Consider the following 258,048-nt stretch of genomic DNA (forward strand, 5'->3'; position numbering starts at 1 on the left):
TCATGTGTTCCTATGTTTTAACAGTTACAGCTACTGTGTCTTGCAAATACTAGATAAATTTTAAGCCTCTTAGATGAATTATCAGGTTTTCAGATTTGCATCAGTAAAGGGACATTTGATGATATCCATCTTTTTAAAATAAATAAATAAATAAATTATTAACAACTACATTTAATTTTAACTTCAGAAATTTTAAAAGGCTGTAGTTTTATGGAGCTTGTATACTGCATTTTTCTTACTTAAGAAACTCCTGCAACATTTTGGCTCTTGAGTTTCAACTTATCTTAACGACAAAGTGGCTTAGCAGCTCCCCTTCATACAAAGTACTCAGTTTGTTTTTTTGGCGGGGGTGGGTGGTGGGGGGGAGCCACACAATTAAAGAAATTCATTCTGTAGAACTTAATTGCGAACCATTTATCCATGCAACTGTATGAATGGAGTCAGGGATCTTTTTCTGATCCCTGAAGCAACTTAGAAAGTGTGTTGGCAGAAGTTCTTTCCTCCTTGTTCTAAACAGAATAACAGAGTTGCAAGGGACCTTGGAGGTCTTCTAGTCCAACCCTCTGCTCAAGCAGGAGACCTTATACCATGTCCAATCTCTTCCTAAAATACTCCAGCATTGGAGCACCCATAATTTCTGGAGGCAAGTTGTTCCACTGATAAAATTGTTCTCACTGTCAGCAAATTTCTCCTTAGGTTGGTTTTCTCTTTGATTAGTTTCCATCCGTTGCTTCTTGTCCTGCCTTCTGGAGCTTTGGAAAATAGATTGACCCCCACCCCAGTCTTCTTTGTGGCAGCCCCTGAAATACTAGAACACTGCTATCATGTCACCTCTAGTTTTTCTCTTCATTAAACTAAAGGTAAAGGTTCCCCCGCACATGCGTGCTAGTCGTTTCCAACTCTAGGGGCCAGTGCTCATCTCCGTTTCAAAGCCGAAGAGCCAGCGCTTGTCCGAGGACGTCTCCGTGGTCATGTGGCTGGCATGACTAGACGCCAAAGGCGCACGGAACGCTGTTGCCTTCCCACCTTAGTGGTCCCTATTTTTCTACTTGCATTTTTACGTGCTTTTGAACTGCTAGGTTGGCAGAAGCTGGGACGAGTAACAGGCGCTCACTCTGTTACGTGGCACTCGGGATTTGACCCGCCAAACTGCCGACCTTCTGATCGACAAGCTCAGCGTCCTAACCCACTGAGCCACCGCGTCCCTCTTCATTAAACTAGACCGCAGGTCTGCAACCCGCGGCTCCAGAATTTTTTAAAAAAAATTTTTAATTTTAATTTTAACTGGGTTTTTATTTTTCTCAGGGTTTTATTTAATCTTTTTTAATTTGTTTTAACGTCTGTATTGCCTTTCTTTTAAATGCCCTGTAAACCGCCCTGAGTCCTTCGGGAAAGGGCAGTATATAAATCTAAATAAATAAAATAAATAAATAAATAAAATAAAAATTGGGGGGCGGGAATCAATAAATGGGGGTATCTCATTTGCTCATGATGCGATTAATGGCTCACAACAATATGAAAGTTGATAGCTCTTTATTCAAATAATTTTATTGGTTTATCAAAATATAAAATACAAGGAGAAATTTTTAAAAGTAATAGAAAAAGCGGGAGGGAAAAGAAAAAAGTTGGTGCGAGAAAAGAAGAGAGAAGAAAAAGGCAGCAACTTCCGACTCTTTAGCACAGTAGAACAGCGTTTCCCAACCTTAGGAACTTGAAGATGCGTGGACTTCAACTCCCAGAATTCCCCAGCCAGCATAGCTGGCTGGGGAATTCTGGGAGTTGAAGTCCACGCATCTTCAAGTTCCTAAGGTTGGGAAACGCTGCAGTAGGAGATAATAACGTTACAGTCACAACTTTCTGCTTTTACACTACAGTAGGCACAAAACATTTCTATAACAATAAACCTATCTAATTAACAAAAACAAAGTCAAGTTTTTTATAACAATGGACACTTGGGAAAAGATCTGGGTGAGAAATGTAAAATTTACACAGGCCCAAAACTTAAGAGAGAATTTTTATAAAATGTTTTATAGGTGGCACTTAGACCCAAAAAAACTAGCAAGTATGTACCGAATTGCCAGCCCAAATGTTGGAGGTGTGGTTGTGAGGATGCAACGTATTATCACATATGGTGGACTTGTAAAAAGGTTAAAGCCTTTTGGATTAAAATTTGGTGCAATATGCAAAAGATATTTAAGAAAGGGATAAAGTTTTCTCCGCAATTGTTTTTATTGGGTATTATTACAGATACTACTGTTATAGACACTAAGTTAATGTTGAATTTAATTACGGCAGCGAGACTTTTAGTAGCGCAATATTGGAAGAAGGAAGAATTACCGACTATAGAAGAGTGGACTTTGAAAGTTTCCAACTTGGCGGAAATGGCAAAGATTTCGGCATATTTGAAAGACCAATCGCAACAGAGATATATTGTGGAATGGAGGAGATGGATTGAATATATTCAGAATAAATGTGGGACTAAAAAGTATCATTTAGCATTTGAATAAGTAGTGGATTTTTATGATGTATGATTAGTTATTTGTTGTTGTTAGTTGCGAAGTCGTGTCCGACCCATCGCGACCCCATGGACAACGTTCCTCCAGGCCTTCCTGTCCTCTACCACCTTCTGGAATCCATTTAGGCTCACGCCTACTGCTTCAAGTTATTTGTTACTTTATTAATACTATGACTATGGAGAGTTAAAGTCCGATAGAACTTAATGTTTTATTTTTGTTGTTAGCATATTTTAGTTTATGTTTGTATTATTATACCCTGTATTCAGCTCTGGGAAGTCGGGGAGGGGGGAGGGGAGGGGAGGGTTGGGGAGAGGGGAGGGGGAGGAGAGAGTTCACTGTATTTAAAAATTGTAAAACTTTTCAATAAAAAAAACAAAGTCAAGTTTTCATTTTCTTTTTCACTGCAAGCACAACATCTGGAAGCAATTTCAAAATAGAAGCTAGCTTAAATATATTCTCATCTTTGGATAAAAGAGTCCGTTTGACCACCTCTCATTGCTGTGGGGAATAATATATACCTCTATTGTCTCATTAATCTTTATCCTAGTTCATATTAAAAGAGTCCTCTTGAATATAAATTCAGTCTTTTTTTTTAAACCCTAAAGGGGGAAAACATTTCCCCTAGTTTTGATATTGTTGATAGGTCTGGATGTCATCTTTCCAACCCAAATGTTTTTCTGATAACTTGGGATGATATTTCCCAAACATTTCCAGTCAACTTGGCCATGATAATGGGAGATGCTGGAAATTGTATTCCCCTTTCCCAACCTTGGTGCCCAACTCCAAGATTGCCTGGCCAGCCAGTCCGTTGCCGAGAATCCTAAGAGATGAAGCCCATATCTCTGGAAGAGTTGCATGATGGGAAGGGCTGATGTACATCTAATATGTACACTGATGCTTTAGAAGCACTAAGTGGCAGCTGCTTCTAAGAGCATCCTGTGGGAAAGACAACGTGAGAAACACAAAGAAGGGAGAAGCTAGGATGAGAGACCATGATAGCATCTTTCTGGATGTATGCGTGTGATGTTAGTCAAAACACCCCCTCAGAAAACCTTTAGTATCTTCAACATAGCATCCTGGTCTAGATGGTCCTATCAGTTCTTTGAGGTAGTCCATTCAGGAAACCACAAATACTACGATTACCTTTATTGCAAGGTTGTAGTAACAGAATTTTACAAGTCTGAAAGTACTTCTCCCCTCCCCTGTCTTTACTTTTTGGACAACTGGGGGGGGTCCTTTTTGATATGCTTTCTCCACTCCCATTCCTTCTGTGGGCTGAGATTTCTGTTATCACACCATTGTCTAGGCCAGGGGTAGGCAACGTTGGCTCTTTTATGACTCGTGGACTTCAACTCCCAGAATTCCTGAGCCAGCATGCCTCAGCTTGGAAATCTCTCCCTTTCCCCTCAGCATGGCTGGCTGAGGAATTCTGGGAGTTGAAGTCCAAAAGTCATAAAAGAGCCAAGGTTGCCTACCCCTGGCCTAGGCTGAGCTTCTTCCTTCTGTCTCCCAAGGCTATTCTCACAGGCCATTTCAGGTCCACATTTCCTTGATGGAGTCTAAAAATCATAACGTGAAAGGGGGAAAAAAGGATGGTATAGGTAAGGAAAACAAATGCAATATTTTAGCATTAAACGATGGATAAAATTTAGGGCTAGGAGACCCTGACGTGATGGATTTGTAGGGAAAGGACCTTGGTTTACAGAGAAACTTTGATTGCAGCTCAGCAGTCTGCGTATGCACATTAAAAAAAGAACAGGACTTAGGTTGTGCGATTGGAGCTATTTTTACTCCCACCCACCCTGGAAGATGTTGGCTGGCTTTAGGAGGAAATGCCACTCACACGGACCCTAAGGCTTTTTGCAGGGTGGTGCTTAGGAAGGCTTACTGAGATGTGACGGTCCTGAGCGTGTTTGACAATATGCTCCCAGGAAAAATAATCTCTTTCTATTTTAGTCGACTCCCAGTTATGCCAGCTGCCCATTTGCAGAGAGGCCTTACAAAACAGGGTGTGGAGGAGCAATCAAAACACATCAACTCTCATTTGCATGGCAGTCTGAAAGACAAATCCCCGGATCCAGTTTTTTCTTAGATTTGCATTTCCTAATTTCAGATATTAGCTCCAGCTATGATGCCTCGTTATGATCTTCAGAAAACATTCAGGTTTCAGGAGAAGGAGAAGCAGGAGGAGGAGGAGAAAATGGAAGAGGACCAGAAGGAGGAGAAAACGGAGGAGGAGAAAGAGAAAATGGAGGAGGAGGAGGAAAGGAAGGAAGGAGGAAGGAAGGAAGGAAGGAAGGAAGGAAGGAAGGAAGGAAGGAAGGAAGGAAGGAAGGAAGGAAGGGTCTACCTAGTCAAATCTTCCTCCATGATTCCCTCCCAGGAGTGTGAAATCTCCAGCAGCAGCTCCATCGCTATTTACCCAGTTCAAGATAGACTGCACTGCAGATGACTCAGGCACCCAGCTGTCACCATGGCAACTAGTGTCGCCTAGCAATGCCTGCCTCCCAGTCTCCTAGCGATACCAGAGATGAAAATATGTGTGTGTGTACATATATATATATATATATATCACAGCTAGAGATGGAGAGTTTAAAGCTATTTTTAGCCTAGAGTTCAGACAATATCTTCCTTCACTGGAGAAGAGGCTGCTGTGGTGAACCCGGTTTGTTTATGTGATTTATTCATTATATTTATAACCTAGGACCTCATGGGTGGTGTACATACTTCTTCCTCTTTGATTCCCCTCCATCAACAACACCTTTATGATGTAGGTTGGATTTTAGATATTGTGATTAGCCCAAATTTCCTATGGATCTCTTCATTCTTAATCTAATACCTTCATCACATCACACTAACTTTCCAAGGCAGCTACTCTCCCTACCAACGCACATGTAGGTTTAGTGAGACCTATGTGTCTTTCGTGTGTTTTCTCCACTACAACGGCCTTGAGAGGTAGGTCAGCTGCAAAGATGTGACTGGCCCAAAGCAAACCAGAGCATTGCCATGGCTGAGGGTGGATGCACATACAGATTGTTCTTGATTTACAGTCGTTTGTCTAATGATGCTTCGGAGTTACAGTGGTATGGGAAAAAGTTGCTTACTCCAACTTATGACCATCACGGCATCCCCAGAGTCATGTGATCAAAATTGGGGTGCGTCTAGGTATTTATGATGGTTGCCGCATGCCAGGATTGTGTGATTGCCATTTGCGAGCTTCCCAGCCAGCTTCCAAAATGGGAAGTCAATGGAGGAAGCCAGATTCATTAAACGACCATGTGACCCACTTAACCCACTGCAGTGATTCCCCTAACACTTGTGGCAAAATAGATCACAAAATCGGACTCAACTCATTTAACAAATGCCTCCCTTAGCAAAGGAAATCCTGATGCCAATTGTGGTCATAAACTGAGGACTTATAAGGCCCTGATAAGGCCACACTTGGAATCCTGCATACAGTTTTGGTCACCACAATATAAAAAGGATGTTGAGACTCTGGAAAGAGTGCAGAGAAGAGCAACAAAGATGATTAGGGGACTGGAAGCTAAAGCGCATAAAGAACGGTTGCTGGAATTGGGTATGTCTAGTTTAATGAAGGGACGCGGTGGCTCAGTGGGTTAGGACGCTGAGCACGTCGATCAGAAGGTCGGCAGTTTGGCAGGTCAAATCCTGAGTGCCGCGTAACAGAGTGAGCGCCTGTTACTCGTCCCAGCTTCTGCCAACCTAGCAGTTCGAAAGCACGTAAAAATGCAAGTAGAAAAATAGGGGCCACTACGGTGGGAAGGTAACAGCGTTCCGTTCGCCTTTGGCATCTAATCATGCCGGCCACATGACCACGGAGTTTAATGAAGAGAAGGAGTAGGGGTGATGTGATAGCCGCCTCCCAGTATTTGAAGGGCTGTCATAAAGAAGAAAGAATCAGCCTAGAAGTCAAGACGAGAAGCAATGGATGAAAACTAATCAAGGAGAGAAGCAAGCTAGAACTAAGGAGGAACTTTTCTATGGAGATTCTCCGTCATCCAGGTCATGGTTGTCCCAAAGGTGCTTTTTTTCAGGAGGCAACTTGACTTTCTCAATTTTCCTTGAAGACATTTCGCTTCTCGTCCAAGAAGCTTCTTCAGCTTTGACTAGATGATCCTTCCATTCCCCACCCTCCAGTCAGAGCTGAAGAAGCTTCTTGGACGAGAAGCGAAACGTCTTCCAAGAAAAATGAGAAAGTCCAGTTGTCTCCTGAAAAAAAGCACCTTTGGGATAAGGAGAAACTTCTTGACCATGAGAACAATTAATCAGTGGAACGAGTTGCCTTTAGAAGTTGTGGGTGCTCCATCGCTGGAGGCTTTTTAAGAAGAGACTGGACAGCCATTTGTTTGGAATGATATCGGGTTCTCATGCTTGAGCAGAGGGTTGGACCAGAACAGCCTGGCTCAGGAATTCTGGGAGTTGAAGTCCACGAGTCATAAAAGAGCCAAGGTTGCCCACCCCTGGACTAGAATATCTCCAAGGTCCCTTCCAACTCTTGCTATTTTGTTCTGTTCTGTTCTGTTCTGACTACCTGGCTAGCTAAGGAATTCTGGGAGTTGAAGTCCTTACATGTTAAAGTTGCCGAGGTTGAAAAACATCGCTCTGTAGACAATTGCAAAGTTGACTTTGGAGCAGGAAAATAAAAGCCATTAGCAAATCATAAATGAACCCCAGGAAGAGAAGAAGGTGTGAGGGAAAAAAACAACAACTCCTGGAGCTTGTTCCTTCTTGATTCTCTTTGGCACCAGAGGGAGGGTAGGTGAAACACTGCCAGCTTCTTAATATTGATGTCACCCCTTTAAGGTAGACCAGAAAAAAGGTTCCACAAGAAATATAGCACTCTACTTTATCAATATAGGTAAAGGTTCCCCCGCGCACGCGTGCTAGTCGTTTCCGACTCTAGGGGCCGGTGCTCATCTCCGTTTCAAAGCCCAAGAGCCAGCGCTTGTCCGAGGACGTCTCCGTGGTCATGTGGCCGGCATGACTAGATGCCAAAGGTGCACAGAACGCTGTTACCTTCCTACCGGAGTGGTCCCTATTTTTCTACTTGCAATTTTGCGTGCTTTCGAACTGCTAGGTTGGCAGAAGCTGGGACGAGTAACAGGCGCTCACTCTACTACGCGGCACTCGGGATTCGACCCGCCAAACGGCTGATCTTCTGATTGACGTGCTCAGCGTCCTAACCCACTGAGCCACCGCGTCCCTTACTTTATCAATATAGGCTGTAACAAATGAATAACCAAGTCTAACATAATATTAAATGTTCCCCCTTTGAGAGGAAAAAAAGACTGTGAATTAAATTCAGGGCTATGGTGTTTTGTTTTTTCCCCCACCTCAAATCAAGTGCGCTGCTTAAGCAAGTGTAAAAATCACTTCTCCGCAATTTCTTTCTCAAGTTTGCGGGATGAAAATGAGTTCATGGCAGAGTGGGTCAAAGAAAGACGCAGATTTTCTCAAAGGGTTTATATACCAAAGTGAAAACCTGAACAGGAGATGCTAAACGTTCTTAGGCATCTTCTCCCTAGCAGACCTAATGGCAGTAGTTCATCCTTAATTTACGAAGGTTGAAATCACGCTTGACAGGCAACTGGGACTATATTTCCGCATTCTGGCTTTTTCCAGGCATAGGGGAAACTGTCCTTTCGAGCCAGGAGTTGGTCAGACGAAAGCAGATGCAGCAACCCTTTCACAGGCAGTCCTCAACTTACGACCAGAATTGAGCCCAGTATTTCTGTTGCTAAGTGAGACATTTGTTAAGTGAGTTTTGCCCCATTTTACAAACTTCCTTGCTACAGTTGTTCAGTGAATCGCTGCAGTTGTTAAGTTAGTAACCCGGTCGTTAAGTGAATCTGGCTTCCTCCGTTGACTTTCCTTGTCGGAAGGTCGCAAAAGGGGATCGCATGACCCCAGGGGACACGGCAACTGTCATAAGTATGAACCAGTTGCCAAGGGACCGAATTTTGATCATGTGACCCTGGGGGAATGCTGCAAGGGCTGCAAATGTGAAAAACGGTCGTAAGTCACTTGTTGCGGTGCCGTTGCAACTCCGAACAGTCACTCAATGAACGGTTGCAAATCAAGGTCTACCTGCACTTTGGCGAAAATATCAGGATCACCAACATCTTTCAAAAGTCTCTTTGGAGCAAAGTGTAAATTCAGTAACATCAGAATTCAGAGTTTGACCCTCTCGCCTACAGGTTCATTCTACTTCAAAGCTGCAGTTATCCATCATGTTTCTTCTCCAAAAAAAAATGTTTTGGAAGAAAAAAAAATGTCCAAAGATGACGTTTGAGCTTATTGCCTTTTTAAAAAATAATAATTAAAAAGGTACTTGAAAAAACCTAAAACTGGGTAAGAGCAAAGACCGAGATGCCCTACGTACGGTCACTCATGCACTCGTGACCTCTCGTTTAGACTACTGCAATGCTCTTTACATGGGGCTGCCCTTGAGGACCACTCGGAGGCTCCAACTGGTACAGAATGCAGCCGCGAGAGTTGTGTTGGGAGTCTCCCGATACTCCCATGTTACACCCCTACTCCGTGAACTGCATTGGCTCCCAGTTGTCCTCCGGATAAGATTCAAGGTGCTGGTAATGGTTTTCAAAGCCCTACATGGCATGGGTCCGGAGTACCTTAGGAATCACCTGCTGCCAGCGTCAACGCCCCTCCGTCCAGTGCATTCCCACAGAGAGGGCCTCCTAAGGGTGCCGCCGTTCGGAGAATGCCGTCTGGTGGCTCCCAGAGGGAGGGCGTTCTCTGTGAGCGCGCCTGACCTATGGAACCGTTTACCGGTTGAGCTCTGGATGGCTCCCGACCTTCGCTCCTTCCGACGCGACCTAAAAACATATCTGTTTGAGCAATCCGGTCTGGTCTGACGGGTTCTGTTGTAATTATTGTTTTAAGATAACTATTTGTGCATTCTGTTATTATGTTCACTGTTCACCGCCATGGTTATCCCAAAGATCTTTTAACCAAGAAAGTCCAGAAAGAAAGTCTAGTTGCCTTTTGAAAAGCACCTTTGGGACAGCAAAGACACAGAGGGAGACATCCATGGATGACAGTTTGTTGGGCCTCAGGATGCTTATTAAGATCAAGTGGGCTTTAAGTTGAGCTCAACTTCTGGTTATTATTTCCTGCAGACCCAATTTTCTTGACATCCGGGTGGAAATGATTTACCATTCATTTGCCTTTTTCAAGAAGGCTTTCTGATTGCGTATCCTAGTTGACAGGCATACTGTAGGGTTTCCCGGTCATGTTCGATCCAGGTATTAATGGAGTCCCGCTCTACTTCTTGAGATCAAGACTTCCAGGTGGTATCAGAAATTATTCATTGGAAATTTCAAGGTTTGAAACTGGGAGGTTTCTTAATGACTGGCATTGACTACCATAGAGCTTGGGTAAGATTTAGGACTAGTCCAGGAAGAAGGAAGAACTGCCGACTATAGAAGAATGGACTTTGAAAGTTTCCAACCTGGCGGAAATGGCAAAGATTTCAGCGTATTTGAAAGACCATTCGCAACAGAGATATATGGTGGAGTGGAAAAAAATGGACTCATTACAGCCAGAATAAATATGGGACTAAAAAGTTTCATTTGGCATTTGAATAAGTATTGATGTGATATTTATATTGCTTGTAGTCGTTTTATAAGAGTTAAAGTGCGATAGATTTTATAGTTTATTGTTGTTTGCATATGTTAGATTATGATTGTTTCTACTTTTATACCTTGTATTTAGCTCTGGGAAGTCGGGGAGGGGGGAGGGGGAGGGAGGGAGGTGTTGGGGAGGGTTGGGAAGAGGGGAGGGGGTTGGGAGGGGTTTTGTTTTGTTTTGTTTTGTTAAAGATAAAATGTACTGTAAAACTTTTCAATAAAAAAAAAAGATTTAGGACAAGTCCTAAAAGGAAGGGCGAACATTTTTTTTTAGAGAATTAAGCAGAAGTACTATAAAAATTGAGGGGGCTTCAGACGTTCCAAGGTTATCTTGGTTGGTTCTATCTGGCCATCTGAGGTTGTGATGGAATGTAGGTTTGCACCTGGGAAGGAACAGTTAAGGAGAGAGTTTTACAAAGTATTATTCGATAGAAGAGAATATTTGTAGCTCGTGGTTGGATTGTGGAATCCTTGGTGCTCTCTGAGCCTGGTTGTTTTCTTGCAGACGTTTCATTACCCAACTAGATAACATCTTCAGTGCTAGGCTTAGCTAGTACCGAAGATGTTACCAAGCTGTTCAGTCCTAGGAAACAAGAAAGAAACTCAAAATAAGACTGCCTTGATTCTGTCTGGTACAAGATGTAGGAAAGAGGAAGACCGACATTCAGATTTTGGGTGCTCTATTCCTATAACAATAAAGAACATTTCTGAAATCATTGCTGTTCTTGACCTCCCCTAACTTGAAAGGCTGAGAAGGGCCCATAAAATATAAGATGGTTCCAACTGTCTTTTGATGGTCTTCCGCTGTTTTTCAAGATCCTTCTTTGAACGACGAGATGATACTAAAGGTTTTTTTTAATGGTTGAGATGGAACAATTATTAGATGGTACGTCTCTGTGACAGGGACAGTTATTCTAAGCAACAGCAATTTATGAGGGTGTAAGAGACATGATCTTCTCATTGAAAGAATGCGGCTCCATTCAGAGTCTGTGGTGAGTCAAAGGTAGGGTGACGCACAGTATATTATGAATGTGCAAGCATTAGTCATTAGTTAGGATAGAAGCTGGAACAGGGGGGGGAAATTAGCCCAGTCCTTCTGCTTCTTCCTGCAAAAGGGAGGAGAGAATGGAATGGAATGGAATGGAATGGAATGGAATGGAATGGAATGGAATGGAATGGAATGGAATAGAATAGAATAGAATAGAATAGAATAGAATAGAATAGAATAGAATAGAATAGAATAGAATAGAATAGAATAGAATAGAATAGAGATTAGGGATGGAATAGAATAGAGATTAGGGATGGAATAGAATAGAATAGAATAGAATAGAATAGAATAGAATAGAATAGAATAGAATAGAATAGAATAGAATAGAATAGAATAGAATAGAATAGAATAGAATAGAATATAGAGTAAGAATAGAATAGAATAGAATAGAATAGAATAGAATAGAATAGAATAGAATAGAATAGAATAGAATAGAATAGAATAGAAATAGAATAGAATATTGGAATGGAATGAAATTAGAATAGAATAGAATAGAATAGAATAGAATAGAATAGAATAGAATAGAATAGAATAGAATATAGAGTAAGAATAGAATAGAATAGAATCTTTATTGTCACTTTAAATGTACACTAATCAGCATACATTAAAATGAGATTTCATTGCATAGAGCTCTCAAAGGGTAACCACTTCTAATATACACTGCATAAACATGATTAAAAATAAATAAAATAAATTGTGCTTGTACCCACATACGCACACGTGTGTGGCCCAGAGAAACAACACAGTCTACTTCGGATGTATACATGTACATGGTGATAAAAACAAATCGTGCGAGTTTTCCAGACGGGATGGCCTAGGGAACAGAGCTGTTACAGAATCTGGTAGACCTGCTAAAAAAAGACCCCAGACTAGAGACATGGAGTTCTGGTCCCCACTTATGCATGAAGCCAGCTGGTTGACTTTGGCCAAGTCATTCTCCCTCAGTCCCAAGAAGACGACTCTGCAAAGGCTTTCCAAACCACTGCCAACAAACCTGCAGGAACCTATTCAGGCAGGTAGTTGGGCCAAAGCTGGCTTGAAGGCAGAAATTTCAAATTTCATCGTTGGATTAGCTGTGCCATGCTGCCCTCTGCTGCTTGGATGTAGTTCTGGGCAAAGGAGCGTGAACAGAACGCAGGTAGTCCTGATGGGTGACTACAGTTCGTCCTCGACTTACAGCAGTTCATGTAGTGACCATTCAAAGTTACAACGGCACTGATAGAAGTGACTTATGACCGTTTTTCACACTCCAGCATCCCCAGGGTCACCTGATCAAAATTAGAACGCTTGGCAGCTGGTTCATATTAAGGACCGTTGCCGTGTCCCGGGATTGTGCGATCCCCTTTTGTGACCTCCTCACAAACAAAGTCAATGGGGAGGCCAGATTCACTTAACAACCGTGTCATTCAAATTAACTGCAGTGATCCCCTCAACAGATGTAGCAAGAAAGGTCGCAAAACGGGGCAAAAGTCACCGAACAAATGTCTCGCTTAGCCACCGAAATTTGAGGCTCAGTTGTGGTGGTAAGTCGAGGGCTACCTGTATTCAAAGTTGCAGAGGCACTGAATAACCAGTCCTCGTACTTACAACCGTCCCAGCATCCCTTCGGTCACATGGTCAGAATCTGGACACTTGGCAACCTGCCTGCGTTCACAATGGCTGCAGCATCCCCGGGTCATCGGATGGTCATTTGCAACCTTCCCTGTCGGCTAAAATCACTGAGGGAGGCCGGGTACGCTTAGTCACTGCATGATCCGGTTAACAACTGCGGTTAACAACTGCGTGCGATCATCAGCCCAGCCTTAATGAATCACAGTGACCTGTCCATGCCTGGTCTAACTTCACCACTTTCTTTGGCGGCTCTGACAGGAGGGCCTTCAGAAGCACTGTGGTAGGACTTCCCTCTGATGAGTTTTCTCCAGCCAACGGTCCTGAATTTTGATCACATGAGCCAAGGAATGCAGCACTGGTCCTAAGTGCAAGGACGGGTTATAAGCCACCTTTTCCAGGGCTCTTGTAACTTCAAACAGTTGCTAAACAGATGATTACAAGTCAAGGACTGCCTGTACTTTCACATCCTCTCTACATCCTCCTTCAGACTCTGGTCCTTCTCCCACTTCTCCTGTTCCTTCTTTGTACTGTTGCTGTCACTTGGTGCCACTGTCTCTATCACCATGTCTGTCTTCTGGTCCTTCTTTACTACCACGTCTGCTTGATGGGCCAGTAGCTACCTGTCTGTCTTAATCTGGAAATCCCACAGGATCTTAGCCCTGTTATTCTCCACAGTCTTCTGTGGGGTCAGCGTGATCCCACTTTGTGAGCCCAGAGAAGAGCGACAAAAGATGATTAAGGGCTTGGAGACTGAAACGTACAAAGAACGGTTGCAGGAATTGGGCGTGACTAGTCTAGAGAAAAGAAGGACTAGGGGTGACGTGACAGCAACGTTCCAATATCTCAGGGTCTGCCCCAAAGAAGAGGGAGATCAAGCTATCCTCCAAAGCCCCTGAAGGCAGGACAAGAAGCAACGGATGGAAACTAACCAAGGAGAGAAGCAACCTAGTATTAAGGAGAAACTTCCTGACAGTAAGGACAATTGACCAGTGGAACAACCTGCCTTCTGAAGTCGTGGGTGCTTCATCACTGGAGGCTTTCAAGAAGAGACTGGATAGCCACTTGTCTGGGATGGTATAGGGTTTCCTGTTTGAGTAGGCGGTTGGACTAGAAGACCTCCAAGGTCCCTTCCAACTCTATTATTCTGTATTTTGTATCTCCTATCTGGATTTGGGAAGATCCAGCCCATACACTGTGCAGATGTTCCTGTATACAATGCCAGCTGCTTAGTGTTGCCGTTCATTGCATGTTGTTCTTTGCCTGCATCTTATACCCTGCCCCTATGTGTTAGGCTGACAAAATTTCCGGGTTGCAATTACACGAAATAAGTAGAAGGTCATCAGAAGATAAAGGATGAAAGTCTTAATACCTAAAGTCTGCCCGGATATTGAATGGACAGATTGTGAAATATTTCCTATTTCACTGTTCGTGTTGCATTCAGCTTAGCCACAAGGGAGCACTTTAAATCCACATTGCTCAAATCACATTTCCGCCCTTCCTCCTTTATTCCAAGTTTTAAAAGAAAAGATTTGATCAACTCTGTTCCTCTGGGAAGATGTTGGTATATCTGTTCGCTTTGATACATGCTTAACGTGAAGGAAATACTGGTGTCTTCTGCTAATTTATCTGGATGGAAAGCAGAGATTTACACCTAACTACATTTCACCCTAGAGCAGTGTTTCCCAACCTCAGAAACGTTAAGATGTGTGGACTTCAACTCCCAGAATTCCCCAGCCATGTTGGATATATATGTCTTTGTGTGTGTGTGTGTGTGTGTGTTTTGTGCGCGCACACACACACACATATATACAAACTTTAGTCCAGTTGCCATGATTTAAAATTTATAGATACTTTTGGCCTGGATGATTGAGTCTTCATTGACTGATTGAAATGCATTGAAAATTAAAGTACTCTCTAGTTGAATATTCAGTCATCATCATCTTTGGCCACACAAGAAGTTCTAACTGCAGCAAACTGAAGACGTCTTAAGGCAGACATGTCAAACACAAGGCCCGGGGACCGGATCCGGCCCGCGAAGTGGTTTCATGCGGCCCGCGAAGCCATCCTGGAAACAGTGAGGGAACAGCCCCCACTGCCTTGGCCCTGGCCCAGAGACCCTCCTTCTGCCAGAGACCCTCAGATCTCTCCCACTCCTGCCCAGGCCCCCATAGGCACCCTTCATGCGAACGATGTAGAGCTGGCCATGCCCACCCAGTAGGCCATTCGCACTCTAACCACGCCCACCCAGTAGGCCACGCCCACCCTGGCCATACCCACCCGGCCCCGAGGGCAACCGCAATACTGATGTGGCCCTCAATGAAATTGAGTTTGACACCCCTGTCTTATGGGGTAGTCCTATGGTGTTCTTTGGAGACTGCCATCCTCCAGGTGGACACGCCTTTACAGGGTGTATCTTTCAGCAACAATCCAAAACCTCAACGTCAACATAAATTGGAGCTTGTTTGACTGGGATGTAGCTGATGTGCAAGTATCTAGTCAATGGGAAATTTTCTTCTCCATACCACAAGCCATTATTAGGAAAAGGAGACACTATCCTCATCAAATGAGAACTTCTGAGCTTGTAGCTATCTTGGCTTGCTCTGCTTTGCTGTCTCGCTCTCGCTCTCTCTTCCTCTTCCTCCTCCCCCCTTCCAACCTCACTCCCTTCTAGTATTGATAATGTTACCTAGCTGGGTCATGAAATATCTTCAAGAAAACAACCAAGCTCAGAGAACACTAAGGACCCCACAGTTCTCCTCCTCCTCCTCCTCCTCCTCCTCCTCCTCCTCCTCCTCCTCCTCCTCCTCCTCCTCCTCCCCATCATCTCCTTTCTTTTCTGCTATCATCTCTCCCCCTCAACTAGAAGAAGCTGCTTGTGCATCCAAAGGTGGTGGGTCATATGGAAGAGAACAGTCGCTAGAAGTCTTTGCTCACCCAGCATGTGCAGAACAATCCTTGGTTCAAACAATGTCACTCCATGGCAACGGAGGAAGTTGGGCACTGAGAAGGGAAAAACTCGGAGAGGGTTAGGTCATGCTTTACTGGAGATGAATAAACTTCAAGCTTGTCACTGGGCTGAAGTTGAATCCTTTATTTCTGCTCCCGGTAACAGGAAGAATAGCTGCTGGAAACATCTGTAGGATCAAAATCCTCATGACTAGCATAACTGAAGTGGAATCCAGGGAATGTGAATTGCCCAGATAACAAAATAACAGAATTGGAAGGGACCTTGGAGGTCTTCTAGTCCAACCCCCTGCTCAGTCAGGAGACCCTTTATCGTTCCATGTAAGACAAATGGCTGTCCAGTCTTTTCTTAAAAGCCTCCAGTGTTGGAGCAGCCCCAACTTCTGGAGGCAAGTTGTTCCACTGATTAATTGTTCTAACTGTCAGGAAATTTCTCCTTAGTTCTAGGCTGCTTCTCTCCTTGATTAGTTTCCATCTATTTGTTTCCTGTCCTGCCTTCAGGTGCTTTGGAGACTAGATTGACCCTCTTTTCTTTGGGACAGCCACTCCGGTTGCGCTCCATCTCTGGAAGCTTTCAAAAAAAGACTGCACAATCATTTATCTGAAAGGGTATAGGGCCGTGGTGGTGAACCTATGGCACGTGTGCCACAGGTGGCACACAGAGCCCTCTCTGTGGGCACGCGCACCATCGCCCCAGTCCTAGGCCTTCAGCTGGGTTTTATAAAATCTTTTCGCTTTAGGCCTCCGCCGCCGTGTGGGGGAAAAAAAGTTCCATCAATTTCAACTTCTCGCGGGAAAAAAAAGATCTCGCAAAGTTGGAATTGATTGATTGAACTTTTTAGCCCCACCCAGTCTGCTGTTACCGCCACACCCACCCAACGGGCCACGCCCACCTGGCACCCGACGATCCATAAGTGGGCTTTGGGTTGCAGTTTGGGCACTCGGTCTCTAAAAGGTTCGCCATCTCTGGTCTAGGGTCTCCTGCCTGAGCAGGGGTTTGGACTAGAAGACCTCCAAGGTCCCTTCCCTTCTACGTTCCATGTTCTAACCTGGCAAGACCTGGCCACCGACCTCTGCTCCTGCCCTTCCAAAACCACATCTTCTCTCGCCTGCTGTGTCTCTGTGCCTATGGGTCAGAGCGAAATTTTAATCCAGTAAGATCCAGCCAAGACAACAAGTCAAAAGTTCAACTGCCAGCCCCCCCCCCTCCCCAGCCAACTTAGCAATAGGAAAAAAAGAACCAGGCAATAAAAAGAAGCCAAGATCTCAGCCAAATAAGCTCATTAACTGACAAGGATCTTGCCAAAATACAGCTCTGGATCCCACCCACCCAACGGAGCACAGAATGGGAAGGGCTTAAACACATGGCTTGCAGACTTACCCCAAGAGAAATATTTATTTAAACCCAACCCTGAACCACCGACACTTTGGCAAATTCCTTTTAGGGCCAAAGGGGTTGTGCCAAAGTGAGCTGAAATGGTTTGCTCTAATAATTGAGGAAGGAAGGAAGGGAAGGAGAAAGGAATAAGGAAGATTCTGGTCCACGTTGGAGAGTTTTCATGCTGGGTGAGGAATTCTGGGGGCCGAAATGCACACATATTAAAAGCATGGTGGCTGGGGAATTCTGGGGGCTGAAGTCCACACATCTTACAGGATGCACATGTTAAAGCACGCTGGGTGGGGAATTCTGGGGGCTGAAGTTCACACATCTTGAAGCATGCTGGCTGGGGAATTCTGGGAGTTGAAGTCCACCTTAAAGTTGCTAAGGTTGAGAAACAGCACTTTAGCAAAGCAATCTGGAGAAACGCAACAGGTTATAAAGAACGAGCAAAGTCTGCAGGATGTGAAAATCTGTGTCACACACACAGAAGGGTCCGGCTGATATACCGAACAACGTGCTCCAGAGGGCAAGCTTTGACTATCATTTTTATTTATCTGCGTCCTGTATTTTATGAAGAAAATCTTCCAGAGCAGTGGAGAAGTTCTCTTCGCAACAAACTGTAGAAAGGAACGTAGATCGGGAGAAAAGCTGTAGTCCCTTGTCACCAAAACCTTTCCTCGAAAAAGGGACAGATTAAGGAGACCCTCCAAACTTCTTAGAAATGCCCTTCTCTGCCCAGAAAAAGCAGAATCACGTTTAACTGAATTAAAATTCCAGCAGCACAGTTAGAGCTGGGTGTGCAACCACCCAACTTACTTTCCCCATTCCTGGCTGAATGCAGAACCGTCATTCTGTTCCATCCCTTACTTCACCCCTCAGCAATGCCTCGCTACAATAGGGAAGATGTGTTGGCTGCGAGAGAGACCGGGTGGGTAGGAGCTGGGGGTGGGCGAGAGTCTGTTTTTCCCAGACTCATTGGAATTCATAAATTTAACGCGGGGGACTGGGTGGAAGTCAGCAAACAAAAGAAAGAAAGCTGGCAAGCAAGGCCGAAAGACTGGCTTACTGTAAGGAAGGACGTGAAGGCTTCAAAGTGATTAAGCCAGCGCTTGAAGTGCAAAGAAATCCATGTTTCGGAAGCTTTTGACAGAAGGAAAGAGGCTGGCCAGCCTCCAGGTTTCTCAAATGGACAAAAGGAGAAGGGGCAGGCTGCAAAAGATTGGGTTTCTCGGCCACACAGCTCTTCAGAGGATTGCATGCCACAGCTAACCCCAGTTCATGAGCCAGCTCTCAGATTTGGGGAGAGCAAACAGCTCTGTGCTGCCAAAAAAAAAACCTCACTAACCACCAGAGGGCAGCAAGCAGACATGGAACCTTTGCTGCCCTCAGATGGTCATGAAGAGTTCTACAGGCCTGATCTATGTCAGCCTTTCTTCTGGCTCAAAAGGTCATAAAATTGGTTCAAGTCACTTAACAACCTCCTCGCTTAGCAATAGACATTCTGCTCTCAACTCTTGTCGTAAATTGAGGACGACCTATATACAAGTTAGGAATTCCTTCTACTTCCACTCCTGAATTGGTGAAAGGGGAGGTGGATCTATGAATTATAGACATCTCTCCCCACTCCAGGATCTGCTAATGGGATTCAGGTTGCCAACTTTTTCTTTTTCTTTTTTTTGTAGCTCCTGGAGAAAGCAATTATGTTGGGAAGGGTTAGTGGTAGAAAGAAACCAGACCAGCAAAAAACACAGTGGCTGGACCCCATCAAAGTTGACACCAGCCAGAGCACCAAAGGACTCAAAAGAGTAGGGAAAGATCGAAAGATATGGAGAGACCTGACCGAGAGCACAGAATAACTTAAAACAGTAGGAAAAGATCGGAAGATATGGAGAGACCTGACCGAGAGCACAGAACAACTTAAAAGAGTAGGGAAAGATCAGAAGATGTGGAGAGACCTGACCGAGAGCACAGAACAACTTAAAAGAGTAGGGAAAGATCGGAAGATATGGAGAGACCTGACCGAGAGCACAGAACAACTTAAAAGAGTAGGGAAAGATCAGAAGATGTGGAGAGACCTGACCGAGAGCACAGAACAACTTAAAAGAGTAGGGAAAGATCGGAAGATGTGGAGAGACCTGACCCAGAGCACAGAACAACTTAAAAGAGTAGGGAAAGATCGGAAGATATGGAGAGACCTGACCGAGAGCACAGAACAACTTAAAAGAGTAGGAAAAGATCGGAAGATGTGGAGAGACCTGACCGAGAGCACAGAACAACTTAAAAGAGTAGGAAAAGATCGGAAGATGTGGAGAGACCTGACCGAGAGCACAGAACAACTTAAAAGAGTAGGGAAAGATCAGAAGATGTGGAGAGACCTGACCGAGAGCACAGAACAACTTAAAAGAGTAGGGAAAGATCGGAAGATGTGGAGAGACCTGACCGAGAGCACAGAACAACTTAAAAGAGTAGGGAAAGATCGGAAGATGTGGAGAGACCTGACCGAGAGCACAGAACAACTTAAAAGAGTAGGGAAAGATCGGAAGATGTGGAGAGACCTGACCGAGAGCACAGAACAACTTAAAAGAGTAGGGAAAGATCGGAAGATGTGGAGAGACCTGACCCAGAGCACAGAACAACTTAAAAGAGTAGGGAAAGATCGGAAGATGTGGAGAGACCTGACCCAGAGCACAGAACAACTTAAAAGAGTAGGGAAAGATCGGAAGATGTGGAGAGACCTGACCGAGAGCACAGAACAACTTAAAAGAGTAGGAAAAGATTGGAAGATATGGAGAGACCTGACCGAGAGCACAGAACAACTTAAAAGAGTAGGAAAAGATTGGAAGATATGGAGAGACCTGACCGAGAGCACAGAACAACTTAAAAGAGTAGGGAAAGATCGGAAGATGTGGAGAGACCTGACCCAGAGCACAGAACAACTTAAAAGAGTAGGGAAAGATCGGAAGATGTGGAGAGACCTGACCGAGAGCACAGAACAACTTAAAAGAGTAGGAAAAGATCAGAAGATGTGGAGAGACCTGACCGAGAGCACAGAACAACTTAAAAGAGTAGGGAAAGATCGGAAGATGTGGAGAGACCTGACCCAGAGCACAGAACAACTTAAAAGAGTAGGAAAAGATCGGAAGATGTGGAGAGACCTGACCCAGAGCACAGAACAACTTAAAAGAGTAGGGAAAGATCGGAAGATGTGGAGAGACCTGACCGAGAGCACAGAACAACTTAAAAGAGTAGGAAAAGATCGGAAGATGTGGAGAGACCTGACCCAGAGCACAGAACAACTTAAAAGAGTAGGAAAAGATCGGAAGATGTGGAGAGACCTGACCGAGAGCACAGAACAACTTAAAAGAGTAGGGAAAGATCAGAAGATGTGGAGAGACCTGACCGAGAGCACAGAACAACTTAAAAGAGTAGGGAAAGATCGGAAGATGTGGAGAGACCTGACCGAGAGCACAGAACAACTTAAAAGAGTAGGAAAAGATCGGAAGATATGGAGAGACCTGACCGAGAGCACAGAACAACTTAAAACAGTAGGAAAAGATCGGAAGATATGGAGAGACCTGACCGAGAGCACAGAACAACTTAAAAGAGTAGGGAAAGATCGGAAGATATGGAGAGACCTGACCGAGAGCACAGAACAACTTAAAAGAGTAGGAAAAGATCGGAAGATATGGAGAGACCTGACCGAGAGCACAGAACAACTTAAAAGAGTAGGAAAAGATTGGAAGATATGGAGAGACCTGGCCCATAGAATCACCAAGAGCCGGACACAACTGAATGGATAACAACACCATCATCAAATCCTGCGCTGTGGATGCTATTGCATTAAGTGAAAAGGCCGATCTTCATACGGCAGAGTATAAACTTTTCTCATTGTTTGGGGCAGGTTTTTCCTTCTTCCTTCCTTGTCCATCAACTTCTCTCCCTGTCTTGCTTCTTTCCACAGGACTCAAACCCTTGAAAGGCAAAAATCTGTCAAACCTCTAAATACTTTTTAATGCATAATGATCCTGCCTTCTTAATGGTCTCCTTCATTCTTCTTGCAACTAAGAAGCAAAGCACACCACTGTGAAAATTTGGCAGACCAGCCCTGGGGGGCAGTAAAAGGAATGGAGGAGCGAGAGAGAGTGGCTCCCACTGATATTTCCAGCCCCATGAGAAGATGGGCTTTGATGTTAGACAGGCTTAATGACAGCCAACGGGGAGGGGGATTCTTTTTTAGCTTGTGTCCCTCACCCCGTGACCCCTGTGACTTTTGCACTGTGACCCCCAGTGCTTTGAATGCTGACATGATGAGGATCATGAAAGGGAACTGAAAGAAACCAAAGAAGAACAGACCAATGTCCCTTCTTTGGCCATTCTGTCTTGTAGCTAAATGCTATTGCTAGTGTGACTTCTCAGCGGAGACGAGATGATGTAGCCCAGGGTCTGCAGACAGCATAAGAACACCTGGAATGCTGCATCCAGTTTTGGTCACCCCTTTATGAAAAAGAAGGGAGTTTGGGAAAAGGGCAGAAAAGAGTAACAAAGAAGATTAGAGGCCTGGAGGCTAAAACTTAAGAAGAATGGCTGCAGGAATTGGGTATGTCTAGTCTAGTGAAAAGAAGGACTAGGGGTGACATGAGAGCGGTCTTCCAATATTTAAGGGGCTGCCGCAAAGAAGAGGGAGTCAAGCTGTTCTCCAAAACACTAGAAGGCAAAGCCAGAAGCAACGGATGGAAACTAATCAAGGCGAGAAGCAACCTAGAACTAAGGAGGAATTTCCTGACAGTGAGAATAATAATGGTGTTCCTTCAACAACTGTGATTGCCCCATCACTGGAGGCTTTTAACAAGAGACTGGACAGCCACTTGTCTGGAATGGTATAGAGTTTCCTGTTTGAGCAGGGGGTTGGACTAGAAGACCTCCAAAGTCCCTGCACTCTGTTATTCGGTGAGAACATCCCCCAACTTATGCAACCCTCTCTAAGACACTTATTATGATATACCTGTAGGTTCTTTATGGACAATTTCTTCCTTAGCTCCGTAACATCTTAGAAGTTCCACCAAGGAGATTGTTTACCTTGGCTCGTAAAGCTGATCTTCAACTCCAGCAGTTCCAGAGGTGCTCAAGTCTGCCTTGTGAAGATTTGCAATGTCCGTGAAAAGGGCAAGCCCAGCCAAGCAGCCCTCCCTCATTGTGACCCATCCGATTTATGAGCGTTGAAGGAGCAACAATGAAGGACTGGATTCCGGGTGGCCTTTCATTTCCAGCATCCTGTCTCAATCCCCTGAGCGTCCTGCATAAACCCTGTTCCTTTCTCCTAATTCTGGAGCCCTGATTGATGGAGGAAGCATTGTCAAGTCTTCCAGACTTCTCCATTCTGCCTTTTCCCCTTTTCCTCCTCCCCCTCCTCTTTCTCCAGTTTCCTGGGGTCTCTGTTCCCGCTCACAAACCACGCTGGATCCTTGCCCTCCGAAAGCATGTGAGCTCGGAACTAATCCTGCACCATTTTTTGCACGTGGTAGACGGTGGCTGAAAGACGTCCCTCGTCCTTCTCTGCAACACTTGTCTTGCCAAAAAAAATCTCTCTCTTCTTTTGACATTTCTGCTCAGGAGACCAGCAAAGATTAATCCTCACCGCTGCCATTTGTGTTTATTTATTTTGTGGGTGTTTTTATTGTTTTGATGTGGGTTTTTTTAAAAAAAATTGTTTTGATTGCTTTATAATTTTAGAATTGTCAGCTGCTCAGTCACTTCGTTGAGTAAGGCAGCCATGGAAATAGAAAAAACAAAGGCATTTAGAGGATCCGTTTTGCTTTGTTTTTGTTTCTGACTTGAATATATAATAAATTATAAATTGATATGGATCAAATATCAAAAGCCTCTTCCTCAGTAAAAACCAATCTTCAACTAAGAAGTAACGAAAAGGGCCAGAAAGTAAAAATTTGCCCAGAAGTGAGCCTGGCTATATCCATTAATGTCCCTCCATGGTCTTTTTATTTTGATTGATTTAAAAGCTTTGCAACCTGCTCATTCTCCCAAAGGGATAGCTGACTCAGGAATTCTGGGAATTGAAGTCCAGGAGTCATAAAAGAGCCGAGGTTGCCTACCTGACTCAGGAATTCTGGGAATTGAAGTCCAGGAGTCATAAAAGAGCCGAGGTTGCCTACCCCTGATCTGATCTGATTTCAGATAAACCACTATCTTGCTTTAGGTATAATAAATTAGCAATTAACTTTTTTTTATTCCCTTTCTTTTCTTTCTCATTCATTCTTTCTCCTTCTCCTTTTTTCTTTCTTTCCCTTCTCTCACTGCCTTTCACTTTTTCCTCTCTTTTTCTTGTTCCTTTCTTTTTCTTTCTTTTTTGTTCTCTTTCCTTCTTTTTCTTTTTCTTTCTTTCCTTTCACTGTCTTTCACTTTCTTTCTTTTTTCTTTCTCTCTTCTTTTTTCCTTTCTTTTTCTTTTTCATCATCCATTTCCTATGGATTCCAACCTATTGATTCATTCCAGTGTCAGGCTGCCTCTAAAATATTTTCACTCACTTCTCCCAGACCCTGCACGCCTCTCCCCCTTGCCTTTTCTCTCTCCAAATGTACAATTAGCCATTTTTCATTCCACTTTGCCTTCCCTGTGGACCCTGTTCTCAGCCCAGATCACTACACTGCAATTGTTCCATGTTTACTTCAAACATTTTGGTGGGCAGTCATCCCAGTGGAAAAATAATTAATGGCAGGATCTGTTTTGTTTGTGTTTGTTTTTTTAAAAAAAAAGCAGGGACAATGCTGTCTGGGGAAAGAGGGTGTGTGGTTTTTTTAAAAAAATAACTCAGAAAATGTTGTGGTCTTTTTCTTTGGTATTCAGATGGTTAATCATCAGAACAAGCATCAGGAGGTTCAACCCAGTTTTGTCGAGTTTTTAAAATTCACATTATTACTCTGTTGCACCGGGATTAGACTGTATCACTTCAACATTTAGAAAGCTCGGATAAAAATTCCTTTGGGTTTAATCTAGTCTGACCTCTTGTGAACAAAACTGAGACTCACACACCGACGTTCTTAATCGAGGTGGCTGGATCCGTCCCCTTGTCCCCCCCCTAGCCTTCTTTGAAAAGAAAACAACCTTTAAACAAACAGATGCTGACTTTAATGGATTGCTTAGTGCAAAAGAGCAGCTGAGATCTCATTTATATAAAAATTGGAAGTACAGGAAACCAGAAAAGGCTGTTAGCTGATCCGTTCCCATAAATCCTCACTGGCTCCCAGCACATCTAAAGTGAGCGGTGGGAAAATTCTCTTTTTTTAAAAAACCAAACCAAACCCAAGAGTTAACCATGGTTGGGTTTGTGGACCACTAACCTTCTCTAAAAAGGTAAAAGGTAAAGGTTCCCCCGCACATGCGTGCTAGTCGTTTCCGACTCTAGGGGCCGGTGCTCATCTCCGTTTCAAAGCCAAAGAGCCAGCGCTTGTCCGAGGACGTCTCCGTGGTCATGTGGCCGACATGACTAGACGCCAAAGGCGCACGGAACGCTGTTACCTTCCCACCGTAGTGGTCCCTATTTTTCTACTTGCATTTTTACGTGCTTTCGAACTGCTAGGTTGGCAGAAGCTGGGACGAGTAACAGGCGCTCACTCTGCTACGCGGCACTCGGGATTCGACCCGCCAAACTGCCGACCTTCTGATCGACAAGCTCATCGTCCTAACCCACTGAGCCTCCAGGTTCTTGCTTTCAATTCCCCCTTTTTAAAAAATTGTGATGAAGCCACACGTGGCCTGCTTCAATTCCTCCAAATTCATCCCTTCTCCCAAGGAGAATTACAGGCATCTTTCAGGAAGCTGAAAACAATTTCAAAAAAAGTTTTGGATTCCCACCCCCAGCCATTTGGGGAATTTAAACATCTGGGCTGATGAGGGTGATGCTGTTCTCACTCAAAAAGGGTATTCAAGATTTAGAAATAGACAAAAATGTCACACTTGGCTTACCAAAGTGTTGGGAGATAGCTAACAGAAAGGGAGAATTGGAGCAATAGCACAGGTAAATTCTTGACTTACCGTCATTTGTTTAGTGACTGAAGTTACAAACACGCGGACAACATGACCGCATTTACACCTGTTGCAGCATTCCCCACAGTCAAGGGATCGAAATTTGTGCACTTGGCAAACAGCCTGCATTTATTTATGATGGGGGTCCTCGGTGCTCTCTTGAGCTTGCTTGTTTTCTTGCAGACGTTTCACTACCCAAACTAGGTAACATCTTCAGTGCTAGAAGGGAGTGGGCTTTGTGGAGTGGGGGAGGAAAGGGGTCAGGAGGAGGAAGAGGAGGATTGTGGGGTCCTCGGTGCTCTCTGAGCTTGGTTGTTTTCTTGCAGACGTTTCATTACCCAACTGGGTAACGTCATCAGTGAAGAGTGGGCTTTGCTCTCAGTTTATGTATATCCTAGTGCCGGAGTAGGCAACCTTGGCTCTTTTACGACTCGTGGACTTCAACACCCAGAATTCCTGAGCCAGCATGGCTCAGCTTGGAAACCTCTCCCTTTCCCCTCAGCATGGCTGGCTCAGGAATTCTGGGAGTTGAAGTCCACGAGTCATAAAAGAGCCAAGGTTGCCTACCCCTGTCCTAGTGGTTTGCTCTGTCTGTGTTAGTGGGTAATGGGGTTTGGGTAATGAAACCGACTGCAAGAAAACAACCCAGCTCAGAAGGCACCATGGACTCCATAGTCCTTTCCTCCTCCTCCTCCTCCTCCTCAGGCCCCACTCCCTCCTAGCCCTAATGGTGTTACCCAATCAGGTAGCGAAAGGTCTGCCAGAAAACAACCCAGCTCAAAAGGCACCATGGACTCCATAGTCCTTTCCTCCTCCTCCTCCTCCTCAGGCCCCACTCCCTCCTAGCCCTGATGGTGTTACCCAGTCAGGTAGCGAAAGGTCTGCCAGAAAACAACCCAGCTCAGAGAGCACCATGGACTCCATAGTCCTTCCCCCCCTTCTCCTCCTCTTCCTCCTCCTCCTCCGGCCCCACTCCCTCCTAGCCCTGATGGTGTTACCCAGTCAGGTAGCGAAAGGTCTGCCAGAAAACAACCCAGCTCAGAGAGCACCATGGACTCCATAGTCCTTCCCCCCCTTCTCCTCCTCTTCCTCCTCCTCCTCCGGCCCCACTCCCTCCTAGCCCTGATGGTGTTACCCAGTCAGGTAACGAAAGGTCTGCCAGAAAACAACCCAGCTCAGAGAGCCCCAGGGACCCCTCCTTCCACTCCGGGTGTCTGAATCGCATTGTCCTCCCGAACGGCTGCGACTCATCCTACACCCCCCCACACACACTACTCCTTTCGGCTCCCCACCCCACCCACCCCCATTGGCTCCAAGTTCCCCCAGCCAGGCTCTGATTGGGCGATCTCCCCCCCTCCTCCTCCTTGGCCCCGCCCCGGCTGATCCCCGAGCTTGGCTGGAAACTGAGCAGCGCTCCTTCGGCGCGTCGGATCCCGAAGGGCCGTTTCCATCGGGAGCTCCGGGGCGGCGAGGGAGGAAGCGAACCTTTGCGCCCAGCCAGCCAGCCCTCGGACCACGAGGCCGCGGAAGCCAAAGCCTCTCGGAAGGGCTGGGAAGCGGCGGCCATGGGGGATGGAGAGCAGGCGGAGCGCCTGAAGCTTCCCACGCCTTTGGAGAGGCGGCTTTCTATTTGAACTCCGCGCTGCGCCGCCCGTGTTTTTTTTCCTTCCTTCCTTCCTTCCTTCCTTCCTTCCTTCCTTCCTTCCTTCCTTCCTTCCTTCCTTCCTTCCTTCCTTCCTTCCTTCCTTCCTTCCTTCCTTCCTTCCTTCCTTCTCTTTTCTTTCCCCCCCCCGCTTTCCTTTCCCAGGGAAGCCCGTGAAAGCATGCCTTGGAGCCCGCGCTTGCTTGCCCTTCTCCTCCTCCTGGACCCGGCTTTTTGCAGTTACTCCGAGGATCAGTGCAGCTGGAGGGGAAGGTAAGGAGGGCGAGGAAGCCCAAGGCTCCAGCTGCGGCGTTTTGCAACTCGGAAGAAGTTGCCTGTCGCATCCCGCCATCTCTTGGCTTGCATTTGGGTTTCCAGCCGGGGCAGGTTGCAAAACTCCGATCCGCCAGGGCGGGGCGGCATAGAGGCTGTGTCTTTTGGGACGGGGGTCCTTAGCTGCCCTCCGCAGGGTCTTCGGGAGAGTTGCCGCCAAATACGCTTGCCGCATGAGTTTACCTTTGAAAATAGAGACTCGCGGGCTCCCCTTCTTCTCCCACCACCACCACTCCTGTCTCCTTAAAACTGGAGTTTCTGAATTCTTGTCGGGTGTGTGTGTGTGTGTGTCCAACCTTGGCAACGTTAAAACTTGTGGATTTGTTCAACTCCCAGAATTCCTAAGCTTGGCTGGCTGGGGAATTCTAAGAGTTGAAAGCCACAGGTCTTCAGGTTGCCAGAGTTTAGACTGCTGTAAACTCAAAGGGATGTGGTGGCTCAGTGGGTTAGGATGCTGAGCTGGTCGATCAGAAGGTCGGCCGTTTGGCGGGTCAAATCCCGAGTGCCGCGTAACAGAGTGAGTGCCTGTTACTCGTCCCAGCTTCTGCTAACCTAGCAGTTCGAAAAACAGCGTTCTGTGCGCCTTTGGCATCTAGTCATGCCGGCCACATGACCACGGAGACGTCCTCGGACAAACGCTGGCTCTTCGGCTTTGAAACGGAGATGAGCACCGGCCCCTAGAGTCGGAAACGACTAGCACGCATGTGCGGGGGAACCTTTACCTTTACCTTAAACTCAAAGGCTGGTGGAGGGGGGGGGAGGATTTCTGCGAGTTGAAATCCACGCATTTTCAAGTTGGCAAGATTGAGAAATATTGCACTAGAGACTCAGAGTGATACTAGGGGGGTGGGTTTGACACGATAGCAGTCTTTCAATATTTGAGGGGCTGCCATAAAGAAGGGGGAGGGGTAATTTATTTTCCAAAGCACCAGAAGGTAAGACAAGAAATAATGGATGGAAACTAATCAAGGAGAGGAGCAACCTGGAATTCAGGAGAAATTTCCTAACGGTGAGAACAGTGAGAACAATCAACCCGGGGAATAGCTGTGGGTGCTCCGTCACTGGAGGCTTTTGAAAAGAGACTAGACAGCCATTTGACCAGGATGGTGTAGGGGGTTGGACTAGGATGCTTGAGCAGGGGGTTGGACTAGAAGACCTCCAAGGTCCCTTCCAACTCTGTTATTCCGTTATTCTGATACAACAGCCATGCTGGCTAGCCATGTTCCTTGGTGTTGCTAGGCTGGAATGTGGACATTTGAATGCAAGCATCTTTTAAATGCGCCCGTCTGTTCACTGGAGGGGTGTCCTGGCTTTCTGCCACAAATGCTGTTCTAGGGTGTGCCTCGGTACCAATTTCTCCTACGGTTGTGTGTTGGAAAAGGATGTTCTAGATCAGGGATGTCAAACTGCCGGCCCACGGGCCAGATGCATCATAGCGAACCCGCACCCACCCCATTGCTGGCAATGGAAACAAAAGTCACGGTATGTCATGTCATGTGACGTTGCGAGTTTGACACCCCAGTTCTAGAGGATATGAGTTGGTTTGGGGACAGATTAAAATAAAAGGGCTTACTGCTTTCGTGTATCTTCAGGCAAGCCAGTGCTGCTCAGTGCAATTTGAGGGATCAGTCTTTCGGGGCGGGGAGGAACAGTGTGGTATAGCGGTTAAAGTACCAATGAAGATTCTTTAGTCCCATCAGGTAGAGCTGTCTGGAAGTTGAGTCATGGCAACTCGACTTTTTCGTTGTTGTTGGTTTGAAACATTTCACTGCTTATCCAAGGGCAGTGGTTCCTTGGTAGTCAACTGGTACTCAACCCATTTTGATGCGAAAATGTTGTCCCAGTACTCATTGTTTGTTTAGTTTTCGATGCATAAGCTAGAACTTGCCTTGTGACTCACTTACATTATTCCTTGTGGAGAAAATGTCATTAGTTTTTGGTACTCGTTGGGCCTCCCAGAACCAATGAATGATAAGAATCGAGGTACCACTGCACCTTCTTCAGTCTCAGCAAGTTGGTTAGCACGTTTGTCCTTTGCGGGGGGGGGGGGTTCGTTTCTCACCTAATCTGAATAGACTCATTAGTGAGTAGGCAGAATAACAGAATGACAGAGTTGGAAGGGACCTTGTAGGTCACCTAGTCCAGAGGTCCCCAACCTTTTTGGGCACCAGGGACCGGTTCTGAGGAGAGAGGTTTTTCCGCGGACCGGAGGGCACGTGGTTTTGTGTGCTGCTTGCATCCCACAGATGGGGCTTTGTTTGTTTGTGCGGCCTGGTTGCTGGCATGCTGCAGCCCAGTACTGGTCCACGGCCCAGGGGTTGGGAACCCCTGATCTAGTCCAACCCCCTCCTGAAGCAGGAGACCATATACCATTTCTGACAAGTGGCTGTCCAGTCTCTTCTTGAAAGCTTCCAGTGATGAAGCTCCCAGAACTCCTGAAGGCAAGCTGTTCCATTGGGTTGACTGTTCTCTCTGTCAGAAAACTTCTCCTTATTTCTAGGTTGAATCTCTCCTTGATCAGTTTCCATCTGTTATTCCTTGCCTGGCCTTCAGAAGCTTTGGAGAATAGCTTGACCCCCTCCTCTCTGTGGCAGCCCCTCAAATATTGGCACACTGCTATCATGTCTCCCCGGGTCCTCCTCTTCATTAAACTAGATGTACCCAATTCCTGCCACCGTTGTTCGTATGTCTAAGCCTCCAGCCCGCTAATCATCTTTGTTGCTCTTCTCTGCACTCTTTCCAGAGTCTTTCAGAAAGTTGTGAAAGGTTCTTGTTCCTAAATCCTTCTCTTTGCTGGATCGTTGTGACTTCCCTGATTTCTGAAAAATTTTTGCTAAGGAAATTCAGCACTCCTATTCATGCCAATCTCTCCACCCCTTTGGCGTTCGTTCATCTTTTTCAGGGGGAAAACTTATGAAAAAATGGTTGAGACTGATGAAAAGTTGGACATTTTAACTGAAGAGGGTTGCTGAAGGAAGCAACATTTATTTCAGGGAGTGTCTCAAAAGCACTGAATGAGTTATTAGTTATGGCAAACCTGGCTTATCTTTTGGGGTGTTAGCCTGCTTTTCCTCCTAAAGGTAGGGGATGATGGAGGTGGTTTGTTCCTAGAACAGTGTGAAAAAATTGATTTGAAGATTTGGGGAATCTCAAAGATGATTCAGACGATTCAGTCAGAATCATCATTGAAGGTGATTCAGTCAGATCCCCAGATCCAATCAACAAGTGCATCTGGGTTGATAATTGTGGATGAAGTCATCCCACTGGATGGGTTGACAATTGTGGAACAAATTGGAAGGTTGATATTGTGAATCAAGTCATCACGTTGGATAGGTTGACAATTATGGAGCAAATCAACAAATTGGATGGGTTGATAATTGTGGATCAACTCATCCCATTGGATGGGTTAATTATGGATCAAGTCATCGCATTGGATGAGTTGATAATTGTGGATCAAGTTACCTTATTGGATGGTTTGATAATTGTGGATCAACTCATCCCATTGGATGGCTTAATAATTGTGGATCAACTCATCACATTGGATGGGTTGATAATTGTGGATCAAGTTACCCCATTGGATGGGTTGATCATCATGGATCATATTAGATCAGGGGTGTCAAACTCAATTTCATTGAGGGCCGCATCAGCATTGCGGTTGCCGTCAAGGGGCCGGGTGGGTGTGGCCAGGGTGGGCGTGGCCTGCTGGGTGGGCATGGCTAGAGTGTGTATGGCCTACTGGGTGGGCATGGCCAGCTGTACATCGTTGGCATCAAGGGTGCCTATGGGGGCCTGGGCAGGAGTGGGACAGATCTGAGGGTCTCTGGCAGAAGGAGGGTCTCTGGGCCAGGGCCAAGGCAGGGGGCTGTTCCCTCACTGTTTCCAGGATGGCTTCGCGGGCCGCATGAAACCAGTTCGTGGGCCGGATCCGGCCCCCGGGCCTTGTGTTTGACATGTCTGTATTAGATGGAAAATAAATATTACTAATTGCTTTGGGTTGGAGATGTATATTTAACAATGCTATTGGCTGGTTCTCCTGAAGACATAAGAGAACTGATTCATTGACTGGTTGATTATATGATATCAAGGCAGTGTTGACTCTTAGTAACTATACAGACAAGTGCTTAAGGATAGCCTGTTGAAGGGAAAGGAATTATAGGGCACCCATTCATAATGATGATATCCTAGGATGCAGTAGTTAAAGATGCGGAGCTACAGGCAGTTCTCACTGACCATTTGTTTAAGAGCCGTTCAAGGTTATGATGGAACCCAAAAAAAATGACTTAGGGCTGGTCTTTGCAGTTATGACCATTTCAGCATCCCCACGGTCAGGTGATCACGATATGGGCACTTGACAGCCATCATGTATTTTTGACGGTTTCAGAGTCCCACAGTCACGTGATGGCCATTTGCAGCCACCCTAGCCAGCTTCCGACCAGCAATGGGGAAGCCAGCAGAGAAGATTGCGAGTCGCTGTCATGTGAGTCTCACTTAACGACCGTGACAAAAAATGGTCATAAAATTGGTTGCGGTCAGACGAGGTCTCACTTAACAACTGTACTGCTTAAGGACACGTTTTCAGTCCCTATTACGTTTGTAAGTCGAGGACTACCTGTAAGATTATGGAGACCCAGATTAAAATTCCTGTTCAAACTCGAAGCTCAGTAATTGAGATGGAACCTGTCAACGCCTTTCAGTCCAACCTGCCTTACAGGGTTGTTGTGAGCATCGAATGAGGAGAGAACGTCCCCGTGCTTTTCTGCTTTCAGCTGCCAGAGGAACATAAGAAAGAAAAAAAAATACTTGCACTGAACCTTAAAAAATTTTTCTCCTTCAAGAAGGTTCTAATTGAGCTACTAAGAGGGGAAATGACAGAATGAAAAGCATACGGCAAGATGGTTGACGAAGAGGAACATCAAATGGTACAAAAATCACATGCATAGGGCAGTCTCTCTCCATGCTGGCCAGGAATTGTACTCCTAGTTGTACTCCTAGCAGATCTGGAAGCAGAATAACAGAGTTGAAAGGGACCATGGAAGTCTTCTAATCCAACCCCCTCCTCAGGCAGGAAACCCTATAGTACCATTTCAGACAAATGGTTGCCCAATCTCTTCTTAAAAACTTCCAATGTTGGAGCATTCACCACTTCTGGAGGCAGGTTGTTCCACTGGTTAATTGTTCTCACTGTCAGGAAATTCCTCCTTAGTTCTAGATTGCTTCTCTCTTTGGTTAGTTTCCACCCGTTGCTTCTTGTCCTGCCCTCATGGGCTTTGGAGAATAGGTTGACCCCCTCTTCTTTGGGGCAGCTCCTCAGATATTGGAAGACCGCAATCATGTCACCCCCTAGTCCTTATTTTCATTAAACTAGACATACCCAATCCCTGCAACCGTTCTTCAAATGTTTTAGCCTCCAGTCCCCTGATCATCCTTGTTGCCTTCTTTCCAGAGTCTCGACAACAAGCAATGGAAGAGAACCTTGGTGGCTTACGGTTGAACTGTGAGATCCTTGGTGCTCTCTGAGCCGGACTTGATGATGTTACCTAGTTTGGTAAGGAAACGTCTGCAGGAAAACCACCAGGCTCAGAGAGCGCCACGGACCCCATAGAACTGGAAGCCCCTTTGAGGTGGGAAAAGGCTGTTCTTCCACAGATGGGTCACAGAACTGAATTACCTCACCCCTGACTCTAAGCCACCCTGCGCTCCCGTCTGTGCGGTGGTTTGGGGAATTTCTAAGTTCGACGGAAAGAGAAAGAGAAACCCCGGAGGCTGGGGGAGAATTCCCTCCCCCCCCAGCCAATCTCCTAATTACAAGCCATTTCTCTCTAATCTGGCTGCTTCCAATCCTCTCTGCCCCATTTCTCCCTTCCCCGCCCCCCACCTCCTCCACATATTTCCTGGTCACCAAAGGATAATACTTTTTGGTTTGGCAGAGCGATTCGGGGCGAATGTGTTAATCGTTTGAGCTCCCACATGCGAGAAATTAAGCTAATACCATTAGCCACTCACTCTTTTGTTTTCCTCCTGTTCCCTTTTGTGGGCTGTTTAAAAAGAAAACAGGAAAAATCTAGTCTGTGGGCCAAGCAGCTGGTGGGAAATGACTCTGGAGCTGTTTACGGAGGAGAGAGAGAGAGAGTGGGAAAAAGAAGGGAAATTTAAGGAGTTTGGGAATCCTGAGATTCTGTTTATAACGCTGAGTATCGGATTGGACACCCCTTTCCCTTGGAAATCAGGCAGTCTAAAGAATGGTCCTCAAGCCTCATTATCTATGGAGCTTCTGAAGAGGAGCCTCAATAGAGCTTTTTGTGATTAAATAGGCTGGAGGGGGGGGACACAGCTGCAACATCTGGTTCTCGGCAGGCTTGATCCTTTGCAGAAGACGAGCGGATGAGTCATGGTTCTTGTGAAAATGGCAGGCGTCAGTCAAAGCTTTCCCACCCTCTCTGATGGCATCGACCAGGTCAAGATGGGGTGGAGAGGGACAAGTTGGACAGTTGTCGGGATCTAAGGAGGCAGCCTCTGAGCAGATGGGCTGTGGGGGTGGCTGAGTCATGGCCATCGCCCACACATCCCTGCTGGTGATGAAAGGCAGAGAAGAGAGGCACATCTGACCGGTCTACCCGACCACAACTTTCCCAGGCGAATCCAAGGGGAAGCACATGGATGACCTCAGAGCAGACATCAATCCCAAATATTGGAAGACAGGGGTCCCGGGACCTTGGGGGGGGGCACTGGTCCATGGAAAATGTTGAGACCACCTGGTGGGGAAAAACATAGGCCAGAAGGTTTGGCTTAAAGATCTGTTACGGGAACGGTGCCCACTTATCAAATTCCATTTATCAGAAGACAAACTCCACCATTTGTTCTAAGATATATTTTCTGGGGAAATTTTATTTTTTATTTGAAGAGTTTGTATTTTAGAAACCCTGGTGGCGCAGTGGTTAGAATGCAATATTGCAGGCAAACTCTGCCCACTGCCAGGAGTTCGATCCTGACCTGCTCAAGGTTGACTCAGCCTTCCATCCTTCTGAGGTCAGTAAAATGAGGACCCAGATTGTTGGAGGGGGAATAATGCTGACTCTGTAAACCGCTTAGAGAGGGCTGTAAAGCACGGTGAAGCGGTATATAAGTCTTGCCTTCAGAAATTGTGGATGCTCCATCACTGGATGTTTTTAAGAAGAGACTAGACAGTCAATTGTCTGGAATGGTATAGGTTCTCCTGCTTGAGCGGGGGGCTGGACTAGAAGACCTCCAAAGTCCCATTCTATTCTATTCTATTCTATTCTATTCTATTCTATTCTATTCTATTCTATTCTATTCTATTCTATTCTATTCTATTCTAATTTCTATTCTATTCCATTCCATTCCATTCTAAAGTGCTATTGCTGGTGCTAGTTTCTTGGAAGAGTTTATAATTTATTTGAAGATTTTATTGTTATCTTCTCGGATATGCTCTGAGCTGCCCAGAATCCTTCTGGAATCAGTGGTGCCTAAATCAAATACATTAAATTAAATGAGGATGGACGCTTCATACCCCTGCAGTTTATCCTTTTCTCTTTTTCCCCCAAATTGTTACTTCAAAATAATCTGTGACCCCTTTCAAGCGAGCTTCTGGGTGATATGCGAAAGGCAGACTCTGGATTTTGAGCTATGACAGTTTCCTGATTTTTTTCTATCCCAATGCAGGTAGTTCTCAACTTATGACTACGACTAGGAACAGAATTTCCATTGTTAAGCAAGGAGGCTGTTCAGTGCCCAATTTTATGACCTTTTTCGCCAGGATTGTTAAGCAAAACGTGGCAGTGGTTGAATAGAACCGTGCGAGGGTGAAGCAAACCCAGCTTCCCCCAGTGACTTTACTTGTGGTAAACTGGCTGGGAAGTTCACAAACAAGACAGGGGGATGTTGCAACTGTCATAAATATATGCTGGTTGCCAAGGATCTGAATTTGCATCACACGATCGTGGGGATTCTGCGAGGTCATAAGTCAGAGGAGCGGTTCTAAGTGACTTTTTTCCAGCGCCTTCAAATGGTCAATGTCTATGGGGCATCTCCATCATCCAGGTCCTGGTTGACCCAAAGGTGCTTTTTCAGGAGGCAACTGGACTTTCTTGGTTTTCTTTGAAGACGTTTCGCTTCTCATTCAAGAAGCTTCTTCAGCTCTGACTGGAGGGTGGGGAATGGAAGGATTTATACTCCTTGCAGACAGCCGGTCATTTGCATTCTTTTAGAAAGTTGTTGAGGCCACTTGGAGGTTGTCTTCAGGTGACCCTGAGGACACAGACAAACCTCAAAGTGGCCTCAACGACTCTCTCTAAAAGAAGGCAAATGACCATCTGTCTGCGAGGAGTATAAATCCTCCTGTTTCCCACCATCCAGTCAGAGCTGAAGAAGCTTCTTGGATGAGAAGCGAAACGTCTTCAAAGAAAAACCAGAAAGTCCCAGTTGCCTCTTGAAAAAAGCACCTTTGGGACATCAAACAGCCGCTAAACAAATAGCTGTAAGGTCAAGACTACAGATAGTCCTTAACTTGCACCCGCCCCTGTGCCCAAAATTTCTGTCGGTAAGAGAAACATTTCTTGAGTGAATTTTGCCCCATCTCACGACCTCTCTTGCCAAAGTTGTTAAGTGAATCACCGCCGTTTTTAAGTGAGTAACACGGTTGTTAAAACAAATCTTCCCCATGGACTTTGCTGGTTAGAAGGTCGCAAAAGGGGATGATGACGTGATCCCGGGGACACTGCCACCGTCATAAATACGAGTCAGTTGCCAAGCGTCTGAATCTTGATCACGCGACTGTTAGGGTGCCGCCATGGTCGTAAGTGTGAAGGCTGGTCATCGGTCACTTTTTCCAGTGCCGTGGCAACTTTGAATGGCCACTAAACAAACCCTTGTAAGCTGAGGAATGCCTGTACTTGTAACCTGTACTTCAAGCGAGGCAGGAAGCTGGACAGGTCCATTGGGAGTTGTGGGTGGGTGCCCAGGGGCGCCCGATTGAAGAACCATGCCCGTCGGGCAGAGCCCCTTCCTTTGGCTAATCCTGCCTTCTTGCTCTCCCTTGCAGCGGTCTCTCCCAAGAAGCTGGCAGTGTGGAACAGATCTCCTTGCACTGTGCTGAAGGATCCCTGGAATGGCTGTATCCAGCTGGCGCTTTGCGCCTAAGCCTCTCCCCCCGCCTGCCCACGGGCCCCGCCGGCCAAGAGAAACCGCAGCACGTCACCGCTTGCATCAAGTCCTCCAGCAGCTTCCGGGGAGCCCAGATTTACCTGGAACGGGACGGGGTTTTGGAACTGCTGCTCTCGGAGACGGATGCGGCCCTACAGCCCAAGGTGCGCTGCTTCAGGTGGCTGCCGCGAGAGAAAGTCGCCCTCTTCCTACAGTCCACTTTGCACCAGGACATCAGCCGTCGAATTGCAGCTTTCCGGTACGAGCTGCGGGGCGAGTGGAATGCCCACTTCTCCTGGCCCTGGAGGAACCTCAGCGTGGAAGGTGCGTTGGTGTTGGCCTGGCGGGGATCAACCAGAGAGGAAATCCACAAACGGATGGGCTAATTCTACTTTATTGTAATGCTACAATGGCCGGATCTTGCAAGTCTGAAAGCACAGTCCTCTAAAGGAGAATATTTGTAGCTCAAAGGGGTCCTTGAGCTGAGGGCTCCTTGGTGTTCTCTTGAGTTTGGTGGTTTTCTTGAAGATGTTTCGTTACCCAACATCATCTGTGGTAGAACTAGCACGGATGGTGTTACCTAGTTTGGGTAATGAAATGTCTGCCAGAAAACCACCAAGCTCAGTGAGCACCAAGGACCCCTCAGTTCAGTCTCCTCCATCTTTTTTGCAGCCTGAGAAACGAAGGAAGGTCTCTTCTGAGCCTCTTGTCCTGCCCAGTATGGAGTTGTGGGCTAAGCTGCCTCTTATCTGACTGTTCCCTTGACAGCATCTCTTCACTTTCTCTCCCAAGTTCTTCCCCACATACCATTATAATTTGCTTGAATACAGGACGAATGACTTGTGGGAATGTTGGACAAGGAAATGTATCTTTACCTAAATGTATGAACTATCTGGAGCTCCTGTATGTAATTAGTAATCCAGCCGTAACCAAATTCTCCAAAGTGAACATGGAATCCCAAATCTGATAGGCATTCTAGCCTGTAATGCTGTATTCTAACCACTGGGAGGGAGGGAAGGAAGGAAGGAAGGAGGGAAGGAAGGAAGGAAGGAAGGAAGGAAGGAAGGAAGGAAGGAAGGAAGGAAGGAAGGAAGGACTTAGCAATAGCACTTAGAATAATATGCTGGGCCACCGTGCTTTTAGAGCCCTCTCTGTTTACAGAGTCAGCCTATGGCCCCCAAAAATCTGGGTGCTCATTTTACCTCATTTTACCAACCTCAGAAGGATGGAAGGCTGAATCAACCTTGAGCCGGTCAGGATTGAACTTCTGACTGTGGGCAGAGTAATGCTGTTTTTAACCACTGGGAGGGAGGGAGGGAGGGAAGGAAGGAGGAAGGGAAGGAAGGAAGGAAGGAAGGAAGGAAGGAAGGGAGGGCAATAGACTAATATACCAGTCCACCGTGATTGTATAGCCCTCTCTGAGCAGTTTACAGAGGCAGCCTCTTGCCCCCAACAATCTGGGTCTTCGTTTTACTGACCTCAGAAGGATGGAAGGCTGAGTCAACCTTCAGCCGGTCAGGATCGAACTGCTGGCAGTGGGCAGAGTCAGCCTGCAATACTGCCCTCTAACCACTGTGCCACCCCAAAGTCCTAATTACTGTAACATGCCACGTGGCCAAGCACCCAAATTTTGATCGCATGACCACGAGGAAGCAGTGATGGCCGTAAGCGTATGTGATAATCATTTTTTTTCAGCGCCATTGTGACTTCAAATTGTTGCTAAATGAATGCTTGCAAATTGAGGACTACCTTATGAAAAAAAATATAATTTTAATGTGTGCTCAGCAAAGAGGTGCATCTATTTAAAACTGGAGTGCAGAAGAGCTTCAGGACAGTTGGGGGGTGGGTGGGCAGACAGCTTCTTTAAGGAACCCCCTCCGAAAACCTCTTTGCCTCTTCCAATTGAAAAAATCTCTCCGGCACTCACTGCACACACAACTTAGCAGCAAGCTTCAGATACAGAGGAAATCCATGGTTTGCCATCTCCTTGGCATCAAGGACCCTGGAAGCAATCAGCCGGTTTCCCACCATTTAAATCCTTTGATAGGGTGGGATGTCTGAATGCTGTCTGACAATAATTTGACAGTATTTGATTGCTGCTGGATTGGAATGGGCTAATGCTGGTAATAATGCTGGGCGATTATTTAATTCTCTTTTTAATTTTTGTATTTGTTATTTATATGTGCCCTGTTCACCGCCCTGAGTCCCTCAGGAGAAGGGCAGTATATAAATTTAATAAATAATTAATAATAATAATAATAATAATAATAATAATAATAATAATAATAATAATAATAACTCTCCTCTCCTTTCCCAGAAATCACGCTGGGAATCTGAGCGGTGAGGATTGGGTAAATCCGTGGAGGACAAGCTTCCTTTTTTTAAGGTGCCTTGTCCACAAGCGAACTTCATGAAAGATTGAACTTGAAGTACAGGTAGTCCTTGACTTAACAGCCATTCGTTTAGCGACCGTTCAAAGTTACAACGGCACTGAAAAAAGAGACATATGACCATTTATCGCACTTAACGACCATTGCAGCATCCCCCAGGTCACGTGATTTGCATTCGGACACTCGACAATTGCTTCGTATTTAGGATGGTTGTGTGTCCCCGAGGGGTGGAGGGGTGTCACGTGATCCCCTTTTACAACCTTCTGACAAGCCAAGTCAATGGGGGAAGCCAGATTCGTTTGAACAACCGTGTGACTAATTTAACAACTGCAGTGATCCGCTTAGCAAACGTGGCCGGAAAAGTGGTAAAAAAATGGGGCCAAACTCACTTGACAAATTTCTCACTTAACAGCATAAAGTTTGGGCCCCTTTGTGGTCGTACGTTGTAAGCATCCCAGAATTGTGTGGTCGCCATTTGGGATCTTCCCAGCCAGATTCCAACAAGCAAAGTCATTGGGGGAAGTTGTGTGTTGCTTAATGACTGGGCGGATGCTGTTTTGGTCATAAGAGCAAGGACAGCCACAAGTCACTTTTTGCAGCACCACTATAATTTTGAATACTTAATCCATGAAGGACTGTAAGTCGAGGACCAGGGGTCTGTTGGTTATGGGCCCAATCGCTGTTTAGTGACTATTTGTTCATTTCTCCCTTTCAAAGATGCAGGGACTTGCCGTCCATGTAACAACACCGAAATCCTGATGGCAGTTTGCACCAGTGATTTTGGTGAGTAGATTTTCTCCAGCGTTATTTCCGGCTCTCTTCACCATCCATGGAGATTCTCAGTCATCCAGGCCATGGTTGTCTCAAAGGTGCGTTTTAAAGAGGCAGCTGGACTTTGCTTTTCTCTGAAGACGTTTCATTTCTCATCCAAGAAGCTTCTTTAGTTCTGACTGAATGATGGAGGAGGGAAGGATTTATATTCCTTGCAGGCATCTGGTCGTTAGTACTCTAGCTAAGAGGCTGGCAAGTGGAGTTCTAGTCCCACCTTAGGCATGAAAGCCAGCTGGGCGATTTGGGACCAGCCCCTCTTGCTCAGCCCAAATCACCTCACCTCAGGGTGGGTGGGTGGTTGTGGGGAAAATAGGAGGCAGAAGGTAGATAGATAGATAGATAGATAGATAGATAGATAGATAGATAGATAGATAGATAGATAGATAGATAGATAGATATGAGAGAGAGAGAGAGATGATATAGATAGATGATAGATAGATATAGATAGATAGTAGATATGAGAGATGATATAGATAGATGATAGATATAGATGAGAGAGATGATATAGATAATAGATAGATAATAGATATAAGAGAGATGATATAGTTAGATGATAAAGAGAGATAATAGATATGAGAGAGACATGATATAGATAGATGATAGATAATAGATATGAGAGAGAGATGATAGAGAGAGATGATAGAGAGATGATAGATAGAGAGATAGAAGAGATAGATAGAAGAGATAGATAGATATATAATAGATGAGAAAGAGATGATATAGATGATAGATAGATAGATAGATAGATAGATAGATAGATAGATAGATAGATAGATAGATAGATATGGTTGAGTAAATCCATAGATAGATAGATAGATAGATAGATAGATAGATAGATAGATAGATAGATATGAGAGAGAGAGAGAGAGATGATATAGATAGATGATAGATATAGATAGATAGTAGATATGAGAGAGAGATTATATAGATAGATGATAGATATAGATATGAGAGAGATGATATAGATAATAGATAGATAATAGATATAAGAGAGATGATATAGTTAGATGATAAAGAGAGATAATAGATATGAGAGAGACATGATATAGATAGATGATAGATAATAGATATGAGAGAGAGATGATAGATAGATAGATGATAGAGAGAGAGAGATGATAGAGAGATAGAAGAGATAGATAGATATATAATAGATGAGAAAGAGATGATATAGATGATAGATAGATAGATAGATAGATAGATAGATAGATAGATAGATAGATAGATAGATAGATATGGTTGAGTAAATCCATAGATAGATAGATAGATAGATAGATAGATAGATAGATAGATAGATAGATAGATATGAGAGAGAGAGAGAGATGATATAGATAGATGATAGATATAGATAGATAGTAGATATGAGAGAGAGATGATATAGATAGATGATAGATATAGATATGAGAGAGATGATATAGATAATAGATAGATAATAGATATAAGAGAGATGATATAGTTAGATGATAAAGAGAGATAATAGATATGAGAGAGACATGATATAGATAGATGATAGATAATAGATATGAGAGAGAGATGATAGATAGATAGATGATAGAGAGAGAGAGAGATGATAGATAGAGAGATAGAAGAGATAGATAGAAGAGATAGATAGATATATAATAGATGAGAAAGAGATGATATAGATGATAGATAGATAGATAGATAGATAGATAGATAGATAGATAGATAGATAGATAGATATAGATAGATAGATGGATGGATGGATGGATAATTGGAGGTGTACAGTGCTTTCATTCCCCCTCCTTTGCAGTGCTTGTGGTCATCCACCTGCCTTTCCCCCCTCCGTTGTGGGCAGCTTTTGCTTGCTTGCTAATCCCCCCTCCCCCCATGTTCAATCTTCAGCCCTGGAAGAAAGAGGTCACGGTGTCTGTGAGGGCCCAGCTCTGGGGTTGCTACAGCAACTGGCAAATCAGACAAGAGAACAGGCGGATTTGTCACGCCAGATCAGATCAGGGGCCTATCGGGAGACCTCCGAGAGGCTCCTTGCAGATTTTGAGGGGGGGGCCTGGGTGCTGAAAGCCAAGAGAGTATTGGTGGAATCCTAGCAATTCTACAGCTACTCAAAAGCCACGGCAGCCGATTGAGAGAGAGGTCAGCAAAGAAAAGTTGGCCAGACTCCTCTCTGGGAGGGTCCCTTGACCACCCTGAGTTAATCAGAGTTAATGGATATTTTTAATAATGCCCCTTGCGATCACACAATTGCAACTGGACCGCATTTATGGCTATTTGCAGCATCCCACAGTTGCATGACCGCAACTTATGGCGATTTTGGCCAGGAACTGGTGTTCGCTTTCAGTTTCCCACAAGAACTGAAACTGCACCGGTTACGGTGCAGCGTTCATTTAAGCCGTAAACAAGGTTATAAAACAGGGCGCAGTCACGTCGTGACTCACTTAATGACCGCCACGACCTCTGGGCTCAAGTACAGTTGGAAGTCAAGAACTATTTATATTTTGTTGCGCGAATTGTCCAGCATGTTAAACCATAATAAAGCTGCATGTTAGTTGAACCGACTTTGGATATTGTATTAATTCAGGGCTAGGATCAAATATCTTTTAGAGTCATTGACAGTGATTCTCTTACCTGCCGTGGAAACATCAGATCCGGATTTAGTATGGGTCTTCTCTGTGGCTATAAAAAGGGGTCAAAATTACAGGGGGGAATCATTGGGCCTCTGATGTGCTTCAACTATAGTTCTGAGCAATCCCAGTTAGTCCCTCTAATGGTGAAGGTTGCCGGGAGCTGTCGTTTAGCAGCCTCTGGAGAGCCAGCAATTCCCACTTCTTGTCTAAAAAATGATTCTGTATGAACACCCACCTAGGCTGCTTCTCCGACTGTCTTCTATAAACCATCAAGACTTTTCTTCTCGGGAAAAAATCACTTGGTTTGCAAAAAATATGAGGTAGATCAACCCCCACCACCACCCATAAAGGTCCTCGGGAAAGAATTTGGAGAGAGATTGCAAGAGTCAGGATGTTGTTAGACATATAGTGGGACGATGCAGTGATGAATGGTTCAATAAAGGAGAATATTTGTAGCTCAGGACTGAAACGAGGGGTTCTTCGTGCTCTTTGTTTTCCTGCAGACGTTTCATTACCAAACCAGGTAACAACATCCATGCTAGAAGGGAGTGGGCTTTGTGGAGTGGAGGAGGAGGAGGAGGAGGAGGAGGAGGAGGACGACGACGACGACGACGATGACGACTGTGGGGTCCTTGGTGCTCTCTGAGCTTAGTGGTTTTCTTGCAGACATTTCATTACCCAAACTAGGTAACATCATCAGTGTTAGTCAGACTAATTTGGGTAATAAAACGTCTGCAAGAAAATATGCCAGCTCAGAGAGCATCAAGGACCCCTCATGTATGGGTCTGGGGTCTGGCTTCTAAAGGCTGCCAAGTTTTCAAACTTGGGTGCTTTAAGAGGTCTGGACTTCAATTCCCAGACTTCCCCAACCAGGGATTCTGGGTGATGGAGTCCATACCTCTTAAAGTGGCCAAGTTTGAAAAACACCAGTTTAGAGAGTTGTGTGAACCGATGCCACTGGGGATATATTCAGTAAGCTCTGATCAAGGCTCACCGTAGCTTAGCCTTTGAGCCTGGAATCACCTGGACCTGATCTGCTATTCTGTTTCCTGGGCTACTGCTTGAAATGACCTGATAAAGGGAAGGGGGGGATTGAATCATTGTTGATCTCCTTTATGAGCACTTTCCCTTCTACTCCCCCTCAACCTTTCTTGCAGTTATCCGTGGCAACATCAAGGCCGTCTCCAATGACAGGGAAGCCCAAGAATCGATCATCAGCGTGAGCGCCACTCGGATCCACCGACAGAAGTTTGCTCTGTTTCAGCCGCTTGGCAAATCTGGAAAATCCACAGGCAACATCCACACTCTGCTACGATGTGGGGTGAGGCCTGGTCCGGGCAGTTTTTTATTCACTGGGTGGATGCACTTTGCTGAGGCCTGGCTCACCTGCGCTCCCCGTTACAAAGACTTCATCCGCATTTACGTGGAGGCACGGCAGGCTCACGAGAACCCCTGCGAGGTCTCGTTGGACTGACTTGAGATGAGAAGAGGTCAGGAAGAAGGGAAGCCTCTGGGGCTGTGATCAAGCCAGAACCAGCCACCCTCGTGGTGGCAACGGGAGGAGAACCTTGTCCTTAGACTCAAGGAAGAACAAACTCTTTCCTTCCTCCAGGTGATCAAATGGATCTACCAACCCATGACTCTTTTCCTGGTTGTCTGCAAATCAGTTGTCTTGGCCAAGTCCAAGCAGAGCCTCATGAGATGTTCTCTGATCATGTTGGGGATCATCACGAAGCAGGCAAGAGGTTTCAGAACTTGCCAAACATGGGAATGAGGTGGGACTTGGGGTTTTGGTCTTTGAGTTTTCCACCACCCATGAAAGCCAATATAATTATTCCTGAGTTTGCAGAAAGTCACACCTGTTCCTCTTCACTGTGGATATCTGCAGATACATCACCAACCCAACAGGAAGGACCATGAGTTTCAGGTCTAAAAGGATGATCCATTCGTTCGTTCATGATCAGTCAAGAAAGCCCAGGAGATGATCCAGTTTTCTCTTTGCAGGTTGTGTGGCTTATCATCATTAGGTTCTATCATCCAAGGGGACCATCCTAAACTAAATGAAGAATGAGATGTTTTCAGGAGAGGGGAAGAAGAAAGTCATGCTTCAAACCTGCTGAAAGATGTCAGAAAGAGGGACAAAACACGTGCTCAGTTCTATTCATTTTCTTTTTTAAAAATATATCCATCTCTTGGTAATTCAGGCAGGGAGAACAAAGCTTTAAACAACTTCAGATGAAATACGTTTCCCCTCAAAAAAGAACGTAAATGTGAAAATGGGTTGATTGAATTCCACATCTGGATATCTGAATGCCATTGCAAGGTTTGTTTAAATAATCCAGATCCAGCCACCAGCTTTTTTCTTCATAAAAATGGCCTGATTCTGACTTCCATGGCCACCAAGTCTCAATAAAATCCAGACTGGATTCACACATGGTACTGAACTTTGATATGAGCTCAGTCTATCACACAAACCCAACCGGTTGTGACTTATTCTATACATACACCCTAGTTTTTTGAAAACTGTGGCTTGGTGCTCTGTGTGTGAATCCAGTGAGTTGTAGTTTCTTTAGCAAACTGGGGTTAATCAAACCATATCTTAATGCACTGAAAATCCTCAAGAGTCTTATGTTCCACGGCAACACATTTTTAATTGTTCAGTTAAGCTCTTATTCTTCCAAAATAATAATTGGATAACTCCTGATAATTGGAGAACTATTGACTGATCTGGGAAAGAAGGAACCTCTGAAGATAATGTACACCAAGGCTATTTCAATTTATGTCTGTTTATCCATGGTACTCAGAAGAATCTGATGGTTCAAGTTTGTTGGAGATTTCAAACAATTATGATGTTCTCTAGATGTTTTGGACTACCAGCCCTTGCTCTTGATTTGTCAGCTGATCAAAGTTAAATGTCCAAAGCACTTCTAGAGATCATTCAATTTTCTTCCCCATAATTTTGAGATCTCTGCAGCTAGCCATCACAGAACTGCGATTCCCAAGATTCTTCAAAGTTGAGAAAGATCACATCTCCAGTACAAGAGATCAAAAAGGATATAGGATATAACTTCACGTCAGAAGAACTTCAGAATGTGGTGCTGGCTGCAAAAAACAACCCTTCCTTATTGGCACTTGTTTGAAAAATATTTCTAGTCTGTGATTTCAAAAATGTACTTAAAACCATCTGATAATTATTTAGTAAAGCTGGAGAGGTGGACCAGATTTACTCAAGTCCTACCTTGCGTGCCATTTTCTCTTTAGGGCTCCTGTATCCAGGCTTCCAGAAAATTGAACAATTATTGCATGGCAGCTAAGTATTCTTGAAATCTGTTTTATTGCACTGTACAGGTAGTCCTTGACTTACAACCACAAGGAGGTTGTAAACGTTGAGTCCAACATTTACAAAATGGAAGGACTGATGTTGGGTTCACCTCCACTGAAATTGAGGTGGTGGTTAAATTGCAGAATCAAAACTAAATCCTCAACTTACGACCACACTTGAGCCCACATTTTTTGTTGCTAAGTGAAACATTTAGGGGGTCGCCTGATCCCCTTTTGCGCCCTTTCTTGCCACAGCTGTTAAGTGAATCACTGCGGTTGTTAAGTCAGTAATACCGTTATTAAGTGAATCCAGCTTCCCCATTGATTTTGCTTGACGGAAGGTCGCAAAAGAGGATCAAGCCACCCCGGGATGCTGCAACTGTCCTAAATACATGCCAGTTGCCAAGCTTCTGACTTTTGATCAGGTGACCCTGTGGACGCTGCAGTGGTCGTAAGTCGTTTTTTTTTCCAGTGCCGTTGTAACTTTGAACTGTCCGCTAAGTGGACTGTTGTAAGGCGAGGACTATCTATCATGGTTTCCTGGAGCTTTGGAACTCACCTACGGATCGATGGCTTGTCCTCCTGCTTGTGGGAAAGAGAGAGAGAGAGAGAGAGAGAGAGAGAGAGAGAGAGAGAGAGAGAGAGAGAGAGAGAGAGAGAGATCGCTAAGAAAAGGTGCCCGTCTTCCCTTCATCACTCTAAATTGCACGGAACAATTCTATCATCACTTTCTTGCTCATTGTTGATTTCTACCCGGCCACAAAACCTCTGTGCCAAACGGGCTGGCAACTTTGTCAGTTGTCACCAATTTTTTTTTAAAATAATAATAATAATATCACTGTGTATTCAGGGTGCCTTACAGCCTAATCAATTTATGGCAGCCTCAGCATTTACAGGCTACATTTCAGTCTGTCAAAGGTTCACCACGTTATCTTGAGTTCCCTGGGCTGGGCTGGGTGGGGGCCCGAATGAGAAGGACAACTGTGTGCGCTCACAACGAAAGCGGGTGATAATCAAGAGCTGAAACTAGGGATGATTGTCTGTGCATGAACAGCCATTCAGAGAAATGGTTATTGGGGCCAGCACAGAAATTTGGAAGCATCTACAGCCTGGTTTTTATTATTACTACTACTACTACTATTATTATTATCATTACTATTATTTAGAAATTGTTTTTCTTCAAGCCACAGAAAGAAGAGTTGGGTCTTTTCAGGAATTTGAAACTCAGGGGTTTCTGCTAAGCTGGGCAGCGTCACCTTGAGTGAGGCTGGGCAGCCATATAAATGTTCTTAATAAAAAAAACAAAACAAAGAATACGTACAGGTTAATCCTCGACTTACGACCACAACCGGGCCCAAAATTTGTGTTGCTGAGTGGAACATTTGTTACGTGAGCTTTGCCCCAGTTTATCACCTTCCTTGCCACGGTTGTTAAGTGAATCACTGCAGTCCAGTGAATAACTTGGTCGTTAGATGAATCTGGCATCCCCATTGACTTTGCTTGTTGGAAGGTTGCAAAAGGGGATCGCGTGACCCCGGGATGCCACAACCCTCATAAATATGACCCAGTTACCAAGTGTCTTAATTTTGATCACCTGACCGTGAGGATGCTGTAACGGTCGTAAGTGTGAAAAACGGCCATTGGTCGCCTTTTTTCAGCCCCGTTGTAACTCCAAACGGTCCCTAAATGAACTGTTGTAAGTTGAGGACGTCCTGGAAATAGTTAAAACTGGACGTTGCAAATCTCGGTGTGCAAAAACTCTTTGGCCACTGTTTTAGCCTCTCAAGATAACTCTGACTTGGTTAGAGGGTGGGCTGGTTCACAAAATATCCCAAGGTATAAACTGGAATTGAAAAACCACACGCGCAAAGGATTTGTGGCTGCAGTCTTTGCAGGCTTTTGCTGTTACAAATAGGTTAAACCAGTGGTTCTCAATCTTTTCCTCACCACGGACCCCATTTAAATACTTTTTGGTGGCCACAGAGCATGGCCACGGACCCCCAAGACTTAACCTGAGATTTAAATCGTAACATCTTTTTCAAGCCTTTGCGGTTCCCCTGTGACGACATTGTCAGGGGCCCAGGTGTCCGTGGACCATAGATAGAGCGCCACTGGGTTAAACTTTTGGAGGCCACGACCTCCTTTGTGGTGACACAGTCTCAGTTCCACTGTACTGTGAGGTTGGTGATAGTAAATGCTGCTAAATTCTAAACAGCTCTTTCTCTTTTTACCATCTGGAAAGGACTGACAGTGTTAGAGACGTGTCACGGGATCTATTTTTGCATGGGCTCCGCCATGATGCCTAAGGGAAATAGGTCCGTTGGAATAACCTGTCCATGAAAGCTGGTGTGACCGTTGTCACAGTTGCTATTCTAAAGAGAGATTGTTGGGCAGTCTGGCCACAGGCTCTGGTATCACTGTTTCCCAACCTTGGCAAGGTTTAAGATGTGTGAACTTCAAGTTCCAGATCTTCCCAGACAGGCTTAAAATTGCTGAGGTTGGGAAACGCTGTTCTAAATCATCTTGTTTTATTCTGATGTGTCCTATGTAGCCTGCCTTCCTTCCCTCTTTCCTTCCTTCCTTCCTTCCTTCCTTCCTTCCTTCCTTCCTTCCCTCCCTCCTTCCCTCCTTCCTTCCTTCCTTCCTTCCTTTCTTCCTTCCTTCCTTCTTCCTTCCCTCCCTCCCTCCCTCCCTCCCTCCCTCCCTCCCTCCCTCCCCTCCCTTCCCTTTCACCCATTCTCTCCTTCCTTCCTTCCTTCCTTCCTTCCTTCCTTCCTTCCTTCTTTCTTTCTTTCTTCCCTCCCTCCCTCCCTCCCTCCCCTCCTTCCCTCTCTCCCTTCCCTTTCACCCTTTCACCCATTCTCATCTTCCTTCCTTCCTTCCTTCCTTCCTTCCTTCCTTCCTTCCTTCCTTCCTTGGCAGAAAATATATAAAAATAGGAATAGATGCTCTGATAAAATGAGAGGCTTAAGAGAAGGAAGGAGGGAAGAAGGGAGGAAAAAAGGGAAGGAAGGAGAAGGAGAAAAGGGAATGAGAAGAAAGAAGGAGGAGGAAGGAAGGAAGGAAGGAAGGAAGGAGGGAGGGAAGGAGGTAGAAAAGGGAAGGAAGGAAGGAAGGAAGGAAGGAAGGAAGGAAGGAAGGAAGGAAGGAAGGAAGGAAGGAGAGACAAGCCTTCCCTTTGCACTTGTACCCTTCTGCCCTGTGTTTGGTTTCTTCAAATCCACTCTTCCTCTCCTTTTGCTCTCTTTTTTAAAAATACGCACAGGTTTACTTGATTGGGCAGCTAGTAAATGCAAAACTGCCAGGAGCCCCTCTTGAAAATGTCCAGTTTCTGTATCTCATTCGTCCTTTAATTTATGTTTTTTTAAGATTTCTTTTTCTATGTAGAAAATGAACTTATTAGGAAACTGACATGCTGGAAGCCGTGGTCCCTGCTTTTCTCTCTATGGATGCTTCCTTAGAAAAGAGCTACCACAACAGGAATCTTTGCAATTCAGTGTTTTGTTAGGAAAAAGTGCTCGCTTTCTTTGAAAATAAAAAAGAAAGTGGGGGGGGTGTTTTTTAACATTTGTGGGTGGGTGATTAAGAAGACGGCCTGTTTCCAAATAAGGGCACCTTGTGGCTGTATGTCCCCCCCTATGGTGGTCATTGGTGAGTGTGTCCCAAACACTCAAAATCTCAAATGCAGCCAACCTACTGAATCCTTGGGAAGCCGTGAGTTAGATCATTATTTCTCAATCTTAGCAGCTTGAAGATATATGGACCTCAATTCCCGGAATCCGCCCAAAATTTGGAAGTTGTCCACCAATCTTAAATCTGTCAAGGTTGAGAAACATTGAGTTGGGGTCTTGTGAACCCAGGCCGTTTCTTCACTGCCATTTATGATATCTTACAACATCTCCAGGCATGGTGCAGATATTACGCAAGAGTAACTCCATTGCAACAACAGTTGGGTGCAAATATTCCTGCAATCGATGTCTCTCTCGTAAAACTTGTGGACTTCAAGAAGAGAAGATGTGTAGCTCAGGGTTGAACTGTGAGGCCTTTGATGCTCTCTGAGCTTGGTGGTTTTCTTGCAGACCTTTCATGACCCAACTAGGTAACATCATCAGTGCTAGAAAGGAATGGGTTTTTTATATACAAGCTCCTTGCCCTGTCTCTCTCCAATGGAGCCCAGTGGCTTGCTACGAACAGAGCACATCTATGTCTCTTTTTTTTTTTGGCAATATTAGAGTGAAAAGATGACACCTCACTTCCGTAAATAATTGCCCGGGAAGATTTTGAGAGTCTCTCGTGCCCAAAATAAGCCAGATCCAGCCCTGCTTATTTTTTTTTGAAAGTCAGCCAAAGTTGGCTGCTATCTGCTAGAACTGGTTGATGCTATAAATTGCTGGGAAGTACATGGCTGTAGGTAATGTGATATAAGGGTATCTTCTCAGCGGGTCTATCTCAGCTGGACAGGATTTTTTTATTTTATTTTAAAAGCGTGGAGCCAAATGGCCTTTCTCGTGTTTCCTAGAAGAAGCAAAGCCAGATTTTGTATTCAAGTGAAACGTTGCATGCCTAGAAGGTTGGCTGAAGATCTTCACTGAAAGAACAGGATGGATTTTGGACAGGTAGTAAACTGAAATGCAAAATGAATGTTAGTGTGTAAATCACAGGTGTCCAACCTTGCCAATTTTAAGACTTGCGGACTTCCAACTCCTAGAATGGGGGTTTCTGGGAGTTGAAGTCCACAAGTCTTAAGGTTGCCAAGGTTGGACATCCGTGATCTAAATGCAGGCCAGCCCTTTAAATTTGTTTTTAGTTACCCGACACGGGAAGTGTGTCCTATGTGCACTAAAGTGATCACGATACCAAATGTGTAGTTTTGTTCTTTGTTTGAATCTAAATTGTATTGTAATTGTCCATGTGTATGTCTGGTCTCTCTTTCTTTTTTTTCCCAGCGTGAAATGTTAATATAAGATGAATTGCCAACAGTAGCAAGAAAAGGTACCAAATAAGTCTCTCTCTCTTTTTTTTTTTAGCCCATTGTAGAGGATTTTAGGCAAAACAAAGTGCCAGGTTTGCTATGGAGAAGATTTGTAATATGTTCAGTACCGTTTTTATACATATTGTTAATGTCTAAGAAGAGATCAAGAGATGAATGAGACGCTCGGTTGCAATTTCTTTCCGCGTGTTTTTCTATTATTATTATTTTTTTAAAAAAACTTGTATTGGATCTTTTGAAGGATATGATTAAACAACTCTCTGAGTTCTCAGCTTTGAATCTGAGATAGCCTCTTAGGGGTTTGTTCTGCATTTTCCGTGGGGCGTCCTTCATACAGAACCACAGGGGCGTGGTCAAAAAAGTCAACATGGCAGCCAAGTTGGAGCAACTGAAGTTCTACAGGTAGCCCTGTACAACGTCAACCCCAATTGGGATTGGGAGTCTGGTTGCTAAGCAATGCAAACATTAAGGCAGACCCGACTTTATGACCATTTTCTGCTGCAGTCGATCAGCGAACCACTGTGGTTGTTGCAACCCAGACAATCATCAGATAAAAGAAACCCAAGTCTGGGCCAGTAAGGTAACCTGAGGGAGCATGTCAGACATAAGCTCCACTAGCTCTGGGGAAGAGGAAGGAAGGAAGGAAGGAAAGAAGGAAGGAAGGAAGGAAGGAAGGAAGAGAGGGAAGGAAAGAAGGGGAGGGAAGGAAGGAAAGGGGAGGGAAGGAAGGAAGGATGGGAGAGAGGGAAGGAAGGAAGGAAGAGAGGGAAGGAAAGAAGGGGAGAGAAGGAAGGAAGGAAGGAAAGGGGAGGGAAGGAAGGAAGGATGAGAGAGAGGGAAGGAAGGAAGGAAGGAAGGAAGGAAGAGGGAAGGAAAGAAGGGGAGGGAAGGAAGGATGGGAGAGGGAAGGAAGGAAGGAAGGAAGGAAGGACAAGGGAGAGGGAAGGAAGGAAGGAAGGAAAAGAAAGGGAAGGAAGGATGGGAGAGAAGGAAGGAAGAAGGGAGAGAGGGAAGGAAGGAAAGAAGAAAAAGAGGGAAGGAGGGACGGGAGAGAGGGAAGGAAGGAAGGAAGGAAGAAAGGACAGAAGGGAGAGAGGGAAGGAAGGAAAGAAGGGATAGGAGGGAGGGAGGGAAGGAAGGAAGGGAGTCAGTGGAGATTCTCAATCATCCAGGTCATGGTTGTCCCTCATGTGCTTTTCCAAAAGGCAACTGGACTTTTGTGGGGATTTTTTCTTTGAAAACATTTCGCTTCTCATCCAAGGAGCTTCTTCAGCTCTAGCTGACTGGAGGGGAACAGAAGGATTTATATTCTTTGCAATCATAGACTGACTTTCAGAGTGCTAACGACCAGATGCCTGCAAAGAATAAAAAATACTTTTCCTTAATTTGCACTCCTCTATCCCAGGATCAGCAATTCCTCCAAGTTTCCCGAGTCGGGAAAAAAACTCGAGTCTGGAGGGGAAGCACCCCCACTTTAGCTTTTCAGCCCTCACCCATCTTTTTTTTTTAAACTAACAGAATAACATCTTCTCCTCAACATCTGTTTGGTATTGTGGCGACCAGAACTGAACGCAGTATTTCAAGGGGTCTCACCAGTGCAATATAAAACCGTATTTTCACATGATCTTGATGCTATCTCTCTGTTGATGCAGCCTAGGACTGCATGGGCTTTTTTGGGAAGCTGAGCAGAATAACACAATAACAGAGCTGAAAGGGACCTTGGAGGCTTTCTTATCCAACCCCCTGTTCAGGCAGGAGACCCCTATAGCAGGGCTCTCCAAACTGGGCACGTTTCACACTTACGGGCTTCAAGTCCCAGAATTCCCCAGCCAGCATGATCAATTATAGCTTTCAAAAGCATGGCCGGCTGGGGAATTCTGGGAACGGAAGTTCACAAGTCTTCAACTTTGCCAAGTTTGGAGACCCCTGCCCTATATCAACGGAGACAATGATTGTCCAATCTGTCAGCTGCCACCTTACATGCCACCTTGTATGGTTCGCTACCATGAGGTGACAGTGCGCCATGAAGTCTGGGGAGGGTGGATGGGAGGGGGAACATCCTTGGGGGAAAGTGAAAGTAACGGCTGTATCTCCCCGAGAGGCTGCTTCAAGGTCACCAGGCTGAAAACAGCCCTGGTCCAAGACAAATGGTTTGTAAACCACAAGGAAGATGCCTAACACAAAGGACTTGTGTGGGTCGGCAGCAAGCTGTACGGGGCCGGCAAGTTGAAGCTTCTTAATTCTGCAGAGGAGCCATGATTCTGAAACTGCGGGGCATTTTGGTTTTGTAAAGACCCTGCGTCTCGTTAAACGTCAATTTTGGTGGCCAGGTATGAAGAAAGATGTGGAGGGATACATGGCTGGTTGCCCTGTAGGTGCCACAGTAAAAGGACCCTGGGGTAAGCTGCGGGGGGCCATTGCAACAGGTTGACAGCCCCTCAGCACTCTGGAAAGACATCCCCCCCTTCTGAAGCCCTTGTGTGCAACTGCAGCATGCTGCTGGCTCCAAGTGGGCATTTCCATACCTGAAGGAATACTTATTCTTATTGCTAAGCACATCGGTTTGTGCTTAAATTGTAAGCCGCCCTGAGTCTTCGGAGAAGGGCGGGATATAAATGGGATTAAAATAAATAAATAAATAAATTAAAAAATTCTTCCTAGTATCACATTGGAAATGCACGGAGAAAAATGACCACACAGGAGGGAAAAACAGAAAACGGTCGAGGGAGGAAACAAGGGGGAAGAGAAGATAGTAAACAGCACAGCAGAAATGCTGGCTTCCCAGTCCTGTCTCTCATGCATTCTTTTTCGTTTAAATTATTGCATTGAATACTCTACACATCCGGTGAGGTTTCTGCCTAGCAGAGAGATTGTTTTGATTTAAGCTGAGGGTTTTTTTGGCCAAAGCAGATAGCCTTTTCTGCCAAAGAGAAAACATTTATTCTTCTTCCCACCCACCCACCCTCTCCTCTTCCCCACTCCTCTGTTTGCAGGGGTATTTTTTTTCTCCCCCATTCTTGTTTTCGCTGCCCTGTGCCCCCCCCCGTTAGCTGCGACCTCCCGCTCCGCTTCCCACATCCCCCTCATTCCAGAGTGGTGATTGGGATGCAGCCAAAATTTCTAGGGCTGTAGAAAAACGTTTTTTGGGGGGAAAAAACAAAACAAATAAATAAATAAATAACCCAACCCATAAAAAACCCACAACCTGTGCCAGCAGAAAGACAAGCAAATGAAAGAAAACTTAAGGTGGTCGCATCAGAATTTAATATTTTCCCTGGGAAAGTCATCTGCATTTTCTTTGACGATGGGGAAATTACGCATGAAGTACATACAACCACAGCAATTTCATTTATCCCCCTCCTCCTCCTTCTCCTCCTCTCTCTTCTTCTCTCTTTTCCCTTCCTCCTTGTCTCTTTTCTCTTTCTCATTTCCTTCTTTGTCTCCCCTGCTCCTCCTCTCTTCTTCTCCAATCCTCTTCCTCCTTCTCCCCTCCTCCTCCTCGACTCTCTTCTCCTTCCCCTCCTCCTTCTCTCCATAATCCCCCCTCCCTTCTGGTGCTGATAACGCTACCTACGGTAGTTGAGTAAGGCAGCGTTTCCCAACCTTAGGAACTTGAAGATGCGTGGACTTCAACTCCCAGAATTCTGGGAGTTGAAGTCCACGCATCTTCAAGTTCCTAATGTTGGGAAACGCTGGAGTAAGGCAACATCTGCAAGAAAAGAAGGGAGAGCCTCAAAGACCCCCTGGTTTTAAATCTGAGCGACAAATATTCTCCTTTCTTGGCAGCTTGTTATCTTTCCAGCAGAAGACTCCTCTTTGCCCTTGATTCTTACAGCTCCACAGAGGAATTAGGAAAGTGCAAAGTAGTTGCAGATCCCCTTTGCTCATCTCCGGGCCTCCATGCCAGTCTGATGGAGAAGGAGGCCCTTTCTTTCCCTTCGCTGACCCAGAAGCCAAAGAGGTGGCTAATGGGGAGATCAATTTTCTACTACTGGAGCCAAATAAAAGTTGGATATTCAGAGCCGTGAAGAGGGTGGGACAGAATGTGTGGAGTTGTTGGCTTGAGGTTCTTCTGGCTGTAAGACATAATAAGAACTCATCCAATCTAAAGTGGATTGCCTGAATCCAGCCATGCCAAGTAGGCAGAGAACAAATGTAGGCAGAGCCATGTTGGCCCAGTGGCTAGAATGCAGTACTGCAGGCTACTTCTGCTGAGTGCCAGCAGTTCGATCCTGACCGGCTCAAGGTGGACTCAGCCTTCCATCCTTTCGAGGTCGGTAAAATGAGGACCCAGGTTGTTGGGGGCAATACACTGACTGTGTAAACTGCTTAGAGAGGGCTGTAAAGTACTGTGAAGCAGTATATAAGTCTAATTGCAATTCCTTCCTTCCTTCCTTCCTTCCTTCCTTCCTTCCTTCCTTCCTTCCTTCCTTCCTTCCTTCCTTCCTTCCTTTCCTTCCTTCCCAGTGGATAGAATGCAGCATTACACGCTGACTCTCTCCACAGTCAGAAGTTTGATCCTGACCAGCTCAAGGCTGACTCAGCCTTCCATCCTTCCGAGGTCAGTAAAATGAGGAGCCAGATTGTTGGGTGGCAATAGGTTGACTCTGTAAACCGCTCAGAGATGGCTGTAAAGCACTGTAGAGTGATATATAAGTCTAAGTGCTATTGGGGTTATTTTTCCTGGCTGGGGAGGAATAAAGGCAGAGAAATGATCGTTTTCAAATTCTCCACTGCATCTGTGGGCAAAGAACAGGGGCAAATACAGTGAAGAATTCTGAAGGGCCTCGGAGAGTCCATCACTCTTGCTAAACAGACAGCATCAGGACAAAATAGTGGAGTACCACCTTGATGGTGCTGGAGAAGAATCTGTAAGAGGGATGTTCTGAAGTCCCCTGTGTCCTTTTATTGGTTGCATTTTCTTGTGGAAACCTTGGTGCACTCTGAGCTTGGTTATTTTCTTGCGGAGGTTTCAGTCACTGCTATCACAGTAGAGGCTACCAAGTTAGGCAACAAAACATCTGCAAGAAAACAACCACGTTCAGAGAGCACCAGGGACTCCGGAGTTCAACTCTGAGCTACAAATATTCCTTCATTTCTTACGTTTTCTTCTCTCTTCTCCCTTGCCCTTCAAGGACCAAATTTCAAGGTTTTCTCGCCACAAACAGAAGAGGTCAGTCTCCCAAATTTATTATTATGGTTTGCAAAGCCAGGTCAAGCCCCCGTGGACATGTTCAACAACATTCCATCATCAAGACCCTGATACAAAGGAAATGGTACATGTATTTTTTTTTTAAATGACAAATGTGTAAAAACATGAGTCGCAAAGAAACCCAAAGGCAAAAATAAACACACCATGTTCTACTTGTCACATGCAAACACACACACACACACACCCCGCTCCCAATAATTTATAATTGCTAGCTCTAATTGCCTGGTCAGCCTACTTTTGCAACCTACCTAATAATAAAGGCTTGAAGCTCTGCTATTTGCTTGGTAAATCCTGAGGGCTATGCACAAAACTCTGGGTATGCTCAGGAGCCCTAAAGCTAGACTTTAGGCTTGGTTGTTTTCTCGCGGCCATTTCATTACCCAACTAGTTAACATCATCAAGTGCCTAGGAAAGAGAGCCGTTTGCTCCACATTTATATATAAATAGTTTGCCCTGTCGGTGTTGATGGGAATGTTCTTGATGGTCCTTTGATTAGGCTACTGTTTGCTGTTTGATTGTTCATCTGAGTTGGTCATTAATTTGGGATTATTTTGTTTTTTGCAAGAAAACCACCAGGCTCAGTGAGCACTAAGGAACTCCACAGTTCAGCCCTGAGCTACAAATATTCTCTTCTTTTGCTACTAAAACATTTTTCTAATGTTCCAAATTGCATATATTCTCCACCAATATCCCAGGGGGGGTGGGGGGCGGGGGAGGGAATGGAGGATTTCAAAATCATTTGAAAGTCAGAGGGACAGCAGGACAAAGCGATAGCCTCGTGGGTCGGTTTCTGAGGAGGGGTTTTCAGAAAAAGAAGACCTCAAAATAAGGAATGGCAAGGTGGGGGCCCAGATTCAATACTCTTTCCTCTGCTTTGCCCCTCTAAAAGGATAAAGAATTTTGCATGCGCCATCCCATCGCCCTGTCTCGTAAATCCTGCAAAATCTTAACTGCAGCCAGAATCTCTTTTTCTACTCTCAGGCCCTCTTGGGGGGGGGGTGGGGGGGTAAGAAAACCCTCTGAGGGGGCGATTCTTTTCCCAACCCCTGGAAATAAAATCACGTCGAGAGAGAGAAAAAGGCAGGAATGTGTGGGTCAGATTCTCCGAGGAGGCCCACGGCTTTGCATGGGTTCAGCCTTGGAAAAAAACGGGCAAAGCTGCACAAAGGGGGGGGGGGCTCTGAGGAGAGGGTTTCCCGCCATTTCTTCCCCTTTTCATTGTGGCCTCTCCCTTCAAAGCCCCCCCCCCCTTGGAACCATCTCCCCTCCCCTTTCTTCCAGGAGATAAAAGTCTGAATACGTGTGAATCATAAAAGACGGTGTCTCAAAAGCCGGGAGGGCCTTTAATGCCACCTCCTCCCTCGCTCCCATCCCAGTGAAAAGCTGATCTGGAAGAAAAAGAAATCTTTGCTGGGACAAGATGACCGTTTCTCTTCGGGCGTCCTTTTGTGGAGGGACAGGTTGGGTGGGTGGAGGAGGAGAATGGGGCAGCTGCCCCATTCTCCTCCTCCACCCACCCAACCTGTCCAGAAAGTGGCCCTCCAGTAGAGAATCGGAATTCTTAGGCTCCCAGTTAACCATCCATCCAAAGAACATCACTGCAGGGCCCAACTTTTTTTGCTGATGTTTCATATGCATCCTGTCGGAAGTTGCCTAAAGACTTTGGAACAAATCTAGTTGCAGACTGGAGAACTGGTGTGTAAAAAGTATCTCAGCCCACAGAAGGGAAAAGGGGCATGGGAAACATCTCAGAAGAGGCCCCCTCCGCAGCTTTCTGGAGAGTATAAGGAGGAGAGGCAAGAAAGATTTTCGGACTTGCAAGAATCGGTTAATGCAGACATGTCAAACACAAGGCCCGGGGGCCGGATCCGGCCCACGAAGTGGTTTCATGCGGCCCGCGAAGCCATCCTGGAAACAGTGAGGGAACGGCCCCCACTGCCTTGGCCCTGGCCCAGAGACCCTCCTCCTGCCAGAGACCCTCAGATCTGTCCCCACTCCTGCCCAGGCCCCCATTGGCACCCTTGATGCCAACGATGTAGAACTGGCCACGCCCACCCCGTACGCCATACGCACTCTAGCCACGCCCACCCAGTAGGCCATGCCCACCCTGGCCACACCCACCCGGCCCCCTGAGGGCAACTGCAATGCTGATGCGGCCCTCAATGAAATTGAGTTTGACACCCCTGGGTTAATGTAAACTTACAACGGAGTTAGAACTCATCGTTGTGCTTCTTGTCTGGACTTCCTTGCAGAGCTGGTGGTCAGTCAGTTGACAAGGGTTGAGGAAATGGACTCAAGTCCTCGGCCAGCTGACTGTGAAAGCTCTCTGGATGACTTTGGGCCAGGCAAAAATCACACAAATCAGCTTGTCTCCCAGAATTGTTGTTGCTTGGCAAGAAGAAATGGCTCGTGTTTTATTTCTGCTTCTGAAGGAGCTACAGCACTCATCTACATTCAATTTCAATCTCGTCTGCTCTAAAAATAAAATCTCTGTTGAGTTGAGCTTGATAGCCAGTCAGTTCTCTGGTCAGCTGTATGGAAAAAACAATCTGTTACTACCTTTCGCTGAATTGCTTTGGGACTTCCCAAGCTATTTTCACCTTCCTGGGATCTCCTCATGGTCTACTTTCCAAACACTTGCTAGTACAAGGTACAGGGCTTTCAATCTGATGATCATTTTCATTTGAGCATGGCAGGGGGTTTGCACAAATGTCGCTTTTATCTGCGACTCTTTGAAGCAGCTATGTCGTTTCTTAGGATTGGAAATGGCCACGGCCACTTTAAAAAGCTGCAAAAGGGGCGACATTTAGCCTCCCCTGTGTTCAAAACCCCTTTTCCATTTTTTTTCTCTCTCAAGCATCCCAATCCCGCTAATTTCGGCCTCTTGGTAGCTTGTTAAGAGATTGGGTCTGTGCAACCTTCGAACCAACGGCGCCCAGCCAGCACGGCAGGTTTTACGCTTTCCGATAAAGATGGCAAAATATATCAAACTTGGCTTATCCTCTTTGGCATTCTTGCCCGGCTCACCCCGCCCCGCTCCCTGTCGAATTTGTGCATCTGTTAGATTCCCCCAAACTCTCCCACTGATCAGTGGACGGGGGGCCTCTGACAGCTGGGGAAGGCGGGCTGTAGCTCAGCATAGTGACAAATTCCTGACATTTACTTCTGCTTTACAACTTCTGAGAAAAAGCCTGGAGATTTGCAAAGGGGAAGGGTTGGATCCAGGGAAACCAAAGGAGGCGAGGGGAGGAAAGCCTGGGATGAAAAGTCTGGTCCCTCATTACGCCCCAACTCTTTCTCGGCTGCCATTCTGCTAATTGCTCCAAACTTGGGACTCTTTGCAAAGTCCTTCTGCTACTCGTTGTATGTTTCCCCCTCTCGGGGGCCTCCGACCCTTTTAATCTCAGCTCCCATCCTTTTTTTCCCCCCAGATTTGGGGGGGGTCACGCTTGGGCTTTGAATGGCAAGCGGGGGTCAACCTCTGAAAATCAGGGAGAGTCAGGACAATGGAGCAAAAGAGGTCAGGATGAAGATCTTAATTTGCCCTTGAACGTTTCACTCCCCTGGATTTCAAACCTGTGAAGATTTGCATTTTTCTTCTTGGGGCTTCCTTTGAGTGGATCTTCAAAGGATTCCTGGGTGACTGCTGGGGCTCAAATTTGCAGCCTAGCCTTAAATTATAGTCAACAATTAGACAGGAGATTCTTCTCCCTAACACTAAGTTTCCCCCCCCCAATTTTTTTTTAAAGCCTTCTGGGTTATTTTGTTCCATAATCTTTTGTTTTAGGGGTTTTTTTTTACAACTTTTCATGAGGTTTAACTGTTTTTTTTAATAGTAGACAAATGTATGAATAAACCCAACATGCTTAAGAGTAGGTTCAGTGCAAACCACGGGAGGCAGTCATTTTTAATATTAATAGCAGGAGTGTGCAGAAATTCTGTTCAGGGACTACAGTAGATGGTGAGTTGACCAAATACAGATTGTCCTCGACTTACAAACATTTGTTTAGTGACTGTTCAAGTTATAATGGCGCTGGAAAAAAATGATTTTTTGACTGTTTTTCACACTTGGGATCGTTGCAACATCCCCATGGTCATGTGATCACAATTCAGATACTTGGCAATTGACTCGTATTTATGATGGTCACGGGGTTGCTGGGATCTTGTGATCCCCTTTTGCGACCTTCTGACAAGCAAAGTCAAGGGGGAAGCCAGATTCATTTGACAACTCTGTTACTAATTTAATAACTAAAATGATTCACTGAAGAACCATGGCAAGGAGGGTTGTAAAATGGGGCAAAACTCACGGAACAGCTCTTTCGCTTAGCAACAGAAATTTTGGGTTCCGTGGGGGTCACAAGTCGGGGACTACTTACAGAACATAGAACATAGAATAATAGGGCTGGAAGGACCTTGCAGGTCTTCAAATCTCCAAGCTGAATTGACCTTCTAAACCAGAGGTCCCCAACCTTTGGGGTTAGGGTTAGGCAATGCCAGGGTGTTAAACCATCCTTCAATTGCTAGCTGAGTGTTAAGGGCAAATGCAGCCAATAGTTGCAATAGCCATGCTTGGAAAACAGAAGTCCCCAACCTTTTGGGCACCAGGGACCGGTTCCTTAGAGAGAGGTTTTTCCGTGGATAGGGGAGTGCGTGGTTTTGTGTGCATCCCACAGATGGGACTTTGCTGGTTTGTGCAGTCCGGTTGCTGGCATGCCACGGCTCACTACCAGTCCACGGACCGGGGGTTTGGGGACCCCCGATCTATACAATTGTCAATTTGGATTGTGTTTTGCATTCAGGTTGGTTGCTCCAAATACATCTGACAATTTGGTGCCCTTTTTCATGTGCATTTGTTTCCTTACAACTTTATTTAACCTTCATTGTCATGTTTTATTTATTGCATTCGGTTAATGCCAGCGAACCAATCCTTCCATCCTTCCCTCTTTTATGTGCATAACCCCTGTTCTTTCCAGGCCTTCATCTCATGGCTTTCCTCCTTCCCTCCTCATTTTCTACCCGTCCTCCCCCTTCCCTTCCCCACTTTTTCCCTCTAATTCCTTCTTTATTTATGGCTGCTTTATAGTTTTGTCTGATTTTCTGCTTGCTATTAGGGTAATTGACTGCACCTGCCAGCTAGATCTGTCTAATTGGAGAAGTCGCCATGGTTAAAGCATCAGGGTTTGCTCAGGCTCCAGATTGTTTATGTTAGTGTAACCTTCTGCCTTGTGTTCTTGCGTAGTTCCCAGCGTGGAGACGGCACCGAATCGGTTGCAAAACTTTAGGTTTGTGTGACGGTGATCATCCAACATGGCTAACTTGATTTCTGCATGGTATTTGCATAAGAATCATAAAGACAGTCTTCAAACACAGTGGTCCCTTGGTACTCAACTGCTTTGAAACTCATCGAATTTGGTACGCAACAAAACTTTTGCCCCTCTACTCATTGTTTGGTACTCAACACACAAGCTAGAACTTCAGTCAATCAATCAATCAATCAATCAATCAGAATAGAGCTGGAAGGGACCATGGAGCTCTTCTAGTCCAACCCCCTGCCTCAAGCAGAAGACCCTATACCATGTCAAGACAGGTGGCTGTCCGGCCTTTTCTTAAAAACCTCCAGTGATGCTGTCAGCTGCCTTGCGACTCACTACATTATTCCTTATGGGGAAAAATGTTTGGTATTCATCATTTTTGATACCCATCACACCTCCCAGAATCAATCAGTGTTCCAATATCTCAGGGGCTGCCACAAGGAAGAGGGAGTCAGACTATTCTCCAAAGCACCTGAAGGCAGGACAAGAAGCGGAAACTCACCAAGGAGAGAAGCAACCTAGAACTAAGGAGGAATTTCCTGACAGTTAGAACAATTAACCAGTGGAACAACCAGCCTCCAGAAGTTATGGGCGCTCCATCACTGGAGGTCTTTAAGAAGAGACTGGACAACCATTTGTCTAAAATGTTATAGGTTGGACTAGAAGACCTCCAAGGTCCCTTCCAAGTCTGTTATTCTGTTCAGTGTTCCAATATCTCAGGGGCTGCCCCAAAGAAGAAGGAGTCAGGCTATTCTCCAAAGCACCTAAAGGCAGGACAAGAAGCAACAGATGGAAACTAATCAAGGAGAGAAGCAACCTAGAACTAAGGAGAAACTTCCTGACAGTTAGAACAATTAACCAGTGGAACAACCTGCCTCCAGAAGCTGTGAATGCTCTAACACCGGAAGTTTTTAAGAAGAGACTGGACAGCCATTTGTCTGAAATGGTATAGGGTTTCCTGCCTGAGCAGGGGGTTGGACTAGATGACCTCCAAGGTCCCTTCCAACTTTATTGTTGTTGTTGTTGTTGTTATTATTATTATTATTAGCTGGGGGAAAGACATTCAGAGGAATGGGTGGCACTTTTTCAGACTGACACATCTTATTAAAGGCAGAAGGTTTTGTGAGTTTACTTTTGATTTCGGGCTGCCGTAGTTTAACCCACTTTTCCTCCTATGTATGTTGTGCCATCTCTCTCTCTCTCTCTCTCTCTCTCTCTCTCTCATACAATGGTTAGATGGCCTAGACATTGTTTTTGAGCATAGATCTTTTTAACATTTATGTTAGTATATATTGCTAATCCATGTATGATATGCCATACGCTAAATCAATCTATGACAGCAGTGTTCCAATATCTCAGGGGCTGCCCCAAAGCAGAGGGAGTCAAGCTATTCTCCAAAGCACCTGAAAGCAGGACAGAAAGCAACGGATGGAAACTAGTCAAGGAGAGAAGCAGCCTAGAACTAAGGAGAAATTTCTTGACATTTAGAACAATTAATCAGTGGAACAACCTGCCTCCAGAAGTGGTGAATGCTCCAACACTGGAAGTTTTTAAGAGGAGACTGGACAGCCATTTGCCTGAAATGGTATAGGGTTTCCTGCCTGAGCAGGGGGTTGGACTAGATGACCTCCAAGGTCCCTTCCAATTTCTTCTTCTTCTTCTTCTTCTTCTTCTTCTTCTTCTTCTTCTTCTTCTTCTTCTTCTTCTTCTTCTTCTTCTTCTTCTTCTTCTTCTTATTATTATTATTATTATTATTATTATTATTATTATTATTATTATTATTATTATTATTATTTGGGTATTAAGGTACCACTATATACCAAGGTTTGTCACATACAAGAGGCAGTGGATTTTATTGCCCCAGAGGACAGGACCAGAACCAGTGAATTAAAGTTACAAAGAAAGAGGTTTTGGACTTATAAAGGAGAATATTTGTAGCTCAGGGTTGAACTGTGAGGTCCTTAGTCCTCTCTGAGCTTGGTGCTAACATTGATGTTACCTAGTTTTGATAATAAAATATCTGCAAGAAAACAACCAAGCTCAGAGACCACCAAGGACCCCTCAGGTTTTGGACTAAGCAACCAGAGGAACAGCCTCGATTTAACGTATAATTGGGACTAGAATTTTCCTTGCTAAGCAAGATGGTTTTTAAGTGAGTTGCGTCCAGTTTTACGCCTCATGTGCTAGTTGGGGAATTCTGAGAGTTGAAGACCATGAACCATGTTGCCAAGGTTCAGAAAGATTGATCTAAAAAGTGTAGCTAGACAGTCCCTTAGGTCTCTGTTTGAAAACAGCTGTTTTTCTTCGTGAGCAATTCCTGAGTTGCTAACAGTCAGATTCCCCAATCCCTAGATGAAAACAAAATCAGAGAAGAGAGATCTTTTTTGAATTATCCTTCTCTATTCTTATACCTTCCTAACTAGAAGATATTTAGTTTCCCAATTCATGGTATTCTGAGCATCATTTGGATCTCACTTTTAAGAGCCTTGGTTTTTTTTACAAGATACCTAAGCTGGACAATTCCCACAGCCCACTCGGCAGATGAAAAGCAAGACAAACCTGAGTCTTCGGAGAAGGGCGGGATATAAATGGAATTAAAATAAATAAATAAATAAATAAACCTGCAAACTACCTCAAAAGGTCTCCACATCTTGCTAAGACAACATCACTCCCTTGGGAGGCTGACAACGAAATCAATCAAGACCTCTGTCCAGGGTCCTGAACAGACCTACCTGGCCAAAATATTAGGTCGTCTTACCTGGTCTAAGTGTGACATCAGTAAGTATTGCAGTTTTATACTCATTTTCTCCTGAGCTGTGATGGGGCAGGAAGTGTTTGAGCCAATTTGATCTAGTGGTTAAGGTACTGGGCGATGGTGAGTTCTAGTCCTATCTGAAGCCAGAAAGCTAGCAGGGTGACTTTGGGCCAATCGCCAGGAGACAATGAATTGAAATCCACCTTCTTAAAGCTGCGAAGATTGAGAAACACTGATCCAGAGGCACATGTTACTGCTCTCAATTTAAGGTTGGATGATGAATTTCTCATAGGAATAAAATATCTAGTTCATCTCTCTTCTGCTACTAATCTTTACTTCAGTTGAAAAGGGAGGAGGAGGAGGAGGAGGAGATCCACAGATGAAGTAGCAATAACTCTCCAAGGGATTGCGTTGGAAATCTTTTTGCAAGAGGGAAAGTAGAGATTAGTAAAAACCATCTGAAAGCAGAGATTAGTAAAACCGTCTGAATTTAGAAACACCGTCCTGTTGTGACTGAAGGAGCAGACATTTTTCACAGCACCCTTCCCGAGCATACTAACATTTCATCGGCCCAGTAGAAAGATGGGATTTATAAATAGACTCCTCTACAATTTCAATATGAAAAAAGACCACTGTGAAGAGATCCATATGTTCTTTGATTGTATGTGGGAGGGTGCTTGTGTGTGTAAAAGAGAGAAAGTGTTTGCATGTGTGTGTGTGTGTTTATTTTAAACTTGGATTTTTAAAATCCGATTCCGGCCCCCTTTCCCCTGGAGTTGTGCTACAAATGCTTATGCCTGACCAAGGGTCTTTTGTTGCAATAACTGATGTCACTCTGTGTGTGTGTGTGTGTGTGTGTGTGTGTGTGTGTGTGTGTGTGTGTATGAGAGAGAGAGAGAGAGAGAGAGAAGATGGACTGGTTCCAAAAAGAAACCAAATATTTAGTTCCCACGCCTAGGCAAAGGGGAAAGAATGCAATACACATTTTATTTTGGCGATACAGGAAGTCCTTGACTTACAACTGTATTTGAGCCCACAATCATGATCATAAGTCATGCCAGTCAGCATATGACTGCCCCTGATTTTAATACCTTTTTTGTGGCAATCGTTAAGTGAACACCATGGTTGTAAAGTGAATACATTGTTTGCTACGGGAGCTTTTTGCCAGAAAAAGAAGTAAATGCTGGGGTTTTTTTTGGCAAAAAACATCATAAATAGCAGTCACGTAAGCGTGGCACACTGCAAATGGTTGAAAATGGAGGCCGGGTTGCCAAGCACCCCAAAATGCAGTCATGTAACCAGGGGGTCACCAGAACGTCAAATCTGGGTCGTAATTATCTTCGGGGAGGGGTGCATTGTAGCTTCAAATGGCCGCTAAGTGGCTGGTCCTCAGTGGGGGGGGGCTACCTGTACATCTGGTTCACTCAGTTTTGACTATTATTCAGAAGACATGAGGACAGTTATATGAAGACAAAAAAAGCATGGGAGGAAAAGAGGACAAAAGCATTTTCAATAGATGAAAATATATGTAACTCGGGGTTCAACTGCTCTCTGAGCTTGGTGGTTTTCTTGCAGGCGTTTCATTACCCAACTAGGCAACGTGATCAAATGAGGGGGAGTTTGGGATTTGGCTCAGTGGGTTAGGACGCTGAGCTTGTCGATCAGAAGGTCGGCCGTTTGGCGGGTCGAATCCCGAGTGCCGCATAGCAGAGTGAGCGCCTGTTACTCGTCCCAGCTTCTGCCAACCTAGCAGTTCGAAAGCACGTAAAAATGCAAGTAGAAAAATAGGGACCACTACGGTGGGAAGGTAACAGCGTTCCGTGCGCCTTTGGCGTCTAGTCATGCCGGCCACATGACCACAGAGATGTCCTCGGACAAGCGCTGGCTCTTCGGCTTTGAAACGGAGATGAGCACCGGCCCCTAGAGTCGGAAACGACTAGCACGCATGTGCGGGGGAACCTTTAGCTTTACCTTATATAGTACACTGTAGCCCGCCCTGTCAGTGTTTGTGGTTGATGGTTCCTTGATTACAGTAAAGGCTTCTCGATTTTAACATGGGACAATGATTCTCAGACCGTAGCCTAGGAGCCATTCATGACCCACGAAGGGAAAAAAAGGAAATATAATTAAAAACACGATCCTGACTACCTCTAATGTGCCGTGTGGGATGTCAGGTTATTCTCCACCGAGCTGTTGGCTTAAGCGATGCCCTTGTGTGATGTCACATCCTTGGGATCGAAAGAGTGGCTCATTTGCCTGAAGTCAGCACAAAGCCACACACAGGGTGCGTGTGGCAGGATGTAGGAGTCTCAAAATAGACGTGTCCCTTTCGTTTAATCTGGCATGCCTAAGAGAGACTCTGCCTGCAATGACAAGAATTTGGGATGACACATCAACTGAGTGCCTGAAGAAAAAAGAACAGGGAGGGGTAATTTTCCCCCCCAAGTCCTTCCTTCCTTCCTTCCTTCCTTCCTTCCTTCCTTCCTTCCTTCCTTCTGCTTCCTTCCTTCCCTTCCTTCCTTCCTTCCTTTCTCCCTTCTTTCTTTTCTTCATCTCTTCCTTTCCCTTCCCTTCCTTCCTTCTGCTTCCTTTTCTTCATCCCCTCCCTCCCTCCCTCCTTCCTTCCTTCTGCTTCCTTCCTTTCTCCCTTCTTTCCTTTCTTCTTTTCTTCATCTCTTCCTTTCCCTTCCCTTCCTTCCTTATGCTTCCTTCCTTTTCATCCCCTCCCTCCCTCCCTCCTTCCTTCCTTCCCTTCCTTCCTTTCTTTTTTTCTTCATCTCTTCCTTTCCCTTCCTTCCTTCCTTCCTTCCTTCCTTCCTTCCTTCCTTCCTTCCTTCCTTCCTTCCGCTTCCTTCCTTCCCTTTCTTTCATCCCTTTCCCCCTTCCTTCCTTTCCTTTCTTCTTTTCTCCATCTCTTCCTTTCCCTCCCTCCCTTCCTCCCTCCCTTCCTTCTCCCATTTCCTCCTCTCCCCGGATAGTTCTGTGTTCACCCCAACATTTGCACCCAGGAGGACATGGAGAGACCTTTTCTGCCTAGGGAACTCTTTCCTGCAGGGAAACGGCCTGTCTCTGTTGGGTTGTGGATCAGAAGTGAAAAATGAGCCTGGCAGGATTCCGTCTCTCCTTCCTCCTCCTCTTCCTCCTTGCCAGGAAGATGGATTTGGACCCTGCCCCCCCCCAACCGGCCTATCTGTGCCCACCCCTCCTCCCCCTCCTCCATTAACCCCTTCCCTTGGGCCGAGGGCTGTGTGCGCCTTCCTCCCTCCCACCTCTTGGCTGCCTCTGAAAATGGCACCACCTGTTGCGGTTGTGTCCGTGCTGTGTTACATTCAGATGCCCGGCTTAGTTTCCCCGCTCCACGACACCCCCACCCCACCCCCGCTGCTGCCCCCACTAATCAAAACAGGCTTGGGAAGGAAGGCTGGGGCTGTGGGAAAATCCGCAGCGTGTGGGAAGACGGTGGGGAAAGGAAGGGAGGGGAGGGGAAGGAGGGAGGGGAGGGGGAGAGGCATCTTCTGGGTGACAGGGGTGGGGTGGGGGTGGAAAGCTGGCCCCTCACCAGCCACTCCTCATGGAGGCGGCTGAAGATCCACCTACAATTAATTTATTATTATTTATTTTTATTTATTTTGGGGACTTATATGCCGCCCTATCTCCCGAAGGACTCAGGGCGGCTTACAACAATAAAAACAACAATACAAAAATTAAAAAAAAGAATTAAATAACAGCCCCCAAATAGATTAACTACAGTTAAAAATTAAAACATATTTAAAAACCCATGTGACAAGGAGAGGTCGCTCGGAGGGAACCAGGCATCGGAGGAGGATCCTGGTTTCCAAGGACTGGGTTTTGTCACATCCTCTCTTGTCTTTTTTGCTTCCAATGGTCCCTTCTCCTTTTTATTTCCCCCCCCCGCCTCGCCCCCGCACGCCCATTTCACTGAAGATGATAGCAGCAAGATCTGCCCCCACCAAGTCCCATGGGAATCTTAGGGTAGGACCCCAGTTGGGAAGAGTTGGAAGTGGTTAGCTTTGAACATGAAAAATTCTCATTCTCTCTCTCTCTCTTCCCCTCCCTCCCTCCCTCTTTCCAGCATCTTCAGAGTGTAAAACCTTCCTTTCTTCTTTCCTTCGTTCCTCCCTCCCTCCCTCCCTCCCTCTCCCTCCCTCTCTTTCCAGCATCCCAGTTGGGAAGAGTTGGAAGTGGTTAGCTTTGAACATGAAAAATTCTCATTCATTCTCTCTCTCTCTCTCTCTCTCTCTCTCTCTCTCTCTCTCTCTCTCTCTCTCTCTCTCTCTCTCTCTCTCTCTCTCTCTCTCTCTCTCTCTCCCTCCCTCCCTCCCTCCCTCCCTCCCTCTTTCCAGCATCTTCAGAGTGAAAAGAGCCTTGGTGGAGCAGTGGGCTAATGCCTCCTTAAGTAACACCAGCTGCCTGCAATTAGTGCAGGTTCGAGTCCCACCAGGCTCAAGGTTGACTCAGCCTTCCATCCTTCCCAGGTAGGTAAAATGAGGACCCAGATTGTTGGGGGCAATAAGCTGACTTTGTAATAATGCCGCTTGGGGTGTGTGTGAAAGCCCTAATAAGCAGAGCTATACATAGTTCTAGGTTGCTTCTCTCCTTGGTGAGTTTCCCTCCATTGTTTCTTGTCCTGTCCTCTGGTGCTTTGGAGAACAGCTTGACTCCCTCTTCTTTGGGGCAACCCCTGAGATATAGGAACGCTGCTATCATGTCTCCCCTGGTCCTTCTTTTCACTAGAGTAGACATACCCAATTCCTGCAACCGTTCTTCGTATGTTTTAGCCTCCAGCCCACTAATCATCTTTGTTGCTCTTCTCTGCCCTCTTTTTAGAGTCCTAGCATTTTATTTCAATGGCACAATCAGAGCTGCCCTCTTGAGTTTTATTTAACACACTCACCCACCCACCCCCTCATCAGAAGCAGATGAGAATCTGGGCTAAAATTGAGGCAATTTACATCTTTCCCACAAACAAGGCCTCTGGGAAGCAATTTCATCCCCTGTCTAAATTGCTTGTCATCGCTGCATCTAATAGAAGCAAATTCTATGGTTAATTATGTGTTATAAGCCCTCTTTCCCTTTCTTAGTCCCTGCAAGTTTAGTTTTGGCAGCGACCCCAATGCTGGAGAAGACCTTTCTCTCCCCACATTTTCCATTCTGCCCATGATTTATTAACCTCCCCCCATTTGCCCTCCTTCCAAGCCCAATTAAGGAATGCTGTATTTATTCAATAGTGGAAAATCCTGAATTTAATACAATACACAGTAGATATACCCCAAAGAATACAGAAACGACCCCCCCACACACACACCGTCTCTCTTCTTTACATATTCTCAGTGGGTCTAAGATGACCCATTTCCAAGGTGAATTACTTGTTTTAAAAAAATCAATTTCTTTTCAGATCAATAAATAAAATACAGGCATTCCTTGACTTACTGTAGGACTACAATCGGGACCGGAATTTCTATTTCCCTTTTTGCCACGATTATTAAATGAATCACTGCAATTGTTGTTAACTGAATCGCACAGCCCTTAAGGGAATCCATCTCCCCCTCCCCATTGACTTTGCTTATTGGAAGCCCACTGGGACACCACACGACTCTGGGACAACGAAATGGTCATAAATACAGGCAGCCCTCGACTTACGACCGCAATGGAGCCCACAATTTCTGTCGCTAAGCAAGACGGTCGTTAGGTGAGTCTTGCTCCATTTTACGACTTTTCTTGCCACATTTGTTAAGCGAATCACTCCATGTGTTAAGTTAGTAACAACTTTGATAAGTGAATCTAGCTTCCCCCCAATGACCTTGCTTGTCAGATGGCCACCAAAGGGGATCACGTGACCCCAGGACCCTGCAACCGTCATAAATGTGAATCAGTTGCAAAGCATCCGAATTTTGATCACATGACCTCAGGGACACTACAACGGCGTAAGTGTGAAAAACGGTCATAAGTCACATTTTTCAGTCCCGTTGTAACTTTGAACAGTTCCCTAAACAAACTGTTGTTAAGATGAGAACCACCTGGACATGCCGAATGCCCCAATTTTGATCATGTGACCATACGGCTGTGACAGCCGTAAGTACGAGGACCGATTGTAAGTCCTTTTTTCAGTGACTTTGAACGGCCACTAAACGAATGATTGTAAACCAAGGACTGACTGTACTACAAATCTATCTGCATACGGTACATTTAGGAAAAGTCTACAGTTCAGATAGTCCTTGACTTACGACAGTTCATTTACTGACAGTTCAAAATTACAACGGCACTGAAAAAAGTGCCTAACCCTAACCCTAACCGTAACCTTTGCAGCATCCCCATGGTCAGGTGATCAAGATCCAGATGTTTGGCAACTGGTTCATACTTACGACCATTGCAGCGTCCCGGGGTCATGTGACCCCCTTTTGCGACCTTCTGACAAGCCAAGTCCACGAGGAAGCCAGATCCACTTAACAACCGTGTTCCTAACTGAACAAAGTCATTTAGCAACCATGTTACTAACTTAACAAACTGCCCATGATTCACTTAACAACTGTGGCAAGAAAGGTCGCAAAATGGGGCAAAAACTCACTTAACAAATGTCTCGCTTAACAACATAAATTTCGGGCTCAACTGCGGTCGTAAGCCGAGGACTATTTGTACATCAAGACTGGCCTGAAAGTGATCCACGAGCAAATTTTGCTGACCTAGAGGTCAAGAACTGCCACGAACCTGCAAAGCGTCTTTCTCAGCAAAGAGAGAAAATCACTTTTTCAATTCCTTTTTTGTTTTTTGGAATTTTTATTTTATTTTATTTTATTTTAATCCCATTTATATCCCGCCCTTCTCCGAAGATTCAGGGCAGCTTACAATTTAAAGCACAAATCAATGTGCTTAGCAATAGCACATTGAATCTGATTGAATCTGCTTTCAATCCTTGAGTGGCTAGCTAGCCAGAGGAGAGGCTGACCATGGGAGAAAAATGGGAGCTGAGAATGTTTTGGATGTGATTTACAGCCAAATCCATTTCCTTTGGAGGCATTGAGTGAGGTGGGACGAGGTGCGGGGTGGGGGAGAAAAAGAATCCAGTCCTGGAAAGACAAAAAAGAGAAAAAGAAAAAAGAAAAGCAACCGTCATCCAAAAATAATTTATTTATCAGGCCACCCTTCCAGGAGCGGCAGGCAAAGACGTTAGAACGGGCAGAAATGGCTAAATTCACTTGTTCAATGGCCGAAGGAGCAACAGCTACTTTTAAAAGCACTCTTTGCAAATTGTCATCTTTATGAGTTTATAATATAAAATGCAAAACCCAATAGTAGGAAAGAAAAGGCAGGAAAGGGGAAAGGAAAAGTGGAGAAAAGAAGGGAAAAAAGACAAAAAAAAGGCATCTTCTGACTCTCTCTCTGGGGCAATAGAATAAAACAGTAACATCAAACCTCAACATTTTACTTTTACATAATGGTATAAATGGTATAAAATGGTATAAAATGGTAGTCAAGGCTATGGTCTTCCCAGTTGCAATGTATGGCTGTGAAAGTTGGACCATAAGAAAGGCTGAGCGCCAAAGAGTTGAGGCCTTTGAACTCTGGTGCTGGAGAAGACTCCTGTTCTGTACCAGCCTGCTACCGGCCCTGCAGAAAAGGCAGGGACAACCCCTTTACAAACGGCAAGAGGCTGGAATTACGCCTGCCAAATTTATAGCTACAAAAACAAACAAGACACGAACCAAGAAACAGGAGCTTTAAGAAACACGAACTATCCGAGCGGTTGCCTTCAGCAAACCAGCCCTCCCCACACATTCCCCTTATATAGAGTTCAGGGCGTGGCTTCTCTCTGCCTCCTTCCGAGAAGCCCCATTGCCTTCCTCTGTTTACTCCTAATTGACTGCCTCCTGCGTCGGGCGTCCTTGAACAGGGCCAGCTGTGGGTCATCTTCATCCACACTGTCAGGCTCACACAGCTGGGTCTCCGTGGTGACCAAGTGGGAGGGGCCTGGCTGAGGGCTCTCATCAGCAAGGTCTTCAACACCCCCCTCCTCCTCCTCTGAGTCGTCTGACCCAACTGCCGAACCCACAGGCTGACCCTGAATCACAACAACTCCTGCGAATCCCTTGGACTGCAAGGTGATCAAACCGGTCAGTCCTAGAGATCAACCCTGACTGCTCTTTAGAAGGCCAGATCCTGAAGTTGAAACTCAAATACTTTGGCCACCTAATGAGAAGGAAGGACTCACTGGAGAAGAGCCTAATGCTGGGAAAGGTTGAGAGCAATAGAAGAAGAAGGGGACGAGAGAGAATGAGGTGGCTGGATGGAGTCACTGCAGCAGTAGGCGTGAGCCTAAATGGACTCCAGAAGATGACAGAGGACAGGAAGGCCTGGAGGAAGGTTGTCCATGGGGTCGCGATGGGTCGGACATGGCTTCGCAGCTAACAACAACAATGGTATAAACTAGCCATTTCTGTGACAACAGATCTATCTAATCAGTAAAAACCCAAATCAAAGTTTTGGGTTTTTTTTCCATCTCGAGCACAAAGTCCAGAAGCGGTTTCCAAGTAGAAACAAAAGTACTTCTGGTTTTTTTAATCAAAAGAGTCAATTTAGCCATCTCCGCTAACTCCGTCAACTTTTTGCAGCCATTCGTCCTTTGTGGGGAACGAAATGTCCTTCCATTTTTGTGCATAAAGGAGTCTTGCTGCCGTCAACATATATAAGTACTTTTTATAAAAGATTGCAAACCTTTTGCTGAAAATAGGAAAAAAATGACATTTGGATTTACTGAATAGAAGCAGTTGTAGATGGGCAGAAGGGATCTACATTCTGTAATTTTTGAGTGGGGGAGGGATATTAAGGTATTAAAGGTATTAAGTATGTATTTAACTGCTGTAAAGAAGATCAGAGGGACACGGTGGCTCAGTGGGTTAGGACGCTGAGCTTGTCGATCAGAAGGTCGGCCGTTTGGCGGGTCGAATCCTGAGTGCCACATAGCAAAGTGAGCGCCTGTTACTTGTCCCAGCTTCTGCCAACCTAGCAGTTCGAAAGCACGTAAAAATGCAAGTAGAAAAATAGGGACCACTCCGGTGGGAAGGTAACAGCGTTCTGTGCGCCTCTGGCGTCTAGTCATGCCGGCCACATGACCACGGAGACGTCCTTGGACAAGCGCCGGCTCTTCGGCTTTGAAACGGAGATGAGCAACGGCCCCTAGAGTCGGAAACGACTAGCACGCGTGTGCGGGGGAACCTTTACCTTTACCTTAAAGAAGATCAGAAGTCTATTCTTTTAAGTATTGTTTTCTTTCCTTTTGGCTATTATTTTCAATGCTTTCTTACTTGTCTTCTATATTTTTCACATTCTGATTTTGTAAAAAAAAATCTTTAGTAAAAATTGTGTGTGTGTGTGTCCAATTTTTCTGGGAAATTGTTGGGGAGCTGTACACCAAGGAGAAGTGGAGACAAGGCACTTAGCAAAGATTCACGTAACAACCGTGTTACTAATTTAACAACTGCAGTGATTCACTTCAGAAGAAGTTGGCAAGAAAGATCGTAAAATGGGCCAACATTCACTTAACAAGTGTTTTGCTTAGCAAAAGAAATGTTGGGCTCAAATGGGATCATAAGTCGAGGACTATCTGTAAAGCAAAAGAGAGGCATTGCTTGTGAGGCCATTTTGCTTGAATGTTCAGGAAAATCAAGAATTCCCTTAGGGATCTGCACACCCTCAATTGGTAGATCCAAGTTTATTGCTTTGGCAAGTTTGCTTGGGAAAATAATGGCTTTTTTAAAAAAAAAAAAGCAATGCAAGCTATAAAAATTAGCTGTGCCTCTTTCGGATCCTAGCCCCCTTGGGCGTCAATCCGTGATTGGTATGATCCTGGAATTGATGTCAGTTGCACATTCCTGATATAAGCCAGGCTTTCCACGCCATGAATGTGCGTAGGTGGAAAAAATTCATGTGTGATGCTCCCATTTTCGGAAAGTTAAAATCTTCTCACTGAAAGTAGAACCGTGGCTGGCACTGAATCCCTTCATTTTTTAAAAAACAAAAACAAAAAATTTCTCAGACAGGAGGTGTGGTTCCAAGCTCACAGATCCAGCTTGTTTTGCATATCCTCTTGGAGGCTGGACACAGTCCTGGGGGGTAAGGATAAAAGTTGGGGCAAGGATGGAGGAGAAAGGCATGAAAATGGAGGGAGGGGGCCAGACTGGACCACATTGCCTCCCTTAGAACATCTGTTGGGTTCCTCTAATGCAGGGTTTCTCAATCTTGGCGACTTTAAATTGTGTGGATTTCAGCTCAGTTCAATCCTGAGCTAGAAATATTCTCTTCTATTGGCACCTGTATATAAACAAAGAACAAACCCCACTCCCTTCTAGCACTGAGGATGTTACATAGTTAGGTCATGAAATGTCTGCAAAAACAGCCAAGCTCAGAGAGTAGCAAGGCTCCCACAGTTGTCCTCCTCCTCCTTCTCCTCTCTAGCATTGATGATGTTACCTAAGGTAAAGGTAAAGGTTCCCCCGCACATGCGTTCTAGTCGTTTCCGACTCTAGGGGCCGGTGCTCATCTCCGTTTCAAAGCCGAAGAGCCAGCGCTTGTCCGAGGACGTCTCCGTGGTCACGTGGCCGGCATGACTAGATGCCAAAGGCGCACGGAACGCTGTTACCTTCCCACCGTAGTGGTCCCTATTTTTCTACTTGCATTTTTTACGTGCTTTCAAACTGCTAGGTTAGCAGAAGCTGGGACGAATAACAGGCGCTCACTCTGCTACGCGGCACTCAGGATTCGACCCGCCAAACTGCCGACCTTCTGATCGACAAGCTCAGCGTCCTAACCCACTGAGCCACCGCGTCCCGGGATGTTACCTAGTTTGGTAATAAAACTCTGCAAGGAAACCAGCAAGGTCAGAAAGTATCAAGGATCCCACAGTCTCCTCCTCCTTCTTCTCTTCCTTCTCCCTTTCTCTCTTTCTGCCATTCCCTTTCTCCTCCATTCTGCAAACCCCATTCCTTTCTAGCAATGCTGATGTTACCAAGCTGGATAATGTAACATCTCCAAGCTCAGCGAGCAGCAACTGAACCCTGAGCTACCAATATTTGTTTCTATTGCTACTCTGGGTTCTGCCTCTTGACTGGGCTACCCCTCACCTCTAGCCCATAAAGCAGCTGTTTTCCATGCTGGTCTTTTATAGACAGGATTGCCTTAATTTCTCTCTGTTGTCTCTTTCAGGTCCTTTGAAGTTGACAGAAGCCAGGCAGAAGCTGACATGCTTAAGAACAAAATCTAGCTTGCAAAAACAGAGGAGGGAGGGAGGGAGGGGGAGAGAGAGAGAGAGAGAAAGAGAGAGAAAGAGAGAGAGAGAGAGAGAAAGAGAGAGAGAGAGAGAAAGAGAGAGAGAGAGAGAAAGAGAGAGAAAGAGAAAGAGGGAAAGAGAGAAAGAGAGAGAGAGAAAGAGAGAGAAAGAAAGAGAGAGAGAGAAAGAGAGAGAGAAAGAGAAAGAGAAAGAGAGAGAGAAAGAGAGAGAAAGAGAGAGAAAGAAAAAGAGAGAGAGAGAGAAGAGAGAGAGAGAGAGAGAGAGAGAGAGAGAGAGAGAGAGAGAGAGAGAGAGAGAGCGCTAATGTACGTCACGGCTCTTGGCATCAGGCATTTTGGCCCACGTGGAAAATATGATCCCCAGGTCAGAGGAAAGACGGCACTGAAGGCATCTACGTGGTGTGAATCCTGCTGTTTAACCTCCTTGAATGAACACTCCTTCATCCCATGCTAGGCAAACAAACATTGGGGTCCAAGGTCAGCAGCAAGAATATAAACGGAGCAGCCCAGGATGTGGAATTTCTGCATGGAAAAAGAAACTTTGCATCACTCTTAGGAGGACTAAGGATCAGGCAAGGGCAATCTTTCTGAACTCGCCTGATCTTATCCATGCAGTCAGACAAATACGAATCTGGGATTCTTACTTCCTCCGTTGACCTAACAGGCCAGAGAAAAACTGGGCCGTGTGAATGGGGGCAGAATTCTTTCTAATTTCCCCCTATAATTGGATTTACCGGATCTTGTTGGCATCGGCTGATCTTCAAGTTGACTTTCAGGTATAACCATCTGTTTATCACAGAGGTTCCCAACCTTTTGGGCATCGGGGGCCGGTTACGTGGAGTTTTTTCCGTGGACCGGAGGGGGCCTGGTTTTGTGTGCTGCCTGCATTTCGCAGATGGGGCTTTGCTTGTCTGTGCGGACCGGTTGCTGGCATGCTGTGGCCCGGTACTGGTCCATGGACCTGGGGGTTGGGGACCTCTGAACTAGGCAATGCCAGGGCGTTAAACCATTCTTAAATTGCTAGCTTACTGTTAAGGGCAAATGCAGCCAATAGTTACAATAGCCATGCTTGTAAAGCAGAGGTCCCCAACCTTTTGGGCACCAGGGACCGGTTCCGTGGAGAAAGGTGTTTCCGTGGACAGGAGAGCGCGTGGTACTGGTCCACGGATTGGGGGTTGGGGACCCCTGGTTTAGGGACCTGTTGAACGGCATTGAAGAGTGACCTTGCGCTTACGATCATTACAGCATCTCCAGTCATGTGACCAAAATTTGGGGACTTGATAATTGGCATTAAAGGGGTCACGTGATCCCTTTTGCGACCTTCTGTCAAGCAAAGTCCATGTGGAAGTCAGATTCACTTAACAACCGTGTTACTAATTTATCCACTGCAGTGATTCATTCGCTTAATAGCTCTGGGAAGGAAGGTCAGGACCTGAAAATTCAATTAACAAATCTCTCACTTAGCAACTGAAACTTAATTTGAGGACTCCTGTCCATTTAAAGGGTTCCAAAACCTGTTTGTTCAATAAAGCAGATTGCTTCACGCTGAGAATGGCCGGGCTCGCAGTTGTTTTTTTGTTGTTAGTTGCGAAGTCGTGTCCGACCCATCGCGACCCCATGGACAACGTTCCTCCAGGACTTCCTGTCCTCTACCATCTTCTGGAGTCCATTTAAGCTCAAGCCTACTGCTCCAGTGACTCCATCCAGCCACCTCATTCTGTGTCGTCCCCTTCTTCTATTGCCCTCGATCTTTCCCAGCATTAGGCTCTTCTCCAGTGAGTCCTTCCTTCTCATTAGGTGGCCAAAGTATTTGAGTTTTAGCTTCAGGATCTGGCCTTCTAAAGAGCAGTCAGGATTGATCTCCTCTAGGACTGACCGGTTCGCAGTACAGTATTGCAAATTGAACTAATGAAAGTTAGTTAATTGGTTCTTTCTAGCTTTTATGACAGTATAGTAATAGCTTGATTGTGACTATAAGAAGAAAAAGAATAGAATAGAGCTGGAAGGGACCTTGGAGGTCTTCTAGTCCAGCCCCCTGCTCAAGCAGGAGAACCTATGGCAGGGGTGTCAAACTCAATTTCATTGAGGGCCGCATTAGCATTGCGGTTGCCCTCAGGGGACCGGGTAGGTGTGGCCTGGGTGGGCATGGCCTACTGGGTGGGCGTGGCTAGAGTGCATATGGCCTACTGGGTGGGCGTGGCCAGCTCCACATCGTTCGCATCAAGGGTGCCTATGGGGGCCTGGGCAGGAGTGGGACAGATTTGAGGGTCTCTGGCAGAAGGAGGGTCTCTGGGCCAGGGCCAAGGCAGTGGGGGCCATTCCCTCACTGTTTCCAGGATGGCTTCGCGGGCCGCATGAAACCACTTTGCGGGCCGGATCCAGCCCCCGGGCCTTGTGTTTGACATGTCTGACCTATGGCATCTCAGACAAGTAGTGACGGTCTAGCGGCTAGGTCTCCGGATGGGACGGCAGCTTGGAAGAGGTGCGCGCGCACTCTCCAAACCGCCGCCATCCCGTTTGCACAGCTGCCGCGTTCGTCCATGTTTGACGAACGCGGCAGGTCTCCGGACAGGACGGCGGCGGCTTGGGAGAGGTGCGCGCGCACTCTCCAAACCGCCGCCGTCCCGTTTGCACAGCTGCCGCGTTCATCCATGTTTGACGAACGCCGCAGGTCTCCGGACGGGACGGCGGCGGCGGCTTGGGAGAGGTGCGTGCGCACTCTCCAAACCGCTGCCGTCCCGTTTGCACAGCTGCCACGTTCGTCCATGTTTGACAAACGCGGCAGGTCTCCGGATGGGACGGCGGCTTGGGAGAGATGCACGCGCACTCTCCAAACCGCCGCCGTCCCGTTTGCACAGCTGCCGCGTTCGTCCATGTTTGACGAACGCAGCAGGTCTCTGAACGGGACGGCACGCACCTCTCCAAAGGGGAGACCCGTCGCCGTGCAGGTGCCTCCCATTTTGCGCACGCGTGCACACTTTTTGCAGCTCCCACTTTTTTGTTTGTGTGATGGAACCAGTTCCGAGTGGCTCTTTTCCTTTTTCCGGTTGCCGACCCCTGGTCTGGCCCAGGGGTAGGCAACCTTGGCTCTTTTATGACTCAGGGACTTCAACTCCCAGAATTCCTGAGCCAGCTCAGGAATTCTGGGAGTTGAAGTCCCTGAGTCATAAAAGAGCCAAGGTTGCCTACCCCTGGGCTAGCCTCGTCTTAAAGACCTCCAGTGATGAGGCGCCCACGAATAATAATAATAATAATAATAATAATAATAATAATAATAATAATAATAATAATAATAAAGTTGGAAGGGACCTTGAAGGTCATCTAGTCCAACCCCCTGCTCAGGCAGGAAACCTTATACCATTTCAGGCAAATGGCTGTCCAGTCTCTTCTTAAGGAGTTCTGGAGGCAACTTCTGTTCCCCTGGTTAATTGTCCTGAGTCCGTCAGGAAGTTTCTCCTTGAATGCCAGGTTGCTTCTCTCTTTGGTCAGTAAATCAAGTTAGGAAATCTATTCAATGCAACGGCTGCGCCAAATCCCGAGCAAGAGCGCAGCCGGGGTCGTGCAATTCTGCAGCCAGCGCGCAACTTTCCCCCACCCCACCCCGCGGATCTGCAACCTTCCCACTCGGAAAAGACACGGGAACGGAAGCTGCCCGGGTCGCTGGTTTCCACACGGAGCGTCCGTCCGGCGCGCGGTTCCCCAGAAGGGCGATCCACGTGGCGTCCGAGATAAGGCCCTTCCCCGCAAGGTGAAGCGGGTCTGGGTGGAGAAACGTGGGGAGGGGTCGGGGCGGCGCGGAAGGGGGGGGGGAGGAAAGACAAGAGACTTGACTCTTTGCATTTAAAAAGAAAGCGGGAACGGGCGAGAGCAAAACGGGCTTCTGGGTGCAAATTTGCACCCATTTGTGTGGATGGAAATCAGTTTCTTGTCCCCAGCTGGGGCAATGCACTCTGCCCATGCCCAGGAACAGACTTCTCCCTCTGCATTTATTTTATTTCTTGCAATTGTGTACAAAGTTGCATGCTCCGGGCTGGGCACGGAGAACTGCATGCATTCTTGCAATTAAATGATGGGGAGTTACGTAGGGTTTTAATATTTATATATATTTTCTATTGTTTTTACTGTGGGCAATAATTTAATTCTTTTTTAACTTTTGTATTTTTGTAGTTTTATGATATGCCCTGTTCACCGCCCTGAGTCCTTCGGGAGAAGGGCGGTATAAAAATTTAATAAAACCTAAAACCTAAACCTAAATGGAGGCGGGGGGGGGCTTCTCCCTCTGCATTTATTTTATTTCTTGGACCGTCTCTCTTGCAATTGTGTACAAAGTTGCATGCTCCGTGCTGGGCACGGAGAACTGCATGCATTCTTGCAATTGGAGGCGGGGGGGGGGGTTTCAGGTGAGGCTCAGGGTGGTTTAATTGTAGTGGTTTATACTGTGGCAGGATGAACAATGCAGCAAACGTTTTGCTTTGGGTATCTTCCAAAGCCTTACTTCAACGAGCTGTTTTTGGGGGCTCTGGTTAAAATATTCAGAAATCTTGATTTGCAACAGAAAAGGTGTTCCCTGCAGTGGCTGAATGTGTTTGTAGGGTCCCTGGGAATTTGAACTAGGTGTGAGAAGATTTATTAATCCAACTGAAATGCCAAATGCACGCATATTTTCCAATGAGACAGACTTGAGACGGGAAGATCGTTTTATTACAATTTATCAGAATATTCAGAGCAAAGGGATTCCTTCTCATTCAAAGAGGGAACCCCCATCCTTAGCTTACATCCCCTTTTATAGTTAACATAACAAAGGAAAGAGGAAAAGATAAAATTAACCCTTCCTTTGCACAGAACAACCACAAAGGCTGTTTGAAGTTAGATAACCAAATGCCAGTTGGCTCTTAAGAAACTCTTGTCTTATCAGGAGTTGGTATCCGGTCATCCTTCTGTAACTTTTATCTTTTCAGTTTAGGGATGTTAGAAGCTATCTAATCAATCCATGCAGCTATAGGATAGGAAGTTTTCCTACATTCCGGTCTAATGGTTTTATAAAACCTTATCACCATTTTAAAAGATAGGCTAACACATTACAAAGTCCGTGTCATTTTCCCCTCAAACCCCATATGGAAAGGGGGGGGGAAGAATGTGTGGGACCACTAAAACTGCATCCATAGCATCTGATTAACTACTGTAGTGGTAAAGCCCGTTGAATGAAATGGAATTAAATTTACAGAAGAGATGGATCCGGAAGATGCTGGCGAAGTGGCTGCTGAATTGCAAGGCAAGAAAATGGATGGTTGGAACGTTTTGCAAATTGCAGCCGGCACTGGCTTGACGGCCTATATAGTTTGGGCAGGAATTCTTATGCCGGGTTTTCGCAAAGTGCCCTTAAAACTGCAGGTAAAAACCAAATAACTGAATAAGACTTTTTAAGGGGAGCGTGGCGTTGAATCGTGCAGGCTGCGGAGAAAATGGGGTTGGGGACATTTTGTTTTCATCCCTTTCATCCTCGGCTTTCACATGTCGAGGTCTGGAAGGGATTTGGGAAGTCAAAACTTTTGAGATAGGTGGAGATTCTGTGTCATCCAGGTCCTGGTTGTCCCAAAGGTGCTTTTTTTCAAGAGGCAACTGGACTTCCTTGTTTTTCTTTGAAGACGTTTCGCTTCTCATCCCAGAAGCTTCTTCAGCTCTGACTGGATGGTGGGAAATGGGAGGATTTATACTCCTTGCAGACAGCTGGTCATTTGCATTCTTTTAGCGAGTCGTTGAGGCCACTTGGAGGGTTGTCTGTGTCATCAAGGTCTGAGTAGTGCAAATGGGTGTGGAGTCTTCTTGGAACTGCTGAAAGGTGTGTGTGTGTGTGTGTGTGTGTGTGTGTGTGTGTGTGAAGCTGTGCTTTCTGCAGGAGATTTGAACGGATTTCCAAAAATTGGAATACAGCAGCGGTCCCCAACCTATGGTCCGTGGCCCACTCACGAGCGCACTCACTCCCACTTGCGCTAGAGCCCAAAGGCCTTGTTTGCACAGGTGCAAATGGGGCCACTAGTGTGCACAGGTTGCACAACCCATTTGCGCATGCACGTGGCACTAGCAGAGGAGGCAGCTAGCGCCTGTGCGCCTCCACAAACAGGGCTACTAGTGCTGTGCGGATGTGTGTGGCCCGTTCGTGCGCACATGTGCGCACGCGCAAATTTTACAGCTGCTCACTTGCCCTCCGGGCCACCAGTGTGAAAAGGTTGGTGACCTCTGGACTAGGACGAAGTATTTGCACTTCAGTTTGAGATGCAGAAAACACATGCTCGTCTCCCACAGCCTGTGCCTGTGTTCAACAGTGAAGGGACACAGGGCAGAAAACATCCTGCACAAAGCACAGCTCCACAACACAGCCCTTTCCTCAGTTCCAAGGAGGCCCCAGACCCATTTGCACCACTCAGGCGACTTTGAGGGCTTAGACAAACCTCCAAGTGGCCCCAACAGCTCTCTAAAACAGGGGTCCCCAACCCATGGTCCGGAACCGGGCCACAGGCTCTTTGCCAGCGGGCTGCAGAAATGGCTGACCGGTGCATGCACGCATGGGCGTGCATTTCCCCCCACACTTGCGCTAGCACCCGTGGCCCTGTTTGCGCATGACTCCGGGCGCAAATGGGGATGCTAGCGTGGGGCGGGTGTCCACAGCCTGTTTGTGCATGCGCCATTAGCCACCGTGGGGGTGTGCGGCCATTCACACATGCTCACGGCACCATCACATGCGCAAACAGGACTGCTAGTGCCACGCCAGTGTGCATGGCCCCATGTGTGTATGCCCGCGCACACCAGTTTTGAAGCTGCTCCTTCCCTACAGTCCTCAAGCCCAGAAAGGTTGGAGACAATGCAAATGGCCAGCTCTCTGCAAGGAGTATAAATCCTCCCATTTCCCACCATCAAGTTAGAGCTGAAGAAGCTTCCTGGATGAGAAGCGAAACCTCTTCATCAAAGGAAAACCCAAAAGTCCAGTTGCCTCCTGAAAAAAGCACTTCTGGGACAACCGTGAGCTGGATGACTGAGAGCCTCCGTAGACATTTACGCCAGGATAGAATATCGCTTTTCTCTTTTTCTCCTTCAGGTCCCCTACATCCCAGCCAGTGCTCAACAGGTCCAGAACGTGATGCGGTTGTTCAAAGGACGTTCTGGGAAAATTGTAGATCTGGGCTCTGGAGATGGCAGAATTGTAAGGAAAACCTCATTGCTGTACCGTGTTCCTCTGAGACTTTTAATACGGGAAGATCCTTTTTTTCGCTCATGAAAGATCTTTGGCTGCCCACAGGGGAGCTTGTGATGTCCCCAGCCAGCCACTGAATTTCATACAGAGAACAGCAGAGCACTGTCAGGGCGACGGTGCGAGCAGGGCGACCTTATAAATGTCGTCCTCAACTTAAAACAGTCCATTTTAGTGACCGTGCAGAGTGACAGTGACTTCTGACCATTTGTCGCCCAAACGTTGCAGCCTCCCCAGGGTCGTGTGATCAAAATTCGGATGCTTGGCAACTGACCCCTGTTTATGACGGTTGCAGCGTCGCGGGGTCACGTGATCCCCTTTTGAGGCCTTCTGACGAGCAGAGTCAAGGAGGAAGTCTGGTTCACTTAACAACCGGGTTGCTAACTTCACAGCTGCAGCGATTCATTTAATAACGGTGGCAAGAAAGGTCGTAAAATGGGACAAAATAGTTTATATCGTCTCGCTTAGCAATAGAAATTTTGGGCTCGATTGTGTCATGAGTCAAGGACGACCTGTATTAAAAGCGTGAGGGAGGTTTTTTTGCTCTCTCGACAGCATTTTTGAGAGAGGACTCTCTTCCTTTTTTTTTAGTTAAGCATTTTACACTGGTTTCTGCCTGAAAACGACAGGAAACCATGAGGCTGGAATTTGGGTGTGTGTGCAAACAAAGGGTGATCCAGGGCTTAAAACAGAAAATTGTGGCTAAAGTTTACTCACCTCTGGCTTGGCCAGGATATCTTGAGTCTGACCTGCTTTTCTTATTTTCCTCATGACCCCTGATTCCTGGAAAATCTTCTTTTGCTGATGATATGATTACACATTTGTTGCTGTTATTATTTGATTTGTATATCTTTACGTTTTTAGTTTTGTATCTTTTTTTTTCTTTTGCCAAACTGAAAATCAAAGTGCCTTTTATTAAGTAGCCGTATCCATATTGAAGAGACTTGAAAGAAACCTTTTTTATTTGTGGTTTTATGCTATTTAAAAAACTTTATCTGTCGATCCTCACCTTTCCTTTTTTTAATTGTAATTTTGTATTTTAACGTTTTATTTTTTATTTTTATTTTTAAAAAAGCTTCTTTTGCTTGCCCTAAAATCAGTTGCAGGCTGGTGAAGTTTACTTTGCCCTGTTGCTCGTTCTCCTACTCATGTTATTTTATTTTATGCCATTTTGTTTTATTTTGATATTTAATATTTTACGTTTATTTTGCCACAGAAATGGCATCCTTTCAGAGCCGTGCGTCGTATTTCAGTTATATTGGGTTTTTTTCCCCTTCTGTGGGTTTGTTCTTTTACTGTATCGTGTAAATTTTGGGTGCTCTTTTGAGATCATAACATTCTCCCAAACTCTGTTAAAAATGGAAAGATGACACCATTCGAAGCTTTGAGGTTCACTTCTGGATATTCCCAATTAAAAATTAACTAGAAGATGGACAGGAAGATGACTCTTCCCCCTGAATCCTAAGAGAGCCGCAGTCAAATCAGAATAAAACTAGATTAAGATGGATTGTTTGACCTCCTGGAAAGCAGATGCTTTTACTTCTGAGGAAACCAGGAAATAAACAAACCTGGTCTATGTTTGCAGGTCCTGGAAGCTTACAAACAAGGCTTCACGCCAGCTGTTGGCTATGAACTCAATCCATGGTTGTTGCACCTTTCCAGCTATCGGGCGTGGAAAGCTGGGTGTTACGGAAAGGTTTCTTACTACAAGGAAGACCTTTGGAAGGTGAGAAAAAAGGAAAGACTTTGGAAATCTGAGCATAACGCCGGGACATCGAAACCCAGTTGAGTGTACAGACAGTCCTTGACTTACGGTCAAAAATTTGAGCCCAAAATTTCTGATAAGTGAGACGTTGGTTCATTTTGCAACCTTTCTTGCCACCGTCGTTAAACGAATCACTGCAGCCATTAAATTAGTAACGCGGTTGTTGAGTGAATCTGGCTGCCCCCTTTTGCTTCTCCAAAGGTTGCAAAAGGGGATCACATGACCTTGAGACACAGCCACAGTCGTAAGTGTGAACCAGTTGCCAGGCGTCTGAATCTTGACTCCCACGATCGTGGGGATCCTCTAAAAGGTGGCAAGTGTGAAGAGTCACTTTTTTAAGTGCTGTTATAACTTTGAACGGTCACTAAATGAACTCTTGTAAGTCAAGGACTATCTGTGTTCACTCATAATTTTTGTGGCCCTAGAATAAAACCTCTTTGTTCAAGCACATCTTTTTGTGGGATTGCACATCAGAGCAGCTATAGAAGGGCAGATCTGTTTAAAAAAATTACTGATAGGCACATATTTTGCTTTCCTCCCCTCCCCTCTCCTCTCCCTTTCCCCTTCCCCTTCCCCCTCCCCTTTCCCTTTCCTCTTCCCTTTCCTCTTCCTTTTCCCTTTCCCTTTCCCCTTTTGCTTTTCCTTTCCATTTCCCTTTCCTTTTCCCCTTCCCATTTCCCCTTCCCTTTCCTCTTCCCTTTCCCCTTCCCCTTCCCTTTCCCCTTTTGCTTTTCCTTTTCATTTCCCCTTTCCTTTTCCCTTTCCCATTTTCCCTTTCCTCTTCCTCTTCCCTTTCCTTTCCATTTCCCTTTCCTTTCCCCTTTTGCTTTTCCTTTCGATTTCCCCTTCCCTTCCCTTTCCATTTCCCCTTCCCTTTCCATTTCCATTTCCCTTTCCTTTCCCCTTCCCTTTCCCCTCTTGCTTTTCCTTTCCATTTCCCTTTCCCTTTCCTTTCCCCTTCCCTTTCCCCTCTTGCTTTTCCTTTCCATTTCCCTTTCCCCTTCCCCTTTCCCTTTCCCTTTCCCTTCTCTTCCCAGCATTATGGACTTTTCAGGCGAGATGGGTCTTCACATTAGGTGCACAAAATGTGACAGTGTGACCTGTCATTTGTGTCTCCAGTGAAAAATGACAGGTTGATCTCTTCCCTGATCCATTTGTGTGTTTACTTGCCCGTCCGTGGTGCTCTTGGGAGTCTCGTCCAACGCCTACAATTGCTTGCACGCACGTCCTCCAGACAGTCCTGTCTGTGAAGTATATGTCCTGATCAATCTTTGCAATAACTGAATTACTCAGGGTGCTACGTTGTGGTTTATTTGGCTTCAGCTTCTTGAATGAATTACACTTGGCCGAATTCAGACTCCCAAAGCTCTCCTTTGCAGACCAAAATCTCTGCGTTTCTACAACTCTTTGAGCCAGAGCCAAGCCAATATTATTTATGGCTTGTGAGTGAAATGCAAAGACCCACCCATTGAGTTGGACCAAGAAAGATTTTTCCTGATTGCTCCAAATCTTTTTAATGGAAACCGCCTTAAGCATTGCACAAAATCATCTTTTTTTTTCTATTTCACGTTTTGCCTCTTTTTTTTTTTAAGGTGAACTTATCAGATTGTCAGAATGTCACCGTGTTCCTGGCCCCTAGTGTGGTATGTATGCTATTTCTCCAGAAGAGAGAGTTTTTTTTTCCTCCAAAAATTGCAGGCGGTGGTCATGGCGGTGAATTGCCCTGTTTGTGGCAACAGTAAATATTATTACTGTCACTGATCAGTTCGAAAACAGATTCCGAAACAAAATGGGAGAAACACAGTAAAACTTAAGGATTACAAAACCGATGTGGTAAAGTATGGCGTGTCAGAAAACAAAAACTTTGCCATTGTCAGCAAAAGAAAATGATTAGATCGCAGCCACTGTAAGTGAAATGGACCCAGACTAGGTGGGGAGTTATTATTTTTATATTAGAATGATAATAATAATAATAATAATAATAATAATAATAATAATAATAATAATAATAATAATAATAATAATAATAATTTTATACCACCCTTCTCCCGAAGGACTCAGGGCGGTGAACAGGGCAAGCATAAAAAATACAAAAATACAAAAGTTAAAAGGGATTAAATATATGCCCAAGTAAAAACAGTAAATACAAATATTAAAATAGCAATAAAAAACCCCACCCATCCCCCATCAGGCCAGGGGAAATTTGATCACATGACTGTGGGGATGCTACAAGACAGGTAGCCCTCGATTTATAACCGCTCAATGCCTCAAACCCTTCAAAGTCACAACGGCATTGAGGAAAGTGACTTACGATCGTTTTTCACACTTAGGTCCCTTTGCAGCATCCCTAATGGTCACGCGATCAAAATTCAGACGCTTGGCAATTGACTCATATTTACGACGGTTGCTGTTTCCGGGGCTCATGTGTTCCCCTTTTATGACCTTCCGACAAGCAAAGTCAGTGGGGAAGCCAGATTCACTTAACAACTGGGTTACTAACTTAACAACTGCAGCGATTCAGTTAACGATTGCAGCAAGAAAGGGCGTAAAATGAGGCACTTGACAGCCGCCTCCCTCAGCCACAAAAATTTTTGGCTCAAGTGTGAGCCAAAAGAGAACTACCTGTATGTTGTGAATCAGGGTCAGCCTGTGGGTTCGGCAGTTGGGTCGGACAACTCAGAGGAGGAGGAGGGGGGTGTTGAAGACCTTGCTGAGGGGGTTGAAGATCTTGCTGATGAGAGCCCTCAGCCAGGCCCCTCCCACTTGGTCACGACGGAGACCCAGCTGTGTGAGCCTGACAGCGTGGATGAAGATGACCCACAGCTGGCCCTGTTCAAGGACGCCCGACGCAGGAGGCAGTCAATCAGGAGTAAACAGAGGAAGGCAATGGGGCTTCTCGGAATGAGGCAGAGAGAAGCCACGCCCTGAACTGTATAAAAGGGGAATGTGTGGGAGGGCTGGTTTGCTGAAGGCAACCGCTGGGATGGTTCATGTTTCTTAAAGCTCCTGTTTCTTGGTTCGTGTCTTGTTTGTTTTTGTAGCTATAAATTTGGCAGGCGTAATTCCAGCCTCTTGCCGGTTGTAAAGGGGTTGTCCCTGCCTTTTCTGCAGGGCCGGTAGCAGGCTGGTACAGAACACTGTAGTCATAAGTGCGAGTTGCGTAAGTCGCTTGTTCCAGTGCCGCTGCAACTTTGAACGGTCACGAAATGAATGATCGTTAAGTCGAGGACTCCCTATAATAAGAGCAAATCCTGTTTGCAAATCAGCGGGGAGTTTTCGTCGTCGTTCTTTCCAGGAAGAAACAGGCTTGCTTTTTTAAAAAACAAAACTAAACAAAACTAAGTTCTTCTTTGAAAGGAGGGGCGGGGAGGGGACATCTGGGCCTGCCAAATGATAGCAGATCGAGGAATAGTTTTAAATAAAAGGAAAAATGAATGTATAAGCGTCTAACCCGAGCCTCAGGGAACTCTCCTGAGGTTTAGCCTTTAGCCTTTGTAAAAGTCGGGTATGTTTGGTTTAATTTAGTCGGGGCACGAGTGCCTTTTGGGGTGTGAAAGGCAGACATTTCCTCTGGGCTTCCTGATGCTGACCCGAGAATGTTCCTTCCTCAGGAGCCTGGGCCTTCTGTGTCCTGCCCCGTAGCCCTCAAATAGTCTGTTCCGCTTTAGCTGGCTGTGTTCCGTGAAGCCATCCCTGCTGAGTTTCTAAAATCATGAATTCTAGCATAGTGGTACGTGTGCACCCACCCACGGTGGCTGTTCAGCCAACCGTAGGTAAAGCAAACCCTGGCTTAGCATGGTGTGTGAGTATTATCGACGTACAGGATTTATATGGCCTCCCGTAAGGATTCTCGGCCACTCGCAACCAGGCCTAAAAGCAAAGATTAAAAGCAAAAGCAGCCTCCTTCCCCCAAGTGCCAGACCAAACAACGTCCCAGCTGGATCCCATCCAAGCCCAGTTCCTGGGGGAAGAGCCAGGCCCTCGTTTAGAAGGCTCAAAGGATTGAGGTTCCTCAGGACCTCAGATAGGCGGCGTAGCCTTTGAGTGAAGTGAAATAAGAGGGTATTTGTAGCAGCTGAAGAACTAAATGATTACTTCGAACAGAAGAGAGTAACAGATTTGGAAGGGACCTGGGAGGTCTTCTAGTCCAGCCCCCCCCCCCCGCCCCTCAAGCAGGAGACCCTATACAACTTCAGACAAAAGGTTGTCCAGTCTTTTCCTAAGCTCCTCCAGTGATGGAGCATCCATAACTTTGGAAGCCATGCAGTTCCACTGGCTAATGGTTCTCACTGTCAGGAAATTTCTCCTTATTTCTAGGTTGTTCTTCTTGACAAGCTTCCATCCAGTGCTTCTTGTTCTGAATATATAAATGTATACATTTGAGCAAGTCCCTACTGGATTAGATCCAGCTAGCCCACCAGTCGGTTCCCACAGTGGCCAACCAACTGCATAAAGAAACCTATTTGTCTCCCAGCAGAGAGTCTTCAAGGTCAGTCCTACTGCCCTACAGGCTAAGGGCCAGTGACCCCAGGACTTGCATGAAATAGTCCAACCCTTTCTTGAAGCCGGCCAAGCTGGTAGCCATGACTGCATCTCCACTTCAAAGGTGATGCTGTCTCCTTGAGCTTACACAGCGACCTTCAGGTTTCTTGGCCCTCTCTGAACTTGGTTGTTTTCTTGCAGATGTTTCATTACCCAACTCGGTAGCATCATTTTATGATGTGACTTAGTTGGGTAATGAAAGGTCTGCAAGAAAACAGCTAAGCTCAGAGAGCACCGCGGACCCCACAGTCCTCTTCCTCCTCCTCCTCCTCCCCCTCCTCCTCCTCCTCCTCCTCATCTCCCACTCCACAAAGCCCACTCCCTTCTAGCACTGATGATGTTACCTAGTTGGGTAATGAAATGTCTGCAAGAAAACAACCAAGCTCAGAGAGCACTAAGGACCCCACAGTCCTCTTCCTCCTCCTCCTCCTCCTCCTCCTCCTCCTCCTCATCTCCCACTCCACAAAGCCCACTCCCTTCTAGCACTGATGATGTTACCTAGTTGGGTAATGAAAGGTCTGCAAGAAAACAGCCAAGCTCAGAGAGCACCAAGGACCCCACAGTCCTCCTCCTTCTCCTCCTCCTCCTCCTCCTCCTCCTCCTCCTCCTCCCCCCTGCAAACCCCACTCCCTTTTAGCACTGATGTTACTCAGTTTGGGTAATGAAAGGTCTGCAAGAAAAGAACCACGCTCAGAGAGCACCAAGGACCCCACAGTCGTTCTCCTCCTCCTCCTCCTCCTCCTCCTCCTCCTCTCAACTCCATTCCCTCTTAACACTGATGATGTTGCCTAGTTGGGTCATGAAATGTCTCCAAGAAAACAACCACGCTCAGAGAGCACCAAGGAGCCCGCAGCTCAATCCTGAGCAGCGAATATTTACTTCTTTTGGTCGATCTTTATTCCCTGTTGATTAATGGATCCTTCAGAAGGATATGTCTTCTCTTCCTAGCTGATGCTTCTGGAGGAAAAGCTACTGATGGAACTTCCAGAAGAAGCTCGTGTGGTGGCTGGACGGTTTCCTCTCCCCAACTGGACCCACACTGACACAGCTGGAGAAGGTGTGAACCAAGCCTGGGCATACGATGTCAAGACGATCCGGCAACTGAAGAAGGATGAGCTAGAAGGGAGTCCAGTGTGAGAATAAGTCACCTTGGATGTGCCAGTTTCTCAAAGAAAAAAACAAACACCCAATGCATCTTTGCTGGCTGATGGGCCATTGAGAAGATTCCTTTATCCTTTGTTGAATCGACGCCTATTTAAGCTGAGGAGTGGTAGGTTTTTAGGAGAAAAATAAAGCCATTCTCCCTTCTGTCCCCTTCAAGATTCAGTAGAAAAGGCGATTCTCTAGAATTTTTGCCCAATGAGTGGTCAGCAAAATCAGTTCGTTTGGGACCAGTGTGCCTGTTTATTCTTCCGATTGGCAAACTGCAAGGATCTGCAGAACGCAGCCGCGCGAGTTGTGATGGGAGTTTCCCGACACTCTCATGTAACATCTCTGCTCCATGAGCTGCATTGGCTTCCAGTTGCCCTCCGGGTGAGATTCAAGGTGCTGGTGATGACCTATAAAGCCCTAAATGGCATGGGCCCGGATTATCTAAGGCAGACATGTCAAACACAAGGTCCGGGGGCCAGATCCGGCCCGCGAAGTGGTTTCATGTGGCCCACGAAGTCATCCTGGAAACAGTGAGGGAACGGCCCCCACTGCCTTGGCCCTGGCCCAGAGACCCTCCTCCTGCCAGAGACCCTCAGATCTGTCCCACTCCTGCCCAGGCCCCCATAGGCACCCTTGGTGCGAACGATGTAGAGCTGGCCATGCCCACCCAGTAGGCCATACGCACTCTAGCCACACCCACCCAGTAGGCCACGCCCACCCTGGCCACACCCACCCGGCCCCCTGAGGACAACCGCAATGCTGATGCGGCCCTCAATGAAATTGAGTTTGACACCCCTGATCTAAGGGAACACCTGCTGCCAGCGTCAATTTCCCATTGTCCTGTGCACTCCCACAGGGAGGGCCTCCTCAGGGTACCGCCGGTCAAGGATTGCCGACGGGCGATCCCCAGGGGGACGGCATTCTCTGTGGGCGCGCCTGCCCTATGGAATCAACTGCCAACGGAACTCTGGACTGCCCCCAACCTTTGTTCATTTCGCCGGAACCTAAAAACGTGGCTTTTTGAGCTATCTGGTCTGGACTGAGGGGTTTTAATGTTTTTAAATTGTGATTTTAATTTTTTGGGGCTAGACTTAATTTAATTTAATTTTAATTTTATATTGTATTGTTTTTAAAGTTTGCCTTGTAAACCTCCCTGAGTCCTTCGGGAGTAGGGCGGTATATAAACCGAATTAATAATAATAATCTTGGCGCCAGTTTTTCTTTCTTTCTGATTAGTCCCAAGCAACATGTGAGTCCCTCTCTTCTCATATCCAATTCTCATTGAGCATGGTGGGCTGGCGGAAGGAATATATTTACGATCACCGAGAAGAACTGTACACCAAGCATGGATGTGTACACGAGTGATGCATTTGTGAAGCGGTTTGGTTGGGGAGCAGTTCTGAAAGCGACCTGAGTTTCTTAGACTTCACTATGAACACCAGCAGTTGGCGGAGAAGGAAATGGACAGGAGAGAAGAGAACGTAATTCTGCTTCTTAGACCTTATTCCTGAAGACCAGCAGATGATGAAGAACACTCGGAATAGGATGGGATGGAAGAGAATGCAGTTCAGCCAGAAGTATGTTCTTTGTGGTTTATTCAGGAGCTCATGTTATATTTGGTTTGGTTCACGTCTCCCCATGTTACGTGGTGAACACTCTTAGGCTGGTTATTTATGCCTTGATCTACCTTACTTTGCAACTTTGCTATGAGGATAAAATGAACGTTGGTGCCAAATTCTTTTTGTTAAGGATTGCTATAATCAAATTGAGTCTTGCTTAAATTGTACCGGTGATACCAATCGAATACAATGTTTACAAATGCCGAGATGGGACTGTTCAAAACTGCCCATGTATATAGTATGTGCTAAAAAAAAAAGAAGATAAAACACATATCTAAAAGGGAAAGGGGAAAGTTAAGAAGAAAAAGTCGAAATAGAGTAATACAGTACAGTAACTGAATATAAGTGAAGTGCAAATAAAATCATATTTATATAAATCGCGATAGACCGTTTTTAATCAACAAATCAGACGTAGACCAAATGGAATCGTATGTGATCTTCTGTTTCCATACTAAGTCAAAGTGCGGACAGATTTGGTTTCATTTACACAGAATGTCCTTCCAAGAATGTATAATCACCTCTTATACACACACTGTGTATATATACACAGGGTTATATCCAAAAGCTCTTTATAAACAGACAAATTCCAGAATTTTGGAGTAGCGTTGAACAAAACATTCACATTTTGGAAGCTTAAATTTCACCCAGGAACTCACATGGCTACTACGGAGGGCTTCAGTCTAATATCTCTTGAAGATAAATGTGTACCAGATGTTGGGTCCCAGTTATTACTCACGCCTCTTGAGAACATTTGCAAGGATTCTGACAAGAAAACTACACTTCCTTATTAAAGTTCCTTTGGGACATCAAAAGTACTGGAATCTCAGATGCTCCAGCACTCAATTCTCGGGACCCGTCAGTTCCTAGGAGTTTGTGCATTCTCACAATCTCCTGCTTGTATCTGCAATGGAAGGAGATAGTGTTATTCTTTTACTGATGAAATCCAGCTGTCCAGCAGCTTCCGTTGTGAAAAATAAGTGAAGTGGACCAAAGAGGGCAGGAGACGGGGGTGGGGGGGAAACTCACCTGGGAGAGATTTAACCTGTGTCTTCCTGCAGCATTTGGGAACCAGAGAGACCTGGAAGCTTTCATCTTGGAATTTTTGAAAGCTCAGGATGATAACTGACAATGCTAGAGGCCCAAAGAAAAGTTTTGCCTTTGTTCTCACCTCACCAGATGTTTGTCCACATATTCTTGCAGTTCAGCAACCTGCTCTTCTGCTACCATTGCCCGGGCCAGCAGCTGGCTTCTCTCTCTTTCTAGTTCCACCTGAAGTTGTGGGAAGGGAAGTAGCAAGCGTGAAGGGTGGCCAATAACTTAATGTCTACAGAGGAGACCTCTCAGCCCTTCACAGTAGAGAAGACTTGAACCCCAGTCGTAAATAATAAGCCTACTTTTATTATAGAGTTGCAGAATCTTGAAACTCTGAGTGTGCCTCCTTCCTCCTCGTTTTTTTATTCTAAAGAGTCACCTCGGGGTGAGATGGCTGGCAAATAAATGTAATAACTAGATTAAATAAACAATTTGATATATAAAGAGAACTAGGGAGGGTAAAATCAGAGACATTTTTTTTCAAATTACTTTTCTTTTTTGGGACTCAGACTTCTCTTATCTGGAGTCAAGTTAGAATGACAAGAGTTGGAAGGGACCTTGGAGGTCTTCTATCTAGTCCAACCCCCTGCTCAGGCAGGAAACCATTTCAGACAAATGGCTCTCCAATCTCTTCTTTAAAACTTCCAGTGTTGGAGCATTCACCGCTTCTGGAGGCAAGTTGTTCCACTAGTTAATTGTTCTAACAGGAGGTTTCTCCTTAGTTCCAGGTTGCTTCTCTCCTTGATTAGTTTCCATCCGTTGCTTTCTTGTCCTGCCTTCGGGCGCTTTGGAGAATAGATAAACTAACTATTTTATTGTAAAGCTATATTAACAGAATCTTGGAAGTTTGAAAGCACAATAGCTATAGCGTTTATGCTTATATACCGCTTCACAGTGCTTTACAGCCCTCTCTGAGCGGTTTACAGAGTCAGCCTCTTTGCCCCACAACGATCTGGGTCCTCATTTTGCCCACCTCGGAAGGATGGAAGGCTGAGTCAACCTTGAGCCAGTCAGGATCGAACTTCTGACTGTGGGCAGAGTCAGCCTGTAATGCTGTATTCCAACCACTGGGAAGGAAGGAAGGAAAGAAGGAAGTAAGATAGCAGTGGCACTTAGACTGGTCCACCATGTTTTTATAGCCTCTCTAAGTGTTTTACAGAGTCAGCATATTTGCCCCCAAAATCTGGGTCTTCGTTTTATCCACCTCAGAAGGATAGAAGGTTGAGTCAACTTTCAGCCAGTCAGGATCGAACTGTTGCTGGTCGGCAGAGTTAGCCTGCAATACTGCATTTTAACCACTGCGCCACCACGTCTCTTTAATCCTCCCCCTTCCTTTACAGCTCGATTAGCTAGGGAGGGTCTCTTCTGAGTATTTTGATCTGCCCACTATCCAGCTATGGGCTATGCTATCTCTTTATCTTATTGTTCCCTACGTGTCATGGCTGACTCGCTACGCAGGCCTGCTCACAACCAGACAAAGGTAACAGGAGAGGGGAAGGAAGGCATTGGAATCTAAGGGAGGTGTAGGAAGGACCTCTGGAATGCAAATGTGCGGCCTGGAAGCATGAGGCAGACCCATGCCCAAGGTCACTGAATGGGAACCTCCAAGGCAAGACAGGCCATTTCCAAAATAAAGCAAGTGCAACTGATTGGTGGATAATGGGACAGTGGGAGGTCTAGGGGGAGGGGGAGAAGGAAAAGGTGTCCTGCCCTTTTTTACGTGCAAAAGTGTCAGAACTGGCTTTTCTGCTTCTGTACCCATAGGGCTGTTCAGTAAAGTTACACTCTTGGAGGGGGAAAAAAAATGTCCCAGGAGTTTCTTTTGCTGCTTAATGCAGTGGGACGGTTGACATTGCGCAACATCTCTTTGACCAGTCTCCCAAGGCCTTTCTCCCAGACCAATATCACATCAAGCAATAAAGGGGCTTGGAAAAAACGCACCCCCCCCCCCAAAGCCCTTGGCCAGATCCTCGGAGAGTTTTACTTACTTGGGTAGTGTGGGTAAATTCCCGTAGCTGCTTCCTGAGTTCAGCCCAGCCGTCTCCCTCCAGCAGATGAGGGACAGGGAGAGGCAGAGCACTGCGAATTAAAAAAGAGCCACCATTGTTATGTTGTCGGAGCTGTGTACACATAACTCTTTTTACCTTGGCTAACAACTCAGCTCATTTCTCAAAAACATTAAGCCATTAACTAACCCAGCAACCTGGATTCATCCCACACATTGTCACAAAACCAGCCAACCAGCTTTTAAGGTTCACCAAGGTTATACATACGATGCAGCTGCTTGATTTGTAAAGGAACTGGTTAGGGATGCTGTGGAATAGCCACCATAAAGGGCTGTGAGAATAACCTTGGGAGCTGGGAGGAAAAGCCGCAGCCTAGACAAAGTTCTGATGAACAAAATCTTGAGTCAAACTAAGGACAGTGAAAAGAGGAGGAAGAAGACAGCAAGGAGATGGAGTTGTGATGGGGAGATGCCTACTAAATTGGCTAGAATATCTGCTTTACATGCTTGGCTTCCATATTCAAGCTCAGATGTCTCCAAAACCTACAGCAGGGGTAGGCAACCTTGGCTCTTTTATGACTCGTGGACTTCAACTCCCAGAATTCCTGAGCCAGCCACGCTGAGGGGAAAGGGAGAGGTTTCCAAGCTGAGCCATGCTTCTCAACCTTGGCGGCTTTAAGGTGGTATGGACTTCAACTCCCAACTCCCAACTTACTGCTAAGCTTGTAAGCCGCCCTGAGTCTTTGGAGAAGGGTGGGATATAAATGGAATTTTTTTAAAAAAATTCCCCAACTGTCATGCTGACTGAGGAATTCTGGGAATTGGGTGCCGCCAGAGAATCTTGATTACCTGCCCAAATAATTGTCCATGTCAAGATATACCTAGAACAGTGTTTCTCAGCCTTGGCAAAGTTAAGGTGTATGGACTTCAGCTGCCAGAATTCTGATGCTGGCTAGGGGATTCTGGGAGTTGAAGTCCACGAGTCATAAAAGAGCCAAGGTTGCCTACCCCTGACCTATAGTAACCAGTGTCTCTTACAGTCCTTAGGCACTGGATTACAACCACCTGCTGTCTGGAAGGATGGGAGCTGTAGTACCAATAACCCTGGAAATGAGGGAAGAAGGGAAGAAGATAGGAAAGGGAGGGAGAGAAAGCGGAAGGGGAGGGAGGCAGGAAGACGAGAGAGCAAAAGGGGAAGGGGATGGAGGCAGGAAGATGGAGGGAGAGGGAGAGATGGCGGAAGGGGAAGAGGGGAGGGAGGGAGAAAGGAAGATGGAAACGGAGGGAGAGAGAGGGAGAGATGGCAGAAGGGAAGGAAGGGAGGCAGGGAGGAAGACTGGAAAGGAAGGAGGGAGGGATGTCAAAAGGGGAAGGGAAGGAAGGAAGGGCCGATATCAAGCTGCTTTCCTTCCGCCTAAGGCCGCTTCATCAATTCTGTCTGCAACCTCAAGATTCATCCCTGGACAGGCATCTCTTCCCTCCACTGAGCCAAACTTCCCAATTCCCGCACAAGAGAAACATTCTCAATAAATAAATAAATAAATAAATGGAGGTGGGAAACTCTGAGAAGGAGGCGCCACCATCTTGACCCATCTTTTATGTTTCCATTCTGGTTGAAGAGATTTTTTTTTTTTTGTCCTTCAGGGAGCAAATCCCCCTACTTCATTTGTGGGGTTGTGGAGGATAGGTGATCTAATCGTGGGGAAATATGCGAGCGAGCCGTGGGAAAGTTCGGCTGAGTTGGTCCGAGTCCCGCATAAGTAAAATATAGGTCACTTTTGAGGTTTGGAGAATTCTGACTGTAATAAAAGGATGGAATGAACGGAGGAATGCATTGTGCTCCAATTTACATGTGGGGGTGGGTGGGTGGGGGTGGGGAGGATTTGGGATATCCGGAGCGCCCTCTAGAGGGCAAGTTCATTGCCACAAGGAATTTTCCAGGTCCCTTTGCGCTCTCTTTCAACAACTTTTTAAAAGAAAGCGAGATTGACATTTTTACAGCCAGGTCTGGCTCTGAGGCGCCATTTATAAAGGCAAATAAGGTGTTGTTGTTTGCACTGATCAGCTCTGAGGTTTTTGTTTTGATGTTGTTGTTGTTTAATTATTTTAGGTGGGCATTTAGGGTTAGCCCTCTTGAACGGCCTTTCTTTTGGCCAGATAAGGAAAATAAAGCATTAATAATCTACGAGCTTGGGGAGGTCCCCTCCCTTTTTGCTGATCGGCCTGTGCAGTTTTGTGAATGTGAGAAGCACTTTTGTCTCCCGGCGTTTTAATGATGTAGTTGGGCTTAATTGTGAATGCTTCCATTGAAAATTCTTCATGCTCTGGGCTTTAGGAAAGGGGGATAGATAAAGGGATTTTTCCCCCCCCCCGTTGCGTGGGGGAGTACTGGGTCTGCCCACCCACCCCCACCCCCCCTTTGCAAACGTGATGTACATTGTGGAACATCTTGCCTTCAGAGTTGAGGAAAGGCCCCAATCTTTTGGCCTTCTGCAAGGGGGTCAAACCTTGGCTTTGTGGGGACACAGGGACCCACAAACCAGGAGGAAGGCTGGCCCCACAAGAGATCACACACACACACACACCACCTGTACAGGTGGTACTTGACTTGCAAAAGCTCATTTAGTGACTGTGCGAAGTTACAACAGGGCTAAAAAAGGGACCTCTGACTGTTTTTCACGCTTACAACCATTGCAGCATTCCCCTGGTCACGTGATCAGAATTCAGATGCTTGGCAACTGGCTCGTCTTTGTGACGGTTGCAGTGGTCACGTGGTCACATTTTGCAACCTTCTGACGAGCACAGTCCACGGGGAAGAGAGAGACTCACTTAAAAGCCGGGTTATTAACTTAACAGCTGCAGTGATTCACTTAATAACAATGGTGGCAAGAAAGGGCGTAAAATTCAGGCAAAATTCACTTAGCAACTACTCTGCTTAGCAGTAGAAATTTTGGGCTTAATTGTGGTCGTAAATCAAGGACTACCTGTATTACTTTGAATTAACGATATCTTGGCCGTTCAGTTTTCAGTAGTAAAGTTGTAGTAAAGTTTTGAATCCATATAAACCCCATGGAGAGGGAGACGTACTCACTTGAAAGACGTCCCGGAGATCATTTTTTCACTTAGTTTTACCTAAAGTGACAGAAACGGGGGGGAAAAAACACCTATGTATTTGTGATTAGATTAGATTTGTGCCTTTATTTCTGTACAACTCAAGATGTAACGCCGCAATCTCTCCTGCTGTTTTCCTCAGAAGAACCCTGTGAGATGGGTTGGGTTGAGACCGAGAGAGAGGAACTACCCCCAAATCACTAACTGGCCTTCACGCCTAAGATGGAATTACTAGAACTCCCAGTTGCCCAGCTTCTAGTCCAGAAGATCCGCCATTACACCAAACTGGACTGTTTCAGAATTGAACCAAAACATACTGGAAAGACTTACCTTTTTGCAAGGAGATGATGAGTTCAACCACGATTGGTTGAATCAACCCTGATTAGTTAGGTCCACCCAGCACACCAAGTCATAAATCATAGCTTGCAAACAAAGTTGGATGAAATCGTATACTTACATTTTTTTCTCTCTCTTCCTCACTTAGAGCAGATTAAATCTGAGCCCATTGGGGCTAAATCTAAGTACATTCTTGTTAATTTAAAGGCCATCAAAGAAAGGATCCATTTTGGACTATGGAAATATTGATTCCAAGTCTTCTCCTTCATGGGAAAAACTTGTGACTAGGAGTCCCCCAAATTCTCAGAACCGGAATGCTCATTTTTTTTCACTCGCACACCCCAAAATTGGACAAGGCAATGCTTTAGATCTGATTCTGAAAATTGCAGAAGAGTACAAAGTACAGTGACTCATTAAAGCAGCCATGTGAACTTAGAAACAGACACAGGTATTTTAATGAGTTTGTCCAAAGCAACTTTTTAAACTCGAAGCAGAAACATTGCAAAGTACAACTTGAAAAAGTGTTTGGCAGCAGATGGCCAACTGTGACAGACCTTGGCTGAAATCAGAAAGAGAAGTAGGGCTAGATCTGCTTAGCAATTGGATAAAAGATCTTCAGGAAGTCCCAAGATTCATGAGTTGAAAAGAGAAGATGAAAGGAAAGCAGAAGATAGCTTCTCTACTCTTGCCAAGAAGACATCATGGTTGTGTCTATGTTGAGTAAACTCAACTCCGGAAAAACTTTTTAAAGCAAAAAACTGCCACCCATTCCAGATATGTTTTCAGAGAGGTCTTAATTTTCCAATAAGAGAAGAAGGAATTACGGGACCAGCTTTCTTGATTTAATTTTGGAAGTCCCTGTGAGGAGATCTATGAATAGTTATATGAGTATGGTAATAGAGTCAAACTCCTACGGAACGTGACAGGTGGGTGCACGATATTTCAAATGAAATTTCAAAACCAATGGAGATAGGGCACCTCTGAACAACAGGTGTGGGAGCAGAACAGTGGGTGACTAAAATTTTATATTCTCTTTTGTACAGAATTCCAGCTGATCCTTTTGGATACGATGCTGGTTTGATCCAGCAAGTCTTAACTTGAATATATATGTTTGACATGCAATGAAGAGAGTTGGGAAACTCGTTGGAGGAAGACCCTCACACAGGTGTTTACAGGATAGCAGCGTTCCAATGTCTCAGGGGCTGCCCCAAAGAAGAGGGAGTCAAGCTATTCTCCAAAGCGCCTGAAAGCAGGACAAGAAACAACGGATGGAAACTAATCAAGGAGAGAAGCAACCTAGAACTAAGGAGAAACTTCCTGACAGTTAGAACAACTAACCAGTGGAACAACCTGCCTCCAGAAGCGGTGAATGCTCCAACACTGGAAGTTTTTAAGAAAAGACTGGACAGCCATTTGTCTGAAATGGTATAGGGTTTCCTGCCTGAGCAGGGGGTTGGACTAGATGACCTCCAAGGTCCCTTCCAACTTTACTATTATGATTATGGACCAGGCTTGCAGAATAAGCAGAAGCTGGATGTCCTTCCTAGGTCCAAAACACCCAAGATCTTTTCTAGGAGACCAATCCCAGCCTTTAGAAGCTGCACCCTTCCCTTTTTTCTAAAGTTGAACACACTGCAGGACAGGTATATACAAGGCTTGGTCTTCCCAGCCATATCTCGTAAGTTCCCCTTCCAGGGGAAAGCACCTTGTGAAGTCACCTTCATCTGTAGCTCGTAGAGTTGTCCCTCCAGGCTGGCTTTGTCTTCCCGCAACCGATTTAACTCTCGCGAGGCGTTGGTTAGCAGTTCAGCATCCGTGATGGAAAAATGGTGCTCTGGTGGGCCAAGATCCAGATCCTGAGAGCCCAGGGACCGGATTTGTTCACGTTGCACCCTACCACCAAGCAAGCATGTTATTATTGACCGCTGGCCTCCGCTCTAGAGATCCGATGTCGGCACCAGAAACATTAGCAAAGCTTCTTCCAAACACCTTGCTAGAATTTAATTTGCCTATCTGGTTCCCATCATTGAGATGGTGGGGGGATGCTGAAAGTTCCCTTCCCTTGCTGAGGTCCATGGGACATGCCTGGGAGAGCAGGACTTTCCTGACATAGCCCCCATTCTGTGGAATAATCCCCCCCAGAAATATGTACAGAGTCTGGCAAGGCAAAGCGTCGTATATAGGGAGCAAGCCTCATACTTGCACTGATAATGTTACGTAGTTGGGTAACAAAATCAAGGAAACAGCCAAGGTCAGAGAGCAACCAAGACCCCATAGAGCCAGGTACGTAGCAGATGCAATATCAAAAGGTCTTGGGTCTCCGATGAGGTTCTGCTGTGTGCTGTCCTCCAGCTTGGCCCCTTCTCTTACCTGTAGGCAATGAGTAGACCCTCGTGCTTCTTGACCAAATTCTGCATGCGCTTCTTGTAGCCCCGAGCAGCTCTAGCTAGCTGTTCCTCCCGAGATTTATAGGAAGCCCGGACGTCTTTCAGCATGCTGTCCACAAAACGCTTCATTTGAGCGGGCTCCTTTGTAGCAGCTGATGATTTACTATCAGTGTACTCCTTGAAATACAAATACATTTGGCGAGACTACAGAATGGGCCACCCGAGCACTAACTGCTTAGCGCTCTCTGCTCAGCTTGCTCATTCATTCGTTCGTTCATTCATTCAATTTTTATCCCATCTTTAGTATTTTGCAAGTAACTCAAGGCAGACCATAGGTCTAATACTTGTTCCTCCTATTTTCCCCACAACAACCTTGTGAGGTGGGTTGGACGGCGAGACGGACTGGCTCAAAGTCACCCAGCTAGTTTTCAGGCCTAAGGCTGTACTAGAACTCACTGTCTCCCAGTGACTGGCCCAAAGTCACCCAGCAGGCTTTGAGACATAAAAGATGGGACTAGAACTCACCATCTCCTGGTGATTGGCCCAAAGGTACCTAGCCAGTTTTCAGGCCTAAGGAAGAACTGGAACTCCTCATCTCCTGGTGATTGATCCAAAGTCACCCAGTTTAGCTTTCAGGGCTAAGGCGGGACTAGAACTCCCATCTTTGGTGATGGGGCCGAAGTCACCCAGCCACCCATTTCTAAAATGGGATTAGAACTCACAGCCTCCTGGTTTCTAGGCCAGCACCTTAGCCATTACATCGAACTGATTTCCAATTCTCACCACCCTCCCTGCAGTCTAATTTGTGCCTTTGCGGCTTGGCTTTCAAAACGTGACGAACAGGCGCAAAATGGGGATAGTTACCTACTGATTCCATAACACCCAAATGTGGGTGTTTTCTTTTGACTCTGACAATGTTTGGGTTGCTCTTGATTCGGATTGCTTTAACGGGGGTGAAGCAAGTTTAAGAGAGGCATCTGGATCAACCCCCAATGAGAAAATGCTTACCGCCAGATCTGTGATGTACTGAACAAGGCGCGAGCGGTATTCCTCATTCAGCTCTTTGAGTTGTAAGTGTAGCCTGGAATTTTCGGATTCAACCTCTTGAAGCTGGCCTTGAGAGGACAGCAATATCTGTAGCCCAAGCAGAGGAAAATATACAGGTAGTCCTCAACTTAATGGCCAAAAGTGGAACTTGCTTTAAGAAAATGGAGACTGGGTGCATTCACATTCCCAAGCGCCCACGTGCCTTTGATTCTGGAGTGCTGGAATATTCTTTGTTAGATGGATAAAGTAATAAAGGTGGAATGAATTTAAAAAAAAATGGAAGAAGGAATGGAATGGAGTGTCTTGAAAAAAGAGCTTGGGGCACTGGCTGCAACATAAATATTTCCAACAAGCGGGCCTGGACTGACTACGGTTTTTAATTAGACTTTTTACTGGGTTAAATTGTCTCATAATTATTGCATCTATTGTTTAATTCTTTTTTAAAAAAATTACTTTATGTTTTTTAATTTTTATTGTTGTGAGCCGCTCTGAGTCCTCAGGGAGAAGGGCGGCATATAAATTTAATCAAATCAAATCAAATCAAGCCCTGCTTGTCTCAGCTAAAGCCAATAATGGGTTTGTTTTCCTCTGAGGGCTGACATGTTTTTCTAAAGAGCAACAGAGCTTGACAGCTATCAGTCTGGGTGCTCTAAGAACAGATAAAATGAACAAAGGCTCCTGCATAGAATTATTTATTTTTTGTTCACTCTAGAGCAAGGGGTCTCCAAACTTGGCAACTTGAAGTCTTGTGGACTTCAACTCCCAGAATTGCTGGCTGAGGAATTCTGGGAGTTGAAATCTACAAGTCTTTTAAGTTGCCAATTTTGGAGATCCCTTGCTCTGAAGCTATTATAGATTGAAAGTCAGTGATGGATCTCTAATTCTAGTAATGGGTGATGAAGCCAATTTCTCTTGCTTCCTTCCTATAAAAGGTAAAGGTTCCCCCGCACATGCGTGCTAGTCGTTTCCAACTCTAGGGGCCAGTGCTCATCTCCGTTTCAAAGCCGAAGAGCCGGCGCTTGTCCGAGGATGTCTCCGTGGTCATGTGGCCGGCATGACTAGATGCCAAAGGCGCACGGAACGCTGTTACCTTCCCACCTTAGTGGTCCCTATTTTTCTACTTGCATTTTTACGTGCTTTCGAACTGCTAGGTTGGCAGAAGTTGGGACGAGTAACAGGCGCTCACTCTGTTATGCGGCACTCGGGATTCGACCTGCCAAACTGCCGACCTTCTGATCGACAAGCTCAGCATCCTAACCCACTGAGCCACCGCGTCCTTCCTATAGTCCAGACAAAAAGCACATTATGAGTACTAGCGCTATCTTTATGGTACGGTTGCATTTACAGTACCCTTCTCTTTCCTTCACTTTTACTCTCAGGAAAAATAGAGAGGGGCCCTTTGGAAATCTCCTCCACCCTCTGCCACCTTCTCTGGGCTGAGATACCTTTTACATGCTGGTTTTCCAGTCTCTGACTCTCTTTCCTGTATCCCAAGGCCATTCCCACACACCATTACCCATCCTTGCTTTGGATTTTGCCTACAAAGCAGAGCTGATTTATTCTCACCGCCGACTCTTCTGCCAGTTTATGCTGGGTGTTCCGAATTGCTTTCTTGGCCTCCTGCAATTCTTTGCCCATGGTGATCCTGAAGACACCGAAAACAACACAAATATTGCAGCTTGCCCTTTAGGTTTAGGTTTATTCGATTTCTATACCGCCCTTCTCCCGAAGGACTCAGGGAGGTTAACAGGGCATATATAAATAAATAACAGTACAAAAATTAAAAAGAAATTAAACCAATGCCCAATTAAATTACAATGACAATAAAATAGTAAAAAACCCGTTAAAAAACCCTCCCCATCAGGCCAGACCAGCTAGTTCAAAGAAGTGGGTCTTCAGCCCGCGGCGGAAGGAGCGAAGGTCCAATGCCATCCGGAGCTCAACCGGCAGTTGGTTCCATAGTGCCGGAGCACCCACAGAGAAGGCCCTCCCCCTGGGGGCCACCAGTCAACATTCCCTGACCGGAGGCACCCTGAGGAGACCCTCTCTGTGGGCACGCACAGGGCGGAGGGGAGTTGACGCCAGCAGCAGGTGGTTCTCGAGGTATCCCGGACCCATGCCATGTAAGGACACTACACTTCATTGGCCAGGAGCTCTGTTTAACGCTTTTAGGCAGATACAGGGGATAGAGAAATGACGCAAAAATTAATGAGGCCTCTCTTTTCTGGCACTTGCCGTTATTTGGAGACAGGGATGTATTTCCTTGTGTCAATCTTATTTTATTCTTAAACTGAAATAACAATGTATTTCATTCCTCCAAATGTCAGGATACTAAGGTCTGGTGTCTAAGAAGCTCTGGGTTGTGCCAAAATAGGAGCCATATGAGATCCTGAGAACACAGGTGCTACACTCTTGTCCCAAAGGTGCTTTTTCAAAAGGCAACTGGATTTTGTTTTTCCTTGAGGACGTCTCACTTCTCATGCAAGAAGCTTCTTCTGAAGTCAGAACTAAAGAAGCTTCTTGGATGACAATCGAAATGTTTTCAAAGAAAAAAAAACCCAAGGAAGTCCCATCGCCTTTTGAAAAAGCACTTTTGGGACAACCACGACCTGGATGACAGAGAATTTCCATAGACATGTGCCACGCTCTTGTTTCACATGATCTTGGTGAGGAGGACCACATCTGGCTCATTCTGGTTCCTTCTTGTTTCCTGTGCAGTATGTTTTTAACCAGATCAATGGACGGGCAGGAATTATATGGCTGCCGTGAACCTGCTCCTTCATTTTTCAAGGGCTTGGAATAGAGATGTCCAATGATCATGACTCAAAGCCAATCTCCTCTGCCTTGGACCCCACATTTGAAATCTGCAGCCAGATGAACAGATCTCCATATTGTGTAGCCAACTGATGAGCTTTCTCTAGCCTAGTGATCACATCTCCCAACTTTCGACATTCAGGAGAGGTTGGCGGGAAAAGGATATTAACTGAAGTATTTGAGAGATGGACTTCCAGGAAGACCAGCTGTCCAATCTCAATCCATAACTCCAGGAAAAAGTTGGAATAACGTCTCTCAATTCCATCTCTAGGGCTGCTCTCCTTGGTCCTGGACTCAAGTTCTCTTGCGTGCTTTTTTTGTATTGCTGACTCTTTTTTTATGTTTCTTTTGAACTGATACCTCCTCCTCCTCTTCCATCATCACTATCTCCTCCTCCTCCTCTTTGAGTTGGGTGAAGCATTTGAGATGTCTACCTATATTTTCCTGCTTTCTTAAGAGACCAAGTGAAAAGAAGGGGATGACGTATAATGATTAAAAGGGAGGAAGAGGTCACACAGTTATAACAAATATCATCTGGAGCCTTGGTGGAGCAGTGGGCTAATGCCTCCTTAAGTAACACCAGCTGCCTGCAATTAGTGCAGGTTCGCGTCCCACCAGGCTCAAGGTTGACTCAGCCTTCCATCCTTCCGAGGTAGGTAAAATGAGGACCCAGATTGTTGGGGGCAATTAAGCTGACTTTGTAATAATGCCGCTTAGGGGGGAAAGCCCTAATAAGCAGGCATATACATAGAATGAAGGCTATTGCTAAGCACATTGGTTTGTGCTTTGAATTGTAAGCTGCCCTGAGTCTTCGGAGAAGGGCGGGATATAAATGGGATTAAAATAAAAAAAATAAAAATAAATCTTGTCAATCCTGGGACAGAAAGAGAAGACTCTTGGGTATGCTAAGATAATTGCAGCACAAACGACAGGAATTTGATTTGATATGTCAGCAAGTTATTCCAGTCTTTGAATTTCTTAAAATACTTTCAAATGTTGTGGTCCAATATCTGTTAAAGGATGAGGAAGAAACGTATGACAGAGCTCTCCAAGCATCTACCTTGGACAACGGTTTCCACTGTTTATCTTAAAGAAAACAATTGGACAGCTCAATGTTAGAATGCCATAAAAAATCTGACATGCACAGGGTGCTCAGCTGCTTTAATAGGATTTACGTATGTAGAGATCTTACTCACATTCTCTCCTCCAATTTCTGTTGCTGGGAATTGTACATTTCTCTCATTTTTCCCATCTCTTCAGTGATGTGATCTTGGTTTCTGAGTAGCTGTTGGAGAGAAAAACAGCAATCACTCGGACAGAGCTATTCCTTTTCATCACTCTTCTTCCTGAATTTTTTCCCTGTCTTGATTAATTTGGATTATAATAGCGACAGCACTTAGACTTATATAGCACTTCACAGTACTTTTCAGCCTCTCTCTCTAAGCGGTTTACAGAGTCAGCCTGTTGCCCCACCCCAACAACCTGGGTCCTCATTTTACCGACCCCGGAAAGATGGAAGTCTGAGTCAATCTCCATAATTTGGGGGAATGAAATCGCTGCACCATTAAAACTCACACTTTTCTCCAATTTTTGGTGTTCAGGTTCTGAAGCCACCACCACATCTTCGGGCTAAAAGACAGGAAGTAGGCATTGGAACGGTTGATACATGAAATCCATACGGGCATCTCCTTACAATCCAATTTAAGAATACAGAATTCGGAATAATAAGAGTTGGAAGGGACCCTGGAGGTCTCCTAGGCCAATCTCCTACTCAAGCAGGAGACTTTATGCCATTTCAGACAACTAGGGGACGCAGCTAAGATCACCAAGAGACACAACTCAGCTAAGAGACACAACTGAAAGTTGTCACTAAGAAACAGCTAAGGTCACAACTAAAATGTAAAGCAATCAGAGCACCTTAATGCCCCCCACCCCAACTTTTAAAACCACAACCTGAATAACGTTTTAAAGAGTGTAGTGCAAACGGGCCATTAAGAAATTTAGGCAATTTGGATAGGAATCTCTGTCTTTTTCTAGTGACGGAGACAAGACTAAACTGGTTTCTGTCTATAAGACAGGGCTTTTTAACCCGTGGTACAGGTACCACCTGTGGTACATTGGCACCTGGCAGGTGGTACACGACCATCCTAGAAAAGTAGCGGGGGCGGGGAATGAGCTGAACCGGTGGCAGCACCGCACAAGCCTGAGCGAGAGACGGCTGGAGCTGCAGGGCTGTCAGGGCTCAGCGGAAGTGCCAGGATTAGCACCAGGCTCCAGCTGGAGCTCGGCACTGATCCTGATGCTTCTGCTGAGCCCAGAAGAAGCGCCAATCAGCTGGAATGTTGCAGCATCTCCAGGGTCTTGCGATTTACATTCAGATGCTTGGCAACTGATTCATATTTATGACGGTCCCAGTGTCCCAGGGTCATGTGAAGTGACCAAAACCTGTTGTAACCACCCAGCAGACGGGGGGAATAAAAACCAAACACCCCCACCCCACCCCCGCTGCCAATCCTCAACAGAAATGCTCACAACCATGAAAACCTCGGACAGGAGGAAGAGCGCCGCTGGGCGGGCAGGCAGGTGTCTTGCTCGGCTGTGGCTTGAAGGGCACTTTTTTCAGTGCCATTGTAACTTCGAACAGCCACTAAGCGAACTGCTGTAAGTCGAGGACTACCTGTACTTCATCACTTTTTTCCTTTTTTTTTTTTGGCCATCAAGTTTTTGACACCTTGCTAGGCGACTGATGGTACTCGGATGTTGCCATATCCTAAAAGTGGTAGAATGGGTGAAAAGGTTGAAAAGCCCTACTCTAAGAAACACAAAGTAAAGTAACAAAAGACAGTTTCACCTTTTTCCTGACACAAGCAGAAAAAGGCCCTCTTTTAAGAGCTCTCAGAAAGAGGCAAGATTTGCTAGTCAGTCTGCAGAAGGCCTCACGTTTCTGGACAAAGGTTCCACAGTCACGTTCACAGTCATGTGAAGGCAAGATCTTGGCTTGGGACTGGGCTGCCTAAAGGGCAGTTTGAGGATCATCTGAATCGCTTTAACTGCATGTTTTTAACTGCCCAGAGTCACTTGCTGAGATGGGCAGAGCTGTAGCAGTCAAGTCAATAAATATCACGATTTGTTCATCACAAAGAGAGGAACAAAGAATCCAGATACCTTGGTTCTGCGGGCAGAGAGGCGATAGATCAAGGTTTGCACCCGCTCTGCTTCAGCAGATGGTTCTTCAGCTGCAGTCTGGGACTCAAGGCTCTTGGTTTGGACGTGATGTGGATGCTTCTGCTTGGACTTAACCAAGTTAAGTAACTCTCTGCTCAGTTCTTCACTCTTAGAGAGCTACAAGGGAGAAAGCGGGTGAATTCTGTCATCTCACCCACTTATTCACCCACCCCAATTAGTTGCAACTTTACAAGATCACTGTATCTTGGAGATTTCAGTGTTCTCTTGTGAGATCATGGAAGACAGGGGTCCCCAGCCCGTGGGCCGTGGCCTATTCGGAATTGGGTGGTGCGAGCGTGTGCGCAACTCGTGAGAGCTGCAGGCTGACGGGCACTCACACGTGTGCGTCAGCCCACTGCTTGTGCAAGTTGAGCTGCGCGTGCACACACCAACCCACCACTCACACAAGGGGGCTGTGCATGTGCGCATGCGTGCCGGCCCACCGCTCGCATGGCCCAGTTCCCCTCTTCTCCTCCCCCCCCGCCCCAGCCGGGCCACCAAGCCACAAAGGTTGGGGTCCGCTGATGTAAGATCATGGGATGAGTCTATTAAAATCCTGCAGTGTTTGATTATCTTGTGAGATGTTGTCCCCTCTTTTTATAGGCCCTAAAATTATGCCAACTCTAGAACTACTCGCTTTTATGGCACAAAGGTAAGCATGATTGTTCCAGCAGTGATATGAAGATAATTTGCAGCTTTGGACATCAAGCTCGGTATGTCACCAAGTTTCAGATCCTATTTACAACAGTTCTACCCCTGACCTCTTGATTTCTTCCTCCCCCGTTTGGTAGGTTGCTGTGATGGTGGGCCAGATCCCCAAGAGGGAGGGTGTAAATTCCAGAGGAGCAAGAGACAACTCAGTTCAGATAATTTGTGCGAGAGAAAGAGATTGAAGATGGCTCCTCCCTAATTGTTTCCAGAGTACATGATCAATGGGGATATAGTCTGCTTCAGTTTGGCAAGATTCTGGCTATGGGTGAGGAACAATAAAGAATTCTGTGTGGAAGAATCACTAAGTATTTTTCTTTGTTTTGGAAACTTGACCCTCCCTCCCCTCCCCTCCTCCTTCCTCCTATCCTACCCTTTCCCTTTCCCCTTCCTTCCTTCCTTCCTTCCTTCCTTCCTTCCTTCCTTCCTTCCTTCCCTCCTTCCTTCCAATGTCCCTTCCTTCTTTCCATTCATCCCTCCTTCCTTCCTTCCTTCCTTCCTTCCCTCCTTTCTTCCAATGTCCCTTCCTTCTTTCCATCCTTCCTTCCTTCCTTCCTACCTTCCTTCCCATGTCCCTTCCTTCTTTCCATTCATCCCTCCTTCCTTCCTAATGTCCCTTCCTTCTTTCCTTCCTTCCTTCCTTCCTTCCTTCCTTCCTTCCTTCCTTCCTTCCTTCCTTCCTTCCCCTTCCTTCCTTCCAATGTCCCTTCCTTCCTTCCTTCCTTCCTTCCTTCCTTCCTTCCTTCCTTCCTTCCTTCCTTCCTTCCCCTTCCTTCTTTCCAATGTTCCTTCCTTCCTTCCTTCCAATGTCCCTTCCTTCTTTCCATTCATCCTTCCTTCCTTCCTTCCTTCCTTCCTTCCTTCCTTCCTTCCTTCCCCTTCCTTCCTTCCAATGTCCCTTCCTTCTTTCCATTCATCCTTCCTTCCTTCCTTCCACTCTCCCTAATAACTCCCAGTGTATATGCTTTATGCAGGTTGTAGTTTATTGCAGTTTGGCAAAATTCTGTCTATGGGTGACGAACAATAACCTGCTTGGAAGAAACACTACGTGTCTTTCTTGGTTTTGGGAACCTGAGAGTTGCCTAGTGTCTGTAGCAGGTGAAGGATTATTCTTGAGCAGCTCATACTTCCTGCTCATGCTCCTTGCCCAATACAAGGTAGTTGCTCTTCAAAGCAAGGTACTCATTGGTCAGCTCCTTGTGGTCATTCTCCAAGGCCTGCAGGCGTTCCTGCAAAGCATCCCGTTCTCCGGTGGTCCTCTCATCATGGAGCTCAATCTCCAGAATACGATTCTCCAAGCCCAAGATCTGTCAGAGTAAATCCAGAGAGAGAGAAATGCAGGACAAAAATAGGCGTGGATGAAGAAGGAAAGTAGATCCCATCTTAAATCTACACTTCCCATGATGTAACTGTGCTGGATGGACACAGAAGCCAGCTGGGAGTGGGATCTGACCTAAGATAAAACATGGGGGGCCGGGAAACACCAAGTACCAGCTTACAAAGGTGCAATAATTAAATCTCTTATGAAAGATCACATACCAGATTCTTCAGTTCAAAGTTCTCGGCTTCGTGTTGTTCTCTCTTTTTGTTAGTGTCAATCTGGAAATCGACGAAGTCTTTGGAAATCTATGGATACAAACGCGTCAAGCTTACTTTGTGCTCCGGGGGGGGGGGCGGGAAAAAAAAATCAGCAAGAATTCATCCGGTCCCCTATATGCCCCCTTGAAATCAAAACTCATGTTGTAGATGGCCCCAGAAACGGATGACGGTGGTCTTCTGCATGAGGGACATTTTTAATGTTTGCACAGGTGTCTGGGTTTATTTGAGGATCCAAGTGCTTTGAACCCATAAAAAAACACTAACTGCTTCTCTGCATGTCTCAAAGCAGCAGATTTCTCTTCTTGTTACCTTGAGCTTCTCCTCTTCACTGCGAATCAGTCTGGAGGACAGGTCCGCCTTAGAGAGAGCCAACTGTCCCAGCTTCTCCTGCAATTCTCCCACCTTGCTGTAGAGCCTTTCATTTCGATCTTGCAGCTGAACCTGAGAGAGGAAAGGGGGAGATTCAGTGCTCCTGGAGAGGGTTTAGACCAGGGGTAGGCAACCTCGGCTCTTTTATGACTCGTGGACTTCAACTCCCAGAATTCCTGAGCTGGCATGGCTCAGCTTGGAAACCTCTCCCTTTCCCCTCAGCATGGCTGGCTCAGGAATTCTGGGAGTTGAAGTCCACAAGTCATAAAGCGGCTAGGCCTAGGCCAGGGGTAGGCAACCTTGGCCCCTTCATGAGTCATGGACTTCAACTCCCAGAATTCCTGAGGCATCATGGCTCAGCTTGGAAACCTCTCTCTTTCCCCTCAACATGGCTGGCTTAGGAATTCTGGGAGTTGAAGTCCACAAGTCATAAAAGGGCTGAGTTTGAAGACCCCTGCTCTAAAGGTACAAACCAGTAGTTCCACCAGATGTAGAGTTGGTCTATACCAAGGTTAGGCAACCTTGGTTCTTTTATGACTCGTAGACTTCAACTCCCAGAATTCCTGAGCCAGCATGGCTCAGCCTGGAAGCCTCTCCCTTTCCCCTCAGCATGGCTGGCTCAGGAATTCTGGGAGTTGAAGTCCACGAGTCATAAAAGAGCCAAGGTTGCCTACCCCTGGTCTAGGACAACTCGTTGTGGCCAACTCGCCCCGGACAACTCACCGCGGGACAATTCAATGTAGGATAACTCAAGAGAGGGACGAGTGAATTGCAGCGAGCCTGGTCTTGCTTTAGGTTTAAGCCTTAGGAGCCCTCGAAGCTGCAATTCACTTGTCCCTGTCTTGAGTTATCCCACACTGAACTGTCCTGCGGCAATGAATGTCCCATGAAGAGTTGGCGGCGGTGGGTTTTCCCATTCCTCCAGGAGAAGACTAATTCTGACATCTTTCAGTGTAAGAAGAACAAGAGTGCCCTAAAAAGCTTCCAAGAGTTGGCATTTTGGCGCCTGCCCTCTGGAACCAGCTGCCGGTGGAGCTGAGGACTGCCCCCGACCTCCGATCATTCCGCCGGGGCCTGAAGACCTGGCTTTTTCAGCTCTCGGGCCCAGACTGAGGAAGAATTTTTAATTTGGGGTTCTTTTTAACTGACTACAGGGTTAATTTAATACTTTTTAATTTGTTCTTAATTTTTGTATTTTGGATTTTTAATTCCCTGTAAACCGCCCTGAGTCCTCAGGGAATAGGGCGGTATATAAATATAACTAAATAAATAAATAAATAAATAAATTTTCAACTGAACTTCAGGTCCTGCACGGGGCATATCTTGGTTGCTGGTGAGGTCCCAGACCTAGCCAAAATGGAAGTGGATGAGATCTTGAGGAGATTGTAGCTGTGGAGAGATGGTCTCTAGCCAAAAGAAGAATGCAGTCGAAAAGTTGGCTGACAGAAGCAACAGGAGAAGGAGAGGAAGATGAAGGCAAAGTTAAATGATAAAATGCTATGCTTCCTTTCAGAATGGTGGGAGATAGTTTGAGGGATGCTAAAGCCATAGGAAAGCCAGTTTGGTGTCGTGGTTCAGTCATCATGTTAGAAACTGGGAGGCAGCGAATTCTAGTCCCACCTTAGACATGAAGGCAGCTGGGCCAGTCATTCTCTCTCAGCCCTAGGAAGGACACAAGTGCAAATCATTTCTAAAAAAAAAAAAACCTTGCCAAGAAAACTGGAAGGACTTGTCCAGGCCGTCTCCAATACAACTAAAGGGCCCAAATTTGGAACTATGTGAACGTGGCTAAAACATATAGGGAACAGTTGCTGGAATTGGGTATGTGTAGTTTAATGAAGAGAAGGGTGAGGGGTGACATGATAGCAGTCTTCCAGTATCTCAGGGGCTGCCCCAAAGAAGAGGGAGTCAAGCTATTCTCCAAAGCACCTGAAAGCAGGACAAGAAGCAATGGATGGAAACTAGTCAAGGAGAGAAGCAACCTAGAACTAAGGAGAAACTTCCTGACAGTTAGAACAACTATCCAGCAGAACAACCTGCCTCCAGAAGCTGTGAATGCTCCAACATTGGAGGTTTTTAAGAAGAGACTGGACAGCCATTTGCCTGAAATGGCATAGGGTTTCCTGCCTTAGCAGGGGGTTGGACTAGATGACCTCCAAGGTCCCTTCCAACTTCTTCTTCTTCTTCTTCTTCTTCTTCTTCTTCTTCTTCTTCTTCTTCTTCTTCTTCTTCTTCTTCTTCTTCTTATTATTATTATTATTATTATTATTATTATTATTATTATTATTATTATTATTATTACAGCTGAATAGAAGAAAAAAATTAAAGTCACAATAATATCAGTGAGTGGGTTTTCTTTCTCCTGGGTTTTGGGAAGGGATGTTTTTGTTATTGTTGTTGTGTTTTTTTTGGTATGTTTTTAACTTCTGTCACATCATATCAATGGTAAAATCCATGATACAGGAAATGTGCAGTCTCCTGCTCCACACAGGAGCACCCAGCTGCCCTGCCAGTTTTCAAACATTTGCGCTATGAAATTCAACAGCTGGTTAGGAGGAAACTTAAGAAAATGGAAAACAGGTTTGGATGTGGCAAATGGAGTATCTCCGGTTTGGGATTGGTTTCAGTAGGTGCAGAGGAGAATTAGGGAGAAGATGATAGCGATAGATAGATAGATAGATAGATAGATAGATAGATAGATAGATAGATAGATAGATAGATAGATAGATAGATAGATAGATAGATAGATAGATAGATGATAGATATTTTTATTTTATTTTAATTCCATTTATATCCCGCCCTTCTCCGAAGACTCAGGGCGGCTTACAAACTTAGCAGTAGCCTTCATTCTATGTATATGCCTGCTTATTAGGGCTTTCATACACCCCCCAAGCGGCATTATTACAAAGTCAGCTTAACTGCCCCCAACAATCTGGGTCCTCATAGATAGATAGATAGATAGATAGATAGATAGATAGATAGATAGATAGATAGATAGATAGGTAGGTAGGTAGGTAGGTAGGTAGGCAGGCAGGCAGGCAGGCAGGCAGGCAGGCAGGCAGGCAGGCAGGCAGGCAGGCAAGCAGAGACATAGAGGGAGAGAAAAGGAAAGACATGATAGATGATAAAGAGAATAAAAGATGATAGATATGAGATAATAGATACATAGATATGGATTATGTGTATGGAGAGAAGAGATGAAAGAAGATAGAGAAGGAAAGATGATATAAAATGGATAGATATAAATAGATGATAGATAATAGTAAAATTAGAGAAAGAGGAGATAGATAGATAGATAGATAGATATAATTATATAGAGGGAGAGATAGAGAAAAGGAAAGACATGATAGACGATAGAATAAAAGATGATAGAAATGAGATAACATACATAGATATAGATTGTATAGAAAGAAGGAAAGATGATAGAAGATAGAGAAGGAAAGATGATAGACATATGATAGATATAAGACACATAACAGATAATAGTAAAATTAAAAAGAGATAGATGATTAGATAGATAATGGATAGTAAAATTAGAAAGAAAGGAGAGACGATAGATACAGAGATAGATAATAGTAAAATTAGAGAAAGGAGATGATAGGTAGGTAGGTAGGCAGGCAGGCAGGCAGACAGACATTGGAGAGAAAAGGAAAGACATGATAGATGATAAAGAGAATAAAAGATGATAGAAATAACATACATAGATATAGATTGTATAGAGAGAAGGAAAGAGAGATGATAGAAGATAGAGAAGGAAAGATGATATATGATAGATAATAGTAAAATTAGAAAGGAGATAGATGATTAGATAATGGATAGTAAAATTAGAAAGAAAGTAGATGATAGATACAGAGATAGATAATAGTAAAACTAGAGAGAGGAAAAGGAGATAGATGATAAATAGATAGATAGATAGATAGAGACGGATGGATGGATGGATGGATGGATGGATGCTAGGTAGATAGATCTCCTCCCCCCCCCCCGCCCCACACACAAAATGGTGCAGAATTGCTTTGGAGGTTATATTGTCGATAGTTACATTAGCTGCCATGGTCTCTTTGAAAGCGGAGTTTAAAGTGTTCTCGAGACCTCTGCTTCTTGGACTGCGGTGATTATAATATCAGCATAATAGGATAGGAAAGCATTTATCTGAAGACTTGACTTTTTCATCCACTTACATTTTCATTGGTGAGGCACTGAACTTGCTCATGGAAAGTGCCGAGGCTGCTGTACTCGGGACCCTTGGCCATGGAGTTGGAGGAAGCTTTGCCTGTAGGGAGCAAAACCCAGGAAGGAGGCAAAGAACGTCGTCTGAATGGCCAAGGAGGAACTTCCCCCTTGTTCTGCCCGGTGAAGGCAGGGTTGCTATCAACTCCCAGTTGCTAACAGGTGTGGCTCTCGGCTTCTTAATAAGGTGCAGAATGAGGGATGGCTCTTCCCTCCACCGAGGAATACAACCAGCTTAACAAACTCAGATCAAACTTTCTGGAAGAATGCTACTCAAAATAAAGGGAGCTCGTGAGGTAAGATTGTCCCAGAAAAGGGCTGAAATGTGATTTCCCAGCACGGAATTGTCTGAATGACACAAAAGGCCTGGTTGCCTTTTCTTTAGACCAAACTTTGAATTTTGAGAGATGTATTAGGGACCACTAAAACAACAACAACAACAACAACCTAGATTGGGGCTACAATAAATTGGGGCTAAAGTCTGTTAGTTTAAAGCCACTTGGGCAGAAATTTTGAAATGTTTTGGCAACTTTAGTGGACGTTTTGTCTAAAAAAAAACCCGATTGTGGTTCAGGCTTTCCTTGTCAAACCAGAGGAGCTGGATTATCCATCCAGGTGATCTTTTGCCTCTGTTCTTCTTGTGAACATTAAGTTGGGAGCATCAGAGATTTCCTTGTGTTTTTCGAATTGGGGAATTTTGAGATGTGTACACTGCAACTCCCATAATTCCTCACCCAGTTTGAGGTTGTGGTTAAGGTGCTGGTCTTTCCTTCCTTCCTTCCTTCCTTCCTTCCTTCCTTCCTTCCTTCCTTCCTTCCTTCCTTCCTTCCTTCCTCCCTTCCCTTCCCTTCCCTTCCCTTCCCTTCCCTTCCCTTCCCTTCCCTTCCCTTCCCTTCCCTTCCTTACTATTCCCAAGCAAAGGGACAGGTTTGTGTTGAAGACAAATGACTGCTCCTCTTGAAGTTTGTTTTAAAATATTTCTCACCCAAGCACAGATCCCCTCCCTTATCCCCTTTGGATTACAAAGTCCCACAATCTTTTCTGTGTGTGTGTGTGTGTGTGTTTGTGTGTGTGTGTGTGTGTGTGTGTGTGTGCAGTTGCTCCCTGGGATTAAGAATTTGTTTTGTTTATGGTTATTGAGGACAAACGTGTGCTTTCAAAAATGGATTGGTACTTTCTGATTTCTGGATTTTTTTTTCTTTTTAATCGATAGGAAGAGACAGAACAGCGCGATTATTTTACTTGGTCCATTTTCATTTCACTTTTCTTTTCCGACTCCTTATACTAACCCTTCAGCTTTTGTTCCAGATCCACATATTTTTGTTGCAGTTCCACATATTCCTCTAGCATGATGCTACAGAAGCTTTGAACAGTATCCATTAGTAAGTGGGCAATGTAATTATTTTGGTGTAATATGGGGGTGAAAGCAATTATAGTTACAGCCAAACTGCGTTACAATGGAAAGATCAATGAAATTGAGGCGGTGGTTAAATTGCAGAATCAAAACTAAATCCAGGTAGTTCTGGAAAAAAGTGACTTATGACCGTTTTTCACACTTGCAACCGTTGCAGCTTTCCCCTTGGTCACATGATCAAAATTTGCAGGCTTGGCAACCGGCTCACATTTATGATGGTTGCAGTGCCCTGGGGTCATGCGATCCTCTTTGGGGACCTTTTGACAAGCAAAATCAATGGGGAAGCCAAATTTTCTTAACGACCATGTTAATAACTGCAGAGATTCACTTAAGAACTGTGGCTAGAAAGGTCATAAAAGGGGGCAAAACCAATGGTGGGATTCAGCCGGTTCGCACCACTTCGGCAGAACCGGTAGCTAATTTTTTGTTGCCCAGGCCCAGAATGGACTTCCGGAAGCGGCATCGACGCAGACAACCGGTTGTTTGCCTATTTGAATCCCACCACTGGGCAAAACTCACATGACAAGTGTCTCACGTGACAACAGAGGTTTTGGGCTGAATTGTCATCATAAGTCAAGGATTATCTGTTACTGGTGGAGACCGACATTTCTCTGAATATGCATTTAGCAATGTGCACATTGAACCAATGAGAGAAAGGAAGGCTGCCAATGGGAAAATAAAGGTTTTCCACCTCTCCTTAAAGCCCACTCCACTTCTCAGTGTCCATCACTGGTGACCTCACCAAGCTGCTCTCGGCTGGCATTCAGATCCTCCTGACCAGATTCAGAAGTCCAATTCGCCAGTAGATCACTAAAATCTGGAGGATTGCCATCGGGGGTACCTACAGGGCTGAGCGTTGGCTCCCTCCAGAAGGACTGAGGTAGCTTCCTGCTCTGCATGGGGGTGACGTATCCAAATTTCCTCTCCAGCCTCGTCAATTTCTTACTATCGGGAGAGAGATGCCGTTGAAGACACTTACAAAGACCGTACTCAAAAAGTTCAGCCAGGGGACCCAACTTTTTGTCTTTCTCACACAGGGATCTCCAGAGCTGCTCAAAAGTCTTGTGGGGGTCAGAAAAGTCTTCTTCATCATCGTCAGTCTCCTCGCGCTGAGAAATCCTGGTCAGATCTGTGTAGGACATCGCTCGTCCTGACAGTGGTAGGGAGCAGAAGTCCTCATAAGTCTTGCAGCTGCTTCCCTCCACCCCTTCCTCGTCCTCCTGCTCTTTGTTCTTCTTGCCAAAATACCTCTGGATGTCGTGGCTGATGCGTTCGGCAAATTGGAGGAGCTGCCTTGTCTTTTTAGTGTTATTGACGCTGGGGTTGACCTCCGTCGCTGCATCTTCATGGACAGAACTCATCAGATCTTCTTCTAGGTCCATGTCTTCCCTTCCTTCCTCTTCTGTCTCATCTTCCTCTTCCTCTTCCGTGTCTTCTTCCCCAGATAAATACTGGAAGCTCATCTCCTGGCCAGCTATGGAGGTCAGAAATGGATACTGGAATTCTGTGGGTAGACTGAACTTGCTTAGAGTTTGTATCACCCCAGCTGCCATCTTTTTCCTCTTCGCTGTTCAAATGCTTGACTTTCTGGATCAAAGGAAGGCCAGGAAAAAGTGGGAGTCAGCTGCTGGAAAACAAAGACACAATGAGACTAGGTCCTATCAACGCTGTCACTATCTCTTTCTAGGGACAAATCCTGGAGACCAGGATGGAGCCACCAAGAAAGGAAAAGAAAGTTGGTTGGCTTGTATTGTAACATCTCTAAACTGTCTTCTTGAGATTGAAACAAGGTCAACATCAAACAACAATCCCATTGAACAAACCCTTGAAGAAATGGACAGAAAGGCAACGTTAAATAGATCAATTGCTTTACAATACCTTGGTAAGACCACACCAAGAATATTGCATCCAGCTTGGCTTGCCACGATATAAAAAAGATGTTGGGACTCTGGAAAGTGAGCAGAGAAGAGCAATAAAGATAATTAGGGGGGGTGGGGACTAAAACATATGACGAACAGTTGCTGGAATTGGGTATGTCTGGTTTAATGAAAAGGTGGACTAGGTATATGACATGATAGCAGTGATCCAATATTTAGGGGCTCCTACAAAGACCAGAGGGTCAAACTATTTCCCAAAGCACCAAATGGTAAGACAAGAGACAATGGATGGAAACTAATCAGGGAGAGAAGAAACTTAAAACTAAGGAGAAATAGCCTGACAGTGAGAACCATCAACCAGTGGAACGGCTTGCCTTCAGAAGTTGTGGGTGCTCCATCACTGAAGGTTTTTAAGAAGAGACTGGACAACCATTTTATCTAAAATGGTATAGGGTCTCCTACTTGTGCAGGGTGTTGGAGTAAAGACCCCCCAAAGTCCTTCCAACTCTGTTAGTCTGTTAAAACCAACACCTTCAATATCAAAAATATTTATTTTATTTATTTATTAAACTTATATACCGCCCTTCTCCCGTAGGACTCAGGGCGGTTCACAAGGTTTTTTTAAAAAAACACAATACAACAATTACAAAAATTAAAAACAATTAAAATGATTACATTAACCTTGAATAAATAAAAATCCCAATTAGAATCCAATTAAAACCCCAATTAATAGTCTCAGTCCAGGCCAGAAAGCTCAAAGAGCCAGGTCTTCAGGTCCCGGCGGAATGAGCGAAGGTCAGGGGCAGTCCTAAGCTCCAAAGGGAGCTGGTTCCAAAGGTCTGGCGCACCCACTGAGAAGGCCCTCCCCCTGGGTGTTATCCGCCGGCAATCTTTTACCGGCGGTACCCTGAGAAGACCCTCCCTGTGGGAGTGCACAGGACGAAGGGAGCTTGATGCCGGCAGCAGGTGCTCCCTCAGATATCCCGGACCCAAGCCATTTAGGGCTTTATAGGTTATCACCCAAAGTCCTGGGTCCTAGAGCAAAAGTTGTGTCATTTGGGGGGAAAAAAGCAAAACGGAGAAATAAGATTGGATTTATTTGCTGGTATCCTCATCTTTGCTAATAGCTGCCTTTCCCATGCCGTAGTGGGACAGGATGATGGGATCTATAGTTCAATATACCTGGAGGCTACCATGCCAGAGAGAAGCTGATTTATACTGCCCTCTGGATCGGGATCTTGTTTGCAGAAGATCGCATTCTTGCCATTGTCTCCCAGGATAAAACACCCTGCATAAAATGGGGGAAAGAACCCCAATTTTGATGCCAGAAACCTGAAGCATAATTTTCTATGATTAACTACAGCAATATTCAGTGTTTCTCCTCTGTGGGTTACCCAATGGGCTCCCTACACAAGGAAGATACAGATATTATGGAAAGAACAGCATTTTGTCTGTATTGGGCTAGTTCACTATATCCAGAGAATCCTGGATGATGATGGTTTATTCGGAAAAAAAGGACCTTTCCTATGTCCAAACTCCCAGAATTGAAGTCCACAGGTCTTAAAGTTGCCCAGGTTGGACACCCCTGCACTATATGATTCAGGCCACCTACAAATATTATTCTGAATGCTCCTTGCTTCTCTTGTTCAGGCCCTGCAGATAGAAAATTAGCTTTGCACAAGGCAGGCTAAATAAGGACCCCTTTACTATTATGGTCTGTTCTGTTTTCACCTGACAAGTGCATTCTTTTCAGTAAGCTTTAGAAATAACCCACCCTTCACCCTCCCTTCCAGCATGAAAGTGGCCCATTGTTTTGAGTCTTAAGAGTGCCAGGTTTGGACTTCTGCTCTCTCATTGCTACTTGAGTTGCCTTGGAGCTGTAGAAAAATCACCACTAGACCTATCTGGTGGACTTCCTGGGAAGACCAAAGAGGAGACATCTGCCTAGATGCATAATGGAGAGTTAAATTAAGGACGCACCCCGTCATTTTGCTCCACTCAATGGGCCTTTAGCGAGAAGCCAGAGACTCAAAGGCCAGGCCCCCCCCAACACACACACCAGTAATCTCCAGGATGCTTACCTGATCTCTGCAGGTAATCCCCTCTGCCTCCTTCTCTGCTAGTTCTCCGCCCATCCACCTGGAGCCAAAGTATTTATAGAGGAGCTGCAAGATTGAAGACTAGCAAATATTTGGAGCCTGCATTGTAATCGTAGACTCCGTAAACAAAGCTCGGGTTTGTTTTAGTGCCCGGCAACCGAAGAACACTGTCGACAAGGAGCCAGCGAGGACGGGTGATTGGGACTCACCTTTAATGGTGGACTTCCTGGGCGATTTTCAAGTGTTATGGCCGCTGAGTTCCCTCCGCGCTCGGCAGTTCCAGCTGCCGAACCGCCTGGCGCCCATCGGCCCTTATCTCTCACATTGATTTGGAGACCAAATTGATCCTGGTCAAATAGGCATAAAATTAAATTTCATGGTCTTTTGACTTCAGGAGTAGGAATCATCTCTAGAAGAAAAGTAATGCTTATCTAACAATTTGTGAGCAAACAAGAGATGCTGGCGTTCTTCTCGTCATTGGAAAAAAGTCTTTTCTAGGGAAATGCGAGCTTTGGGATACAAAGGAAGGTTGGAAGAGCCAAGCTGCTGGGGTAGAAATAATGGGGTTCCTTTCATTTTAGATTTAAAAAAACCAAACCTGGGGGTCTTTATTAAACAGACCACAAAGGGAAATAATAACAAAATATTAGAAAAGGAAAGAGTGAAAGAAAGGCAAGGAGAATTTCTCATAGGCTGTAGCCTATAAACGTTTGAAACACAGCACCTACTGACCAAAGTGTGGTCAAAAAAGGCAAGATGGTGGTGGCCGTGGGAACAATCAAAGCTCTGGCTGGCTTTTATGTAGGACGTGACCACCATATTGCTTTTTTTTACCCATACTGCCAATATCCCTGCAAGACACTTTCCTCAAAGAATTATCTTATGACAATATTGGTTTTAGAATTTCAAAAAAGCAGTCGTTCGTATTTTTTTTCTGTTAACTTATTAAAACTTATTAGAGCCTTGGTGGAGCAGTGGGCTAATGCCTCCTTAAGTAACACCAGCTGCCTGCAGTTAGTGCAGGTTCGAGTCCCACCAGGCTCAAGGTTGACTCAGCCTTCCATCCTTCCGAGGTAGGTAAAATGAGGACCCAGATTGTTGGGGGCAATTAAGCTGACTTTGTAATAATGCCGCTTGGGGTGTGTGTGAAAGCCCTAATAAGCAGGCATATGCATAGAATGAAGGCTACTGCTAAGCTTGTAAGCCGCCCTGAGTCTTCGGAGAAGGGCGGGATATAAATGGAATTAAAATAAAAAATAAAATAAAAATAAAACAAAACGAAACAAAACTTGCATTTACCATTTTAGTCCAGTTTCTCCCTGAGGAAGTAAAAGCAGTACAGTGGAGACTTTGCACATAAGGTAAGATGGTCTGAGATTTACTGACTGGTTCAAAGTCATTCGTGTTCTCCATGGCTAAAAAGTTTGCCAGCCCTATTTGACAGTTTCCCCATTTACAGCATCCTGGTAAAGTGAAAAAGCTTTACTCTTGTTTATTTGTTTGTTTCCCAGCTTTATTATTTTTGCAAATAGCTCAAGGCTGGGAACACATCCAACACAACCTGCCTCTTCCTACTTTCCCCACAACAACCCTGTGAGGGGGGTTGGACTGAGAGACAGTATGGCTGACCCAAAGTCGTTCAGCTGGCTCTTGTGGCTAAGGCAGGACTTGAACTTGTAGTCTTTTGCTTCCTAACATGAAAGCATTAGAAACCAAGAATGGAGAAATCTTTCTTTAAAATACTGTAATGGGCAGATGTAAGAAACTCTATTGTGCAGAATTTGCAAAAATGCAGATTTTAGTAGATGTTTTAACCTATTTTTCCAAATGCGTAGTCTTCTGCAACACGACCCTGAACAACTTTTTGCAACAAGCCAGCTTTCCCTAATATGTTGTTTCAAGGCATCAATTTCTCTAATAATAATAAAAAACAAAGAACATCTGTCTGATTGGTAAGAGAGGACACCCACTTGAAGGCAAAGTTGAAGGCAAAGACTTAACTCTTTGAGCAGTCCATAACGCTGGAGGAAAGTGGAGGAAAGAAGTAGAGGAGCCACAGCAGCAGCAAGGAGAAAGAACTCATTTACAGTGGTGATGGCTACACCGTGGGAAATTCTGAAGGACTAGAGGACAGATTGTCCTGGAAAGATCTGGGTGGTCCCTTAGAGTTGACACTGACAGCAATCGGGGCATGATGGCTGTTCAAGACCCAAATTCCATGCAACGGGTGAGCTCCTGTTCCTCGCCCCAGCTCCTGCCCACCTACCAGTTCGAAAGCGTGCAAAGGCGAGTAGATCAATAGGTACCACTTTGGTAGGGAGGTCATAGGGTTCCATGTATCTCAGCATATAGTCACACTGGCCACCTCACCACAGAAATGCCTTCCAACAATGCTGGCTCCCTCAACTAGGAAACAGAGATGAGCACCGCCCCCTAGAGTCGAACAGAACTAGACAGGAGAAAACCTGATAGCATCTGAGGCAGGGGTCCCCAACCCCAAGTCTGTGGACCAGTACCGGTCAGCGGCATGCCAGCAACCAGTCCTCACAGACAAGCAAAGCCCCATCCATGAGATGCAGGCAATATACAAAACCACGCATCCTCCGGTCCATGGAAAAACCTCTCTCCACAGAACCAGTCCTTGTTGCCCAAAACGTTGAGGAACTCTGATCTAAGGAGTAATAATCAGTTATAAGCAAGGACTCACAGCTCTCCTTAGAAGATCATATAGGGGCTGTGACTAGAGGGGCCTTCGCCCAGGTTCGTCTGGTGCGCCAGTTGCGACCCTATCTGGACCTGTATGCCTTACGTACAGTCACCCATGCACTTGTGACCTCTCGTCTTGACTACTGCAACGCTCTTTACATGGGGCTGCCCTTGAGAACCACTCGGAAGCTTCAACTGGTGCAGAGTGCAGCTGCACGAGTTCTTTTGGGGGTCTCCCGATACTCCCATATTACACCTCTGCTCCGTGAGCTGCACTGGCTTCCAGTTGCCTTCCGGGTGAAATTCAAGGTGCTAGTGATGACATACAAAGCCCTACATGGCATGGGTCCGGATTACTTACGGGAGCACCTACTGCCAGCGTCAACATCCCTCCGTCCTGTGCGCTCCCACAGAGAGGGCCTCCTCAGGGTGCCACCAGTCAGAGAATGTCGGCTGGTGACCCCCAGGGGGAGAGCATTCTTGGTGGGTGCACCAAGCCTTTGGAACCACTTACCAGCTGAAATCCGGATGGCCCCCGACCTTCGCTCCTTCCGGCTTGATCTAAAAACTTATCTATTCCAACAAGCCGGCCTGGCCTGATGGATTTGGGTTTTAAAATTATTTATCTAATGTATTCTTACTTTATTGCTCTGTACACCACCCTGAGTCCTCTGGGAGAAGGGCGGTATATAAAACAAACAAACAAATAAATAAATAAATTATCCTACTCTCAGTAGGTTGCCCCCTATCGTTTTGGAGAAGAACTGAAGGAGAGTCTCTCATAATGAGGAAGCAAGATTTTTGAAGGAATCTCAGTTCCTTCTCAGGCTGGATAGTAAATGTTCCCCCTCCAGGGCTATCAGATTTGGGACTACAAATTACCCAGAGAGCCACTACAGGACAGGAAACAGACAGCATCTGCTGCCCCTAGTGCTCATCCAGGGTTTTGCAGGCCAGATTTGGAAGCTCTATTCTTCCCCCTCACTCCCGCCAGGGAAACAAAAAGGTGAGAGAAGGAGAAAGATCACTACAGGTAGCGCTTGCTTTACAACCACAACCAAGCCCAAAATTTCTGTTGCTAAGTAAGACCGTTGTTAAGTGAGTTTGGGCCCATTTTGATCACGTGACCGTGAGGATGCTGCAAAGGTTGTGAAAAACAGTGCCGTTGTTACTTCGAACAATCACTAAATGAATGGTTGTAAGTCAACCATTGTAGCCACAGGGGGTCCTCGACTTACAACAGTTCATTTAGTGACCATTTGAAGTTACAGGTAGTCCTCAATTTATAACAATTCATCCTTACAACCGATGTAGCATCCCCATGGTCATGTGATCAGAATTCAGATGCTTGGCAACTGGTGTGCATTTATGACAGTTGCAGTCTCCCAGAGTCACGTGATCCTCTTTTTCTGACCTTCTGACAAGCAAAATAAATAAATAATAAATAAAATCCATGGGGGAAGCCAGAGTCTCTTGACGGTTGTGTTCCTAGCTTAACAACTGCAGTGATTCGTTTAACAAGTGTGGCAAGAAAGGTCTTAAAACGGAGCAAAATTCACTCCACAAGTGTCTCACTTAGCAAGAGAAATTTTGGGGCCCCTTGCGGTTGTAAGTCTTGGGACTGCCTGTATATTTTTTTTTTAAAAAAAGAATTAGATGATCTATGCCTTTAGGCGCAGAAGGGATCCTAAGACTCTGGATCTACCCCGTGTTTTGAAAGATCGGTCTCGTTGGTTTGGGGAGCCAGGAGCAGCCTCGGTGACGCGAACGGGAGCATATTGGAGGAGCAATGACTGCCTTATCAGCTACTGCTCGGATCTGTTTGTCAAGTCTGCAAATGGGTTAGATAGCTGCCTGAGAGGCATGAGGGCTAGCCAGAGGCAATGTTTGGAGAAGACAAAGTACTCCCATACGGGGCTGGGTTTTGCACGTCATTTGTGCAAAGGGCACCGGCGAAAGACACACCTCGAGAGTGGGGGGACCAGACCTTCTGTCCCTTTGTGCAAAGCAGTGGATTTGACAAGCGGGCTACTTTTGCCAATCCTACGGAGAGTCAACCTTCTATCTAGAGCAGGGCTTTTCAACCTTTTCAGCCATTGTACCACTTTTAGGATATGGCAACATCTGAGTACCACCAGTCGCCTAGCAAGGTGTCAAAAAGTTGATGACCAAAAAAAAAAGGAAAAAAAATGATAAAGTACAGGTAGTCTTCAACTTAAACTCAAATACTCTGGGCACCTAATGAGAAGGAAGGACTCACTGGAGAAGAGCCTAATGCTGGGAAAGGTTGAGGGCAATAGAAGAAGGGGACGACAGAGAATGAGGAGGCTGGATGGAGTCACTGAAGCAGGAGGCGTGAGCCTAAATGGACTCCAGAAGATGTTAGAAGACAGGAAGGCCTGGAGGAACGTTGTCCATGTGGTCGCAATGGGTCAGACACGACTTCGCAACTAACAACAACAAGAAGTCCTCAATTTAGAACAGTTCACTTAATGACTGTTTGAAGTTACAATGGCACTGGAAAAAGTGCCCCCCAAGCCACAGCCAAGCAAGACACCTGCCTGCCTGCCCAGCGGCGCTCTTCCTCCTGTCCAAGGTTTTCATTGTTGTGAGCATTTCTGTTGAGGATTTGCAGCGGGGGTGGGGTGGGGGGTGTTTGGTTTTTATTCCCTTCCCATCTGCTGGGTGGTTGCAGCAGGTTTTGGTCACTTCACATGACCTTGGGACACTGTGACCATCATGAATATGAATCAGTTGCCAAGCATCTGAATGTAAATCACAAGACCCTGGAGATGCTGCAACATTCCAGCTGATCAGCGCTTCTTCTGGGCTCAGCAGAAGCGCCAGGATCAGCGCCGAGTTCCAGCTGGAGCCTGGTGCTGATCCTGGCGCTTCCGCTGAGCCCTGACAGACCTGCAGCTCCAGCCATCTCTCGCTCAAGCTTGCGCGGTGCTGCCACCGGTTCAGCTCATTCCCCTCCCCAGCTACCACTTTTCTAGGATGGCCGCATACCACCTGCCAGGTGCTAATGTACCACAGGTGGTACCATTACCACTGGTTGAAAAGCCCTGTTCTAGAGGAGGCAGTTGGGGCTGCCCACATCAAACCCTTTGGCATTTCCAAAAGTTGGAAATCAAGCATTGAGAAAGAAGAAAAGGACAGCCTTAGGGGCACAGGAGTTAGCCTAGAAGAGCTGGATTCCGGTCCAGTGTCTCCCACAATCCCTTGCTGTTCCTCTTGCTTGGCAAGGGCTCATGAACGTTGATATCCAAAAGGTTTAGGGTTCCTGTTCCTGTCCTTCTGCCATCTTCTCCTTTTGTCTTCCATCTTTCCCAACGTCAGAGTCTTCTCCAATGTCCTCTCTTCAGATTAGGTGGTCAAAGTACTTGAGCTTCCGCTTTGGTGTCTGTCCTCTCCTTGCAGTCCAAGGGACCCCAACACCACAATTTGAAAGCATCCATTCTTCGTGGCTCAGCCTTCCTTGTGATCCAGTATGGCAAACTCAAAAGGTGCCAATAAAAAATGGGCAATTTATGCTCAATCCTCCGTAACTCGTCTCAGAGTTCCGTGCACTTGTTACGTCCTTGTTTCTACAATGCCGGTGAATACAAGCATGTGGAAAGGTACAACCTGGTGTTCCGCCTAATGGGCAGAAGATAAGTTAAGTGCTTGTTGGGTTAATGGCCGTGTAATATTGGAGCCCGTTTGGTGTGCTAACATATTGGAGCTATTGATTTTTTTTTTCTGGCATGGAGGCCAAGAAGAGGCCCAGTCCACATTTAGGGTGCAGTAGAAGTCCCTCACCCCAACGCCGGGTTGCTATTTTTGGGGCCCCTGAGAAGACAAAACAAAAGAATGGCTCAAAAGATGGACAATGAGAAAAATCGAAGGAGAAAGAGAGCTATCTGGACATGAACTAGGTCCAAAAACCTCACTACAGTGTTCACACAACATGCTTAACCAGTAAGTAACTTTTATCTGTAAGTTCTCCAGAGTTGCCAGCCTTGACATTGAAATACTAAACAAACAAGGTAAAGGTAAAGGTAAAGGTTCCCCTGCACATGCCTGCTAGTCGTTTCCGACTCTAAGGGCCGGTGATCATCTCCGTTTCAAAGCCGAAGAGCCAGCGCTTGTCCGAGGACGTCTCCATGGTCATGTGGCCGGCATGACTAGACGCCAAAGGCGCATGGAACGCTGTTACCTTCCCACCGTCACGGTCCGTATTTTTCTACTTGCATTTTTACGTGCTTTCGAACTGCTAGGTTGGCAGAAGCTGGGACGAGTAACAGGCGCTCACTCTGCTACGCGGCACTCGGGATTCGACCCGCCAAACTGCCAACCTTCTGATTGACAAGCTCAGCGTCCCAACCCACTGAGCCACCGCAAACAAACAAACAAACAAACCTCTCATGATAGAGCAGTCTGTGTGAAAGCAGTAGTTGGTTCATAATTGAACACCCCATGGTTGGCAGGATGCATGAATGCATTCTAATTTTGCTCAAGTTGGGTTCAGATGTGACTTGAGAGCAACACCAATTCCTTCCAACCTGTCTGTCTCCCTCCAGGCGTTCTAGATATGTGGATTTCGCCACAATTCTCCACAACAGCCAAGCTGGTGGAGCAATTCTACAGCTGAAGCCCACACATTCAGAGGGCAGCTAGCTTGGATAGGCTATTCTGAGACCCAGTGGTCCATCTCAATGGTAGATGTAGTCAATCTAGAACTGGAAGGTGCTTCTTTTACTAGTTTAATTGAAGCTTGTCTCAAGTAGAGATAGTCTATTCCCTCTTTGGATAGATGAGTTTTCTGACCCAGAAGCTGCTCGCTTCTTCCTGTTCCGCTGTCCATTGGTTTACCAAGCTGAATCAGAGGAGTCTTTCTAGCACAATTACATGCTTAACCGCTTAAGAGAATAACACTGCATGACTGAGACAAAAATAAAATAAAGTACAGTTCGTTAAAAGTATTGCTGGATCTAAACCTGTGGCTGAAGTGAAGTGAGTACATTCAAAAATCTGGGCTAGAATCTGAGATTTTCTCTCCCATTTCAAGATTTCATAATTTGAGCCTCTTGACCACCAATTAGTTTACAGTCTCCATCATCCCCAGCCAGTTGGGTCCATAGTTCCCGGTTCATATTAGTTGGGACATGCTGATCTGGGAAACTCTATGTTAGAGACGGCTATCTTAGATTTTTGTAAACTAAGAATGATTTTCCACAACCTCCAGCAGGGACTTTTGGACAGTTTGCAGAAAGTTTATGCGGTAATAAGTGTAATTTGTCCTCACTGATTGCTGAATGATGCTTGGAGACGTGTAAATGCTTAGTGACCTCTGCTGTCTAAAATCAGAGCTGCACATTGTAAGATACGGGTTTATGAGATTCTACCACTAGTCCAGCAAGCAGAAATTTATAGGTAGTCCTCAACGTACGACCACAATTGAGCCCCAAATTTTTGTTGCTAAGTGAGACATTTGTTAGGTGAGTTTTGCCCCCTTTTACGACATTTCTTGCCAGAGTTGTTAAGTGAATCATGGCAGTTTGTTAAGTTAGTAACATGGTTGCTAAATGACTTTGCTTGTTGGAAGGTCGCAAAAAGGGATCACGTGACCTCAGGATTCTGCAGCTGTCATAAATATGAGTCAGTTGCCAAGCATCTGAATTTTGATCGTGTGATCGTGGGGAATGCTGCAACGGTCGGGTGAAAAACGGTCGTAAGTCCCTTTTTTCAGTGCTGTTGTAACTTCGGTCACTAAATGAAGTGTTGTAAGTTGAGGACTACTTGTATTAGCTCAACTTGAGTACCCCCACCGCTTTGGCTGGGCTGCCCTTTCCTTTGCTATCAAATAGAACAGGGGTTCCCAACCCCTAGGGGTGCAAGATGATATTCCAGGGGGTGCAAAAACTTGGGTTTTAAAAATTATAGTATGTATGCATAATTCGTTGCTGTTATTTTGAACTTTCGTAAGGGGTGCAAGACTATATCAGAAGTGTTCTAGGGGTGTGGGGTATAGAAAAGGCTGGGAACCACTGAAATAAAATGAAAAGCTATTTTTCTATCCTTCTTTCAACATTTTTTTTAAACGTGCTCTATGAAATCAAGCAAGAAGTTGATTCTTGGCTAGGTTCCTACTGCATAATTCTGGCCAAGTCAACACAACAGAACAGAATTAACAACTTTATTGTCCCTTTGAAGGCGCACTAATCGGCGTACGTTAAAATGAGATTTCGTTGCATTACAAAGGGTCACCTCAGCACTAGCTGCATTTACTAGGATTTATGAAACCAGGCACCCCCGGCTGCCTTCGTGAACGCATTCTCAGTCTCCCATTCAGCAAGTTTAAGAAGCGCGAAGCTCAGTTCCGCCATTCCGTAGTAGCCAGAAGGCACTCGGGACAGAGCCGGAACTACAACTCCCGAAAGCCTCTGCCAGGAAGGCGGCCATCTTGCCTCTAGGCGTCGACCTCCGCTCCCAGCGTGCTTTGCTCGCCGGGCGTGGAAGCGGCCGAGCGCGGTGACGTCACCCTTCGCCGTCGTCTTTCCTGCTCCTTTCTCTCTCCTCTCTCTCTGCCTGTGCCGCCGCTCCGCCCTCTTTCTTCCTCCTCCCATCGTGCTTTGCGGCGGCAGGCGACGCCAGGAGGCCGTTAAGAGCCGCTCGCGCCGGGGGCAGGCTCGCGCCGGGCCTCCCTCCCTCTCTCTCTTTCCCCCCCCTTCCCCGCCGTTTCCAAGGAGACGCGAGAGGCCCTCCGCCGCCGCCATGTCGGCCCAGGCCCAGATGCGAGCGCTGCTCGACCAGCTGATGGGCACGGCCCGGGACGGTGAGTTGTGGCGGGCGAGGCGGGGGCCTGCAGGAAGGAAGGAAGGAAGGCCGCGCGCCTCGGGCCCGGCGTGGACGGTTTCGAGGCGAGGCCTGGACGAGGCGACCCGCCGCCTCCCCCCCCCTCTTTTCGTCGCCCTTCGCTTCGCGTCGCCCCCTCCCTTCCCCCCCCCACGTCCCCCTTTGGCTCCCTTTGCTTGGCACGACGAGGTGTTTTTCCGCCCCTGAGGGGGACAGGCAGCTGTCGCTTCTCTGTGCGACCTCCCCCCGCCATATATATCTCTATCTCTATCTATATTATCATTATTATATATTATTATTTTGGGGAGGGGGAAGATATATATACATATACATACACATACATACATATATCCCCTTCCATGGGGTCGCGATGGGTCGGACACGACTTTGCAGCTAACAACAACAACAATACACACACACATATATACATATATACATACATATACATATACACATACACACACACACATACACATATATACACATATACACATACACACACACACATATACACATATATACACACATACACATACACACACATACACACACACACACACATATATATATATATATATATATATATATATATATATATATATATATATCCATATCCCCCTCCCCAAAATAATAATACCACACAGGTAAGCAGTGCTGTTAATTCTGGGGTTCCCCTGAGGATTAAGCCCTGAGGGCCTTCTGGGCTGGGGAAGGCTGTGTGAGAGGGAGGATCAGCCCCCCCTCCAGCCCTTCCTTTTTTTAAGAATTGGAAAAAAAGAAGGAAGAAAAAAGATTATTTGTTTTTATGTTGTCATTTGGGGCTTTGTTATTTCACAGGGTAGCTGGTTTGAGCCCTGGCTGTTGGTTCTGGGGGGGGGGTTGGGGGGGGCTGAAACCCTGCTCAGCCTAAAATGCCAGCCTGGGGTTTGATCTGCATCCCCAGCTAACTAAATCGAAGAAATAAATAGAAGTAGTAAAATTGTCTTCTTCCGGGAGGGGGGGGAAAAAAAGAGAGAGGAAAAGTCACCTTATGAGGGAGATGGATGTGTAACCCATCCATCCGTCCATCAATCAATCAAGGCTCCTGGTTGCGGTAGGGGGATGTATAACTTGCAAAGAGGAAGGGCCCCTCTTGCTGCTTGACTTGGCCTTAAACGTGCCAGCTAAGCAGAGCTTCCAAATCCAGAGGCAGTGTATGCACAGGTAGTCCTCTGCTTATGACCACAATTGAGCCCAGAATTTCTATTGCTAAGCGAGACAGTTGTTCATAAAAGTTGCCCCGTTTTACGACCTTTCTTTGCCACGCTTGTGAAGTGAATCACTGCAGTTATTGAATTAGTAACACGGGTCGTTAAGTGAATCTGGCTTCCCCAGGGTCTTTGCTTGTCAGAAGGTCGCAAAGGGGGATCACGGGATCCGCCAACCCTGATAAAGATGAGCCAGTTGCCAAGTACCTGAGATTTGGTCACGTAACCCTGGGGAGGCTGCTGCAGTTGTAAGTGCGAAAAAGGGTTGTAAGTCCTAAGTGCCCTTATGACTTCAGCCAGTCTCACTCAAGGAATGGTTGTAAGTTGAGGACTACCTGTATGGTGAAATGTTGGAGGGGGAGGAAAGATCGGGGAGGGCTACTGTCTCAGCGCCCCTTCTGATGCCCTTTCCAGCAGGCATTGTGGCAACAGAATACCCAGAAATGGACTTTAGCCTTTGGCAAAGTTCTTGTTTAGTTATTCAGGCCATCTTTAGCAAAAGGAAATGAATTACAATAGCAAAACAAAGCCAGCTGAAAGGCAAACCAGTCGGGCCGGTTTGGCAGGGCAGCAGCCTGGCCAGCGCAGCATCAGTCCTAGTAACATGGGTGACAAAATGATCTTCAGAGCAGCTCCTGGTGACAGGTGCTCAAGCAGGATAGACAAGTCCCTGACACCTGCGTCATCGCATCTTCTTGCTACCCGAGTCCAGCTACCTGCTCAAGCAGGTGGTAGGGTTCTTGATGTAACACCTGATGCCTGGAAACATCTGTTCAGTAATATAAAACATGGGTACAGATGGTATGTGGGGGACAATCGAGCTTTGGAAGTAACATAAGATTTGGTCTATGCTGTACATTTATAGGACTTTCTGGAAAGCATTGGCAGGGAATACATTTTACACTAATTTTTTATAACTTGGACAATTGGAGCTGCCTATGAAACATAAGGCTTTACACCCCAGATACGTCGGCTAGAGCTCTGCATCATGAGTTGAAAGCCTGACTTTTCTGGTTTTAAATGGTGAGGCTTTTCTTTTGTAGACTCGCCTGTAGACATAACGCTTTGTGTGTAAAAACACGAAGGTAGGCCTGTTCTGCATGGAAACAGGACTTGTAGTATGTGCCCTGGAGAAAAAAAACAACATATATTTCCCCTTAAAAAGCTGTGCATTCCTGACAAGGTTTGTATCTGCTTCCCTACTGGAAATCGGCAACTGAAAGTCTGGCACATTTGCAAAACCCCACAGATAACTTTTTGCACTTGGTTTCGTAAATGAATAAAGTGCTCGTTCATTCTTTGTGTATTTGAGTTGTTTTTTTTAATTGCTTCCCATATTTTTATTTCATACAAACTGAACAATTGTGGCCCCTCTATTTTATTTATAAAGGTTCAGTGTATCTTTGCCTGCCTACATCAATCTGCAAGGGAGTTGCAGAAAAGCCTCATGTTCATCGAGCCGTGAGTCACAACCAATTTTTAAAGCTGTTATAACAAAAAAAAAAGTGTTTGCTGCTTTTTTTTCACAAGTAACTTTAAAAGTATAGTTTAGAAAAGAAGGAAAGAGAGAAAAAAAACATTTTCAGTAGACACAACCGGATGCTTGCAAATCCTGATCTATAGTCATACACAGACTAGCTTTTTAAGAACAATTGTCACATACCATTACCACTTTGCCTTTACTTTTTATGTATCATTCCCCTGACTTCCTTACTGCAGGTTTGGGCAAGAAAACTTTTCCTTTAAAACTTTTCAACAGAGGGCATAAAATTCTGCAGCTGAGGTCTTGAAGAATGCAGATGGGTATAGTATGTGTTGGAGCTCGCAGTGTGTATCAACTAACTTTTTTTTTTTTTGCTTGTTTTAAATGGCTCCCAAATGAGGGTGGGAAAGGGGAGGCATAAGATAATCACCACTTTTTAGAGAACATTCCGGTGGCCTTTAAGACATTCAATATGTGTTAATACGTATGAATCAGCAGTATTTAATGAAAAGACACTTGATTCATAAATGGCTGCCTAGTAAAATTTCTTGAGTGTGATTCACGGCCTTCAGCTAAAATGGGTTTTGGTTTTCCGAACCTTTGTTTTCTTTGTAGAAAAGATCTTTTGTGGTCTGGACCCAGATTGTGTATATTTATGTTAATATCTGACTATGGATGTAATTATGGTCAACACCATACTTAGTAAGTGGTGCACATGATATGAAATGCTGTGCATAGTTTGATTCTCAGCTGTGAAAGAAAAAAAAATCTAACGCTTTTATAATTTTCTGATCGGTTCTGGGGTTCGTGAATGATTTTTATCTGCGTAATGAGGCAAAATTAAACGTACCGTGTAATTTACCGTGCTTCATCAACATGTAACAACATTTCATATTTGTAACCACAAATGAATTTCAGGAGATGAAACCAGGCAAAGGGTGAAGTTTACAGATGAACGGGTCTGCAAGAGCCATCTTCTGGACTGTTGTCCTCACGATATCTTGGCAGGAACGGTAAGTCCTCTTACCCCACTCATCTTGAGGGTCACTCTTTTATGTCAGCATTCATTCCTCAGCCAGCTCCCTTCAGTATATTTAATTGCCACTCCCCAGATTTCCCAGTAGAGAGAGGCACAGGCACATCCTCCACTTACGACCGCAATTGAGCCCAAAATTTCTGTTGCTAAGCGAGACAGTTAAGTGAGTTTCCCCTCCATTGTATGACTCTTCTTGCCACAGTTAAGTGGCTGCGGTTTCTCCATTGGGATCACATGACCCTGGGACAGACACTGCAGCCATGGTAAAATAGGATCCAGTTGCCAAGCTCATGGATTTTGATCACGTGACCATGGGGATGTTGCGCTGGTCGTAAAGTGAGAAAACCGGTCATAACTCACTTTTTTCAGTGCCAGAAGCAGATATGCAGCCCTTTGTAATACGATGTCATTTGTTTGGGTCACATGAAGCTTTTCGGGTCATTTTCAAAAGTGGTTCTCTATATTTATCTAGTGCTCTAATTAGATGATCTGTATTCACCCCAAAAGAACTCTAAAATTGTGCTGTATGATCCTGTATTTTATAAGCATTGAGACTTCCTGGTATGTTTATGGCTGTTTTGCAATGGCATATCCAAACTGTACAATGATCTTTGGGATAGGAAACAAGTTGAGCAGCTGATATATCATTGTAATTGATTCATTTGCTAATCGTTAGTTGTTTTATGTTTTGCTTATGGTAATATGCTGGATTTTCAGATGATATTGTCTCCTATCCTTCCCCCCCCCCCCCTTCAATAGCGTATGGACCTTGGAGAGTGCACAAAGATTCATGATTTGGCGCTGAGAGCAGATTATGAGATTGCCAGTAAAGAGAGAGACCTGTTCTTTGAGCTGGATGTAAGTGTTCTACGTTTTAAGAATAAGAAACGGATTCAAGCAGCTGTTTGATATCTCTGTTGTGTACCATTATTGCAGTAGGCATAAGTGCTGTGTCGCCTGGGCAAAACATTGAGCAGGTTCATGGCTGTTAGATTGTTACTTAAGGTTACACCCTTTATTGTAACGAGCTGAACAAAAGAGGTAGTCATTTACAACTAAATTAGGCTAGGAAGCTCCAAGGGCTATTTCTGCAGAGTGAAAACAGTGCAAATTATCCTGTGCTTGTCCCAGGCTGCAGTTTTTTCAGTCTGGCAGAGCTGTTAACGCGTTAACCTCTAGCATATGTCACGGCAAGTGTTGGTAACCCAAAATGCTTTGGTTCTGTATGGACCGGTTGCAGATCAACCCCTGCTCCACAGAAGAGTGGGGACTACAGGAAGTCATCAACTTAACGACCGCAATTGAGTCCCAAATTTCTGTTGTTAGGTGAAACATTTGTTCAATGAGTTTTGCCCCATTTTACGACTTTTCTTGCCACAGTTTTTAAGTGAGTTACTGCAGTTGTCAACACGGCTGTTAATGAATCGGGCTTCCCCACTGACTTTGCTTGTCAGGAGGTCACAAAAGATGATCGTCTCTCTCTCTCTCTCTCTCTCTCTCTCTCTCACACACACACACACACACACACACACACACACAGAGAGAGAGAGAGAGAGAGAGAGAGAGAGAGAGAGAGAGGGAACGAACACAGCAACGATCATAAAAATCAACCAGTTCCCATGTGTCCGAATGTTGATCACGTGACCATGGGGATGCTGCTGCGGCCGTAGTTGTGAAAAAACGGCCATGAGTAACTTTTCAGTGCTGTTACAACTTTGAACAGTCCTTAAATGAACGGTTGCAAGTCGAGGACTATCTGTACTGATGCGGTAGTTCATCCTGCTCCTACGTTTAGCCTCTTCAGATTCCAAATAGTATGATTTAAAAGTTGGTTTTTCCATGTCAACTTTGGAGAGTGACTGAATCCTTTAAAAGCTAAACTTTGACCTAAGTGTGTTCAAACCCCTTCCCTTTCTATTCCCTTTCTAAACCGATACTATAAAGTTGTAATAATGGGGCTGCAACATTGTTAGGTTATTGTTTCAGGTGTGAGGGAAAGTTTCATAAGCAACATCTCCACTTCTTCAGAAGAAAATCTCTTGTTTCCATCTCTTTAATTTTTTTTTTGAAGTGACTTGTTGACAAGACAAGTAAAGAGAAATTCATCTCACGAGATGATTTTTATAAGAATAATATAAACCTATTTAAAAAAAAGTTACACATAGATGTTATCATCTGTACAAATATGAAAAAATGTCTAATCATTTATACATTGAAAATATTAATAATTATATTTGTTTAAGGTTGAAGAAGGAGAATACAATTGGGAGAAAGGAAGATCAAAGAAATATATTACTTAATATACCAATTATGGAATTATCAATATCAATCCTTCTTCTTGTGCCATATCCGCTATCACACGTTGGCGGTCGTGTTGGCGATCCTGTTATCAGCGGCCGCACAAAAAAGTGCTGAGTTTTGTCCAAACCAGTCCCTTAGATTTTGAAGTTATGATGTTCTTCTGCCTGGAGAACCATTATTGACTGTTAATTATTATTGTGTTTTTTTCCCCAAATATATAAACCAAGAGAACACGCTCTACACCAGGCACTGGAGATGGTTATTGCGAAAAACCAATAAAATATTTTTTAAAAAAAGAAGTAAAGAGAAATAAGGCTCTGCATTGAAGAGAAGCATTTTCAAATTGGGCCTTTCACGCCGCCTTCATCCCTTGATTTTTTTCACTGAAATAAGGATGTGTAAGGAGTGGCTTTCTGACGTTGGCACTGTGTGTTTCTATACAAACAGGCGATGGATCACTTGGAATCTTTCATTGCTGAGTGTGATAGAAGAACGGAACTGGCTAAAAAACGACTTGCAGAAACCCAGGAGGAGATTAGCGCTGAAGTGGCTGCAAAGGTATTTCTCGTGCAATTGTGCTCTTGGTAAAATGCCAAGATTTGAAATTCACAAATTAACTGGCTGTTGTGCAAGGCTTCTGGTGGTTATCTATACCAAGGTGGCATGTCAGCAACTGCTCTGCCCAAACAAGCAAAGCCCCATCTGTGGGATGCAGGCAGCACACAAAAGCACGCACCCTCCGGTCTGCGGGAAAACCGGTCCCTGGTGCCCCAAAGGTTGGGGACCTCTGATCTATACAGTTGATTGGGCAAAACCCATCTAGGTGGTCTTAGGGATCCTGTAGATTCATACATTGCTTTAGTGGCAGTCTAGGCTCAACATCTGTGTGAAGACATCTGAGATAACAAAGAGCTGGAAATATAGATGTTGTAAGCACGAAGTCCCTCTTCAAGCCACTTTGAAATTCCTTTAGAAAGATAGAATTTAGATTTAAAGGTCAAATAAAGAGCATAGCTGCTGTTTAGTATTTACATTAGGGATAATGTTCGTTTATCCATGAGACTGTGTGGAGAATTGCTTATCTGTTCTGTTCATGCTTCACGTGCTAAATAAATAAACCAAGCACGTGTGCTTTTACATTATATAATAATGGCTTTACTTACCAGTCACTTTTGTCTCATGGCTTTCTGCCAGTGCTAAAATTCATTACAAATGCAGTGGTTGAAGCAGGAGATTATAAATGAACGTGGTTTCTCTTAAGCCTGTTTCATGCCAGAACTTCTAAACATAAAATACCTTCCACGTGGGATGTGTGATGCTACCCTGAGTCCTTTCAAAGTTGCAGTCGGTTTTAAACAGTTAATGTGACAGAAGATTATTAGGGTGTGATCCTGTGAATCACATTTAAGATAGATTAGATGGATTTTTGTTTAACTTAAACTAAAATTGGTTTGATTTGATTTTAAGTCCTTGACCTAGCTGTTATTTTGATATGGATCGCGTGACATGGCATTCCAGGTTTAGGAATGGCACTAAGCCCTAAAAAGGGGATATATTCCTCCTTGGATGATTAAAAAAAAATCCACTTGCTTGGAAGTACGACCAACATCCATTTGTGGGTTTGATTGTTGTCACTGGGGGGTTATTGAGGGGGGGGAGTTAACTGCTTTAATTGTTTTTATATTGGGTTCTTACCTTTGTAAGCTGCCCTGGAGTCACTGAGAGTGAGCCATATAAATTTTCTTCCATCAAATAAATGACCCCGAACCCACGTCTGTTCTTTAGGCAGAGAAAGTGCACGAACTCAACGAGGACATTGGGAAGCTTTTGGCTAAAGCTGAGCAGCTAGGAGCTGAAGGGAATGTGGATGAATCCCAGAAGATCCTGATGGAAGTGGACAAAGTCCGGGCAAAGAAGAAAGAAGCGGAGGTTTGTTCTTTCTGAGCTGAAGATGCAGATTTACTGCTTGGATTTAACTGCTTTTTAAGCTTAGGATATAACTAACCAAGCGAAACGGCGTTCCCTCTATCGAAAAACAGAGAAGGAAATTGTAACGTTTATCTTCCTTTTTGCCTAATGCAGCTTACTATATTAGATGGGTGTCACTAGTGTTATTTGTGAGGTGTTGCAATTAGGAAGGTAATAATGAGTCGTTGGCTAGGGTGGGGACAAGGAAGTCAGAAAGGTGAGCGATGGGAGTTTTAATTTTAACCTATTTCTGATCTTTGGTAGGAGGAATACCGCAATTCTATGCCTGCATCCAGTTTCCAGCAACAGAAGCTGCGTGTTTGTGAGGTTTGTTCTGCATACCTCGGTCTCCATGACAACGATCGTCGCCTGGCTGATCATTTTGGAGGCAAATTGCATTTGGGCTTCATTCAGATCCGTGAGAAATTGGACCAGTTGCGGGTAAGGGCTGTAGTTACTCAGGGGTAAAGTACTTTTGTATGAAAAGAGCCTTAAAAATCACTCTGGACAGTTTTAATTTTAACAATTGGATAGACACTATATTGGTTTAGGTCAGGGGTAGGCAACCTTGGCTCTTTTATGACTCGTGGACTTCAACTCCCAGAATTCCTGAGCCAGCCTGGCTCAGCTTGGAAACCTCTCCCTTTCCTCTCAGCATGGCTGGCTCAGGAATTCTGGGAGTTGAAGTCCACGAGTCATAAAAGAGCCAAGGTTGCCTACACCTGGTCTAGGTAAATCAGTGTTTGAACTGTCTCTTGTTCTTTAAAACTTAGAACAGGTGAATAGCCTATGTCAGACAATCCTACAGAGTAGGGATAGTTTCACGTTCACACGATTAAGTTCATGTGTGTGCGCAAAACTTGATTTTTCTCTCCTTTTCTCTGCTAAGTAAAATTCTTAATACTGTAATGTATGTGTGAAATGACCTCATTGGTGTGAGGTGTTTTATGTAGCTGCATGGTTGTCATTAAGTAAACAGGCTTGTGTGAGTCAGATTTGTTTATTAGGGTTAACAAATTTGACCCTCCTATTTAATTTTGTTGCCTTTGTCCATGACATAAATCCATAGGTTGAAATCAGAAACTTGTCGTTATCGACAGGGAAGTCTATTGTTCTTCTAAATTTTATATACTTCTCATTTTAAGGGGTAACTTAAGATGTTGTATATAAAACCAACACTTTGTCAGTCCATAAACTTGTAAAATCAGTGTGTGGCTGATGTTCCTGTCACTGCCTTGCCTTCAGTTTTCGACACTGCAGTCTGAGGCATCATGTTCTTTCCTGGTAAAGAAATTAAAGACTAATCAGGGTTACATTAATGTTGGTATCAGAATTCTAGTCTCTAGATTCTGATCTTCTAGTATTCTGAGGTTTTTTTTGGGGGGGGTTCCTCAAAAACAGGCGTTTCTCATAGGATCATTTTCTTCATGCTTGAGTATTTGATATTTTGGCGAATTATTCTCACATGGGTGGTTTTTTTCTTCCGCTTCTGCCTTGATATTAATATGTTGCCTGTTTCACGTGAAATCTCTGCAACTTCCTCATAATTTGCTTATCGGTTGTTCGGTAAAGGTTTTAATCTGGAAGCTGTCGGTGGGAACATTGATTATGCTTATTGAGATTTGTGGACCCAATACATCAGAAATACATCAGGACTTGATACTTGATATGCAGTCAGATAGCAGTCTTCAAGTGGTTTTTACCTATTAACTACTTGGTGTTGCTTTTAAGTAGCTGTATTTTTTCTAATCATCTTTTAGTTGCTGCTTTTAAGCCTAATGTGTCACTTAAATAGAGACATCCTAATGGGAGAGGATGATGTCACCAACTGTCTTTGAATGACTCTTCCTTGCTCTTTGCTGGAATCCTTTTGATGTAGAGCCCAATTACATTTGACAACATTTCTTGTCTGGCTCTAGAAAACCGTAGCTGAAAAGCAGGAGAAGAGAAATCAAGACCGCTTGAGAAGGAGAGAAGAGAGAGAGCGAGAAGAACGTGTGGGACAACGGTGAGGAGAAGCGCCCGGTTTCCTGACACAGTGACATAAGAGGTCTTCTGGTGTGCTAAGACCTCACAGAAGCGGCACAGTTGGACCTGGGCTGTGTTTGGTTCCCCAGGCAGTGCAAACCTATGTTGGTGCCTTTTTTGGCCCTCTGAAATCAGCAGAATTTGGAAGCGGGAAGAAGAACGTAAAAGTTCGAACAGTAGAATAGCAGGGCTGCTCGATAGAAGGTGAAAAGTATGGAGTCGACATCTGTTTCTTTACTGTTTAGAATTTGGAATCCCCTGCCAAATTCATTCTCGGCCCTTTCAGCATATTACCTGCTAGGGTCTTAGAGCAAAGGCTCCTGCTTCATCAGAACAGCCTCCTAACTGTGCTTGCATACTGTCTCCAGCTCCTCCTCCTAAATCAGTGCTGTTCCTTTTTTTCTAGATCTGGATCAAGAAACCGAGATCGCAGAAGGTAAGAAAGATAGTTATGTGTGTGAGTGAAGGGTGCGTGCGTGTGTGTGTGTGTCTTGAGTGTTTTTGAGCACCTCGTCGGCCCAAATATGGGTGAAATCTTTTGCCTGTATCAGCCCAAACTAGGGCCATCCACAGGCAGCAAGTCACAACTGCGACAATTGTTTGTATTAAATAAATTTGGATTGCTGACTGATGAGAGCAAAGAAGCTTGAAATAGCTATCTCTCTCTCTCTCTCTCTCTCTCTCTCTCTCTCTCTCACACACACACACACACACACACACACACACACACAGACTCTGAGGTGATGGTCTTCAAATGAGCTTGACAGCTTTTGGCAGCTCTCCATTTACTGCTTTTCTCCAGTCCCCAAAGCAAGAAGAGTCCCCCAAACCTTCCTAGTCGGTTACTATTTCTCCCTGTTGTAGGACTCGCCTGTTAAATTGCCATTGAATTGAGCTACATTGGGTTGGCACCCTTGCTGTTCGCTTTTTATAAATTACGATGGCTTTTTGATATATAGAATTAACATTGAGTTGCTCAATAGCTTGGTGATTTCCTTTGGCAGTCTTTTAGAACAGAAATTGTCTACAATGTTTAGGACACACAAACACTGTATTGTGAACTGTATTGCTTTATGTGACTAGCAATTTAACTACATGGGTTTTAGCATAGCAATAGTTCTCAACTAATTTGAATGGGTTTTTTTTCTTGGTCTAACCTGCCCACAGGCAATTGAAAGGGCACATGAGGCCTTTAGTACAGTCACCCACAAAGGCTAGGTAGCCTCACCTGAAAAGGATTTTCAATTCCATAACCCAGTGCACTCCGTTATTTAGAATGCTGCACAGATCCACTGCAAATGCTGTCATGTTGGCATAAAAAAAATCCCCTTTTAGCAGAGAGGAAGAGCAAAAATCATTTTTAGCTGGCACTTTGGAGAAAAACTCCACAGAGAATCTCTCAGATAGAATGATTTAATTTTTCTTGAATTTATAGGGGTTTTTTTATGTGGAGACAGTGCATAACAAAGAATGCAGTTCTTGTATGATGCAGTGGAAGCTACAAACGCATTGGCTTCAAATTCTGCAGAGTTGTAAAATATCTGGAGGGATATCAACAAGCAATTGGAATACCATTTTGCAAAATTTTAGTTGTAACCTCTTTGGACATAATGTCTCATATGTACATTCCAATGGTTTTCTTGTAGAAGTCTTTGTATAATTGTGGTTCACATGCATAGAGTCATCCAGAAATACTATTAAGGCAGAGCTAAAAGGGCACGGAGTTAAAAACTAAGCCCTTCTATTCTGTCATTAATTTATGTGGACTCTTAATCTGAAAATCATTTGACTCATTGCTTACTAAAGGCCAACTGTTAAAGAGGCTATTAATTATTTAATTTGTATATTGCTGAATGCCGTAAGAGAATAAAGGGGAAAGAATAGAATCTGGTTTTCCGTGAACTTAACGGTATTGTTCCTTAAGGATGGCCTTTTCATCCATATCAAAGCACTCTTAATTCAGTGGTACCTCGGTACTCATCATTTATTGGTTCTGGGAGCTGCGGTGAGTACCAAAAACGATGAGTACCAAACATTTTTTTTCTCACAAGGAATAATTTAGTGAGTCACAAGGCAGCTGACAAATTGTCATGTCAAAATGCATTGAGTACCAAATTCAGTGAGGTTTCAAAGCAGTTGAGTACCAAGGGACTGTTTGATACGGCGGGACTGAATTGTTTTCCATCTTCCCGCTGCAGATCGCGATCCCGAGAGCGGAGGCGACGACGTTCCCGCTCCCTTTCCCGCGAGAAGCGAAAATCCCGTTCCAAGTCTCGGGAACGAGAGAGGCACCGACGCCACCGCAGCCGTTCCGGAAGCCATAGTCGGGGTCACCGACGTGGATCCAGAGACAGGACTTCCAAGCATAAGTATGGCCAGCCTTTTCTCACTGCTGCTTGGAGGGAAGACTCTTTTTTGCGTGGAGTTTAGCCAGAGGAAAGATGTTAAAAGTTGAAAGGAAACCAGGATACATTTAGAAATAATAATGCCAGTTTCCAAGCCCGCCCGCCTGCCCTCCACCCCCACCCCCACCCCCCAGGGGAACATGTTGGATTAAAAAGCCTGGTTGTCAAAATGCAAAGAAGCAGGGAAGGCCGAACTCTTGTTTTCTCCTTTGTGAATAGACTAGAATATGCAGAGATTTCATCCTTGTGAAAGACCACAAGCTCCAGCAGCCATTTTGAACTCTTTTGCCAGACCTGCAAATCCCGTTTTCCCCAGTGTAAGAGAAGACTTCCTTGCTTCTTCGAACCACTTTTCGTTTCTGCTAAAGGCATGCTGTTCACTTAGTGAGTAAAAGATGTGTTGCTATCAGGAAGGTGTTTGGTAGCCTTTCTAAAAATGTTCAGATAGGGGTGTACATGGATGCACAAAACTGGCCCAAACTGGTGGTCTTTTACACAGAAATTAACTAATGATCTGATACCAGTTTTATCCTATTTAGGAACAACAACAAAAAAGGATCCTTATATTGGATTTAGTTTTTAGTTTGCACCTAGTAATTCTGTTTAATACTTGCCATTCTATCCCTTATAGAAGGAAAAGTTTAAGAGAAGTAATTTATTCCCCGCGTACAAGTTGACCACACGCCTTTGAAAATCTGATTTATCTAATGATAAAGTGGATTTATAACCTCACCTGTTGGAAGAATGAGTGAAAATAGAGAATATTTATCCCTTTTCTTTGCACAGAAAGGAGGATTGGAAACTAGAGATATTATAAAATGTGTGGAAACTATTAACTCATGGTTGAGATACTAAATTCGTTTTTTAAATCTGTCTTAAACATGAACATTAAAGAAAAGAAGTTTGGACAATTAGGAAATGAGGAAGACCCTGTAATTACTATTACTCTAAAGAGCAGGTAAGGGAAGACTTCAGAAAACTCGAATGTGCTATAGCTCATAAAGTGCCCCCCCCTTCCCCAGGGGGAAGAATTGCATGGAGAATTATTTTCTGGAAAAATGGGAAATGCCAGAAACCTGGAGAGAAGAAAGATTGTAAAACTTCCTATTTCTTTTAAACAATCATCTGCTGCAATTTCTTAAAAATTCAGCGCCTTCGAAAGAAACAGTATCTGGCAAGTGCAAAAGTAGATATGAGAGGTCTTGGATAAAGGAATCGTGACATTTATGGATGTGGGACTGTTCCTCTCTTTTTTGTTTTATTTGCAATAGAGATGTAAGTTAATTTTGCATTCCAGAACTCCGAAAGCTTTAGTCAAAGACTGGAGTTGTTGGCGGGAGGGGGCCCCTCGTTTTAATTTCATGGAGGACTCCTTCTCAGATAAAGCTTTTGGGACACAATTTGGGGAACAGAAAATATCTTTGTCTTGAGCGTAGGTCCACAGCAGCTTCAATGTAATGAGCCAGAGGAATAATTAAAAACAAGTAATTCTGTATCCTGTAAAGCCGTCTTCTCCTTTAAGATACCCTTCATATGCTAAGCTAGAGAGGATGAGATTTATCCTAATTCATTTGGAGGCCCATCCTGCTGGAGAAGAGACTGTTTGATGAAATTGAATTCAGACTAGGGTCCTGTAAGTTGCAAAAGTACAATTTCGAGTACCAGTAGTCCTCAACTTAACAACCATTTGTTTAGTGACCATTTGAAATTACAGCCGGGCTGGCAAAAGTGACCTGCAGCCGGTCTTCGGACTTAACGACTTGTCACAGCATCTCCACAGTCACAATTCAGGCGCTTGGCAACCAGCATGCATTTAATGACAGTTGCAGCGTTCTGGGGTCTTGTGGTTGTCATTTTGAGATCTCCCCTGCTTGTTTCCAGCAAAAGGAAACCAGATTTGCTTAACAACCCCGTGACTCATTTAACAACTCCAGTGATTTCTTTAAAAACCTTGGTGGAAAAAGGTTGTAAAATTGGGCATGACTCGCTGAACAACCGCCTTGCCTAGCGGGGGGAAATTGCTGGTCGCAGTTGTCGTAAACCGAGGACTGCTTTCACACCTTGTGTCCTCCCACCTCTTAGCAGCTGAAAGAGGGCACATTCCAACTGCATGTGATAAACCAGGGTTGAGAGAAAATGGAGGTTGCCAGATCAGTGGAATTATCCAGGCTTCTCACCTGCCTCCCATTTCATAGACTGAAGCCGGCCGTCAGGCTGGTGTACCCGTTGGCTAGTGCTAACTTGCGTTAGCGAGTCACATGCGCTGAAGAAGGACTCCTAACCACCTTTGGAATTCCTGACACTCTTATTTTTCTTCCTGTCTTTTTCCCTCCTCTGTTTGAGCACTAACATGATGGTTTGTGCTTTTCTCTGGGTGGCAGTGTGGATTGGACTCAGAAGGAGAGGGCAAGTGAATTTTATTATCGTAAGGGGAGAGAGGTTGGGCCAGTCATAAAACTGTCTTGCCTAACGATTCCTTGACCAGGCCATCCTTGGAGAGCTCCTTTGGGTAAGTTTAAGGTCAAGAGGGGAAACTTCTAATACTATAGCATAGCATTGGTTCCTGTGAAGAGCCGTTGAAGGAGAACGGTGTCTGCTCACCTGTCTTTGGAGATTCTCAGCCATCCAGGTCATAGTTGTCTCAAAGTTGCCCCTTTTCCCCCCCTCCTTCAGAAGGCACCTGGACTGATGTGTTTTTTTTGTTTTTTGTTTTTTTGAGGAGGAAGAAAACGTTTCGCTTCTCATCCAGGAAGCTGCATCAGTTGAACTGATGAAGCTTCTTGGATCAGAAGCGAAACTTCTTCTTTTTCCTCAAAAAACGGTCCAGTTGCCTTTCGAAGCATTTAAAAAAAAAGGCATCTTTGAGACAGTGTCTGGTACAGATTGGAATTTAAAATGCGTAGCAGAGAACAAATAATAGTACGGTTAGGTTGAAGAAATTGAACAATGGGTGATAATGTATAGAGTGTCGTAAAATTCCTTTGTGTTTGTTGTGAGGCAGAGTAGGAAAAACCTCGATGCTGATGTCACCGTCAAATCTTAGGATATGAATGAATTTAAAACAAGATTGAATTATGTTTAGTTCTTCTGCCAGGCTGGCTGGTGGTCCCAAGCAGTCACAGGAGCCAATTTCTTAATTAAATTACCAAATCTCGCGTTGGAAAAGATTATGACGCTCCATTCTGTTCAGGTTCTAAGGCTTTTTTTCATGCTTCTCCTTATTGCCAGTTTTTTTTTTTAATTTCCTGAACGGGAGGGTGGCTCCTCGATAAAAGCAGTAAAGATGTATGTCCACTTTTCGGTGACCGTTTTAAGGAATTTGCTTTCGGCTCCCTCCATTGCTACAAAGCTGGAGGAGTGGGATTGATTTATATTAGTGATTCAAGGCCAATACCCTCTGAATGGCATTCTTGCCATGCTAGGAGAATTTCATAGTTTTAAGAATTGATGTCCTTTTAAATCTGGATTTTAACGCATTCCGTTAAGGGATTAAAAAAAAAACAGCTATACCTGTGAGGAACCTTAATTCTATTTGGAGGGCCCTTCTGTGATTCACCTCTTCTTTTGTTCTGCCTGGCCATTCCTTTGGGGATGATGTACTGCATTTCAAAAAAAAAAATATCCTTTGAATTCTTATCCTTTGAGACCAAGTTTAGATAGCTTGTGCTGAACGAGGATTCATCACCTCTTCCTTGCCTGTCCGGAAAAGTGGTTTTCTTTCCCACCAACTAGCCAGCTCCAGAAAGGAAAACTTGACAAGAGAAATCTACGGTTCCTCCTCCTCCTCCTGGCCACTTTTGCTGTATACGTGTAGTTTTGAACTGTGGTGCCTTCGTAGTGGCTCCTTGCTAACGTTGCTCACTTTTGTTACTTCAGATCCTCTAGGGATCGGTCTTCAAGAGAGAAATCTCGGGACCGGGAGAAGAAAGAGAAGAGTTCGTCGGAACGACGGCACGAGAGCACCAATGGCAAATCTCGCTCCAAGAGGTCGGAGGAAAGGGAAGCCGGCGAGATCTGAGCGCCCGGCGCCAGGCCCTCCTTGTACTGTAAATAAGTCTTGAGAAGCATTCTACACGGCCCGAGTCTCTCATTTATATTAACGGAAGACAGCAGCACGCCCTTTTTGTAGTTCTGAATTTCTATCGTTTCTGCAGCTAGCAATGACAGTTCCCTGCCATTGACCGACCCTTTGTTTTTATTAAGCCCAAAGAGACCCAGCAGCCAGGGATCCACCCAGATTATAATACCTTAGAAGCAGAATGCAGCTGCTGGAAAGCAATCCTACAAGAAGGATTGCGATCTGCTTTCAAAACAAAACAAAAAAACTTATCCTCGCCTGCTCACTTTAAAGCATCGCTTTGCATTTCTATAGCCAAGTGAAGTTTGTACCCCGACTGAAAGAATCTCAGAGGCGCTGGTGCCTTTGGCCTCTCTTGTAAACCCCTTTCATTTTGGGGTTTCCCGTTCCGTGTTCCAAACATTCAACTCTTGTGATAAACAAGTCTAATTGACCTGCACCCTTGTTGAAATGTGGGGACAATTGCTTCAACTGGATAGGTTTTTTTGTTTTGTTTTTTAGGGTAATTGTATCTGTAGTCTGGTGAAGTTAACACGGCATTCTGATTTAAATGATAATTGGGTTATTTTTTTTGCTCAGTGCTTTGTTCTTCAGCGTAGTTTTTCACAGCTTGCCTATTCTTCAGCCTATTCATATATATATATATATATATATATATTTTACACCAAACCTCACTTTGGAAAGGATGTTGGTTCGTGAGTTTGGTTCACATGTCCCGGTTTGTCACCTAACAAGGAACCTCATCAAAGACGCTGTTGAGAGGTGTCCTTCCTGGACAGATGATCCCTGGAAATCTTATTTGGTCAACAACTTGGTCTAGTGCTGGACTTAGGAGCTGCACTTTCCGTGATAAACTAAGCATTGGTTGGTAAGAAATGGGTGAGACGACGGACCGTAATCTGCTATTGCTATGATCTGCTTAAAAGTGACAGCAGCTGAATTTTTAACAAATGACCACTGACAGCTGATCAAAGTTAACAGCAAGCACCCCAAGTCTGTTAAATTGGGGGAAACGTTAGTGTGCCACTTATCTCTTCCCTTTTGCCCCTTCTGGGCTTCATCCCCCAAATTGGAGAGCTTTAACAGAATTGTCCTAATCCTAATGCCGAGTTTTGAGTTTCCTCTTTTGCTCTCACTGCTATATTTTTCCTGATAGAGCAACGGAGGCCCGGATCTTTGTGCATAGTGTTGCATGGGTAGAAGCAGAGACATTTGCTGTGAGAAGGTGGCCCCACCTCAGAGTCAGAGTCGAGAGAGAGAGATGCCATTGGAACAGCTTGTTCCCAGGAATTTTAAATCTAAACTAGCTCATTCCCAGGAATTTTAAATCTCACCACACACCTGGACAGCTTGATGGGTCCAGGAAAAGAAACTGGCGAGCCGAATCACGCGAAGTGTACAAAGCATTAGGAATCCATCCCTTCCGTGAGGATTTTTATGTTCGGTATTTGCAGCTGAGCAGTTTGATCTGTAACGGCCCATCTTCCCCTCCCCACCCCTAATGTTCTCCCCCTCCCTCCCATGTCTTTTGAGGAGTTTTGGTCTAAGTAACAAGATGTAAGTCAAGTGCTGTTGTCCTGCCAGTCTGATTCACATTAAAAGCTTATCTTTGTGACTTGGCGTGCTCGATGATCTATTTGAGGGTCATATCAATGTTTAAAATGTCTTGAAAAAAACAAGGTCCTAACCACATTAGCGTAAGAGTAAGAGAAATCTACTGAAGCTTGCTCTGGGGCGATACGACGAGTATCTCTAGCCCACAAGATGCTCTCTGTATTTACACATTCCTGAATTGTAAACCCTTGATAGAATGCCGAGTATTTCTGTAGTATTTATAACACGGACCAGCCGTAAAAATGGGCTGTCGGTCTGCAGTACCGTATAGAACAGCTTCAGCTAACCTCCGTATCACGGGTGTGCAACCTTGGCAACTTTGAAGACCTGTGGACTTGCAACTGCCAGAATTCTACAGCCAGCCAGTTGGCTGGGGGATTCTGGGAGTTGAAGTCCACGGGTTTTAAAGTTGCCAAGATTGGACCGCCCCTGAGTTTTAAGAGTTGGAAGGAGAAAGCTACGACTTCATCTGAAAAACGTAAAAAAATCCAGTTTTCTGGTTCCCGCCTAAAAACACACGTTAACACAAGCTTTAATATGCTTTTTGTTTGTTTGGAGGATGAATTAATCATCCCACTTCAATTAGATTGGGAAGCGTCCTGGCATGTTAGTTTCCATTAAATTCTGTTTGAAGAGGAATCCTTTTGTTTGTATTGTTGCTCATCGTGGGCATCACCCAAGTCTGCTACTCCGTGCTAGCAGCTCTTGCCCCAGAGGTCTTCTCATTGGGCCATACTAGGTATTTACTATAAGGCTCCTGAAAATAACCAGTGCTCCGAATTGATTTGGGCATATTCAGAGCATATTGGTTCATCTTGATTTTGGTGACACATTGTTTTGTCCAGATGAGATTGGGGCTGATTTTAAAAATCATGTCACATGATGGAATCTGACTGATCTTTCAAATGAGCTCAAATTTTTTTGTCTGGACTTCATTAGCTGCTATTACTACAAATTTGATTGATGGTTAAGGGCAGCCAGTCTCCTAAAATTACCAAATAAGTTCATATGGAAGTAAAACTGAATACTTGCTGGCTTTTATTTTGTGTTTTAAACCACTGAATATTTCACTGTTGCTATGAAGTTTCAGAAGCAGCATAGTGTAACATTGCCTTCGAACACTGAGATAGTGTAATAAAAATTGGTGCACATGTACTTACAGTGAGAATCTCTAAAGTTCATAGAATTTATATCATCAACTGTAATCCTCTTGTTTAGTGCAAGAATCTGTTCAAACTTTGTGGCAATTTCCTTTTCTTTTCTTTTCTTTTCTTTTCTTTTCTTTTCTTTTCTTTTCTTTTCTTTTCAGAGAAGGGGATCCGACCCTTGGTTTGGAAGTAGTTCGTTATTGGTTTGCGCCCCACTCTTTACAGAGATGATACACAAATGTAGCTTTTTCTCTCAGAAGACACTTGTATTTTTGATAACTGTATCCAGGATTGTGTTTGTTTGGCTTATATTTTCCCTTTCCTCCCATAATCAGTTTGTTTACTGGGAGCAATAGAGAGGAAGGCAGGGGAAAAGATGTATTTTGTTAAAAAAAAAAGTAGTAGTAAGAATGTATAGGTGGGATTCAAGTAGTTAATTAACATTTTTAAAGGCCTGGAAGGATTCTGTATGAACATCTTTTCTTTTTAAAAATCTTATAAGTTCCAGCATTGAGGATTATTTTTATTTTATTTTATTTTAATTCCATTTATATCCCGCCCTTCTCCGAAGACTCAGGGCGGCTTACAAGCTTAGCAGTAGCCTTCATTCTATGTATATGCCTGCTTATTAGGGCTTTCACACACACCCCAAGCGGCATTATTACAAAGTCAGCTTAATTGCCCCCAACAATCTGGGTCCTCATTTTACCTACCTCGGAAGGATGGAAGGCTGAGTCAACCTTGATTAGCACAAGCCCTAGAGCTCAAAGGAGCTTATAATCTTGTACATTCAACTTTTTACATTCAGCTACTGAGCATTTTACTCATATTCTGTGTTTAGCAGATATCAGATGGGTACATCATTAGTGTCTGTAAGGGAAGATTTGATATGATCTAGATTGATTCTGTTTCTTAATTTGACTGACAGGGAGTAGCCAGATGTGGGCTTTTCAACCATTCAGCTGAATTTTGGGTTCATGTGTTGCCTGCTATGTAACTGATTCTCAAACACGCCTGAAGAGTGATTAAAACCTTGTCGGGACTGCCGTGATTTTTCCATTCATCCTACCACTGCTTGGTTGGATCTTAATTCACACTTGTTCTCCAGCTCGGAAGCTGCTCTCCTCCTTTTCTGACCCTGTGCCCAGGACAGGTCAGGAGATGGTTCTGAGAAGAGCTCGTTCTATGAATAGGAGCTTCTCTTGACTCCCTCGTACGGAGTGAGTCATGTTCCTTCTGAGTGTCAAACCAAGAGACACCAGGAACCTCAGTGGTGTTTTGAGTCTACTAGGAAAGTAAGTCTCTCATCCAGTGAAATCTGGTTCAGAATCCTTCCAGCTTGTACCTGAGAGAGAGACCTCATTTCCTGACTTCCTTGGAATTTATTTTTTATTTTTTTTATTTTAATTCCATTTATATCCCGCCCTTCTCCGAAGACTCAGGGCGGCTTACAAGCTTAGCAGTAGCCTTCATTCTATGTATATGCCTGCTTGTTAGGGCTTTCATACATCCCCCAAGCGGCATTATTACAAAGTCAGCTTAATTGCCCCCAACAATCTGGGTCCTCATTTTACCTACCTCGGGAGGATGGAAGGCTGAGTCAACCTTGAGCCTGGTGGGATGCGAACTTGCACTAATTGCAGGCAGCTTGTGTTACTTAAGGAGGCATTAGCCCACTGCTCCACCAAGGCTCCGGATTGACCAGGCTAATCTGCACAATTGCCTGTTGCACCCTAGTCTCCTGCTTTAAATCCAAAGGATGGGGGTGGGGGAAACAGGCTAGACTAGAATTCCTCGTAAAAAATATTGGAACAGAATCGGTTCAAACCATTTGGACGTCCACCGTAAGAGCCTCTTCAGCTCAGTGCCCCCCAGCCCTTTTAACGCCCAACGGTATTACATTGGATTTCGAGCGTGCTTCTTGGCCTTGACTAGGGATGGCCCGAACAGCTCAATGCAGCTGGAGATCCACCAGTATGATTTGCAGCAACAGAAATTGGTCTCTGGTGTTCCAGCAGGTGGCATTCAAGCCTCTATTATGTCTTATCAGGTGCAAAGTGGCATCCCAGTCTTAATATGCTTTATCATAACCCTATATATGGCCGTCTGTCTTACGGCATAATATATTAGAAAAGGTATATATAATGTAAGATTGTTTTGATCAGCCCAGATGGAGACATCGGTAATGTTACCTTCCCCCTAGTTGGCTTCTCAGTAGTTCCTTGGATAGACCATGGTTGGCTGGAGTCAACCTGACAAGCCAAGGCAAAGCACATTGTAACTCATTGCGATGAGTCTCAAACGTCCAGTTACATTTACAGCAAGCAGCTAAAATTTGTAGAACTTAGTTTATGTGTGGCCTTGTCACCAGAAGTCAAGAAGGAACCAACCAGCAGGGGGGAAAAACAAAAACAGAATGGTATATATGTGGCCTTAATTTGCTAAATAAGAATCTCCATTTCTTCAGAAGGAAAGGTTGGGGGAGAAGCTACTTAAAACAATTCTTAACTTGGATAGATGTTATTTATGGAATTAATGCATGTATAATCTCTGCTTTTCAGTACAAATAAATCTTCAGGGTGGTTTATGAAACAGCAGATGACCAAGTAAAAAAAAATGAATGAGACGTAAGCCACAATTACAAACTTCAGAATTGTTCTAAATGGGGCCCACATTTATTTGTGAAATGAGCCAGTAGTCCTAAAGAGATTTGGGTGGGGAGGATTTAAGCTGCTACCTGGCACATCTCTGAAAACAGCTTCAAAGCAAGCATGCGGGATTCATACGTGTCCATCAGTTCATAAATGGCCTCTCGTGGAAAAATGGCATCTGAACCCTCCAGCCATTTTAGCACCTATTCTGCTGGGAAATTTGTGTGGAGCGAATGGAAGGTAGTTCTCTCATCCAGATTCAAAACAGGAATCCCTGGATTTGTGGCCGTGTTAAAACTTAAAAGTTTGCCTCAGTTTAAAACTTACATAACTTGACATTTTGTCGCTTGAGGATAAATCCCTCCTGCGCCGCTTGTAGCATTGTGGGTGAAAATTTTATTTCCTCTTTTATTTGAAGAAAAGAAAGGAATAAAACATCTGCTTTCTGAAGAGATTGCTCTTAGCGACCAGCAGAGGAACTAATTTCTTCAGCCTCACATAAAACACCCACCCACTGAATACAGTAAGTTTGTGCTCTGGACCTCAGTCCTCGAAATCAAATCTATACATCTGTTAAGTTTCTTTCAAAGATGCCGGATCCAGCCCTGTAAATCCACCATTGTAGAGAGTCAACCTGATGAACTTAATGAAAAGATGCAGAAATCCAAGCAGAAGGTGGGGCTGTAATGGTTTTCAAGTCCATAACAATATTTAAAAGCAGCCCAGAAAAACATCCCCCATCCCCAACAACACACAATTCACTGGAGTATAAGTGTGTGGGGGGGGAAGGTCCTCACAATCAGAATGGCAAGATTCTGTTCATACAACCAAGTCAATAAAAAATAGTCTTCCCGTAGAGCTGATTTCCTGATAACTGCTTTCTCTTATAACCCGCCCCCAAAGGAAGAAACCCACCCTCTGATTTATTCAGTGGGGTTTTCCCAGCCCTCCAGCGTCTGCACACGGACTGTAAATTTCTTGGATTTTACCCCACATTCACAACAGTCCTATGGTGTTTTTTGACGTTACAGATAACACACCTGAACATGGTTTTAATAAGGTTATGTAACTGGCAGCGATCAGTTACCTGATTGTAGGCCTTGTTGATGACACTTCGTTTCTGGTCTCTCCTAAACTCAATCAAACTGGGCGGCTGATTTGAAAGTATTCAGGGTTTATTTCCCCCCCCCTTGCTTTGTTATAGAAGTGACATGTCATAAAACATCCCTGCCTTCTCTTCTTTAAATGTGGTTTTCTGCTTCCTGTCTACAGGCCGAATTGATGCGAGACCTCTCATGCCACAAGTCTGTAACCATCTGAGCAAAGTGACAAGGAGACAGAAGATAGTTGACCTAGGTTGCACGGAGGGAGGGATGGATGGATGGATGATTGGTTGGTTGGATGGATGGATATACAGATAATCTTGGAGGGGAGGGAGTGTTTGTATGAGAGAGAGAAAGAAGAAAGACAAGGAAAGAAAAAGGAAGCAAGGAAGGAAGGGACCTAGGATGAATGAGCAAACATTTTCAGAGTACACAATATTCAAGACAGTTTGACTTCAAATGCATTGCTTTTTAAAGATCAATGTCAACCTTGAATTGAGTGACGTTCTCAGTTCAAATGACGACTGGGCAAGCTGCAAACCTCTAACTCCCTTTTTTTGGAAATATGAATGCACTCCAGAAAACTGAAGGAGCCATTTCTCGTCATTTTAAAACAGGAAGTTGATGGAAACTGTAGCATAAGGTCTAAAATAAACTTCCCACAATATTTTTTTTTTAAAAAAAACTACTTCACCCACTTGGGAGATGCGGTTTCATCTACTTTGTGGCCTTCAACAGTTGCTGACCGAAGGCTGACACCCTGGTTCAGTCCAGAATTATTTGGTTAAAATGTCCATATACAGTTGCAGAATAAATAAATAAAATTTCTAGCATTCCAGCCACTGGGCCTTGAAGCAGTAGCACATCTGAAGAATGCCAAGAGGGTCTAATACTCAGCGTCTACTACCTATTGTTAGAAGTACAGTTGACGATGGCCAAAGTATAGAAAAAGAGTGGTCAAGTTTATTTATTTATTTTAATCCCATTTATATCTCGCCCTTCTCCGAAGACTCAGGGCGGCTTACAATCTAAGAAGCACAAATCAATGTGCTTAGCAGTAGCCTTCATTCTATCTATATGCCTGCTTGTTAGGGCTTCCCCCCACAGCGGCTTTATTACAAAGTCAGCTTATTGCCCCCAACAATCTGGGTCCTCATTTTACCTACCTGGGAAGGATGGAAGGCTGAGTCAACCTTCAGCCTGGTGGGACTCGAACCTGCACTAATTGCAGGCAGCTGGTGTTACTTAAGGAGGCATTAGCCCACTGCTCCACCAAGGCTCTTGGGGTAGACAATAGCTGAACTTTGACAGATAATATCTTTTTAATAACATCTGGATCCAGCCCCAATTACGCATCATCAGCAAACTACTTGGCTATCTGTATCTGAATCTAGGGACATTGATTCCTAAAAAGTTGTGAATTTAAAAATAAAGCAGCTAACTGTTAATTACATAAAAGAGAATGGGATCAAATAGTTTTCAACCCATGAAGGTTAATTTTTCCTGGCTCCAAAAGATGACCAGCCTGGTCTAGTTTCACCATACGAACTCTCTGAATGTGAAATGAAAAAAACACAAAAGTCTTGATAAAATTAAAAAGAAAGGAAAAGAGGAAACTCTTGATAAAATTTAAAACAAAAACATTTGCATGAATTATTTGGGGGGGAAAACATACACTATTTCCAACCTATCAGATAATGATGACCGCTTGCTTGTCACCTTTATAAGAGCCACGAATGGAAAGAAGACGCCTGCTTAATGTCTATGGCATGGGTCTTCAAACTTGGCCCTTTTATGACTCATGGACTTCAACTCCCAGAATTTCTCAGCCAGGCATGCTGGCTGAGGAATTCTGGGAGTTGAAGTCCATGAGTCATATAAGGGCTGAGTTTGAAGACCCCTGGTCTACGGAGATTCTCCGTCATCCAGGTCATGGTTGTCCCAAAGGTGCTTTTTCAGGAGGCAACTGGACTTTCTGTGTCTTTTCTATTGAAGTTGTTTCGCTTCTCATCCAAGAGGCTTCTTCAGCTCTGACTGGATGGTGGGGAATGGAAGGCTTTATATTCCTTTTGCAGACAGCTGGTCATTTGCATTTATTTTAGAGAGTCTCAAATGGCCTCAACGACTCGATAAAAGAAGGCAAATGACCAGCTGTCTGCAAGGAATATAAAGCCTTCCGTTCCCCACCATCCAGTCAGAGCTGAAGACGCTTCTTGGATGAGAAGTGAAATGCCTTCAAAGAAAAACAAGAAAGTCCAGTTGTCTCCTGAAAAAAGCACCTTTGGGACAAGACCCCTGCACCTTGCTTTCTTTTAAGAGGAAAAAGCTTTAAGCGAGCTGCTTCGATCTGCATGTTCTTCCAGGCATGAAGTGGTTGTGAGCTGTGCCAAAAAAAAAGAACAACCTTGAGCAAGACCCCTGCAAATTCATTATACTCTGCACTGATGATGTTGCCTAACTGGGAAATGAAACATCTGCAAGAAATCCACCAAGCTCTAAGAGCATCAAGGACTCTAGTCCAGGGCTTTTCAACCTTCTCACCCACTGTACCACTTTTACGATATAGCAACATCCCAGTACCACCAGTTGCCTAGCAAGGTGTCAAAAACTTGATGACCAAAAAAAAAAGTGATGAAGTACAGGTAGTCCTCGACTTACAATAGTTCACTTAGTGACTGAAGTTACAATGGCACTGAAAAAAGTGCCCCCCCCCAAGCCACAGCCGAGCAAGACACCTGCCTGCCCCCCCCCGGCGGCGCTCTTCCTCCTGTCCGAGGTTTTATTGCTGTGAGCGTTTCTATTGAGGATTGGCAGCGGGGCTGGGGTGGGGGGTGTTTGGTTTTTATTCCCCCCCTCTGCTGGGTGGTTGCTTCACATGACCCTGGGACACTGTGACTGTCATAAATATGAATCAGTTGCCAAGCATCTGAATGTAAATCACAAGAGCCTGGAGATGCTGCAACATTCCAGCTGATCGGCGCTTCTTCTGGGCTCAGCAGAAGCGCCAGGATCAGTGCCGAGCTCCAGCTGGAGCCTGGTGTTGATCCTGGCGCTTCCGCTGAGCCCTGACAGCCCTTACAGCTCCAGCCGTCTCTACGCTCAGGCTTGTGCGGTGCTGCCACCGGTTCAGCTCATTCCCCTCCCCCGCTACCACTTTTCTAGGATGGCCGCGTACCACCTGCCAGGTGCCAATGTACCACAGGTGGTACCCATACCACTGGTTGAAAAGCCCTGCTCTAGAGTTCAGACTTGAGTTACAAATATTCTCTTCTATTGGCACTTTAAGAGAACAAGCAAGCTCATAGAGCACCAAGGATCCTCCCCCCTCCTCCCCCTCCCCTTCCTCCACTCCACAAACCCCCCTCCCTTCTAGCACTGATGATGTTTTGGTAACGAAATGTCTGCGAGAAACCCACCAAGCTCAGAGAGCATCAAAGACTCCAGAGTTCAGATTTGAGTTACAAATATTCTCTCCTATTGGCACTGGTATATAAACAAGAGTGGAAACCCTACTCCCTCTAGCACTGATGATGTTACGTAGTTGGGGAATGAAATGCCTGCAAAAAAAAAAACATCAGTCCCAGAGAACACCAAGGACCTCACAGTTCAACCTTTAGCTACAAATATTCTCTTCTGTTGGAATCATAACTATGACTGAACTGATTGAATGGGGTCCCACCTAGTTGAGTTTTCACATCAAATATCCAAAAGGGAGGTGATTTCTCTCTATTTTTTTTTTTTTGACACAGTCTGGTAGCATCAACCAAGACACTCTGTGGTTCACTCTCTGTCACGTTGCTCCTCGGTGGTCACCTTGCTGCACCAGGTTGTCTTGTAGCCTGCGCAGCAAACAGGAAGGAAGATGAAATTAGACCCGCAGCACAGGAAGAGGTGTATATAGTGAAACTCTGAACAAAAAAAAAACATTAAAAAAAAGACAATGCAACGTTGCTGGAATCCGGTCAGCAATTCAGTGAGACGGAAAAAAAACACGGTTGCTTAAAACATGAGTTAGCCTCATCCCAACTTTGTTCTTGGACTGAGGGCATCCAAAAAAAGACTTGAATCCACCTTTTGTCATAAAAACTGTCAGCGGTTGGAAACCCCTGATCAAGACGGGATATCTCGGTTCAAAACTGAGTTCTTCTAAACAAGGACACGGGCTGAAGAGTTAAGCGCTCAAAATCCAGACCTTCGGCTTTCCGCAGTTGGAAGTTGGCTTGAAAATGAAAGCTCCAAGAAATCCTGCCGGAACTTGAAGAAATGTAAGTATTTACAGAGAAGGTAGGAGATTAAATCTGTGCTCCCAATTGTACAGGTCGTCCTCGACTTACCACATTTCATTTAGTGGCCATTCAAAGTGACGACGGCACTGAAAAAGTGACTTGTGACCCTTTTTCACACGACCGTTGCAACATCCCCAGGGTCACCTGATCAAAATTTCGACGCTTGGCAACTGACTCATATTTACAACAGTTGCAACGTCCCGGGGTCACGCGATCCCGTTTTGCGACCTTCTGACAAGCAAAGTCAGTCGGAGAAGCTGGATTTCTCTGCCGGTAAGGTAGCGAAAAGTCACACGGAAGGCAAGCTACTCCCGACCATGGTTTAGCCAAGATTTGGCCTGCTCCTTCAAGGCTCAAAATGGTTGTGTGACTTCTGACAGCAGTCACATCATAGCATCTTGTGGTCACTGATGTGCCGATATACACGGGGTGTGTGTGTGTGCAATCAATGTGGGATAGTTTTGTGAAGTTTTAAATTTAAAGTAACAGCAGGGGAAACGGCTAAAGAAGTTTGCAAGAAACATTTTGTAGTTTTGACCCAGAATCACAAAAACCAAGTCCTGGGGAAGCTTCGCAAAATGGAGAGTGAGAATCCTAACAGTATTTATGATACAAAATGCAAATTCGTTTTTGTTTTTTGGAGACTTGAGTCCTGTGTGTGTTGCCTGGCAGAGCTCTTCAACCAAGGAGTTTTTATGTTGTTGTTTCCCCCCCCCCAAGAGATGATTTCTCTATCTGAGTCATCACCCTTTTGCAGACCTAGCTTTGTGCGCTATTTTCTCTTTGATGTGAAATGTTATCCTACACGTTCAGTCATTCTTCAAGATGACAGTAAAGGACACAGAGGACAAATGCAGAAAAGAGGGGACAATGAAAGTGGAAAAAAAGAAAAACCTTAAAATATAATAATTTTCAATAGCTCATTTTCCTTTCACTATCCCAAGCCACTGATGACTGAAGTATTTTGCTTTTCTTGAAATATTGGAGATTGTTGCTACTATTTATTTACAGGATTTCATCTGATATTTTAACATTGATCTCTTTAACTCTTTTGCTTAGAAACCAAAATTGACTGCTGGGTGGGTGCTATATCGCTACATAAGGGACCCATTCCTGCTTTCAGTTTCAGTTATGCATATATATAAGGTAAAGGTAAAGGTTCCCCCGCACACGCGTGCTAGTCGTTTCCGACTCTAGGGGCCGGTGCTCATCTCCGTTTCAAAGCCGAAGAGCCAGCGCTTGTCCGAGGACGTCTCCGTGGTCATTTGGCCGGCATGACTAGGCGCCAAAGGCGCACGGAACGCTGTTCCCTTCCCACCGTAGTGGTCCCTATTTTTCTACTTGCATTTTGACGTGCTTTCGAACTGCTAGGTTGGCAGAAGCTGGGATGAGTAACAGGCGCTCACTCTGTTATTCGGCACTCGGGATTCGACCCGCCAAACTGCCGACCTTCTGATCGACAAGCTCAGCGTCCTAACTCACTGAGCCACCACGTCCCTTACATGCATTTACTTTTCCAGCTTTTAACATTGCTGGCACCTATCTTAGTAGGTGGGGAACTTGGTAAAAACTTGATGGTAGACACTAAACATTTTAACAATCGCACTATTGCAATTTTTTTTTCTATCCAGCTATCCCAAGTCATTTTCCAAGGTGTTAAGTTTTATTTCAATAAGGCATTCATATCTTGGGCCTACAGACTACACTCTGCCTCAAGTAACTTTACTAGGGAGGGGAAGATTAGAAGGAAGGAAGGAAGGAAGGAAGGAAGGAAGGAAGGAAGGAAGGAAGGAAGGAAGGAGGGGAGGCGGAGGAGGAGGAGAGGAAGAGGAAGGAGGAGGAGGAGGAGGAGGTAAGATGCTTAACAAATTGCAACCACAGTTAATGTAATCAGTTTAGCGTTTCTGATCAAATAGTCAATCAGAGAAGATGCCTTGTCCTAATCACCAATCAACACAGGTCCCAATTCTCTTGCTATGATGCCAGGTATATCCAGTGATACATCAATGTAGGGAGTAAGAGAACATTGTTTTCCATGTGGCTTCTTCCTTGCTAATCCTTCTCACCATCAAGGGTTCTCATCAGTTGAGCTCTGAAACGTAAGTCTAGGTGAAGGGAAATGGCCTGAAAAGTACCATTTACTAGAGATGGTAAATGTGAGTTTAGGAGACAGGGAAGGAGTGAAGACTGGAAATTGGTGAAATAGTGGGAAGTGATTGGAAAAGCAAATAAGGATGCTGGGGGAAAAATGAAAGCCCTGTTCCGGCTAATTCTGCTCACTTTACCAATTATTGTCCAACAGTGTAATGATAAAAAAAAAGTTTCATTTATCAACATTAGGTGTCCACAACTGAGCACCGCAGTGAGGATGTTGCATCAGCAATTGCTGAGCTCCAGGTTTCTAGACAAAGTTGTTTTTGTATGAAGACCATAATCCTGAGTATTTTTCCATCTCAGATGGGGCTGACCTACTTTTGTCTTTGTTCTTGGAGGCAACCTTGATAGATAAAGATGGGGAGTTGGGATCGATCAAGTCTTTTTGTTCTTCTGATGTTCTGACTTTTTCCTATAAGGTACTAGCCAGGTGGTAAAGTTGGGCACTGTTATTAGGACAATAGAATGTGCTAAGCACATTGATTTGTGCTTAGATTGTAAGCCGCCCTGAGTCTTCGGAGAAGGGTGGGATATAAATGGCATTTTAAAAAAATGTACAACAATAGAAACAGAGAGAAGAAACAGTGATGTGCTAAAATGATTGAATTGATTGTTTTCCCTTTTTTCATCTCCTGCCTTAGCAATAATCATTTTCCTTTCCCTCCTTCAGAATCATGGATAAAGGCTTTTCCAGTAAGACGTCCCATGTAATGCATCAAAGGGAGGGTTGTGAAGGGTGAACGTGGTGGAATTTGTCTGCTACATGCCGTCAACGCCCTATTGCAGCTAATGATCCATGCAAACCCCTGATGGATGGTGAGTAGATAGTCTTACTAGGGGGTGCCTTCTTTATTATGGCTGGCTGCACAGCCAGCCAAATGTTTAGACTGGCTTTGGCATTTTTGCCCACCTGTTGAGTTCTTCCCAAAGACCTGGGATAGGCAGACGTTCTTTGACGGTGTTAAAGGTAAACTTGCAGGCTGTAAGCTGTTCCAGATGAAGCTGCCTTTTGCAGTTGACTGACGGGATGTTGTCAATTGCAAAAAAACAGCTTGGAAAAGCTTACATCTTGTGATCATTCCTCCTCCTCCTCCTCCTCCTCCTCCTCCTCCTCCTCCTCTTCCTCCTCCTCCTCCTCCCTTCTCTTCCACTCCACAAAGCCCACTTCCTTCTAGCACTGATGATGTTACCTAGTTTGGTAATGAAACATCTGCAAGAAAACAACCAAGCAACCAAGCTGCTGTTCCTCCTCCTCCTCCTCCTCCTCCTCCTCCTCCTCCTCTAATTTTGTATGTGAGTCATCTGGACAGTTTTGCAGAGTTTGTCCTGCTAGTCTTTAATCTCAAGATGAGAACAACTTTTGAGGGAAAAAAACCCAAACCAAAACAAAACCTTTACTTCATGGCCCACAACTCTTTCAAGATGCTTCAGCCACTCCTGGCCTTGTATGGATATTGGTTTAGGGTTCTTCCCCATATGGGACATTCTAAATATATAAAGAGGATATCACTTGAACTTTCATTTCCCATTGAAGCCAACACTGACTGAAAGAGTTGTCTTCAGTCCTTTCAGTTCAGAGTTCAGAGTTCAGTTCAGAGTTTTGGGAGGGGATTAACCATTCTACCTTTCAAAGCCTTAACTATCAAGTGACTTCCTCTGCATCTTTCCGTGCTGAGCATCATACTATTTGATTCATGAAAAAGACGGAATGTATGTAGAAGCGAGCCCTCCCCATCAGCCCTGTTATGTATGCAGGCACCTGCATAGCAACAGCCACCAGGGGGCGTTGGCCTGAACGGTTATGGCGGGAAACCCAGTTTCGGCGGGAAACCTAGGGCCAACCCCATTGGCTGTCCACTTACCTGGCTAGGTATTTAAGGAGGCCAGGTAACCCTCATTCCCCAGTTCACTATCCACTTCCAATAAAGAGCTGAACTCACACACCGGCTGGCGTCTCTTCCTTGCGTCGGACCCACTACACAATAAGCCCCACTGAACTATAGCGAAGGTCTTGCCAGCCATCTGCGGCCTGTATTGTAATTAGACAAATACCCCAATGGCTGATGTGACCCTTCCTGAATCTCTTGTCATTAGGTCATTCTCTTCCTTCTTTTTTCACAGAACCAATGGTCCAAAGGCACATTGAGGGTCTTCAGACCTGGTGTGGTGCTAACCCAGAACTCATCCCTTTGGAGAAGTTGACCGATCTCCTCCTTCTGGAAGGGCTGAGCGATCTCCAGCAGAAGCAACACGATTTCATACAGATGGAAACCACTAACGGCTTAAGGAACGTCTCCAAAAAGATCCCTTTGGACAAGCTCTTCCTGCCTCTCTCCAAGTTCAGCAGACCTCCTAGGATCTCGGCAACGATCGGTGTGGCAGGAATCGGCAAGAGCACCTTGGTCAAATTCTTTGTCCACGCTTGGGCAAAGGGAGAAATCAGCAAAAAATTTACCTTTGTTTTGCCTCTCACTTTTCGGGAGCTGAACGCTTACGAAAAGCTCTCGGCTGAGAAGCTGGTCAGGCTGGCAGCCCCCCATTTAACGGATCAGAGCCTTCTTCCTGTGATGAGCAGTGCCAGAACCCTTCTGATTCTTGATGGGCTGGATGAATTCAAGACGCTTCTAGATTTTTCCAACACGGCGGTTTGCACAGACCTCCAGAAGGAAATCCAAGTGGACAACTTAATCACCAACATCATCCGAGGCAACCTGTTGCAAGAGACGTCCATCTGGATTACTTCCCGGCCAACAGCAGCCAGGCAAATCCCAGGCGGTCTTGTGGACCGGATGACCGAGGTACAAGGTTTTGGAGATACGGAAATCAAAAACTATTTAGATCGCATGTTCACCGAAAACCAAAGCTTAGCAGATGGCGTGATGGAACAACTCAAGACCAACAGGTCCTTGTATGCCCTCTGCACCGTGCCAGCATTTTGCTGCATCTGTGGATTCTCAATGGGCCATTTACTAAAGAGTGCTGATCTGTCTCCTGAAACTTCAGCGGTTCCTAAGACTTTGTCGGGAATCTATTCCTATTACTTTAAAATATTGCTGTGCAGTGATTGGCAAGGGAAGCCGAAGGAAGTCCTCTGGATTGAACCTATGGTGAACAACTGCAAGAAGATGATGAGTGGGCTGGGCCGACTGGCATTTTACGGCCTGATCAAGAGAAAGTACATGTTTCTTGAGCAGGACATGAAAGCCTATGGAGTTGACCTCTCTTCCCTCCACTTCAGTTTGTCCAGTAGGATCTTGCTTAAGGAAGAGACTCCATTTTCTGTCATCTACTATTTCTCCCACCTAACTTTTCAGGAATATCTAGCTGCTACCTATTATTATTCTGTGGCAAAGCGTGCCCTGTTTGACCTCTTCGTTGAAAGCGGCATGTCTTGGCCCAAGATGGGCTTTGTCAACCATGTAAAAAATGCCATCCAGAGATCCTTACAATCCGAGGATGGACACTTGGACATTTTTATACGCTTCCTTGTTGGTCTCCTTTCCTCACAGGTCAACAAAGTCTTGTCTGATTGGTTCCTGGTGAGGGATGAACACCACGGCTACCGAAGTCATGTGGTCGGCCTCTTCCAGAATTTCCTGGGAGTGGACCAAGTTGTCTCCTGTAGGACTGTGAACCTCATGCGGTGCTTACATGAGCTTCAACACACTGAGGAGGCTGCCAACGTTGAGGAGGCCTTGAAAACCGAGAACCTGGCTGGAATGTTGACACCAATTAATTGCTCCGCCTTGGCTTATGTTCTACAGACATCAGAGGCATGTGTGGAAGAAGCCAATCTCTCCAACTGTCTCACTTATCACATCTTGCAAAGTCTTCTCTCCCAGCTTCTTTACTGCCACAGTCTCAGGTAGGTCTTGCACAGGGTTTGAAATGAGATGGGGTTCACCAGAGCTTGGTTATTTAGATAGTTGTTAGATGCATATCCTGACTTTCATTCAGGAGCTCATGGTGTTGCACAAAGTGTTCCCTCATATTTCCCCCCCCACAACAGGAACCTTCGCCACGACACCATCACACCTCCTGGGTTGAGAGGGACAAACTGGCCCAACATCCCCCTGGACCTTCCATGGCTGGGGTTGAATTAGATCCTGGGGAACCCCCCCCCCCATTCATTACTTTTACCCCCTTCCCCATAACACTTCTTGGATTGTTTCTGAGACATTCTGTGGCTCGGGTCCCCAAGGCACTTTTTTCAAAAGTCAACTAGAGTTTCTTGGGGGTTTTTTTTGCCTGAAGGCATTTCGCTTCTCATCCAAGAAGCTTCAGTTCAGAAGAAGCTTCTTGATGAGAACTGCAGCGCTTTCAAACAAACAAACAAACAAACAAAACCAACCCAAGAAGGTCCAGCTTGAAAAAAGCGCAACCTATGACCTACGTAGATCAGTGGTTCCCAACCTTTTCTATACCCCGCACCCCTAGAACGCTTCTGACATATTCTCACGCCCTTTACAAAAGTTCAGAATAAGGAATTGTGCATATGCATTCTAATTTTTGAAACTTCTACACCCAAGTTTCTGTACCCTCTGGAATATCGTCTCGCACCCCCGGTTGGGAACCCTTGACCTAGAATCAGGGCTAGGCAACCTTGGCTCTTTTATGATGCGTGGACTGCAACTCCCAGAATTCCTGAGCCAGCTGTGCTGAAGGGAAAGAGAGAGGCTTCCAAGCTGAGCCAGGAATTCTGGGAGTTGAAGTCCAGGAGTCATAAAAGGGACACTGTTGCCTAGCCCTGACCTAGATGATTGAGCATCTCCATAGACATCTTTGTGACCGAGGGAAACCACAGCTTGAAACCTCTCTGTTCTGTCCAGTCCTGACCTTCCTATTCAATTTTTTTTATTTTTTATTTTAATTCCATTTATATCCCGCCCTTCTCCGAAGACTCAGGGCGGCTTACAAACTTAGCAGTAGCCTTCATTCTATGCACATGCCTGCTTATTAGGGCTTTCACACAACCCCCAAGTGGCATTATTACAAAGTCAGCTTAATTGCCCCCAACAATCTGGGTCCTCATTTTACCTACCTGGGAAGGATGGAAGGCTGAGTCAACCTTGAGCCTGGTGGGATGCGAACCTGCACTAATTGCAGGCAGCTGGTGTTACTTAAGGAGGCATTAGCCCACTGCTCCACCAATCAACCGTTCAAGACAGATGATAGCCTGGGTTTGCCCTCTGTGAATTTTCCTTCCATCCAACCCCCTTTGGCCAAATGCTTTGACAGCCACTTAGCAACACCCCAACATTTCTCCATCCACACTGAAATAACACATCCATTTCTTCCTTCTCTCTTCCTTGGATTAATTAAAAATGCTTTGTTTTCTCTTTTTCTCCCCTGCAAGGTTGGATTGCAACCAACTGAAAGACAGTGCCATGGACCTCCTTGGCAGCGTGCTGAGCGGAAAGGACTGCCAGATTCAAAAAATCAGGTACCTCTCTCTCTCTCTCTCTCTCTCTCTCTCTCTCTCTCTCTCTCTCTCTCTCTCTCTCTCTGTGTGTGTGTGTGTGTGTGTATGTGTATATGTGTGTGTGTGTGTGTGTGTGTGTGTGTGTGTGTTTGTAGATTTTCACAGGTATAGGTATGTAGGTCTTGGCGTATTCAGGTCTTTTCCTGTGTAGGATTGAGGGTGTCTTGGCGACGTTTCAACAGGGGCCGGTGCTCATCTCCATTTCAAAGCCGAAGAGCCAGCGCTTGTCCGAGGACGTCTCCGTGGTCATGTGGCCGGCATGACTGGATGCCAAAGGCGCACTGAACGCTGTTACCTTCCCACCGGAGTGGTCCCTGTTTTTCTACTTGCATTTTTACGTGCTTTCGAACTGCTAGGTTGGCAGAAGCTGGGACGAGTAACAGGCGCTCACTCTGTTACGCGGCACTCGGGATTCGACCCACCAAACTGCCGACCTTCTGATCGACAAGCTCAGCGTCCTAACCCACTGAGCCACCGCGTCCCATATATATATATATTCCTTTTTAATTAGTTTATAATATAAAATACAAAAAACAACAACCAAAAGCACATAAGAGGAAAAATAGGGGAGAGAAAAAGGAAGAGAAAAGTGTAGAAAAGAAGGGAAAAAAAATAAAAGGCATTGACTTCCACCTCCCTCTGGTGCAGTAGAATAAGATAGTAATATCAAACCTCAATGTTTTACTTTTACATAATAGTATAAACTAGCCATTTCTATAAGAACGGATCCATCTAATCAGTAAAACCCAAAATCAAAATTTTATTTTTCCCATCTCAAGCACAACGTCCAGAAGCGGTTTCAAAGTAGAAACGAAAGCACTTCTGTTTTTTCTTTAATCAAAGCTGTCAGTTTAGCCATCTCTGCTAACTTCCATCAGCTTTTGCATCCATTCTGGGGACCGAAGCATCCTTCCATTTTTGGGCATAGAATAATCTTGCTGCCGTCAATATATATATAACATCAAAGTTCCATTTTCCCCCCAAATCTTTTTCCATTAAATTCAGGAGAAAAGTTTTTGATTTTATCTTTAGAGTCACTTTAAGAATCTTCTGTATTAAAATATGAATCCTACTCCAATATTTCTTTGCTTTATCGTATGTCCACCATAAATGATAAAAAGTCCCTTCTTTACATCTGCATTTCCAACATTCATCTGAAGTACCATTATACCTTCCTGATAACTTATCTGGTGTTAAATACCAATACATCACCTTATTAAAAAAAAATCTTTTAAATTGTAATTTAATGTAAATTTTAAACCTTTCATCCACATATTCTCCCATTGTTCAAGCTTTACATTATATCCAAACTTCCTAGCCTGCTGAATCATACAGTGCTTTACATATTAATTTTCCAAATTCAAACTCAATAACATTTTATAGATCTTAGCAATGATATATTCATCACTACCGCACAGTAGGGTTTCCGATTCATTTTTAACAAAGTCAAACCCATAGCTCTTTTTGTCTCATTTAAATCTCTCTTTCAGCTGTAAATATGTAAACCAGTGGCAGGCGTGTCCTTCTGATTCTAGCTCTTCCTTAGGCTTGAGGATAGGATTACCAAAATTAAAAGATATTATTTTACCTTAAGTCCACCAGTTCGTCTTCGCCATCATTTCTTTTCTTTAAAAAAAAAGCTTCCTGGAGGGATAGCCAAAGAGGCATCTTCGTAGAAAACCTTGTTTTAGATTTATTCCCAACTCTTAGAATAGCACGTCTAACAAAGTGATTGTTGAAATCAACATTTCCTTTACCCTTGTCATACCATCAATGACCGTGTCCTCCAAATCTTAATTCGTGACCTTCAATCTAAATCAAGTAGCCTCTTATTCTGGAGGCTCACTCACTCTTTTAGCCAGACCAAGCGACAAGCATTGAAATACGGTTTCAAATTGGCTAAACCCTCTTTCCTTAACATCTTGCAGTAGTTTGTATCTAATTCTTGGTTTCCCCCCTCACCCCGCTTGCCATATAAAGTTAGAATAATACCCCTCTGCTATTGTTTAAATGGAGTATCAGTTGCAAGTATTGGGGACGTCTGAAACAAACAAAAAAAAAAGCATCTTTGTATTAAGATATCCATCTTAATTACAGAAATTCTACCAGTGATAAATGCAGTTTATCCCATTTTAATAAGTCCGTTTCAATACCATTCCAGAGAGGCACATAATTATTTTGAAATAGCTTTGTGTTTGTGTTTGTCAATACAAACCCCCAAGTAGTTCACCTTTTTCAGGTATTTCTCATCAACACAACAATTTCTCTCTCTCTCTCTCTCTCTCTCTCTCTCTCTCTCTCTCTCTCTCTCTCTCTCTCTCTCTCTCTCTCTCTCTCTCTCTCTCTCTCTCTCTCTCTCTCTCTCTCTCTCTCTTTCTCTTTTTCTTTCTCTCTCATTCTTTCTCTTCCTTTCTCTTTCACTCTCTTTCTCTCATTCTCTGTACAGATTGAACATGGGCATTTTGTATGTAGGCTTCCATGTTTGGAAATGATTAGCAGCTGGCAGAATTATCCCCTAGGTGGGGAAGAAATTATCCTTGTTTTGGGATGAAATCATGGTCATTCTCCCCCTTCTGACAAGACTGCCACCCCGTAACAGAGACGGAAGATGACTGATGTTCTGCTTCTCCTCCCTTGGTGGGTCTATTAGAGATCCTATCTCTGTTGATTTCTAGCAGTGCCAAATGGAGGCACGAAAGACAAATTCTTTGTGGCTGTCACTTTTCTTGATGTTCCAAGGCTTTTATTATATTACTTGTAAGACAGTAAAGAGCAAATATTGAATAATGCAGTTTCTTATGACTGATGACCACTGATATCTCCTCTGACACTATAATTTGAAGTAGAAGACTATATTTTTTTGGAATAATTACTTACAGATAGGATGGAGCGATGGAGATCGAAAATGACTTGTCAACGATTGGGTTATAGAGTTGCTTCAGTTGAACACAAAATTCTTTTAGGTGCAGTATCCTAGACTTACACAAATTCCAGTGCGACAGTTGCTCATTTGTGGTGAAACCATAACTTTTCACCAAGGCTGAAGCCTCTTTCAGCTCTTCTAATAAAATAAATAAATAAATTCACGTTTAGCTTTCCTCTGCTGCTCATGCTGGACCTCAAAAAACAAACAAAACAACAACAACAACAACCCACCTCTATTTTAGTTAATCTGAATTCATTTCAGAGATTTGGGAGAGGGTCTGATCCCTTTCCCATAAGACAACATCAACTTCACAACAAAGCCATACTGCACATGAGAACAACATATTTAAATTAAAATGATTGCAATATCTGATGGACAGAATTTGCACGCCTAATGAACTTAAATATATATATATATATATATATATATATATATATATATATATATATATATATATATATATATATATATATATATATATATATATATTTATTTATTTAATTAAATTTTTATACCGCCCTTCTCCCGAAGGACTCAGGGCGGTGAACAGGGCATATCTTAAAACTACAAAAGTACAAAAGTTAAAAAAGAATTAAATTATTGCCCACAATAAAAACAATAAAAAATATATATAAATATTAAAACCCTAAGTAATTCCCCATCAGGCCAGGCCAGCTTGTTCAAATAAATGGGTCTTTAACCCGCGCCGGAAGGAGCGGAGATCCGGTGCCATCCGGAGCTCAACCGGCAGCTGATTCCACAAAGCCGGAGCGCCCACAGAGAAGGCCCTCCCCCTGGGGGCCACCAGCCGACATTCTCTGACCGGAGGCACCCTGAGGAGGCCCTCTCTGTGGGAACGCACGGGGCGGAGGGGGGTCGACGCCGGCAGCAGGTGGTCCCCGAGGTATTCCGGACCCATGCCATATATATTTAAGGCCTTTAACTTGTTATGTGCTGGGCTCTTAAAGAATACCACGTGGGTTGCTGGAGCAGCTAACGGCTCTCCAGCAACCCAGACTACAGGTCTCCTGTGCTGCAATTGGCTATCTCCAGGCGGCAATGTCTTCTGTTCCCCCCTCCCGGAGCACAGACAGACAAGCAGGCACGACTGGCAAGAGTTAATGCTACAGGCTTTAATTAATTGCCTACTGATAAGGTCTTGGCAGCAACATAAGCTCGTTACCTCATACTTCAGCTGAAATGAGATAACATCCAAGCAAAGAGTTCATTAGCAGATGTACAGAAGTGTTGCCAAGAATGCAGACCAAGGTTTCAAACAAGAAGCAGAGTTCCCAAAGACGTGACCCGAAGTTGTTGAAACTATTGTTCGTCACAAAGTTCTGAGCGCAGCCACACCCCCTATATACCTTATGTGGTGTGGCTCAATGGGTGTGGCTCAATGACTCAGCTACTCCCTGGCCCTCCTACCCAACCTACGTTGCTGCAGACTCTTGGCCCTGCGTCTTTCTCGAGGGTCTAGCCATGACTCATCTTCGCTAGACTGCTGCAGCTGTTCAAGCACTGGCTGCTCCTCTCGGCCTCCTGAGGGAGACGGAGGCCTTGCCAGAGAAGAGGGCCCCGGAGAGGGAGGCCTTGCCAGTTCCTCCCCATCATCCTCAGAGTCCTCATCCTCGGTTAAGACAGGCGCGGGGGTCGGGGCCACAACGCAATGGTTGGTTCAAACCTATTGGCTGCCGCCTAGGGGCTAGACTATATATTGCGGCCAGTTGCAGCCATTTCCCCAGTACAGTTTCTGCACGAAATAAATGATGAGTTACCTTGTCCTCAGCTTTGCGTCTTCATTCCTGCGCCAAAGAACCCGCTATTTAACATAACTGTGTTTTAAAACTCCCTGTTTTTGGCAGCTTGGCAGAAAACCAGATTGGTACGAAAGGAGCAAAAGCTCTCGCTAAATCCCTGATGGTCAACAGGAGCCTTTTAGCTCTGGAGTAAGTATTTTGTGGGATTAAAAACATTGTGGCACTATGAGAGGGGTCGGCAACTGGCTGCCATTGAGCTGAGCCTGCCCCCAAAAGGAGAAATCTCTATCTCTGCTTAAAATTCATCGTATTTTTAAAAGCCTTTTAAAAATCCTACTTCCGAGCTGATAGCAAAGTCTGGAGATTATTGGTGTGCCGCTAATTTTCCTTTCTTTACCTCTGCTAGTCTTCGGAGTAATGCCATTGGGCCCAACGGGGCGAAGGCGCTTGCTGACTCCTTGAAAAACAACCAGCACTTGCTTGCGCTAAAGTAAGGAGATCTCCACTTTCTCGGCCTTGAACCCACAAGCCTTGTACAGGCGACCCTCGATTTACAACCTCAGTTGGGACCATGGCTAAGCAAGGCGGATGTTAAAATGAGTCATTCCCCAATGTTATGATCTTTTTTACGGGAGCGAATCCAGATTCCCCCATTGGCTTGGCTGGCAGGAAGCCAGCTGGGCAGGTGGCAAATGGTGATTGTGTAAGCTCAGGATGCTGCAACCGTTGCAAATACATGCCAGTTGCCAAGCACCCAAAGTTTAATCGGACGCCCGTGGGGATGCTAGAGCTATAGCATATCACTTAAGCTTATGTATGAATGAATGAATGAATGAACTTTTATCATCAAAGTACAACATGTATACAGTGAGATTGGCTGAGCCTCCCTTCGTGCCCCCCCCCACAAGTCACAGTGACAACAAACCCACCATCTTGTAACACCATGTGAGCTAATTGCACAACACACCGGCCTCGCAAGTCAATCATACATAGTTCTTTCACTGCTTCACTGCTTTACAGCCCCCTCTAAGTGGTTTACAGAGTCAGCCTATGCCCCCCCCCCAACAATCTGGGTCCTCATTTTACTGACCTCGGAAGGATGGAAGGCTGAGTCAACCCTGAGCCGGTCAGGATTGAACTCCTGGTTATAGGCAGAGTTAGCCTGCAATGCTGTATTCTAACCATTGTACCACCAGGGCTCCTAATGCAACATCCGATCAGCTACAGCATATAAATTTAATAAAATGAAATGAAATGAAATGAAATAGCCAATAGACTTGTATACCGCTTCACAGTGCTTTACAGCCCTCTCTAAGCGGTTTGCAGAATCAGCCTATTGCCCCCCAACAATCTGGGATCTCATTTTACTGATCTCGGAAAGATGGACGGCTGAGCCCACCTTGAGCCAGTCAGGATCGAACTGCTGGCAGTGGGCAGAGTTAGCCTGCAGTACTGTCCCACCAGGGCTCCCCAGCTCTATGACGGTTGTAAGTGGGAAGACTGGTCATCAACCACTTTCTTCAGCACAGTTATGACTTTGCGTGGTTCCTAACAATGGCTGTATGTTGAGGACTACCTGGATCCTTGACCCAGAAGGCCTCTAACGTGGTCATTCTCTTCCTCCAGCCTCCAAAACAACCTGATCAAGGACAAAGGGACAGCTGGCCTGGCGGAGGTGCTCGTCAGCAACCAAACTCTGATGACTCTGCAGTGAGTTTGGCCCATCGTTGCCACATTGCATCGTTCCCACCCCTCTCCCTTCCCGGCCAACAGCTGGCATTGCAGGCCCTCAGCTGCTTTTCGGTTGAGACCATCCCCTTGTCCTCTGAGGCAGCGCTGGGAGGTCCTGATCCGTCCCGGCCCGTTGTGGCGGGGCTGGGCAAACGACGTTGGCCTGCTGGACTGCTCGCCTCTATTCCAAGTCAGCCATTCTGCAGAGGGGCCTTTAATCTGCTCTTCTCCTATTAAAAAAGCCGGTTTGGTCTAATGGTTAAAGCACCAGGCTAGAAAGCGAGAAACCACGAAAGGCGGTTAGGTGGCTTTGGGATACTCTCTCTCTCTCCACCCAACCCACCTCACAGGTTTGCTGTTGTAGGGAAAATAAGAGGAGGGAGGGAGGATTAGGTAAGTTTGTCACCTGAATGGAAAAAATAATAAAAATGGGATACAAATAAATGTTAGAGATAGATAAATAGATAATGATAAATAAATAGATAGATAGATAGATAGATAGATAGATAGATAGATAATGATAGAGAGATAGATCAGATATAGATAAATAGACAGAAAAGATAGATTAGGATAGAGAGATGTTAGATAGATGATAGATGAATAGATGGATGGATGATAGCTAAATGAGAGTTAAATAGAGGATGAGAGAGCGAGAGTGAGAGAAGCAGAGCTGGTGACAGGCCCCTTCCTCAAATGAGAAAAGGCCCCCTCCTGACCGTCCACATCCATGGCCCTCCCTTCAAGTTTGCCCTCTTCTGAAGTAGAGAGTCACCACTTAGAAGGACAATGCTGCATGTCTGGATCCATTAACGGTCTCCTTCTCCTTTCCCAGCCTCCAGAAGAACGGGGTGGGACCGCAAGGTTCAAAGCAGCTGGCCGAAGCCCTGAAGAAGAACTGGGGCCTGAGGGACCTCATGTGAGGAGTGAGAAACGGAATGCCTCCCCTCAGTCCTGGGGTGGCAACAGGGTTGGCGGCAGGGGAAATTAACCATAGATGGTGGCCATTCATAAGACGGCAGACCGGTCCATGGGGATTTGCAGAGGGGGAAAATAACGATATTGTAGCGTGAACTCAGTCACCTTATATGGGCGTCAGGACATCACACACCTAGTGTAGGACTCAGACCACGTACGAAGCCGTTAGAAGGCTTCTCTTGGGGAACAGAATGTGCCACGCTAGAATCCACTTGGTTGGGCTCCATTTATTGTCTTTTCCTGGTCACATCTACCCAACTCACCAGAGCGGGGAGACAGGGAATGCTACGGATCCCTTTTCCCAAGGAGGTCCATCTCATAGAACCAAGAAGAACATGCCCCTGTGGAACATCATGCCTCCAGAGAAAAGATTCCCCCCCCCTTTAGGCTCTTTCTCAGGGACTGAAGACATGGTTTTACATGCTGAAGTGTAGATATGTGTGTGTGTATCCATGGGGTATATATAAGCGTACATGCTAGTTGCCAACAGACCTGGGGACCTCAGAAAGGGATGGAGCCCATCAAACGGCTTATTTGATTGATTGATGTTGCCGAGAGGGTGGGGTTGGGGGGTGGGGTTGTTGCTTTTTAAATTGTTTTTATATTGAATTTTTATCTTTGTAAGCTGCCCAGAGACACTAAGAGTTCGTTGGGCAGCCATATAAATGTTCTTAAATAAACGAATCTCTGTCCCTTTGCAAGATGATAACTCTATCCATCAGGTGGAATGGAAACTTAAATTGTAATCATGGTTAAAGCGTCCTTCTGCAGGTTAAAATCAACTGGTGACTTATTGACATTTCTCTTCCTTTAGTTTGTCGGGAAACTGTGTCGGTGACATGGGTGCCGCAGCTTTGGCTGAAGGACTAAGGTTGAATCACACCCTTCTAACCCTGGAGTAAGTGGCTTGCTGATCTCTATCCGTTGGGGTGACTTCTTCTCTGTCCTTGGAAAGAGACTACAGAGTCAGTTTGATATGGTGGTTAAGGCACCAGCCTAGAAAGCAAGAGGTGAGGAGTTCTAGTCCCGCCTTAACCATGAAAACCGGCTGGAAGACTTTGGGCCAATCACCAGGAGACGGTGAATTCAAGTCCTGCCTTAGCCATGCAAGCCAACTGGGTGACTTTGGGCCAGTCCCTCTCTCAGCCCAACCCACCTCACAGGGTCATTGTTGTTGTGGGGAAAATAGGAGGAGGACGGTGTGTTGTGTATATGTTTGCCACTTCGGGTTGCTTGCAAAAATCAAGGTGAGAGATAAATAAATACATATGATTGAGACCAGAATTTCCATTGCTAAGCAAGGCAGTTGTTAAGTGAATCATGCTCAATTTTAAGCCTTTCTTTTTTTGCCAAGCTTATCAAGTTAATCAATCAAATCAATCAGAATAGAGCTGGAGGGGACCTTGGAGGTCTTCTAGTCCAGCCCCCTGCTCAAGCAGGAGAACCTATACCATCTCAGACAGGTGATTGTCTAGTCTCTTCTTAAGAGCCTCCAGTGATGGAGCACCCACAACTTCTGGAGGCAAGCCCTTCTTCCACTGGTTAATCACTGCAGTTGTTAAGTGAAAAAACTTGACAGAACGGGAACGGTACAATTAGGAAGAGATCCTGCTCATTTTACCGTTTTGTGTGTGTTTCAGTCTCCAGAGCAATTCTGTCAGCGACACCGGAGTGACAGCACTCACACGTGCTCTCTGCTGCAACCAGGGTCTCACCAGCCTCAAGTAGGTCCACCCTGCGGGGTACCCAGCGCCAACTCCTAGAAAGTCTTTTGACCTTTACCTACAATTCTCAAAGGAGGAATATTTAGAATATACCGCGTGAAAAACGCTCACAAGTCACTCATTGCAATGTTGTCGTAAACAGTTCGCTAAACAAACTGTTGTGAGGTGAGGAGTATCCATAGTCTCCAACTTTCAGATAATGTCTAGGCCAGGGGTCTTCAAACCTGGCCCTTTGATGACTTACCCCATCGGCCAAAGTCAACAGTGATGATCCCACACATTTGCGTTTGTGAGGTCCTTGGTGCTCTTTGAGCTCAGTTGTTTTCTGGCAGACATTTCACTACTAGCACTGATGATGTTACCTAGTTTGGTAATGAAATGTCTGTAAGAAAGACACCAAGCTCAGAGAGCACCAAGGACCACATAGTCATCTTCCTCCTCCCCTCCCTTCTAGCACTGATGATGTTATCTAGTTTAGTAATGAAACGTCTGCAAGAAAACAACTAAGCAACCAAACTCAGAATTCTCCTCCTCCTCCTCCTCCTCCTCCTCCTCCTCCTCCTCCTCCTCCTCCTCCTCCTCCTCCTCCTCTCCACAAACCCCACTCCCTTCTAGCACTGATGATGTTACCTAGTTTGGTAATGAAATGTCTGTAAGAAAGACACCAAGCTCAGAGAGCACCAAGGACCCCATAGTGGTCCCCCTCTCCACAAACCCCACTCCCTTTTAGCGCTGATGATGTTATCTAGTTTAGTAATGAAACGTCTGCAAGAAAACAACTAAGCAACCAAACTCAGAATTCTCCTCCTCCTCCTCCTCCTCCTCCTCCTCCTCCTCCTCCTCCTCCTCCTCCTCTCCACAAAGCCCACTCCCTTCTAACACTGATGATGTTATCTAGTTTGGTAATGAAATGTCTGTAAGAAAGACACCAAGCTCAGAGTGCACCCAGGACTCCATAGTTCAGCCCTGAGCTACGAATCTTCTCTTGTAGTGGCACGCTTACACTCATAATATTATACTTCCCTAAAGATTACCAGCTGCTTGAGATATCTGGATCATTCATCCCTCGTGCCTACTTCGTCATCCTCTTGTTGGGGTGTATAAACAAAATAATTAGCTATTAAGTCATCACAAAAGTGAATTGTGAGGATGCAGGTATCTCCGTCCTCTTCCACGTTCTAAAGTCAGACTGGAGTGTTGTACCAAACGAAGGTATTACAAAAACACCAATAATGGTTTTTCTCTTCCTTTTTTTTTAAAAAAAAAAGTCTACGGGAAAACTCCATAAGCCAAGAGGGAGCCCAAGCCATCGCCAATGCTCTGCGAGTTAATCGTAGCCTGAAGGATCTGGAGTGAGTCCCTACTTGTTCGACTTCAAACTTCACATGTCAGTTTGTAACAAATGGCTGGACAAGTTGCTGTGGGACAAGAATTACACTAATATATCAAGAGATTGTGGAAGAGAATAATTAAAGAAAGGATGCAAAAGGAGGGACAGAATGAAACGTGAATGGCAAAAATTAAAATATTTTTTAAAATCTATTTCAAATAATTAAATAGAACTGTTCAATTGTCCCCCAGCAAATCAGAATCGGAAGAGAGCTGAAAGGGACCTTGGAGGTCTTCTAGTCCATACCATATCAAACAAGTGACTGTCTAGCCCAGGGGTAGGCAACCTCGGCTCTTTTATGACTCATGGACTTCAACTCCCAGAATTCCTGAGCTGGTTCAGGAATTCTGGGAGTTGAAGTCCATGAGTCATAAAAGAGCCGAGGTTGCCTACCCCTGGTCTAGCCTCTTCTTAAAAACTTCCAGTGATGGAGTTGGTGGCATGCTGTTCCACTGGTTAATTGTCCTCACTGTTAGGAACTTTCTCCTTAATTCCAGATTGCTTCTCTCTTTGGTCAGTTTCCAACCATTGTTTCTTGTCCTGCCCTCCGGTGCTTTGGAGACTAGTTTGACCCCCTCGTATTTGTGGCAGCCCCTCAAATACTGGAATACTGCTATTTATGTATTCATGTATAGCGAGTCGGCTGTGGTGACTTGTCCTCCAGTGAGTTGGCCACAGTGAGTTGGCTGGAGGCAATTTGTCCCATTCTGTGCATTGTAAGTCCAGGTCTACCTGTATTGAGGATGTCTTTCATTGGTTTATTGGGACACCTGGGGAACACCTGTATTTCTCAAAAAGATCTAAACGCAAAGAGCAAGACATTTGTCATAGCACCATATCAAAGCTTTTGGGAGCTGACTATTTTAATTACTCCTTTGGTAGTTTTAATTTGAGACCCAAGTTGGTGTCTCAGTTAAAGGCCTAGGGCTAGGAACCAGGAAGGCATGAGAATATTACATTATTTTGAAACGCTCCTGTGAAGCTAAATCTTCCCTAGCACCCATGCACCTTTCTAACTCTCCTTTCTTTGGGGGCTTCTTCCAGCTTGGCGGCCAACTTGCTACATGATGAAGGGATCCACACCATTGCCCAAGCGTTGAAGGAGAACCAAGCCCTGACTTCTCTACAGTGAGCTGTGGGAACTTGGGCGCGGGTGGCGTTTGCTTTTTTTTTTTTTTGCATGGCCTCATCCGGGGATTTAGGCCTCGTGTGTCTGAAATACAAAGCCAAGTGCAGGACACCAACCGGGGACGGGAATCTCCCAGAAGCTCTTGAGTTTCCTACTCCAGGGGATTGTAAAAATAGTGCGTGGGGGAGGAAGCAGATCCACAGCATAAGCTCTGCCTCTCACAAAAGGGTAGGAGTTGTCCATCAGACCTTGCAGTATGAAGCGCGTGGTCCAATTTGCAAAGTTGCTTCCCCAAACCACTTTCCTTGAGTTGAAGCTGCTCCTTGGCCTTGATGAAGATGATGTTAACCATCCAGTCCCGTCTGACTCTTGGCGATTCTGTGGGCCAGGTCGCTACGCCTTTTCTGATCTTGCACTGCTTGAGTTTTTCTATGCTATAGCTGGGGTCAGCTTTGTTGGTCTCCAGCCACCGCAGTGGCGTAGCGTGGGTTGTCAGCACCCGGGGCAAGGCAAGTGACGTCACGGCACCGCCGAAAAGACGCGCCCCGCAGCGGCGTAGACTTTCCAAGAAGAGTTGCGCGCATGCGGGATGCTTCCGGGTCCCTCTCAAGGGCGGCTGGGCGGGGCTCCGACCTGCAAGAGCCGCTGCATTCAAGCTCGCACGTGAGCCCCGCTAAATAAAGCCACACATGCGCATGAAGCTAGGCCGGCCGGCCAGCGGGTCCGTGTTCGCTCGGCCAAACCTGCCAGGGTGCCTGCGGGGCGCTTGCGGTTGGCCTGAGCCTGGGCGGAGAGTTGGCCGCTTCTATTTATTTTATTCAGTTTATGTGGCCGCCCATCTCACCTGCCGGACTCATTTCGCTTTGCAAGAAAGAGCAGCTCGAGAGCGGAGCCAAGCCAACTCTGTGCAGCCCTTGGGGCTCCCTGAGCAGCTCAGTGCGAGCGCCCCCCCCCAAATGTTGCGCCCGGTGCGGCCGGCCCCCCCTGCACCCCCCACGCTACGCCACTGAGCCACCGTGTTCTTTGATGGCCGGGTTGTCTTTTACCGCTAACCCTTCCAAACATAATTGCTATCTCCGGTGAATTCCCCCACATGATGTGGCCAAAATAAGTAAGACACAGTTTGTGATTTTTGCCTTCCAGTGACATATTTAGCATAGAATAGAATGGGATGGGATGGATTGGAATGGAATGGAATAGAATAGAACAGAACAGAACAGAATAGTATAGAAATTTGGAAGGGACCTTGGAGGTCTTCTAGTCCAGCCCCCTGCTCAAGCAGGAGAGCCTATACCATATCAAACAAGTGACTGTCTAGTGATGGAGCGCCCATGATTTCTGGCGGCATGCTGTTCCACTGGTTAATTGTCCTCACTGTTAGGAAGTTTCTCCTTAATTCCAGATTGCTTCTCTCTTTGATCAGTTTCCAAACATTGTTTCTTGTCCTGCCCTCCCGTGCTTTGGAGAATAAGTTGACCCCCTCATCTTTGTGGCAGCCTCTCAAATACTGGAATACTGCTATCATGTCACTGTTGTGATTCAGGGTCAGCCTGTGGGTTCGGCAATTGGGTCGGATGACTCAGAGGAGGAGGGGGCTGTTGAAGAGCTTGCTGAGGGGGTTGAAGATCTTGCTGATGAGAGCCCTCAGCCAGGCCCCTCCCACCTGGTCACGATGGAGACCCAGCTGTGTGAGCCTGACAGCGTGGATGAAGATGACCCACAGCTGGCCCTGTTCAAGGACGCCCGACGCAGGAGGCAGTCGGTTAGGAGTAGACAGAGGAAGGCAATGGGGCACCTCGGAAGGAGGCAGAGAGAAGCCACACCCTGAACTGTATAAAAGGGGAATGCGTGGGAGGGCTGGTTTGCTGAAGGCAACCGCTTGATTAGTTCCTGTTTCATAGCTCCTGTTTCATGGTTTGCTCTGTTTTATGTTAATAAATTTGGCAGGCTTAATTCCAGCCTCTTGCCGTTTGTAAAGGGGTTGTCCCTGCCTTTTCTGCAGGGCCGGTAGCAGGCTGGTACAGAACAGTCAGCCCTATTTCTTCTTTTCTTTTATTTGGTGTTATGCGCTCTAATACATGTTTGTTAGTCCCCTTTGCTATCCAAGGAATATCCTTGGGCATATAAGGTACTTATTTAAGAGACTAAAAGTTATTTTGACTCTTAAAAAAAACCAAAACATTTCCTTCACCTTGAATAACTGGAACCCCAAACTTCACTCAAGGGAGGATTTGGGGAAAGTACTTTGGAGAAAGGATGGGGCAGTCACCTTCTCACTTGGGACCTATAGTAGGACAGCAATTTAGACTCACAGCTCCCGTATTCCGCACTGATACATTTTAGAAGATTTGACTTTTATTCTGATTGTTCTCTCTTCTTTTAGCTTGCAATGGAATTTCATTCAGGCCAAAGCTGCTAAGGCCCTAAATTTGGCTTTACAATGCAACAAGAGCCTGACCATCTTGGAGTAAGTCTTCATCTAGATCTCACACGAATAGTTTTTTTTGCAATAAATGGAAAAAAACAAAAAACCCGCTTTTCTAAAATCTCAGGATTGATTTAGACATGTCAGAATTTGTGTTGCAGCCGAATGCTTTGAGATGACCCTGCTTTAATGACGTATTAAATATTTAATAAATATTATACTGTATATCCCAGCAGTGGGCTCCTGCCATGTGGTAACTGGTCTTCATACACCCAACCCTAATTTAGTGAAACAGACAGGGATTGCGCAACATGCTAACCCACAAAGCCAACTAACCCAAGTTAAAATTCACTAAGTTTAGCTCGTGTGAAGCCAGCCATTTAGAGCACGTTGATGCTACCATTTTGAATCCTCACATGAAAGGCCTCTGTTGAATGAAAGGCACAGAACAGGATTTGATTTGGTTCAAAAGAATTCTTGGCTGCTCAGAAGACTCGAGTTAGGTATAAGTCAGGGGTAGGCAACCTTGGCTCTTTTATGACGCATGGACTTCAACTCCCAGAATTCCTCAGCCAGCGTGGCTCAGCTTGGAAACCTCTCCCTTTCCCCTCAGCATGGCTGGCTCAGGAATTCTGGGAGTTGAAGTCCACAAGTCATGAAGGGGCCATAGTTCCCCCATGCTGGCTCAGGAATTCTGGGAGTTGAAGTCCACGAGTCATAAAAGAGCCAAGGTTGCCTACCCCTGGTATATAGGTAGACTCCCATTACGCAAACTTTATGCAAAAAATTCTATAAGATGTTTCCAGTCAACCATCAATGTAGTGTTTCCCCCCCCCCCCCCCCGCTAATCCAAGAAGTCATCTTCACAAATTTCATCATTTTCAAAACTCTTCTTCCATTGCGGGTATTGGTCAAACGTTTCCACTTTTGAGCCGATAATAATCAAATCTCCACCAACCTTGAGCTGTGAAGTAAACTAATCCTTTGCCTTTATTGTCTCTCAGCTTACAAGAAAATGCCATCGGGGACGAAGGAACGGCTGCTTTGGCCTCTGCTCTGCGGGTGAACTCAACGCTTGAGGTTCTCTAGTAAGTTTCTTTGCTACGCAGAAGGGCAGCACATCAGTCCAAAGAGAGGCGGGCGGAAGCGTTTGGTGGGAGAGACCAGCTACTGTTGGCCCAAGACTTCAGTCTGGCCAAGCACAGTTGACCCGCCACTTGTCCGTGACTGCTGTGGATGAGTTCCTCAAGGTTGTTCCCAACATAAAACCATTGGTTTAGTGACCATTTGAAGTTACAACGGCACTGGAAAAAGTGAATTATAACCGTTTTTCCACACTTAATGACCATTGCAGCATCCCTATAGCCACCTGATCAGTTTGGATGCTTGGCAATTGGCCAAGTTGCAGTATCCTGAGGTCTTGGGATGCCCTTTTGCGACCCTCTGACAAGCAAAGCCCATGGGGCAGCCAGATTCACTTAACGACCAGGTTACTAACTTAACAACCGCAGTTAATTCACTTAACAATTGTGGCAAGAAAGGTTGCAGAATGGGGCAAAACTCACTGAACAACTGTCTCGCTTAGCAACAGAAATCTTGGGCTCAATTGTGTTCCTAACTCGAGGTCCACCTGACGGTTGATCTGCCCTTCTGTTATTTTTGACACGGGAAGACTTTATTTAATGAACTATGATTAGATTCCTTCTCTAAACCTGAGGTCATCAGATCCCAGAGAACCAAACTTGCGGTGCTTTTTGGAACGGGAAAACTGAACGGCGTAAATCGCGTTAAAATGTTGAATGGGACTTTCATTTTTCCAGAGGGATTTTGTACGTTAAAAGGGCCGGCCAAGAACAGTTTTGATCTCACCGGCTTCTCCTACGTATTTCATCGTGTCAATATGGAAAGCAGAGAGGAGAGAGAGCAGCCAGGTCAACCCGTTTTGTGGTCAAAATCAGAATCCCACGGGCATTCACGCTCGGCCTGAAAATTATAACCTTCCCCTCTTTTGACCATTTATCCCACTGAGTTTATTTTATTTATTGATTGATTGATGGGATTTATATCCCGCCCTATCTCCCGAAGGACTCAGGGCGGCTAACAACAAAACATATAATAAGTACATAAATCAAGATAAAATGAAATTGAGAACATCAGTGCAATAAAAAATTAGAGAATTTAAAAAATGAATTAAAAATACTAAATATAAATTAATTAAAATGCCTGTCAGTCTAGGTCAGCCTGGTGGAACAGGTGTGTTTTGAGGCCGCGGCGAAAGCACTCCTTGGTGCTCTCTGAGCTTGATTGTTTTGCTGCAGATGTTTCGTTGCCCAACTAGGTAACATCATCAGTACTAGGAAAGATGGAGTTTGCTCTCTGTTTATGTACAATAGCTTGACCCACCATACCTCCACCAACCCACACCTCCTCACACTGATGATGTTACCCAGTTTGGTAATGAAATGTCTTCAAGCCAACCACCAAGCCCAGAGAACACCAAGGACCCCTCCTTTTAACCCTGAGCTACAAATAGTCTCTTACACAGTATTAGTACTCTGCCGAATGCGAAACTGGCATAGTTGGAGCCCTCTTAAAAGTGCTGATTTGTTTGCAGCCTGCAGGTGGCAGCAGTCGGGGCGAGCGGGGCCACCGCACTGGCAGAAGCACTGGTGGTTAACAAGAGCCTGGCCGTCTTGGAGTAAGTAATCTCGTCTCCCCCATAAGGAGATCTCTCTTCTCGTGGGAGAAAGGCAGGAACTGGGATAAAGGGGGGCATTTTTAATTTAAATTTAAAAAGATTAAAAATGTGAATGCCAGGGATATGTCCGACTGGCGCGTCATTCTGCGTGCATGTCGATCCCAAGGGGGCGCTGTAAAAGATGGGTCATTGTTTGAATAGTGTTGCATTCAGAGTAAATGTCCTCTGGGAGAACCCCCCCATTTTTCCATGGGGTCTTTAGTTCTAGCCCAGGGGTCCCCAACGGCTGGGCCGTGGCCCACTAGTGAGCTGTGAGGGGTTTGCAACCGGGCTGCAGAAATAGCTGGTACATCCTCACTCCGTTTAAGTGCCGGCCGGTTGCACAGGACCATCCCCACCGTCCTGCCCCCGTCTACAAAGCCAGAAACATTGGGGAACTCTCTTCTGTCCAAATCAGTGCACAGTCTATTTAAACCTCTCCAAATCATCCACTCCTCCTTCGAATCTCCAGGAAACTCCTCCTGCTGTTCTGTCCAATTACGGAGATGTTTAACTTGCAAGTTTCCATCTTTTTTTAATCGTTCTTTTTGAGGTGTAATAACCGTCTCCTCGGCTCCATCCAAAAAGCTCCTGCTCGATTTCAGTGAAGGTGCAAAGTGGGAGTAGGGGATTACACTCATGCATCTCAAACCCTGGCAGGTTTGGCCGAGTCCAGCTTCACCCATTTGCCACACGCCAGGTGTGATGGATTGCAGTTGCCATTATCCCCGCCGGGAATTGCTGAGATGGCCGAGGATTCTCGGGAAGTGCCCTTAGGAGAGAACAATGTTTCTCAACCTCAGCAACTTTTAAGGTGTGTGGATTTCAACTCCCAGGATTCCCCCAAGCTGCGGAATCCTGGGAGTTGAAGTCCATATATCTCAGAGGCTGCAAGAAAAAAAGAGGGAGTCAAGCTCTTCTCCAAAGCACCTGAGGGCAGGACAAGAAACAACGGATGGAAACTAATCAAGGACAGAAGCAACCTGGAACTAAGGAGAAACTTCCTGAAAGTGAGAACAGTTAACCAGTGGAACGGCTTGCCTCCAAAAATTGGGAATGTTCCAACAATAGAGGCTTTTAAGAAAAGACTGGACAACCATTTGTCTGAAATGGTATAGGGTTTCCTGCCTGAGCAGGGGGTTGGACTAGATGACCTCCAAGGTCCCTTCCAGCTTCTATTCTATTCTATTCTATTCTATTCTATTCTATTCTATTCTATTCTATTCTATTCTATTCTATTCTATTCTATTCTATTCTATTCTATTCTTTCCTTTTATTCTATTCTATTCTATTCTATTCTATTCTATTCTATTCTATTCTATTCTATTCATTAATTCTATTTCTACTCTACTCTACTCTATTCTGTTGAAATTGCTGAGGTTGAGAATCACATGACTAGAGGCTGTGCCAACCTTGCCCAATTCAAGAATTCGGTCTTGGAGCCGTCTCGGACTCTCTGAAACCTACTTTGATTTAAACTGTCCCACTTTCTTATGAGATTCATTCATTCATTCATAATATTTAATGGTGTTTCTTGGATACCACCTGGGAACGTTGGGGAAGGGGGTCATTCCCTGCCTGGATTGTGGGAATGGTGTCTTTCTCTCCCTTTCTATCTCAGAGATGGGTGAACTGTAGCTTGTGGCCGCCTCATCACAACTCTCCCTTATTTCTGATTTCAGCCTTAGAGGAAACTCCATTGGTTTGATGGGAGCCAAGGCTATGGCCCACTCCTTGAAAGTTAATAGCACCCTCCGCAGGTTGAAGTAAGTAGTGCACGTGGGAAAGGCTGCTTTTGAAGGATTCTTACTACATGCGAGGGGTGCCCAACCTTGGCAATTTCAAGACCTATGGAGTTCAACTTCCAAAATTCCAGAACTTTTAAGACTTATGACGTGAACCTGAACTCCCAGAATTCCCCACAGGTGTGGCTGGCTGGGGAATTCTGGCTGCTGAAGTCAAGTCTTCAAGTTGCCAAGGTTGGACCCTCTTGCTGAAATTGGAAGGAATCTCCTGTGTCTAGAACAGGGGTCTTCAAACTTGGCCCTTTTATGACTTGTGGACTTCAACTCCCAGAATTCCTCAGCCAGGCATGCTGGCTGAGGAATTCTGGGAGTTGAAGTCCACCAGTCATAAAAGGGCCAAGTTTGAAGACCTCTGGTCTAGAATAATTGGTTTTCCAGCTCTGAGGACAAGTTCTAGCTTCTAACATTTGGGTTATATATACTTTGCTTGGCTCAGACTCAAATGGTTTTGCGTTTATTATCCAGACAGAGAAAGAGGCAGATGGCCTTAGGAGCCTATCCTAACCAATGTTGTGCCTATCATCAGGCAGTTAGATTTGTAAAGTACAAGGCTTATCAATATTACAAGAATGCCGTAATCTTTATTCCTAAATCGACTGGCTGCCTTGAAATGTCTTAAGCTGAAAGAAACACCTTAAACTCAAGGAAAGAGGAAATGCAAAACAGGGCTGTTGCCTCGGTGAATGTTTCCAACATGGCTTTAAGAGTTGAATACAACTCTTCTTCAGGCATAAGTCTTCATTGATTCTTAGTATTCCTTGGGTGTTTCTCAGGATCTTTTTGTAGAAAATAAAGCCAGAGCAGATATGAGGACAAAGACTAAAACATGAATACAAATGACAAGAAATTGTATTCGCTTAACATGCTCAGCAAGAACCAAATGATGTTAGAACTTCCCATCGGTGTATATAGTCAGATGTTTATGTGTCCCTGTTCAGTCTGCAGGAGAACTCCTTGGGCATGGATGGGGCGATCTGCATTGCCACGGCACTGACGGGAAGCCACAACCTCACCTACATCAAGTAAGTACCTTTGATGAACTAGAACAGTCTTTCCCAAGGTGATGATGCCTACTGGAGAAGTTGGTCCAGACGCTCCAGAAATTCCTACTGCCACAATTATGGTGAAATGAAGACCATATGGAGTTTTTCCACTCACCCGCTGGTTAGAAAATGGTCATCATTAAGGTCATATAGGTGTGCCTTAGCTGGCATAGTAGACTATAAGCTTAGATATTTTGGACACGTAATGCAAAGGTAAGAGTCAACAGAGAAGACTCCGATGCTTGGGAAAATCAAAAGCACTTGAAAAAGAAGTCAGCCAAAAACAAGGCAGCCAACAGCTGCCAATGATGGTCCAAGCAGGAGCTTCAAGAAGCCATTAGACTTGCTGAAGTAATGTATTTGGTCAAGAAGAGTCAAATGACAATCACCATAAGCCCATGGCATAAATGTCTAAAGATAAGTGAGGGAGTTAGAAGCAATTGGATAGCTGCTCAGTCTAAAGCTTCTTCTTTGTTTCTCCCACAGCTTACTGGGGAACAAAATTGGTGAATCAGGGGCTAAGGTGATTTCCGAAGCCATCCAAGCAAACGCCCCCAGCTGTGTGGTGGAGATATAAAGCACAGTTGGGACTATGTTGGAAGAAGAGTGTGACGTTTCACTCTCCCCCGGAGGTGCCTGGCCCATTGACTGAGGACATGGGGAAAGGATGGGTGTCCTGAAGGCCCAGGACAGGCCTGAAGGGGAGATGCAGCCATGAAACTGGGATCAAAGAGAAGCCCGACTCTCTCTCCACCAATCACGAGCATTCTTGATTTTTGCTCCTGCGAGGAGGAGGAGGAGGATGCTCAGATGAAGCGGCATTACAAAACTGATTTGAAAGAGGTCAATAGGTTGATTTTGGAATAACGTTTCTTGAATTTCTTACCACGGGACAAAGATGCAAGGAGCAAAGGAAAAGGAGAGGAGGCGAAGAGCAATTTACTTGCAAAATGCAGGAATGTTACAGTCAAAATCAGAAGGAAAACAAACATGTTGTTTATTGGCCTACAGTTGAGAACCGAGCTGATCGGTAGAGAACAATACTTGTTGGCTTGAGCAAAATGGTCTATCAAACACTTCAATGAATCTGAAAAGAGATGCTTCTACAGAAGGACCAGGGATTGTATTAGAGTTGTATATGATTAATTTGGTGAAAATAAGCTCTATTTTTTTCCTCAGATGAGAGTAGGCCCACTTGGAATTGGCTGTACCAATAGCTTTAAGGACAAATGGGAGAGGCCATCAGCCTCTCCTTGTGGGGGATTTTGCTCAACAGACAAGTTTGTCTTGATCTTTGACAAAAGAAAGTTATTTTTCAACTGCTACAGAGAGTTGGCTTCTTCAACTCCAATCTGTAAAGTTAGGCCCAAACTCAGGCTGTTAATTCACCCTAAACTTCTCTTTGAATTAGCTTGAGGATCACATCCCAGCCCTGACCAAGGTTTCTTTTTCCAGACTGTTAACTTGAAGATATGGGGTTCTTTGACCTTCAGCATGATAGGACTGCTAGGGCTTCTGGTGTTAAGCGTAATTTTGTGTCCTCAGTTTTCAAAGCTTGTAAAATTCATGAAGCAACGATAGCTTTGAGGCCTAAAATATATCTACCATGACTCTCTTGGATGGTTTATACTGCCTCAAGATGGCCTCGTCGTATGCATAGCCATGGGCAAGTTGTCGTTTGGTGTCCCTGTTGAGGTTCCTCAGAAGTCATTATCGCTCTCCTCCAATGGCTCCGGCTTCCTGACCCTCCGATTGGCCTTGGTGGGGGAGATGTCTATGCTGTCATCTTCCAAGTCATCATCTTCGTCGTCGTCATCATCGTCCAGATCAATTTCACTTTCCTCTGAGTCCTCCTGTGGGGAAAAAGCGGATAAATATCGTTATCCAATATTTAAAAAAAATACACCCTGGCCTTGAGGAATTAATATTTATCCGTAAGAATAAGGAATTAATATTTATCCGTAAGAGCAAATGAATACAGTTGCTATCCAGTTAAATAATCTGTAGTGTCTTTAGTTTATGGTGAATAAAAGCTGTAATTTTGAGGAACAAAGCATTTTGTGTACATGTGTGTGAGAGAGATGGGGGCAACCTCCCTAGCCTCTGAAATTTTTTGCTTGAAGAAACAGGGAAGCACAACGACAAGAGGAAACTTTGAGGGGGGAAAAACAGATTTATACTATCATACTTGCCTTTCCATTTTTCTTTAAAACAGAAGCAGGAAAAATACACTTCCTGGTTCCTACATCACCTAGTGCAGGGGTAGGCAACCTCGTCTCTTTTATGACTCATGGACTCCAACTCCCAGAATTCCTGAGTCAGGTAGGCAACCTCGTCTCTTTTATGACTCATGGACTCCAACTCCCAGAATTCCTGAGTCAGGTAGGCAACCTCGTCTCTTTTATGACTCATGGACTCCAACTCCCAGAATTCCTGAGTCAGCTATGTCATGTATGCAGATAGAAGGGGTGGAACTGCGCACTAAAATAGAGGTTTTAATTGCAGTGCTTGAGTAGAGCTGCCTCTTTACTCTGCCAGTTCAAAATTCTCAGTCTGTTTTATATAGAACACACACACACACACACACACACACACACACACTCTCTTAAAAAAAATATTTAAGCAGCCTTATTCTGATTCAGCCTTTTCAGATACTATTGTGCTGTGCAACAGTGGCTCTGTGTGTAATGCTATGCACACGACAAGAAAATGTCCATGAGTCATAAAAGAGCCGAGGTTGCCTACCCCTGAGTCCTAGTGGGTTTACCAAAACACAATTTAAACCTTGATATGTTGTGACAGCCCAGAAAATTGTGGCTAAACACAGTTTGGCAAAACTAGTCCCCAGAATGCTCTCTTTCTTAGCTCGGGAGTGACTCTACATCCATAACATCAGGGTGTCTCAACCTCGGCGACCGGAGGATGGGTGGACTTCAAACTCTCAGCATGGCTGGTGGAGGGGGGGGATTCTGGGAGTTGAAGCCAACCCATCTTCAAGTCACCGCGGTTGAGAAGCACTGCATTAGATCCAACCCCACCCTTGCTGGTAGTCTCCAGACACAACCTGAGGTTGGGGAGAAGCTGCTGTGGATGGTCCCCACCCCGGGCAGATGGCACACCAGCTCTTGCTCCTTACCTTCACCCGTGTCCTCCCAACCACCCATAACCCTTCTGATGGCGAGCAGGACCCAAGAGCAGAGAAGAGAGGCAAGGGACATGTGGGCAAGGGACGGGGAGCCAGGATTGGCAGATGGGAGAGTCACGCACCTTTGCCTTGGCTCGAGAAGCTTTGCGCTTTTTGGTTCGGGCTTGGGCTGCCCCGATCTTTGCAAGAGGGAGCAGCAGCGTGCGAGGCCACCCAAGATGGTGGTAGGAAGGAATCAGAGGAATGACACCAGAGAGGGTTAAAAAAAAGGCATGAGTGCAAAAGGCAGAGAGAAAAAGAGAGAATTCAAATCCAAACCAGGCTGGAGAAGACAGCTCAGCAGCACGACTGGCTCAAGGGCAGGGGCCAAGCTAAGAGGGGAACGCTCTGCTTAAAGGCAGACACACTTTAGGGTTAGTTTTACACGTTAGTAGAGCAGAGGCTGGGCTGCTTCCATGGGACTCCTGTGTTGTCTGCTATCGGCAGGCAATTGTTGTTGTTATAGCCCGGTCCAGCAAGCCCATTTTCAGACCCCGTTGACCCTCAAATCTGGCCCAAAGTCAGCAGATCTATTTTGGGAGGTGGTAAGCCCCGCAAATAAAGCAAAGAAAAAAACTTTCAAACTAAAATTAATATTACAAATAGTTCTCGACTTACGGCCCACGTTTGGGACCCCCATTTGCTAAGCAAGGTGATGGTTAAGGGAAGCGTGGCCAATTTTACGGATTTTTGTCTCTGTGTGTGAAATGAATCACTGCAGTTTTTAAGTGAATCGTGTGGTCGTTAAGCAGATCTGCCTCCCCGCCCCCACTGGCTGCTTCTCAGAAGCCGGCGGAAGGCGGCAAGGGATGATCCCGTGACTTTGGGACGTTGCAACCGGCACAAATACATGTTGGTTGAATTCGGAATCACGTGACCCTGGAGATGCTGCAATGTTTGTCAGTGGGAGGACCTGGACATAAGTCACCGCTGTAACTTTGAACATGAATGGTTGTTAAGTCAAGGACTCTCCGGATTGTAGAGCAGCGAATTATAAGCTGTTTCTATTCGCATCCGAATCAAAAGGGCATCTTAAACAAAGGCTGTGTAAAAATGTAGCCGAATCCTGCGTGCCCAAAGCAAAAGACTTAAGCGTGTCCAAATCCCACTGAAAGCTATCGGACTAAGAAGGGTTATTTATAGGGTATAGGGCAGGGGTAGGTAACTTTGGCGCTTTTATGACTCGTGGACTTCAACTCCCAGAATTCCTGAGCCAGCCACGCTGAGGGGAGAGGTTTCTAAGCTGAGCCATGCTGGCTCAGGAATTCTGGGAGTTGAAGTCCACGAGTCATAAAAGAGCCAAGGTTGCCTACACCTGGTATAGGGTTTCCTGCCTGAGCAGGGGGTTGGTCTAGATGACCTCCAAGGCCCCTTCCAACTACATCTTCTTCTTCTTCTTCTTCTTCTTCTTCTTCTTCTTCTTCTTCTTCTTCTTCTTCTTCTTCTTCTTCTTCTTCTTCTTCTTCTCGTTATCGTTATCATTATCATCATAATTTGTTGTTATTATTATTATTTTCCAGTGACTTTTGCCCTATTTTACAACATTTGTCCCAGTTGTTCAGTTAATCACTGCAGTAGTTAAGTTCGTAACCCGGTTGTTAAGTGAATCCGGCTTCCCCACTGACTTTGCTTGTCAGAAGGTTGCAAAAGGGGATCATGTGACCCCAGGACTCTGCAAACCGTCAATTTTGATCTCGTGACCATGGGGCTGCTGTAAAGGTCATAACTATGAAAAATGACCCTAAGTCACCTTTTTCAATGCCGTTGTAACTTTGAACGGTCATTAAACAAGGTCAAGGACTATCTGTACTATACGTGTGAAAAAAAATCATTCGGAGACAAGCATAAGCTAAAGAAATCATAACTTTATCGTGGAACATACTGCCTTTGCCTAATTAATTAATCAAACTTAGAAACCACCCATCTTCCTTACAAAGGGGCTCTGTGGGTGCACAAATAAAACAGTAAAACATAAAAACAGTGTATAACATTTAAATAAGAGGCAGGGATATTTAAAATCCTGACGTTAGAATGTGCTAAGCATTGATTTGTGCTTTAGATTGTAAGCCGCCCTGAGTCTTTGGAGAAGGGCGGGATATAAATGGGATTTTTAAAAAAATATGATTTATTATTTTAAACCCAGTGTAACTGACTGCCGAGGAAATGGATTTGGGCTTAATCACAAACAAATAACAAAAGTTCACTGGCGGGAAAAGAGCTAAGCCTTCCTGCTGTCCAGCAAGGAAATTTTTTTTAATTAAAATAACTTTTTCTTTTAATGTGCAAAAAGGTGCAGGTGAAGAGGTTTAAAAATAGCACGGGATTTGCGCCATAGCCACTTACCTCATCCTCTGTGTCTCCCCCTTGCATGGTTCCAACAATCCTTTTGCTGGGCCGCCCTAAAACACACGGCATTTGTCAGAAAATGTAACAAACATGTAAGCCGAGCTCTGGCAGAACTATCAATAAATCAGCTCACGGCTCCATTGCCGGTAGAGCTGTCAAAAGTAAAAAAATGTTCACACCTGTCAGAACGGGCACCTTTTTTTGGGTAGGATTTCAAGCCCCTTTTCCTTGGGCTCAGGTTGCATTAGGTAAGACGGGCTCACACTGAAGGAAACTGACTTGGTCTAAGACTGTTGGGTCATCTACTCACCAAAGCTTTCACAGTTAGAATCTGAAGGCACTCTTTAGAATTTTAACCTGAGGAACCTTTTTTTTTTAACGCTGGCACAATCTAACATCGCTTCCTCGATTAAAAACCATTTTTCTCATTGGAGTACAGGCTGCACAAATTCGACACCGAGCTAGCTGTGTTGTCAGGACCCACCCTAATCCACGTCTTAGGAAAACAAAAACTCTTGGGAGTCAGTTCTAGTCCAAAAGGAATTTTTACTAGGACATGCTTGGTTGTGGAAATACAAGACAGGACCTGGTATTGTTTTACAGATTGAAACTTTATAAAGAGTTCCCGGTTCAACCCCCCTTCCCTCAACCCCATTTGGTCAGCCCATCATCATTTACTTCGTGTCATCCCTTTCGTGGGAAAAAGGAAACTTCGGATCTTTACAGTTATTGCCTTCTTCCTTTACAGGTTCAAATGGAGACACAGGCCAGATGCCTTCTTCCCTAACTCTCCCTTTTGTTCCCCCAGTTCAAAAGGTTTCCCTCGGTCTTTGAAATAACCTAAGGCAGGCTGAATCCACATGCCTCCTTCCTCGGGAGATGACAGAATCCATGGGGGGGGGCAGGATAATGTTTTAAACATACATTTATGAATGTGATATAAATGGATTCTGACGTGTCTTGAAAGCAGGTTGGGAAGACGAGCAGCTGGACCCACCTTGCATGAGCATCTCCATGGCTGTGTGATGCTTGATCAGCTGCCGGTCGTCCATGTCGCTGTCCGAGCCATCATCCTCGTGAATCTCCATGTCTGAGTCATCATGAGCTAAATGAAAACAAGAACCCTTCAAGTTATTACTGCCTGAGAGATGGGACGAGGAGGTCACCTGGTCTTTCCGGCACCTTTGTACCCTTTGAAAGAACTGCGCCGTGACAGGGAACATGGAGCAGGTGCGAAGGAAGCCAATGCAGGTGCGAAGGAAGCAAGAATTGGAAGGCATTTAAAAAACAAAGGTAAAGGTTCCCCCGCACATGCGTGCTAGTCATTTCCGACTCTAGGGGCCGGTGCTCATCTCCGTTTCAAAGCTGAAGAGCCAACGCTTGTCTGAGGACGTCTCCGTGGTCATGTGGCCGGCATGACTAGACGCCAAAGGCACACAGAAGGCTGTTACCTTCCCACCGTAGCGGTTCCTATTTTTCTACTTGCATTTTTACGTGCTTTCGAACTGCTAGGTTGGCAGAAGCTGGGACGAGTAACAGGCGCTCACTCTGCTACGCGGCACTCGGGATTCGACCCGCCAAACAGCCGACCTTCTGATCAACGAGCTCAGCATCCTAATCCACTGAGCCACCACGTCCCTAAAAAACAAAAACAAACCCCCAAACCAGTACCACCCTATTTCGAAGCCAACAGCAGTTTTGGTGTCTTCTTGGCCTCCAAAGAGCAGCAAAAGAAAACCACAGCTTTCGGGCAATTATGACTGAGGTGACCTGAAGATTGCAAAAAAGGGCAACTGGAAGACTGCATAGAATGCAAAAGATTCAGAATAGCCGCCCCAGAGCATCAATGGGCACCTTGGTTTCTAAGAAGGCTTTATGGTCAGGATGTTCTGGCGTTCCTTCCTTTCTTCAAGCAGAACGTATGGAGCTTGAGAGGGTTAAAATTATCCTCTTCTCTGAGACCTCAGAAAAGTCAGATCTGCTGTGTTTAATCCTCCGGCAAGAAGGCCGCCTGTTCCTAAGAAAACTTCTCTTTTAAAGCTGGGAACTGCACTTTCTCCCAACGAATAGAAATGTTTAAATCTCCGGGGGGGGGCTGGATTTTGCAGGCTCAGCCGTACCTTTGAGGATAAACAGAATACAGGTAGTCCTTGTGCTACAATAGATCACTTTGTGACTGTTCAAAGTTACAACGGCCCTGAAAAACGGTGACCATTTTTCACCCTTACGACCGTTGCAGCATCCCCGCGATCACGTGATCGAAATCTGAATGCTTGGCAACTGGCATGTAGTTATGACGGTTGCAGTATCCCTGCATCGTGTGATCAACTTTTGTGACCTTCTGACGAGCAAAGTCACTAAACAACCATGTTACTAACTGAACTATAGCGATTCACTTAACAACCGGGCCTAGAGAGGTTGTTAAAATGGGGCAAAATTCACTTAAAAAGTTTCGCATTTGGCAGCAAAAATTGTGGCCTCTATTACGGGCTATCTTTAAACAGTCACTTTAAAAAAGAGAAGAAGAAGCAGTACAGTGGATAAGGAATAAAGTCAGTAAATATATAGGGAGTTTACAATGATCATACAATTTACAATCCATTATTCTGTTCATTACTAAGTTCATCGCATCGTCTTAAGAAATAGTTAAGAAATCTCCAGAAAATTCTGAAGGTGATATTAATACTGATCTCAGCACTATATGTCATTATCTGAAGGATAAAAGCACAGGGTGGAAAGGTTTTTTTTTTTAAAGGCACACATGTTGAGAAACTGCATTTTGAATTCCTTCCTGTTTTACCCAACTGTTAGTTGTATAACCTATTTTATAAACATTGAAATTGTTAATTACTATCAATTACATTGATATAACAGAGTGAGCGCCTGTTACTCGTCCCAGCTTCTGCCAACCTAGCAGTTCGAAAGCACATAAAAATGCAAGTAGAAAAATAGGGACCACTCCGGTGGGAAGGTAACAGCGTTCCGTGCGCCTTTGGCGTCCTAGTCATGCCGGCCACATGACCACGGAGACGTCCTCGGACAAGCGCCGGCTCTTCGGCTTTGAAACGGAGATGAGCACCGGCCCCTAGAGTCGGAAACGACTAGCACGCATGTGCGGGGGAACCTTTACCTTTTTATCAATTATATTCCCATTCAAAACCGAATTCTGGTATCTGAATTTGTCTTCTGCCATTTTATGGAGGGGGGATATTCTTGCTTAAATTCAGTTACACTTCTCTGACCCGGTTAATTTTGCCATTGCTGTATACATTCCTCCAAATTCCGTTTTCCCAGTCTGATATTGTGGGCAAACTCTCTCTTTTCCAATGCCAAAGCAAAGTGATCTTTGTGGTCAGCAGCAGCAGCATTACCTTAATAAACTGATATTTTTTAATTCATTTGTGCTGGAACAATTCCTAGCAGAAAGGGGGGGGGGAACAAACACCTGAAGTTTCGATTTGCTTTTCCTTTGGAGTAATGCTGTGTATTCCTTTTTGGGTATTTTTTATTTTTATTTTTTATTTTTTCCTCATATGACCAAATAACGCATCAGACAAATTGTCCTATCTGTATCAGGCTGAATGATATCATGCTGGGCATTTTCCGTGCGTTATCTTGCACTGATTACGTTTACAAAATCCAGCGGGCCCTTCGCTGGCACAGGCTATATGCCATCTTGCCTGCCAGCCGGTTATTCGTCACGCAAACAGAAGGTCAGGGTTGATAAACTCCCCCAGATGCATTTGCTGTCAACTGACCTATATAGTCTCACTCACAGATTCACATTTACACAGATCGCAGCACTGGCTTAGCCAGCCAAGACGCCCTTGGAGAACAGCCAAGCATCTCCCCAGCCATTTCTGCCCCTCCTTCTCTTGCAAAGAAGGGATGCTATCAATTTACTTGCCCTTCTCAAAGCATCCTAAGGGAACTTGATGAGCCACTGGCCGCCCCCGATTACACAAGCAGAGGAGGGCTATTAATCACCAGGTTTATCAGTTATACAAGCCAAAATGTGTGATTTCAGAATGATGCTTCTCCTGTTTGTAACGGATCCGCTCGTTCATAAGGTCTCTGCCCTTTAAAACAAATCTGCCTCTCCTTGTCCTCCTGCAATCCTAATACAGTAATGGTAACAGTATATCAGAGCTGGAAGGGACCTTGAAGGTCTTCTAGTCCAACCCCCTGCACAAGCAGGAGACTACCGTCTGGATTGACTGAACTTCCAATCGGTAGCTTTTGAAAATTATCACAACTGTTCTAATGCATTGATACTTTATGCATTGTAGAATTACTGATATTTAGCAACGTTCAGCCCAGTCTTATTTGAGATACAAATAAGAGCACAGGAGAGCATTCACTTCTGTACAGTCTCTCACTCTCTGTGTGTACATGTGTCTGTGTCTGTGTGTTTTTTCAACTTCGGCAACTTTGAGACGAGCGGATTTCCAAAACCTTGAGAAAGTCTGCTCTAGAGTCAGGAAAGAAGTTACAATAGCACCCAACCCACGTTCAAATAAAAATAACAAAGCATTTATTCTGGGTCAGAGAGAAAAGACCATTTCGGAGACACAAAAGAAAGAGTGGAGCCAGAGCAGAAAAAAGATTTAGACTTAGGGAAGTAAATGGCCATATTAATTAAGGTTGCAATATGTGCGTTTTTAAAATAAAATTCAGTTTACAGAGGTAACAAAAAAACCCCCGACTGAAAGTAGTTGAACGTTAAATTTGGAGAGCAACTGCTGTATATCCCTAATCAATCCAAGTTTTGCTATGATGGTATCTGTAAGAGAAGAGCAGGCAGAGCCCGGCGGGGGGGGGGGGGCAGAGTCAAGAGAGGAATCAGCCTGGAGTCCTCAGGTTGCCACAAATGCTCTAAGTCCAATTCCTCTTCAATTCTGTTAACTCTTTTCTAGCACCAATTTATAGTGCTGACCGTTAGCTGACTAGATTCTTGCATACAGGCATCAGCAAATAAATCAGTTTAACTGGAACCTAATTAATCTGAACAACTGTTATCAACGTTAGGAAGTCCATGCCTTCTAATGAAATTATTTCATCTACTGGGTCCAGTCTTAGCCTCGTGGGGAGGGGGAACAGGAAGAAAACGCGTGCTCCATCTTCCAGGATAGAATGGGAAAGTCCATCACACATCCTTTTACGCTCAGATGGGTTAGGGTTCCATCCCTGTAATTCCCCCTCAAAAGGATCTTAGATGGTAGAGAATCTGGGTCAAGGACTCACTGCGATCCAGTTCCCATCAGGCACGGTCAATGTGTGGCCAACGATCAGGCATGATCAACAGTTGTATAAGATTTTTTTTTGGGGGGGGGGCTATAAAGTCCTCAGTGCAATCTAATTTAGATATGTTGCCTGCTTCCTCTGTACAGCTTCACGCAGAAAAGCAAATCAAGAAGACCCCAGAAGTCTGCCGATTGGTCCTGTCGCAAATGGACAACAGCTTCTGGGACAATCTTAATGTACCCACAGACCTCTGGGACAGAATAAGCAACAGTCGAGAGGAAAGGCACGTTTTTGAAAGGAGGAAAGCACCTACCCAATCCCCAGGGTAAGGCAAAATATGGCCTTCCGTAGGAGATGACCAGGCTGACCCCGAGGGAGGGGTCAAACATGTCATAAGTTCAGAGTCCCTGAGTGCCCACAAGAGATCTACGTCCAGCCCACCTTGAATGACTCTCTTATCTCCCGCTCGTTTCCCTTTAACCACCAGTTGGTCTGAGAGCTTTAAGCCTGCAATAAATCTTTATACTCATTTGAACTGCCTGAATCTCCAGATTTCCCTGGCGTCTATGACACCTGCCTTTTCGAACTCTGGTTCCTCTGCAGCAACAGGCAGATCCTACAGGGAGAGATGTCACTTTTTCTGTTTCTGTTCCAGCAAAGGACAAAATGTCCTTTTGCATTTGCCCAAAGAACCTGCCTGTTACTTGGGGCGGGGGTGAGTGGGTGGGTGGGGTGCCCTGGTTAACTCCGATGCTGCTCTTTCCTGGAGCATCAAATATTTCTTTAGCAAAGCAAATCCGTGAGACACTCCTTTGAATGGCCGGCTCTGAAACTCAGTCCCCCTACCTGAATCCTTACGGCATTTTGCCAACAAATAAAACAACCCGACTGGATGTCTGTGATAAGGAGGAGCTGTGTGGGAACCGAGATAAAAGATTGCACTGGGGGAAAATTCCATATCCGGCACTTGATGAGCCTCTCTCAGAAAGTTCTTTTGTGGCCTTAGGCAAATGCTTATTTTTGACTGCTAGTTTAAGACGGTGGGCATGAAAGCCGCCAAACATTCTTAAAATGCAAGAACTCTGAATGGGTCCCCCCATCTGTCTCTTCTCCCCTAGGTGTTTTAATACTCTCCTTTTAAGATTTCACAGAAGGATGCCTTTTTCAGAGGAAATATAAGCAAACCAAGCAGACAGCTTCTTCGCCCACCTAAAATAGCCACGGTGAAAGAAATATTAAAGAAAAGAGGGGTAACAAATGGGAAGAGCTCAGCTCCAAAGAAGGAAGGTATTAATTCACTCGCAAATTCAAGGATATTTTCTTAAACTTTTAGTTTAAGACAGGGGTAGGCAACCTTGACTCTTTTATGACTGGTGGACTTCAACTCCCAGAATTCCTGAGCCAGCCATGCTGAGGGGAAAGGGAGAAGTTTCCAAGCTGAGCCATGCTGGCTGAAGAATTCTGGGAGTTGAAGTCCGCAAGTCATGAAGGGGCCAACTTTGCCTACCCCTGGCCTAGGTCTAGGCCACTTTATGACTGGTGGACTTCAACTCCCAGAATTCCTGAGCCAGCCATGCTGAGGGGAAAGGGAGAGGTTTCCAAGCTGAGCCAGGCTGGCTGAGGAATTCTGGGAGTCATAAAAGAGCCAAGGTTGCCTACCCCTGGTTTAAGACATTAAGAAGCTTTACTTAGTAGATATTTGCATATTTGCAGTGTATCACTTGCCACAACTGGACACAGTTGGAGTATTTCTTTTTCAATTGTCTCTGTGTGCGCAACAGGTTGAGCTTTGAAAAAGAAATATTTCATCTCTATCAGGGGTGTCCAACTTTGGCAACTTTTAAGACTCACTGGCTGAGTGGGGAACTTCTGGAAGTTGGGAGTCTACAGGTCTTAAAGTTGCCAAGACTGGATACCCCTGATTAAATTATATCAAATTCCTCAAAAATCTGTTGCCCCTCTGAATGCACTGAGCTACAATCTCCAGCTTCCCTGACAATGCTTGCAAGATTTTCCTAATTAAAGTCAAGCTTCAAAGACGGACGGGCCTTTGGGCTTCCTTGTACAGGACTGTTGTCCGTTTAGATCCGACACACCAGTGTGCGGCCAGTCGTTTGTTCTGTAATTTACAGAACAGAATGCAGAATAACAAGAGTTGGAAGGGACCTCGGAGGTCTTCTAGTCAAATCCCCTGTTCAAACAAGAGACCCTAACCCTATATCATTCCGGACCAATGGGTCTCCAGTCTCTTCTTCAAAATCTCCAGTATTGAAGCGCCCACAACTTCTGGAGGCAAGCTGTTCCACTGATTAATTCTTCTCACTGTCAGGAAATTTCTCCTTAGTTCTAGATTGGATTTCTCCTTGATAAGCTTCCACTGGTCGCTTCTGGTTCTGCCCTCGAGTGCTTTGGACGATACGTTGACCCCCTCTTCCCTCTGACAACCCCTCATTTGTATTATTGTGTTTTATTGTTGTTAGCCGCCCTGAGTCCTTTGGGAGATAGGGCGGCATATAAGTCCAATCAATCAATCAATCAATTATATAAACTATCGCCAAAATCGAACATTTTAACAACAGAATAATCAGAGAAGCCATTGAGATAGAAAAACGCCCCCACAGCATGAACAAACGAGATGATACCTCTCGCCTACCAGCCATTTGGAAACCCGCCTTGATTGACAGACGAGTCCCAACCACCAAGAATGATACCAGACCCAAACTCATGATAACATCACATGACATCACCACCACACAACCATTCAAAAAGCAAATCCGAACCCACAATGATAACGACGCACAACCACAAAACAGAAACCTAACTACAGCTGCAACATCAGCCACTTTAAACCCCTCCAAACCACACAATAAGCAAACTGACACCCACTATAAAAACATGGCACCACCACAAACACGAAGCCGAACAAAAGCAGCACAACTTACCAGCTCAGGTCTAAGGCTGGCAGCTGAGACCAGCCCATCCACTCAAAACACACCCCCACCCAATCAGAACACACCCACCATTCAAAACACACTCCCACCCAATCAGAACACACTTAATCCCCCACCCAATCAGAGCACACCTCCACCCACAGAACACACCCCCTCTGGCAGTTTAAAAAAGAGGAACAAACAGCCACATGCTTCTCCCAGAAGAAGGAAGCAGAAGCCACCAGCCTGATGATGACTATCATGTCATCCCCAGTCCTTCTCTACATTTGTTGTTGTTGTTAGCTGCGAAGTCGTGTCCGACCCATCGCGACCCCATGGACAACGTTCCTCCAGGCCTTCCTGTCCTCTGCCATCTTCTGGGGTCTCTTTAAGCTCACACCTACTGCTGCAGTGACTCCATCCAGCCACCTCATTCTCTCTCATCCCCTTCTTCTTCTCTTGCCCTCAACCATTCCCAGCATTAGGCTCTTCTCCAGTGAGTCCTTCCTTCTCATTAGGTGGCCAAAGTATTTGAGTTTTAGCTTCAGGATCTGGCCTTCTAAAGAGCAATCAGGGTTGATCTCCTCTAGGACTGACCGGTTTGATCGCCTTGCAGTCCAAGGGACTCGCAGGAGTCTTCTCCAGCACCATAGTTCAATGGCCTCAATTCTTTGGCGCTCGGCCTTTCTTACGGTCCAACTTACATTGCCATCCATTGCGACTGGGAAGACCATGGCCTTGACTATACGCACTTTTGTTGGCAGGGTGATGTCTTTGCTTTTTAGGGTGCTGTCTAGATTTGCCATGGCTTTCCTCCCTAGGAGCAAGCGTCTTTTAATTTCTTTTCTTTAATTTCTTTAATTTCTCTACATTAGACATACCCAATTTCCCCAACCGTTCACCATATATTTTATCCTCCAGTCCCCTGATCATCTTTGTTGCTCTTCTCTGCACTCTTTCCAGAGTCTCAACATCTTTTTTCTATTGTGGTGACCAAACCTGGACCCAGTGTCATCTTACCAGTGCAGTATAAAGCAGTACTAACAGTTCGGGCGATCTTGAAACTATCAGTGTAGAAACTTTAGTTTCTGAATCACAGAAAAAAGGCATTGAACAGTGGAAAGCCACAAGCCAAAGGAAAAATCAACAAGCATAGTAATATACAGCTAAATTTCCTTAATTGATCCCCCAGAGACTTTCTGTTCAGTTCAAATTAACTCTGTTTGGTAATATTAAAATTGCCCAGGTGATTCATCCGCCAGGGCCTTTGCTGACGTCTTATTTAAGATGACTCAAAACGGTTGGCAGAAGCTCCCAAATAAATTATCCCAATCTATTACTAATTTTTCCCAGTCAAAAGCTGTTACGTTAATCATTTATACTGTTATCTATTTCAGTGTCCAGCTTAATTATATCCTCCTTGAAGGGATATGTTGTAACAGAGAGATCTGATCAAGGGGCGACAAGGAAGAAAGAAGATTATTCGTTTTTTAATTTTAATTGTAAGCTGTCCCTTGCAGAACATAAATCAAATGAAAGACTGAGTAAATGAATGAGAATTAACAGATACAGATTTTCCACCGTGGTCTTTTTAGATCAAAAATAGCTAACGTTTAGGCATGAGAGAACAGGACTCGAAAAACTTTGTGTGAATAGCAACTTTAGTAGACTCCTCTACAAACCTGGATTACTTAAATGGTTAATTAACTGACCTGAGCTGAAATAATGTTACTGAAAGGTCAATTTCAATCCTGACTAGACCCAGAACCAATGGATCTGTTCAATGACCAATGGCTCTACATTTCCCTGCCCAGACTTATCTTCTGCAAGCTGAAGTTTTCAACCTAAGTATATTTGATTAAAAGCCAAATGCATCCTCAGAAATCTAAGGGTCTCCTGTGGCCCTCAAAAGCTTTCAGGAAAGCTCAGAGAATACTTTAAAAGCCAACACTAGGTCATTTATCAGAAAGCAAGACGAGAGAAGGTGAGAAATGTTAGGTCTACGTGCTTAAGTTGTCTTTCTCCTAGCTGAGGCAAGGGTGGGGGTACAGACTGAGGGAACTGCTCTCAAATGTGGTGGAATGTAGTCTGGATTCCCAGGTGGGAGGGGCTGCTTTGCAGAGAGCAAAGAGGCAGCGAAGCTTGGATGGTCTGGTAGGCAGAAAGAGGGCAAAGGCGGATAGATCCTCTAGCACAGTGATGGCGAACCTTTTAGAGACCGAGTGCCAAAACCGCAACCCCAAACCCACTTATTTATCGCAAAGTGCCCGGGCCGCATCAGCATTGTGGTGCCCTCGGGGTGGGTGGGATGGGGTGGGGGGCAGGGAAGCGTCTCTGAGTGCCGCTTTGGCACGCAAAAACCAGGGGTGCAAAAATGGGCCACCGTGCTGCAAGGTGCAAAAATGGCTGCCGCCACACCACGGGGTGCAGATGCAAGGCGCTGCATGACGCAAGAACAGGGCATGGCTAGTTAGTATCACGCAGGCACTAGCCCCGCCCCATTTGCAGCCCCTCCCTTTTCTTCTAGCCCACCAATCGACAATGGTTGGTGACCTCTGCTCTACCACCTCTACTTCAGCTTGCTAGTCGGCTGCTTCGCTTCCTTCGTGCTGGATGGGGCTCCTGCTCCGGGTGGCGGTGGCAGCCTGATGGACCTGCTGCTGATGGTGGTAGCACGCGTGCCAACAGAGAGGGCTCTGAATGTCGCCTCTGGCACGCGTGCCACAGGTTCGCCACCACTGCTCTAGCAGTTCACAGACTGCCTCTATGCTGAGGCAGACAGTTGTTTTAATTTAATTTTAATAATTTTAATTTAATTTTAATCCCATTTATATCCCGCCCTTCTCCGAAGACTCAGGGCGGTTTACAATCTAAGAAGCACAAATCAATGTGCTTAGCAATAGCCTTCATTCTATGTATATGCCTGCTTATTAGGGCTTTCACACACACACCCCAAGCGGCATTATTACAAAGTCAGCTTATTGCCCCCAACAATCTGGGTCCTCATTTTACCTACCTCGGAAGGATGGAAGGCTGAGTCAACCTTGAGCCTGGTGGGACTCGAACCTGCACTAATTGCAGGCAGCTGGTGTTACTTAAGGAGGCATTAGCCCACTGCTCCACCAAGGCTCTGGCAATGTGCTGTCTGTAGTGTAGGCAAACAGCAGTAAAGGTTGCAGGTAGGCCTTGACTTACAACAGTTCATTTAGTGACAGTTCAAAGTTACAACAGCACTAAAAAAAGTGACTTAAGATCATTTTTCACACTTGCATCCCCATGGTCATGTGATCAAAATTCGGATGCTTGGCAACTGATTCATTTTTCTGACGGTTGCAGCATCCAGGGAGTCTTCTGATCCCCTTTTTGCGACCTTCTAACAAGCAATAAGGGACGCGGTGGCTCAGTCAGTTAGGATGCTGAGCTTGTCGATCAGAAGGTCGGCAGTTTGGCAGGTCGAATCCCGAGTGCCGCGTAACAGAGTGAGCGCCTGTTACTTGTCCCAGCTTCTGCCAACCTAGCAGTTTGAAAGCACGTAAAAATGCAAGTAGAAAAATAGGGACCGCTACGGTGGGAAGGCAACAGTGTTCCGTGCGCCTTTGGCATCTAGTCATGCCGGCCACATGACCACGGAGACGTCCTCGGACAAGCACTGGCTCTTCGGCTTTGAAATGGAGATGAGCACCAGCCCCTAGGGTCAGAAACGACTAGCATGCATGTGTGGGGGAACCGTTACCTTTACCTTTAACAAGCAAAGTCCACGGGGAAGCCAGATTCACTGAACAACTGGGTTACCAACTTCACAACGGCAGTGATTCACTTAACAGCTGTGGCAAGAAAAGTCGTAAAGTGGGGCAAAACTCACTGCACACCTTTCTCACTTAGCAACCTAAATTTGTAAATAAACCTGTATCCAGAAGTAACTCCACTTCTTGTTCTTGGTTTGTTGAGCCTGACACAATACACCCCCGAGGTCCACTCAGTTGGGCTTTTTGATTTTATTCAGTTGTTTAAAAATGGGGTGTGGACAAAGTCCACAGGACTATCCCAGTGCACGAAAGAAAAAATAATAATAACTTACTTCCACTCTTCAGCAAACGTTTCTCTTCCTCCTTCAGCTTATTCTGCATCAGCCGCAGAGTGTTTTCTGCTTCCTGTAGGGAAGATCCGGAAAAAATCAGGATGGCCACTGCTCGAGAATCCCTCAGCTTAGGAGAGAGCTGGGATGTGAGAAGAGTTAAGATTGAGGGCTTTTGAAAGACAGCTTAGTTCAGGGGTAGGCAACCTCGGCTCTTTTATGACTCGTGGACTTCAACTCCCAGAATTCCTCAGCTTGGAAACCTCTTCCTTTCCCCTCAGCGTGGCTGGCTCAGGAATTCTGGGAGTTGAAGTCCTGAGATATAAAAGAGCCAAGGTTGCCTACCCCTGGCTTAGTTCCACAAAATTAAGAACACAACAACGACAAAAAAAAACAACACAACAACCCTGAAAATATCAGCAGTTCCAGCAAAGTTCCAGCAATGTTGGTGTTTGGCAAAACCGTCGTAAAATACAGTCATGTGACTGCAGGATGCTGCAAATGGCTGTTCTGAAGTTACGTGACTGGGGGGGCTTAGAGACCATCAGAACGGTCATACAGGTAGTCCTCAAATTACAACCATTCATTTAATGACTGCTCAAAGTTTCAACAGCACTGAAAGAGTGATTTAACGACCAGGGTTCACACTTACGGCTGCGGGCAGGATCCCCCACAGTGACGTGATCAAAAGTGGATGCCTGGCAATTGCCGTGTGCTTATGAAGGTAGCTGTGTCACGGGATGATCATTTGCAACCTTCCTCGGTTGCTTCTGACAAGCCAAGTCAACAGGGGAAGCCAGATTCACTTCACAGTTGCAGCACAACGAAGGCAAAAAAGTCACAGAATGGGACATGACTCACTTTGCAACCATCTTGCTTGACAGCTGAAATTTTGGGGTCACGTTGTGGTCGTTAAGGTGAGGACCGCCGGTATCCACTTTTGAATCCGGGTGATGTAGCCCCCCCAGGTAGATCTTGGAACTTTGAACGGCTGCTAAGTGACCAGTTGTAAGTCGAGGGCTACCGTTAAGACTATAGTCTCACAATACTGCAGGACAAATAGTCAGAAGGTGCTTCTGTCCTTCATTAAAAGTGACTTGTAGGGAGCTAAAATGATTTAAAGGACTGCTTCATGAAACCATTTTCTGGGCAAAAATCTAGGCACAAAACAAAGCTCTGTATTATAAAGAGCTGAAGAACTGAAGTTTCATATTAAATATGTATTACTCCTAAACAAACACGCAGACACACACACACATACACAAAGATAAGCAGCAAAATCTTGAAGGTGGAGTTCCAGAAGTGTCATTCTGATACTTCAGGAAAGTTAGCGAAAAAAGTTGGCAATTGCTGACAAGAAGGAAGAGCAGGGATGCACCAATTAGTGACAGCTGTCAGCACTATCTGATATGCCGCATCACACTCAGTAAGGGATAGAGTTCTAACCCAGGTAGACGTAGACATAGAATTGTAGGGCTAGGAGGGACCTTGGAGGCCTTCTAGTCTAACCCCTGCCCAAGGCAAGAGTCCTTACACCAGACTGGACTGCTAGTTGTCCAATTTCTTCTTGAGAACCTCCAACGTTGGAGCACCCACAACTCCAGGAGGCAAGTCGTTCTCACTGTGAGGAAATGTCTCCTTAGTTCTAAGTTGTAGCGCTCTTTAATGATCTTCTACCCATTGCTTCTTATCCTGGCCTCAGGTGCTTTGGAGAATAGGTCGCCCCCCCTCTTATCTGAGACAGCCCCTCAAGTATCAGAAAGCAGCTGTCAAGTCATCCCCCTAATCCTTCTCTTCATTAGACAAGACCCCTCCTCACTATGTTTCTCACAATGTTTCCTGGAGTAGAAGACCACTAAAAAAAATGCCTCTCTTGCTTGCAAAACAAACTTTTCATAGTTTTGTGCCTCTGGTTTCTCCTGTTCATTTTTGATCACTGATTAAATCCACTCTTGCGGCATGTTTACAGTTTGAAACAGATGGGCATTTAACATCTGTTAGCCTCTGTACAATACCTAAGTAAGGTCTGAGAGTGAGACGTGGGAGACTTAATTGAGAATACAATTTATCTTTTCCGCAAGCAAGAAAACTACTTGGCTGTAAAATGCCAGGATTCAAGGATTTTTTTTTTTGGGGGGGGGGGGGCAGGGAGATTCAAAACGTTAAGGTTGCAAATGCTCCTCTGTTTTTACAGAGGTTAGCAAAATGTCTATGGGAGGCTGTGTTTTGCCAAGACAGCTTGACGATATAAAATGTGACTGACGTGATTGGGGACGTTTGACTCAATTGCACTCACGTTAAGCTGTAATTTAAAGCAAAACAGATCTATAGTTCCCATTGTTCAAGCTTTTGATCTGTGATGGCCTGGCGACGATATGCAAATAAACAAACGTGATGCACAAAAAACAGAGTGGAATGGTGTGTTCTCTGCTCCACACATCACAGGCATTTGCTTCTGGAAGTCCATTTTGCTCTGAGGTAGGGGCGGGAGGAACAAATATCCTGAAATCTGTCAGCACAACCATGTTCCAATTCCAACTTAATGTTCTTCAGTGCTGGGATCACAGCTTCTAGAATTAACAACCCAAACTTCAAGATCTGGGCAGAGCTGATCCAGTTATTGTGGGGGTGGGGGTGGAGAGAACCACCCAGGTTGTTTTTGGTATAAATTATATTATCTGTTTTCCTTCTGTCTTGGTCTTGCTTTAATTTGCACCACAGAAGGCTTCCAGCCTATGATAAAGCAGAAGCTTTAGCAATCAGGGTTTTGACAGGGCAACGATGAAAGCATTCTTTTATTTCTATTGATCATGTACTAATTAATAGCCTGTTTAATACCCTAGATCTCATCTCTTCAGTGTTTAAGCTGAGGAGGAGCGGGGGGGGGGGAAGACTCTTGGAAGTGCCGAGGTAATAAATCATTTTACAGGAAAGTATAAAAGGAGAATGCAGATTCCGGAAGTTGAGTTATACTTGAGTTTGAATAGCTATTTCCCAAAGAAGGTTAAAAAGCTGAAAACAAAGGCGGCCGCAGAATAAACAAATGAAAACACCGGTTAATGGTCAACGCCCAAACTCGGCAATGCACAATCTGATTTATCCCATAGGATGAAGCCCGCCTTTGTGACTTTGGTCCAGTGTCTGCATTGTGGTCTCTTGGTCCCTTCGCGTCACTGTTGGATTCATCCAAAAAGTTGCATTGCCTTGTTCACTTCTTCCAATTTACACAAGCCGTGGCTCCCGTGGGCTCCTTCTGCTCTTCAAAAACAAACGGGCCTTCTCCTTAGCACCCTACTTGACGCAACTGAAGTTAACTTGAGAATCAGTGTTAGAAGCCATGGCAGCAGTGCTGAGCGGTTGGTTCTCTTTCCTTTTTTGTGTGTGTCTGGGTGTGCCTCTGAGTCTTTGTTGACTCCTGACAACAGCCTGGACAAAAATCCCTGCAGTTTTCTTGGCAAGGTTTACAGAAGGTTTGCCACTGACTTCTTCTTCCTAGGGCTGAACGCGAGGGGCTGCCCCAAGGCCACCCTTGGGCCTAGAGCAGAACTAGAACGCATGGTTTTCCAGTCTGTAGCCTGATGACTTTAACTAGAACAGCGTTTTCCAACCTTAGGAACTTGAAGATGCATGGACTTCAACTCCCAGAATTCCCCAGCCAGCTATGCTATGCTGGCTGGGGAATTCTGGGAGTTGAAGTCCACACATCTTCAAGTTCCTAAGGTTGGAAAACGCTGAACTAGAAGACCAAAAGGGCTTCTTTGTTGAGGGAGCCCCAAATATTTGAACTTCTAAAGAGGAGACGATCCCTGGGCATAAAAGATCCATGGTGAAAACTGCTCCTCGCTCTGCAAACCTTGGCCGTTATCTACATGAAAGGTGGGCAAATACAACTGGGCAGAGCGAGCAGGCAAAACAGAGTGATTAAATTTATTTTATTTTTATTTTAATTCCATTTATATCCCGCCCTTCTCCGAAGACTCAGGGCGGCTTACAAGCTTAGCAGTAGCCTTCATTCTATGTATATGCCTGCTTATTAGGGTTTTCACACACACCCCAAGCAGCATTATTACAAAGTCAGCTTAATTGCCCCCAACAAGCTGCTTTTTCAAAAGGCAACTAGACTGTTTTAAACATTAAAGGCCTGGAGATTAACACATACGACGAATGGTTGCAGGAATTGGGTACGTCTAGTCTAGAGAAAGGGACGCGGTGGCTCAGTGGGTTGGGACGCTGAGCTTGTCGATCAGAAGGTCGGCAGTTTGGCGGGTCGAATCCCGAGTGCCGCGTAGCAGAGTGAGCGCAGAAGTCCCAGCTTCTGCCAACCTAGCAGTTTGAAAGCAACTAAAAATGCAAGTAGAAAAATAGGGACCACTACGGTGGGAAGGTAACAGCGTTCTGTGCGCCTTTGACGTCTAGTCATGCCGGCCACATGACCATGGAGACATCCTCGGACAAGTGCCGGCTCTTCGGCTTTGAAACGGAGAGGAACACCAGCCCCTAGAGTTGGAAATGACTAGCACACGTGTGCGGGGGAACCTTTACCTTTACCTTTAGTCTAGAGAAAAGAAGGACTAGGGGGGGACAGGATAGCAATGTTCCAGTATTTGACAGGCTGCCACATAGATGAGGGGATCAACTTATTCTCCAAAGCCCCAGAAGGCAAGACAAGAAGCCATGGATGGAAGCTACTCAAGGAGAGAAGCAACCTGGAATTAAGGAGAAACTTCCTGACAGAACAATTAACCAGTGGAACAACTTGCCTTCAAAAGTTGTGGGTGCTCCATCACTGGAGGTTTTTAAGAAGAGATTGGACAGCCATTTGTCTGAAATGATACAGGGTCTCCTGCTGGAGCAGGGGGCTGGACTAGAAGACCTCCAAGATCCCTTCCAGCTCTATTCTATTCTGTCCTTAAAACATCCTTAGCACGTTCACCAAAGTAGTCAAAGAGAAAGAGAACCAGAGAGCTGATACTTCTTGCTTCTTTGCAACTCCCCGTAGGCTTCCCTTCCTTTACACACTCAACGACCCAAGAGATACTCTTTGCATCCTCACAGCTCAATCCAAAAGGGCCTCTAGTTTTCACAATCCTTCCTCATTTAACATGCCAGAGCAAGAAACATAAGTCTTATGCAGCAACTGAGGAGCAAACAGAGTCCAGGGAAGATGATGGAAATGCCAAATTCCAACTCACAAAGGTGTTTTTTTTTGTTGCTTGAACATAATGTGTCCTCAGACACAAAGAGCTTTCAATTTAAAATTATGTCTGGGAGAGAAGGTCAACAGGGGTAGAAACAAGTGGTAAATGCTGGTAACTGAGAGCAGAAAAACCACACTGTTGTCGCTTGCTTTTTTTTTTTTAAAGAATCATTAAGGTACTGCAACGTGTTACCAGCGTACATTCCTCATAATGAGTACTTCTTTTCAATGGCCCACTCTTTGCAAAGCTTTTCAATCAGAGACATCTCCAATTAAATCGAGTGTGTTTTCCATTGTATCCGAAAATTACTTCAACAGGTCTCCTATTTATTTGCTTACTTTTCTCTCTGGAGCTGGCGAAAAGCGTGGAATTGTAATGATCCAATCAAAGCTCATTTGCTATTCTCCTGATGCGTTCAAAGTTCTACGGCGTTAAGTTTACTTGGGCGAGATGGTTGAATGCACAAGGCTTTTTTTATATGAATACGCTGATGAGTCCGCGGGATAAAAACACGGGAACATTTTGCGACGCTTCAGAAAGTTTGCCAGGCAAATTAATTCTGACAAGAGGACTCGGTTGAACAGCTGGGGCTTCTGAGAGCCAGCTGAAAGAAACCTTACCAGCTTAGGGTGTCACGGTTATTTTTGTGCATATCAGAAGTGACATCTGTGCATCTGGGGCAGGGCGACTAGGAGTTAGTGTGGGAGAGAGAATTGTGAACACTGGGATTAGAAGACCTTATTTTATGTGCATCGTTTCCCACTGGTTGTAACACGGAGCCTTCAGTGTTAGCAATTCCCTTTTTTGCAACCCAGTAATCCCTTAATTCGGGGAAGACTCGGGACGACTGGATGGAGCTAAGCATTTAAGAGCCTTCAATGCCACGTTGTGGAGCATCTGTTAAATGTCGTGTCTGAAGACCCTGAGAAATGCCTTCTTAGCGTATGCAGGCAGTCCTCGACTTACGGCCACAGTTGAGCCCAAAATTTATGTCGCTCATTTCAATTTACGTTGAAACATTTGTTAAGTGAATTTTCTCCCATTTTTACCACCTTTCTTGCCAGAAGAAAGGTAAGTGAGTGAGCGCAGTTGTGAAGTTAGTAACAGCTGTTGTGAAGCGGATCCGGCTTCCCCCATTGACTTCGCTTGTCAGAAGGCCGCCAAAGGGGATCACGTGATCCCGGGACGCTGCAGCCGTCATAAAATAGGAGTCACTTGCCAAGCATCCGAATTTCGATCACGTGACCCTGGGAAGAGAAACTTTTCAAAAGTTCCAGAGGGTCTCAGCTGGATGACAACGTATTTGCTCAATCTTTGATTCTCTCTTTCCAATTAAAAACGTAATCTATCCATTATCACCAGCTGTGGTATAAGAGCAAAGAACACCAAGCATTTGTATTTGCCAAGCGTTTTAGAGATTAGAAGTAGATCACCTTATAAACATTCATTTCTCCCCCAGGCAAGGAGGGGGGAAAAAAAGAGCAACATTTCTTAAAAACACTCCAGGAAAACAAACACATCACCAAGTATCTTGATCGTCTCAAGAAATAGAGGCCAGAGGATGCTATTTTCTTTGCACTAGGTTTACTAAATTTTTTGCTAAACTGGCCAAAAAAAAAAGGCAATTCAGAACTAAGAATACCAGCAAAGGTCCATTACAAAGATTGCAATTTAATTTCTAATTTCTTTGTTAATATGAAGGAGACAATGATTACCAAGGCCTGTAGTGCAGTTCCCAAAATGGCTGGAATAAATGACTTCCCAGCCTTGGCAGTAAACATTTCTGGCAAATATGCTGAACAGGTAAGCAATTACTACGGCGAAAAAATAAAAGCTATTTTTTTCAAACCCTTGGCCATCTTTAAAACCTCATTTTAAAGACATTCATGGATAAAGATTCCAAAGTACTTTTAAGTTCTTTGAAGGAAGCACCTAAAGTTACAAATAATGTAGAAAAAAAAACCCCATAAGATCACAATCTGTAAGTTCCATCAACTTAACTAAAGCTGCATACTAAAAGAAAGAAAGCATAACACAGACCAACTACTTATAATAAGAATTAAGGACATCTAAGTTTATATAATCAGGGACGCGGTGGCTCAGTGGGTTAGGACGCTGAGCTTGTCGATCAGAAGGTCGGCAGTTTGCCGGGTCGAATCCCGAGTGCCGCGTAACAGAGTGAGCGCCTGTTACTCGTCCCAGCTTCTGCCAACCTAGCAGTTCGAAAGCACGTAAAAAATGCAAGTAGAAAAATAGGGACCACTCCGGTGGGAAGGTAACAGCGTTCTGTGCGCCTTTGGCGTCTAGTCATGCCGGCCACATGACCACGGAGACGTCCTCGGACAAGCGCTGGCTCTTCGGCTTTGAAACGGAGATGAGCACCGGCCCCTAGAGTTGGAAACGACTAGCACGCATGTGCGGTGGAACCTTTACCTTTAAGTTTATATAAGAGTAACAATATAAACATATTAAATCTGTATTTTGTGCCTGTGTTTTGTTTTCTATCTATCCCAATTGGAAAGCTGAAATTATAATGCATAGATACACTAGTGTAAGGTTAAACATAGTCGTTCCCTTAGTTTATAAAGGAATATATTGTTGTGAAATTAGGAGGTTTTTAAATGCAACTAGGCAAAGTTTAATGTGCCAAAGATGTATCTCACTGCAGAAAGTAAGTTATTGGCTTGGATAGGTAAAATAATTAACTTACCCATCCCAAAGCATCTCTATAATTCCTTAAAATGTCTGTAGGTAATTTTTTTTAATAAAAAGAAAGATGAATTACATAACTAGAATCCAGTGCATGGCTCAATGTACTTTACTATAATCCTGAGGAAAATGCTGCTGACAATTACAAATGGCTCCATTTATTCCACCGTGTCTCTCATCACCCAGGTGTATCTTATAATTTTATTTTTAGGAATTTGGCTGTTCTTTGGAAAGAACAGTCACAAGAAAAATATATTTTGGAATGGAAAAGATAGATTGATTATATTCAGAACAAATATGGGATTAAAAAGTTGCAAATAGCATATGAATAATTTTTACAATTATAGAAGTGTTATTATAATTACTTTAGTTTTGTTATAAGGGAGTTAAAGGGTGGAAGGTTTGTTAACGTTGTAATAGATATTTAGCATATTTTGCATAAGATTGCTATATGTAATACCCTGTATTCTGCTTTGGGAAGTCCGGGGAGGGGGGAGGGAAGGGGGGAGGGTTGATGGGGGGGGTTATTATTAAAAACTTTGTAAAACTTTTCAATAAAAAGAAAAGAAAAGAGGGCAGTTCTGAAAAAATGAAAATCGGCATCCTCAGGATTACAGAATATAGAATCAAGCTCCCACACTGAATATATCCAGTAAGGAGGATAAAACGGCAGTTCAGGGACTTACATGATAGAAATTATGACTAAAGCAGTTCAAGCTCAAGTACGCTTACCTCAAATCTCTCCTGCTCCATGCGATGTTGGTCATCCAGCTGCTGTTCCAGGTAGGTCAAGTTACGAAATTTCTCCAGGTAACAGCTGTATTGTTTCTGCAACTCCTCCTCAATCTTCTCATATTCATCCATAAAGGCTGGGCTGTAAGGACACAAAAGGTGGATGCATACATTGCTCTAAGCCATGATTTATTTAATCATGATTTATTGGTTATAACTGGCTGTGATGTTACTAGAGCAATAGTCCCAACCTTTCTGGCTTGGTGTGGGGGCGGGGGGAGAGAAGAGGGGATGGTTCCGTGTGAGCAGCAGGCGTGTGCACAAGTGGAGATGTGTATGTGTGCTGGCCCCGGTTCCAAACAGGCCTCAGCCTGGAACCAGGCCTGGCGGTTGGGGACTCCTGACCTAGAGCTTTGATGATTTTAGCTACTTTGGGTAATGAAACGTCTGCAAGAAAACAACCAACTCAGAGAGCAACAAGGAGCCGTCAAAATACGTAGCCTGGCTGACAAGCAGCCGCCAATTCTTCACTGCCCAACTTCAGGCGGACCCGTCCAAAAGGCCGGAAAAAAGGCTGGAGTTCCTGGGGGGCTATGAAGTCGGTAAAGAGAACAGCTGAAGCCCCAGTTTGCGGGGGGGGGAAGAGGGGGGCATCGGCTGCTGAAAACAAATTGCCGGCTGAAAAGATCCCATTTTTAAAAAAATAAATATCATTTGTGGTGGGGGATTAAAACGCATTACAATCAAAAGCTTAAGCCAAGATGACTGAGTAAAGCTCGGAGGAGCTTAGGCTTGTTCACTTGGAAAGGTGATAAGGTGGAGGAGACAAGACAAAAGATGAGACAAAGGATGATGACAAGATAACAGATAAAGGACAAGAAATAAGATGAGATAAATTAACCTCTATTGTCATTTTTTTATTGTGAGCACACTGGCACACATTGAAAAAATGAAGTTCTGATGTATATATACACCCATACACATACATGCATGCACACAGACATATGATATACGTGTGTGTGTGTGTGTGTGTGTGTGTGTGTGTGTGTGTGTGTGTGTGTGTGTATACAGAGAGGAACTCGGCTCCTACCGAACACTCTGCAGGGTTTGCAGCCGCTTGTGGCTTCTCTCCAGCTCGGATTTCCTCTTTTCAATCTTGGCCTCCAAACTGACTTCATCGGCAGCCACGTTGCTGAGCATGTCGTTGGTTTTCTGGACTTGCTCCTGCAAAAAAAAAGGAGGAGGAGGAGGAGGAGGAAGAGGAGGAGGAGGAGGAGGAGGAGGAGGAGGAGGAGGAAGGGAGGGAGGGAGGGAGGAAGGAAGGAAGGGAGGGAGGGAGGGAGGGAGGGAGGGAGGGGAGGAGGAGAAGAAGATCACACGCAGCAGAGGTGAGCTGAGTGACCACCTGGGAGCCTACGACAGGTGGGCGTGAGATGGGCGAGAGAGGAAGGACAAAGACGGAAAAGTTTTTACCCCCCGTAGATAGGGCTCGCAACTTGGGAGTCCTCCTAGATTCACGGCTTACCCTGGAAGACCATACAGTGGCCGTGACTAGGGGGGCTTTCGCCCAGGTTCGCCTGGTGCGCCAGTTGCGGCCCTATCTGGACCGGGACGCCCTGTGTACGGTCACTCATGCGCTCGTGACCTCTCGTCTGGACTACTGCAATGCTCTTTACATGGGGCTTCCCTTGAAGACCACTCGGAGGCTCCAACTGGTACAGAATGCAGCCGCGAGAGTTGTCTTGGGAGTTTCCCGGTACTCCCATGTTACACCTTTGCTCCGCGAGCTGCATTGGTTACCAGTTGTCTTCCGGGTGAGATTCAAGGTTTTGGTAATGGTTTTTAAGGCCCTACATGGCATGGGTCCGGAGTACCTCGGGGACCACCTGCTGCCGGCGTCAACTTCCCTCCGCCCTGTGCGTTCCCACAGAGAGGGCCTCCTCAGGGTGCCACCGATCAGAGAATGTCGACTGGTGGCCCCCAGGGGGAGGGCCTTCTCTGTGGGCGCCCCGGCTTTATGGAATCAGCTGCCGGTTGAGCTCCGGACGGCACCTGACCTTCGCTCCTTCTGACGCGGTCTGAAGACCCTCTTATTTGAACAAGCTGGCCTGGCCTGATGGGGGATGTTAGGGTTTTTAATGGGGTTTTTATACTGTTATTGTTTTTATCTGGGCGATTATTTAATTCCTTTTAATTTTTGTATTCTCTATTTATATATGCCCTGTTCACCACCCTGAGTCCTTCGGGAGAAGGGCGGTATACAAATTTAATAAAAGTAAAGTAAAGTAAAACCATCTTGAAAGTCCAAATACAGGTAGTCCTCGGCTTACGAACACAACTGCGCCCAAAATTTCCATGGCTAAGCGAGACAGTTAAGGGACTTTGGCCGCATTTTATGGTTGTTAAGTGAATCTGGCTTCCCCATTGACTTTGTTTGTCAAAAGGTCACCAAAGGGGATGACGTGACCCCGGGGACGCTGCATCTGTCGTAAATACGAACGCCGGAATTTTGATCACATGACCGTAGGGATGCTGCAAACGGTCGTACGGGTGAAAAATGCTCACTTTTTTTCAGCGCCGTTGTAACTTCAAACGGCCACTAAGTGAACTGTCGTAAGTCGAGGACAACCTGAACTGCAAAAAAAAAAAAAAAGCAACTTTACTGACTGGCAAAGCCACTGCGTTGAAAACCCCCTCATCCTTACCAACATATCTTTGATGGCAACGCGCATCACTTTCTCGGTTTCATTGATCTCCAGAGGCCTCCCAATTGCTTCTGTTCTCAGCTCCTGAGAGTCAAAAAAGGAAGAAAGTGAAACAAAAGAGCAACCCAGGACAAAAAACAGAAAAAAAAACCAATTACAGTTACAGACATTTAAATATGTTTTTCCTTTCTTGGCAGCAACTCCAGATTTAGGAGGATAATCGATCCCCAAATGTAGAATCCTTCAGAGGAGGAAATGTAGGGTGAAGTGCTGAGAACTCGCCTTAACTGCTATCGTAGGTCTTTAAGGCTGGCAGGCCTCTTTGTGCAATCTCTTTATTAGCAGTTAAAAAAAATCCAGCACGTCAACATCGATCTAAATTTTTATTTTATTTATTTTAATTCCATTTATATCCCGCCCTTCTCCGAAGACTCAGGGCAGCTTACAAGCTTAGCAGTAGCCTTCATTCTATGTATATGCCTGCTTGTTAGGGCTTTCATACACCCCCCAAGCGGCATTATTACAAAGTCAGCTTAATTGCCCCCAACAATCTGGGTCCTCATTTTTCCTACCTCGGAAGGATGGAAGGCTGAGTCAACCTTGAGCCTGGTGGGACTCGAACCTGCACTAATTGCAGGCAGCTGGTGTTACTTGAGGCATTAGCCCACTGCTCCACCAAGGCTCTTCTAATGAGGCTTTATTAAAATAATACGGGCAAAAAGACGGACGCCTAACGTGCCTTCCTCTGGCTTTCAGATAAGGCTCCCCTGTCATTGCAGGAATCACGTTACAAAGCCACCAGTTGGGAATAAAACATTCATCAAGTCACAATTTTACTACGGTAATTGTGATTTTACTGAACAAACCTAACAGCTGGAGTCCATCATTATAAGCAATACAGGTAGTCCTCGATTTCCATCGGTTTCGTTTAGCGGCTGTCCGAAGTCCCGATGGCACTGACAAAAGTGACTTACGACCCGTTTTTCACGCTTACGAACGTTGCGGCATCGCGTGATCACGTGATCCAAATTCAAAGGCTAGGCTATTGACTCATATTTATGACGGCTGCAATGTCCTGGGCTTATGGGATCTCCTTTTGCGACCTTCTGAGTCAAAATGGGGAAGCCAGATCCACTTAACAACTTTATAACTAACTTACAAGCTGAGGTGATTCACTTAACAGCGGAAGCAAGAAAGGTGGTAAAACGGGGCAAAATTCACTTAGCAACTGCCTTGCTTAGCAAGAGATATTTTGGGTTCAATTGTGGTCGTAAGGCGAAGACTACCTGTATAATAACATAGCGTGACGTGAAAAGCAGGTGACCTTTTTTTTTTTAATGAGAAAGAGAAAGTCTCTGTTTTACTAAGCGAATACTCAATTAAATGTTAACAGGTTTTGTTTCTTACATCTTGAATGTGCTTGCAATGAAACTGTCTCCATTTCTGATTTCTTGATTTCTGAACTTAAACTACGCTATTGATCAAAGAAAGAGCCTTCGTCCATTTCTCATTCAGGAGGCTCAATGCAGTTTCTATAGCACAGCAGTGAAAAGCTTTGGCATTTCATTCAAGGGAATGAAATTTAGCGTATTTATTTATTTATTTATTTATTTATTTATTTTATTGGATTTGTATACCGCCCTATTCCCGTAGCATATGAAGAGAGACAGGCCTCAAGGACATTTTTGTTACAGTAGGTTTAACAGTCTCAGAGAGACCCAAAGATCCTTAGATGGGGCTACTGGAATGCAAGAAATCATACATCAGTTGAATGCAAGGAAGAAGGAAATCTGTTTTTAGGAAAAGACCAGAGGGGAGGTCCCGTGCATATTTGCAAACTGCAGCGTTTACTCTTGATAAAACTGTGAGAAGTAACTTTTGCCAAAGTGCCTTCGAGCTGCGCAAAAAGCAGCAAGAATCACACAGGGAATCACAAATCACACCAGTTCAGCAAAGGGAGACCACTCTGCAACTGATAGCGTAATAGTTGACGATGGTGATGGAGAACGCAATACTTTTCTCTGCTGTGTAGCACACTATTTGCAGTGTAATTTTAAAACGGTTTTTCAGCTGGAAACTAGGCAAGAGTTAAAAGGGCAATTTCACATGCAAGATCCTTCATCCTCTTGTACCATTTGAACACTCTGGGTCAGGGAGGGTCTTCAAACTTGGCCCTTTTATGGCTTGTGGACTTCAACACCCAGAATTCCTCAGCCAGCGTGGGGGGAAACTATGGCCCCTTCATGACTTGTGGACTTCAACTCCTAGAATTCCTGAGCCAGCATGGGGGAACTATGGCCCCCTCATGACTCATGGACTTCAACTCCCAGAATTCCTGAGCCAGCATGGGGGAACTATGGCCCCCTCATGACTCGTGGACTTCAACTCCCAGAATTCCTCAGCCAGCATGGGGGAACTATGGCCCCCTCATGACTTGTGGACTTCAACTCCCAGAATTCCTCAGCCAGCGTGGCTCAGCTCGGAAACCTCTCCCTTTCCCCTCAGCATGGCTGGCTGTGGAATTCTGGGAGTTGAAGTCCACAAGCTATAAAAGGGCCAAGTTTGAAGACCCCTGCTCTTGGTAGAGTTCAAAGAGCTAGTCTGATTTAGAACATACAGTAAAACATAGAACAATACGGTTGGAAGGGACCGTGGAGGTCTTCTAGTCCAACCCACAGCTCACGCAGGAGACCCTATACTATTCCGGACAAATGGCTCTCCAATCTCTTCTTGAAAACCTCCAGTGATGGAGCACCCACAACTTCTGGAGGCAAGCCTTTCAATTGATTGATGGTTCCCACGGTCAGGAAATTTCTCCTTACTTCTAGGTTGGATCTTTCTTGAATAAACTTCCACCCTTTGCTTCTTGTCCTGCTCTCAGGTGCTTTGAAGAATCCGAAGTGGACAATCCAGAGCCTTGGCTTAACTTCAAACTTCCTTGGAAATCAGACTTCTGATAAAAGCTAGCTGTCTCCTTCCCACCAACTTGCTGCTCGAGGGGAAGAAATAAAGAGGGGGAAAAGGCAGTTTTCTGACCCAGCCACCACTACCTTCATCCTGGCTGACCTTCAGCAGAGTCCCCTTAAAAGGAAGATGTTGCCCATTTTAACCCTAAACGTATCCCAGAGATCTCCTTTTGGCAAATTGCTTCTACTGAAATAATAAATGCAGGTAATTCAGCCACTCGTCCCATCTTCTGCCAACCTAGCAGTTCAAAAGCATGTAAAAATGCAAGTAGAAAAATAGGGACCACTCCGGTGGGAAGGTAACAGCGTTCCGTGCGCCTTTGGCATCTAGTCATGCCGGCCACATGACCACGGAGACGTCCTCGGACAAGCGCTGGCTCTTCGGCTTTGAAACGGAGATGAGCACCGGCCCCTAGAGTTGGAAACGACTAGCACGCGTGTGTGTGGGAACCTTTACCTTTACCTAATTCAGCCACAAGATGTTATGGGCAAGGACTGCTAGAAGCTATGTTTTCTCAGTGGTGGAAGTTTTGGCACATTGTTGACCATGTGAAGTGAAGTGAAGTGAAACATGTTTGTTGAGCTGTTGTGACACCTGCCCTATGGAATAGTTTGGTCCTCACCCAGATGTGATTTGGACGCCCCCAATCCTATTGGCCTTTTTTTAAGGCTCTAAAAACCTGGCCATTCCCACAGGCAGAGGAGCAGATTCTGGAGTGAACTGCCTCTAGTCCAGGGCTTTTCAACCAGTGGTACGGGTACCACCTGTGGTACATTGGCACCTGGCAGGTGGTACGTGACCATCCTAGAAAAGTGGTAGCAGGGGAGGGGAACGAGCTGAACCAGTGGCAGCACTGCGCAAGCCTGAGCGAGAGATGGCTGGAGCTGCAGGGCTGTCAGGGCTCAGCGGAAGCACTAGGATCAGCACCAGGCTCCAGCTGGAGCTCGGCACTGATCCTGGCACTTCTGAGCCCAGAAGAAGCGCCAATCAGCTGGAATGTTGCAGCATCTCCAGGGTCTTGTGATTTACATTCAGATGCTTGGCAACTGATTCATATTTATGACGGTCACAGTGTCCCAGGGTCATGTGAAGTGATCAAAACCTGCTGCAACCACCCAGCAGAGGGCGGGGAATAAAAACCAAACACTCCCACCACCCCACCCTCACTGCCAATCCTCAACAGAAATGCTCACAACAATGAAAACCTCGGACAGGAGGAAGAGCGCCGCCGGGCGGGCAGGCAGGTGTCTTGCTCAGTTGTGGCTTGGGGGGGCACTTTTTTCAGTGCCATTGTAACTTCGAACAGTCACTAAGCAAACTGTTGTAAGTCGAGGACTACCTGTACTTCATCACTTTTTTCCTTTTTTGGGGGGTCATCATGCTTTTGACACCTTGCTAGGTGACTGGTGTTACTCGGATGTTGCCATATCCTAAAAGTGGTACAATGGGTGAAAAGGTTGAAAAGCCTTGCTCTAGGAGGCACAGATTAGCATCCTGGGTTGCTGATTTGCTTTGCTTATTTTGATACCTATTGTTTTTGTGTGGATGCTAAGAGTCAGGATGAATTGATGGTCACAGAAAAATCAATCAGTGAATGAATAAATACATACAGAAGTGAACTGCAGAATGCACAATCAAGTGTGGCCATTATTGCTCTAAATGTAACAATTGGTTAATTTCCAGTTGCTTTTGTTGGCTGTAAAATGCATTATTGATTAATATATATATATATATATATATATATATATATATATATATATATATATATATATATATATATATATATATATATATATATATATATGTGTGTGTGTGTGTGTGTGTGTATATTTTACTCTTGTTGTAAACTCTAGTTACATCTGCAGGGATTTTTCTTTTACAAAGTGACTGCCGAGCAAGATCAGTGGGCAGGTTAGCTCAAAGCAACAGGCAACGAGAATTTCAGAATAATAAATTGAGGATTACAGCTTCCGAATCTTAATTCGACTGGGCAAATTGCAAGCGGGCTCAGAGCACTCTTTGAAAACGCAAAATCCTCTGCACACTCTTAGCGCATCACAGATGCAAGGAAAACGTTTCTATCGGCAAGAAACGCCCGTTGAAAGCAAATTAGGGAAGTGTTATTAGAATTAGAGTAAAAATCCTGACAGAATCATGGTTGGGAATAGCAGCCCTAATACTGCATGCAGCTGTACCCCGGCAACAGAATCAGTTCATGAAGTTTAAGAGTTAAGCAAAATGGTTGTTAAACCATTTTAAGTTGGGCATTAGGTAAAGGTACAGGTAAAGGTTCCCCCGCACATGCGTGCTAGTCGTTTCTGACTCTAGGGGCCGGTGCTCATCTCCGTTTCAAAGCCGAAGAGCCGAGGACGTCTCCGTGGTCATGTGGCCGGCATGACTAGACGCCAAAGGTGCACGGAACGCTGTTACCTTCCCACCGGAGTGGTCCCTATTTTTCTACTTGCATTTTTACGTGCTTTCGAACTGCTAGGTTGGCAGAAGCTGGGACGAGTAACAGGCGCTCCACTCTGTTACGCGGCACTCGGGATTCGACCCGCCAAACGGCCGACCTTCTGATCGACGAGCTCAGCGTCCTAACCCACTGAGCCACCGCGTCCCTATAGTTGGGCATTAGCCATGCTCAAAGATGTATCCGATTATTATGATCAATAAACAGAAAAGCAGTATTTTATTAAGGAGGCTAGGTGCTCTTTAGTCTTTATGTTAATGTGCAACATCTACTCATTAGAAATCAGGGGAGCATCAACGCAGTATTACTCCTGATGAGCTAAAGCAGAAAGTCATTTTGAAGCGATTAACATAAATGCAAAATATTCCACAGAGATGGCATGGGTCTTTAGGCATTAAGGAAAGAAAACGAAAAGCAAAAGAACCAGAATGGATGCCCGGCACGGCCACAGAGAATTCTACTCCCGACATATCTGGAGAACATCCGCTTTGAAGGAAACGGATATGGGAAACTTGGGACCAGTTTGGAAGAGGAAAATAAAATTGATCACCAGAGTGGAAAACAACCACACGGGAGGAGAGAACGATGGAATTTCAAGGCTTGTCTGTGTGGCCTAAGAAACCCCATTTGGCATTTCATTCACCTCTTTCAAGTTCTTTCAGGTCTCGTGCTTCTCAAAATGGGGGCTGGGGGGTGGGGGTGCGGGTTGATGTCCTCAGCGGCCACTTCAATGGCTCTTCATTTTAAAACCGAGGAATACTAAACGGTCATAATCTTTCCTCTATAGTAATTTGTGCAATTTAAATCAGAAAGTTGACCTAAAGCAAGTTACTCCGTGGACCCCTTCACAAGCCCCCCCCCAACTCACTCTGATCGCCTCTCTTCTACTAACAACATATGTCACTGCATTCTGTCGTGAAAGAAAATATATTTAATGCCAAGAATTATTCCCTATGTGTGTGTGTGGGGGGGGGGAGGAGGTGGGAGGGGGGAAATGGCTCCTGTGCCAAGAAGCAGTACACAGAATAATTCGTTACAGTTCCTTCACTAATTCGGGACTCTTGTATTTTGAAGGCAGATCAAGCCTGAGTGGATTTCATTCTCAAAGCAACAAAGCACAGCTAAATTTTCATGCAGCGCCGGTACTGTCGGAGGAGTGGGAAACTGCAAACCTCTCAATTACTTCCCGATGAAGTGTAAGATCTCTTTCAAGTTGACACTTAATTTTTCCCCTTGCAACCTAGGAATACAAAATAAAGACTCCCCCCCCCAAGTGCAATTCTCATCCTGAGACAAGACATTCAGTTTTAAGCTTAATAATAATAATAATGATGATGATGATAATAATAATAATAATAATAATAATAATAATAATAATAATAATAATAATAATAATAATAATGATGTTGGAAGGGATCTTGGAGGTCATCTAGTCCAAACTCCCTGCTCACTCAGGAAACCCTATACTACCATTTCAGACAAATGGCTGTCCAGCCTCTTCTTAAAAACTTCCAGTGTTGGAGCATTCACCGCTTCTGGAGGCAAAGAGTTCCATTGGTTAATTGTTCTAACTGTCAGGAAATTCCTCCTTAGTTCTAGGTTGCTTCTCTCCTTTACTAGTTTCCATCCGTTGCTTCTTGTGACTCCCTCTTCTTTGGGGCAGCCCCTGAGATATTGGAACACTGAACAGAATAACAGAGTTGGAAGGGACCTTGGAGGTCATCTAGTCCAACCCCCTGCTCAAGCAGGATACCCTATACCATTTCAGACAAATGGCTGTCCAGCCTCTTCTTAAAAACTTCCAGTTTTGGAGCATTCACAGCTTCTGGAGGCAGGTTGTTCCACTGGTTAATTCTTCTAACTGTCAGGAAATTCCTCCTTAGTTCTAGGTTGCTTCTCTCTTTGGTTAGTTTCCATCCGTTGCTTCTTGTCCTGCCTTCAGGTGCTTTGGAGAATAGCTTGACTCCCTCTTCTTTGGGGCAGCCCCTGAGATACTGGAACATTGCTGTCATGTCCCCCCTCGTCCTTCTCTTCATTAAACTAGACATACCCAATTCCAGCAACTGTTCCTTGTGTGACCGGCTTAACTTTCAAAAGGGGCAAAGTTCCATCACAAGGCATTCCAAGATGGGAGAGGAAAAAGTAAAACGACCCAAAACACCTCTACATTTTTTCCCTCCGTGGCAGGTTGCCACCAAACCCACTAGCAACTTGATAGCGGTCTTCCATTAACTTGAGCCCTGGTGGCGCAGGGGTTGGGATCCAACACTGCAGGCGAACTCGGCCCACAGTCTGGAGTTCGATCCTGACGGGGCCCAAGGTTGATTCAGCCTTCTAGCCTTCCGAGGTCAGTAAAATACGGAGCGAGGTTATTGGGGGCCACGTGCGGATTCTGCAAACTGCTTGGAGAGAGCGTTGTGAAGCGCCAAGGGGTGGCGCATAAGTCAAAGTGCTATTGCTATGGTGGGGTCAACGCACAGAAGAGGGGACTGACTCATTCTCAAAAGCACCAGAGGGCAGAACAAGAAGGAACGGGTGGAAGATCGTTAAAGAGAAGTCAGGAGGAGTTTCCTGACAGTGAGAATAGTTCATCAGCTGGCCTCCCAGGGTTCTAGGTGCTCCATCGCTGGAGGTTTTTAAGAATAGACTGGACAACCATTTAAGCCAGGGGTCTTCAAACCTGGCCCTTTTATGACTTGTGGACTTCAACTCCCAGAATTCCTCAGCCAGGCATACCTGGCTGAGGAATTCTGGGAGTTGAAGTCCACAAGTCATAAAAGGGCCAAGTTTGAAGACCCCTGATTTAAGCGAAATGATATAAGGTCTGCTGCCTTGAGCAAGGGGTTGGACTAGAAGATCTTCCATCCCTATGATTCTATGTTGTATGAGACGAAGGGCTGTCTATACACAGCTTCTGCTTAATGAGCTTACGTCCCTTGACATGTTGCAAAGTTCAGACGAGGCTGCTTAGGGCTGTACTTCAGCGTCACCCCCCCACAGCTGCCATTCTGAAGGCGATCTGCCGTGGAGGAGAGTGCAAACTTTCAAAGCATCTTCACGAACCTGGTCTATAGAGCAGGGGGTCTTCAAACGTGGCCCTTTTGTGACTTGTGGACTTCAACTCCCAGAATTCCTCAGCCAGCCTGCCTGGCTGAGGAATTCTGGGAGTTGAAGTCCACAAATCATGAAAGGGCCACGTCTGAAGACCCCTGACATAGAGCACGAACGGAAAACCTGGAGTTGCAAAAGGGTAGCAAGAAAAAAGCTATGAGCAGGGTCCCTGCAAGCAGTCATTCAGAATCTCTAGAAACAAAGTGCACATAAATTCGAGTAACAATCGCATAAAGAAAGTCCTTTGCCTGAAAATCTGGAAAGCTCGGCGAGACATCTGGAAAGATTATAGGGAAGACTCTCCAAGGTCATGTTAGCTAGGCTGATGCCACAGGAGCCAACCAGCCAGATGTGCTGTTCTAATGGCAGCGATTTTTCATCTTTTTCTCTGGCTGAACGACTGCGGAGAAGGAGGAGGGGGAAAGATGCACTTTCATTGCTACAAGTCAAGAGGGAAGCGGCCAACATCTCATCGCTGGGGGCTCATGAAGATTTAGCCTTTTATCTCTTTTAAGGATTACACTCCAATCTGTCACCATTTGGCACCTCCCGTATGTACCAGAGAACAATGTTCCAAGCCATGCAAGTGTAACCTAAGGCCATAGTTAATGACTCGCCTGAGAACTAAATAGAAACTTCTAGATCCAAAGACTTATTACTGAAAGCCAGACCCACGAGGCAAACCCTGCGTCAGGACATTTCAGAGACAGACCCCCCTCGGGAAGTTCTAAGTCTTCAAAGCTAAAATCACACTGGCAGGAAAAAAACAAAAACAAATCTATTAATCCCAGTGAGTTTAGAAGGCAGCAATTTGAGGAAGATTGCTATAGAGACAGAACATGTCCTTGGAAAGAGAACAAGGCAGTCCTTGAACCACAATTGAGCCCAAAATTTCCATTGATAAGTGAGGCAGTTGTTAAGTGAGTTTGGCCCCATTTTATGCCCTTTCTTGCCACAGTTGTTAAGTGAACCGCTGCGGTTGTTAAGTTAGTCACACAGTGGCTAAGTCAATCTGGCTTCCCCCACTGACTTTGCTTTGGCAACAAGGGATGACATGGACAAACTTTCATTCTTCTGGGAGAGGTGTGTAATAGTGGCTGTTTGTTCCTCTTTTTTAAACTGCCAGAGGGGGTGTGTTCTGTGGGTGGAGGTGTGCTCTGATTGGGTGGGGGGTTAGATGTGTTCTGATTGGGTGGGGGTGTGTTTTGAATGGGGGCTGTGTTCTGATTGGGTGGGGGTGTGTTTTGGGTGGATGGGCTGGTCTCAGCTGCCAGCCTTAGACCTGAATATATATATATATATATATATATATATATATATATATATATATATATATATATATATATATTGTTGTTGTTAGCTGCGAAGTCGTGTCCGACTCATCGCGACCCTATGGACAACGTTCCTCCAGGCCTTCCTGTCTTCCACCATCTTCTGGAGTCCATTTAGGCTCATGCCTACTGCTTCAGTGACTCCATCCAGCCACCTCATTCTCTGTCGTCCCCTTCTTCTATTGCCCTCGATCTTTCCCAGCATTAGGCTCTTCTCCAGTGAATCCTTCTTTCTCATTAGGTGGCCAAAGTATTTGAGTTTTAGCTTCAAGATCTGGCCTTCTAAAGAGCAGTCAGGATTGATCTCCTCTAGGACTGACCGGTTTGATCGCCTTGCAGTCCAAGGGACTCGCAGGAGTCTTCTCCAGCACCACAGTTCAAAGGCCTCAATTCTTTGGCGCTCAGCCTTTCTTATGGTCCAACTTTCACTGCCATACATTGCAACTGGGAAGACCATAGCCTTGACTATACGCACTTTTGTCGACAGGGTGATGTCTCTGCTTTTTAGTGTGCTGTCTAGATTTGCCATGGCTTTCCTCCCCAGGAGTAATCGTCTTTTAATTTCTTGGCTACAGTCCCCATCTGCGGTGATCTTGGAGCCCAGGAAAACAAAATCTGTCACTACCTCCATTTCTTCCCCATCTATTTGCCAGGAATTGAGAGGGCCAGATGCCATGATCTTGGTTTTCTTAATGTTAAGTTTCAACCCAACTTTTGCACTCTCCTTCTTCACCCGCAACAAGAGGCTCTTTAGTTCTTCTTCACTTTCTGCCATTAGAGTGGTATCATCTGCATATCTTAGGTTGTTGATATTTCTTCCAGCAATCTTAATTCCAACTTTTGATTCATCTAGCCCTGCCTTTCTCATGATGTGCTCTGCATATAAGTTAAATAGGCAGGGCGACAGTATACAGCCTTGCCGGACTCCTTTCCCAATTTTGAACCAATCAGTGGTTCCGTGTCCAGTTCTCACTGTTGCTTCTTGACCCGCATATAGGTTTCTCAAGAGACAAATAAGATGGTCTGGTACTCCCATCTCTTTAAGAACTTGCCACAGTTTGTTATGATCCACACAATCAAAGGCTTTAGCATAGTCAATGAAGCAGAAGTAGATGTTTTTCTGGAACTCCCTAGCTTTCTCCATGATCCAGCGTATGTTGGCAATTTGATCTCTAGTTCCTCTGCCTCTTCGAAATCCTGCCTGTACTTCTGGTAGTTCTCGATCCACATACTGCTGAAGTCTAGCTTGTAGGATTTTAAGCATGACTTTACTAGCATGAGAAATGAGTGCAATGGTGCGATAGTTTGAACATTCTTTGGCACTGCCTTTCTTTGGAATTGGAATGTAAACTGATCTTTTCCAATCCTGTGGCCACTGTTGAGTTTTCCAAATTTGCTGGCAAATTGAGTGTAGCACTTTTACTGCACTGTCTTTTAAGATTTTGAATAGCTCAGCTGGAATACTGTCACCTCCACTAGCTTTGTTGTTGCTCAGCTTTTCTAAGGCCCACTTCACTTCACATTCTAGGATGTCTGGCTCGAGGTCAGTGACCACCTCATTGTGATTATCAGGGACGTTAAGCTCATTCTTGTATAGTTCTTCTGTGTAATTTTGCCACCTCTTCTTAATCTCTTCTGCCTCTGTTAGGTCCCTGCCATTTTGGTCCTTTATCATGCCCATTTTTGCATGGAATGTTCCCTTCATCTCTTCAATTTTCTTGAAAAGATCTCTGGTCCTCCCTATTCTATTGTTTTCTTCTATTTCTTTGCACTGTTCATTTAAGAAGGCATTCTTATCTCTTCTAGCTATTCTTTGGAATTCTGCATTCAATTGGGCATATCTATGTTTTTCTCCCTTGCCTTTCGCTTTCCTCCTTTCCTCAGCTATTTGCAAAGCTTCCTTAGACAGCCATTTTGCTTTCTTGCATTTCTTTTTCTTTGGGATGGTTTTGGTTGCTACCTGTTGTACAATGTCGCGAACCTCTGTCCATAGTTCTTCAGGCACTCTGTCTATCAGATCTAATTCCTTAAATCTATTTGTCACCTCTACTGTATATTCAACAGGGATATGATTTAATTCATACCTGAGTGGCCTAGTGCTTTTCCCTACTTTCTTCAGTTTAAGCCTAAACTTTGCAAGGAGAAGCTCATGGTCTGAGCCACAGTCAGCTCCTGGTCTTGTTTTTACCGACTGTATAGAGCTTCTCCATCTTTGGCTGCAGAGCATATAGTCAATCTGATTTCTGTGTTGACCGTCTGGTGATGTCCATGTGTAGAGCCGTCTCTTGGGTTGTTGGAAAAGAGTGTTTGCTATGACCATTGTATTCTCTTGACAAAATTCTATCAGCCTGTGCCCTGCTTCATTTTGTACTCCAAGGCCAAACTTGCCTGTTATTCCAGTTATCTTTTGGCTTCCTACTTTAGCATTCCAATCCCCCATGATGATAAGAACATCATTTTTTGGTGTTACTTCTATAAGGTGCTGTAGGGCTTCATAGAACCGGTCAATTTCATCCTCTTCAGCACTGGTGGTTGGGGCATAGACTTGGACTACTGTGATATTGAATGGTTTCCCTTGGATTCGAACTGAGATCATTCTGTCATTTTGAGGATTGTATCCCAGTATTGATTTTCCTACTCTTTTATTGACTATGAAGGCTACTCCATTTCTTCTGAGGGATTCTTGCCCGCAGTAGTATACCTGATGGTCATCTGAATTAAATTCACCCATTCCTGTCCATTTTAGTTCGCTAATACCTAAGATGTCGATGTTCAGTCTTGACATCTCTTGTTTGACCACGTCCAGCTTTCCTTGATTCATGGATCTTACATTCCAGGTTCCTATGGAGAAAAAATCTTTACAGCATTGGACTTTCCTTTCACCACCAGACACATCCACAGCTGAGCATCCTTTCGGCTTTGGCCCAGTCGCTTCATTCTTTCTGGCGCTACTAGTACTAGCCCTCTGCTCTTCCCCAGTAGCATATTGGACGCCTTCCGACCTGAGGGGCTCATCTTCCAGCATCATATCGTTTTGCCTTTTGGTACTGTCCATAGGGTTTTCATGGCAAAGATACTGGAGTGGGTTGCCATTTCCTTCTCCAGTGGATCACGTTTTGTCAGAACTCTCAGCTATGACCTGTCCGTCTTGGGTGGCCCTGCACGGCATAGCTCATAGCTTCATTGAATTACGCAAGCCCCTTCGCCACGACAAGGCAGTAATCCATGAAGGGGATATATATATATATATATATATATATATACACACACACATATACAGATATATATATAGTAAAGGTAAAGGTTCCCCCGCACATGCGTGCTAGTCGTTTCTGACTCTAGGGGCCGGTGCTCATCTCCGTTTCAAAGCCGAGGAGCCGGTGCTTGTCCGAGGACGTCTCCGTGGTCATGTGGCTGGCATGACTAGATGCCAAAGGCGCACGGAACGCTGTTACCTTCCCACCGGAGTAGTCCCTATTTTTCTACTTGCATTTTTACATGCTTTCGAACTGCTAGGTTGGCAGAAGCTGGGACGAGTAACAGGCGCTCACTCTGTCGGGATTCGACCTGCCAAACTGCCGACCTTCTGATCGACAAGCTCAGCGTCCTAACCCACTGAGCCACCGCGTCCCTTCATATATACAGTATGTGTGTGTGCGTGTGTGTTTGTGTGTGTGTGTATCGCCATGATGTTGAGATTCTAGAAGGCACAGAGAAGAGCAACGAAGATGATTAGGAGACTGAAGGCTAAAATACATGAGGAACGGTTGCAGGAATTGGGTATGTCTAGTTTAACGGAAAGAAGGACTGGGGTGACAGGATAGCAGTGTTCCAATATTTGAGGGGCGGCCACAAAGAAGAGGGAGTCAAGCTATTCTCCAAAGCACCTGAAGGCAGGACGAGAAGCAACGGATGGAAACTCATCAAGGAGAGAACTAAGCTAGAACCTAAGGAGAAATTTCCTGACCGTTAGAACAATTAACCAGCCTTGCCTTCGTAAGCTGTGGGTGGTCCCGCACTGAAGGTTTTTAAGAAGAGACCGGACAGCCGTCTGTCTGAAATGGTATAGGGCAGGGGTAGGCAACCTCGGCTCTTTTATGACTCATGGACTTCAACTCCCAGAATTCCTGAGCCAGCCAAGCTGGCTCAGGAATTCTGGGAGTTGAAGTCCATGAGTCATAAAAGAGCCGAGGTTGCCTACCCCTGGTATAGGGCTTCCTGCTTAGGAAAGGGTTGGACTAGAAGACTTCAACTCTGTTATTCGGTTAAGTAGCCATCTTGAATAAATACTGGTTCCAGTGCAGTAGCTGCTAAGTTGCACCATTGCAAGGTCTTCTGAGAATAAATCAGATATTGGTGTAAAACCTGCCGCAGATGCCACACACATTGTTCCCCACGGATCTCAAAAACATCTAAACCTAGACATCGAGTGTCCTACCCTTTGCACTGTCTCAGATGAAAAATGACAATTTAATGACATTATTATTCCATAATGGGCATTATGTCTCCTGTTGCGGAAAAATCAGTTCGCATGCAAAGGCTCTAATGGTGGCAAAAAAAGCCCCGGATTTTAATGATATAGAGCATCAATGGAAAACAAGGTTGATTGCTTATAAAATGAGAAATATCCCCCAACTGCATTATTTATTTTCCCTCCCAACATAGAAAGTTATTTACTCCTCTAGGAAACACAAAGTATCGAAAAACTCCTCTTGACCTGCCAGACAACGATTATGAGAGGGGTGTACGTGGGAAGTCTTTAATATTTACAGGATTATCCCCAAGATGTATTCCATGGATTTTTGTTAATATGACCAGGGCCTGGGGTTGTCGAAGACTAAATCAGTAACAGAAGCTCAACAGAGATCAATAATAGCTCTGCTTGAACATCCCTGTCTTGATAGGAACTCCACTTCTTCGTTTTAATTAATTGCCCGGAAAACAGAAGGGGGAGAAAAAAAAAGGCACTGAGCATTAGGAAGAGAACATGACAAAAAGCTTTTTTAATTCTTCTCAGCGATTTTCACACAACAGATCTGTCTGCTTTATCTTTCAAAATGTCCTGTTGACCCTAATGAGGCAGAAGGAACATCTCGTCTTCTTGAGACAGAAAAGGATCTTCTCCCACCAGAGCAGTGTTTCTCAGCCTTGACAAGTTTTAAGATGTGTGGCCTTCAACCCCAAGAATCTCTACCCTTCGGCACATGATTGAGAAGGATGAAATTTAGGAGAGGAAGAAGGGAACACGTGTTGCTTGAAAATGGACAGAGCTAGAAAAGTGGACAGCAACAGAACAACAAGTAGGGTCTATGGAGATTCTCGTAAGGGACGTGGTGGCTCAATGGGTTAGGACGCTGAGCTTGTCGATCAGAAGGTCGGCAGTTTGGCGGGTCGAATCCCGAGTGCCGCATAACAGAGTGAGCGCCTGTTACTCGTCCCAGCTTCTGCCAACCTAGCAGTTCGAAAGCACGTAAAAATGCAAGTAGAAAAATAGGGACCACTACGATGGGAAGGTAACAGCGTTCCGTGCGCCTTTGGCGTCTAGTCATGCCGGCCACATGACCACGGAGACGTCCTCGGACAAGCGCCGGCTCTTCGACTTTGAAACGGAGATGAGCACCGGCCTCTAGAGTCGGAAATGACTAGCACGCATGTGTGGCAGAAGCTTTACCTTTTATGGAGATTCTCAGTCATCCATGGTTGTCCCTAAGGTGCTTTTTCCAAAAGGCAAGTGGACTTTCTTGATTTTCTTCCTTGTAACACAGGGGTGGGCAACCTTGGCTCTTTTATGACTGGTGGACTTCAACTCCCAGAATTCCTGAGCCAGCCATGCTGAGGGGAAAGGGAGAGGTTTCCAAGCTGAGCCATGATGGCTCAGGAATTCTGGGAGTTGAAGTCCACGAGTCATAAAAGAGCCCCTGTTTTAACACAATAACAGAGTTGGAAGTGACCTTGGAGGTTTTCTAGTCCAATCTCCTGTTCTTAAAAACCTCAGGTGATAGAGCACCTACAACTTCTGGAGACAAGTCGTTCCACTGGTTAATTGTTTTCACTGTCAGGAAATTTCTCCTTAGTTCTAGGTTGTTTCTTTGATGGTCTGGTTTCCTATTACCACTAACTCTACCAAATATAATTGTGGGGTCCTTGGTGCTCTCTGAGCTTGGGAGTTAACACCGGTGATGTTACCTAGTTTGGGTCATGAAATGTCTGCTTTCATCAGCCTGACTCTTCTTACTTCCTCTTAGGGATGCTGCTGATGACATGGAAAGCTCGGTAGGATATTCCAAAGGCAGTTAGACCCCCACCGTTGCTTGGAAAGTTGTTCGGAAGGGCTGAGTCCTGCCAGGGTTGCGTAGAACATAGAATAACAGAGTTGGAAGGGACCTTGGAGGTCTTCTAGTCCAACCCCCTGCTGAAGTAGGAGACCCTATGCCATTCTAGACAAATGGCTGTCCAGCCTTTTCTTAAAAGCTTCCAGTGTTGGAGCATTCACAGCTTCTGGAGGCAGGTTGTTCCACTGGTTAGTTGTTTTCACTATCAGGAAATTTCTCCTTAGTTCTAGGCTGTGGTTCTCTCCTTGATTAGTTTCCATCCGTTGCTTCTTGTTCAGCCTTCTGTACTTTGGAAAATAGGTACACACACACACACACACACATACACACACACACACACACCCCTTCTATGTGGCAACCTCCCAAATACTGGAACACTGCTATCATGTCATCCCTAGTCCTTCTGAAGAACTGAAGAAGCTTCTTGGATGAGAAGCGAAACATTTTCAAAGGAAAACACCAAGAAAATCCAGATGCCTTTTTGGAAAAAAGGATCTTTTGGACGACAATAAGGAGAATTGATATTCACAGAACTGTTACTGCCACGTTTTGGGCATCGCGCGCTTAGAAATATTAAAAATCGAAAACCGTTTTTTTGGTGCCAAGTGTGGGACAATTCAAAACGTTTCTTTGCAGACTTACCCTCAGCATCACTTCTTTGCCCAACAAGTCATATAGAGATGCTCCTTTTGAAGTGATTTCGGAAGCAAGCTGCCTGGCTGTCTTCAAATCGCTGACCTAAACGGACATTTGGAGAAATCAGAGTTTACCTTTCCAAAAGGGGTTAGTAATGAGGAGTGGAGAGGGAATACTTCATATAAATATATCTTTGGTGCAGACAACAACGTGTTGTCTGGGTTCACGTATTTAACATTAATAGTAATACAACTTCCATTTCTACTCTCTATTCCGCATTTCTAGCTATTTAGAAAAATTATCCCACGTTTGAAAATATTCTGTATCTTTTTTCCCTTTCATTTTCAGTGTAAGCCTGTCCATTTCCGCACAATCCAAAATTTTTCTAATTATATCTTCTTCCGACGGCGTTTCTTCGTTTTTCCAATGTTGCGCAAATGTAATTCTCGCTGCTGTTGATACATGTAATATTAAATATGTACATTTTTTGTCATAGTTCTCTGTAAATTATACCTAGAAGAAATAGTTCTGGCTTAAAATCTATATGTTTTCTTAACATTTTCTGTCACCGTGTGTGTATTTTTGACCAATTTTTTTAAAAAAAATTTTTTTGCTTTAGGGCACGTCCACCAAAGGTGATAGTACGTGCCTGGGAGGGAATACTTCTAACTAAAGACGTACACTGAGATGGTAATCTATTTGGAAGTGCCTTTCTCCGAGCAGATTAATAACCGTAATAATTTGTGCACCAGTGTCAATGGATCTGAATAATTTATTTGCTCACGAGTTGGTGAGCAGTAAGTGGTGCGTTACGTTACTTTCCTGACCATCTCAATGTTGAAGGAAAAAGAGCAGCAGAAAATTCCAAGCTGGAATGTGCTCCTGGTCTAGAGTGAGGGAATGGGGGAAGGACTGCACCTGTCAGGACCCACCCCAATCCACATCTTAGGAAAGAAAGAACTCTTGAACCAGAAATTGTCCAAAAGGAGCTTTTACTAAAACATGTTTGGAGATGGAAATACTAGACAGGATCTGAAACTGTGTTACAGTTTGGTACTTTTTAAAGAGTCCCCGAGTCGAATCCCCTCCCTTCAAGCCATCTGATTTGTCCCGGAGTAACTATACCTCCCAAGATATTTCTGAGCATATTAATCCTAATAGTATACCTCCAGGATTTAATCTACCCCGACACATATGGGTGACATACAATAGAATTAGAACGACTCATGGGGGGGGTGCCGATTCTCTGTATAAATGGGGAAAGACACCTTCAGCACAATGTGATTGCGGGGCTCCCCGACAGACTATCCAACATATAGTGAGGGAATGCACTAATAGAAAATACCCAGGAGATTTCAAGGACTTCCTCTGTATAACAATGGTAGCTACTGACTGGATTTCCAAACTCGACATTAAACTCTGAAATGTTATTTCTGTTTTCCTCTTAGGTTTTATAATTGCTTCTTTTTTTAAAAAAAATGTTTTAACTGTTCTAACTTGTAAATATGAAGTGCTTTGAATTCTGTGTGTGACCAGCCATACGCTAAATAAATAAATGTCCCGGATCAATTAAAATTCAGGTGTCAAATCCTTCCATGGGAAAGAGGGAACTCTCATGTCTTTAGGACAATTGCTCCCTTCCTTTAGAGATTCTAATCGGAGATACAAACCAGATCTCTTTCCCCCCCCCCTTTCCTTTGTTGGTTCATTTCAAAGGCTCTCCCCCTGGTCTTTGAAGACAGCCTCCCGGCAGGCTGAATAAACATCCTTGCGCCTATTAACATCTTCTCTTCTCCTCCTTGGAAAAATGTCAGAATCCAGTGGGGTTGTAAGATTTTTAGAACATACATATAAGATTTTATGAATGGGATATAAATGGATTCTGACAGCACCCCTTCCTTACCAAAGTACACCGTGGAGGTTGCTTGCCCTGCATGATACCGTACCATTCACAGAAGACACAATTGGCCTTCTAAGTGAGGGAAGAACGCTTGCATAAATTAAGGCCAACTCTCACAACTTTCCCAGATGTTTCCATCAACCAGGTCGCTCTTTCTTCTTGTAGAGGTCAACATACATCTACCTAATTCACACATCTTCGAATATGCTTCCTGTCTTCCCAAGCTGAGAGACGTCCAAGTAACTAACTAACTCCCAGCATTCTCAGTAATATTCAGGCTAGACTAAGCAATTGTAGGAGTTGCCCTCTCATTTGGTGGAGGAAGGCTGAACATACCATACTAGAATACTTTTTTTTTCAGATTTGGCTTATTGTGAATCTGAATCTGAATCTCATTATTGTGGTTTATATACTGTTTATGATATAACCTGATTCCACACCCAAGCAATCAGGATTTATTCAATAATCTGTGTTTAGCACAATGCATAAATCCAGATCAGTATGTTTATTGGATTCTGCAATACTTCGATGATTATACGTAGGACAACACCTAATCCCACTTTATATATCACTGAAATGATGCCTTGGGCCTCAGGAGGAAAGGCAAGACTCAGGGCATTAAAGAGGAAATTCAAAGGTCCTTACCCTGGAACCCAAATCAAATTTGAATTTCCCAATGTCTTCTTCACCCACAGCTGTGGTTTCCATCCCTTTGCTCTTCATGGCGTTGTAAAGCACTGTGCTGATCTTCAGCAGCTCCTTCACAGCATAGCCGTCAGCTTGGTAAAGTTTCTTGGTGTTGAGTTTTATATGACCTTTGGTGGCCTGTTGGAAGAACAAATGAATGCTCAGCTATCTCCCTCCATATATGCCTATATCCCAGGATGAAGCAGTTCACAGCTATTTACAGAGAATTCCCAAATGATTTCCAACCGGGGAAATTAAAACATTTCATGGGTGGTGCCGCCATCACTGGAGGCTTTCAAGAAGAGACTGGATGGTTATTTGTCCAGAATGGCATAGGGTCTCCTGCTTGGGCAGGGGGTTGGATTAGATAGAAGACCTCCCTTCCGACTCTATTATTCTAGGTTCCATGTCCTGCGTGCCTTCTGACTAGGCCAGGGCTAGGCAACCTCGGCTCTTTTATGACTGGTGGACTTCAACTCCCAGAATTCCTGAGCCAGCATGGCTCAGCTTGGAAACCTCTCCCTTTCCCCTCAGCGTGGCTGGCTCAGGAATTCTGGGAGTTGAAGTCTACGAGTCATAAAAGAGCCAAGGTTGTCTAACCCTGAACTAGGTCCCACAGTTGCTGGGATCTATAGCCTGCTTTCAAATATTTTTTGCAAGAGCCAATTTTTATCTGATACATTCATGTGTTATTTGTCTTTTCTCCAGACAGATCAAAGTAGCATCCACGGTAATCTTTTCTCCAATGTTATTCCTGCAGGAGCCAACCTGTGAGGTAGGTTGAACTGAAATCATAATTGGCCCAAAAGACATGGACAATATCTGTGGCTGAATGCAGGTTTGAATGTGGGTCTCTCTGATTCCAGTCCCATATCCTAACAATACATCAAATATGCTTTGCGCCAAAAGGGAAGTACTTTCAGCGAGATCCTATAATTCTAACAGAGGAATAAAGGCAAGAAAAAGAAAGCTTGAGCAATGATTCATCCTAAACACAGTCTGGACCAGTCTGTTCTTAATTAACTAAAAGAGAAATTCTGCACAGGAACTTTATTGCTTTAGTTCACCAAGGGTGAAATTTACAGCTGGCCAGATCTTCAGTTAATTGGCACATCAGTTTTGCCTATACCACGTGGCCTTCTTCTTCTTCTTCTTTTTTTTTTTTGCAAAGGCTGCAGAACTTTTATTGAATTGCTCTAACGGGATCCCTTGTTTTAAAGGATCCTTCTTTTTTTCCAAAAGCCCTTGCAGATCCACCATGCAATCTGGATCCATTAAAGTGTGATTATTCTATTTGGTTTGTAAGGCATACGTCAATCCAATCCAAGGGCCTCTGCCTTGTATCAGTGGAGATGGAAAGATTCCCCCTTGTTGTGAGTGTGGTGCTGATATGCAAATTATTAAACAAGATTGCCCACAAGACTGTGCATTCTCTGGCTCTCTAGAAGATCTGCAGGAAGATCTGCCAGAGGCGATCGACTGGAAAGCTGAATTGGACATCCAGTTAGCAGGCCACCCTGTAAATGTTTTGTACATAATTATGTGGATTGTGTTTCTATGTTTACTTCTCTTCTGTCATGTTCTCATCATAGGCTAAATGAATAATAATAAATCCAATTCAATCCAATCCAATCCAATACACACACACACACACACACACACACACACACACACACAAATAGAAATGTCTTACATTTTTTGGAAATTAAATGAGGAATATACCCAGAGGAAGGTGCATCCATGGGAGGGGCCAATAGGAGAGGAGGAGAAAATGGCAGGTCCCAAATGGAATACACTTCTCGACTTGGGCAAAGGTATTAATAAGAGGATAGCTTCCTTCTTATATTCCTTACAAGATGATGTATAACCAAATGAACATGACTGAGATCAAACGAGCAAAATGGTTTTATCCCAACTATTACAATCCACAAAAAAAACCTAGCCTTTTGGATTCTGCCAGTCACAGGTCCAAAAGGCAGCCGTTAAAAGTCCACCCTCAAAATTGGAAGCAGCTCAAACTTCACATCTTTGCTAGTTACAGTACTCAGTGTTGCAGAATATCAGCAGATCAGATGATATTGTCCTTTGGGACTCAAGCCGCCCTTGTCTGTCATCATGAATCCATTGCATCGCTTTCCGTGTAACTCATCTAATACTAAGAGCATCTGCAGGGTTGGTTATTAGTCTCTGCACCTACTGTATCTCCAGCTTCAACCTCAACTGGAGAATTGAGACCCAATTCTCAAACCACTGGTATATTTTTTTCTTCTCTCTCTCTCTCTCTCTCTCTCTCTCTCTCTCTCTCTCTCTCTCTCTCTCTCTCTCTCTCTCCTCTCTCTCTCTCTCTCTCTCTCTCTCCTCTCTCTCTCTCTTTCTCTCTCTCTCTCATTCTTTCTCTTCCTTTCTCTTTCTCTCTTTTTCTTTCTCTCTCTTTCTCATTCTGTCTCTTTCTCTCACTCATTCTTTTCCTTTCACTTTCTCTTTTTCCTTCTCTCTCTCTCTGAAGTATTTTTATTTAAAAATTAACTGGGAGAGCCCTCTGGCACTGAATTTAATATTTTGCATTTGATCTTTCAGGGCCCTTCAGGGACACTAAATAAATAAACTCACCATAAACTGAGCAACAGCCTTAATGAAAAAAACCCGGTCCTGCTCTGTTTCAACGTCGGAAGGGATATCAGTCTGAGGCTCGTATCTGCAAAAAGGAAACAAGAGGTGGAATTCAGCAGGTGCCACAGCAGCTCTTCGTATTTCTCCGAACTGAAATGTTTACATCCCACCATTTATTTTACAGCGAGTTTATTTATCACACTTACTGGCCGCCCATTTGCCATGCTTGGTGGAGCCTTGGTGGAGCAGTGGGCTAATGCCTCCTTAAGTAACACCAGCTGCCTGAAATTAGTGCAGGTTCGAGTCCCACCAGGCTCAAGGTTGACTCAGCCTTCCATCCTTCCGAGGTAGGTAAAATGAGGACCCAGATTGTTGGGGGCAATTAAGCTGACTTTGTAATAATGCCGCTTGGGGTGTGTGTGTGTGAAAGCCCTAATAAGCAGGCATATACATAGAATGAAGGCTACTGCTAAGCTTGTAAGCCGCCCTGAGTCTTCGGAGAAGGGCGGGATATAAATGGAATTAAAATAAAATAAAAAAATGCTTTAGGCCAGAGGTAGACAACCTCGGCTCTTTTACGACTCATGGACTTCAACTCCCAGAATTCCTGAGTCAGCTGACTCAGGAATTCTGGGAGTTGAAGTCCATGAGTCGTAAAAGAGCCGAGGTTGCCTACCCCTGCTTTAGGCAAATGGTTCAAAATGGCTTGCAGGACAATGCATAGATTGATGACCATTGCAGCGTCCTGGAGGGACACATGATCTCCATTTAAAACCTTCCCAGCTGGCTTTCAACAAGCAAACTCAATGGGGGAAGCCGGATTTGCTTAATGACCATGTGATTCACTTAAAAAACCATGGCCAAAAAGGTTGTAAAATCGGGCACAAATCTCTATTGCGGTCCTAAGTCAAGGACTACCTGTACTTGGGACAATTTTTTAGACTTTCTTGCTAACCTTTAATCTCGCTGCAGAGAGCGCCAGGAAACATTTACCTGAAGAACTACCCTAACCTCAGAACTAAATAAAGCATTAAAGCTGTCTTTGCTCTTCAAAGAAAATGACAGGTCTCTCTAGATGACAAAGAAAGCTAATTCTTTTGAAATATTTTTGAGTTCTTACTGGAACGATTCCCAAACTGAATCATAGTAATCTATACTGCTCAAAAAAAATAAAATAAAGGGAACACTTAAAACAACACAATGTACTGTATTTAATAGTAGGATGTCTTATCGTCTGTTCCCTTTATTTTTTTGAGCAGTATATTTTGCCTAAACGTCACTGCAGAAGTACACAACTTTTTATGGGCTAAAGACCACATCTGGATTTTGAGTGGTGTGTGAGCAATAGCACTTAGTTTTATATATACCACTCCATTGTGCTTCTACAGCAGACATGTCAAACACAAGGCCCGGGGGCCGGATCCGGCCCACGAAGTGGTTTCATGCGGCCCACAAAGCCATCCTGGAAACAGTGAGGGAACGGCCCCCACTGCCTTGGCCCTGGCCCAGAGACCCTCCTTCTGCCAGAGACCCTCAGATCTGTCCCACTCCTGCCCAGGCCCCTATAGGCACCCATGATGCGAACGATGTAGAGCTGGCCACGCCCACCCAGTAGGCCATACGCACTCTAGCCACGCCTACCCAGTAGGCCACGCCCACCCTGGCCATACCCACCCGGCCCCCTGAGGGCAACCGCAATGCTGATGCGGCCCTCAATGAAATTGAGTTTGACACCCCTGTTCTACAGCAATCTGAGCGGTTTACAGAGTCATTTTACTGAGTGTGGAAGGATGGAAGGTTGTGTCAACCTTGAGCCAATTAGGATTGAACTCCTGGTAGTGAGCAGAGTCAGCCTGCATTGTAACAACTGCACCACTACGGCTTGCTTGCTTGCTTGCTTGCTTGCTTGCTTGCTTGCTTCCTTCCATCCTCCCTTCCTTCCTTCCTTCCTTCCTTCCTTCCTTCCTTCCTTCCTTCCTTCCTTTCTTCGCAAGCAATAGCACTTAAGACTTATATATCACCTCACAGTGCTTTACAGCCCCCTCTAAGTGGCTTGCAGTCAGCCTGTTGCCCCCAACAATCTGGATCCTCATTTTACCGACTGCGGAAGGATGGAAGGCTGAGTCAACCTTGAGCCGGTCAGGAACGAACTCCAGGCTGTAGGTAGAGTTTGCCTGCAATACTGCATTTTAATTACTGCGCCACCAGGGCTTATGGTATGATGGGAATCACACACAAAAAGAACATGGGATGAGAACTAGGCAGGGCCAGGCCAAAAAAATAAACTTAACTGAATTTCAATTTCATTTAATTTAGTTTATATAATTGCTCCATGTGAATTTAATAGTTTCCCTCTTCTGTTCTACTGCAAACTGCAATTTAAGTAACAATTTTTGCAGGACTTCTGGACTGTCCCCAAACCTTGAAGGTTGAAACTGCAGATAACCCCGGAATTTTAGACTTCTGCATCACCAAAATGTTTACAAAATACACAACAAATCTTAAGTCCACTTCCCCCCCCAACCTCATATATCTTACCAAAGTCTTTTTAACCTATTACTGGAAAATTCCACTGATGTTCAATTTCAAATGCAAAACAACTAAGGAAAGATATTTTAATCTCAAAAATATGTTGAGCTACCACAGAGAAACAACAGATGGTTTAAACTGATGATCAAGCATCAATATTTTTAAAAGCTTTGAATGTGTTTTGGTTGCAATCTTTTAAAAAAAAACAAAAAACACAACTGGAACTCTTCCAGAATACTGGAACTTCTAAATTTCAATTTTAAGCTCTTTTGAAACGCTCCAAGCATTTCACAAGGGCTGTGACCACAATTGCTGATATTTATTTTGAAATTAAAGCTATGGTAAGTACCAACCTTTTTACCAGCCAAAGGAGTATTTCTGAAACCAGCATGAAATTTGGAGTCCGAAAATTCTCCATCGAGATAAGCCGGGGATAGCCCAGAGCCCTCATCATCTCAGTAAAATCTTTGGCAAATAAATAAATAAATATGAAAGTTTTAATACATTCAAGTACAGTGCCTCTTAATTTTTCTCTCTCACTTCTATGCAGGAATGGGAAATTTCATTCCATATTCTGCTACCAAGAGAGATATTTCTGGAGAGTACAGACAGTCCTCGAGTTACGATCACCATTCAGCCCAAAATTTCTGTTGCCAAGGGAATTTTGCCCCATCTTACAACCCTTCCTGCCACAGTTAAGTGAATCACTGCAGTCGTTAAGCTAGTAACACAGTTGTTAAATGAACTGCTTGTCAGAAGGTCGCAAAAGGGGATCACATAACCCTGGGACACTGCAACTGTCATAAATATGAGCCAGTGGCCAAGCGTCCAAATTCTGACCACATAACAGAAGTGCTGCAATAGTCATAAGTAAGGGAAACAGTCATGTCACTTTTTCCAGTGCCGTTGTTAACTTCAAACGGCCACTAAACAAATAGTTAAGTCAAGGACTACCTATACATAAAAAGATGGATACACACCTATAAATAAATTCACACACATTTTCTAACAGTGCTGGGAAGCTGTCAGCTAGGCTGGAAGGAGGAGTCAAGCGAGGGCCTAGCTCGGAATCCTTGCACAATTTCAAGTGACATAAGCCTTGCCCCAGATCCATGAAGCCTTATCTCCCAAGCCAAGATGAGCACGCTGGGAGATTTTTGCAATACAGGTCTCGTCCCTTTCATGTTGGGGGCACCGTTTAAAGTGCTTCTGGGTTGAAAGGATTAGCAAGTGACATCACCATTGTTCAGGGGATGCCCGTGGGGGGGGGTGGGGGGGGTCCTTCCATGTCCCCATCGAGGAGCTGGAGCAAATGATGGGAGCTTATCCTGCCATGCAGCAGCACTCTGATCTCGAATGCAGGCTTCCTAACTTCCAACCCAGTGTCCCAACCATGCTTCCACTTCTGTAATATAGGTGGTAGACAATAAAGTTATTGACTTTGTCTATTCAAGACAGGCTACAGTGGCTTCCACCTGACCAACAGGGATTCAGCAGAGGAACTGATGGGGTGAGATTTAATGCTAGGCTTAATATCGCTCATTGCAGCATCAACATCATTTTTTTTCTGTGAAAAGGAAGGACACCTTGGGCCCATCCATCCACAAATTTGATTGGGTTTTGCCAGATCTTGTGGTTGTTTTTTTTTTAATAAAATGATAAACCAGAACATTACATCACTAACTGTGGTCTGCAAATCACCAAAGCTGGAAACAAGCAACGCAATAAAGCAAAAAAAAAAAGGGAAACAAATCACATTACGGATTAGTGTAGTGTGTGAACACCGGGAAGACATAGCTGAAGGCAATGAACCTGCAAAGGGGGATTTTCCCCAGGGGGATCAAAAGATACTAGTTGAGGGCACCAGTAGAGGCTTTTGCAGCAGAAATCATTTTGCCTGCTATGCTTTGAAGCGTGACATGCCAAACACATGAAAATGCAGTGCAGAAAACAGTGCAGGCTGACGGCTGACTTCAGTAATGAAAATAGAGTTTACTGCTGGTCAGAAAACGTGACTCAGAATTAGTCAACAGCTTCAGCATTAGTACCACGAGTCTGAAAAATAAGACATCACAATGGGCCTTGGGCAGTCTTTGTCAACTTTTGAAAAGCAGAATTATGTCAGCCTTTCTTTACATTATCTTAAGATGTGTCTCATAGGTTGTTGTTGTTAGTTGCGAAGTCGTGTCCGACCCATCGCGACCCCTTGGACAACGTTCCTCCAGGCCTTCCCTGTCCTCTACCATCTTCTGGAGTCTATTTAAGCTTACGCCTACTGCTTCAGGGTCATAGGTTATGGGTACTTATAGAGACCATACTTTGCAGGTACATCATCATCATCATCATCAAGTTGGAAGGGACCTTGGAGATCTTCTAATCCTCTTTTGCTGGATCTCTTTTGCCTAGAACAGAGTTTCTCAATTGCCCACAGGTTTGACTAAGCACCTGAGAATTTCAGGATCCAGGTGAATGTGAAGTGAACAATCACAGCTATTAATAATATAATAATAATAATAAAGTTGGAAGGGACCTTGAATGTCATCTAGTCCAACCCCCTGCTCAGGCAGGAAGACCTCTACCATTTCAGACATGGTTATCCAGTCTCTTCTTAAAAGCCTCCAGTTTTGAAGCATTCCCCGCTTCTGGAGGCAGGTTGTTCCACTGACTAATTGTTCTCATTCTCAGGAAATTTCTCCTTAGTTGTAGGTTGCTTCTCTCTTTGGTTAGTTTCCATCTGCTGCTTCTTGTCCTGCCTTCAGGTGCTTTGGAGAATAGCTTGACTCCCTCTTCTTTGGGGCAGCCCTGAGATATTGGAAGGCTCCTATCATATCACCCCTAGTCCTTCTTTAAATTAGACAGGTAGTCCTCAGTTTGCAATCACAATTCGATCCAAAATTACGATTGCTGAGTAAGGCTGTTGTTAAGTGATTTGCACCTGTTTTATGACCTTTTTTGCCATGGTTGTTAAGCGAATCACCACAGTTGTTAAGTGAATCATGTCCTTAAGCATATCTGGCTTCTCCCATGATTTTGCTTGTTGGAGCTGGCTGGGAAGGCTGCAAACGGCGGTCACATGATCCCAGGATGCTACAACCACTGTAAATAAATGCCTGTTGCCAAGCACCCAGATTTGGACCAGGTCACCGTGGGGATGCTGTGATCGTAATAAGTGCAAGGACAAAGTTGTAAGTCAGGTTTTTTTTTACTGCTGTTGTAATTTCGGCCACTAAACAATTGGATTGTCAAGGATTAGCTTTACTCTTTCCTATTTCAATGAAGCCTTTCCTCAATCCCATAGATCTCACACCACAGTGAAACGAAGACTGTACAGATAGTCCTCGACTTACAACAGTTCATTTAGTGACCATTCAAAGTTACAACAGCATTGAAAAAAGGGACTTATGACCATTTTTCACACTTACGACCCTTGCAGCATCCCTAATGGCCACATGATCCAAATTCAGATGCTTGGCACACGGTTCATATTTATGATGGTTGCAGGGTCCTGGGGTCACATGATCAACTTTTGCCACCTTCTGAGAAGCCAAGTCAATGGGGAATGCGGATTTATTTAACAACCATATTACTAGCTTAACAAATGCAATGGCTCACTTAACAACCGTGGCAAGAAAAGTCATAAAAATGGGGCAAAACTCCCTTAACAAATGTTTCATTTAGCGACCTAAATTTTGGGCTCAATTGTGGTCGTAACTCGAGGACTACCTGTAGAAAACCAAAGAAGGAAGTTCAACTTCCTTCTTTTATTTATACCCCATTTCCCCTCAATCCGCTGCTTCCCTTCTGCAGTTTATCTAATTTTAATTTAATTAATTTACAGAGTCTTTATCCGACCTGGTTAAACATGTTGTGTGAAGCACATCCAACCTTCAACATTTTAGCTTCATATGGCACCTGCATTGATCTGATCATTGCATCCCAACACACACACACACACACACACACCGCCACCACCAAAAAAACTGAGTCTCCTCTTTATTGGCCTCTAATACAGGAAGACAGACTGACTCACTTCTTCAAATAGATACAATTTCAAACATTAAAACAAGAAACAAAATCCAGGGGAGTCAATTTTCTTGACTCAGAAGCTTTTCATCACATTGCTCCATAGAGGGAAGCCAAAACTGCACAAGAAGCAAAAGGCACCCTAACGCATCATTTACCATTATTTTATTACATTTATTTATCATTATTTTATTAAATTTAGAGGCTCCCAATGACATCTGGTGGTGGCTGACAATTAGAAAAATGCCAGAAAGCAACAAAATAGAAAACAGAGGCCATCGTTGAAGAGTTGGGTGGCATGCAAGTTTAATACTTATTAGTGTCAGCAGTATTTTAATTTAGGAATTGAGTGGTTTCTCCAAATCTGATGCCCTTCATGAGTGTTAAAACTCTAAACTGCCCACCCACCCCCCATCCCTGGGACCATGCTGGCTGGGGACGATGGGACGCCACATAAATCTTTTCAAGCTTCCAGGGGGAAAACAGCGTTTGTTATTCTGGATGCCTCCAGGCGGCCTCTAGGTGGCAGCAACGAGCCGAGGGTTTGCCTGGCACCTCTTTGCTGCCATCTGCGGTCGGGATGAATCTTGCAGGCCAGCTATCAGACTCCTACCTGCCAGGGTTGTTGTATGGATCAAAGAGGAGTGTGTTGGGGGCGTCACATACGCTGCCCTGAGCTCTTTGGTAATGGGGGTGGGTGGGGATCATGGCGCCCCGCTGGGGTGATTAAATAATGGAATAAATTAGAGGAGGCTCGGATGGGACTTCACATGCAACACCGGACCGTCCCCGTCCCCTCGCCCCATTCGACTCACTCCGGAGATCGCGGAAAGACATAGCAACGGCTTGCTGCAACCCCGCTTTGTCGGGGAACTTCTCCCAGGCTCCACGGCGAAGTAGGCCGCGCCGCTCACGTAGCCATGGCAACGGGGCCGACGGCGAGCGGCGGGGCTCAAGCTGAGCGGAAGGCGGAGCAGCGGCAGGCAGGGAAGCCAATGGGAGACCAGAAAGAAGGCGGGGCTAGCTGGAGTTGGATTTCCGCTGCTCGGTAGTTGAATGCAGGGGTCCTCAACCTGGGCACCTTTAAGACTTCTGGACTTCAACTCCCAGAATTCCTCAGCCAGCATGCTTGGCTGAGGAATTCTGGGAGTTGAAGTCCACAAGTCTTAAAGGTGCTCAGGTTGAGGACCCCTGGTTTAATGGGAGCTTTTTTAAACATACGCAGAAAGCAAAGTGGGAGGGGAAAAACAATAAAACAAAATGCAAAAAAAGAGTTTGGAATATTAAGAGAATAATCAAAAACAGCGTTCCTCCTGAGATGAGGGTGGCCCTGATCCGGTCCCAGCGTTTCACTCAAAGCCTGGGCGTGTCACTGAACATATGATTTGATGAAGCCCACCCATGAGGTTGACTTGAAATCAGTTGGGTTGACTTTGCTTGCTATCCCACGGATTGAGGTGCTTCGCATTCTGATTTTGAAGACGGTTGTGCCCCCCCCACCCCCCAGAGTTGCTGCAGCCCTATAGATCAAATGAACAGATCCGTAAACCTGAGCCTGGTTAGTTTCTGAGCCCAGAAAATGCCCCTCGTTTCATTTCAGCACTGGCAAGTGGCCAGCGCCAGTTTCATTTCCATTTTCTAGTTCCTTCAGAAAGAATAGAATAGAATAGAATAGAATAGAATAGAATAGAATAGAATAGAATAGAATAGAATAGAATAGAATAGAATAGAATAGAATAGAATAGTCTTTATTGTCATTGTGTAACTCACAACAAAATTAAGCGCTGTCCACAGTGCACGCTACACACAAGTAAAAACCACAAATAAGAACATTTATTTATTTATTTATTTATTTTATTTTATTAAATTTATATACATGCTTACTGTTATTGTCCCATTGCCCAAGGACAACCCTTGGAGGCAACATCTGGATTCTCCCCAATTCTAGAACCAGCCTTACTGTTTAACTCTGTATCTTCAACGTTCCTGGAAGCAGATGGTCCTGCAAGTATCCCGGACCTAAGCCATGTAGGGCTTTATAGGTAAGAACCAGCACCTTGAATCTCACCCAGAGGGCAACCGGTAGCCAATGCAGCTCACGCAGGAGGGGTGTAATATGGGAGTATCGGGATGCTCCCATCACAACCCGCGCGGCCGCATTCTGCACCAGCTGAAGCCTCCGGGTGGTCTTCAAGGGCAGCCCCATGTAGACAGCATTGCAGTAATCTACCCGGGAGGTGATGAGCGCATGAGTGACCGTACGTAAAGCATCTTGGTCCAGATAGGGTCGCAACTGGCTTTATATTAAACATTAAATATTATTACTAACATCTATTTGAATCCTTTCATCTATTACTTTTTATTAGTGTCGTAATTTATTTCCTAAAAACCGTATTCCTAATATGTCAACTGAACTTGCTGTACGATGTGCTTTATACACATGATCCATTCTTCCTTCAGTTTGGTTAAGCTTTTCTTATGGATTTTTATTATCAATTTTACTATTGTTGTAGTTTCTTCAATTTTGGTCTTCCAATCAAATAGTCTTTCTTTCATAGAAAGATAGCTTTTCCAACATTTATTGTTGTATAATTGGTCTATTCTGGTAATTACTGACAGAGGTATATACCATTTGAAAAAAACTATTTTATAGCAATTGTCCCTGAATTATAACTTGCAGTATATTTTAGTGTTTTATAGCTTTTTTCCACTGATGTATTATAATTATTTTTGTTTACATCCACTTTGTTATGACATTTTTAATTTATTCTACCTCATTGTTCTCTTTCAATAAAAATTTATATTTATGTCCCAGCAGGTCAGTTTTGTATAAGCATTTCAAATGCTGTCATTTCTTTCCTATTTTTAGTTGCTTTATTACATTTAGAATGCAAATAATAGCCAAAAACAATGGTATTTATACAATAGGAACTGGAAGCTATTAACTCTGCAGTGATTAAACTAAATTAAACCTTTCCTCATAAAAAAAATCAAATTCTGTCATATCTCTCAAAGTTCCTCCTCCTTTTTTGAGATCACTTTGTCTTCTTTCTGTAATTTTTAATTATCTCAACCAGGGTAAATTTTTACCTTCCTGAAGATGCTGTATGTAGGAGAAGAGCAGGCAGAGCTGGGGTGTGAAGTTATCAGTCTAGAATCATTTGTTGTTGTTCTTAGTTGCGAAGTCGTGTCCGACCCATCACGACCCCATGGACAATGTTCCTCCAGGCCTTCCTGTCCTCTACCATCTTCGGGAGTCCCTTTAAGCTCATGCCTCCTGCTTCAGTGACTCCATCCAGCCACCTCATTCTCTGTCGTCCCCTTCTTCTATTGCCCTCAATCTTTCCCAGCATTAGGCTCTTCTCCAGTGAGTCCTTCCTTCTCATTAGGTGGCCAGAGTATCTGAGTTTCAACTTCAGGATCTGGCCTTCTAAAGAGCAGTCAGGGTTGATCTCCTCTAGGACTGACTGGTTTGAAGGCCTTGCAGTCCAAGGGACTCACAGGAGTCTTCTCCAGCACCATAGTTCAAAGGCCTCAATTCTTTGGCGCTCAGCCTTTCTTATGGTTCAACTTTCACAGCCATACATTGCAACTGGGAAGACCATAGCTTTGACTATATGCACTTTTGTTGGCAGGGTGATGTCTCTGCTTTTTAGTGTGCTGTCTAGATTTGCCATGGCTTTCCTCCCCAGGAGCAAGTGTCTTTTAATTGCCACAAATTCCAAGTCCAGTCTCTCTTGAATCTGTTGACCCTTATCTGTTGATAATTTAGTATTGAATTTTAGTTGACTGTATTCTTGAGTACAGACTTCAACAAAGGTTTTTAAGAAGAGACTGGACAGTCACTTGTCTGAGATGGTATAGCTTGTCCTGCTTGAGTGGGGGGCTGGACTAGAAGACCTCCAAGGTCCCTTCCAGCTCTATTCTATTCTATTCTATTCTATTCTATTCTATTCTATTCTATTCTATTCTATTCTATTCTAAATCTTCTGCGCTGGTACTTAGCAGATAGTCATCATCCTTTGCACAAGACAGTTTGTTTACTGAATCGTGGTTAACTCTATCGCTCTATGTGTTTACATGGTTGTCTTTGACTTATGACTAGTTACTTAGCAACTATTCAAAATTATAATGGATTTCCCTGGGAGTACTGACAACCTGGTTCTGAAATCTCAACAGCCACCACCTGGTCTCTTGTGGGAGCAGAGCGACTGTAAACTGATGGTGTATTTGATCCCTCCCTCCAGCTCAGCCTGGTCATCTCCTTACATTATCATCGCCCTGCATGTTAGTCACTTGGCAACTGGCCCACACTTACAGCATTTGCACATTTCATAGTCACATAACTGTATTGCCTGCCATTTTTGGCAAAAACCAGCATTTACTTCCTTTTTTTGTTAAAATCAGCCCATAGCAAGCCATCGGTTCACTTAATAACCATGGTATTCACTTAATGACTGCTGCAAAAACATTATAAAATTGGGTCAGTCACATGGGTGACCCATTTTACAACTATCTTGAGCTATGACCCAAATGGATGGGGTTCCATTACGGTCATAAGTAGAGGACAATTTTATTTTTTTACTACACAGTAGTTGTCCCTGGAAGAAAAAGCCCACGAGAGTGAAGCTAATGTTTCAATCACCTGACTTATTTGTGTGTTTAAAAATTTCTGCATTTGTCATTTCATTATTATTTTAGTTCATTGCACAGTCAGCCGGATGTTCAAACTTATGATTATCTATTTCTTTTCACTGTCAACCAAATCTATCCTGCTCTTTCCAGCTCCAGCGGTGATGGAGCATCCTTCCCATCCTCTGCAGACTTAAAAGGTGCTTTTTCCACCCAAAACTAGATCTTTCTGCGATTCTTCACAGCAGCAAAGGTTTTTCTTTTGGGCTTCAACATCACACCTTCCCAGTACAAAGAGCATTGCTAAGGTTTTGAGTGGGAAGAGGACATAATAAGGTTTCAAGAGCCTGCTGGCTGCTGTGGTGCTGTTTTGTTTTTGTTTTGTTTTGAAGAACCTGTGATAATTGCCACTTGAATGAGAAGGAATGAGAAGCGACAATTTCACTTCCTTTGGATCACTTACTAAATGTTTAAGGTTGGCAAGGAAGTACATATATAAACAGGAGGGACAGTCCTTCCCAGCTTCTTTCCCCTTGATTAGAGAAATTATGGTCCACAGCCCTAGCCTATAATTAGTAATATACAGAGAGGCTCGTACTGTATAGAATTACCCAGTGGTGGGGTTCAAATATGAGAACAACTAGTTCTCTGTGTGGATGCCGCTTCTGGAAGTCCATTCTGGGCCCAGGCAACCAAATATTAGCTACCGGTTCTGCCAAAGTGGTGTGAAGTGGCTGAATCCCACCACAGGAAGGAAGGAAGGAAGGAAGGAAGGAAGGAAGGAAGGAAGGAAGGAAGGAAGGAAGGAAGGAAGGAAGGAAGGAGAGGGAGGGAGGGAGGGAGGGAGGGAGGGAGGGAGGGAGGGAGGGAGGGAGGAAGGAATGTGAGGTGGGATTCAAATATGGGAACAACCGGTTCTCTGTGTGGATGCCGCTTCCGGAAGTCCATTCTGGGCCTGGGGCAACCAAAAATTAGCTACTGGTTCTGCTGAAGTGGTGCGAACCGGCTGGATTCCACCACTGGAATTACCCCTCCCTGTGATAGATGCACTTGCTGAAGCAATGTTTTTAAACAACTAGCATCCCTATCATATTTCTATGGATTTGCATGACAAAGAAATGGCATTTTCTCCCGACTAGGATTCAATCTGTTCGGCAAAAGGACTGTGGAAGGTAAAGCTTTGTCTCTTTCAGGCTTATGATTGCATTATATTGCATTATAATGGCACACCATCTGCTCCAACTGTAATCAGGAGGCTGATGAAGTAAGTAAGCACTACCCGAACCGGGATGCAAAGACTTAAGTAGTGTATAATCTGGAGGGGTGTGTAGGAATGACCTTGGGAGGCAGGAGAAAGAGCTGTCTGCCTCCCTTATGCACATAAGCTAGCTGGGTGAATGTGGTCCAACCACCAGGAGCTGGTGAGTTCTAGTCCTGCCTTAGCCATGAAAGCAGACTGGGTGACTTTGGGCCAATTACCAGGAGGCTGGGAGTTCTAGTCCCACCTTAGGCATGAGCTGGGTGGGCCACTTTGGGCCAATCACCAGGAGGCTGAGCGTTCTAGTCCTGCTTTAGCCATGAAAGCTGACTGGGTGACTTTGGGCCAATTACCAGGAGGCTGAGAGTTCTAGTCCTGCCTTAGCCATGAAAGCTGACTGGGTGACTTTGGGCCAATCACCAGGAGGCTGGGAGTTCTAGTCCTTCCTTAGCCATGAAAGCTGACCGGGTGACTTTGAGCCAATCACCAGGAGGCTGGGAGTTCTAGTCTCGCCTTAGGCATGAGCTGGTTGGGCCACTCTGAGCCAATATCTAGGAGTCAGTGAGTTCTAGTCCTAGCAACCTCTCTAAATGCCTTTATTTTTCATTACTGCTGTAAGTAATGAAAAGTAAGTGAGCCCAGCAGGGCAGACCACAGGAGACATTACTTAAGCTCCCTGAATCTTGGAAATCATTTCTAATAGCACAAATTCACCAAGGCCAGGATTAACTAGAGGAATTTGTGCATGCTAGAGGAGCTAGCTAGAACAGGAGCAATTGGAAGTGCAAAGTCCAGAATAGATTCATATGAGGAAATTAAAAACTTCTGGGGGAAAACAGCCAGCTCAATTAATAGCATGGGATAAATTAAACAAGAGAAAACACTTTTTCTCCACTTTCAACCTGTTAATATACTGGGGTTAAAAAAGGACAGCTGGTGGATCGACTTCCCTATGAGGATTGGATAGAACACATGTCCTTTTAATTTAAAAAAATAAAAGTAAAAATGAAATGTGTCAATCTAAGTCATAAAAGGTACAAAAATGTGCAAAAAAACGCTCAAAAATTTTCCATCGTGCACAGAAAATTTCAATAACAGAATGGCAAAAATGCAGATTGTAGTCGGTTAAATAACGTGTTTGGGATATCTCATAGTCTATCTTTCAGTCTGTAGCACAGAGTCTGGCTGTCAAAACAACAAACAGATCATGAGCTGAAAATATATATATTTGTACCATGGATAGCTGGTAGACTGCACTGCCCCAAGGTACAAGAATTGGTGGGTGGCAGGGACATTTTCAAAGAGGGAAATCGTTGGAAGAAGAAAACATTCAATAACACCAGCTTTCTTCAAGTGGGTTTTTTTTTTGTAAGCTGTTTAAAAAGAAAGATCTTTAGCAGAGCAAAGATAAAGCTGTGAGGAGGCTTGTTCCCTGCCAAGAAGAATTTAGTTTCTTTTTTTTTGCCAGCAGCTTCTCCGATCAAAATAGGTCTTTGAGGAACCATCCCCAAAAAGCACAACACACATGAGTGGCGATGAACAATGATCCCTAGAAAGCTGTATCACATCTCCACCATTGTCCACTTCCATCAATTGTCCAACATTTGCTCCACCTGCAGGTCTCAAGGTGCAATCAAAATCTACTGGTTTTAATCTACTGCCAAATTCTCTGTGATTTAGAGTCTTCATCTAGAATTATAGAATAATATAGAACAGGGCTCTCCAATCTTGGCAACTCTAAGAGTTGTGGACTTCAACTCCCAGAATTCCTCAGCCAATAATAGGGTTGGAAGGGACCTTGGAGGTCTTCTAGTCCAGCCCGCTGCTCAAGCAGGAGAACCTAGACCATCTCAGACAAGTGACTGTCTAGTCTCTTTTTAAAAACTTCCAGTGATGGAGCGCCCACGATTTCTGGAGGCAAGCTGTTCCACTGGTTAATTGTCCTCACCGTCAGGAAGTTTCTCCTTAATTCAAGGGTTGCTTCTCTTGTTGGTCAGTTTCCAACCATTGTTTCTTGCCCTGTCCTCTGGTGCTTTGGAGAATAGTTGACCCCCACCCCCACCCCTCTCTTCTTTGTGGCAGCCCCTTAAATACTGGAACGCTGCTATCATGTCTCCCCTATTTCTTCTTTTCTTTAGACTAGCCAAACCCAAATCCTGCAGCCGTTCTTCATATGTTTTAGTCTCCAGGCCTTTGATCCTTTTAGTTGCTCTTCTTTTTTTTTCCAAGGTCTCAACATCTTTTTTCTAGTATGGTGACCAAAATTGGCTTCAGTATTCCAGGTGTGGTCTCACTAGACTAGGGTTTCATAAAGCGGTACTAATACTTTGCGTGATCTTGACTTCGGCAAGCTTTGGGGCACACAGTAAAACAAAGGCTGCAAAGCAACCTCACACACTTTAGTAAGTGTAAAAAAAGGTAAAGGTAAAAGTTCCCCGCACGTGCGTGCTAGTCGTTTCCGACTCTAGGGGCTGGTGCTCATCTCCGTTTCAAAGCCGAAGAGCCAGCGCTTGTCCGAGGACGTCTCTGTGGTCATGTGGCCGGCATGACTAGATGACAAAGGCACACGGAACGCTGTTACCTTCCCACTGTAGTGGTCCCTATTTTTCTACTTGCATTTTTACGTGCTTTCGAACTGCTAGGTTGGCAGAAGCTGGGACGAGTAACAGGCGCTCACTCTGTTACGCGGCACTCGGGATTTGACCCGCCAAACTGCCGACCTTCTGATCGACAAGCTCAGCGTCCTAACCCACTGAGCCACCGCGTCCCTCTTAGTAAGTATAGAAAGGGACAATCATTTCTAACACTATTTTAGAGAAGCTTTAGAAGAGTTGCAAGCACTCTTTGTCTTCCTTTCTTGGTCTTGCTGTTGGTCCCTTTAAACAAGGTCATAGAAATTAATTTCTTTTCATTTCTTTTTGTCCCTACTCATAAAAATCTTCAAACCTTTAACAAGCCTCTTTTGTAAATCCAATAGAGGAAAATTATCTAGGCTACTGTCTCGGTTTTGTTGTTTGTATACCCTTTCCAATTTTTTTAAACCTTATTAAGTTTCAAAGAAGATAAAACAGAAGGAAATAGAACAAAATTTAAAGGGAAAAAAGGGGGTCAAGGAAAAGATAAAATTGGGAGTGCAGGAGAAAGGAAGAAAAATATACAAAAGGATAACTTCAGACTTTCTTTGGTAAGGATAGAAGTATAAACACAGTAACCTTTTGTTCTATGATTAACCATAATGCGCAACACTTCTATAATATCTAAACAATTCTGATAGTCAAATCCCAAAGTTAAAAAATTTCATTTCTTCCAGTTTCAAACAGAAAGTGAAACTGATTTCCAAGTAAAACAGAACTAGACAAAGTCTTTTCATTTTTCATCAGAGCAATCAATTTCTGATGAACTCCCCTGGACGCTTTCCCAGATGCCTCTCCAGATGTCATCTTGGAGGAGGATGAACCAGTTCTGGGCACGTCAAGAGGGGAGTTGGTCAATGGCTCCCAGCAGTGATTTGGCTTTCTGGCCCTGATCCAAGAACACATAGGGCAGAGAAAAGGCAGGAGCAGTGAAGGTCAGCCAGGTTACTCGCAAAGAGGCAGCCTTGCCCTCCTTAATGGGCTGCACTGGAAGTTATATTATATATTTATATTTATTATATTTTTATACCGCCCTTCTCCCGAAGGACTCAGGGCGGTGTACAGGGCAATAAATATAAAAACAGAATACAAAAGTTAAAAAAACGTTTAAATATAATGCCCAAGTTTAAAACAGTAATTAAAAACATATTAAAACCCTAACCCTAACCCATCAAACCAGGTCAGATTGCTCAAATAAATACGTTTTTAGATCGCGCCGGAAGGAGCGAAGGTCGGGGGCCATCCAGAGCTCAACCGGCAAGCGGTTCCACAGGTCTGGCGCGCCCACAGAGAATGCCCTCCCCCTGGGGGCCACCAACCGGCATTCTTTGATCGGAGGCACCCTGAGGAGGCCCTCTCTGTGGGAGCACACTGGACAGAGGGAAGTTGACGCCGGCCGCAGGTGTTGCCGTAGGTAATCCGGACCCATGCCATGTAGGGCTTTGTAAGTCATTACCAACACCTTGAATCTCACCTGTTGACTACTTAGCAGAGCAGACAGATGGAGAAGATGCTGGGGAATACCAATTCAGGCTGGGAAGCCTTAATAAAGACTCCTTAGACCCATGGAGGGTGTCTATGTGTCCGTGTGGGTGGGTGGGTGGGTGGGAGGGACAGCACACAATTTCACCATCTCTGCTAACTCCATTAACGTCACCATCCATTCTTCCACTGTGGGAATTTGTGAGTCTTTCCATCCCTGTACATATAAAAGTCTCTCTGCTGTCACCGTATACAGGGAGTCCTCGACTTACAACTTATCATTTAGATGACCATTCAAAGTTACAACAGAGTCTGAAAATGGGAATTACAGCCTGGTTTTGAAGTGCCAATATCTGCTTCACACACACACGCACACGCTCATATGACATGCATTTTGAGCACTCTGCAACCGCCCTTCATTTCCAGCAGTTTGCCACAGCCCGTGGTTAGGTGATCGTGATCTACACCATTTTTGCCAGAAATTAGAAAATAAAATAAGCTATTTGGCAGACAAATGGTTCAGTCTTCCTCAAAGATGATTTGTGAAGACAAAGTGCAAGGAAGGTTATGTTCTAACAGAGGGGCGATAGAACCAAGGAGACTCATGGCTATGAATCCATGGTCATCTCATCGATCCAGACATGTCCACGTAGGCAAGAAACATTCAATAGAGGCTTCAGTGATTAAATGTTTCAATTCAATTGTTTCTTAATCAAATGAGGACACCAATTCATCAAGCAGCAGGCAAAGTAATGACCGGCCTGCAACTTTGGGTACAAGGTATTAATTAGTTGCCAGTCCTACACCCAGGAGTGGGATTCTAATATGGGAACAACCGGTTCTCTGTGTGGATGCCGCTTCCGGAAGTCCATTCTGGGCCTGGGGCAACCAAAAATTAGCTACCGGTTCTGCCGAAGGGGTGCGAACCAGCTGAATCCCACCACTGTGCCCACACCTTTAGAGGATGAAGGGTTGGCGATGGGATGGGCCCTTTCCCCCCATTTGCACCCCTTCCTAAAATGCCAAGTATTGCTGATCCTGCAGCATTGTGCAAAAGCTCAATCAGCACAAATAAGAAAGATAAGGGTTTGATTCTTACAGAGGGCAGGACAAGAAACAATGGATGGAAACTAATCAAGGAGAGAAGTAGCTTAGAAATAAGGAGAAACTTCCTGACTGACTAATCAGCCAATGGAACGGCTTGCCTCCAAACATTGTGGGTGCTCCGTCACCAGGGGTTGTTTAAGAAGAGACTGGTCAGTCACTTATCTGACATGGTATAGGGCAGGGGTGTCAAACCTGCCGCATCACGTGACGTGCTGTGACATATTGCGACTTTTTTCGCATTGCTGGAGCTGGGGTGGGCCCGGCCTCCATATGATGCAACCGGCCCCTGGGCCGGCAGTTTGACACCCCTGGTATAGGGTCCCCTGCTTGGGGGTTGGACTAGAAGACCTCCAGGGTCCCTTCCAGCTCTATTCTGATTCTGATTCTGATATTTCTCTCCTTCCCTTTGGCCAGTTCGGGTTCTGGACCCTAACCTATATCCTTGTTTTGTTCATTCGTTGGGTTAGCACGTTATGGAAACGTCGTCAGTAGGGTTGATTCAATTAACTGTGGTTTTGTCCCTATTCAAGGGACAAATGTACAGTGTGTACAACACTGAAAGACCAATCTGCAGGGACATTTCAGTGTAAATAAGCTCTAACCTAACATCATTTGCAAGTTCCACTGCCTAAAGATGATGCTCCCTTGCCCCGTGCACTGCACTACACACTTCCCACCTGGAGCTTTTGCTGGCTGTGGATGATGGTCATCTCTAACAACCTAATCGAGGAACTACCCAGGAGGCAAGCAATCAAGGAGGAAACAATACCCTAATCCAAGGAGAATCAAGGAGAAACCACATCTCCATCAACACTGGCAGGGCAAGCTATTGTATATAAACAAGAGCAAGCCCCACTCCTTTCCAGCACTGATGATATTACCTAGCTGGGTAATAAAACGTCTGTAAGCAAACAATCACACCCAGAGAACAGTGAAGATTACCCCATGATGGGCATATCCTCCAACACATCCAAAAGGGTTTGAGGGGGCATTTTAGGACACATAGAGCAGTGTTTTCTCAACCTTGGAAACTTGAAGATGTGTGGACTTCAGCTCCCACAATTCCCCAGGCAAAGGTCCACACAGGAAGTCCATTCTAGGGAGTCCATGCCCATGCTTCATCCTTCAACTCTACTACTACATCTCTGCTGCTGCGTTTCATTGTTGTTTCACAAAAAAATAACAGCTTAAAGCATTGGCAGATTTCCCTTGACCATCTCTATTTACTCAACCTTTGGCAAGCCAAGGAACTGTGATGGATGAAGCAATTTTACTCCCTGGCAGTTCTGCTAATATAATATCTAGGTTGCTGGCCTTTTATTGGAAGTGTTCCTCCCTTAGCTTCCGTTTGGTGCCCTGCACTTTGCAGAGCTTTCGAAATAGAGAGAGAAAACGCGTTCCTCTGATGTCAGTGAAAGCCATTTGTGTAGATCGCGTAACCAAATAACTATTTTAAAGTTGGAAGGAACCTGTACATTGCATGGGTCAGAAGGAGGGCTGCGAAGACACCTGCAGAGCCCTCACCTCCTGGACATAAACTATTTCAACTCCTCACCTTGCGACAGCGCTACAGGGCACTGCATGCCAAAACAACTAGACACAAAGTCAGGGTTTTTTTGTTCCTTCCTGCCATCACTCTGCTGAGAACTTAATTCTCACTGTACTGTCATGTCTAATATAATACATAGGTTGTTGGTCTTTTATTGGAAGTGCTCCCCCCCCCCCACTTAGCTTCTGTTTGGTCTCCTGCATTCCACAGGTGTCAACGCTGCTAACATCAGATGTTCTTGCTTTGACAACATATGGAAATGCAGCCCTTTTCTTTCTTATGCTTTACTCGTAGAATTAGAGAATTAGAGTTAGATGATGCTAGTGGGGGGAGGAGGAGGAATGCAATGGGAGTTAATTAGACATAACAATATTATAATAGCGTGTGAACTCAAGAGTTTTTGAAATAAGAGATGATAAGAAATGGCGGGTTGGAGAACTGGAGGGAAAGCCTGCAGTTCAAACTAATTGGAGAATGTGATTTATGACTGTTAATTAGAGGAGGGAATTGTGCTTTGATACTATGTGCTCAGGGGAGGGGAATTCAAATTTTGGCTTCAACCATGTATGTGCCGATGCCATGCTACTCGAATACAGATTCTTTCAGGTAAACAATGCCTCAAAGTTCTTTGAAGAGTTTCATCTGTCGGAACCATGACATTAAGGGTTTTCGAAATGTTGTACAGCTGTCGTATTATTGTTATCCTTCTCATCTTCTCTACTGCCCCCTCTTATTGGTATCGTTATTATGATTACTATTACTCTGTTGCTTTGCATGCACACTGAGAGCTTCTGCTCAGGGCCCAGGTTCCTTGTGTGTTTAATCACACTTGGCCAAATATTCTATGAAGGCGATGGAGGGAACGGTGTGGGATGCTGCTTGTAGAATATGGCCATGCCATCGTAGGCAATTCTCTTGCATTTGCTCAGATATTGGCGTGGTGCCCATTTGCTTCTTAAAACATTGCCTAAAATAAGTGTTTGAATTATAAAAGTTCAGAGCAGTGAATTCTTGCAGGGGTCCAAAAAGGGACATCTAACATAGAATAATAGAGTTGGAAGGGACTATGGAGATCTTCTAAGTAGTCCAAACTCAAGCAGGAGACCCTGTACCATTTTTGACAAATGGCTGTCCAATCTCTTCTTACAAACCTCCAGTGATGGAGCACCCGCGACTTCTGGAGGCAAGCCGTTCCACTGGTTAATTGTTCTAACTGTCAAGAAATTTCTCCTTAGTTCTAGGTTGCTTCTCTCTTTAGTGATCTTCTATCCTTTGCTTCTTGTCCTGCCTTTAGGTGCCTTGAAGAATCAGACGTGGACAATCCAGAGCCTCGGCTTAACTTCAAACATCCTTCGAAATCAAACTTCCGATATAAGCGAACTTTTAGAGAGCAATAAAGAAGAAAAAGGGCAGGTTTTTTTTCCCTGAATCTCACGAAAATGGCCGCACAGGATCTGCCTCCCTTTCTGAGGAATGGGTGCTGCTGTAACGAAAGACAAGATAATCAAAAGTGAATGAGGAAGGCAGTGGACAGCGGAAAGGGACAACCGGAAGAGAGAGAGAGAGAGAAAAAAAACCCGCATGCCATAATTTTTATCTACTGTTTGGAATGAAGTCTGCTGCTGAACCCCCTGTAAATCTGTGGCTTTGTTACGTGGGTGTCTTGCTTTTTAATTGCTACTGGTTGCCTTAGGGATCCATCATTTCTTCCTGGAATGTGACATGTGGAGCTCCTCCTCCCCAGGGGTCTTTCAATAACTGTGCGGTGACATTTATAAATCGCAAGAGGCGGATTCTGATCTGGATGGCAACCACGTGGGGTGGGGAGGTGGGGGGTGGAAAATGGGAAGATCTTTAATGGCCGGATAGAAGGAAAGACAAATGTTTGCCTTCTCATCCCTTCGACAGCAGGTTCGAGAGAAAGTATCCCCTAGTGATATTAAAATCATTAGGGCATTTGGGGGACCGCAGACGCTGGAGGTGGTCAAATTGGACAAAGGATCTGGGTGCCCCAGAATCTGCCCAAAACATCCTGAGTCAGCCTTTTACCCACCCACCCCACAAGGGAGAAGCATAAAGGGTGCCCCCCTACCTACAGGAGAACCACAGGTAGTCCTTGCCTGACGACCACAAGGGAGTCAAAATTTCCATGGCTAAGCAAGACAGTTGTTAAGTGAGTTTTGCCCCATTTTATGACCTTTATTGCCAAAGTGGCTCAGCGAATCACTGCGGTTGTTAAATTAGTAACAAGGTTGTGAAGTGAATCCGGCTTCCCCACTGACTTTGCTGGTCAAGAGTTCGCAAAAGGGGATCCCGTGACTCTGAGACATGGCAATGGTCATAAGTATGAGCTCATTGCCAAGCGTCCGAATTCTGATCACATGACCCCGGGGATGCCGCAACGGTCGCAGGTGTGAAAAACGGTCATAACTCACTTTTTGGGTACCTTTGTAACTTGAGACCGTCACTAGAGGAATGGTTGTAAGTCAAGGAATACCTGTAGCTTCAATTGCTAATCCAGCCATTATCTTATTTCTCTCCTCAGGTAGCTTGCAAGCTGGGAAGGCTAGCAAATGTAAACACTCCATTTGAAAGATCAAGATCGCTGATCTCAGACTTGGCCATTTTAAGATGTTTGGACTTCAGCTCCCAGAATTGCCCCACCAGAATGCTGGTTGGGCAATACTGGAAGTCCAGACTGTCTAAATGCAGGGGTAGGCAACCTTGGCTCTTTGATGACTCGTGGACTTCAACTCCCAGAATTCCTGAGCCAGCCATGCTGAGGGGAAAGGGAGAGGTTTCCAAGCTGAGCCATGTTGGCTCAGGAATTCTGGGAATTGAAGTCCACCAGTCATAAAAGGGCCAAGGTTGCCTACCCCTGCTCTAAGGAATTCTGGGAGTTGAAGTCCCACCCATCTTAAAGCTGAGAAACACTGATTCAGAAGATGTCCAGAGGAATTCACCAGAATTTAATTATAGTAGGACTGACTGCTGACTATAAACCTTGGCCAGGAGGAGACCAGGATCAAGATTCAGGGAATGAAACATCATCCAAATGATTAAACAGCATGTCTTTAATCATTTTCACTTTCTGTCACAATAGCAATTATAATCTGGCAGCAAAAGCTGGAGTGGCTTTGGGGGCGAGCAATGGCTTTAGGAAGTTGAGGTTAGTCATCCTGGCACGAAACAGGTAGAAAATTGGAAACCGTGTAAGCCTCAAAGACAATGTCCTTCCTGTAGAATTCTGTGCCCATCTGCTTCAGAAATAAGCTCATGGTTTTGCAGGACATTTACTCCAAGGGAAGGACACATAGGATCCCAGTCTAACCTATGTAGGTTATTCAGAAGAATATCTGACCGCAGTGAAAACTATATACGCCTCGGAAGGCCAGAATAGCACTGAATAAGAGAATAACAAAGGGATGTGGTGGCTCAGTGGGTTAGGATGCTGAGCTCGTCGATCAGAAGGTCGGCAGTTTGGCGGGTCGAATCCCAAGTGCCGCATAACAGTGAGCGCCTGTTACTCGTCCCAGCTTCTGCCAACCTAGCAGTTCGAAAGCACGTAAAAATGCAAGTAGAAAAATAGGGACCACTGCGGTGGGAAGGTAACAGCGTTCTGTGCGCCTTTGGCGTCATGCTGGCCACATGACCATGGAGACGTCCTCGGACAAGCGCCGGCTCTTCGGCTTTGAAACGGAGATGAGCACCGGCCCCTAGAGTCGGAAACGACTAGCACACATGTGCGGGGGAACCTTTACCTTTACCTAAGAGAATAACTAAGTT

General features: G+C 45.0%; 7 protein-coding genes and 1 long non-coding RNA gene across 27 annotated transcripts; 5 read left to right on the top strand and 3 right to left on the bottom strand.

Annotated features, from left to right (window-relative positions):
• Nucleotides 1-27,050: 27,050 nt before the first annotated feature.
• METRN (meteorin, glial cell differentiation regulator) lies at nucleotides 27,051-43,656 on the top strand (the record flags this gene model as incomplete). Its single annotated transcript, XM_083373113.1, has 4 exons — nucleotides 27,051-27,142; nucleotides 36,261-36,685; nucleotides 39,469-39,534; nucleotides 43,340-43,656. The coding sequence occupies 4 exons, from the start codon at nucleotides 27,051-27,053 to the stop codon at nucleotides 43,654-43,656; spliced, it is 900 nt and encodes a 299-aa protein (XP_083229239.1).
• Nucleotides 43,657-78,755: 35,099 nt separating this feature from the next.
• Nucleotides 78,756-92,111, top strand: ANTKMT (adenine nucleotide translocase lysine methyltransferase). 3 transcript variants are annotated; one of them, XR_014493697.1, is made up of 7 exons: nucleotides 78,756-78,821; nucleotides 80,298-80,464; nucleotides 82,167-82,271; nucleotides 83,905-84,045; nucleotides 85,677-85,727; nucleotides 89,575-89,896; nucleotides 91,015-92,111. XR_014493697.1 is itself a non-coding variant. In XM_083372926.1 (6 exons), exons 2-6 carry the CDS (start codon nucleotides 80,303-80,305, stop codon nucleotides 89,761-89,763), a joined length of 648 nt encoding a protein of 215 aa, XP_083229052.1. In that variant the 5' UTR covers nucleotides 78,756-78,821; nucleotides 80,298-80,302; the 3' UTR covers nucleotides 89,764-90,334. The 3 variants fall into 3 exon arrangements, 2 of the variants coding, with proteins under 2 accessions (XP_083229052.1, XP_083229053.1); XM_083372926.1 differs by lacking the exon at nucleotides 91,015-92,111 and having other exon boundaries at nucleotides 89,575-90,334; XM_083372927.1 differs by lacking the exons at nucleotides 83,905-84,045; nucleotides 91,015-92,111 and having other exon boundaries at nucleotides 89,575-90,334.
• A 6-nt stretch (nucleotides 92,112-92,117) lies between these two features.
• On the bottom strand, nucleotides 92,118-114,421 carry CCDC78 (coiled-coil domain containing 78). The gene is made up of 15 exons (XM_083372433.1): nucleotides 114,269-114,421; nucleotides 110,031-110,162; nucleotides 109,662-109,748; nucleotides 109,250-109,429; nucleotides 107,355-107,531; nucleotides 105,765-105,818; nucleotides 105,386-105,474; nucleotides 102,942-103,020; nucleotides 101,337-101,462; nucleotides 100,312-100,505; nucleotides 99,660-99,834; nucleotides 97,586-97,626; nucleotides 94,478-94,568; nucleotides 92,566-92,666; nucleotides 92,118-92,298 (listed from the first exon to the last, which is right to left on the bottom strand). The coding sequence occupies exons 1-15, from the start codon at nucleotides 114,338-114,340 to the stop codon at nucleotides 92,172-92,174; spliced, it is 1,725 nt and encodes a 574-aa protein (XP_083228559.1). The 5' UTR covers nucleotides 114,341-114,421; the 3' UTR covers nucleotides 92,118-92,171.
• Nucleotides 114,422-116,439: 2,018 nt separating this feature from the next.
• Nucleotides 116,440-117,397, bottom strand: PERCC1 (proline and glutamate rich with coiled coil 1). The gene has a single exon (XM_083372511.1). The coding sequence runs from the start codon at nucleotides 117,282-117,284 to the stop codon at nucleotides 116,448-116,450; it is 837 nt and encodes a 278-aa protein (XP_083228637.1). The 5' UTR covers nucleotides 117,285-117,397; the 3' UTR covers nucleotides 116,440-116,447.
• Nucleotides 117,398-129,020: 11,623 nt separating this feature from the next.
• On the top strand, nucleotides 129,021-152,910 carry LUC7L (LUC7 like). Of its 17 annotated transcripts, none has more exons than XM_083373014.1 (13): nucleotides 129,022-129,233; nucleotides 132,902-132,996; nucleotides 133,779-133,877; nucleotides 135,768-135,878; nucleotides 137,106-137,249; nucleotides 137,553-137,729; nucleotides 139,208-139,296; nucleotides 139,723-139,752; nucleotides 141,515-141,685; nucleotides 142,014-142,105; nucleotides 142,616-142,679; nucleotides 145,598-145,767; nucleotides 146,956-150,958. In XM_083373014.1, the coding sequence occupies exons 1-12, from the start codon at nucleotides 129,173-129,175 to the stop codon at nucleotides 145,737-145,739; spliced, it is 1,275 nt and encodes a 424-aa protein (XP_083229140.1). In that variant the 5' UTR covers nucleotides 129,022-129,172; the 3' UTR covers nucleotides 145,740-145,767; nucleotides 146,956-150,958. The 17 variants fall into 17 exon arrangements, 11 of the variants coding, with proteins under 11 accessions (XP_083229145.1, XP_083229140.1, XP_083229143.1 ...); XM_083373017.1 differs by lacking the exon at nucleotides 146,956-150,958 and adding an exon at nucleotides 144,103-144,230 and having other exon boundaries at nucleotides 145,598-145,790; XR_014493702.1 differs by lacking the exon at nucleotides 146,956-150,958 and adding an exon at nucleotides 142,353-142,465 and having other exon boundaries at nucleotides 129,024-129,233; nucleotides 142,014-142,038; nucleotides 145,598-145,644.
• Nucleotides 151,640-184,606, top strand: NLRC3 (NLR family CARD domain containing 3). Its single transcript, XM_083372987.1, has 19 exons — nucleotides 151,640-151,735; nucleotides 156,065-156,580; nucleotides 159,426-159,571; nucleotides 160,877-162,620; nucleotides 164,112-164,198; nucleotides 169,029-169,112; nucleotides 169,330-169,413; nucleotides 170,550-170,633; nucleotides 171,487-171,570; nucleotides 172,444-172,527; nucleotides 173,270-173,353; nucleotides 174,622-174,705; nucleotides 175,788-175,871; nucleotides 178,256-178,339; nucleotides 179,302-179,385; nucleotides 180,912-180,995; nucleotides 182,717-182,800; nucleotides 183,778-183,861; nucleotides 184,369-184,606. Exons 3-19 carry the CDS (start codon nucleotides 159,565-159,567, stop codon nucleotides 184,457-184,459), a joined length of 3,021 nt encoding a protein of 1,006 aa, XP_083229113.1. The 5' UTR covers nucleotides 151,640-151,735; nucleotides 156,065-156,580; nucleotides 159,426-159,564; the 3' UTR covers nucleotides 184,460-184,606.
• An 897-nt stretch (nucleotides 184,607-185,503) lies between these two features.
• CLUAP1 (clusterin associated protein 1) lies at nucleotides 185,504-242,561 on the bottom strand. 2 transcript variants are annotated; one of them, XM_083373007.1, is made up of 13 exons: nucleotides 242,417-242,561; nucleotides 237,932-238,043; nucleotides 235,050-235,134; nucleotides 232,398-232,577; nucleotides 229,859-229,954; nucleotides 213,006-213,089; nucleotides 211,391-211,524; nucleotides 210,301-210,442; nucleotides 201,665-201,737; nucleotides 190,410-190,517; nucleotides 189,410-189,465; nucleotides 187,150-187,206; nucleotides 185,556-185,735 (listed from the first exon to the last, which is right to left on the bottom strand). In XM_083373007.1, the coding sequence occupies exons 1-13, from the start codon at nucleotides 242,436-242,438 to the stop codon at nucleotides 185,583-185,585; spliced, it is 1,302 nt and encodes a 433-aa protein (XP_083229133.1). In that variant the 5' UTR covers nucleotides 242,439-242,561; the 3' UTR covers nucleotides 185,556-185,582. The 2 variants fall into 2 exon arrangements, with proteins under 2 accessions (XP_083229134.1, XP_083229133.1); XM_083373008.1 differs by lacking the exon at nucleotides 187,150-187,206 and having other exon boundaries at nucleotides 185,504-185,735.
• Nucleotides 190,546-199,082, top strand: LOC310646517. Its single transcript, XR_014493706.1, has 3 exons — nucleotides 190,546-190,663; nucleotides 194,803-194,981; nucleotides 198,984-199,082. It is a non-coding gene; the product is annotated as an uncharacterized lncRNA (long non-coding RNA).
• Nucleotides 242,562-258,048: the final 15,487 nt, after the last annotated feature.

This window comes from Vipera ursinii (assembly GCF_947247035.1).
Source record: "Vipera ursinii genome assembly, chromosome: 13".
Taxonomy (NCBI): Eukaryota; Metazoa; Chordata; class Lepidosauria; order Squamata; family Viperidae; genus Vipera; species Vipera ursinii.

What these genes read in the sequence shown, in the direction of transcription:
- ANTKMT (XM_083372926.1), top strand. Translation starts at nt 80,303, where the DNA reads ATGGATCCGGAAGATGCTGGCGAAGTGGCTGCTGAATTGCAAGGCAAG. An exon ending in AAGTGCCCTTAAAACTGCAG is followed by an intron (nt 80,465 to 82,166) that starts GTAAAAACCAAA and finishes TTTCTCCTTCAG; the next exon opens with GTCCCCTACATCCCAGCCAG. An exon ending in ACAAGGAAGACCTTTGGAAG is followed by an intron (nt 84,046 to 85,676) that starts GTGAGAAAAAAG and finishes TTTTTTTTTAAG; the next exon opens with GTGAACTTATCAGATTGTCA.
- CCDC78 (XM_083372433.1), bottom strand. Translation starts at nt 114,340, where the DNA reads ATGGCCAAGGGTCCCGAGTACAGCAGCCTCGGCACTTTCCATGAGCAA. An exon ending in AGTACATCACAGATCTGGCG is followed by an intron (nt 100,506 to 101,336) that starts GTAAGCATTTTC and finishes TTGTATTTCAAG; the next exon opens with GAGTACACTGATAGTAAATC. An exon ending in GTGGACAAACATCTGGTGAG is followed by an intron (nt 92,299 to 92,565) that starts GTGAGAACAAAG and finishes CTTCCATTGCAG; the next exon opens with ATACAAGCAGGAGATTGTGA.
- PERCC1 (XM_083372511.1), bottom strand. Translation starts at nt 117,284, where the DNA reads ATGGCAGCTGGGGTGATACAAACTCTAAGCAAGTTCAGTCTACCCACA.
- LUC7L (XM_083373009.1), top strand. Translation starts at nt 129,173, where the DNA reads ATGTCGGCCCAGGCCCAGATGCGAGCGCTGCTCGACCAGCTGATGGGC. An exon ending in ACGATATCTTGGCAGGAACG is followed by an intron (nt 132,997 to 133,778) that starts GTAAGTCCTCTT and finishes CCCCTTCAATAG; the next exon opens with CGTATGGACCTTGGAGAGTG. An exon ending in ACTATTACTCTAAAGAGCAG is followed by an intron (nt 142,680 to 145,597) that starts GTAAGGGAAGAC and finishes TTGTTACTTCAG; the next exon opens with ATCCTCTAGGGATCGGTCTT.
- NLRC3 (XM_083372987.1), top strand. An exon ending in CAGGGTCTCACCAGCCTCAA is followed by an intron (nt 173,354 to 174,621) that starts GTAGGTCCACCC and finishes TAAAAAAAAAAG; the next exon opens with TCTACGGGAAAACTCCATAA. An exon ending in CACAACCTCACCTACATCAA is followed by an intron (nt 183,862 to 184,368) that starts GTAAGTACCTTT and finishes TTTCTCCCACAG; the next exon opens with CTTACTGGGGAACAAAATTG.
- CLUAP1 (XM_083373007.1), bottom strand. Translation starts at nt 242,438, where the DNA reads ATGTCTTTCCGCGATCTCCGGA. An exon ending in CATGGAGATGCTCATGCAAG is followed by an intron (nt 189,466 to 190,409) that starts GTGGGTCCAGCT and finishes CGTGTGTTTTAG; the next exon opens with GGCGGCCCAGCAAAAGGATT. An exon ending in CTTCTCGAGCCAAGGCAAAG is followed by an intron (nt 185,736 to 187,149) that starts GTGCGTGACTCT and finishes TTTTCCCCACAG; the next exon opens with GAGGACTCAGAGGAAAGTGA.